The sequence below is a fragment of the Equus asinus genome, chromosome 21, assembly GCF_041296235.1.
Source record: "Equus asinus isolate D_3611 breed Donkey chromosome 21, EquAss-T2T_v2, whole genome shotgun sequence".
NCBI lineage: Eukaryota > Metazoa > Chordata > Mammalia > Perissodactyla > Equidae > Equus > Equus asinus.
In genome coordinates this window covers 361,816-650,173 of record NC_091810.1, presented here as the reverse complement: position 1 = coordinate 650,173, position 288,358 = coordinate 361,816, and positions in this window count along the sequence as shown.

Here is a 288,358-nt window from a genome sequence, read left to right as displayed (position 1 = left end):
CACCATCTACTTGAGTAGGTGACAATGTTCTCCTCTCTGTGCTTGTCCATCTATTATCGCTTGTTCCCAATGATTCCTTTCTTCTCCCTTGAATCAGAGTCTGTTTGATCCTTTCAAGTTTTTGTTTGGAAAAGCTGTTTCTGGGTATCTCTCACTTGAGTGTCCTAGACTAGGCCAATCCTCGGACTGTAAACATGCGGCCATCTTGGGTGACATGTTCACCGTGATGTCATAAACACCCTCAGATTCTAAGTTGTCCTGACAACCTCAATGCACACAGTGTTTCAGAGCCGTCTCATCCCAATCTGACTAGTCCCCGTTTCCAGGTAGGATAGTTTTCCTTGCTCTGGATTTCTTGTTGGTTTCTAACTTTCTCCAAGGACTTGAAGGGTCTACTACGTTCCCTCTAGACACCGGTTTCTTTCCTTTAAGCTTATCCCGGGTTTTATCTCTTATCTTTTGTGGATATGGCCAAATGGGTGGACTTTCCCCAGAGAACGTCCGGGAGGCCCTCTCATGTTGAAGTTGCCCAGGCATTCCCCTGACGCACACTGATCATATGATCTCCTAGCAGTCTGACAATTCCACCTTGGCAGGTCTCATGTTTTCCTTCCTTCATCATTTGGGGAAGTGTTCCTTATCCGTTCATAGATTGTAATATTCTCGTGGATGTTTTTCTGGTGCGTACTGATAAGGTCTCCTCACCATTTCTACTTCTTTATGATCTCTGTGACCACCAAACCTTGAAATCTGTATTTCCTAATGCTAGTAATCTGATCTGCACGCGTGATGCTAGCCGGTGAAGCCCGGGCCGCCCAAGCAGATGTGGGCACTTACCTGCTACATCACAGCCAGGCCCCAAATTGGGCTTTTGGACCAAACTTGGGCCTGAATTTGGGAAGATGTTGGCCTGCTTCGATCATTCATGAAGGGAAGCGGTAGTAACATCAGGGTCGGTAACATTTGCCGTTGATTCATGATTTGGCTCGGACCATGTTCTCTTGGTAGTATTCCTCTTCATCTCTTTGCAAAGGTCTACCTTTCTGTATCATCATTAAGCATTTGGAGGCGATTGCTAATCCTTGGATGTTCATCTTCTCTAATCTCTTTCAGCCTCCAAAGCTTAGGGCCGTAAATCTGCACCCCTTTTCGGAGTTTTGATTTTATGTGAATTGATTTCCGTAACCCAGCATTCTAACATCCTATAGCTTTCAAATCTACATCCTCATAGATTTAGACTTCTGTGTAGGCTACATCATCTTCACCAGCGTAAGCCTAATTACAGGCCCTCACCACACACTTGTGCATAATCAACTCTTTGTCCCTCCGTCCCACGCCCCCCTTTCCCTCTGGGAACTGCCAATCCTATGTCACATGCTACGTGTTTGTTGGTCCATTTTTCCTCTTCTCCTTGTACGTGAGATTCTGTGGTATTTGACCTTACCCCAGGGCTTCTTTCAGTTCCCCTGATACCCTCAGGAGCCATTCAGGTGGTCACAAATGGCTGCACTGCATGTGTTCCTACAGCTGAGTGCTATGCCATTGTGTGGCTATAGCCCATCTTCCTTCTCCATTCGTCCCTTGATGGGCACCAGGGAGGCTTCCAAATGTTGCATATTGGGAGTATGTATTCTCTTTGGAGAATACAGCGATGCACGGATCTCTGTGCATTAGTGTTTCCAAGATCTTTGGATATATACGCCACAGAGGAATACCTGGATCATGTGGTAGATGGATTCTGAAAATTCTGAGGCAATTCCACACCACTTTGCGTAGTGGCTGCACCGGTTTACACTCCCACCAGCAGTGCCGGAGACTTCCCTTCTGTCCACCTCCTCTCTGAAACTTGTTGGTTCCTGTCTTCATCCTTATAGCCATTCTGACCACTGTGAGCTGCTATCTCAGTGCCGTTTGTATTTGCATTGAGCAGAGACTTAATGTTGATGAGCATGTTTTCATACAGCCTGTTGTCCATCTCTCTATCTTCCTGGGAGAGCTGTCTGTTTCCATCTTTTGCCCTGGTTTTATTGGGCTCGCTGTTTCTTTTCCTGTGAAGACGTATGAGTTCATTTGATCTTATGGCTGTTCACCCCTTCTCCGATGTGCGGTTTGCAAACATCTGCTGTCAGTTGTTGCACAGTCTTCGCAGTCAGTCGATGGTGTCGTTGGCTGGGCAGAAGCTTCTGCGTTGGATGGAGTCCCGCTTGTTTCTTGTTTCCTTTGTTTCCCTTGCCCGGTCACACATGCTTCTTCCAAACAGGTGGCTAAGCCAGATGGCAAAGAGCAAGCTGCCTGCGTTTTCTCCTAGAAGCTGCACGTTTTCAAGTCTTCCGTTCAAGGCTTTAATCCATTTCGAGGTGGTGTGTGTCCCTGGTGTAACATCACGGTCTACTCTCACTGTGTTCCATGTGGCTGTGCTGTCTTCCCAGCACCATTTCTTGTCGAGACTCTCCTTTCTCTGCTGTCTCCTCTTGGCTCCCTGGTCGAAAATGGGCTGTCCATATGTGTGTCAGTTGACCTCTGGGCTGTCGATTCTGTTCCATGGGTCTGTGTGCCTCTTTTGGGCACCAGGCTGTGCTGTTTCCGTACCTAGCACTTCGTCCTATATCTGTAAATCAGAGAGTGTGATGCCTGCTGCTTTGTACGTTTTCCTCAGTATTCCTTTGGCTATTCAGTGTCTTTTGTTGCGGGATAGAAACTCTAAGATTCTCTCTTCCATTTCTGTGGGAAATAGTGCTGCGACTTTGACTGGGACTGCGTGGAATCCAGAGATGGCTTTATTGTGTATGGACGCTTCAAGTGTGTTAGTTCTTCCATTCGAAGAACACGGAATAGCCTTCCGTCTCCTTGTGTCTTCTGGAGTTTCTTCCCCAGAATCTTTGCTGGATTTCGGTTTCCATAGCTTTCTCCTGTTTGGCCAAGGTTATTGCTAGATATCTTTTACTTCTTACTGGCATGCTTTCTTTTTTGAGGTTCAATTTTTCAATTCTTTGCAACTTTCGATTGGCTTTGTTTTGGCAGAAGTTTACGGCTGCGCTCACATCTGCGGGCCATGCTGCTGTATTTGCTTTGGAAGAGTGGAGCTGTCTAATGTCGCTTCCCATCTACCTCTACACTACCTCACACATCTGCCCCAGAATGGCTGGACGAGCTGTGAGGATGCTCACCCGCAGGATTCCATGTTTCTGATGCCGGGCTCCCAAACCAGAATGCACGGACTTCACCACTTCCCCACTGGCCTGCCCCTTTCGTGTTCCATTGGCAACCTGCAGTTGAGTGGGACGTGACTTGAATATGCTACTTGAGCCCACCTCTGGCCCTGTGTAGATGAGGCCAGCTTCTTTTTCTGGCCCTCTGTGATGTCGGAGGATTTGTCAGAATCATGTGTCTCCTGTCCTGTCTAGCTTCCTGGATGTAGGCTTTCAGAGCCCGCGTGGAGCAGTCCCATAACTCACCCTTCCCAGTTAGTCCAGGTTTGACCTTCGCTGCAGTTTTTGGCGTTGTGACTTTCTCGGACTTTCAAACGTCCAGTCAGAGTCTGTCTAATGACTGAAGTCTTTCACTGTGGATTATTCAGATGTGATTTCTATTGGCCTTCCATTTTCAGGGATTTTTTTCTCTTTTCCAAAGTCTAATCGTTACGGTCTTTCTGACCTATCTCTCTTCGATATGCTTATCAGTCCGTTCTCCTCCATTGCAAGCTATGACTTTTGTATTTCTGTAATCACCATATGTTCTGTATGCCGAGGTCTGAGTCCTTTCGTGATTGTTGTGTGTTGTCTTGGAATTTCCATTGGTCACCTCTAGGAAACTGCTATCCTGGCCGAGGTGACACTGAGCCCTGAGAACACGTGGTCGTCTTGGTTGCTTTGACATTCTGAGATCAGAAACTCCAGATTTGAAGTTGTGCTGGCAACCGCCTTCACGGACGTTATGTTTCCGAGACATATTAGAGAAATCTGATGAACTCCACTCCAGGTAAGATACTTTTCTGTCTCATTTCTGGATTTGGGAAGTTTCGAACTTTACTCCCGATCCTTGAGTGTTCCACTAGATTATGTCTAGATACTGGCTTACTATAATTCTATAGAGTGTTTTACTTGTTCGATTTACATCCTAAGCTCTGGCATGTTTATTTTTCTATAAACATAATTGTAATGTTCTAATTTTGAGCCAACCTCCTTATATATGCTGTCAATACATGATATTAATAATCATTCTACTTCAAGAGATACGGGGAGAGAATTTCATTGAAGCCAAACCAAGCATACTAGCCTGGTAGGGCAGCCCTCACAAAGCAACAAAGCCGTCTGGAATAGGGTGCTTCTCAGCACAATTCTGGAGCCCTGTCAAACAATGGGACATACACGAAGCATGATGGGGGTCCATTCCTTCAAGTGTTCAAAGAGATATCTTGTGACACATTAGCATGTACCCAATGGGCCTCTGTAATGCCAGAGCTATGGAAAGTGAGACTTCTCTTCAATGAATGCTAGGGGCATAGGAAAGGAAGCATCAATCATTGTCTACAGTGTCCTCAGGAGATCATTCTTAATTTTGGATTATGATTAAGACAGAAGGACAATGTAGGTCTGATAAGCCCCAAGTCCAGCGTCTGGTTTCAAATCAAGTTTCAAGCTTGCATCAGCATGGCCTCCCCATACACTTGAGTAGATTACAATGTTCTCCACTCAGCGCTTGTCCCCTATTATTGCTTCCTCACAATGACTTCTTTCTTACCCCTTTAATCAGCCTGTATTCTCTCTCTTCAAGTTTCAGTGCCTGGTTTCTGTTTTTAAATTCTCTTCTGGGTATCTCTAACTTGAGTATCATCGCCTAGGACAATCCTCAGACTATAAGCATGAGGCCATCTTGGGTGACATGTTCACTGTGATGTCATAAACTCCCTCAAACTTCTAAGTTGTCCCAGCATCTTCTATGCACATGACTACTCTCCCTTTCCAGCTTGAATAGTTTTCCATTTCCTGGATTTCTTGTGGGTTTCTACCTTTACCCTTGAACTTTTAAATGTCTACTACATTCTCTCTAGACATGGTTTCTTTACTTTAAGTTTATCCTGGGTTTAATCTGTTACATTTTGTGAATATGGCCGAATGTGTAGACTTTCCCCAGTGAAAGTCCTGGACTCCATCCAAAGTTGAAGTTGCCCACTCAAGCCTCTGATGAGCAATGATCGTGTCATCTCATGCAGTCCGCCAATTCTACCTATGCAGGTCACATCACTTCCTTCAGTCTGTATTTAGGGAAGTGTACCAGATGTGTCATAGATTGCAATATTTTCATGTTTTTTTCCTATTGCCTATCTCTAATGTATGCTCACAATTTCGACTTCTTTGTGATCTCTGTACACACCATGCCATGAAATCTATCTTTCCCAACGTTACTAATCTGATCAGCACCAGTGATGCGAATCCATGAATCCCAGGCCACCCAATAGGAATGTGGGCACTTACACTCCTGAACACATGGCTGGCCCTGAATTTTACTTGTGGACCCATATTTTTCCTGAACTTGGGAAGAAGATGGCCTGCTGTGATTATTCGTGAATGTAATTACTCGTAACATCATAGATGGTAACATTTTCCCTTGGTCCATCTGTTTAGCACGGAACACATTCTCTTCATAGTATTCCCCATAATCTATTTGCAATGGTCTACTTTCTGTAGCATCATTAAGCATTTGGAGGAGATTCACAGTCCTTGGAAGTTCATCTTCTCTAATCTCTTTCAGCCTCAAATCCTTTATGCCCCAAATCAGCACGCCTTTTTGGATTTTTTCATTCCCTCTGGGAATCACCAATTCAAAGTGAAGGCTGCCATCCAAAGCTAGAGTGCTCAGTTTGGCACAAGTGAAATTCTCTCCCATCTCTGGCCGTAGAAGATTATTGACTATGTGTTTTGACAGCATATGTGAGGAAGCTGGCTGAAAATTAGAACATTACACTTATATTTAATGAAAAATAAACATGCCAGAGCTTAGGGTGTAAATCAAACAACTTACAAACCCTACAGAAATAAAGCAAAGCAGTATCTAGATGTAATCTACTAGGAGGACCAGGGATCCAGGGTCAAGTTCCAGCCTTCCCAAATTTAGAAAAGAGACATAAAAATATCTTACCTGGAGACAGGAATTCATCAGATTTCTCTAATTTGTCTCAGAAACATTATGTCCATAAGGTGGTTGCCTGGACAACCTAGAATTTGGAGTTTCTGATCTCAGAATGTCAAACCAACCAAGATGACCTCGTGTTCTCAGTGCTCAGTTGGACCTAGGCAAGGATAGCAAAGATTCCCTCAAGAGAACGATGGAAATTCAAAGGCAATGCCCAACAATCATGAAAACACTCACACATCAGCCTAGAGAACATATGGTGATTAAAGAAACACAAAATTCATAACTTGGAATGAAGGAGAACGGACTGATAAGCGTATCTATGGGAGATAGCTGAGAAAGACAATGACGATTGATGTGGATTAAGGCTGCCCCAGCTCGAAAAGCCTAGGGTTACCTGGCCTACATGTCAAAGCATACGACCCGGTGAATTTTTTTTGGTATGAATTAGAGGTGCCCCAGTGAGAGAAGCCCAGGCGCTGCTCACCTACATGCCTATCTATATGGCCAAATTCGTATCTAATGTTATACGACCACACAATAACCAGACTCCATCTGTACTGAAGTCATTTAATGGCTTTTTACATCATCTTTTCTTTTTCCAGTAAAAATGTCACATACCCATGCCTTATAAAATTTGCCCTTACCCTCAACGCAGGGCAGCAGCAGGACATCTGACTGCCCATGGCTCCTTTCCCCATGCAGCAGCAGCAGCTATTCACTGCCCATGGGTCCAGTTCCCATGCCTGCAGCTCTTCACTACCCATAGGTCCTGTCCCCATGAAGCAACTCTTTACTGCCCCTGGGTCCTCTCCCTATGTTATCCTGTACCATTCTCTAAATAAAAGAGCACCTCTGCCAGGCCTTGAGAGACCAAGAAATCTTTCTTCCGACTCATCAGCTCGCTGACCCACCATCATATCTTGTGGCCCCCCTACCGGGAACTTGCTTCATCGGTTTCTGAGCTCAACTTCTGGTAAGAGCCCTTTTCTTCCTTGTGCCTCTCGCTGTTTCGAGGATGAATCTAAATTCACTTCTCCATCAGGAACTGTCTTTGATAGCTGTATGAATCCACGTTTGCTGCCCATGGCTACTCTATGGGGCAAATCATGGCATTCAGCTTGAAGAGAATCACTACCTTAAGCCTAAGGGCGATGTAGAGTGAATCACTCCATTCCTTCCTGACTCTATCTCTAATATACAAATTTTAGGTGGGCACGGGTCAGCCACTTAGGTCATTAGGATGGTCAGCAATCTGCAAGACTACCCTGTAAGGTTCCTTTCCTAAGGTTGGATTGGGATACCTCCCATGGCACCTGACCATGCTCTGAACTGTGTGAATGTCCCAATTGGGACTCCAGTTCAAGGAAAGTACCAAAGTCTAACCTTTGGTTGCGTATGGGAAGCCCTTCTCGGAGAATGCCTCCAACACTCAATTGGGTAGAATGTCCCCCAGAGTGGCGGAAAATGCCTCACTAATTTTCTCCATCCTGTTCTCTCTTGAACTTCTCCCTTTCTCTTGGGGACCATTCACCAGGCACCTATTACTGCCAGGCAGAATAGGAAAGATGTTCACCAAGCACCTGTAACTTCCAGGCATACCAGGGAAGATATGCAATGGAGGCAATGCTGGGGGACACCCCCATCACCCCTTGTTATAGGAACCCCACAGTAGGAATGACAGGTAGGATGCTGCCCCAGGTTCAGGGGGAATTTTCAAGGTAATGGACCTGTCTCTTTCATCTTTCTTAGAGTTGCAATGGCGATTTTCGTCTCCTTTTGAGCTTTGCAACAGGGAAGCAAAGAAATCTGTCAACAGTCATGGCCTCCACCCCTGGGAGCCCAAACTTGGCATTTCTGGGCCTGATCACCCCGGAAAGCCCAAGTAGGGTGCTCTCTCTTGGGGGGTGAGTCATTGAGTGTTTTAGTCACCTACTGAGTTGGGTATGAGGGTAGCAGACCTGTGAGTTATTCTGTGAACTGTCATGCTACAGTAGTGTGCCCAAGCATGGGAACTGTTGAGTGAGACTTCTCTTGAGAACCCTCTTTGAGCGGCCATGAGGGTGAGGTCTGATGTCTTCATTTCCTTTCTTTGTTTTGCTCATCATGTCCTCTGTTGTCACCAAGTCTTGGTTAAGTTCAGGCTGGAATTGACCAGAACCTGGAACTTCTGTAAAATCACAAAACTTGAAAACATTTCGCAAGGAACTTCATTCTCAACCCGGGTACTGGGAGCCCCGGCCTCCAGCCAGTTCAAGCCCTTTGTATGCATTCCACCCTTCTCCACTTCACTGTCAGTCAGACACTGGCTTTACTGCTGTGGAGAATGAGATAAGCGTCCCTTAAGACTCATCACTCAGGGTCATTCTAACTAATTAGAAACACTTCAATTGTCTGGGTTATGCCCCAGACTCCAGCTGGGAGAAAATTTGCGAGGTTTCTCTGTGCCTTTATGGTGCAGTTGGACAGGTAGATCAACCTAGAACGTCCTTCAAGTTAAAGTCCAGTTTCTGAGAAATCAAGAGCAACTGTCCTTAGAAAATCCTTGCAAGACTGGAGAGACAGCACTAGAGGCAGTTCAGATTCCACCTAGTTCCTTTATCATGAAAAGGATTATCATCCCCCCTCTCCAGGAACTACTATCTAGCCCATCACTCACTCTTAAGACTGAAAAAAAGAAAGGAGGGGAAAGGAGAAATGGCCATAAATGTGCCATTGAAAGAGTCTAGCATCTCGAGGGTCTTCTCCATAAGTATTTGTAAAAAGGCTCAAAACAAAGTTTACCTTCATAACTGGTGAGCTTTATATTATTGTAACCGATTCACGGCAGTAGCTTTTAAAACAGTAGTTGTACAGTCTCTGTGTATGCGTGTCTATGTGTAGGTTATACATGTGATATTTTCAGCCTTGGGTGGTATGACCAAAATTAAGATCTCTGTTTAGTTGGCTTATAGTAAGTGTTTACATGAATGCTAAATGCAGTAGAAATTAACTCAGTGCCTTTCAAAGTTAATGTCATGTGAATTAACCTTTGGTAAATGAAAGACTGTTTAAGTTTGTTGGTGTGATTGAAAATAGTCTTGTTGTCAGGGATGTTGGTATTTGCATAGGGATGCAGGCCTTCAGCCTGGGTTTACTAGTCATATAAGTTCACGTTGTCTGCAAAATTTGTCAGCAAAGTAATAGCTTTAAATGATGACCAGTTTTGTCTAAGGCCTCATGAGGTTTCAGTAGGTAATCTGAACATAATTGATGGAAACAAATGGTTTAAATAGATAATACTCATTAAAGTGAGTACAAAAACTTTTATGGTCTGTATAGTTTGGGAAAGAAAAACAGCTTCGAAATGCTTTTTGGTAACCATCTTGAGTTTTGCCAAGTTAAGTTAAATGATAAAAATCTGAATATCTGGGTCATTTCTGGATAGGACGAAACACTGAAACATTATTAATAAACACATCTAAGTTATCTACTTTTGGCTTCTTTTTGAAGAGGCTAAAAGCGTGTGGGTGTATTAAAAACCATGCCTTGTGTTTTGTTGTAAAGTGGCGTGTTTCTAAATTTATGAAGTGTTCAGAATACTGATATAAAAGACAATGCATAATTGTTTTCCTTTTTAGTGTTTAGTAGGTCTGTTAAGGGTTAAAAGTTCTAATTAACCTACGTAATTAAAGCTACAGGAAATTACTAAGAAAAAGAGCTCTGTATTCAAGGAAGTTAAAATGTACGTTTTCAGTAAAAAAGGTATAAAGAATGGAAATATTTTTGTTTGATTGGTTAAGGAAGATAAATTCGTCCTGATGTACTAGAAAGAAAAAAACAAAGACTTTGGGAGAAATTCTGAAAACATAAAAGAAAGTTTTAGAAGGTTTGTGAAGAAGAAAATCTGAAAGGAGTTTTATGCCTGCTCAAGAAGAGTAAAGTAAGTTCAATTAAGTGAATGAGTTTGAATGTTAAAAATAAGTAGGTGCAGAAATTCAAATTTGGTTTTCTCTAAAAGGATACATTTTCTTGAACTTTTGATCTGCTCTTGATAAAGAGGTTATAAAAGCTATTACTTCGAGTAACTCTACCTAAGAGACAAACCTGTTTTGTGAATATAATGACTTAGGTCACTATTAAGATTATTGACTCTTTCTGTTATCACTTTGAATAGATACCTGAGCATATTTCACAGTGAGTGTTGTTTCACATTTGAACAAGCATTTGAAAAGCTTTTGATATGTTTTGACAAGATTCTCCCTCAAAAATATTCAAATCCTAAATGAAGGCTGTCTTTTGACCTGGTAGACAAAAGAAAAATTAATCTGAGGCTTTTCAGAGGGCCCTTGAGACTTCTCAAAGACATTTGCTCTCTCTTCCAAAAGGAGGAAAATACTAAACTAATTAGACTTATTTGGTCTATTACATTGCACGGGAATCATTGTAAAATAAGTAATGATGGACTTTCTTAGGTGTTATTAGATGGGTAAATGTTATTAATATAGATGTCTTAAAATTATATAGCATTCCTAAAATTCTGATCTCTCCTCGTTATCAGTCACAAGTCCACTTATTATCTGGAATTTTAATATGTCACAGAAGTAGCCAAGTTTCTTTCTCAATTGCCCTTTTGAGTCCTTTGTCCATTTCCAGGTAGTTGTTTTACTCTGATGCTTTTTTCTTTTGCAAATATGCTTCATCTTCTGAGAAATTCCACGAAAGGGTTCTGATACAAAGGTTCTAAACGACAGGCTTCTGATAAACTTTCAGATTGTAAAGCTGAATGGAGTAAGAAATTACAGAATTCTACCAGAAACTAAGTTCATCAATCTACTAACAGAAGATTCAACCCCAGATCTGATTATGCAGGGCTGTGTGAACTGAAAAGGATGATTGTAATATTTTAGGACTTCTATTTGAAATATTGTTGAGTTTTGATGTGTTGTTTTGTTTTCTCATAATGAAGGAAAGCTTTTTCTCTTTTCTCTTATGCTAACAATGACTTACAGCCATTTAGTGAACTTATACCTTCATGAGCAAAACTGAAACATTTACCTTTTTCTCCCTACCTTATGCCTAAGGAATTGTCAAACGCTTTGTTACTGGGTATGGTCATTTCGTGGCAATATTTGCATAAGTTCCATAAGAATCTGTTCTCTTTATAACAAGACACATTGGTTATATTACCAAGGCTTTGACTGGAATGTCATATTTGAAACATACAGGCTCAGATATGACAAGAAAGCATTTCAGGAACAAAGATTGGACTTTCTGGAATACAGCCACTTGGAAACATGGGCCTGGTACCTTGTTTACAGAGATTCTGGCAATCTTGACCGGTCACTACGGAATCATGCTTATCTGGCAGGTGCAGGGAACCTCCAAATATTTTGGGTGACCTCAAAGAGAACACAACTCAAATCTGTAGGTACTGCAGGCCAAATCTGATGGCAAGTCCTTGGCTTGGCTTTTCTGGCCTCTAGAGGCCTTCACAGTTCAATCTGAGACTCCTCAGAAAAAATTCCAGCAAAGCAGATTTTTAAAAACCTCTATAAGCAATTCCGATTCTTTCTGCTCTTATGTAAATAATTGGAGCAAGTTGTATTGAAACTACACTTTATTTGCAAAAGTGTTAATCATAATTTGGCTGTCTTTTGTAAAAATGAGGATGATTTAAGAGAGCAAAAAATTACGCTTCTGTAGAATCTAAAGTAGCCATTCATGGATACTAGATTCTAGCTCTTTTCTTCTGCAAGATTCATCTATTACTAATCGTAATGTCTCCTTGTGGCCATCTATCTCTGACACCTCGGACTTCCATGGCCACAATCAAACATTTTCCTTCAATACTACTGTCCAAATACTAACTAGATTTGCCTTGTCACAGGTGTATCAAACAAAACAAGTTCCAACAGTAAAGTCCCCAACTTATCGATACACACAGGATGGAGCATATCTAATTTGGGATGAGTATATTTGGTTCACTCCTACTAGTGGGCGACTGAGTAAAAGGCCGCTCTTTGTTGGGAAGAAACCAACCACACCTGTGATACATGGCCTAATAGCAGCTGACCTTGGGAAAAAATCCCTTTTATATGTGTTCTTATGTCATAGCCGTAAAAAAAAAATACAGGTTAGTTTGGGACTGACTGGGATAGACGGCCCAGAATGCATTGCTTAGCCGCTAACGGTGCTCAGTGGATATGTGGCTCCAATTTATTACCTTGGCTGCCACCTGGATGGATTGGATGATGCACCCTAGGCTTTGTCTGGATGCAAGGTAGAACTACATTTACTATATCTCCTCCTGCTAAGCTACCCAACCTGCAACAGCACTGGACCCGCTCTGTCTTCCACTGGTATGACCATCTTTCCGCAATTTTCCTTCCCCAATTAGGAATCGAAAATATCATCTTGCACATGGAAGTCCTAAACAAATTTATTATGAAGGCATTAAATGATACACAACATAGCATTTCGCTGCTCAATTTAGAAGTATCCCAAGTGTGTAAGGCAGTCCTCCAAATCCAAATGGCACTAGATGTCTTGACAGCAGCACAAGGGGGCACCAGTGTCATTATAAAAACAATGTTGTGTCTATATTCCTGACTACCATCAAAATATTTCTGGCTTCTTATCCCAGCCACCAAATTAAATCCATGTCTGACCAACCCTAACTGTAAACGACTGGTTGAACTCCTAGTCAGGACCAGGTTTCTGCAGTACTTCAAAATCTTATTCATTGGGTTAAACATACTGCTTGTATTTATTATAATTTGTTGTCTCTTTCGTTGTTTGTCTGTAGCATGTCAAAAATGTTTCACCTCCTGGACCACCTCTCGTCAAAGGATTCTCTCGTCTCCAGAGGCTCTGTACAACTTGTCATCCTTGAACTCCACCAGTGAAGACTTCTGGTCCACTGAACTTCCTAACTGTACCTATCGCCCCATTTTGGGGAAGCTCTACGACATTGTACAGCCAGAAGTAGTTACAGAAGACTGACCATCATTCATATCCCCAAAGATTTCCAGTCATAATGGGTTCAGGGGTGGTTTATGATGTGGATTAATGCTGCCCAAGCTAGAAAAGCCCAAGGTGACCTGGCCTACAAGCCAAACTACATGACCTGGTGGATATTTTTCTAGTATGAATTGGGGCTGCCCCAGGGAGAGTAATCTCACATTGATCTGTGAAGGCCTCTAGATGCCAGAAAAGCCAAGCCAAGGACTTGCCATCAGATTTGGCCTGCAGTACCTACAGATGTGAGTTCAGTTCTCTTTGAGGTCCACCAAAATATTCGGAGGTTCCTTGCACCTGGCAGATAAGCAAGCTTCCTTAGCGACCGGGCAAGATTGCCAGAATCTCTGTAAACAAGGTACCAGGCCCATGTTTCCTAGGGACTGTATTCCAGAAAGTCCAATCTTTGTTCCTGAAATGCTGTCTTGTCATATCTGAGCCTGTATGTTTCAAATATGACATTCCAGTCAAAGCCTTGGTAGTATAACCAATGTGGCCTGTTATAACGTGAACAGATTCTTATGGAACTTATGCAAATATTGCCACTAAATAACCATACTCAGTGACAAGGGGTTTCCAAATTCCTTAGGGATAATGTAGGGAGAAAAAGATAAATGTTTCAGTTTTGCTCATGAAGGTATAATTTCACCAAATGGCTGTAGGTCATTGTTAGCATAAGGGAAAAGAGAAAAAGCTTTCCTTCATTACGAGAAAACAAAACAACACATCAAAACTCAACAATATTTCAAACAGAAGTTCTAAACAATTACAACCATCCTCATCAGTTCACACAGTCCTGTATAATCAATTCTTGAGCTGAGTTTTCTGTTAGCAGATCGATGAGCTTAGTTTCTGTTAGAATTCTGTAATTTCTTACTCCGTTCAGTTTTACAATCTGAAAGTTTATCAGAAGCCTGTCGTTTAGAACCTTTGTGTCAGAACCCTTTCCTGGAATTTCTCAGAAGATGAAGCATATTTAGAAAAGAAAAAAGCATCAAAGTAAAACAACAACTACCTGGAAATGGACAAAGGACTCAAAAGGGCAATTGACCAAGAAACTTGGCTACTTCAGTGACATATAACACTTGCTGATAATAATTGGTCTTATGACTGTTAACCAGGAAAGATCAGACTCTTAGGAATGCTACATAATTTTAAGACACCTATATTAATAACATTTACCCATCTTATACCACCTAAGGAAGTCTATCATCACTTATTTCGCAATGTTTCCCATGTAATTTAATAGACCAAGTATGCCTAATTAGTTTAATATCTTCCTTCTTATAGGAAGAGAGAGCAAATGTCTTCGAGAAGTCTCAGGGGCCCTCTAAAAATCCTCAGAGTAATTTTTCTTCTGCCTACCAGGTCAAAAGAAAGCCTTCATTCAGCATTTGAATATTTTTGAGGGAGAAGCTTGTCAAAACATATCAAAAGCTTTTCAAATGCTTGTTCAAATAGAAAGCAACACTCCCTGTGAAGCAATGCTCGGGTATCTATTCAAAGTGATAACAGAGTCAAAAATCTTAAGAGTGACCTCAGTCATTATTTTCACAAAACAGATTTGTCTCTTAGGTAGACTTACACAAAGGAATAGCTTTTATGACCTCTTTACCAAGAGCAGATCAAAAGTTCAAGAAAATGTATCCTTTTAGAGAAAAGCAAACTTGAATTTCTGCACCTACTTATTTGAACATTCAAACTCATGCACTTAATTGAACTTACGTTAGTCTACTTGACCAGGCATAAAACTCCTTTCAGAATTTCTCCTTCACAAACCTTCTAAAACTTTCTTTTATGTTTTCAGAATTTCTCCCAAAGTCTTTGTTTTTTTCTTTCTAGTACATCAGGACGAATTTATCTTCCTTAACCAATCAAACAAAAATATTTCCATTCTTTATACCTTTTTTACTGAAAGCCTCCATTTTAGCCACCTTGAATACAAAGCTCTTTTCCTTAGTAATTTGCAGTAGGTTTAATTCCATAAGGTAATTAGAACTTTAACCCTTAACAGACCTAGTAAACACTGAAAAGGTAAGCAATTATGGATCGTCTTTTCTATCAGCATTCTAAACACTTCCTAAGTTTAGAAACACGCCGCTTTACAACTAAACACAAGGCATGCTTTTTAATACACCCACACGCTTTTAGCCTCTTCCATAAGAAGCCAAAAGTAGATAACTTAGATGTGTTTATTAATGATTCAGTGTTTCATCCTATCCAAAAATGATCCAGATATTCAGATATTTATTATTTAACTTTACTTGGCAAAATTCAACATTGTTACCAAAAGAATTTGAAGCTGTTTTTTTCCCCCATGTATAGAGACCATAAATGTTATTGTATTCAATTTCATGAGTTTTATGTATTTAAACCATTTGTGTCCAACAATTCTGTTAAGATTACCTACGGAAACCTCATGAGGCATTAGGCAAAACTGGTCATCATTTAAATATATTATTTTCCTGACAAATTTAACAGACAATGTGAACTTATATCACTAGTAAACCGAGGCTGAATACCTGCATCCTATGCAAATACTGACAACTCTGACAACAAGACTATTTTCAATCAAAGCAACAAACTTAAAGAAGCTTTCATTTACCAAAGGTTAATTCACATGATGTTAACTTTGAAAGGCACTGAGTTAATTTCTACTACATTTAGAATTTATGAAAGCACTTACTTTAAGCCAACTAAACAGAGATCTTTATTTTGGCCATACCATCCAGGGGTAAAAATATCACATGTATAACGTACACATAGACACACATACACAGAGACAGTACAACTATTGTTTTAAAATCTACTGCTGTGACTCAGGTACAATAATACAAAGCTCACCAGTTATGAATCCAAACTTTGTTTTGAGCCTTTTTATTAATGCTTATGGAGAAGACTCTCTAGATGCTATACTTTTTGCAATGACACACTTATGGCCATTTATCCTTTCCCCTCCTTTCTTTTTTTTTTTTTTTTGAGTCTTAAGACTCAGTGATTGGCTAGATAGTAGTTCCTGGAGAGGGGGGATGATAATCCTTTTCATGATAAAGGAACTAGTTCGAAACTGAGCTGCCTCTAGAACTGTCTTTCCAGTCTTGCAAGGACTTTCTAAGGACGGTTGCTCTTGATTTCTCAGAAACTGGACTGTAACTTGAAGGACATTCTAGGTTGATCTACCTGTCCAACTGCACCAGAAAGGCACAGAGAAACCTCACAAAGTTTCTCCCAGCTGCAGTTTCTGTGCCATAACCCAGACAATTGAAAGTGTTTCTAATTAGTTGGAATGACCCTGAGTGGTGAGTCTCTGGGGATGCTTATGGCATTCCCCATGGCAGTAAAGCCAGTGTGTGACTGACAGTGGAGTGGAGAAGGGTGGAGTGCCTACAAAGGCCTGGAACTGACTGGGGGCCGTGGCTCCAAGTACCCAGGTTGAGAGTTAAGTCCCTTGAAAATGTTTTCAAGTTTTTCGATTTCACAGAAGTGTGCAGGTTCTGATCAGGTCCAGCCTGATCTTAACCTCGACTTGGTGACAACAGAGGAGATGATGACCAAAACAAAGAAAGGAATAGAAGACACCAGACCTCACCCTCATGGCTGCTCAGAGGGTTCTCAAGATAACAGTCACACAACAGTTCCCGTGCTGTGGCACACTACTGTAGCACGACTGTTCACAGAAAAAAATCACAGATTTCCTACCCTCATAGCCAACTCAGTAGGTGACTAAAATACTCAATGAGTCAACTGCCAACAGAGGGCACCCTACTTGGGCTCACCAGGGTGATCAGGCCCAGAAAGCCAAAGTTGGGGCTCCCAGTGTTGGAGGACTTGACTCTTGAAAGATTTCTTTGTTTCCCGGTTGCAAAGCTCAAAAGGAGATGAAAATGGCCATTGTATCTCTAACAAAGATGAAAGAGACACGTCCATTACCTTGAAAATGCCCCCTGAACCTACGGCAGCATCCCACATGTTGTTCCTACTGTGCGGTTCCTATAGCAAGGGGTGACGGGGGTGTCTGCCAGCATTGCATCCCTTGTATACCTTCCCTCGGATGCCTTGCAGTAACAGGTGCCTGGTGAACAACTTTCCTATTCTGCCTGGCAGTAATAGGTGCCTGGTGAATGGTCCCCGAGACAAAAGGAGAAGTTTAAGAGAGAACATAATGGAGAAAAAGTGTGAGGAATTTTCCGCCGCTCTGAGGGACATTCTACCCAATTGCATGTTGGAGTCATTCTCTGAAGAAGGGTTTCCCATACTCAAGCAAAGGTTAGACTTTGGTAGTTTCCTTGAACTCGATTCCCGATTGGGACATTTGCACAGTTCAGAGCCTGGTCAGGTGCCATGGGAGGTATCCCAATCCAGCCTTAGGAGAAGAAACCTTCCACCGGAGTCTTGCAGATTGCCAACCATCCTAATGACTTAAGTGGCCTATGCATGCCCAGGTAATATTTATATATTAGAGATAGACTCAGGAAGGAATGGATTAATTCATGCTACATCACCCTGAGGCTTAAGCTACTGATTGTCTTCAAGCTGAATGCCATGATTTGCCCCATAGAGTAGCCATGGGCAGCAAACATCGATTCATACAGCTAACCAAGAAAGCTCCTGATGGAGAAGTGAGTTTAGATCCATCCTCGAAAAAGAGAGAGGCACCAGAAAGAAAGGGGCACTTTCCAGAAGTCGAGCTCAAAAACTGACGAAGCAAGTTCCCCATACAGGACACAAGATATGATGCAGGCTCAGCGAGCTGAAGAGTTGAAAGATTTCTTGGACTCTCAACGTCTGGTAGTGGTGCTCTTTTATTTAGAGAATGTTACAGGATAACATGGGGACAGGACCCATGGGCAGTAAAGAGTTGCTGCATGGTGACAGGATCTATGGGCAGTGTAGAGCTGCATGCATGGGGACAGGACCCATGGGCAGCGAAGAGCTGCTGCTGCTGCTGAATGCGGAAAGGACCCATGGGCAGTCAGTACTCCTGCTGCTGCCCTGAGTTGAGGGGAAGGGCTAATTTTATGAGTCATGGGTACATGACTTATTTTGACTGGAAAAAGAAAATATGATGTAAACGTCATTAAATGATTTCAGTTCAGATGGGTTCTTCTTATTGTGTGGTCATATAACACTAGATACAAAACTGGCCCCATAGATAGGCATGTAGGTGAGCATGACCTGGGCTTCTCTCACTGGGGCACCTCTAATTCATATCAAAAGAAATTCAACGGGTCATATAGTTCTGCATGTACACCACATAACCTTGGGCTTTTCGATCTTGGGCGGCCTTAATCCACATCAATTGTCATGGTGTTTCTCAGCTGTCTCCCATAGATATGCTTATCAGTCACTTGTCCTTCATTCAAGTTATTAATTTTGTATTTCTTTAGTCACCATATGTTCTCTAGGCCGACGTGTGTGTGCTTTCGTGATTTTTTGGTATTGTCGTTGAATTTCAATCGTTCACTTAAACGAGTCTTTGTTATCCTAGTCTAGGTCCAATGGAGCACTGAGAACACGAGGTCATCTTGGTTGGTTTGACATTCTGAGATCAGAATCTCCAAATTCTAGGTTGTCCTGGCAACCACCGTATGGACATAATGTTTCCAAGACAAATTAGAGAAATCTGATGAATTCCTGTCTCCAGGTAAGATATTTTTATGTCACTTTTCTGAATATGGGGACGCTCGAAGTGGACCCTGGATCCTTGATCATTTCAGTAGACTACGTCTGGATGCTGGTTTACTTTATTTCTGTAGGATTCGTTAGTTGTTCGACTTACATCGTCATCTCTGTCATGTTTATTTTTCGTTAAACATAAGTGTAATGTTCTAATTTTCAGTCAACTTCCTCACATATGGTGTCAAAGCACATAAGCAATACTCTTCTATGGCGAGGGATGGGGGAGAGAATTTCATTGTTTTCAAACTGAGCATTGTAGCTTTGGATACCAGCCTTCCCTTTGGATTAGTGGTTCCCAGAGGGAAAGAAAAAATCCTAAAAGGCGTGCATATTTGCGGCATAAAGCTTTTGATGCTGAAAGAGATTAGAGAGATGAACTTCTAAGGATTGTGAAGCTCCTCAAAATGCTTAATGATGCTACAGAATGGTCGACCATTGCAAATAGATTAAGATGAATACTACAAAGAGAATGTGTTCCGTGCTAAACTCATGAACCAAGGGAAAATGTTACCCTCTATGAGGTCACTACTAATTACCTTCAGGAATGATCGAAAAAGGCCAGCTTCTTCCCAAGTTCAGCGAAAGATTGCTCCAATAGTCCAATTCAGGTCTGGCACTGTGGTGTAGCAAGTAAGTGCCCACGTTCCTCTTGGGCGGCCCGGGCATCACCGCCTAGCATCATGGGTGGGGATCAGATTAATAGCAATGGGAAATCCAGATTTCATGGTCTGGTTGGCACAGAGATCATAAAGAAGTAGAAATTGTGAGGAGAACTTATCAATACGCACCAGAAAACGAACCATGAGAATATTACAATCTATGAACGTATCAGGTACACGTCCCCAAATGATGAAGGAAGGAAGACATGTGACCCGACAAGGTGGAATTGTCAGACTGCCAAGTGATCACACGAGTCAGAGGATTGCCTGGGCAAATTGAACTTGGGAGGGACTCCAGGACTTTCTCTGTGGAAAATCCACCCATTTGGCCATATCCACAAAAGGTAAGAGGTAAAACCCAGGATAATCTTAAAGGAAAGAAACCGGTCTCTGGAGGGAAGGTAGTAGACCTTTCAATGTTCGAGGAGAATCTTAGAAACTGATAAGAAATGCAGAACAAGGAGAACTATCCTACCTGGAAAGATGGAGTCTTCAGACTGGTATGAGATGGCTCTCAAACACTGTGTGCATGGACGTTGTCAGGATAACTTAGAAAAATCCTAGGGTGTTTATGACATCACGCTGAACATGTCACCAAAGATGGCCGCATGTTTCCCGGGCGAGTATTTGCCTAGGCTGTGATAGTGAAGTCAGAGATACCCAGAAACAGCTTTTCCCAACAGAAACCAGGCACAGAAACTTGAAGAGATCAAAGAGACGCTGATTCAAGGGATAAGAAAGGAATCACTGGGAAGAAGCGATAATAGAGGGACAAGCGCTGAGAGGAGAACATTGTCATCTACTCAAGTAGATGGGGAGGCCGTGCTGATTCAACCTTGAAACTTGATTTGAAACAAGAGGCTGGACTTGGCGCTTATCAGTCCTATGTTGTCCTTCTGCCTTACTCATAATCCAAAGTCAAGAATGATCTCTTGATGACATTGAAGAGAAGAATCGAAGCCTCTGTCCTACGCCTTTAGCATGCTTTGAAGAGAAGTCTCCCTTTCCACAGCTCTGGAGTCATGGGGGCCCACTGGGTACATGCTAATGTGTCCCAAGACATCTCTTTGAAGACTTGAAGAAATGCACGCCGATCATTCTTTGAGTATGTCTGCTGGTTTGGAAGGGCACTGGAAGTGTGCTGAAAAGCACCCTTTTCCAGAGGGCTTTGTTCCTGTGTCAAGGCTGCCCCAACAGGCTAGCGTGCTCAGTTGGACTCCAATGAAATTCTCTCCCATTATCTCTTGCCGTAGAAAGAGTACTGACTCTGTGTTTTGACACCATATGGAAGGGGGTTGGCTCAAAATTAGAACACTACATTATATTTAAAGACAACTACACATGCCAGAGCTGAGGATGTAAGTCAAACCAATAGAAAACCCTGTGGAAATAAAGTAAGCCAGTATCTAGACCTAATCTGGTGGAGAGCCCAAGGATCAGGGGTTAAGTTCGAAATTTCCCAAATCCAGAAAAGAGACAGAAAAATCTGTTACCTGGAGAGAGGAGTTCACCAGATTTTGCGAACTTGTCTCAGAAACATACTGTCCGTGAAGGCGGTTGCCAGGACCCCCACGAATCTGGAGTTTCTGATCTCAGAATGTCAAACCAGCCAAGATGACCACGAGTTGTCAGAGTGCAGTGTCAACTCGACCAGGATAGCAAAGATTCCTACAAGTGACCTATAAAGATTCCAAGACAACACCCAACAATCACGAAAGGACTCACACCTCGGCCTACAGAACCTAAGGTGATTAAAGAAATGCAAAATTCATAACTTGGAATGAAGGAGAACGCACTGATAAGCATACCAAAGGGAGATACCTCAGAAAGACCATGACGATTGGACGATGGAAAAGAAAATAAGGTCCTGTCAAATGGAAGGCCAACAGAAATCACAAGTGAATAATCCACAATGATAGACGTCAGTCTTTAGACAGATTCTGCTTGAACGCTTGAAAGTCTGAGAAAGTCACAACCCCAAAAATTACAGCGAAGGTCAAACCTGTTCTAACTGGGAAGGGTGAGTTATGAGACTGCTCCCCACAGGCTCTGAAGCCTGTGTCCACGAAGCTAGACTGGACAGAGGAGACACGATTCTGACAAATCCTCCGACATCACAGTGTGCCAGATAAACAGGCTGGCCGCATCTACACAGGGCCAGATTTGGGCTCAAGTAGCATATTCAAGTCCCATTCCACTCAACTGCAGGTTGCCAATGGAACATGAAAGGAGCTGGCCAGTGAGGCAGTGTGGAGTCCACTTCATTTGGGTCGATAGCCCATGGTCAGCCACGTGGAATCCTGGGGGTCAGCCTCCTCAATGATCGTCCAGCCATTCTGTGCCAGGCGTGTGACCTAGTGTAGAGGCAGATGGGAAGCGACTTTAGAGAGCACCACTCTTGTTCAGAGAATACAGTGGCATGGCCAGCAGATTTGAGCACAGCCATAAACTTCTGCCAAAACAAAACCAATTAAAAGTTGCAAAGAATAGAAAAGCTGAACCTCAAAATAAAAAAGACCCATGCCAGTGAGAAGAAAATTATATCTACGAATAACCTTTGCCAAACAGGAGAAAGCGATGGAAACCAAAAACTAGCAAAGTTTTGGGGAAAGAAATTCCACAAGTCACAAGGCAATGCAAGGCTATTCCATGCCCTTCGAATGGAACAACGGACACACTTGAAACGTCCATACGGCAGAAAGCTGACAAATAAAAATGGGAAGCAATAGGATATATTGGAGTATATGAGGAAGCCATTTGGTATAGACCTAATTCGGCCTGATTTTGTTTTTTCCAAAAGGGCCTGACTATGGCTATTTAGCACGCATTGCATATCTGCTTAGACATTTCCTATGGCCCTTAAGATAAAGGTGCAACTTCCCCAACATTAACATTTCCTTAGGGATAAGCATTTTGTCCTAGGCTATGAACAGATTGCTGCACTCATCTTTGACCACCCAGCCCACCTGTGAGCAGTCAGCTGGAGGCAACAGACCGCCACCCTGCTGTGTTCACTGAGACAGAAGACCTACCTGCTATTTCCATCAATCGCTGTGCCAACAGAGTAGTCTCGTGACTATTGTAAATGGGACATTTCAATCCTATGTGAAACATCCTCTCTGGGAGCATATAACCAGTCTGTGCACCCCACTTGTTTGATGCCCGGGTTATAATCCTCAGATTTAAGCTCAGAGTAAGCTCACCCAAAGTTTCATTTATAGATTGGTTATGGATTATTTTTGACGACAAAGCAATGTCTGGATTCCATGCAGTCCCAGTCAAAGTTGCAGCAATCTGTCCCACACAAATAGGAGAGAGAATCCTAAAGTTTCTATCCAGCAACAAAGGACCCTGAATAGACACAGGAATCCTGAGGAAAACGAACAAAGCAGCAATTATCACCCTTTCTGATTGCCACATATAGAACAAAGAGCTGGGTCCCGAAACAGCACAGCCTGGACTCCAAAATAGGCACACAGACCCATGCAACAGAATCGAGACCCCAGAGCTCAACTCACACATCCATGGACAGCCCATTTATGACCAGGGAGCCAAGAGGAGACAGCAGAGAAAGTAGAGTCTCGACAAGAAACGGTGCTGGGTAGACTGCACAGCCACATGTAACACAATGAGAGTAGACCATGATGTTACACCAGGCACACACACCACCTCGAAATGGATTCAGGCCTTGAATGGAAGACTTGAAACCATGACACTACGAGGAGAAAACGCAGGCAGCTTGCTCTTTGCCATCTGGCTTGGCTGCCTGTTTGGAAGAAGCATGTGTGACTGAGCAATGGCAACAAAGGAAACAAGAATCAAGCAGGACTCCATCCAACGCAGAACCTTCTGCCCAGCCAACAACACCATCGGCTCAATGCAAAGACAGCACAACTGTGACAGGATGTTTGCAAACCACACATCGGAGAAGAGGTGAATAGCCAAAAGATCCAATGAACTCATATGTCTCCAGAGGAAAAAAAAACAACGAGCCCAATACAACCTGTTAAAAAGATGGAAACAGACATTAATCCCAGGAAGATAGAAAGATGGCCAACAGGCTATATGAAAACATGCTCATCATCATTAAGTCTCTGGTCAATGTGAATCCGAACGGCACTGAGATAGCAGCTCACAGTGGTCAGAGGGCTATAAGGAGGAAGACAGGAAACCACAGGTTTCAGAGAGGAGGTGGAGAGAAGAGAAGCTTCCTGCACTGATGGTGGGAGTGTAAACCGGTGCAGCCACTATGCAAAGCTGTGTGGAACAGCCTCAGAAATGTCAGAATCCATCTACCATAAGATCCAGGTAGTCCTTGGCAGCATATTTATCCAAAGAACTTGGAAACACTAACGCATAGAGATCCGTGCACCACTGTGCTCACCACAGCCTTACTCCCGATATCCAAGACTTCGAGGCCGCCCTGGTCCCCATCATGTGACGAAAGAAGAAGGAAGATGGGCTATAGCCACACAATGGCATAACACTCAGTTGTAAGAACGGAGGCAGTGCCACTATTTGGGAACACCAGAAAGGCTCCTGAGGGTATTAGGGGAACTGAAAAAAGCCCTGGGGAAAGGTCAAATACCACAGGATCTCATGCACAAGGAGAAGAGGAAAAATGGACCAACAAACAGGTAGCACGTGACATAGGATTGGTAGTTCCCAGAGGGAAATGGGGGCGGCCACCGGAGGGAGAAAGAGCTGATTAGGCACAAGTGTGTGATGAGGGCCTGTAATTAGGCTTACGGTGGTGAAGATGATGTAACTTACACAGAAGTCTAAATCTATGAGGATGTAGATCTGAAAGCTATAGGATCTTACAATGCAGGGTTATGACAATCAATTCACATAAAATCAAAACTCCAAAGAGGGGTGCAGATTTACGGCCTAAAGCTTTGGAGGCTGAAAGAGATTAGAGAAGATGAACTTCCAAGGATTGGCAATCACCTCCAAATGCTTAATGATGCTACTGAAAGGTAGACCTTTGCAAAGAGATGAAGAGGAATACTAGCAAGAGAACATTGTCCGAGCCAAACTCATGACCCGATGGAAAATGTTACCATCCATGATGTTACTACTGATTCCCTTCACAAATGATCGAAGCAGGCCAACATATTCCGAAGTTCAGGCCAAAGTTTGGTCCAAAAGTCCAATTCAGGGCCAGCCCTGTGGTGTAGCGGGTAAGTGCACATGTTCTGCTTGAGTTGACCGGGTTTCAAAGGTTAGCATCACGGTGTAGACTATATTACAAGCATTAGGAAATCCAGATTACACGGTCTGATGGGCACAGAGAACATAAACAAGTAGAAATGGTGAGGAGACCTTATCAATACACACCAGAAAGAGAACCTTGAGAATATTACAATCTGTGAACGCATCAGGTACACTTCCCCAAATGATGAAGGAATGAAAGCATGTGACTTGCCAAGGTGGAATTGTCAGACTGCTGGGAGATCACATGATCATTGTGCATCAGGCAATTGAATGGGCAACTTCAGCTTGGGATGGCCTCCATGACTGTCTCCGGGGAAAGTCCACCAGTTTAACCATATCCACAAAAGATAAGAGATAAAACCAAGAATAATCTTAAAGGAAAGATACCTGTGTGTAGAGAGAATGTAGTAGAACTTTCAAAGTTAGAAGAGAAAGTTAGAAAACGACGGGGACATGGTCACTGTGATGCCATAAAAAAACCTCAAAATTCTAACTTGTCCTGACAACCTCCATGCGCACAGAGTTTCAGAGCCATCTCAGACCAGTCTGACTCCTCACCCTTTACAGGTAGGATAGTTTTCCTTTCTCTGGATTTCTTGTCAGTTTCTAACTTTCTTCTCGAACTTTGAAGGCCTGCTACATTCTCTCTAGACACTGGTTTCTTTCCTGTAAGATTATCCTGGGTTGTATCTCTTACACCTTGTGTAGATGGCCAAGTGGGTGGACCTTCCCCTGAGAAAACCCTGGACTCCCTCCCAAGTTGAAGTTGCTCAGGCAATCCTGTGATGTGCAATGATCGTGTCATCTCCTAGCACTCTGCATATTCCACCTTGGCAGGTCACATGTTTTCCTTCCTTTCTCCTTTGGGGAAGTGTACCAGATTCGTTCATAGATTGTAATATTCTCATGGTTCATTTTCTGGTGCGTATTGATAACGTATCCTCACAATTGCAACTTATTTATCATCCCTGTCCGCATATTACCATGAAATGTATATTTCCTAACACTGCTAATGTGATCTGCACCCGTGATGTCAAACAGAGCGGCCTGGGCCGCCCAAGAGGAACGTGGGCACTTATGCGCTCCGTCACAGAGATGGCCGTGAATTGTAATTTTGGACCAACCTTTTGCCTGAATTGGGAAGACGTGGGCCTGTTTACATTATTCATGAAGGTGATTAGTAGTAAAATCATGGACGGTAACATTTTCCGTTGGTTCATGGGTTTAGGACGGATCATGTTCTCTTGGTAGTAGTGCTCTTCATCTGTTTGGAATGGTCTACCTTTCTGTAGCATCAGTACGCATTTTGAGGTGATTTTCCATCCTTGGTAGTTCACCTTCTCTAATCTCTTTCAGCCCCCAAAGATTTATGCCGTCATTCTGGACCCCTTTTTGGATTTTTGAGTTTTGGTGAATTTATTGCCATAACCCTGAATTAGAACATCTTTTATCTTTCAGATTTGCATCCTCATCGATTTAGACTTCTGCGTAGCTTACATCATCTGCACCAGCGTAAGCCTAATGACAGGCCCTCACCACACACTTGTGCCTCATCATCTCTTTCACCCTCTCCCACCGCCCCTCTTTGCCTGTGGAACCCCCAATTAAATGTCCCGTGCCACCTGTTATTTAGTGCTTGCTTATTCTTCTCCTTGTAAGTGAGATCCTATGGTATTTGACTTTCTCCCTGGGGCTTGATTCACCTCTCCTAAAACCCTCATAGCCATTCTGGTGGTCACAAATGGCTGGATTGCATCCTTTGTTCTGGCTGAGTGGTATGCCATTGTGTGGCTATAGCATATTTTCCTTCTACATTAGTCCCTTGCTGGGCACCAGGGCGGCTTCCAAGTCTTCAATAGTGGCAGTAGTGCAGTGGTGAACTCAGCGGTGCACATGTCTTTATGCAGTAGTGTTTCCGGGTTCTTTGGATAAACACACCACAGAGGAATAGCTTGATCATATGAGACACGGATTCTTAAATTTTGAGGCAGTTCCACACCGCTTGGAGTAGTGGCTGCACCGGTTTACACTCACACCAGCAGTGCAGGAGGCTTCCACTCTCTCCACCTCCTCTCTGACACTTGTTTCCTGTCTGCTTCCTTATAGCCATTCTGAACACAGTGAGCTGCTATGTCCTTGCAGTTTGGATTTGCATTGGCCTGAGACTTAATGATGGTGAACAAGTTTTCATGCAGCTGTTGGCCCTCTTTCAATCTTCTTGGGAGCAATCTCTGTTTCCATCTTTTGCCCAGGTTTTCATTGGCTTGTTGTTTTTTTTCTTGTGGAGACATGCGAGTTGATTATATCTTTGGGCTTTTCAACCGTTGTCCTATGTGTGCTTTGCAGACAGCCTCCCATGGTTGTTGTGCTCTCTTTGCATTGAGTCGATCGTTTCCTTGAGTGGGCAGAAGCGTGTGCATTTGATGTGGTCCCATTTGTTTCTTGTTTGCTTTGTTGCCCTTGCCCGGTCCGACATGCTGCTTCCAAATAGGGGGCTCAGACAGATGGCAAAGTAGACTCTGCCTAGGTCTTCTTCTACGAGGTTCACGGTTTCAAGTTTGCCATTCAAGGCTTTAATCCATTTCGAGGTGGTGTGTGTGCCAGGTGTAAGATCATGGTCTACTCTCGTTGTGTCCATGTGGCTGTGCAGGCTTCCCAGCACCGTTTACTGTACAGACTCTCCTTTCTCCACTGTCTCCTCTTGACTCTCAGGACCAAAATGGGATGTACATATGCGTTTGAGTTGGGCTGTGGGCTGTCGATTCTGTTGCATGGGTCTGCGTGCCTGTTTTTGGGCCCAGACCGTGCCGTTTCGGTACCTAGCGCTTCGTCCTATATGTTGAAATCAGAAAGTGTGACACGTCCTGCCTTTTTCGTTTTCCTGAGGATTCCTTTGCCCTCTCAGGGTCTCTTGTTGCTGGCTAGAAACTTTCGGATTCTCTCTTCTATCTCTGTGGCCAATGTTGCTGCAACTTTGACTGGGATTTCATGGAATCCAGAGATTCCTTTCTCCAGTATGGACGTTTCAAGTGTGTTAATTCTTCCATTCCCAGATCCAGGAATATCCTTCTTTCTCCGTGTGTCTCCTTGAATTTCTTTCCCCAAACGTATGCTAGTTTTCGATTGACATAGCTTTCACCTGTTTTGCTAAGGTTCTTCATAAAGATCTTATTCTTCTCACTAGCAAGCTGGTTTTTTTTTTTTTTTAGCTTCAGTTTTTCTATTCTTTGCAACTTTTAACTGGTTTTGTTTTGGCAGAAGTGCATCGTTGAGCTCACACCTGCTGACAATGCTCCTGTATTTGCTGTGGAAGTCTGGCCCTGTCTAACGTCCCTTCCCATCTGCCTCTGAACTAGCTCGGACGTATGCCCCATAATGACTGAAGCAGTGGTGAGCAGGCTCACCCCAGTATTCCAATCGGCCGAACCCGGGCCACTAAACCAGAAGGTGCAGACCTCACCACTGCACCACCGGCCGGCACCTTTCATGTTCCACTGGCAAGATGCAGTTGAGTGCAATGGGACTTGAATATGCTACTTGAGCCCAACTCTGGCACTGTAGATAAGGCCAGGTTGATTTTCGTCTACACTGTGATTTCAGAGGATTTGTCATAATTGTGTCTCTGCTGTCCCGGCAAGCTTCATGGACACAGGGTTTCAGAGCCTGCTTGGAGCAGTCTCATAACTCACCCTTCCCAGTTAGCCCAGGTTTGACCTTCGCTGCTGTTTTGTGGCTTGTGAATTTTTCTGACTTTGAACGTTCAAGCAGAGTCTGTCTAAAGACGGACATGATCTTTCATTGTGGATTATTCAGATGTGATTTCTGTTGGCCTTCCATTTTCTGGGACCTTTTTTTCTTTTCCATAGTATACTCGTCATGGTCTTTCTCAGCTGTCTCCCTTAGACATGCTAATCAGTTCGTTCTCCTTCAATCCAAGTGATTAATTTTGTATTTTTTTAATGACCTCATGTGTTCTAGGCTGAGGTGTGAGTGCTTTCGTGACTCTTGCTTGTTTTCTTTGAATTTGCACTGGTAACTTGTAGGAATCTTTGCTATCCTAGCCGAGGTCAAAATAAGCACTGAGAACACGTGGTCATCTGGGTTTGTTTGACATCCTGAGATCAGAAACTCCAACTTCGAAGTGGTCCTGGCAAGCCCTTTCAGGAACACAATGTTTCCGAGACAAATTAGAGAAATCTGATGAATTCTTCTCTCCAGGAAAGATATTTTTCTGTCTATTTTCTGGATTTGGGAAGTTTCGAACTTGACCCCCAATCCTTGAACGTTCGCCTAGATTCCGTCTAGATATGGGCTCACCTTATTTCTATAGGCTGTGCCATCTGTTTGACTTAAATCCTCAGACCTTGCCTGTTTATTTTTCTTGAAACACAATTGTAATGTTCTAATTTTCAGCCCACTTCCTTACATATGGTGTCAAAACACATAGTCAATAATCCTTATGCGGCAAGAGGTATGGGGAGAGAATTTCATTGGAGCCAAAGTGAGCACTCCAGACTGGGAGGGCAGCCTTCACAAAGGAACTAAGTTCTCTGCTAAAGGGTGCTTTTCAGCACCCTTGTAGAGTCCTTCCAAACAAAGAGACATACCCCAAGCATGACAGGGGTCCATTCCTTCAAGGTTTCCAAGAAATCTCTTGGAACACATTAGCGTGTACCCAGTCGGCCCCCGTGCCACCAGAGGTAGGGAAATTCAGACTGATCATCAAAGAAAGCCCTGGGCCTAGGAAAGCAGGCATCGGTTATTCACTTCAATGTCCTCAAGACATCATTCTTGACTTTGGATTGTGCTTAAGGCAAAAGGACAAAGTAGATCAGATGAGCCCCAAGTCTGGCCTCTTGTTTCCAATCAAGTTTCAAGCTTGAATCAACATGGCCTCCCCATAGACTTGAATACATGAAAATGATCTCTTGTCAGTTCTTGTCCCCTATTCTCGCTTCTTGCCAAGGATTCCTTTCTTACCACTTGAATCAGAGTCTCTTCTATCTCCTCCAGTTTTGGTGTCCACTTTCTGTTTATCAAAGCTGTTTTTGGGTGTCTCTGCCTTTAATAGTCTAGCCAAGGACTATAACCATGCGGACATCTTGGTGGACATGTTCACTGTGATGTCATAAACAACTTCAAAATTCTAAGTTTTCCAGACAACCTCTATGCACACAGAGTTTCAGAGCCATCTCAGACCAGTCTGACTCCTCAGCCTTTCCAGGTAGGATAGTTTTCCTTTTTCCAGATTTCTTGTCGGTTTCTAACTTTCTCCTCAAACTTTGAAAGGCCTGCTACATTCTCTCTAGACACTGGTTTCTTTCCTGTAAGATTATCCTGGGTTGTATCTCTTATACCTTGTGTAGATGGCCAAGTGGGTGGACCTTCCCCTGAGAAAACCCTGGACTCCCTCCCAAGTTGAAGTTACCCAGGCAATCCTCCGATGTGCAATGATCGTGTCATCTCCTAGCACTCTGCCAATTCCACCTTGGCAGGTCACATGTATTCCTTTCTTCTTCCTTTGGGGAAGTGTACCAGATGCGTTCATAGATTGTAATATTCTAATGGCTCTTTTTCTGGTGAGTTTTGATAACTTATCCTCACAATTGCAACTTATTTATGATCCTTGTCCACATAGTACCATGAAATCTATATTTCCTAACACTGCTAATGTGATCTGCACCCGTGATGTGAAAGAGTGAGGCCGGGGTGCTGAAGCGGAAGGTGGAAACTTATCTGCTTCACCACAGGGCCGGCCCTGAATTGGACTTTTGGACCAACCTTTTGCCTGAACTTGGGAAGACGTGGGCCTGTTTGGATTATTCATGAAGATGATTACTAGTAACATCATGGACGGTAACATTTTCCGCTGGTTCATGGGTTTAGGACGGATCATGTTCTCTTGGTAGTATTCCTCTTCATGTGTTTGGAATGGTCTACATTCCTGTAGCATGAGTAGGCATTTTGAGGTGATTTTCCATCCTTGGAAGTTCACCTTCTCTAATCTCTTTCAGCCCCAAAGCTTTATGCCGTCATGCTGGACCCCTTTTTGGATTTTTGATTTTAGGTGAATTTATTGCCATAACCCTGCATTAGAACATCCCATATCTTTCCGCTTTGCATCCTCATCGATTTAGACTTCTGTGGAGCTTACATCATCTTCAACAACCTAAGCCGAATCACAGGTCCTCAGCACACACTTGTGCCTCATCATCTCTTTCATCCTCCCCCACCACCCCGCTTTGCCTCTGGGAACCCCCAATCAAATGTCCTGTGCCACTTGTTGGGTAGTGCTTGCTTTTCCTTCTCCTTGTCAGTGAGATCCTACCCCTTTGACTTTCTCCCTAGGGCTTGTTTCACTTCCCCTAAAACCCTCACAGCCATTCTGGTGGTCACAAATGGCTGGATTGCATAACTTGTTCTGGCTGACTGGTATGCCATTGTGTGGCTATAGCCCATCATCCTTCTCCATTAGTCCCTTGCTGGGCACCAGGGCGGCTTCCAAGTCTTGGACAGCGGCAGTAAGGCTGTGCTGAACTCAGCGGTGCAAATGTCTTTATGCGTTAGTGTTTCCAAGTTCTTTGGATAAACACGCCACAGAGGAATAGCTGGATCATATGGGACATGGATTCTTCAATTTCTGAGGCAGTTCCACACTGCTTGGAGTACTGGCTGCACCGGTTTACACTCCCACCATCAGTGCAGGAGGGTTCCCTTGTCTCTACCTCCTCTCTGACACTTGTTTCCTGTCTGCTTCCTTATAGCCATTCTGACCACAGTGAGCTACCATGTCCTTGCAGTTTGGATTTGCATTGGCCTGAGACTTAATGATGGTGAACAAGTTTTCATGCACCTGTTGGCCCTCTTTCGATCTTCTGGGGAGAAATCTCTGTCTCCATCTTTTGCCCAGGTTTTCATTGGCTTGTTGTGTTTCTTGTGGAGACGTGTGAGTTGATTGTATCTTTGGGCTTTTCACCCCTGGTCCGATGTGTGCATTGCAAACATCCTCTCCCAGTTGTTGTGCTGTCTTGGCATTGAGTCGATGGTTTCCTTGACTGGGCAGAAGCGTGTGCATTTGATGTGGTCCCGTTTGTTTCTTGTTTCCTTTGTTGCCCTTGCCCAGTCAGACTTGCTTCTTCCAAACAGGCGGCTCAGACAGATGGCAAAGAGCACTCTGCCTAGGTCTTCTCCTACAAGGTTCACGGTTTCAAGTCTGCCATTCAAGGCTTTAATCCTTTTCGAGGTGGTGTGTGTGCCAGGTGTAACATCATGGTGTACTCTCGTTGTGTTCCATGTGGCTGTGCAGGCTTCCCAGCACCGTTTATTGTAGAGACTCTCCTTTCTCCGCTGTCTCCTCTTGGCTCCCTGGTACAAAATGGGCTGTCCATGTACGTTTCACTTGGGCTCTGGGCTGTCGACTCTGTTGCATGGGTCTGCGTGCCTGTTTTTGGGCCCAGACTGTGACGTTTCGGTACCTATCGCTTCATTCTATATGTTGAAATCAGAAAGTGTGACACGTCCTGCTTTGTTCTGTTTCCTGAAGATTCCTTTGCCTATTCAGGGTCTCTTGTTGCTGGCTGGAAACTTTCAGATTCCCTCTTCTGTCTCTGTGGTCAATATTGCTGCAACTTTGATTGGGATTGCATGGAATCCAGAGATTCCTTTCTCTGGTATGTACGTTTCAAGTGTGTTAATTCTTCCATTCCTAGAACCTGGAATATCCTTCTTTCTCCTTGTGTCTTCTTGAATTTCTTTCCTCACACATTTGCTAGTTTTCGATTGACATAGCTTTCACCTGTTTTGCTAAGGTTCTTCATAAAGATCTTATTCTTCTCACTGGCAAGCTGTTTTTTTTTTTGTTTGTTTAGCTTCAGTTTTTCTATTCTTTGCAACATTCAATTGGTTTTGTTTTGACAGAATTGCATTGCTGTCCCTACATCTGCTGACAATGCTCCTGTGTTTGCTGTGGAAGTCTGGCCCTGTCTAACGTCCCTTCCTATCTGCCTCTACACTACCTCAGACGGCTGCCGCACAATGACTGAAGCAGTGGTGAGGAGGCTCAGCCCCATCATTCCACCCGGCCCACTTCGGGCCACTGACACAAAAGCTGCGGACCTCACCGCTGCACCACCGGTCAGCCCCTCTCCTGTTCCATTGGCAACCTGCAGTTGAGTTCAATGGGACTTGAATATGCTACTTCAGCCCAACTCTGACACTGTGTAGATGAGGCCAGGTTGTTTTTCGGGTCCACTGTGCTGTCAGAGGATTCGTCATAATTGTGTCTCTGCTGTCCCGGCAAGCTTCATAGACACAGGGTTTCAGAGCCCTCTTGGAGCAGTCTCATAACTCACCCTTCCCAGTTAGCCCAAGTTTGACATTCACTGCCGTGTTTTGGGTAGTGAATTTCTCTGACTTTCAAATGATCAACCAGAGTCTGTCTAAAGACTGACATCATCGTTCACTGTGGATTATTCAGGTGTGATTTCTGTTCGCCTTCCATTTTCTGGGACCTTTTTTTTATTTTTCCAGAGTATAATCGTCATGGTCTTTCTCAGCTGTCTCCCTTAGACATGCTTATCAGTGTGTTCTCCTTCATTCGAAGTGATTAATTCTGCATTTCTTGAATCACCGTATGTTCTCTAGGCCAAGGCGTGAATGCTTTCGTGACTCTTGGATGTTGTCTTTGAATTTACACCGGTCACTTGTAGGAATCTTTGCTATCCTAGCCTAGGTCAAACTAAGCACTGAGAACACGTGGTCATCTGGGTTTGTTTGACATCCTGAGATCAGAAACTCCAAATTCGAGGTGGTCCTGGCATCTCCCTTCAGGGACACAATGTGTCTGACACCAATTAGACAAATCAGATGAATTCCTCTCTCCAGGAAAGATATTTTTCTGTCACTTCTCTGGATTAGGGAAGTTTCGAACTTCACCCCTGATCCTGGAACATTCCCCTAGATTCCATCTAGATACGGGCTTGCCTCATTTCTATAGGCTTGCCATTTCTTTGTCTTACATCCTCAGCCATGGCCTGTTTATTTTTCTTGAAACAGAATTGTAATGTTCTTTTTTCAGCCCACTTCCTTACATGTGGTGTCAAAATACATATTCAATAATCCTTCTAGGGCAAGAGGTACAGGGAGAGAATTTCATTGGAGCCAAACTGAGCACTCCAGTCTGGGTGGCAGCCTTCACAAAGGAACGAACCCCCTGGAAAAGGGTGCTTTTCAGCACACTTGTAGAGCCCTTCCAAACAAAGAGACATGCCCAAGCGTGACAGGGGTCCATTCCTTCAAGGCGTCCAAGACATCTCTTGGGACACATTAGCATGTACCCAGTGGGCCCACGTGACGCCAGAGCTATGGAAAGTTAGACTGATCTGCAAAGAATGCCAGGGGCTTAGGAAACGAGGAATCGATTCTTCTCTTCAATGTCCTCAAGACATCATTCTTGACTTTGGCTTATTCTTAAGGCAGAAGGACCACGTAGGTCTGATAAGGCCCAAGTCCGGCCTCTTGCTTCCAATCAAGTTGCAAGCTTGAATCAGCATGGCCTCCCCATAGACTTGAATAGATGACAACATTCTCCTCTCGGGGCTTGTCCCTCTATTCTCGCTTCTTGCCAAGGATTCCTTTCTTATCCCTTGATTCACAGTCTGTTTCATCTCTTCCAGTTTCTGTGCCTGCTTTCTGTTTGTCAAAGCTGTTTCTGGGTATCTCTCCCTTTAATAGCCTAGCGTAGGCCAATCCTTAGACTGTAACCATGCGGCTATCATGGGGGACATATTCACCGTGTTGTCATAAACAACCTCAAAATTCTAAGTTGTCCTGACAACCTCCATGCACACAGACTTTCAGAGCCATCTCAGGCCAGTCCGAATCCTCGCCCTTTCCAGGTAGGATAGTTTTCCTTTCTCTGGATTTCTTGTCGGTTTCTCACTTTCTCCTCGAACTTTGAAAGGCCTGCTACATTCTCTCTAGACACTGGTTTCTTTCCTGTAAGATTATCCTGGGTTGTTTCCCTTATATCTTGGGTAGATGGCCAAGTGGGTGGACGTTCCCCAGAGAAAGTCCTGGACTCCCTCCAAAGTTGAAGTTGCCCAGGCAATCCTGTGATGCACAATGATCGTGTCACCTCCTAGCACTCTGCCAATTCCACCTTGGCAGGTCACAAGTTTTCCTTCCTTCTGCCTTTGGGGAAGTGTACCAGATGCCTTCATAGATTGTAATATTCTCATGGTTCTTTTTCTGGCGCGTATTGATAACTTATCCTCACAATTGCAACTTATTTATGACCTCTGTCCGCACTGTACCATGAAATCTATATTTCCTACCACTGCTAATGTGATGTGCACCCGTGATGTGAAACAGTGAGGGCCTGGCCGCCCAAGCGGAACGTCGGCACTTACCCGCTCCACCACAGTGACAGCCCTGAATTTGACTTTTGGACGAACCCTTTGCCTGAACTTGGGAAGACGTGGGCCTGTTTGGATTATGCGCGAAGGTGATTAGTAGTAACATCATGGATGGTAGCATTTTCGGTTGGTTCATGGGTTTAGGACGGATCATGTTCTCTTGTAAGTATTCCTCTTCCTCTTTTTGGAATGGTCTACTTTTCTGTAACATCAGTAAGCATTTTGAGGTGATTTTCCATCCTTGGAAGTTCACCTTCTCTAATCTCTTTCAGCCCCCAAAGCTCTATGCCTTCATTCTGAACCCCTTTTTGGATTTTTGATTTTAGGTGAATTTATTGCCATAACGCTGCGATAGAACATCCTATATCTTTCAGATTTGCATCCTCATCGGTTTAGACTTCTGTGTAGGTTACATCATCTTCACCAGAGTAAGCTGAATCACAGGCCCTTACCACACACTTGTGCCTAATCATCTGTTTCACCCTACCCCACCTCCCCGCTTTGCCTCTGGTAACCCTTAATCAAATGTCCCGTGCCAATAGTTGGTTACTGCTTGTCTTTTCTTCTCCTTGTAAGTGAGATCCTACAGTATTTGACTTTCTCCCTGGGGCTTGTTTCACTTCCCCTAAAACCTTCACAGCCATTCTGGTGGTCACTAATGGCTGGATTACATCATTTGTTCCGGCTAACAGGAATGCCATTGTGTGGGTATAGCCCATCTTCCTTCTGAATTCCTCCTTTTCTGGGTCACCAGGGCGGATTCCAAGTCTTGGATAGAGGGAGGAAGGCTGTGGTGAACTCAGTGGTGAACATGTCTTTATGCAGTAGTGTTTCCGAGTTCTTTGGATAAACACGCCACACAGGAATAGCTGGATCTTATGGGACATGGATTCTTCAATTTCTGAGGCAGTTCCACAGCGGTTGGAGTACTGACTGCACCAGTTTACACTCCCACCAGCAGTACAGGATGCTTCCCTTCTCTCCACATCCTCTCTGACACTTGTTTCCTTTCTGCTTCCTTATAGCCATTCTGACCAGAGTGAGCTGCTGTGTCCTCGCAGTTTGGATTTGCATTGGGCTGAGACTTACTGATGGTGAACAAGTTTTCATGCACCTGTTGGCCCTCGTTTGATCTTCTTGGGAGAAATCTCTGTTTCCATCTTTTGCCCAGGTTTTCATTGACTTGTTTTTCTTGTGGAGACGTGTGAGTTGAATGTATCTTTGGGCTTTTCACCCCTTGTCCGATGTGTGGTTTGCAAACATCCTCTCCCAGTTGTTGTGCTGTCTTGGCATTGAGTCACTGGTTTCCTTGACTGGGCAGAAGCGTGTGCATTTGATGTGGTCCCGTTTGTTTCTTGTTTCCTTTGTTGCCCTAACCCAGTCAGACATGCTTCATCCAAATAGGTGGCTCAGACAGATGGCAAAGAGCACTCTGCCTAGGTCTTCTCCTGCAAGTTTCATGGCTTCAAATCTGCCATTCAGGGCTTTAATCCATTTCTAGGTGGTGTGTGTGCCAAGTGTAACATCATGGTCTACTCTCATTGTATTCCATGTGGCTGTGCAGGCTTCTCAGCACCATTTATTTTAGACACTCTGCTTTCTCCACTGTCTCCTCTTGGCTTCCTGGCAGAAAATGGGCTGTCCATGTACATTTGAGTTGGGCTCTGGGCTCTCGATTCTGTTGCATGGGTCTGTGTGCCTGTGTTTGGTCCCAGACTGTGCCATTTCGGTACCTAGTGACCTGTCCTATAGGTTTTATTCGGAAAGTGTGATACGTGCTGCTTTGTTCGTTTTACTGAGGATTCGTTTGCCTATTCAGAGTCTCTGTCTGCTGGCTAGAAACTTTCGGATTCTCTCTTCTGTCTCTGTGGGAAACATTGCTGCAACTTTCACTGGGATTGCATGGAATCCAGAGATTCCTTTCTCTGGTATGGACGTTTCAAGTGTGTTGATGCTTCCATTCCTAGATCTTGGAATCTCCTTTTTTCTCCTTGTGTCTTCTTGAATTTCTTTCCCCCAACGTTTGTTAGTTTTCGATTGACATGGCTTTCACCTGTTTTGCTAAGTTTCTTCATAGAGATCTTATTCTTCTCACTGGCATGCAGTTTTTCATTTTTTATTTTCAGCTTCAGTTTTTCTATTCTTTGCAACTCTGAATCGGTTTTGTATTGGCAGAAGTGCATCGCTGAGCTCACATCTGCTGGCAATGCTCCTGTATTTGCTGTGGAACTCTGGCCCTGTCTAACGTCCCTTCCCATCTGCCTCTACACGACCTCAGACGCCTGCCCCAGAATGACTGAAGCAGTGGTGAGCAGGCTCACCCGAGGGTCCACCCGGCCCACCCCGGGCCACCGACCCAGAAGGTGCAGACCTCACCGCTGCACCACCGGCCGGCCCCTTTCATGTTCCATTGGCAACCTGCAGTTGAGGGCAATGGGACTTCAATATGCTACTTGAGCCCAACTCTGGCACTGTGTAGATGAGGCCAGGTTGTTTTTCGGGTCCACTGTGATGTCAGAGGATTTGTCATAATCGTGTCTCTGCTGTCCCGGCAAGCTCCACGGACACACGGTTTCCTGGCCCGCTTGGAGCAGTCTCATAACTCACCCTTCCCACTTAGCCCAGCCTTGACCTTCGCTGCCGTCTTTTGGCTTGTGAATTTCTCTGCCTTTCAAACGTTCCAGCAAAGTCTGTCTAAAGACGGACATCATCTTCCATTGTGGATTATCCAGGTGTGATTTCCGTTCGCCTTCCATTTTCTGGGACCTTTTTCTCTTTTCCATAGTATAATCGTCATGGTACTTCTCAGCTATCTCTCTTAGACATGCTTATCAGTCCATTCTCCTTCATTCCAACTGATTCATTTTGCATTTCTTGAATCACCGTATGTTCTCTAGGCCGAGGTGTGAGTGCTTTCGTGTCTCTTGGTTGTTGTCTTTGAACTTGCACCGGTCACTTGAAGGAGTCTTTGCTGTCCTAACCTAGGTCAAACTAAGCACTGAGAACACGTGGTCATCTGTTTTGGTTTGACATCCTGAGATCAGAAACTCCAAATTCCAGGTAGTCCTAGCATCCCTCATCATGGACACAATGTTTCCAAGACAAATTAGACAAATCTGAAGAATTCCTCTCTCCAGGAAAGATATTTTCCTGTCTCTTTTCCGGATTTGGGAAGTTTCAAACTTCACCCCTGATCCTGGAACGTTCCCCTAGATTCCTTCTAGATACGGGCTTACTTTATTTCTATAGGCTGTGCCATTTGTTTGCCTTACATCTTCAGCCATGGCCTGTTTATTTTTCTTGAAACAGAATTGTAATGTTCTGATTTTCAGCCCACTTCCTTACATATGGTGTCAAAACACATAATCAATGATCCGTCTACGGCAAGAGGTGGGGGAGAGAATTTCATTGGAGGCAAACTGAGCACTCTAGCCTGGGAGGGCAGCCTTCACGAAGGAACGAAGCCCTGTGGAAAAGGGTGCTTTTCAGCACCCTTGTAGAGCACTCCAAACAAAGAGACATACCGCAAGCATGACAGGGGTCCATTCCTTCAAGGCTTCCAAGAAATCTCTTGGGACACATTAGCATGAAGCCAGTGGGGTCCCGTGACGCCAGAGCTATGGAAAGTGAGACTGATCTGCAAAGAATGCCAGGGGCTTAGGAAACGAGGAATCGATTCTTCTCTTCAATGTCCTCAAGACATCATTCTTGACTTTGGCTTATTCTTAAGGCAGAAGGACCACGTAGGTCTGATAAGGCCCAAGTCCGGCCTCTTGCTTCCAATCAAGTTGCAAGCTTGAATCAGCATGGCCTCCCCATAGACTTGAATAGATGACAACGTTCTCCTCTCGGGGCTTGTCCCTCTATTCTCGCTTCTTGCCAAGGATTCCTTTCTTACCCCTTGAATCAGCGTCTGTTTTATGTCTTCCAGTTTCTGTGTCCGCTTTCTGTTTTTCAAAGCTGTTTCTGGGTATCCCTCCCTTTAATAGCCTAGCCTAGGCCAATCCTCAGTCTGTAACCGTGCGGCCATCTTGGCGGACATGTTCATCGTGATGTCATAAACAACCTCAAAATTCTAAGTTGTCCTGACAACCTGCGTGCACACAGAGTTTCAGAGCCATCACAGGCCAGTGTGACTCCTCACCCTTTCCAGGTAGTATAGTTTTCCTTTTTCTCGATTTCTTGTCAGTTTCTGACTTTCTACTCGAACTTTGTAAGGCCTGCTACATTCTCTCTAGACACTGGTTTGTTTCCTGTAAGATTATCCTGGGTTTTATCCCTTACATTTTATGTAGATGGCCAAGTGGGTGGACGTTCCCCAGAGAAAGTCCTGGACTCCCTCCCAAGTTGAAGTTGCCCGGGCAATCCTCTGATGGGCAATGATCGTGTCATCTCCTAGCCGTCTGCCAATTCCACCTTGGCAGGTCCCATGTTTTCCTTCCTTCTTCCTTTGGGAAGTGTACCAGATGCGTTCATGGATTGTAAAAGCCTCATGGTTCTGTTTCTGGTGCGTATTGATAACGTATCGTCAGAATTGCAACTTATTTTATGATCCCTGTCTGCAGTGTACCATGAAATCTATATTTCCTAACACTGCTAATGTGATCTGCACCCGTGATGTGAAACAGTGAGGCCCGGGGCCCAAGGGGAACGTGGGCACTTACCGGATCCACCACAGGGCCGGCCCTGAATTGTTCTTTTGGACCAACCTTTTGCCTGAACTTCGGAAGTCGTTGGCCTGTTTGGATTATTCATGAAGGTGATTACTAGTAACATCATGGATGGTAACATTTTCCCTTGGTTCATGGTTTTAGGACTGATCATGTTCTCTCGGTAGTATTCCTCTTCAACTCTTTTGAATGATCTAGCTTTCTGTAGCATCAGTAAGCATTTTGAGGTGATTTTCCATCCTTGGAAGTTCTCCTTCTGTAATCTCTTCAGCCTCCAAAGCTTTATGCCGTCATTCTGGACCTCTTTTTGGATTTTTGATTTTAGGTGAGTTTATTGCCATAACCCTGCATTAGAACATCCTATATCTTTCGGATTTGCATCCTCATCTATTTAGACTTCTGTGTAGGTTACCTCATCTTCAGCGGCATAAGCCTAATGGCAGGCCCTAACTGCACTCTTGTCCCTAATCATCTCTTTCACCCTCCCACACCACCGTGCTTTGTCTCTGGGAATGTCCAATCAAATGTCCCTTGTCACCTGTTGGTTACTGCTTGCTTTTTCTTCTCCTTGTAAATGAGATCCTATGGTATCTGACATTCTCCCTGGGGCTTCTTTCGCTTCCCCGAAAACCCTCACAGCTATACAGGTGATCACAAATGGCTGGATTGCATCTTTTGTTGTGGTTGAGTGGTATGCCATTGTGTGGCTATAGCCCGTCTTCCTTCTGCCTTCGTCCCTTGCTGGGCACCAGGGCGGCTACCTAGTCTTGGATAGCGGGAGTCAGGCTAGGCTGAACCCAGCGGTGCACATGTCTTTATGTTGTAGTGTTTCCGAGTTCTTAGGATAAACACGCCTCAGAGGAATAGCTGGATCATATGTCACATCTATTCTTAAACTTCTGAGGCAGCACCACACCTCTTGGCGTAGTGGTTGCAGCGGATTACACTCCCACCGGCAGTACAGGAGGCTTCCCTTCTGCCATCTCCCCTCTGACACTTGCTGTTTTCCGTCTGGTTCCTTATAACCATTCTCAGCACAGTGAGCTGCTTTGTCATTCCAGTTTGGATTTGCATGGCCTGAGATTTAATGATGGTGAACAAGTTTTCATGCACCTTCTGGCACTCTTTCGATCTTCTTGGGAGAAATCTCTGTTTCCATCTTTTACCCAGGTTTTCATTGGCTTCTTGTTTTTTTCTAGTGGAGACGTGCGAGTTGATTGCATCTTTGGGGTTTCCACCCTGTGTCTGATGTGTGGTTTGCAAACATCCTCTCCCAGTTGTTGTGTTGTCTTCGCATTGAGTGGAAGGTTTCCTTGAGTGGGCAGAAGCGTGTGCATTTGATGTGGTCCCGTTTGTTTCTTGTTTCCTTTGTTGCCCTTGCCCAGTCAGACATGCTTCTTCCATATAGGCTGCTCAGACTGATGGCAAAGAGCTCTCTGCCTAGGTCTTCTCCTACAAGGTTCACGGTTTCAAGTCTGCCATTCAGGGCTTTAATCTATTTCGAGGTGGTGTCTGTGCCAGGTGTAACATCATGGTCTACTCTCGTTGTGTTCCATGTGGCTGTGTAGCCTTCCCAGCACCATTTATTGTAGAGACTCTCCTCTCTCCTCTGTCTCTTCTTGGCTCCCTGCTCGAAAAGGGGCTGTCCATGCACGTTTGAGTTGGGCTCTGGGTTCTCGATTCTGTTGCATGGGTCTGTGTGCGTGTTTTTGGGCCCAGACTGTGCCGTTTCATTACCTAGCGCTTCGTCCTATATGTTGAATTCAGAAAGTGTGATACGTCCTGCTTTTCGTTTTCCTGAGGATTCCTTTGCCTATTCAGGGTCTCTTGTTGCTGGCTAGAAACATTAGGATTCTCTCTTCTATCTCTGTGGCAAGTATTGCTGCAACTTTGACTGGGATTGCATGCAACCCAGAGATTCCTTTACTCAGGTATGGGCGTTTCAACTGTGTTAATTCTTGCATTCCTAGATCCTGGAATATCCTTCTTTCTCCTTGTGTGTTCTTGAATTTCTTTCCCCAAACGTTTGCTAGTTTTTGAATTAACATAGCTTTCACCTGTTTTGCTAAGGTTCTTCATAGAGATGTTATTCTTCGTACTGGCAAGCTGTATTTCTTTCTTTTTTTTATCTTGAGTTTTTCTATTCTTTGCAACTTTGAATTGGTTTTGTTTCAGCAGAAGTACAGTGCTATGCCCACATCTGCTGGCAATGCTACAGTATTTGCTATGGATGTCTGGCCCTGTCTAACGTCCCTTCCCATCTGCCTCTACAATACCTCGGGCTCCTGCCCTACAATGACTGAAGCAGTGGTGAGGGGGCTCAGACACATGCTTCCAACCGGCTTACCAGGTGACCCCGACCCAGAAGGTGCGGACCTCACAGCTACACCACTGGCCGGCCCCTTTCATGTTCCGTTGGCCACCGGCAGTTGAGTGCAATGGGACTTGAATGTGCTGCTTGAGCCCAACTGTGGCTCTGTATAGATGAGCCCAGGTTGTTTATCGGGTCCACTGTGATGTCAGAGGATTTGTCATAATTGTGTCTCTGCTGTCCCAGCAAGCTCCATGGACACAGGGTTTCAGAGCCGGCTTGGAGCAGTCTCATGACTCATGCTTGCCAGTTGGCCCAGGTTTGACATTCACTGCCTTTTTTTGGCTTGTGAATTTCTCTAACTTTCAAACGTTCAAGCACAGTCTGTCTAAAGACGCACATCTTTCATTGTGGATTATTCAGGTGTGATTTCTGTTCGTCTTCCATTTTCTGGGACCTTTTTTTCTTTTCCATAGTATAATCGTCATGGTCTTTCTCAGCCATCTCCCTTAGACATGCTTATCAGTGGGTTCTCCTTCATTCCAAGTCTTTAATTTTGCATTTCTGTAGTCACTTTATGTTCTCTAGGGCGAGGTGTGAGTCCTTTCGTGATTCTTGGTTGTTGTCTTTGTATTTGCACTGGTCACTCGTAGGAATATTTGCTATTCTAGCCTTGGTCAAACTAAGCCCAGAAACAAGTGGTCATCTGGGTTTTTTTGACATCCTGAGATCAGAAACTCCAAATTTCACGGGGGTCCTGCCAACACCCTTCATGAACATAATGTTTCCCAGACAAATTAGACAAATATGATGAATTCCTCTCTCCAGAAAAGATATTTTTCTCTCATTTTCTGGATTTGGGAAGTTTCAAACTTGACCCCTGATCCTTGAACGTTCCCCTAGATTCCGTCTAGATACGGGCTTACTTTATTTCTATAGGGAGTGAACTTTGTTTGCCTTACATCTTAAGCCCTGGCTTCTTTATTTTTCTTGAAACAGAATTGTAATGTTCTAATTTTCAGCCAACGTCCTTACATATGGTGTCAAAACACATAATCAATAATCCTTCTACAGCAAGAGGTGAAGGGAGAGAATGTCATTGGAGCCAAACTGAGGATTCCAGCCTGGGAGGACAGCCTTCACAAAAAACAAAGCCCTCTGGAAAATGCTGATTTTTAGCACCCTTGTGGAGCACTTCCAAACAAACTGACATACCCTAAGCATGACAGGGCTCCATTCCTTCAAGGCTTCCAAGACATCTCTTGGGACACATTAGCATGTACCCAGTGGGCCCCCATGACGCCAGAGCTATGGAAAGTGAGACTGATCTTTGAAGCAGGCTAGGGGCCTAGGAAAGGAGGCATCAATTCTTCTCTTCAATGTCCTCAAGATATCATTCTTCACTTTGGATTATGCTTAAGGCAGAAGGACACTGTAGGTCTCAAAAGGCCCAGTCTGGCCTCTTGTTTCCAATCATGTTGCAAGCTTGAATCAGCATTGCCTCCCCATAGACTTGAATAGATGACAATGTTTTACTCTCAGAGCTTGTCCCTTTATTCTCGCTTCTTGCCAAGGATTCCTTTCTTATCCCTTGAATCAGAGTCTGTTTTCTCTGTTCCAGTTTCTGTGCCCGCTTTCTGTTTTTCAAAGCTGTTTCAGGGTATCTCTCTCTTTAATGGCCTAGCCTAGGCCAATCCTCAGACTGTAACCATGCGGCCGTCTTGGGGGACATGTGTACCATGATGTCATAAACAACGTCAAAATTCTAAGTTGTCCTGACAACCTGCATGCACACAGAGTTTCAGAGCCATCTCAGACCAGTCTGACTCCTCACCCTTTCCAGGTAGGATAGTTTTCCTTTTTCTGAATTTCTTGTCGGTTTCTCACTTTCTCCTTGAACTTTGAATGGCCTGCTACATTCTCTCTAGACACTGGTTTCTTTCCTGTAAGATTATCCTGGGTTGTATGTCTTATATCTTGTGTAGATTGCCAAGTGGGAGGACCTTCCCCAGAGAAACTCCTGGACTCCCTCCCAAGTTGAAGTTGCCCAGGCAATCCTCTGATGTGCAATGATCATGTCATCTCCTAGCACTCTGGCAATTCCTCCTTAGCAGGTCACATGGTTTCCTCCCTTGTTCCTTTGGGGAAGTGTACCAGATGCGTTCATAGATTGTAATATTCTCATGGATCTTTTTCTGGTGTGTATTGATAACATATCCTCACAATTGTTACTTATATATGATCCCTGTCTGCACCGTACCATGAAATCTATATTTCCTAAAACTGCTCATGTGATCGGCACCCGTGATGTGAAGGAGTGAGGCCCAGGCCACACAAGCGGAACGTGGGCACTTACACGCTCCACCACAGGGCCGGCCATGAATTGTCCTGTTGGACCAACCTTTTGCCTTAACGGGGGAAGACGTGGGCCTGTTTGGATTAGTCATGAAGGTGATTAGTTGTAACATCCTGGACGGTAACTTTTTCCCTTGGTTCATGGTTTTAGGACTGATCATCTTCTCGTGGTAGTATTCCTCTTCATCTATTTGGAACAGTCTACCCTTCAGTAGCATCAGTAAGCATTTGGAGGTGATTTTCCATGCTTGGACGTTCACCTTCTCCTATCTCTTTCAGTCCCCAGGGCTTTATGCCGTCATTCTGGAAACGTTTTTGGATTTGTGATTTTAGGTGAATTTATTGCCGTAACACTGCATTAGAACAACCTATATCTTTCAGATTTACATCCTCATCGATTTAGACTTCTGTGTAGGTTAAATCATCTTCACCATCGTAAGCCAAATCGCAGGCCCTCACCACATACTTGTGCCTAATCATATCTTTCACCCTTCTCCACTGCACTGCTTTGCCTCTGGGAAGGCACAAATATCCCGTGCCACATATTGATTATTGCTTTCTTTTTCTTCTACTTGTAAGTGAGATGTTACGGTATTTGACATTGTCCCTGGAGCTTGTTTCACTTCCCCTAAAACCCTCACAGCCATTCTGGTGGTCAAAAATGGCTGGTTTGCATCCTTTGCTCCAGTTGACTGGTATGCCATTGTGTGGCTAGAGCCCATTTTCCTTCTGCATTCGTCCCTTGCTGGGCACCAGTGCGGCTTACAAGTCTTGGATAGTGGGAGTAAGGCTGTGGTGAAATCAGCCATGCACATGTCTTTATGTGGTAGTGTTTCCAAATTCTTTGGATAAACACGCCTCAGAGGAATAGCTGGATCATATGGGACATGGATTCTTAAATTTCAGAGGCAGTTACACACCACTTGACATACTGGCTGCACTGTTTTACACTCCCAGCAGGAGTGCAGGAGGCTTCCGTACTCTCCACCTCCTTTCTGACACTTGTTGTTTCCTGTCTGCTTCCTTATAGCCATTCTGACCACAGTGAGCTGCTATGTCCTTGCAGTTTGGATTTTCATTTTCCTGAGACTTAATGATGGTGAACAAGTTTTCATGCACCTGTTACCCCTCTTTCCATCTTCTTGGGAGAAATTTCTGTTTCCATCTTTTGACCAGGTTTTCATAGGCTTGTTGTTTTTTTTCTTGTGGAGACGTGCGAGTTGATTGTATCTTTGGGCTTTTAACCCCTTGTCCGATTTGTGGTTTGCAAACTTCCTCTCCCAGGTGTTGTGCTGTCTTTGCATTGAGTCGATGGTTTCCTTGAGTGGGCAGAAGCGGGTGCATTTGATGTGGTACCGTTTGTTTCTTGTTTCCTTTGTTGCCCTTGCCCAGTCAGACATGCTTCTTCCAAATAGGTGGCTCAGACAGATGGAATAGAGCATTCTGCCTAGGTCTTCTGCTACAAGTTTCACAGTTTCAAGTCTACCATTAAGGGCTTCAATCCATTTCATATGGTGTGTGTGCGAGGTGTAACATCATGGTCTTCTCTCGTTGTGTTCCGTGTGGATGTGCAGGCTTCCCAGCACCGTTTATTGTACAGACTCTCCCTTCTCAACTGTCTTCTCATGGCTCCCTGGTAGAAAATGGGCTGTCCATGTACGTTTGAGTTGGGCTCTGGGTTCTCGCTCCTGTTGCATGGGTATGTGTGCCTGTTTTTGGGCCCAGGTTATGCCGTTTTGGTACCTAGAGTTTCGCCCTCTATATTGAAATCAGAAAGTGTTCCACGTCCTGCTTTTTTCATTTCCTGAGGATTCCTTTGCCTATTCAGGGTCTGTTGTTGCTGCCTAGAAATGTTAAGATTCTCTCTTCTATCTCTGTGGCAAATATTGCTGCAACTTTTACTGGGATTGCATGGAATCCAGAGATTCCTTTCTCTGGTATGGACGTTTCAAATGTGCTAATTCTTCCATTCCTAGATCCTGGAATCTCCTTCTTTCTCCTTGTGTCTTTTTGAACATCTTTCACCAAACGACGGCTAGTTTTCGATTAACATAGCTTCACCTGTTTTGCTAAGGTTCTTCATAGAGATCTTGTTCGCCTAACTGGCAAGCTGTTGTTTTTTCTTCCAGTTTCAGGTTTTCTATACTTTGCAAATTTTGACTGATTTTGCTTTGGCAGAAGTGCATCACTAAGCTCACATCTGCTGGCAATGTTCCTGTATTTGCTGTTTAAGTCTGGCACTGTCTAACGTGCCCTCCCATCTCCCTCTACATTACCTCTGACGTCTGCCCCAGAATAACTGAAGCAGTGGTGAGCAGGCTCACCCCCAGGATTCCACCCAGCCCAAACCCGGCCACTGACCCAAAAGGTGTGGACCTCACTGCTACACCACCGGCTGGCCCCTTTCATGTTCCAGTGGCAACCTGAAGTTGAGTGCAGTGGGACTTGAATATGGTATTTGAGCCCATCTATGGCACTGTGTAGATGAGGCCAGGTGTTTTTTGTTTCCACTGTGATGTCAGAGGATTTGTCATAATTGTGTCTCTGCTATCCCAACAATATTCATGGACACAGGGTTCCAGAGCCTGCTTGGAGCAGTCTTATAACTCGCCATTCACAGTTAGCAAAGGTTTGACCTTCGCTGCTTTTTGGCTTGTGAATTACTGTGACTTTCAAACGTTCAAGCAGAGTCTGTCTAAAGACTGACATCATCTTTCATTGTGGATTATCCAGGTGTGATTTCTGTTCACCTTCCATTTTCTGGGACCTTTTTTTCTTTTCTATAATATACTCGTCATGGTCGTTCTCAGCTATGTCCCTTAGACATGCTTATCAGTTCGTTCTCCTTCATTCCAAGTGATTAATTTTATACTTCTTTAATCACCGTATGTTCTCTAGTCCGAGGTGTGAGTGCTTTCGTGACTCTTGGTTGTTGTCTTTGAATTTACACTGGTCTTTGTAGGAATCTTTGCTATCCTAGCCTAGGTCAAACTAAGCAATGAGAACACGTGGTCATCTGTTTTGGTTTGACATCCTGAGATCAGAAACTCCAAATTCGAGGAGGTCCTGGCAACCCCCTTCACGGACATAGTGTCCTTCTGCCTTAAGCATAATGCAAAGTTAAGAATTATCTGTTCCGAACATTGCTGAAAAGAATCAATGCCTCCTTTCCTAGGCCCCTAGCATTCTTTGAAGATCAGTCTCACTTTCCATAGCTCTGGCGTCACAGGTTCCCACTGGGTACATGCTTATGTGTCTCAAGAGATGTTTTGGAAGCCTTGAAGGAATGGATCCCTGTCACTATGGGTATGTCTCCTTGTCTGGAAGCGCTCTACAAGTGTGTTGAAAAGCACCCTTTTCCAGAGGGCTTCATTCCTTTGTGAAGGGTGACCTCCCAGGCTAGAGTGCTCACTTTGCTTCCAATGAAATTGTCTCCCCTTAACTCTTTCTGTACAAGGATTATTGATTATGGGTTTTGATACCATATGTGAGGAAGTTGGCTCAAAATTAGAACATTACAAGTCTGTATCAAGAAAAATAAACATTCCAGGGCTGAGGATGTAAGGCAAAGAAATGGCACACTCTAGAGAATTAAAGTAAGCCCCTATCAAGACACATTCTAAGGGAAAGTCCAAGGATCAGGGGTCAAGTTCGAAACTTCCAAAATCCAGAAATGAGAAGAAAAAATTTCTTTCCTGAGAGAGGAATTCATCAGATTTCTCTAATTTGTCTCAGAAACAGTATGTCCCTGAATGGGGTTGCCAGGACCAGCTCGAATTTGGAGTTTCTGATCTCAGGATGTCAACCAACCCAGATGACCACGTGGTCTCAGTGCTTAGTGTGACCTAGGCTAGGTTAGCAAAGAGTCCTGGCAGTCACTGGTGCAAATTCAAAGACAACAACCAAGAATCACGAAAGCACTCAGACCTCGTCCTAGAGAACATACGGTGATTAAAGATATACAAAATTAATCACTTGGACTGAAGGAGAACGGACTGATAAGCATATCTAAGGGAGATAGTTGAGAAGGACCATGACGATTATACTGTCGAAAAGAAAAAAAGGTGACAGAAAATGGAAGGCGAACACAAGTCACACCTGAATAATTCACAATGAAGGATTTAAGGCTTTACACAGACTCTGCTTGAACGTTGTAAAGTCAGAGAAATTCATAAGTCAAAAAGCGACAGCGAAGGTCAAACCTGGGCTAATTGGGAAGGGAGAGATATGAGACTGCTCCAAGCGGGCTCTGAAACCCTGTGTCCATGAAGATTGCCGGGACAGCAGAGACACAATTATGACAAATCCTCTGACATCACAGTGGGCCTGAATAACTTCGTGGCCTCATCTATACAGTGCCAAAGTTGGGCTCAAGTAGCACATTCAAGTTCCACTGCCCTCAACTGCAGGTTTCCAATAAACATGAAAGGGGCCAGCCGGTGGTGCAGTGGCGAGGTCAGCACCTTCTGGTTTGGTGGCCCAGGGTGGGCCGGGTGGAATGAAGTGGGTGATCGTCCTCACCACTGCTTCAGTCATTCTGGGGCAGGCGTCCGAGGTAGTGTAGAGGCAGATGGGAAGGGACGTTAGACAGGGCCAGACTTCCACAGCAAATACAGGAGCATTGCCAGCAGATGTGAGCTCAGCGATGCAGTTCTGCCAAAACAAAACCAATTCAAAGTTGCAAAGAATAGAAACACTGAAGCTGAAAAGAAAAAAAAACTGCATGCCAGTGAGAAGAATAAGATCTCTATGAAGAACCTTAGCAAAACAGGTGAAAGCCATGTCAATCGAAAACTAACAAACGTTGGGGGAAAGAAATTCAAGAAGACACAAGGAGAAAGAAGAAGATTCCAGGATCTAGGAATGGAAGGATTAACACACTTGAAAGGTTCATACTGCAGTAAGGAATCTCTGGATTCCATGCAATCCCAGTCAAAGTTGCAGCAGTATTTGCCACAGAGAAGAAGAGAGAATCCTAAAGTTTCTAGCCAGCAACAAGAGACCCTGAATAGGCAAAGGAATCCTCAGGAAAACGAACAAAGCAGTACGTGTCACAATTTCTGATTTCAACATAGAGGACGAAGCGCTAGGTACCGAAATGGCACAGTCTGGGCCCAAAAACAGGCATGAAGACCCATGCAAAACAATTGAGAGCCCAGAGCCCAACTCAAACTTACATGGACAGCCCATTTTGGACCAGGGAGCCAAGTGGAGACAGCGGAGAAAGGACAATCTCTACAATAAATGGTGCTGGGAAGCCTGCACAGCCACATGGAACACAACGAGAGTTCACCATGCTGTTACACCTGGCACACACACCACCTGAAATGGATTAAAGCCTTGAATGGCAGACTTGAAACCGTGAACCTTGTAGGAGAAGACCTAGGCAGAGTGCTCTTTGCCATCTGTCTGAGCCGCCTATTTGGAAGAAGCATGTCTGACTGGGAAAGGGCAACAAAGGAAACAAGAAACAAACGGGACCACATCAAATGCACACACTTCTGCCAGTCAAGGAAACCATCAACTGAATACTAAGACACCACAACAATTGGGAGAGGATATTTGCAAACCACACATCGGACAAGGGGTGAAAAGCCCAAAGATACAATCAACTCGCACGTCTCCACAAGAAAAAAAACAAGCCAATGAAAACCTGGTCAAAAGATGGAAGCAGAGATTTCTCCGAAGAAGATAGAAAGAGGGCCAGTAGGTGCATGAAAACTTGTTCACCATCATTAAGTCTCAGGAAAATGCAAATCCAAACTGCAAGGACATGGCAGCTCACTGTGGTCAGAATGGCTAGAAGGAAGCAGCCAGGAAATAACAAGTGTCAGAGAGGAGGTGGAGAGAAGGGAAGCCTCCTGCACTGCTGGTTGGAGTGTAACCCGGTGCAGCCACGATGCCAAAGGTGTGGAACTGCCTCAGAAATTTAAGTATCCATGTCCCATATGACCCAGCTATTAATCTGCCGCTTGTTTATCCAAAAAAGTCAGAAAGACTACCGCATAAAGACATGTGCATGGCTGTGTTCACCACAGTCTTACTCCTGATATCCAAGACGTGGAAAGCACCCTGGTGTCCAGCAAGGGATGATTGGAGAAGGAAGATGGGCTATAGCCACAAAATGGCATACCACTCAGCCGGAACAAATGATGCAAGCCAGCCATTTGTGACCACCAGAATGGCTGTGAGGGTTTTAGGGGAAGTGTAATAAGCCCCAGTGAGAAATTCAAATACCATAGAATCTCACTTACAAGGAGAAGAAAAAGCAAGCACTAACCAACAGGTGGCACTGAACATTTGTATGCGGGCTCCCAGAGGCAAAGAGGGGCGGTGACGGAGGGTGAAAGAGAAGATTAGGCACAAGTGTGTGGTGAGGGCCTGTGATTAGTCTTACACTGGTGAAGATGATGTAAGCTACACAGAAGTCTAAAGCAATGAGGATGTGAATCTGGAAGTTATAGTACGTTCTAATGCAGGGTCATGGCTATAAATTCACCTCAAATCAAAAATCCAAAAAGGGGTCCAGAATGATGTCATAAAGCTTTGGGGGCGGAAAGAGTTTACAGAAGGTGAACTTCCAAGGATGGAAAATCACCTCCAAATGCTTACAGATGCTACAGATGTGTAGATGAGACCAGGTAGTTTTTCGGGTCCACTGTGATGTCAGAGGATTTGTCGTAATTGTGTCTCTGCTGTACCAGCAATCTTCATGGACACAGGGTTTCAGAGCCCCCTTGGAGCAGTCTCATAACTCGCCCTTTCCAGTTAGCCCAGGTTTGACCTTCGCTGCCATTTTGTGGCTTGTGAATTTCTCTGACATTCAAACGTTCAAGCAGACTCTGTTTAAAGACTGACGTCTTTCATTGTGGATTATTCAGGTATGAGTTCTGTTTGCCTTCCATTTTCTGGGACCTTTTTAATTTTCCATAGTATACTCGTAATGGTCTTTCTCAGCTATCTCTCTTAGATATTCTTATCGCTCCGATCTCCTTCAGTCTAAGTGATTAATTTTGTATTTCTCTAATAACCGTATGTTCTCTAGGCCGAGCTGTGAGTGCTTTCGTGCCTCGTGGTTGTTGTCTATGAATTTGCACTGGTCACTTGTAGGAATCTTTGCTATCCTGGACCAGGTCAAACTAAGCACTGAGAACCCGTGGTCATCTGGGTTGGTTTGACATCCTGAGATCAGAAACTCCAAATTCTAGTTGGTCCTGGCAACCCCCTTCACGGACAAAATGTTCCCGAGACAAATTAGACAAATCTGATGAATTCCTCTCTCCAGGAAAGATAGCTTTCTGTCTCTTTTCTGGATTTGGGAAGTTTCAAACTTGACCCCTGATCCTAGAACATTCCCCTAGATTTCCTCTAGATACAGGCCTACTTTATTTCTATAGGCTGTGCCATTTGTTTGCCTTACATCCTCAGCCCTGGCCTGTTTATTTTACTTGAATCAGGATTGTAATATTCTACTTTTCAGCCAACTCCCTTACATATGGTGTCAAAACACACACTCTATAATTCTTCCACGGCACGAAGTAGGGTGAGAGAATTTCATTGGTGCAAAACTGACCACTCTAGCCTGGGAGGGCAACCTTCACAAAGGAATGAAGCTCTCTGGAAAAGGGTGATTTCCAGCACGCTTGTAGAGCCCTTCCACTCAAAGAGACATACCCCAAGCGTGACAGGGCTCCATTCCTTCAAGGCTTCCAAGACATCTCTTGGGACACATTAGCATGTACACAGTGGGCCCCCATGTCACCTGAGCTATGGAAAGTGAGATTGATCTTCAAAGCATGCTAGGGGCCTAGGAAAGGAGGCATCGATTCTTCTCTTCAATGTCCTCAAGCCGTCATTGTTGACTTTGCATTATGCTTAAGGCAGAAGCACACTGTAGTTCTGATGAGCCCCAAGTCCGGCCTCTTGTTTCCAATCAAGTTGCAAGCTTGAGTCAGCATGGCCTCCCCATACACTTGAATAGATGACAATGTTCTCCTCTCGGTGCTTGTCCCTCTATTCTCGCTTCTGGCCAAGGATTCCTCTCTTATCCCTTGATTCAGACTCTGTTTTATCTCTTCCAGTTTCTGAGCCCACTTTCTGTTGTTCAAAGCTGTTTCTGGGTATCTGTCCCTTTAATAGCCTAGCCTAGGCCAATCCTCAGACTGTAACCATGCGGCCCTCTTGGGGGACAGGGTCACCGTGATGTCATAAACAACCTCAAAATTCTAAGTTGTCCTGACAACCTCCATGCACACAGATCTTCAGAGCCATCTCAGACCAGTCTGACTCGTCACCCTTTCCAGGTAGGATAGTTGTCCTTTTTCTGGATTTCTTGTCAGTTTCTGACATTTTCCTCGAACTTCGAAAAGGCTGCTACATCCTCTCTAGACACTGTTTTCTTTCCTGTAAGATTATCCTGGATTGTATCTCTTATATCTTTTGTAGATGGCCAAGTGTGTGGACCTTCCCCAGAGAAAGTCCTGGACTCCCTCCCCAGTTGAAGTTGCCCAGGCTATCTGATGCACAATGATCGTGTCATCTCCTAGCACTCTGCCAATTCCACGTTGGCAGATCACATGTTTTCCTTCCCACTTCCTTTGGGGAATTGTACCAGATGCCTTCATCGATTGTAATATTCTCAGTGTTCTTTTTCTGGTGCATATTATTAACGTATCCTCACAATTGCTACTTATTTATCATCCCTGTCCGCACCGTACTATGAAATCTATATTTCCTAACACTGCTAATGTGATCTACACCCGTGATGTGTAACAGTGAGACTCGGCCCGCCCAAGCGGAACGTGGGCACCTACCCTCTCCACCAATGACTGGCCCTTAATTGTACTTTTGGATCAACCTTTTGCCTGAGCTTGGGAACACGTGGGCCTGTTTGTATTATTGTTGGAGGTGATTAGTAGTAACATCATGGACGGTAACATTTTCCCTTGGTTCATGGGTTTAGCATGGATGATGGTTTCAGGGTAGTATTCATCTTCATCTATTTTGAAAGGTCTACCTTTCTGTAGCATCATTAAGCATTTTGGGGTGATTTTCCATCCTTGGAAGTTCACCTTCTCTAATCTCTTTCAACCCCCAAAGTTTTATGCCGTCATTCTGGACCCGTTTTTGGATTTTTAATTTTAGGTGAATTTATTGCCATACCCTGCATTAGAACATCCTATATCTTTCAGATTTGCATCCTCATGGATCTGTGTAGGTTACATCACCTTCACCTGCATAAGCCGAATCACAGGCCCTCATCACACACTTGTGCCTCATCATCTCTTTCACCCTTCCCCACCCCTGCACTTTGCCTCTGGGATCGCCGAATCAAATGTCCCTTGCCACCTGTTGGTTAGCGCTTGCGTTTTCTTCTTCTTGTAAGTGAGATCCTATGGTATCTGACATTCTCCCTGGGGCTTCTTTCACTTCCCCTAAAACCCTCACAGCTATACAGGTGGTCACAAATGGCTGGATTGCATCCTTTGTTCCGGCTGAGTGGTATGCCATGGTGTGGTTATAGCCCATATTCCTTCTGCATTCATCCCTTGCTGTGCACCAGGGCGGCTACCAAGTCTTGGATAGCGAGATTAAGGCTGTGGTGAACTCAGCTGTGCACATGTCTTTATGCTGTAGTGTTTCCCAGTTCTTTGGATAAACGTGCTGCAGAGGAATAGCTGGATCGTATGGAACATGGATTCTTAAACTTCTGATGCAGCTACACACGTCTTGGCTTAGTGGATGCACCGGTTTACACTCCCACCAGCAGTACAGGAGGCTTCCCTTCTCTCCACCTCCCCTCTAACAGTTGTGGTTTCCTGTCTGCTTCCTTATAGCCATTCTGACCACAGTGAGATGCTATGTCCTTGCAGTTTGGATTTGCCATGGCCTGAGACTTAATGATGCTGAACAAGTTTTCATGCACTTGTTGGCCCTCTTTAGTTCTTCTTGGGAGAAATCTCTGTTTCCATCGTTTGCCCAGGCTTTCATTGGGTTCTTGTTTTTTTTCTTGTGGAGACGTGTGAGTTGACTGTATCTTTGGGCTTTTCATCCCGTGTCCGATGTGTGGTTTGCAAACATCCTCTCCCAATTGTTGTGGTGTCTTAGTATTCAGTTGATGGTTTCCTTGACTGGCAGAAGTGTGTGCATTTGATGTGGTCCCGTTTGTTTCTTGTTTCCTTTGTTGCCCTTTCCCAGTCAGACATGCTTCTTCCAAATAGGCGGCTCAGACAGATGGCAAAGAGCACTCTGCCTATGTCTTCTGCTACAAGGTTCACGGTTTTAAGTCTGCCATTCAAGGCTTTGATCCATTTCAGGTGGTGTGTGTGCCACGTGTAAGATCATGGTGTGCTCTCGTTGTGTTCCATGTGGCTGTGCAGGCTTCCCAGCACCATTTATTGTAGAGACTCTCCTTTCTCCGCTGTCTCCTCCTGGCTCCCTCGCCGAAAATGGGCTGTCCATGTACGTTTGAGTTGGGCTCTGGGCTCTCGATTCTGTTGCATGGGTCTTCTGCATGTTTTTGGGCCAATATTGTGCCATTTCGGTAACTAGCACTTCATCCTCTATGTTGAAATAAGAAAGTGTAGCACGTCCTGCTTTGTTCATTTTCCTGAGGATTCCTTTGCCTATTCAGGGTCTCTTGTTGCTGCCTAGAAATTTTAGGATTCTCTCTTCGATCTCTGTGGCAAGTATGGCTGCAACTTTGAATGGGATTGCATGGAATCCAGAGATTCCTTTTTCCGGTATGGACGTTTCAAGTGTGTTAATTCTTCCATTCCTAGATCCTGGAATATCCTTCTTTCTCCTTGTGTCTTCTTGAATTTCTTTACCGAAAGGTTTGCTAGTTTTCGATTGACATAGCTAACACCTGTTTTGCTACGATTCTTCATAGAGATCTTATTCTTCTAACTGGCAAGCTGGTTTTTTCTTTTTCAGAGTCAGTTTTTCTATTCTGTGCAAGTTTTAATTGGTTTTATTTTGGCAGAAGTGCATCGCTGTGCTCACATCTTCTGGCAATGCTCCTGTATTTGCTGTGGAAGTCTGGCCCTGTCTAACGTCCCTTCCCATCTGCCTCTACACTACCTCGAACGCCTGCCCCTCAGTGACTGAAGCAGTGGTGAGCAGGCTTACGCCCAGGATTCCACCCGGCCCACCCCAGGCAACCGTCACAGTAGGTGCGGGCCTCACTTCTGCACCTCTGGCCATCCGCTTTCCTGTTCCATTGGCCACCTGCAGTTGACTGCAATGGGACTTGTATATGCTACTTGAGCCCAACTCTGGCACTGTGTAGATGAGGCCAGTTTGTTTTTCGCGTACATTGTGATGTCAGAGGATTTGTCATAATTGTGTGTCTTCTGTCCCACCAAGCTTCATGGACACAGGGTTTCAGAGCCCGCTTATAGCAGTCTCATAACTCACCCTTCCCAGTTAGCCCAGGTTTGACCTTCGCTGCCATTTTTTGGCTAGTAAATTTCTCTGACTTTCAAAGGTTCAAGCAGAGTCTGTCTAAAGAGTGACATCATTCATTGTGGATCATTCAGGTGTGATTTCTGTTTGCCTTCCATTTTATGGGAGCATTTTTTCTTTTCTATAGTATACTTGTCATGGTCATTCTCAGCTATCTCCCTTAGACATGCTTATCAGTCCATTCTCCTTCAGTCTAAGTGATTAGTTTTGTATTTCCTTAATCACTGTATGTTTTCTAGGCCGAGGTATGACTGCTTTCATGATTCTTGGTGGTTCCCTTTGAACTTTCACCAGTCACTAGTAGCAATCTTTGCTACCCAAGCATAGGTCAGACTAAGCACTGACAACACATGGTCATCTGGGTTGGTTTGACATCCTAATCAGAAACTCCAAATTCGTGGGGGTCCTGGCAACACCCTTCACGGACACAATGTTTCCAAGACAAATTAGACAAATCTGATGAATTCATCTCTCAAAGAAAGATATTTTTCTGTCTTTTTCCGGATTTGGAAAGTTTCGAACTTGACACCTGATCCTTGAATGTTCTCCTAGATTTCCTCTAGATACGGGCTTACTTTATTTCTATAGGCTATGCCATTTGTTTGCCTTACATCCTCAGCCATGGCCTGTTTATTTTTCTTGAAACAGAATTGTAATGTCCAAATTTTCAGCCAACTTCCTTACATATGGTGTCCAAACACATAATCAATAATCCTTCTACAGCAAGAAGTAGGGGGGGAAAATTTGATTGGAGCCACACTGAGCACACTAGGCTGGGAGGGCAGCCTTCACGAAGGAACGAAGCCCTCTGGAAAAGGGTGCTTCTCAGCACACTTGTAGAGCCCTTCCAAACAAAGAGACATAGCCCAAGCATGACAGGGGTCCATTCCTTCAATGCTTCCAAGACATCTCTTGGGACACATTAGCATGTACCCAGTGGTCCGCCATGACGCCTGAGCTATGGAAAGTGAGACAGATCTTCAAAGAATGCTACAGGCCTGGGAAAGGAGGCATCAATTCTTCTCTTCAATGTCCTCAAGACATTCAGTCATTGTGGGGCTGGCGTCCAAGGTAGTGCAGAGGCAGAAGGGAAGGGACGTTAGACAGTGCGAGACATCTTGCCAGTGAGAAGAATTAGATCTCTACGAAGAACCTTAGCAAAACAGGTGAGAGCCATATCAATCGAAAACTAGCAAAAATTTTGGGAAAGAAATTCAAGAAGACACAAGGAAAAAGAAGGATATTCTGGGATCTAGGAATGGAAGAATTAACACACTTGAAAGGTCCATACCGCAGAAAGGAATCTCTGGATTCCATGCAATCCCAGTCAAAGTTGCAGCAATATTTCCCAAAGAGATATAAGAGAGAATCCTAAAGTTTCTAGCCAGCAACAAGAGACCCTGAATAGGCAAAGGAATCCTCAGGAAAATGAACAAAGCAGGACGTGCTACACTTTCTGATTTCAACATAGAGGACGAAGCGCTAGGTAGCAAAAGGGCACAGTTTGCACCCAAAAACAGGCACAGAGACCCATGCAACAGAATCGAGAGCCCAGAGCCCAACTCAAACGTACGTGGACAGCCCCTTTCCAACGAGGGAGGCAATAGGAGACAGTGGAGAAAGGAGAGTCTCTACAATAAATGGTGCTGGGAAGCCTGCACAGCCACATGGAACACAACGAGAGTACACCATGATGTTACACGTGGCACACACACCACCTCGAAATGGATGGACGCCTTGAATGGCAGACTTGAAACCGTGAACCTTCTAGGAGAAGACCTAAGCAGAGTGCTCTTTGCCATCTGTCTGAGCCGCCTATTTGGAAGAAGCATGTCTGACTGGGCAAGGGCAACAAAGGAAACAAGAAACAAACGGGACCACATCAAATGCGGACGCTTCTGCCCAGTCAAGGAAACCATCGACTCAATGCCAAGACAGCACAACAACTGGGAGAGGATGTTTGCAAACCACACATCGGACAAGGGGTGAAAAGCCCAAAGATACAATCAACTCGCACAGCTCCACGAGAAAGACGACAAGAAGCCAATGAAAACCTGGGCAAAAGATGGAAACAGAGATTTCTCCCAAGAAGATTGAAAGAGGGCCAAAAGGTGCATGAAAACTTGTTCCCATCATTACGTCTCAGGCCAATGCAAAAGCAAATGCAAACTGTAAGGACACAGCAGCTCACTGTGGTCAGAATGGCTATAAGGAAGCAGATAGGAAGCCACAAGTGTCAGAGAGGAGGTGGAGAGAAGGGAAATCTCCTGCACTGCAAGTGGGAGTGGAAACCGGTGCAGCCACTACTCCAAGCGGTGTGGAACTGCCTGAGAAATTTAAGAATCCGTGTCTCATATGATCCAGCTGTTCCTCTGAGGCGTGTTTGTCCAAAGAGCTCAGAAACACTACCTTATAATGAGCCGTGCACCACTGATTTCACAACAGCATTACTCCCGCTATCCAAGACTTGAAATCCGCCCTGGTGCCCAGCAAGGGAAGAATGCATAAGGAAGATGGGCTATACCCACACAATGGCATACCACTCAGCTGGAACAAAGGTTGCATTCCAGCCATTTGTGACACCCAGAATGGCTGTGAGGGTTTTAGGGGAAGTGAAACAAGCCCCAGGGAGAACGTCAAATACCATAGGATCTCTCTTACAAGGAGAAGAAAAAGCAAGCACTAACCAACAGGTGGCACAGGACATTTTATTGGGAGTTCCCAGATGCAGAGCGGGGTGGTGGGGGAGGGTAAAAGAGATGATGAGGCACCAGTGTGCACTGAGGGGTTGTGATTCAGCTTTAGCTGGTGAAGATGATGTAACCTACACAGAAGTCTAAACCAATGAGGATGCAAATCTGAAAGATATAGGATGTTCTAATGCAGGGTTATGGCAATAAATTCACCTAAAATCAAAAATCCAAAACGGGGTCCAGAATGCCGGCATAATGCTTTTGGGGCTGAAAGCATTTAGAGAAGGTGAATTTCCAAGGCTGGAAAATCACCTCAAAATTCTTACTGTTTCTACAGAAAGGCAGACCATTCCAAATAGATGAAGAGGGATACTACCCACAGAACATGATGCGTGCTAAACCCATGAACCAAGGGAAAATGTTACCGTCCATGATGTTAATAGAAATCACCTTCATGAATAATCCCAACAAGCCCACGTCTTCCCAAGTTCAGACAAAAGGTTGGTCCAAAATAAGAATTCATGGCCGGCTTTGTGGTGGAGTGAGTAAGTGCCCTCCTTCCACTTGGGCAGCCGGGGACTCACTGTTTCACATTACGGGTGCAGATCATTTTAGCAGTGTTAGGAAATACAGATTTCATGGTACGGTGCGGACAGAGATCATAAATAAGTAGCAATTCTGATGATACGTTATCAATTCGCACCAGAAAATCTCCATGAGAATATTACAATCAATGAACGCATCTGGTACACTTCCCCAAAGTAAGAAGGAAGGAAGACATGTGACCTGCCAAGGTGGAATTGGCAGAGTGCTAGGAAATGATATGATCATTGCGCATGAGAGGATTGCCTGGGCAAGTTCAACTTGGGAGGGAGTCCAGGACTTTCTCTGGGGATGGTCCACCCACTTGGCCATCTACACAAGATATAAGAGATACAACCAAGGATAATCTTATACTGGAAAGAAACCAGTGTCTAGGAAAGGAGGCATCATATTCTTCTCTTCAATGTCCTCAAGACATCATTCTTGACTTTGGATTATGCTTAAGGAAGAAGGACAACATAGTTCTGATAGGGCCCAAGTGTGGCATCTTGTTTCCAATCAAGTTTCAAGCTTGAATCAGCATGCTGTCCCCATAGACTTGAATAGATGACAATGTTCTCCTCTCAGTGCTTGTCCCTCTATTCTCACTTCTTGCCAAGGATTCCTTTCTTATCCCTTGAATCAGAGTCGGTTTGATCTCTTCTACTTTCTGTGCCAGCTTTCTGTTTGTCAAAGCTGTTTCTTGTTATCTCTCCCTTTAATAGCCTATCCTAGGCCAATCCTCAGACTGTAACCATGCGGCCCTCTTGGGGGACATGTTCACCATGATGTCATAAAGAACGTCCTAATTCTAAGTTGTCCTGACAACCTCCATGCACAGAGTTTCAGAGCTATCTCAGACCAGTCAGACTCCTAACCCTTTCCAGAAAGGATAGTTTTCCTTTTTCTGGATTTCTTTTCGGTTTCTAACTTTCTCCTCGAACTTTGATAGGCGTAGCACAATCTCCCTAGACACTGGTTTCTTTCCTGTAAGATTATCCTGGGTTGTATCTCTTATATCTTGTGTAGGCGGCCAAGTGGGTGGACATTCCCCCGAGAAAGTCCTGGACTCCCTCCCAAGTTGAAGTTGCCCAGGCAATCCTCTGATGCGCAATGATCATGTCATCTTCTAGCACTCTGCCAATTCCACCTTGACAGGTCACAAGTTTTCCTTCCTTCTTCCTTTGGGGAAGTGTACCAAATGCGTACATAGATTGTAATAGTCTCGTGGTTCTTTTTCTGTTGCGTATTGATAAGCTATCCTCACATTGGCTACTAATTTATGATCTCTGTCCACACCGTACCATGAAATCTATATTTCCTAACACTGTTAATGAGATCTGCACCCGTGATGTGAATCAGTGAGGCCCAGACCGCCAAAGCAGGACGTGGGCACTTACCCGGTCTACCACAGGGCCGGTCCTGAATTGGACTTTTGGACCAACTTTTAGCCTGAGCTTGGGAAAACGTGCACCTGTTTGGATTATTCGTGAAGGTGATTAGTAGTAACATCATGGACAGTAACCTTTTCCTGTTGTTCATGGGTTTAGCATGGATCATGTTCTTTGGGGAGTATTCCTCTTCATCTGTTTGGAATGGTTTACCTTTCTGTAGCATCAATAAGAATTTTAAGGTGATTTTCCATCCTTGGAAGGTCACCTTAGCGATTCTTTTTCAGCCCCCAAAGCTTTATGCCATCATTCTGGACCCCTTTTTGGATCTTTGATTTTTGCTGAATTTATTTCCATAAACCTGCATTAAAACATCCTATATCTTTCAGATAGCTTACATCATCGTCACCAGCATAAGCCTAATCACAGGCCCTCACCACACTCTTGTGCCTCACCATCTCTTTCCACCACCCCCCCCACCGACCTGCTTTGCCTCTGGGAATCCCCAATCAAATGTGCCATGCCACCTGTTCATCATCTGGGTACGTTTGACATCCTGAGATCAGAAGCTCCAAATTCGAGGTGGATCTTGAAACCCCCTTCATGGACACAGTGTCCTTCTGTCTTAAGTATAATCCAAAGTCAAGAATGTTCTCATGAGGACATTGAAGAGAAGAATCAATGCCTCCTTTCCTACACCTCTAGCATTCTTTGAAGATCAGTCTCACTTTCCAAAGCTCTGGCGTCATGGGTTCCCACTGGGTACATGTTAATGTGTCTCTTTGTTTGGAAGGGCTTTACAAGTGTGCTGAAATGCACCCTTTTATACAGGGCTTCATTTCTTAGTGAAGGCAGTATGTCCATGAAAGGGGTTGACAGGACCCCGCGAATTTGGAGTTTCTGATCTCAGGATCTCAAATCAACCCAGATAACCACGTGTTCTCAGTGCTTAGTTTGACCCAGGCTAGGATAGCAAGCAGTCCTACAAGTGACCTGTGCAAATTCAAAGACAACAACCAAGAGTCACGAAAGCACTCACACCTTGGACTAGAGAACATACGGTTATTAAAGAAATACAAAATTAATCATTACGAACTGAGAAGAACAGACTGATAAGCATATCTAAGGGAGATAGTTGAGAAAGACCATGACGAGTATAATATGGAAAAGAAAAAAGTTCCAGAAAATGGAAGGTGAACAAAAATCACACCTGAAAAATCCACAATGAGAGATGTCAGTCTTTACACAGACTCTGAACGTTTGAAAGTCAGAGAAATTCACAAGCCAAAAGACGACAGCAAAGGTCAAAGCTGCGCTAACTGGGAATGGTGAGTTATTAGACTGCTCCAAGCAGGCTCTGAAGCCCTGTTTCGATGAAGCCTGCCGGCACACCAGAGACATAATTATGACAAATCCTCTGACATCACGGTGGACCTGAAAACCTGCTCTCATCTACACAGTGCCAGACTTGGGCTCAAGTAGCATATTCAAATCCCATTATACTCAACTGCAGGTGGCCAAAGGAACATGAAAGGGGCCTGGCAGTGGTGCAGTGGTTAGGTCCACACCTTCCGGGTCGGTGGTCCGGGGTGGGCTGTGTGGAATCCTGGGTGTGAGCCTCCTAACCATTGCTTCAGTCATCCTGGATCTGGCGTCCTAGGTAGTGTAGAGGCAGATGGGAAGGGAGGTTAGACAGGGCCAAATTTCCACAGCAAATACAGGAGCATTTCCAGCAGATGTGAGCTCAGTGATGCACTTCTGCCAAAACAAAACCGATTACAAGTTGCAAAGAATACAAAAACTGAAGCTCAAAAAAAAGAAAACAAACACGTTGGCAGTAAGAAGAAGATCTCTATGAAGAAGCTTAGCAAAACAGGTGAAAGCCATGTCAATTCGAAAACAAGCAAATCTTTGGGGAAAGGAATTCCAGAAGACACAAGGAAAAAGAAGGATATTTCGGGATCTAGGAATGGAAGAATTAACAGGTAGATGAGCTATAGCCAGGCAATGGCACACCAGTCAGCCGGAACAAAGGATGTAATCAAGCCATTTGTGACCACCAGAATGACTGTGAGGGTTTTAGGGAAGTGAAACAAGCCCCAGGGAGAAAGGCAAATACCCTAGGATCTCACTTAAGAGGAGAAGAAAAAACAAGCGGTCAGGAACAGGTGGCACGGGACATTTGATTGGGGGTTCCCTGAGACAAAGCGGGGAGGTGTGAGGGGGGAAACAGATGATGAGGCACAAGTGTGTGGTGAGGGCCTGCTATTAGGCTTACGCAGGTGAAGATGATGTAAGCTACACGGAAGTCTACATCAATGAGGATGCAAATCAGAAAGATATAGGATGTTCTAATGCAGGGTTATGGCAATAAATTCACCTAAAAGCAAAAAATCCAAAATGGGGTCCAGAATGACGGCATAAAGCTTTGGGGCTGAAAGAGATTAGAGAAGGTGAACTTCCAAGGCTGGAAAATCACCTCAAAATGCGTACTGATGCTACAGAAAGGTAGACCATTCGAAATAGGTGAAGAGGAATACTACCCACAGAACATGATGCGTGCTAAACCCATGCACCAACGGAAAAGGTTACCGTCCATGATGTTACTACTAATCACCTTCACGAATAATCCAAACAGGCCCACGTGTTCACAAGCTCAGGCAAAAGGTTGGTCCAAAAGTCCATTTCAGGGCCGGCCCTGTGGCGGAGCAGGTAAGTGCCCACGTTCTGCTTGGCCGGCCCAGGCCTCACTGTTTCACATCACGGGTGCAGATCACATTAGCAGTGTTAGGAAATATAGATTTCATGGTACAGTTCGGACAAGGATCATAAAATAGGTAGCAATGGTGAGGTCACCTTATCAATACGCACCAGAAAAAGAACGTGAGGCTTTTACAATCCATGAACGCATCTGGTACACTTCCCCAAAGGAAGCAGGAAGGAAAACATGGGACCTGCCAAGGTAGAATTGGCAGAGTGCTAGGAGATGACACGATCATTGCCCATCAGAGGATTGCCCGGGCAACTTCAACTTGGGAGGGAGTCCAGGACTTTCTCTGGGGAACGTCCACCCACTTGGCCATCTACATAAAATGTAAGAGGTAAAACCCAGGATAATCTTACAGGAGAGAAACCAGTGTCTAGAGAGCATGTAGCAGGCCTTACAAAGTTCGAGGAGAAAGTCAGAAACCGACAAGAAATCGAGAAAAAGTAAAACTATCCTACCTGAAAAGGGTGAGGAGTCAGACTGGCCTGAGATGGCTCTGAAACTCTGTGTGCACGCAGGATGTCAGGACAACTTCGAATTTTGAGGTTGTTTATGACATCACGATGATCATGTCCGCCAAGATGGCCGCACGGTTACAGACTGAGGATTGACCTAGACTAGGCTATTAAACGGAGGGATACCCAGAAACAGCTTTGAAAAACAGAAAGCGGACACAGAAACTGGAGGACATAAGACAGACGCTGATTCAAGGGGTAAGAAAGGAATCCTTGGCAGGAAGCGAGAATAGAGGGACAAGCACCGAGAGGAGAACGTTGTCATCTATTCAAGTCTATGGGGAGGCCATGCTGATTCAAGCTTGCAACTTGATTGGAAGCAAGAGGCCGGACTTGGGCCTTATCAGACCTATGTGGTCCTTCTGCCTTAAGAATAAGCCAAAGTCAAGAGTGATGTCTTGAGGACGTTGAAGAGAAGAATCGATGCCTCCTTTCCTAGGCACCTGGCATTCTTTGCAGATCAGTCTCACTTTCCATAGCTCTGGCGTCACGGGGGCCCACTGGCTTCATGCTAATGTGTCCCAAGAGATGTCTTGGAAGCCTTGAAGGAATGGAGCCCTGTCACGCTTGGAGTACGTCTCATTGTTTGGAAGTGCTCTACAAGGGTGCTGAAAAGCACCCTTTTCCACAGGGCTTCGCTCCTTCGTGAAGGCTGCCCGCCCAGGCTAGTGTGCTCAGTTTGCCCCCAATGAAATTCTCTCCTCCTACCTCTTGCCGTAGAAGGATTATTGATTATGTGTTTTGACACCACATGTAAGGAAGTGGGCTGAAAATCAGAACATTACAATTCTGTTTCAAGAAAAATAAACAGGTCAGGGCTGACGATGTAAGGCAAACAAATGGCACAGCCTATAGAAATAAAGTAAGCCCGTATCTAGACGGAATCTAGGGGAACGTTCCAGGATCAGGGGTGAAGTTCGAAACTTCCCAAATCCGGAAAAGAGACAGGAAAATATCTTTCCTGGAGAGAGGAATTCATCAGAGTTGTCTAATTTGTCTTGGAAACATTGTGTCCATGAAGGGGTATGCCAGGACCACCTCGAATTTGGAGTTTCTGACCTCAGGATGTCAAACCAACCCAGATGACCACGTGTTCTCAGTGCTTAGTTTGACCTGGGCTAGGACAGCAAAGAATCCTTCAAGTGACTGGTGCAAATTCAAAGACAACCACCAAGAGTCATGAAAGCAGTCACACCTTGGCCTGGAGAACATACGGTGATTCAAGAAATGCAAAACTAATCACTTGGAATGAAGGGGAACGGACTGATAAGCATGTCTAAGGGGGATAGCTGAGAAACACCATGACGATTACACTATGGAAAAGAGAATAAGCTCCCAGAAAATGGATGGGGAACAGAAATCACACCTGGGTAATCCACAATGAAAGATGATGTCCGTCTTTAGACAGACTCTGCTGGAACGTTTGAAAGTCAGAGAAATTCACAAGCCAAAATACAGCAGCGTAGGTCAAGCCTGGGCTAAGTGGGAAGGGTGAGTTATGAGGCTGCTCCAAGCGGGCCAGGAAACCGTGTGTCCGTGAAGCTTGCCGGGACAGCAGAGATACGATTATGACAAATCCTCTGACATCGCAGTGGACCCGAAAAACAACCTGGCCTCATCTACACAGTGCCAGAGTTGGGCTCAAGTAGCATATTGAAGTCCCATTGCCCTCAACTGCAGGTTGCCAATGGAACATGAAAGGGGCCGGTCGGTGGTGCAGCGGTGAGGTCCGCACCTTCTGGGTCGGTGGCCCAGGGTGGGCCGGGTGGACCCTCGGGTGAGCCTGCTCACCACTGCTTCAGTCATTCTGGGGCAGGCGTCCGAGGTCGTGTAGAGGCAGATGGGAAGGGACGTTAGACAGGGCCAGACTTCCACAGCAAATACAGGAGCATTGCCAGCGGATGTGAGCTCAGCGATGCACTTCTGCCAAAAGAAAACCGATTCAAAGTTGCAAAGAATAGAAAAACTGAAGCTGAAAAGACAAAATGAAAAACTGCATGCCAGTGAGCAGGATGAGATCTCCAGGAAGAAACTTAGCAAAACAGGTGAAGGCAATGTCAATGGAAAACTAACAAACGTGTGGGGAAAGAAATTCAAGAAGACACAAGGAGAAAGAAGGAGATTCCAGGATCTAGGAATGGAAGCATCAACACACTGGCAACGTCCATACCAGAGAAAGGAATCTCTGGATTCCATGCAACCCCTGTCAGAGTTGCAGCAATGTTTCCCACAGATACAGGAGAGGGAATCCTAAAGTTTCTAGCCAGCAACAAGAGACCCCGTCTAGGCAAAGGAATCCTCAGGAAAATGAAAAAAGCAGGACGTGGCACACTTTCCGATTTCAACTTATAGGACGAAGCACTAGGTACCAAGACGGCACAGTCTGGGCCCAAAAACAGGCACACAGACCCATGCAACAGAATCGAGAACCCAGAGCCCAACTCAAACGTACATGGACAGCCCATTTTCGACCAGGGAGCCAAGAGGAGACAGCGGAGAAAGGAGAGCCTCTACCATAAACGGTGCTGGGATGCCTGCACAGCCACATGGAACACAACGAGAGTACACCATGATGTTACACCTGGCACACACACCACCTGAAATGGATCAAAGCCTTGAATGGCAGACTTGAAACCGTGAACCTTGTAGCAGAAGACCTAGGCAGAGTGCTCTTTGCCATCTGTCTGAGCCGCCTGTTTGGAAGAAGCAAGTCCGACTGGGCCAGGGCAACCAAGTCAACAAGAAACCAACGGGACCACGTCAAATGCGGACGCTCCTTGCCCAGTGAAGGAAACCATCGACTGAATGCAAAAATAGCACAACAACTGGGAGAGGATGTTTACAAAGCACACATCGGACAAGGGGTGAAAAGCCCAAAGATGCAATCAACTCGCATGTCTCCACAAGAATAAAAACGTCAAGCCAATGAAAACCTGGGCAAAAGATGGAAACAGAGATTTCTCCCAAGAAGATCGAAAGAGGGCCAATGGTGGCATGAAAACTTGTTCACCATCATTAAGTCTCAGGCCAATGCAAGTGCAAACTGCAAGGGCACAGCAGCTCACTGTGGTCAGAATGGCTATAAGGAACCAGAACGGAAGCAACAAGTGTCAGAGAGGAGGTTGAGAGAAGGGAAGCCTCCTGCACCATTGGTGGGAGTGCAAAACGGTGCAGCCACTACGCCAAGCGGTGTGGAACTGCCTCAGAAGTTTAAGAATCCGTGTCCCATATGATCCAGCTATTCCTCTGCGGCGTGTTGATCCAAAGAACTCGGAAACACTCCTGCATAGTGTTCAGGCAGAACCTGTCTAAAGACTGACGTCTATCACTGTGGATTATTCACTTGTGATTTCTGTTGGCGTTCCACTTGACAGGACCTTATTTTCTTTTCCATACTCCAATCCTCATGGTCTTTCTGAGGTATCTCCCTTTGGTATGCTTATCAGTGCATTCTCCTTCATTCCAAGTTATGAATTTTGCATTTCTTTAATCACCTTAGGTTCTGTAGGCCGAAGTGTGAGTCCTTTCGTGATTGTTGGGTGTTGTCTTGCAATCTTTACAGGTCACTTGTAGGAATCTTTGCTATCCTGGTCGAGTTGACACTGCACTCTGAGAACTCGTGGTCATCTTGGCTGGTTTGACATTCTGAGATCAGAAACTCCAGATTCGTGGGGGTGCTGGCAACCACCTTCACGGACATTATGTTTCTGAGACAAGTTCGCAAAGTCTGATGAACTCCTCTCTCCAGGTAACAGATTTTTCTGTCTCTTTTCTGGATTTGGGAAATTTCGAACTTAACCCCTGATCCTTGGGCGCTCCACCAGATTAGGTCTAGATACTGGCTTACTTTATTTCCACAGGGTTTTCTATTGGTTTGACTTACATCCTCAGCTCTGGCATGTGTAGTTTTCTTTAAATATAATGGTAGTGTTCTAATTTTCAGCCAAACCTCTTCCATAAGGTGTCAAAACACAGAGTCAGTACTCCTTCTACGGCAAGAGATAATGGGAGAGAATTTCATTGGAGTCCAACTGAGCACGCTAGCCTGTTGGGGCAGCCTTGACACAGGAACGAAGCCCTCTGGAAAAGGGTGCTTTTCAGCACACTTCCAGTGCCCTTCCAAACCAGCAGACATACTCAAAGAATGATCGGCGTGCATTTCTTCAGTCTTCAAAGAGATGTCTTGGGACACATTAGCATGTACCCTGTGGGCCCCCATGACTCCAGAGCTGTGGAAAGGGAGACTTCTCTTCAAAGCATGCTAGGGGCGTAGGATGGAGGCGTCGATTCTTCTCTTCACTGTCCTCAAGATATCATTCTTGACTTTGGATTATGAGTAAGGCAGAAGGCCAATGTAGGACTGATAAGCACCAAGTCCGGCCTCTTGTTTCAAATCAAGTTTCAAGGTTGAATCAGCACGGCCTCCCCATCTACTTGAGTAGATGACAATGTTCTCCTCTCAGCGCTTGTCCCTCTATTATCGCTTCTTCCGAGTGATTCCTTTCTTATCCCTTGAATCAGCGTCTCTTTGATCTCTTCAAGTTTCTGTGCCTGGTTCCCGTAGGAAAAGCTGTTTCTGTGTATCTCTCACTTCACTATCACAGCCTAGGCAAATACTCGCCCTGGAAACATGCGGCCATCTTTGGTGACATGTTCAGCGTGATGTCATAAACACCCTCGGATATTTCTAAGTTATCCTGACAACGTCCATGCACACAGTGTTTGAGAGCCATCTCATACCAGTCTGAAGACTCCATCTTTCCAGGTAGGATAGTTCTCCTTGTTCTGCATTTCTTATCAGTTTCTAAGATTCTCCTTGAACATTGAAAGGTCTACTACCTTCCCTCCAGAGACCGGTTTCTTTCCTTTAAGATTATCCTGGGTTTTACCTCTTACCTTTTGTGGATATGGCCAAATGGGTGGATTTTCCACAGAGAAAGTCCTGGAGTCCCTCCCAAGTTCAATTTGCCCAGGCAATCCTCTGACTCGTGTGATCACTTGGCAGTCTGACAATTCCACCTTGTCGGGTCACCTGTCTTCCTTCCTTCATCAATTGGGGACGTGTACCTGATACGTTCATAGATTGTAATATTCTCATGGTTCGTTTTCTGGTGCGTATTGATAAGTTCTCCTCACAATTTCTACTTCTTTATGATCTCTGTGCCGACCAGACCATGAAATCTGGATTTGCCATTGCTATTAATGTGATCCCCACCCATGATGCTAGGCGGTGATGCCCGGGCCGCCCAAGAGGAACGTGGGCACTTACTTGCTACACCACAGTGCCAGACCTGAATTGGACTATTGGAGCAATCTTTCGCTGAACTTGGGAAGAAGCTGGCCTTTTTCGATCATTCCTGAAGGTAATTAGTAGTGACCTCATAGAGGGTAACATTTTCCCTTGGTTCATGAGTTTAGCACGGAACACATTCTCTTTGTAGTATTCATCTTAATCTATTTGCAATGGTCGACCATTCTGTAGCATCATTAAGCATTTTGAGGAGCTTCACAATCCTTAGAAGTTCATCTCTCTAATCTCTTTCAGCATCAAAAGCTTTATGCCGCAAATATGCATGCCTTTTAGGATTTTTTCTTTCCCTCTGGGAACCACCAATCCAAAGGGAAGGCTGGTATCCAAAGCTAGAATGCTCAGTTTGGCAACAATGAAATTCTCTCCCCCATCCCTCGCCATAGAAGAGTATTGCTTATGTGCTTTGACACCATATGTGAGGAAGTTGACTGAAAATTAGAACATTACACTTATATTTAATGAAAAATAAACATGACAGAGATGACGATTTAAGTCGAACAACTAACGAATCCTACAGAAATAAAGTAAACCAGCATCCAGACGTAGTCTACTGAAATGATCAAGGATCCAGGTTCCACTTTGAGCGTCCCCAAATTCAGAAAAGAGACATAAAAATATCTTACCTGTGGGGATGAATTCATCAGATTTGTCTAATTTGTCTCGGAAACATTATGTCCATATGGTGGTTGCCAGGACAACCTAGAATTTGGAGATTCTGATCTCAGAATGTCAAACCAACCAAGATGACCTCGTGTTCTCACTGCTCCATTGGACCTAGGCTGGATAGCAAAGATTCCTTTAAGTGAACGATTGAAATTCAAAGACAATACCCAAAAATCACGAAAGCGCTCACACGTCGGCCTAGAGAACATATGGTGACTAAAGAAATACAAAATTAATAACGTGAATGAACGAGAAGGGACTGATAAGCATATCTATGGGAGACAGCTGAGAAAGACCATGACAAGTGATGTGGATTAAGGCCACCCCAGCTCGAAAAGCCCAAGGTTATGTGGTATACATGCAGAACTATATGACCTGGTGAATTTCTTTTGGTATGAATTAGAGGTGCCCCAGTGAGAGAGGCCCAGGTCATGCTCACCTACATGCCTATCTACGGGGCCAGTTTTGTATCTAGTGTTATATGACCACACAATAGCAAGAACCCATCTGAACTGAAATCATTTAATTACGTTTACATCATATTTTCTTTTTCCTTTAAAAATAAGTCATGTACCCATGACTCATAAAATTAGCCCTTACCCTCAACTCAGGGCAGCAGCAGCAGCTCTTCACTGCCCATGGGTTCTGTCCCCATGCATGCAGCTCTACACTGCCCATAGATCCTGTCCCCATGCAGCAACTCTTTACTGCCCATGGGTCCTGTCCCCATGTTATCCTGTAAAGTTCTCTAAATAAAAGAGCACCACTACCAGACGTTGAGAGTCCAAGAAATCTTTCAACTCTTCAGCTCGCTGAGCCTGCATCATATCTTGTGTCCTGTATGGGGAACTTGCTTCATCAGTTTTTGAGCTCGACTTCTGGTAAGTGCCCCTTTCTTCCTGGTGCCTCTCTCTTTTTCGAGGATGGATCTAAACTCACTTCTCCATCAGGAGCTTTCTTGGTTAGCTGTATGAATCGATGTTTGTTGCCCATGGCTACTCTATGGGGCAAATCATGGCATTCAGCTTGAAGACAATCAGTAGCTTAAGCCTCAGGGTGATGTAGCATGAATTGATCCATTCCTTCCTGAGTCTATCTCTAATATATAAATATTACCTGGGCATGCATAGGCCACTTAAGTCATTAGGATGGTTGGCAATCTGCAAGACTCCGGTGGAAGGTTTCTTCTCCTAAGGCTGGATTGGGATACCTCCCATGGCACCTGACCAGGCTCTGAACTGTGCAAATGTCCCAATCGGGAATCGAGTTCAAGGAAACTACCAAAGTCTAACCTTTGCTTGAGTATGGGAAACCCTTCTTCAGAGAATGACTCCAACATGCAATTGGGTAGAATGTCCCTCAGAACGGCGGAAAATTCCGCACACTTTTTGTCCATTATGTTCTCTCTTAAACTTCTCCTTTTGTCTCAGGGACCATTCACCAAGCACCTATTACTGCCAGGCAGAATAGGAAAGATGTTCACCAGGCACCTGTTACTGCAAGGCATCCAAGGGAAGGTATACAAGGGATGCAATGCTGGCAGACACCCCCGCCAGCCCTTGCTATAGGAACCCCACAGTAGGAACAACATGTGGGATGCTGCCGTAGGTTCAGGGGGCATTTTCAAGGTAATGGACGTGTCTCTTTCATCTTTGTTAGAGATACAATGGCCATTTTCGTCTCCTTTTGAGCTTTGCAACCGGGAAACAAAGAAATCTTTCAAAAGTCAAGTCCTCCAACACTGGGAGCCCCAACTTTGGCTTTCTGGGCCTGATCACCCTGGCGACCCCAAGTAGGGTACCCTCTGTTGGCGGTTGACTCACTGAGTATTTTAGTCACCTACTGAGTTGGCTATGAGGGTAGGAAATCTGTGATTTTTTCTGTGAACAGTCGTGCTATGGTAGTGTGCCACAGCACGGGAACTGTTGTGTGACTCTTATCTTGAGAACCCTCTGAGCGGCCATGAGGGTGAGGTCTGGTGTCTTCTATTCCTTTCTTTGTTTTGGTCATCATCTCCTCTGTTGTCACCAAGTCGAGGTTAAGATCAGGCTGGACCTGATCAGAACCTGCACCTTCTGTGAAATCGAAAAACTTGAAAACATTTTTCAAGGGACTAAACTCTCAACCCGGGTACTTGGAGCCCCGGCCCCCAGTCAGTTCCAGGCCTTTGTAGGCACTCCACCCTTCTCCACTCCACTGTCAGTCGCACACTGGCTTTACTGCCATGGGGAATGCCATAAGCATCCCCAGAGACTCACCACTCAGGGTCATTCCAACTAATTAGAAACACTTTCAATTGTCTGGATTATGGCACAGAAACTGCAGCTGGGAGAAAGTTTGTGAGGTTTCTCTGTGACTTTATGGTGCAGTTGGACAGGTAGATCAACCTAGAACGTCCTTCAAGTTACAGTCCAGTTTCTGAGAAATCAAGAGCAACCGTCCTTAGAAAGTCCTTGCAAGACTGGAAAGACAGTTCTAGAGGCAGCTCAGTTTCGACCTAGTTCCTTTATCATGAAAAGGATTATCATCCCCCCTCTCCAGGAACTACTATCTAGCCAATCACTCAGTCTTAAGACTCAAAAAAAAAAAAAAAGAAAGGAGGGGAAAGGATAAATGGCCATAAGTGTGTTATTGCAAAAAGTATAGCATCTAGAGAGTCTTCTCCATAAGCATTAGTAAAAAGTCTCAAAAGAAATTTTAGATTCATAACTGGTGAGCTTTATATTATTGTACCTGAGTCACGGCAGTAGCTTTTAAAACAATAGTTGTACAGTCTCTGTGTATGTGTGTCTATGTGTACGTTATACATGTGATATTTTTACCCCTGGATGGTAGGGCCAAAATTAAGATATGTTTAGTTGGCTGAAAGTAAGTGCTTTCATAAATTCTAAATGTAGTAGAAATTAACTCAGTGCCTTTCAAAGTTAACATCATGTGAATTAACCTTTGGTAAATGAAAGTTTCTTTAAGTTTGTTGGTTTGATCGAAAATAGTCTTGTTGTCAGAGTTGTCAGTATTTGCATAGGATGCAGGCATTCAGCCTGGGTTTACTAGTGACATAAGTTCACGTTGTCTGTTAAATTTGTCAGCGAAATAATATATTTAAATGATGACCTGTTTTGTCTAATGCCTCATGAGGTTTCCGTAGGTAATCTGAATATAATTGTTGGAAACAAATGGTTTAAATACATAAAACTCATAAAAGTGAATACAGTAACATTTATGGTCTCTATAGTTGGGCGAAAAAAACAGCTTTAAAGTCTTTTGGTAACAATCTTGAATTTGGCCATGTAAAGTTAATAAATATCTGAATATCTGGATCATTTTTCGATAGGATGAAACACTGAATCATTATTAATAAACATATCTAAGTTATCTACTTTTGGCTTCTTATGGAAGAGGCTAAAAGCGTGTGGGTGTATTAAAAAGCATGCCTTGTGTTTAGTTGTAAAGCGGCGTGTTTCTAAACTTAGGAAGTGTTTAGAATGCTGATATAAAAGACAATCCATAATTGTTTACCTTTTTAGTGTTTACTAGGTCTGTTAAGGGTTAAAGTTCTAATTACCTTATGGAATTAAACCTACTGGAAACTACTAAGGAAAAGAGCTTTGTATTCAAGGAGGTTAAAATGGATGTTTTCAGTAAAAAAGGTATAAAGAATGGAAATATTTTTGTTTGATGGGTTAAGAAAGATAAATTTGTCGTGATTTACTAGAAAGGAAAAAACAAAGACTTTGGGTCAAATTCTGAAAACAAAAAAGAAAGTTGTAGACGGTTTGTGAAGGAGAAATTCTGAAAGGAGTTTTATGCCTGGTCAAGTAGACTAAAGTAAGTTCAATTAAGTGCATGAGTTTGAAAGTTCAAAATAAGTAGGTGCAGAAATTCAAGTTTGGTTTTCTCTAAAAGGATACATTTTCTTGAACTTTTGATCTGCTCTTGGTAAAGAGGTCTTAAAAGCTGTTCCTTTGAGTAAGTCTACGTAAGAGACAAATATGTTTTGTGAAAATAATGACTGAGGTCACTCTTAAGATTTTTGACTCTGTTATAACTTTGAATAGATACCCGAGCATTGCTTCACAGCGAGTGTTGCTTTCTATTTGAACAAGCATTTGAAAAGCTTTTGATAGGTTTTGACAAGCTTATCCCTCAAAAATATTCAAATGCTGAAGGAAGGCTTTCTTTTGACCTGGTAGGCAGAAGAAAAATTACTCTGAGGATTTTTAGAGGGCCCCTGAGACTTCGCGAAGACATTTGCTCTCTCATCCTATAAGAAGGAAGATATTAAACTAATTAGGCTTACTTGGTCTATTAAATTACATGGGAAACATTGTGAAATAAGTGATGATAGACTTCCTTAGGTGGTATAAGATGGGTAAATGTTATTAATATAGGTGCCTTAAAATTATATAGCATTCCTAAGAGTCTGATCTTTCCTGGTTAACAGTCATAAGTCCAATTATTATCAGCAAGTGTTATATGTCACTGAAGTAGCCAAGTTTCTTTGTCAATTGCCCTTTTGACTCCTTTGTCCATTTCCAGGTAGTTGTTGTTTTACTCTGATGCTTTTTTCTTTTGCAAATATGCTTCATCTTCCCAGAAATTCCAGGAAAGGGTTCTGAGACAGAGGTTCTAAACTACACTTTTCTGACAAACTTTCAGATTGTAAAACTGAACTGAGTAAGAAATGACAGAATTCTAACAGAAACTAAGTTCATCAATCTGCTGACAGAAAACTCAGCTCAAGAATTCATTATACAGGACTGTGTGAACTGATGAGGATGGTTGTAATTTTTTAGAACTTCTGTTTGAAATATTGTTGAGTTTTGATGTGTTGTTTTGTTTTCTCATAATGAAGGAAATCTTTTTCTCTTTTCCCTTATGCTAACAATGACCTACAGCCATTTGGTGAAATTATACCTTCATGAGCAAAACTGAAACATTTATCTTTTTCTCCCTACATTATCCCTAAGGAATTTGGAAACCCTTTGTCACTGAGTATGGTTATTTAGTAGCAATATTTGCATAAGTTCCATAAGAATCTGTTCACCTTATAACAGGACACATTGGTTATACTACCAAGGGTTTGACTGGAATGTCATATTTGAAACATACAGGCTCAGATATGACAAGACAGCATTTCAGGAACAAAGATTGGACTTTCTGGAATACAGTCCCTAGGAAACATGGGCCTGGTACCTTGTTTACAGAGATTCTGGCAATCTTGCCCGGTCGTTAAGGAAGCTTGCTTATCTGCCAGGTGCAAGGAACCTCCGAATATTTTGGTGGACCTCAAAGAGAACGCCACTCAAATCTGTAGGTACTGCAGGCCAAATCTGATGGCAAGTCCTTTGCTTGGCTTTTCTGGCATCTAGAGGCCTTCACAGATCAATGTGAGATTACTCTCCCTGGGGCATCCCCAATTCATACTAGAAAAATATACACCAGGTCATGTAGTTTGGCTTGTAGGCCAGGTCACCTTGGGCTTCTCTAGCTTGGACAGCATTAATCCTCATCATAAACCACCCCTGAACCCATTATGACCAGAAATCTTTGGGGATATGAATGATGGTCAGTCTTCTGTAACTACTTCTGGCTGTACAAGGTCGTAGAGCTTCCCCAAAATGGGGCCATAGGTACAGGTAGGAAGTTCAGTGGACCAGAAGTCTTCACCGGTGGAGTTCAAGGGTGACAAGTTGTACAGAGCCTCTGGAGACGAGAGAATCCTTTGACGAGAGGTGGTCCAGGAGGTGAAACATTTTTGACATGCTAAAGACAAACAACGAAAGAGATAACAAATTATAATAAATACAAGCAGTATGTTTAACCCAATGAATAAGATTTTGAGGTACTGCAGAAACCTGGTCCTGACTAGGAGTTCAACCAGTCGTTTACAGTTAGGGTTGGTGAGACATGGATTTAATTTGGTGGCTGGAATAGGAAGCCAGAAATATTTTGATGGTAGTCAGGAATATAGACACAACATTGTTTTTATAATGACACTGGTGCCCCCTTGTGCTGCTGTCAAGACATCCAGTGCCATTTGGATTTGGAGGACTGCCTTACACACTTGGGATACTTCTAAATTGAGCAGCGAAATGCTATGTTGTGTATCATTTAATTCCTTCATAGTAAATTTGTTTAGGACTTCCGTGTGCAAGACGATATTTCCGATTCCTAATTGGGGAAGGAAAATTGCGGAAAGATGGTCATACCAGTGGAAGACAGAGCGGGTCCAGTGCTGTTGCAGGTTGGGTAGCTTAGCAGGAGGAGATATAGTAAATGTAGTTCTACCTTGCATCCAGACAAAGCCTAGGGTGCATCATCCAATCCATCCAGGTGGCAGCCAAGGTAATAAATTGGAGCCACATATCCACTGAGCACCGTTAGCGGCTAAGCAATGCATTCTGGGCCGTCTATCCCAGTCAGTCCCAAACTAACCTGTATTTTTTTTTAAGGGTATGACATAAGAACACATATAAAGGGGAGTTTTTCCCAAGGTCAGCTGCTATTAGGCCATGTATCACAGGTGTGGTTGGTTTCTTCCCAACAGAGAGCGGCCTTTTACTCAGTTGCCCACTAGTAGGAGTGAACCAAATATATTCGTCACAAATTTGATATGGTCCATCCTGTGTGTATCGATTAGTTGGGGACTTTACTGTTGGAACTTGTTTTGTTTGATACACCTGTGACAAGGCAAATCTAGTTAGTATTTGGACAGTAGTATTGAAGGAAAATGTTTGATTGTGGCCAGGGAACTCCGAGGTGTCAGAGATAGATGGCCACAAGGAGACATTACGATTAGTAATAGATGAATCTTGCAGAAGAAAAGAGCTAGAATCTAGTATCCATGAATGGCTATTGTAGCTTCTACAGAAGCGTAATTTTTGCTCTCTTAAATCATCCTCATTTTTACAAAAGATAGCGAAATTATGATTAACACCTTTGCAAATAAAGTGTAGTTTCAATACAACTTGCTCCAATTATTTACATAAGAGCAGAAAGAATCGGAATTGCTTATACAGGTTTTTAAAAATCTGCTTTGCTGGAATTTTTTCTGAGGAGTCTCAGATTGAACTGTGAAGGCCTCTAGAGGCCAGAAAAGCCAAGCCAAGGACTTGCCATCAGATTTGGCCTGCAGTACCTACAGATTTGAGTGGCGTTCTCTTTGAGGTCACCCAAAATATTCGGAGGTTCCCTGCACCTGCCAGATAAGGAAGATTCCGTAGTGACCGGTCAAGATTGCCAGAATCTCTGTAAACAAGGTACCAGGCCCATGTTTCCAAGTGGCTGTATTCCAGAAAGTCCAATCTTTGTTCCTGAAATGCTGTCTTGTCATATCTGAGCATGTGTGTTTCAAATATGACATTCCAGTCAAAGCCTTGGTAATATATCCAATGTGTCCTGTTATAAGGAGAACAGATTCTTATGGAACTTATGCAAATATTGCCACGAAATGACAATACTCAGTAACAAAGGGTTTCCAAATTCTCGAGGGATAAGGTAGGGAGAAAAATATAAATGTTTCAGTTTCGCTCATGAAGGTATAATTTCACCAAATGGCTGTAAGTCATAGTTAGCATAAGAGAAAAGAGGAAAAGCTTTCCTTCATTATGAGAAAACAAAACAACACATCAAAACTCAACAATATTTCAAATAGAAGTCCTAAAAAATTACAATCATCCTTATCAGTTCACACAGCCCTGCATAATCAGTTCTGGGGTTGAATCTTCTGTTAGTACATTGATGAACTTACTTTCTGTTAGAATTCTGTAATTTCTTACTCTGTTCAGTTTTACAATCTGAAAGTTTATCAGAAGCCTGTCGTTTAGAACCTTTTTGTCAGAACCCTTTCCAGGAATTTCTCGGAAGATGAAACATATTTGCAAAAGGAAAAAGAATCAGAGTAAAACAACAAGTACCTGGAAATGGACAAAGAACTCAAAAGGTCAATTGACAAAGAAACTTGGCTACTTCTGTGACATATTAAACTTCCAGAAAATAAGTGGACTTATGACTGATAACGAGGACAAATCAGAATTTTAGGAATGCTATATAATTTTAAGACATCTATATTAATAACATTTACCCATCTAATAACACCTAAGAAAGTCTATCATTACTTATTTTACAATGATTCCCGTGCAATGTAATAGACCAAATAAGTCTAATTAGTTTAGTATTTTCCTCCTTATAGGAAGAGAGGGCAAATGTCTTTGAGAAGTCTCAAGGGCCCTCTGAAAATCCTCAGATTAATTTTTCTTCTGTCTACCAGGTCAAAAGATAGCCTTCATTTAGGATTTGAATATCTTTGAGGGAGAATCTTGTCAAAACATATCAAAAGCTTTTCAAATGCTTGTTCAAATGTGAAACAACACTCACTGTGAAATGTGCTCAGGTATCTATTCAAAGTGATAACAGAAAGAGTCAATAATCTTAATAGTGACCTAAGTCATTATATTCACAAAACAGGTTTGTCTCTTAGGTAGACTTACTCAAAGGAATAGCTTTCATAACCTCTTTAGCAAGAGCAGATCAAAAGTTCAAGAAAATGTATCCTTTTAGAGAAAACCAAATTTGAATTTCTGCACCTACTTATTATTAACATTCAAACTCATTCACTTAATTGAACTTGCTTTGGTCTTCTTGAGCAGGCATAAAACTCCTTTCAGATTTTCTTCTTCACAAACCTTCTAAAACTTTCTTTTATGTTTTCAGAATTTCTCCCAAATTCTTTGTTTTTTCCTTTCTAGTACATCAGGACGAATTTATCTTCCTTAACCAATCAAACAAAAATATTTCCATTATTTATACCTTTTTTACTGAAAACGTACATTTTAACTTCCTTGAACACAGAGCTCTTTTTCTTAGTAATTTCCTCTGGCTTTAATTACGTAGGTTAATTAGAACTTTTAACCCTTAACAGACCTACTAAACACTAAAAAGGAAAACAATTATGAATTGTCTTTTATATCAGCATTCTGAACACTTCATAAATTTAGAAACACGCCACTTTACAATAAAACACAAGGCATGGTTTTTAATACACCCACACGCTTTTAGCCTCTTCAAGAAGAAGCCAAAAGTAGATAACTTAGATGTGTTTATTAATGATGTTTCAGTGTTTCGTCCTATCCAGAAATGACCCAGCTATTCAGATTTTTATCATTTAACTTAACTTGGAAAACTCAAGATGGTTACCAAAAAGCATTTCGAAGCTGTTTTTCTTTCCCAAACTATACAGACCATAAAAGTTTTTGTACTCACTTTAATGAGTATTATCTATTTAAACCATTTGTTTCCATCAATTATGTTCAGATTACCTACTGAAACCTCATGAGGCCTTAGACAAAACTGGTCATCATTTAAAGCTATTACTTTGCTGACAAATTTTGCAGACAACGTGAACTTATATGACTAGTAAACCCAGGCTGAAGGCCTGCATCCCTATGCAAATACCGACATCCCTGACAACAAGACTATTTTCAATCACACCAACAAACTTAAACAGTCTTTCATTTACCAAAGGTTAATTCACATGACATTAACTTTGAAAGGCACTGAGTTAATTTCTACTGCATTTAGCATTCATGTAAACACTTACTATAAGCCAACTAAACAGAGATCTTAATTTTGGTCATACCACCCAAGGCTGAAAATATCACATGTATAACCTACACATAGACACGCATACACAGAGACTGTACAACTACTGTTTTAAAAGCTACTGCCGTGAATCAGGTACAGTAATATAAAGCTCACCAGTTATGAAGGTAAAGTTTGTTTTGAGCCTTTTTACAAATACTTATGGAGAAGACCCTCGAGATGCTAGACTCTTTCAATGGCACATTTATGGCCATTTCTCCTTTCCCCTCCTTTCTTTTTTTCAGTCTTAAGAGTGAGTGATGGGCTAGATAGTAGTTCCTGGAGATGGGGGATGATAATCCTTTTCATGATAAAGGAACTAGGTGGTATCTGAACTGCCTCTAGAACTGTCTTTCCAGTCTTGCAAGGATTTTCTAAGGACAGTTGCTCTTGATTTCTCAGAAACTGGACTGTAACTTGAAGGACGTTCTAGGTTGATCTACCTGTCCAACTGCACCATAAAGGCACAGAGAAACCTCACAAATTTTCTCCCAGCTGGAGTCTCTGGGGCATAACCCATACAATTGAAATTGTTTCTAATTAGTTAGAACGACCCTGAGTGGTGAGTCTCTGGGGATGCTTATGCCATTCCCCATGGCAGTAAAGCCAGTGTGCGACTGGCAGTGGACTGGAGAAGGGTGCAGTGGCTACAAACACCTGGAACTGGCTGGAGGCCGGGGCTCCCAGTACCCGGGTTGAGAGTTAAGGTCCTTGCCAAATATTTTCAAGTTGTTCGATTTTACAGAAGGTCCATGTTCTGGTCAGGTCCAGCCAGAACTTAACCTCGACTTGGTGACAACAGATGACATGATGAGCAAAACAGAGAAAGGAAAAGAAGACACCAGACCTCACCCTCATGGTTGCTCTCAGAGGGTTCTCAAGATAAGAGTCACACAACAGTTCCTGTGCTGTGGCACACTACCATAGCCCGACAGTTCTCAGAATAAATCACAGGTCTCCTACCCTCATAGCCAACTCAGTAGGTGACTAAAATACTCAATGAGTCAACCGCCAAGAGAGGTCACCCTACTTAGGGTAGTTGGGGTGATCAGGCCCAGAAAGCCAAAGTTGGGGCTCCAGTGGTGGAGGCCTTGATCCTTGAAAGATTCCTTCGTTTCCCCAGTTGCAAAGTTCAAAAGGAGATGAAAATGGCCATTGTAACTCTAAGAAAGTTGAAAGAGACATGTCCATTACCTTAAAGATCACCCCTGACCCTACGGCAGCATCCTACATGTGGTTCCTACTGTGGGGTTCCTATAGCAAGGGGTGATGGGCGTGGCCCCCAGCATTGCATCCCTTGTGTACCTTCCGTGGTATGTCTGGCAGTAACAGCTGCCTGGTGAACATCTTTCCTATTCTGCCTGGCAGTAATAGGAGCCTGTTGAATGGTCCCCAAGAGAAAAGGAGAAGTTTAAGAGAGAACAGGATGGAGAAAAATAGTGTAGAATTTTCCACTGAGCTGGGGGACATTTTACCCAATTGCGTGTTGGAGCCATTCTTTGAAGAAGGGTTTCCCATATGCAACCAAAGGTTAGAGTGTGGTACTTCCCTTGAACTGTAGTCCCGATGGAGACATTCACACAGTTCAGAGCCTGGTCAGGTGCCATGGGAGGTATCCCAATCCAGCCTTAGGAAAAGAAACCTTCCAGGGGAGTCTTGCAGATTGCTGGCCATCCTAAGGACTTAAGTGGCTGACCCGTGCCCACCTAAAATTTGTATATTAGAGATAGAGTCAGGAAGGAATGGAGTAATTCACTCTACATCGCCCTTAGGCTTAAGGTAGTGATTCTCTTCAAGCTGAATGCCATGCTTTGCCCTATAGAGTAGCCATGGGCAGCAAACGTGGATTCAAGCAGCTATCCAAGAAAGTTCCTGATGGAGAAGTGAATTTAGATCCATCCTTGAAAAAGAGAGATGCACAACGAAGAAAAGGGCACTTACCAGAAGTCGAGCTCACAAACCTATGAAGCAAGTTTTTGATATGGGCCACAAGATATGATATGGTCTTGGTGAGCTGAAGAGTCAAAAGAAAGATTTCTTGGACTCTCAAATTCTGGAAGTGGTGCTCTTTTACTTATAGAATGGTACAGGACAACATGGCGACTGGACCCATGGGCAGTAAATAGTTGCTGCATGGGGACAGGACATATGGGCAGTGAAGAGCTGCTGCTGCTTCTGCATTGGGAAAGGTTCCATGGGAAGTCAGAGGTCCTGCTGCTGCCCTGAGTTGAAGATAAGGGCTAATTTTATAGTGCATTGGTACGTTACATTTTTACTGGAAAAAGAAAAGATGATGTTAAAAGTCATTAAATGATTTCAGTTCAGATGGGGTCTGGTTATTGTGTGGTCATATAGCATTAAATATGAATCTGGCCATATAGATAGGCATGTAGGTGAGCATGAAATGGGCTTCTATCACTGGGACACCTCTAATTCATACCAAAAAAAAAAAAAACTCACCGGGTCATGTAGTTTGGTATGTAGGCCAGGTAACCTTGGGCTTTTCGAGCTGGGGCAGCCTTAATCCACATCATTCGTCATGGTCTTTCACAGCTACCTCCCATAGATATTCTTATCAGTCTTTTCTCCTCCATTCCAAGTTATGAATGTTGTATTTCCTTATTCACCATATGTTCTGTAGGGGTCTAGATTTATGGCCTAAAACTTTGGAGGCTGAAAGAGATTAGAGAAGATGAACTTTCAAGGATTGGTAATCACCTCAAAATGCTTAATGATGCTATAGAAAGGAAGACCATTACAAAGAGATGAAGAAGATCATTGCCAAGAGAACATGATCCGTGCTAAACTCAGGGGCCAAAGGAAAAGGTTACAGTCCACAATGTTACTACTAATTACCGTTACGAATAACCAAAGCAGGCCAACATCATCCCTAGTTCAGGCAAAAGTTTGATCCAAAAGTCGATTTCAGTGCCGGCCCTGCGTTGTACTGGGTATGTGCCCACGTTCCGCCTGGGCGGCCAGGGCTTCATTGGTTAGCACCACGGGTGCGGATCAGATTAGTAGCATTAGCAAATATAGATTTCACGGTATGGTGTGGACAGACATCCTAAAGAAATCGAAATTTTGAAGAGACGTTATGAGTACACACCAGAAAAAGAACCATGGGAATATTACAATCTATGAACGCATCAGGAACACTTCCCCAAATAATGAAGGAAGGAAAACATCTGACCTGCCAAAGTGGAATTTTCAGACGGCTAGTAGATGACATGATCTTTGCACATCAGAGGATTGCCTGGGAAAAGTCATCTTGGGAGGGCCTCCGGGACTTTCTCTTGGGAAAGTCTACCCATTTGGCCTCATCCACAAAAGATAAGAGAGAAAACCCAGATTAATCCGAAAGGAAAGAAAGCAGTGTCTAGAAGGAAGGTAGCAGACCTTTTCAAGTTCGAGGAAAAAGTTAGAAACCAACAAGAAACACCTAACGACGAAAGCAATCCTACCTGGAAAGGGGGAGTAATCAGACTGGGATGAGATGGTTCTGAAGAACTGTGTGCATGGAGGTCTTCAGGACAACTTTGAATTCTGAGGGTGTTTATGACATCACGGTGAATATGTCACCCAAGATGGCCACAGGTTTCCAGCCCGAGGATTGGCATAGGCTAGGATATTCTAGTGAGGGATACTCAGAAACAGCTTTTGCCCACAGAAACAGGGCACAGTAACTTGAAGAGATCAAAGATACGGTAATTCAAGGGATAAGACAGGAATCATTGGGAAGAAGCCATAATAGAGGGACAAGCACTGAGAGGAGAACATTGCCATCTCCTCACGTCGAATAGGAGGCCATTCTGATTCAAGCTTGAAACTTGATTTGAAACAAGAGGCTGGAACTATGAGACCTATGTTGTCCTTCTGCCTCACTCATAATGCAAAGTCAAGAATGATCTCTTGAGGTCATTGTAGAGAAGAATCAAGGCCGCCGTCCTAGGCCACTAGCATTTTTTAAAGAGAAGTCTCACTTTCCTTAGCTCTGGCATCATGGGTGCCCACTGGCTACATTCTAATGTGTCACAAGACACCTCTTTGAAGCCTGGAAGGAATGGACAACTGTCATGCTTGGGGTATGTCTCTTGGTTTGGAAGGACTCTAGAAGTGGCTCAAAAGCACCCTTTTGCAGAGGGGGTCATTCCTTGGTGAATGCTGCACTCCAAGGCTAGAGTCCTAAGTTGGGATCAATGAGATTCTCTCCCTCTTCTCCTGCCGAGGAGGAGTATTGATTATGTGTTTCAACACGACATGTAACGATGTTGGCTGAAAATTAGAACATTATCATTATATTTAAAGAAAAATAAACATGCCACAGTTGAGGATGTAAATCAAACAAATAACAAACCCTGTGGAAAGAAAGTAAGCCAGTATCTAGACATAATCTAGCAGAGCATTCAAGGATCAGGGGTGAAGTTCGAATTTTCCAAATCCAGAAATAGAAGGATCTCTCACCTGGAAATAGAAATTCATCAGATTCGTCTAATTTGTTGCAGAACCATTGTTTCCGTGAAGATGGTTGCCAGGACAACCTCAAATCTGGAGTTTCTGATCTCAGAATCTGTAACCAAGGAAGATGCCCACATGTTCTCAGTGGTCAGTGTCACCTCGGCCAGGATAGCAGAGATTCCTTCAAGTGACCAATGGAAATTCAAAGACAACACCCACCAATCACAAAAGCACTCGCACAACAGCCAACAGAACATATCGTGATCAAAGAAATGCAAAATTTATAACTTGGAATGAAAAGGGAACACACTGATAAGCATATCGAAGGGAGATAGCTTAGCAATACCATGATGATCAGCCTATGGAAAAGAAAAAAAGGTCCCAGAAAATGTAAGGCAAACAGAAATCACAACTGAATAATCCACAGTGAAAGACTGCCGTGTTTAGACAGATTCTGCTTAAACATTTGAAAGTCAGAAAACTCACAACCCCTAAACCTGCAGTGAAGGTCAAACCTGGGCTAAATGGAATGGGTGAGTTCTGAGACTGCTCCAAGCGGGCTCTGAAACCTTGTGTCCATGAAGCTTGCTGGCACAGCACAGACACAATTCTCAGAAATCCTATGACATCACAGTGGACCAGGAAAACAACATGGCTTCATCTACACAGGGCCAGAGCTGGGCTCCAGTAGCATATTGAAGTCACATTCCAAAACAGCAGGTTGCCAATGGAACATGAAAGGGGCTGGCCACTGCTGAAGCTGTGAAGTCCGTGCCTTCTGGGTCCGCAGCCCGTGGTCGTCCATTTGTGCTCTTGGGGTTGAGCCTCCTCACCCCTGGTACAGCCATCCTGGGAGAGTCCTGGGAGGTAGTGTAGAGGCAGATGGGAAGTGACGTTAGACAGTGCCACTCTTGCTCAGCAAATACAGCAGCACGACCAGCAGATGTGAGCACTGCCATAAACTTCTGCCAAAACAGAACCAATTAAAAGTTGCAAAGAATAGAAAAACTGAACCTCAAAAAAAGAAGCATGTCACTAAGAATAATAAGATATCTAGGACTAACCTTCACTAAACAGGTGGAAGCATTGTAAACCGATACTAGCAAAGCTTTGGCTAAAGAAATTCCAGAAGACACAACGAAATGGAAGACTATTGCGTGCTGTTGGAATGGAAGAACTAACACACTTGAAACGTCCATAGCGGATAGAGGAATCTGTGGATTCCAAGCAATCCCAGTCAAAGTTGCAGTGATCTTTCCCACAGAAATAGAAGAGAGAATAATAAAGTCTCTATCCAGAAGGAAAGGACCCTGAATACCCAAAGGAATCCTGAAGAAAATGAACAAAGCAGGACGTATCACACTTTGTGATTTCCACATATAGGACGAAGTGCTAAGAACCGAAACGGCACAATCTGGGCCCAAAAACAGGCACCAAGAGCCCAGAGGTCAATTCAAGCATATATGCACATGCGTACTTGCGCCACACATTTTCAACCAGGGAACCAAGAGTACACAGCGGAGAAAGGAGAGTCTCGACAAGAAACGGTGCTGGGAAGACTGCACAGCCAAATGTAACACAATGAGAGTAGAGCATGATGTTACACTAGTCACACACATCACCTCGAAACGGATTAAAGACTTGAATGGAAGACTTGAAACCGTGAGACTTCTAGGAGAAAACCTAGGCAGCATGCTCGTAGCCATCTGTCTTAGCAGCCTATTTGGAAGAAGCGTGTGTGACAGGAATGGGCAACAAAGGAAACAGTCAGATGGAAAGCGACGTTAGACTGGGCCAGTCTTCCTCAGCAAATACAGCAGCATTGCCAGCAGATGTGAGCACAGCAGTAAACATCTGCCTAAATAAAACCAATCAAAAGTTGCAAAGGATAGAAAAACTGACCCTCAAAAAAAAAAACATGCTAGTAGGAAGAACAAGGTATCTAGGAATAAGCTGTGCCAAACAGGTGAAAGCTATGTAAACCGAGAAGTAGCAAAGCTTTGGGGAAAGAAATTCCATAAGATACAAGGAAACGGAAGGGCATCAGTGCACATGGAATGGAAGAAAACGAAGGAAGAATGAAGTATCATCACAATGATACCTTTCTTATCCCTGGAATCAGCATCTCTTTGATCTCTTCAAGTTTCTGTGCCTGGTTTCTGTTTGGAAAAGCTGTTTCTGGGTATCTCTCACTTGAGTATCCCAGCCTAAGCCACTCCTGGTACTGTAAACATGCAGCCATCTGGGGTGACACGTTCGCTGTAATTTCATAAACACTCTCAGAATTCAAAGTTGTCCTGACAACCTCCATGGACACAGTGTTTCAGAGCCGTCTCCTCCCAGCCTGACTACTCCCCTTTTCCAGGAAGGATAGTTTTCCTTGTTCTGGATGTGTTGTTGGTTTTCAGCTTTGTCCTCTAACTCGGAAAGGTCTACTACATTCCCTCTAGACACCGGTTTCTTTCCTTTAAGATTATCCTGTGTTTTATCGCATATCTTTTGTGGATATGGCCAAATGGGTGGACTTACCCCAGAGAAAGTCCTGGACTCCCTCCCAAGTTGACGTTGCCCAGGAAATCCTGTGATGCACAATGATCGTGTGATCTCATGGCAGTCTGACAATTCCACCTTGGTGGGTCACATATTTTCCTTCCTTCATGATTTGGGAAAGCGTACCAGATGCGTTCATAGACTCTAATATTCTCATGGTTCTTTTTCTGGTGAGTATTGATAAGGCCTCCTCACAATTACTACTTCTTTATGATCTCTGTGCCAACCATACCTTGAAATCGGGATTTCCTAATGCTAGAAATCTGATCTGTACCCATGATGCTAGCCCCTGAAGCCCGGGCCACGCAAGAGGAAGTTGGGCACTTACCTGCTGCACCACAGGGCCGGCAATGAATTAGACTTCTGCACCAACCTTTGGCCTGAACTTGGGAAGATGTTGGCCTGCTTCAATCATTCGTGAAGGGAATCAGTAGTAACATCATGGAAGGTATTATTTTCCATTGGTTCATGACTTTAGCACGGAACATGTTCTCTTGCTAGTATTCCGCTTCATCACTTTGCAAAGGTCTACCATTCTGTAGCATCATTAAGCACTTTGAGGTGATTACCAATCCTTGGAAGTTCATCCTCTCTGATCTCTTTCAGCCTATAAAGCTTTAGGCCGTAAGTCTGCACCCCTTTTTGGAGTTTTGATTTTATGTGGATTGATTGCCGTAACCCTGCATTCTAACATGCTATAGCTTTCAGATCTACATCCTCCTAGATTTAGACTTCTGAGTAGGTTACATCATCTTCAACACCGTAAGGCTAATTACAGGCTCTCACGATACTTGTGCCTAATCAACTATTTCTCCCTCTGGCCCTCGCCTACTTTTCCTCTGGGAACTACCAATCCCATGTCACATGCTACCTGTTTTTTGGTCCGTTTTTCCTCTTCTCCTGTACGTGAGATCCTGTGGTATTTGACCTTACCCCGGCGCTTGTTTCAGTTCCTCTAGTACCCTCAGGAGCCATTCTGGTGGTCACAAATGGCTGGACTGCATCCCTTCCGACAGCTGAATGCTATGCCACTGTGTGGCTATAGCCTATCTTCCTTCTCCATTCGTCCCTTGATGGGCATCAGGGAGGCTTCCAAGTCTTGGATATCGGGCGTAAGGCTGTGGTGAACACAGCAGTGCACGGATCTCTGTGCATTACTGTTTCCATGATCTTTGGATATATACGTCACAGAGGAATAGCTGGATCATATGCTAGGTGGATTCTGAAACATTCTGAATTTTCACTCCTTTGTGTAGTGGCTGCATCAGCTCAAACTCCCACCTGCAGTACAGGAGGCTTCCCTTCTCTCAACCTCCTCTCTGAAACTTGTTGTTTCGTGTCTTCACCCTTATAGCCATTCTGACCACTGTGAGCTGCTATCTCATTGCACTTCGGATTTGCATTGGCCTCAGACTTAATGATGAGGAACATGTTTTCATACAGCCTGTTGGCCATCTTTCTATCTTCCTGGGAGAAATGTGTGTTTCCATCTTTTGCCCAGGTTTTGTTGGGCTCATTGTTTTTTTTCCTGTGGAGATGTATGAGTTCACTGGATCTTATGGCTGTTCACCCCTTCTCCGATGTCTGTTCTGCAAACATCCTGTCGCAGTTGTGCTGTCTTTGCATTGAGTCGATGGAGTCGTTGGCCGGGTAGAAGCTTTTGCGTTGGATGGAGTCACGCTTGTTTCTTGTTTCTTTTGTTGCCCTTACCCAGTCACACATGCTTCTTCCAAGTAGGCGGCTATGCCAGATGGCAAAGAGCAAGCTGCCTGCATTTTCCGGCAGCAGTTTCATGGTTTCAAGTCTTCCATTCAAAGCTTTAATCCATTTCAATGTGGTATGTGTGCCTGGTGTAACATCATGGTCTAGTCTCATTGTGTCACTTGTGGCTCTGAAGTCTTCCCAGCACTGTTTCTTTTCGAGACTCTCCTTTCTCTGCTGTCTCCTCTTGGCTCCCGTGTCGAAAATGGGCTGCCCATATATGTGGCAGTTGACTGCTGGGCTCAAATCTGTTCCATGGGTCTGTGTGCCTATTTTGGGGGAAAGGCTGTGCTGTACCGGTACCTAGCGCTTTATCCTATATTTGGCAATGAGAAAGTGTGATACATGCTGCTTTGTTCGTTTTCCTCAGGATTCCTCTTCCTATTCAGGGTCCTTTGTTGCCACATAGAACCTTTAGTATTCTCTCTTCTATTTCTGTGGGAAAGATTGCTGCAACTTTGACTGGGACGACATGGAATGCAGACATTGCTTTTTGCTGTATGGATGCTTAAAGTGTGTTCGTTCTTCCATTCAAAGAACATGGAATAGACTTCCGTTTCCTTGTGTCTTGTGGAATTTCTTTGCCCAAAGCTTTGCTAGATTTCGGTAGACATAGCTTTGTCCTGTTTGGCCAATGTTATTCCTAGATGTTTTTTTCTTTTTACTGGCATGCTTTCTTTTTTGCTGTTCCTTTTTTCTATTCTTAGCAACATTTAATTGGTTTGTTTTGGCAGAAGTTTATGGCTGTGCTCACATCTGCTGGCCATGCTGCTGTATTTGCTGAGCAAGAGTAGCATGGTATAAGGTTGCTTCCCATATGCCTCTACACTGGGTCGCACGCCTGGCCCAGAACGGCTGGATGAGCGGTGAGGAGGCTCACCCCCAGGATTCCACGTGGCGGACCCTGGGTTGCCGACTCAGAACGCAGGGATTTCACGGCTGCTCCACTGGCTGGCCCCTTTCGTGTTCCATTGGCAACCTGCAGTTGAGTGGAAGGTACTTTAACATGTTACTTGAGCCCAAATCTGGCCCTGTGTAGATGAGGCCAGCTTCTTTTTCTGCACCACTGTGATGTCGGAGTATTTGTCAGAATCGTGTCTCTTTTCCAATCAGGCTTCGGGGACACAGGGTTTCAGAGCCCGCGTGGAGCAGTCTCAGAACTCACCCTTCCCAGTTAGCCCAGGTTTGACCTTCAATGCAAGTTTTGGGGTTGTGACTTTCTCGGACTTTCAAACGTTCAAGCAGACCCTAACTAAACACTGAAGTCATTCACTGTGGATTATTGAGGTGTGATTTCTGTTTGCCTTCCATTTTCTGGGAGCTTGCTTTCTTTTCCATAGTCTAATCATCATGGTTCTGAGCTATCTCCCTTCGATATGCTTATCAGTGTGTTCTCCTTCATTTCAAGTTAGGAGTTTGGTATTTCTTTAATCACCATAGGTTCTGTAGGCTGATGTGTGAGTGCTTTCATTACTGTTGGGTGTTGTATTTGAATTTCCATCGGTCATTTGAAGGAATCTTTGCTATCCTAGCCTAGATCCACCTGAGCACTGAGTAACCGTGGTCATCTTGGTTGGTTCGATATTGTGAGATCAGAAACGCCATGTTTGAGGTTGTCCTGGAAACCACCTTCCCAGACACAATGGTTCCGAGACAAATTAGATGAATCTGATGGATTCCTCTCTCCAGCCTAGAGATCCTTTGGAAAGTTCAGAACTTCACACCTGATCCTTGAACGCTCCACTAGATTACGTCTAGATACTGGCTTACTTTATTTCCACAGGTTTTGTGATTTGTTTAATTTACCTCCTCAGCTGTGGCATGTTTATATTCCTTTAAATAGAATGGTAATGTTCTAAGTTTCAGAAAGCATCGTTATGTGTGGTGTCAAACACCTAATCCATACTCCTTCTATGGCAAGAGATGGGGGAGAGAATCTCATTGATCTCAACTGAGCACTCTAGCCTTGGAGGACAGCCTTCACACAGTAACAAAGCTTTCTGCTAAAAGGTGCTTTTGCCCACTCTTCCTGAGTCCTTCCAAACCAAGAGACATACCCCAAGCATGACAGGGGCCCATTCCTTCCAGGCTTCAAAGAGATGCCTAGTGACACATTACCATGTACCCAGTGGGTGTCTATGACGCCAGAGCTATGGAAAGTGAGACTTCTCTTCACAGAATACTAGGGACCTAGGACCGAGGCCTCTATTCTTCTCTTCAATGTCTTCAAGAGATCATTCTTGACTTTGGATTATGAGTAAGGCAGAAGGCCAACATAGGTCTGATAAGCCCAAGGTCCGGCCTCTTGTTTCAAGTCAAGTTTCAAGCTTGAATCAGCATGGCCTCCCCATCGACTTGAGGAGATGGCAATGTTCTCCTCTCAGTGCTTGTCCCTCTGTTATCACTTCTTCCCAATGATTCCTTTCTTATCCATTGAATTAGCGTCTCTTGCATCTCTTCACGTTTCTGCACCCAGATTCTGTTTGCAAAAGCTGTATCTGGGTATCTGTCACTTGAGTATCCAAGCCTAGGCCAATCCTCGGGCTGGAGACCTGCGGCCATCTTGGGTGACATGTTTACCGTGATGTCATAAACACCCTCAGAATTCTAAGCTGTCCTGAAAACCTCCATGCACACAGTTCTTCACGACCATCTCATACCAGTCTGACTACTTCCCCTTTCCAGGTAGGATAGTTTTCCTTGTTCTGGATTCTGTGTCTGTTTATAACTTTATCCTCGAACTTTGAAAGGTCTACTACAATCCCGCTGGACACCAGTTTCTTTCCTTTCAGATTATCCTGGGTTTTATCTCTTATCTTTTGTGGATGAGTCCAAATGGGTGGACTTTCCCCAGAGAAAGCCCTGGAGTCCCTCCCGAGATTGACTTTCCTGGTCAATCCTCTGATGCGTAATGATCGTGTCATCTCCATTTCCACCTTGGCAGGTCACATGTTTTCCTTCCTTCATCATTTGGGGAAGTGTTCCTGATGCGTTCATAGATTGCAATATTCCCATGGTTCTTTCTCTGATGTGTATTCATAACGTCTCTTCACAATTTCGACTTCTTTAGGATGTCTGTCTGCACCATACCGTGAAATCTATATTTGCTAATGCTACTAATCTGATCCGCACCCGTGATGCTCGCCAATGAAGCCTGTACCAGTACACCACAGGGCCGGCACTGAATTGGATTCTTCGAACAACATTTTGCCTGAAGTGGGGAAGATGTTGGCCTGCTTTGATTATTTGTAAAGGTAATTAGTAGTAACATCATGGACGGTAACCTTTTCCTTTGGATCCTGAGTTTAGCACGGAACATGTTCTCTTGGTAGAGTTGTTCTTCATCTCTTTGCCAATGTCTACCTTTCTGTAGCATTATTAAGCACTTGGAGGTGATTATCAATGCTTGGAAGTTCATCTTCTCTAATCTCTTTCAGCCTCCAAAGCTTTAGGCCATAAACCTGCTTGCCTTTTTGTAGTTTTGATTTTACATGAATTGATTGCCATAACGCTGCATTATAACACCCTATTGTTTTCAGATTTACAACCTCCTAGATTTAGACTTCTTTGTATGGTACATCATCTTCACCACCGTAAGCCTAATGACATGCCCATACCACACACTGGTGCCTAATCAACTCTTTCTTCCACTGTCTTCTGCCACCGATTCCCTCTGGCAACCCCCGGTCCCTTGTCATGTGCTACCTGTTTGTTTCTCCTTATTTTACTCTTCTCCTTGTAAGTGAGATCCTACGGTATTTGACTTTCTCCCTGGGGCTTCTTTCAGTTCCCCACATACCCTCAGGAGCCATTCTGGTGTCACAAATGGCTGGACTGCACACTTTCTTGCAGCTGAGTGCTATCCCATTGTGCAGCTATTGCCAATCTTCCTTCTCCATTCGTCCCTTGATGGGCCCCAGGGCGATATCCAAGTCCTGCACATCAGGATTAAGGCTGTGGTGAACACAGCGGTGCAGGGATTCCTATGCGTTGGTGTTTCCAAGTTCTTCGGATAAATACGACGCAGAGGAATAGCTGGATCATATGGTAGATGGATTCTGAAATTTCTGCGGAAATTCCACACCGCTTTGCATAGTTCCCGCACCGGCTTACACTCCCACCAACGGTGCAGGAGGCTTCCCTTCTCTCCACCTCCTCTCCGACACTTGTTTTCTGTCTTGTTCCTTATGGGCATTCTGACCACAATGTGCTGTTATCTCATTGCCATTTGGATTTGCATTGGCCTTAGACGTAATGATTATGAATTGTGTTCATACAGCTGTTGGCCATCTTTCTATCTTATTTGGTAAAACTCTGTTTCCATCTTTTGCCCAGGTTTTAATGGGCTTGTTTTTTCTCTTGCGTTGGCATGTGCGGTCGTTGGCTCTTTTGGCTATTCAGTCCTTCTCCGATATGTGGTTTGAAACATCCACTCGCAGTTGTGCTGTCTTTGCATTGAGTGGATGGTTTCCTCGGCTGGGCAGAAGCTTCTGCGTTGGATGCAATCCCATTTGTTTCTTGTTTCGTGTGTTTCCCTTGCCAAGTCACACATGCTTCTTCCAAATAGGTGGCTATGCCACATGGCCATGAGCAAGGTGCCTGGTTTTCAACTGGAGGTTTCACGGTTTCAAGTCTTCCGTTCAAGGCTTTAATCTAATTCGAGGTGGTGTGTGAGCCTGATGTAACATCATGGTCTACTTCTATTGTGTCACATATGGCTGTGCAGTTTTCCAGTACCTTTTCTTCTTGAGACTCTCCTTTCTCCACTGATCCTCTTGCCTTCCTCATTGCAAATGGGCTGTCCATATATGTGTGAGTTGACCTCTGGGCTCTCGATTTGTTTCCGTTGATCTCTGTCTGTGTTTGAGACCAGACTGTGCCATTTCGGTACTTCGCACTTCGTACTACATGTTGAAATCAGTAAATGTGATATGTCCTGCTTTGTCTGTGTTCCTCAGGATTCCTTTGGGTATTCAGGGTCCCTTGTTGCTGGATAGAGACTTAAGGATTCTCTCTTATATTTCTGTGGCAAAGATTCTGCAACTTTGACTGGGATTGCATGGAATCCAGAGATTGCTTTATCCGTTATGGAGGTTTCAGGTATTTTAGTTCCTACATTCCTATAGCACGGAATACCCTTCCATTTGCTTGTGTCTTCTGGAATTTCTTTCCCCAAAGTTTTGCTAGTTTCCGATTTCCATAGCTTGCACCTGTTTGGCTAAGCTTATTTCTAGAGTTCTTATTCTTTTTTTTCCTGAGGTTCGCCTTTTCTGTTCTTTTCAAGTTTTCATTAGTTTTGTTTTGGCTGATGTTTATTGCTGTGCTCAGATCTGCTGTCGATGCTGCTGTATTTGCTGAGGAATACTGACGCTGTCTGACGTTGCTTCCCAGCTGCCTCTACACTACCTCCCATGCCTCCCCGAGAATGGCTGGACCAGCGGTGAGGAGGTTCACCCCCAGGATTCCTCATGACCAGCCCCGGGCTGCCGACCCAGAACGTGCAGACTTCACCACAGCACCATGGGCCGGCACCTTTCATGTTCCATCGGCAACCTGCAGTTGAGTGGAATGGGACTTGAATATGCTACTTGAGCCCAACTCGGGCACTGTATAGATGAGGCCAGTTTGTTTTTCTTCTCCACTGTGATGTCAGAGGATTTGTCAGAATTGTGTCTCTGCTGTCCCTGCAAACCTCATAGACACAGGCTTTCAGATCCTGATTTTAGCAGTCTCATAACTCACCCTTACCAGTTAGCCTAGGTTTGACCTTCGCTTGGGTTTTTGGGATTGTGACTTACTCCGACTTGCAAACGTTCAGAGTATGTCTAAAACTGACATCTTTCTTTTTCTATTATTCATGTGTGATTTCTGTGCCTTCCATTTTCTGGGACTGTTTTTTATTTTCTGTGGTAGAATCGTTGATATGGGCTCAGCGAGCTGAAGACTCGAATGAAAGATTGCTTGGACTCTCAAGATCCTGCATTGGTGTTCTTTTATTGAGAGAACAGTACAGGATAGCATGGGGACAGGACACATTAGCAGTGAAGAGCTACTGCTGCTGCTGCCTGGGGACAGGACCCATGGCTGGTCAGAGCTATTGCTGCTGCCCTGACTAGAGGGTTAGGGCTAATTTCATAAGGCATGGGTATACGACTTATTTTTACTCGAAAAAGAAATAATGATGTAAAATGTCTTTAAATGATTTCAGTACAGATGGGGTCTGGATATTGTGTTGTCATATTTTTAGATACGAATCTGGCCATATAGATCAGCATGTAGGTGAGAATGCCCTGGGCTTCTCGCCCTGGGGCAGCCCTAATTCATACCATAAAAAAACCCACTGGGTCATATAGTTTGGCATGTAGTCCAGGTCACCTTCAGCTTCCCTAGCTGGGGCAGCCCTGATCCACATCATAAAACCTCCCTGAACCTATTTGGACTGGAAATCTTTGGGGATATGGATGATGGTCAGTCTTCTGTGACTACTTCTGGCTGTACAGGGTCGTAGAGCTGTCCCTAAATGGGGCCATAAACTTAGGCAGTTTAGTGGACCAGAAGGCTTGCCCCATTGAGTTCAAGCCTGACAAGTTATACAGCTCCTCTGGAGATGAGAGAGTCATTGACAAGTGGTGGTCCAGGAAGTGAAACATTTTTGACATGCATAAGACAAACAATGAAACAGACAACAAAATATCATAAGAAATACAAGCAGTATGTTTAACCCAATGAATAAGGTTTTGAAGTAGTGCAGAAACCTTGTCCTGACTAGGAGTTCAACCAATCATTTAGATTTAGGGTTGGTCAGACATGGATTTAATTTGGTGGCTGGGATACCAAGCCAGAAATATTTTGATGGTAGTCAGGAATATAGACACAACATTCAGTTTTTATAATGGCACAGGTGCCCCCTTGTGCTGGTGTCAAGACATCCAGAGCCATTTGGATTTGGAGGACTGCCTTTCACACTTGGGATACTTCTAAATTGAGCAGTGAAATGCTATGTTGTGTATCATTTAATGCCTTCATAGTAAATTTGTCTAGGACTTCCATGTGCAAGACTTGAATATGCTACAAAAGTCGATTCCTAATTGGTGAAAGAAAATTGTGGAAAGATTGTCATACCAGTGGAAGACAGGGCTGGCCAAGTGCTGTTGCAAGTTGGGGAGGTTTGCAGGAGGAGATATAGTAAATGTAGTTCCACCTTGCATCCAGACAAAGCCTAGAGTGCATCGTCCAATCCATGCAGGTGGTAGCCAAGGTCATAAATTGGAGCCACATATCCACTGAGCACCGTTACGGGCTAACCAACGCATGTTGACCCATGTATCCCAGTCAGTCTGAAACCAATCAGTATTTTTTTTAAGGCTATGATATGAGAACACATCTAACAGGGATTTTTTCCCATAGGTCGAGTGCTGTAAGGCCATGTATCACAGGGGTGATATTTTTTCCCCAAAAGAAAGTGGCCTTTTACTGAGTTGCCCACTAGTAGGAGTGAACCAAATATATTCATCCCAAATTTTGTATTGTCCATCCTGTGTGTATTAATAAGTTGGGGACATTACCTTTGGAACTTGTTCTGTATGATCCAAGTGTGACAAGGCAAATCTAGTTAGTATTTGGACAGTAGTATTGAAGGAAAATGTTTGATTGTGGCCAGGGAACTTCCAGGTGTCAGAGGTAGATGGCCACAAGGAGACATTAATATTAATAATACATGAATATTGCGGAAGAAAAGAGCTAGAATCTAATATCCATGAATGCCTACTATAGCTTCTACAGAAACATAATTTTTTCTCTCTTAAATCACTCTCATTTTTACAAAAGATAGCCAAATCAGGATTAACGGGTTTACAAATCAAGTGTAGTTTCAATACAACTTGCTCCAATTATTTACATAAGAGCAGCAAGAATAGTAATTGTTCATACAGGCTTTGTTAAATGTGCTTCACTGGATCTTTTCCTGTGGAACCTCAGATTGAACTGTGAAGGCCTCTAGAGGCCAGAAAATCCAAGCCAAGGACTTGCCATCAGATTTGGCCTGCAGTACCTACAGATTTGAGTGGTGTTCTCTTTGAGGTCTCCCCAAATATTCGGAGGTTCCTTGCACCTGCCAGATAAGCAAGCTTCCTTACTTACCGGGTAAGATTGCCAAAATCTCAGTAAACAAGGTACCAGGCCTGTGTTTCCGAGTGGCTGTATTCCAGAAAGTCCAATCTTTGTTCCTGAAACGCTGACTTGTCATATCGGAGACTGTGTGTTTCAAATATGACATTCTAGTCCAAGCCTTGGTAATATAACCAATGTGTCCTGTTATAAGGAGAACAGATTCTTCTGGAACTTATGCAAATATTGCCACGAAATGACCATACTCAGTCACAAAGGGTTTCCAAATTCCTTAGGGATAAGGTAGCCAGAAAAAGATAAATGTTTCAGTTTTGCTCATAAAGGTATAATTTCACCAAATGGCTGTAAGTTATAGTTAGCATAAGAGAAAAGAGAAAAAGATTTCCTTCATTATGAGAAAACCAAACAACACATCAAAACTCAACAATATTTCAAACAGAAGTCCTAAAAATTTATAATCGTCCTAATCAGTGCACACAGTCCTGTATAATCAATTCTTGAGCTGAATCTTCTGTTAGCAGATCGACGAGCATAGTTTCTGTTAGAATTCTGTCATTTCTTACTCCATTCAGTTTTACAATCTGAAGGTTTATCAGAAACCTGTCGTTTAGACTCTTTGTGTCAGAATCCTTTCCAGGAATTTCTCGGAAGTTGAAACATATTTGCAAAAGGAAAAAGCATCAGAGTAAAACAACAACTATCTGCAAATGGACAAAGAACTCAAAAGGGCAATTGGCAAAGAAACTTGACTACTTCTGTGACATATAACACTGCCAGATAATAAGTGAACTTATCACTGACAACTAGGGCAGATCAGAATTTTAGGAATGATATCTAATTTTGAGACGTCTATATTAATAATATTTACCCATCACATACCAGCTAAGAAAGTCTATTGTCGCTTACTTCACAATGTTTCCCATTTAATTTAATAGACCAAATACGCCAAATGATTTTAGCATTTTCCTCCTTGTAGGAAGAGAGAGCAAATTTTTTGAGAAGTCTCAGGGACCCTCTGAAAATCCTCAGAGTAATCATTCTTCTGTCTACCAGGTCTAAAGAACGCCTTCATTCAGGATTTGAATATTTCTGAGGGAGAAGCTTGTCACAAAATATCAAAAGTTTTTAAATTGTTGTTCAAATAGCAAACAACACTCACTGTGAAACAATGCTCAGGTATCCATTCAAAGTGATAACAGAAAGAGTCAAAAATATTAAGAGTAACCTCAGCCATTATTGTCACAAAACAGATTTGTCTCTTAGGTAGACGTACTCAAAGGAACAGCTCTTACATCCTCTTTACCAAGAGCAGATCAAAAGTTCAAGAAAATGTATCCTTTTAGAGACAACCAAATTTGAATTTCTGCACCTACTTATTATTAACATTCAAACTCATTCACTTAATTGAACTTACTTTAGTCTACTTGAGAAGGCATAAAACTCATTTCAGAATTCCTACTTCACAAACCTTCTACATCTTTCTTTTTCATTTTCAGTACTTGTCCCAAAGTCTTTCTTTTTTCCTTTCTAGTACATCAGGAGCAATTTATCTGTCTTAACCCCTCAAACAAAAATATTTCCATTCTTTATACCTTTTTTATTGAAAACATACATTTTAACTTCCTTGAATACAAAGCTCTTTTGCTTAGTAATTTCCAGTAGCTTTAATTCCATAGGTTAGTTAGAACCTTTAACGCTTAACGGACCTGGTAAACACTAAAAAGGTAAACGATTATGAAATGTCTTTTATATCAGCATTCTAAACACTCCACAACTTAAGAAACATGCCACTTCGCAATAAAACACAAGGCATGCTTTTTGATACACCCAAACGCTTTTAGCCTCTTCAATAAGAAGCCAAAAGTAGATAACATAGATATGTTTAACAATAATGTGTGAGTGTTCCGTTCTATCCAACAGTGACCAGCATATTCATCTTTTTATCATTTAACTTGGCAAAACTCAAGATTGTTACCAAAAAGGATTTCGAAGCTGTTTTTTTCCCCAAGTATACAGACCATAAAAGTTATTGTACTCACTTTTATGAGTTTTATGTATTTAAACCATTTGTTTCCAACAATTATATTCAGATTACTACGGAAACCTCATGAGGCATTAGACAAAACTGGTCATCATTTAAAGCTATTATTTTGCTGACAAATTTAACAGACAACGTGAACTTATATGACTAGTAAACCGAGTCTGAATGCCTGCATCCTATGCAAATACTGACAACTCTGACAAGAAGACAATTTTCAATGAAACCAACAAACTTAAAGAAGCTTTCATGTACCAAAGGTTAATTCACGTCACGTTAATTTTGAAAGTCACTCTGTTAATTTTGACTACATTTAGAATTTAAGAAAGTACTACTTTAAGCCAACTAAACAGAGATCTTAATTTTGGCCATACCATCCAGGGTTAAAATATCACACGTATAATGTACACATAGACACATATACACAGAGACTGTACAACTATTGTTTTAAAAACTACTGCCATGAATCAGGTACAATAATATAAACCTCACCAGTTACAAATCAAAACTTTGTTTTGAGCCTTTTTACTAATACTTATGGAGAAGACCCTCAAGATGCTAGACTTTTTGCAAGGGCACACTTATGGCCATTTATCCTTTCCCCTCCTTTTTTTTTTTTTTCAGACTTAAGAAAGAGTGATATGCTAGATAGTAGTTCCTGGAGGGGGGGAAGATAATCCTTTTCATGGTAAAGGAACAAGGTGGAATCTGAACTGCCTCTAGAACTGTATTTCCAGTCTTGCAAGGATTTTCTAAGGACGGTTGCTCTTGATTTCTCAGAAACTGGACTGTAATTTGAAGGACGTTCTAGGTTGATCTACCTGTCCAACTGCACCAGAAAGGCAGAGAGAAACATCACACATTTTCTACCAGCTGGAGTTTCTGGGGCATAACCCATACAATTGAAAGTGTTCCTAATTAGTTAGAATGACCCTGAGTGATGAGTCTTAAGGGATGCTTATCTCATTCCCCACGGCAGTAAAGCCAGTGTCCGACTGACAGTGAAGTGGAGAAGGGTCCAATGCATACAAAGGGCTTGAACTGGCTGGAGGCCGGGGCTCCCAGTTCAACCCGGGTTGAGAATGAAGTTGCTTACAAAAGGTTTTCAAGTTTTCCGATTTTACAGAAGTTCCAGGTTCTGGTCAAGTCCAGCCTGAACTTAACCAAGACTTGGTGACAACAGAGGACATGATGAGCAAAACAAAGAAAGGAAATGAAGACATCAGACCTCACCCTCATGGCCCCTCAAAGAGGGTTATCAAGAGAAGACTCACTCAACAGTTCCCGTGCTGGGGCGCACTACTGTAGCATGACAGTTCACAGAATAAATCCCAGGTCTGCTACCCTCATAGCCAACTCAGTAGGTGATTAAAACACTCAATGAGTCAACCCCCAAGAGAGGGCACCCTACTGGGCTTTCCGGGGTGATCAGGCCCAGAAATGCCAAGTTTGGTGTCCCAGGGGTGGAGGCCATGACTGTTGACAGATTTCTTTGCTTCCCTGTTGCAAAGCTCAAAAGGAGACGCAAAACGCCATTGCAACTCTAAGAAAGATGAAAGAGACAAGTCCATTACCTTGAAAATCCCCCCTGAACCTGGGGCAGCATCCTACCTGTCATTCCTACTGTGGGGTTCCTATAACAAGGGGTGATGGGTGTGTCCCCCAGCATTGCCTCCATTGCATATCTTCCCTGGTATGCCTGGAATTTACAGGTGCCTGGTGAACATCCTTCCTATTCTACCTGGCAGTAATAGGTGACTGATGAATGGTCCCCAAGACAAAGGGAGAAGTTCAAGAGAGAACAGGATGGAGAAAATTAGTGAGGCATTTTCTGCCGCTCTGGGGGACATTCTACCCAATTGCATGTTGGAGGCATTCTCTGAGAAGGGCTTCCCATACGCAACCAAAGGTTAGACTTTGGTACTTTCCTTGAACTGGAGTCCCAATTGGGACATTCACACAGTTCAGAGCATGGTCAGGTGCCATGGGACGTATCCTAATCCTACCTTAGGAAAAGAAACCTTACAGGGGAGTCTTGCAGATTGCTGACTATCCTAATGACTTAAGTGGCCGACCCATGCCCACCTAAAATTTGTATATTAGAGATAGAGTCAGGAAGGAATGGAGTAATTCACTCTACATCGCCCTTAGGCTTAAGGTACTGATTCTCTTCAAGCTGAATGCCATGATTTGCCCCATAGAGTAGCCATGGGCAGCAAACGTGGATTCTTACAGCTATCCAAGACAGTTCCTGATGGAGAAGTGAATTTAGCTCCATCCTCGAAACAGAGAGAGGCACAAGGAAGAAAAGGGCACTTACCAGAAGTTGAGCTCAGAAACCGAAGAAGCAAGTTCCTGGTAGGGGGGCCACAATATATGATGGTGGGTCAGCGAGCTGATGAGTCGGAAGAAAGATTTCTTGGTCTCTCAAGGCCTGGCAGAGGTGCTCTTTTATTTAGAGAATGGTACAGGATAACATAGGGACAGGACCCATGGGGAGTAAAGAGTTGCTTCATGGGGACAGGACCTATGGGTAGTGAAGAGCTGCAGGCATGGGAACTGGACGCAAGGGCAGTGAATAGCTGCTGCTGCTGCATGGGGAAAGGAGCCATGGGCATTCAGATGTCCTGCCGCTGCCCTGAGTTGAGGGTAAGGGCAAATTTTATAAGGCATGGGTACGTGACATTTTTACTGGAAAAAGAAAAGATGATGTAAAAAGCCATTAAATGACTTCAGTACAGAATGGAGTCTGGTTATTGTGTGGTCGTATAACATTAGATAGGAATTTGGCCATATAGATAGGCATGTAGGTGAGCATCGCCTGGGCTTCTCTCACTGGGGCACCTCTAATTCATACCAAAAAAACTTCACCGGCTCATATGCTTTGACATGTAGGCCAGGTAACCTTGGGCTTTTCGAGCTGGGGCAGCCTTAATCCACATCAATCGTCATTGTCTTTCTCAGCTATCTCCCATAGATACGCTTATCAGTCCGTTCTCCTTCATTCCAAGTTATGAATTTTGTGATTCTTTAATCACCATATGTTCTCTAGGCTGATGTGTGAGTGTTTTCATGATTGTTGGGCATTGACTTCGAATTTCCATCGTTCACTTGAAGGAATCTTTGCTATCTTAGCCTAGGTCCACCTGAGCACTGAGAACACGAGGTGATCTTGGTTGGTTTGACATTCTGAGATCAGAAACTCCAAATTCTAGGTTGTCCAGGCAACCACCTTATGGACATAATGTTTCTGAGACAAATTAGAGAAATCTGATGAATTCCTGTCTCCAGGTAAGATATTTTTATGTCTCTTTTCTAAATTTGGGAAGGCTGGAACTTGACCCTGCATGAATGGTCCTGCTAGTAGATTACGTCTAGATACGGCTTTACTTTATTTCTGTAGGGTTTGTAAGTTGTTTGATTTACACTCTAAGCTCTGGCATGTTTATTTTTCATTAAACATAAGTGTAATGTTCTAATTTTCAGCCAACTTCCTCACATATGCTGTCAAAACACATAGTCAATAATCTTCTACGGCCAGAGATGGGAGAGAATTTCACTGGTGCCAAACTGAGCATTCTACCTTTGGATGTCAATGTTCACTTTGGATTGGTGATTCCCAGAGGGAATGAAAAAATCCAAAAAGGCGTGCTGATTTGGGGCATAAAGGATTTGAGGCTGAAAGAGATTAGAGAAGATGAACTTCCAAGGACTGTGAGTCTCCTCCAAATGCCTCATGATGCTACAGAAAGTAGACCATTGCAAATAGTTTGTGGGGAATACTATGAAGAGAATGTGTTCCGTGCTAAACAGATGAACCAAGGGAAAATGTTAACGTCTATGATGTTACGAGTAATTACATTCACGAATAATCACAGCAGGCCATCTTCTTCCCAAGTTCAGGAAAAATATTGGTCCACAAGTAAAATTCAGGGCCAGCCATGTGTTCTGGTGTGTAAGAGTCCATGTTACTAGTGGGCGGCCTGGGATTCATGGATTCGGATCACGGGTGCTGATCAGATTAGTAACGTTGGGAAAGATAGATTTCATGGTATGGTGTGTACAGAGATCACAAAGAAGTCGAAATTGTGAGCATACGTTAGAGATAGGCAATAGGAAAAAAACATGAAAATATTGCAATCTATGACACATCTGGTACACTTCCCTAAATACAGACTGAAGGAAGTGATGTGACCTGCATAGGTAGAATTGGCGGACTGCATGAGATGACACGATCATTGCACATCAGAGGCTTGAGTGGGCAACTTCAACTTTGGATGGAGTCCAGGACTTTCACTGGGGAAAGTCTACACATTCGGCCATATTCACAAAATGTAACAGATAAAAACCAGGATAAACTTAAAGTAAAGAAACCATGTCTAGAGAGAATGTAGTAGACATTTAAAAGTTCAAGGGTAAAGTTAGAAACCCACAAGAAATCCAGGAAATGGAAAACTATTCAAGCTGGAAAGGGAGAGTAGTCATGTGCATAGAAGATGCTGGGACAACTTAGAAGTTTGAGGGATTTTATGACATCACAGTGAACATGTCACCCAAGATGGCCTCATGGTTATAGTCTGAGGATTGTCCTAGGCTACGATACTCAAGTTAGAGATACCCAGAAGAGAATTTAAAAACAGAAACCAGGCACTGAAACTTGAAGAGAGAGAATACACGCTGATTAAAGGGGTAAGAAAGAAGTCATTGTGAGGAAGCAATAATAGGGGACAAGCGCTGAGTGGAGAACATTGTAATCTACTCAAGTGTATGGGGAGGCCATGCTGATGCAAGCTTGAAACTTGATTTGAAACCAGACGCTGGACTTGGGGCTTATCAGACCTACATAATCCTTCTGCCTTAATCATAATCCAAAATTAACAATGATCTTCTGAGGACACGGTAGACAATGATTGATGCTTCCTTTCCTATGCCCCTAGCATTCATTGAAGAGAAGTCTCACTTTCCATAGCTCTGGCATTACAGAGGCCCATTGGGTACATGCTAATGTGTCACAAGATATCTCTTTGAACACTTGAAGGAATGGACCCCCGTCATGCTTTGTGTATGTCCCATTGTTTGACAGGGCTCCAGAATTGTGCTAGGAAGCACCCTATTCCAAAGCTTCGTTGCTTTGTGAGGGCTGCCCTACCAGGCTAGTATGCTTGGTTTGGCTTCAATGAAATTCTCTCCCTGTATCTCTTGAAGTAGAATGATTATTAATATCGTGTATTGACAGCATATGTAAGGAGGTTGGCTCAAAATTAGAACATTACAATTATGTTTATAGAAAAATAAACATGCCAGAGCTGAGGATGTAAATCGAACAAGTAAAACACTCTATAGAAATATAGTAAGCCAGTATCTAGACGTAATCTAGTGGAACACTCAAGGATCGGGAGTAAAGTTCGAAACTTCCCAAATCCAGAAATGGGACAGAAAAGTATCTTACCTGGAGCGGAGTTCATCAGATTTCTCTAATATGTCTCGGAAACATAACGTCCGTGAAGGCGGTTGCCAGCACAACCTCGAATCTGGAGTTTCTGATCTCGGAATGTCAAAGCAACCAAGACGACCACGTGTTCTCAGGGCTCAGTGTCACCTCGGCCAGGATAGCAGTTTCCTACAGGTGACTGATGGAAATTCCAGGACAACACGCAACAATCACGAAAAGACTCAGACCTCGGCATACAGAACATAGGGTGATTACAGAAATACAAAAGTCATAGCTTGCAATGAAGGAGAACGGACTGATAAGCATATAGAAGAGAGATAGGTCAGAAAGACCATAACGATTAGACTTTGGAAAAGAGAAAAAAATCCCTGAATATGGAAGGCCAATAGAAATCACATCTGAATAATCCACAGTGAAAGACTTCAGTCATTAGACAGACTCTGACTGGACATTTGAAAGTCCGAGAAAGTCACAAAGCCAAAAACTGCAGGGAAGGTCAAACCTGGACTAACTGGAAGGGTGAGTTATGGGACTGCTCCACGCGGGCTCTGAAAGCCTGCATCCACGAAGCTAGACAGGACAGCAGACACACGATTCTGACAAATCCTCCAACATCACAGAGGGCCAGAAAAAGAAGCTGGCCTCATCTACACAGGGCCATAGGTGGGCTCAAGTAGCATATTCAAGTCACATCCCACTCAACTGCAGGTTGCCAATGGAACACACAAGGGGCTGGCCAGTGGGGAAGTGGTGAAGTCCGCACATTCTGGTTTGGGAGCCCTGCTTCGGCCACATGGAATCCTGCGGGTGAGCATCCTCACGGCTCCTCCAGCCATTCTGGGGCAGATGTGTGAGGTAGTGTAGAGGTAGATGGGAAGCGACATTAGACAGCTCCACTCTTCCACAGCAAATACAGCAGCATGGCCCGCAGATGTGAGCGCAGCCGTAAACTTCTGACAAAACAAAGCCAATTGAAAGTTGCAAAGAATTGAAAAATTGAACCTCAAAAAAGAAAGCATGCCAGTAAGAAGTAAAAGATATCTAGCAATAACCTTGGCCAAACAGGAGAAAGCTATGGAAACCGAAATCCAGCAAAGATTCTGGGGAAGAAACTCCAGAAGACACAAGGAGACGGAAGGCTATTCCGTGTTCTTCGAATGGAAGAACTAACACACTTGAAGCGTCCATACACAATAAAGCCATCTCTGGATTCCATGCAGTCCCAGTCAAAGTCGCAGCACTATTTCCCACAGAAATGGAAGAGAGAATCCTAGAGTTTCTATCCAGCAACAAAAGACACTGAATAGCCAAAGGAATACTGAGGAAAACGGACAAGGCAGCAGGCATCACACTTTCTGATTTCCAGATATAGGACGAAGTGCTAGGTACAGAAACAGCACAGCCTGGCGCCCAAAAGAGGCACACAGACCCATGGAACAGAATCGACAGCCCAGAGGTCAACTGACACACATATGGACAGCCCATTTTCGACCAGGGAGCCAAGAGGAGACAGCAGAGAAAGGAGAGTCGCGACAAGAAATGGTGCTGGGAAGACAGCACAGCCAAATGGAACACAGTGAGAGTAGACCGTGATGTTACACCAGGGACACACACCACCTCGAAATGGATTAAAGCCTTGAACAGAAGACTTGAAAACGTGCAGCTTCTAGGAGAAAACGCAGGCAGCTTGCTCTTTGCCTTCTGGCTTAGCCACCTGTTTGGAAGAAGCATGTGTGGCCGGGCAAGGGAAACAAAGGAAACAAGAAACAAGTGGGACTCCATCCAACGCAGAAGCTTCTGCCCAGCCAACGACACCATCGACTGACTGCAAAGACTGTGCAACAAGTGACAGCAGATGTTTGCAAACCACACAACGGAGAAGGGGTGAACAGCCATAAGATCCAATGAACTCATACGTCTTCACAGGAAAAGAAACAGCGAGCCCAATAAAACCAGGGCAAAAGATGGAAACAGACAGCTCTCCCAGGAAGATAGAAAGATGGCCAACAGGCTGTATGAAAACATGCTCATCAACATTAAGTCTCTGCTCAAGGCAAATACAAACGGCACTGAGATAGCAGCTCACAGTGGTCAGAATGGCTATAAGGATGATGAGAGGAACCAACAAGTTTCAGAGAGGAGGTGGAGAGAAGGGAAGCCTCCTGCACTGCTGGTGGGAGTGTAAACCTGTGCAGCCACTACGCACACTACTGTGGAATTGCCTCAGAATTTTCAGAATCCATCTACCGTATGATCCAGGTATTCCTCTGTGGCGTATATATCCAAAGATCTTGGAAACACTAATGCACAGAGATCCGTGCATTGCTGTATTCCCCACAGCCTTACTCCCAATATGCAACATTTGGAAGCCTCCCTGATGCCCATCAAGGGACAAATGGATAAGGAAGATGGGCTATAACCACACAATGGCATAGCATTCAGCTGTAGGAACAGATGCAGTGCAGCCATTTGTGACCACCTGAATGGCTCCTGAGGGTATCAGGGGAAGTGAAACAAGCCCTGGGTTAAGGTCAAATGCCACAGGATCTCACGTGCAAGGAGAAGAGGAAAAATGGACCAACAAACAGGTAGCACGTGACATAGGATTGGCAGTTCCCAGAGGGAAATGGGGGCGGGGGACGGAGGGACAAAGAGTTGATTAGGCACAAGTGTGTGGTGTGGGCCTGTAATTAGGCTTACGCTGGTGAAGATGATGTAGCCTACACAGAAGTCTAAATCTATGTGGATGTAGATTTGAAAGCTATAGGATGTTAGAATGCAGGGTTACGGAAATCAATTCACATAAAATCAAAACTCCAAAAAGGGGTGCAGATTTACGGCCTAAAGCTTTGGAGGCTGAAAGAGATTAGAGAAGATGAACATCCAAGGATTAGCAATCGCCTCCAAATGCTTAATGATGATACAGAAAGGTAGACCTTTGCAAAGAGATGAAGAGGAATACTACCAAGAGAACATGGTCCGAGCCAAATCATGAATCAACGGCAAATGTTACCGACACTAATGTAACTACCGCTTCCCTTCACGAATGATCAAAGCAGGCCAACATCTTCCCAAATTCAGGCCAAAGGTTGGTCCAAAAGCCCAATTTGGGGCCGGGCTGTGGTGTAGCAGGTAAGTGCCCACATCCGCTTGGGCGGCCCGGGCTTCACTGGCTAGCATCACGCTTGGGGATCAGATTACTAGCATTAGGAAATACAGATTTCAAGGTCTGGTGGTCACAGAGATCATAAAGAAGTAGAAATGGTGAGGAGACCTTATCAGTACACACCAGAAAAAGATCCAGGAGAATATTACAATCTATGAACACATAAGGAACACTTCCCCAAATGATGAAGGAAGGAAAACATGTGACCTGCCAAGGAGGAATTGTCAGACTGCTAGGAGATCACACAATCAGTGTGCATCAGGGGAATGCCTGGGCAACTTCAACATGAGAGGGCCTCCCGGACGTTCTCTGGGGAAAGTCCACCCATTTGGCCATATCCACAAAAGATAAGAGATAAAACCCGGGATAAGCTTAAAGGAAAGAAACCGGTGTCTAGAGGGAACTTAGTAGACCCTTCAAGTCCTTAGAGAAAGTTAGAAAACGACAAGAAATCCAGAGCAAGGAAAACTATCCTACCTGGAAAGGGGGACTAGTCAGATTGGGATGAGACGGCTCTGAAACACTGTGTGCATTGAGGTTGTCAGGACAACTTAGAATCTGAGGGTGTTTATGACATCACGGTGAACATGTCACCCAAGATGGCCGCATGTTTACAGTCCGAGGATTGGCCTCGTCTAGGACACTCAAGTGAGAGATACCCAGAAACAGCTTTTCCAAACAAAAACTTGAAAGGATCAAACAGACTCTGATTCAAGGGAGAAGAAAGGAATCATTGGGAACAAGCGATAATAGATGGACAAGCACAGAGAGGAGAACATTGTCACCTACTCAAGTAGATGGTGAGGTCGTGCAGATTCAATCTTGTAACTTGATTTGAAACAAGAGGCCAGACTTGGGGCTTATCAGACCTACATTGTCCTTCTGCCTTACTCATAATCCAAAGTACAGAATGATCTCTTGGGGACGTTGAAGAGAAGAATCGAGGACTCCTTTCATAGGCCCCTAACATCCTTTGAAGAGAACTCTACCTTTGCATAGCTCTGGCCTCACGGGGGCCCACTGGCTACATGCTAATGTTTCCCAAGAGATCTCTTTGAATCCTTGAAGGCATGGACGCCTGTCATGCTTGGGGTATGTAGCTTGGTTTGGAAGGGCTCAAGAAGTGTGCTGAAAAGCACCCTTTTCCAGAGGGCTTCATTCCTGTGTGAAGGCTGCCCTCCCAGGCTACAGTGCTCAGTTGGGCTCCAATGAAATTAACTCCCCCATCTCTTGCCGTAGAAGGAGTACTGATTCTGTGTTTTGACACCATATGGAAGGAGGTTGACTGAAAACTAGAACATTACCATGATATTTAAAGAAAAATACACACGCCAGAGCTGAGGATGTCAAACAGTAACAGACTCTGTAGAAATAAAGTAAGCCAGTATCTAGATGTAATCTAGGGGAGCGTTCAAGGTTCAGGGCTGAACGTCGAAACTTCCCAAATCCAGGGAAAGAGACGGAAGGATTTCTCACCTGGAGAGAGGAATTCATCAGACTCATCGAATTTGTCTCAGAACCATTGTGTCCGTGAAGGTGGTTGCCAGGACAACGTCTAACCTGGAGTTTCTCATCTCACAATGGCAAATGAACCAAGATGGACACGTGTCCTCAGTTCTCAGTTGGACGTAAGCTAGGATAGCAAAGATTCCTTCAACTGACAGATGGAAATTCAAAGACAACATCCAACAATCACCAAAGCACCTACAGGTCGGCCTACAGAACATATGGTGATTAAAAAAATACAGAATTCCTAACCTAGAATGAAGGAGAACCCACTGATAAGCATATCGAAGGGAGAGAGATCAGAAAGACCACTACAATTAGACTAAGGAAAGAAAACAAGCTCCCAGAAAATGGAAGGCAAACAGAAATCACACCTGAATACTCCACAGTGAATGAAGTCAGTGTTTACAAAGAGTCTGCTTGAATCTTTGAAAGTCCGAGAAAGTCACAACCCCAAAATTTGCGGTGAATGTCAAACCTGGGCTAACTGGGAAGGGTGAGTTCTCAGACTGCTCCAAGCTGGCTCTGAAACCCTGTGTCCATGATGCTTGCTGGGACAGCAGAGACCCAATTCTGACAAATCCCAGTGGACCGGAAAAACAACCTGGCCTCGTCTACACTGGACCAGATTTGGGCTCAAGTAGCATATTCAAGTCCCATTCCACTCAACTGCAAGTTGCCAATGGAACACGAAAGGGGCCGGCCAGTGTTGCATAGTTGACGTCCGCGTGTTCTTGTCAGCAGCATGTGGTTGGCCGCGTGGATTCTGGGGGTGAGCCTCCTCACCGCTCGTGCAGCCTTTCTGGGGCAGGCGTCCGAGGTAGTGTAGAGGCAGATGGGAAGTGACGTTAGACAGGACCAGTCTTCCTCAGCAAATACGGCAGCATTGCCAGCAGATATGAGCACGGCAGTAAACATCTGCCTAAACAAAACCAATTAAAAGTTGCAAATGATAGAAAAACTGAACCTCAAAAAAAAAAAAGCATGCTAGAAAGAAAAACAAGTAATCTAGGAATAACCTGTGCCAAACAGGTGAAAGCTATGTAAACCGAGAAATAGCAAACCTTTGAGAAAGAAATTCCAGAGGACACAAGGAAACGAAAGGGAATTCAGTGCTCTTGGAATGGAAGAAAACGAAGAAAGCATGAGGTATCATCACAATGATTCCTTTCTCATGCCTTGGATCAGCGTCTCATTGGTCTCTTCAAGTTTCTGTGCCCGGTTTCTGTTTGGAAAAGCTGTTTCTGGGTATCTCTCACTTGATTCTCCTAGCCTAGGCCAATCCTTGGACTGTAAACATGTGGCCATCTTGGATGACATGTTCACCGTGATATCATAAACACCCTCATAATTCTAATTTGTACTGACAACCTCCATGCACTCAGTGTTTCAGAGCCATCTCATACCAGTCTGACTACTCCTGTTTTCCAAGTAGGATAGTTTTGCCAGTTTTGGATTTCTTGTCGGTTTCTAACTTTCTCCTCGAACTTTGAAAGGTCTACAACATTCCCTCTAGACACGGGTTTCTTTCCATGAAGATTATCCCCGGTTTTCTCCCTTATCTTTTGTGGATGTGGTCAAACGGGTGGACCTTCCCCAGAGAAATTCCTGGAGCTCCTCCCAAGTTGAATTTACCCAGGCAATTCTCTGATGTGCAATCAGCGTGTCATCTCCTAGGAATCTGACAATTCCACCTGGGCAGGTCACATGTTTTCCTTCCTTCATCATTTGGGAAATTGTACCTTATGCATTCATAGGTTGTAATATTCTCAGCGTTCATTTTCCGGTGTGTACTGAAAATGTCTCCTCAGAATTTCTACTTCTTTATGATCTCTGTGCCCACCATACTGTGAAATCTGTATTTCCTAATGCTAGCAATCTGATCTGCAAGCCTGATGATAGCAGGTGAAGCCTGGGCCGCCCAATCAGAACTTGGGCACTTACCTGCTACACTACAGGGCCGAGCCTGAATTAGGCTTTTGGACAAACCTTTGGCCTGTTCTAGGGAAGATGTTGGCCTGCTTCGATCATTCGTGAAGGCAGTTAGTAACATCATGGACGGTAGCATTTTCCGCTGGTTCATGAGTTTAGCATGGAACACGTTCTCTTGGTAGTGTTCCTCTTCGTCTCCTTGCAATGGTCTACCTTTCTGTAGCGTCATTAAGCATTTTGAGGTGATTACCAATCCTTCGAAGTTCATCTTCTCTAATTTCTTACAGACTCCAAAGCTTTAAGCCGTGAACCTTAACGTCTTTTGGGAGTTTTGATTTTACGTGAATTGTTTGCCATAACCCAGCATTCTAACATCCTATACCTTTCAGATCTACATCCTCATAGATTTAGACTTCTGTGTACGTTACATCATCTTCACCACCGTAAGCCTAATTACAGGCCCTCACCACACACTTGTGTCAAATCAACTATTTCTCCCTCTGGGCCCCGCCACCTTTCCCTCTGGGAACCAGAAATCCCATGTCATGTGCTACCTGTTTCTTGGTCCTTTTTTTCCTCTTCTCCTTGTAAGTGAGACCCTATGGTATTTGACCTTCCCTCTTGTGCTTGTTTGCATGCCCCTAAAACCCTCAGGAGCCATTCTGTTGGTCACAAATGGCTGGAAGGCATCTGTTCCTGCAGCTGAGTGCTATGCCGTTGTGTGGCTATAGCCCATCTTTCTTGTCCCTTGATGGGCACCAGGGAGGCTTCCCTGTCTTCGATATTGGGAGTAAGGCTGTGGTGAGCACAGCGGTGCACGGATCTCTGTGCATTAGCGTTTTCAAGTCCTTTGGATATATATGCCACAGAGGAGCACCTGGATCATGTGGTAGATGGATTCTGAAAATTCTGAGGCAATTCCACACCACTTCGTGTAGTGGCTGCACCAGTTTACACTCCCACCAGCAGTGCAGGAGGCTTGCCTTGTCTCCACCTCCTCTCTGAAACTTGTTGGTTCCTGTCTTCATCCTTATAGGCATTGTGAGCACTGTGAGCTGCTATCTCAGTGCCGTTCGTATTTGCATTGAGCAGAGACTTAATGATAATGAGCATCTTTTCATACAGCCTGTTGTCCATCTTTCTATCTTCCTGGAAGTGCTGTCTGTTTCCATCTTTTGCCCAGGATTTATTTGACTCGTTGATTTTTCTCCTGTGGAGACATATGACTTCATTGGATCTTTTGGCTATTCACCCCTTCTCCGATGTGTGGTTTGCAAACCTGCTGTCGCAGTTGTTGTGACGTCTTTGCACTGAGTCGATGGTGTCATTGGCTGGGCAGAAGCTTCTGTGTTGGATGGAGTCCTGCTTGTTTCTTGTTTCCTTTGTTGCCCTTGCCCAGTCACACATGCTTCTTCCAAATAGGCGGCCAAGCCAGATGGCAAAGAGCAAGCTGCCTGCGTTTTCTCCTCGAAGTGTCACGGTTTCAAGTCTTCCATTCAAGGCTTTAATCCATTTCGAGGTGGTGTGTGTGCCTGGTGTAACATCACGGTCTACTCTCATTGTGTTACATCTGGCTGTGCAGTCTTTCCAGCACCATTTCCTGTCTAGAGTCTCTTTTCTCCGCTTTCTCCTCTTGGCTCCCTGGTCGAAAATGGGCTGTCCATAGATGTGTGAGTTGATTTCTGGGCTCTCGATTCTGTTCCATGCATCTGGGTGCCTCCTTTGCAGGCCAGGCTGTGCTGTTTTGGTACCTAGCTCTTCGTCCTATATGTGGCAGTAAGAAAGTGTGATAATTGCTGCTTTGTTCGTTTTCCCCAGGATTCCTTTTGCTATTCAGTGTCCTTTGTTGCTGGATAGAAACTTTAGGATTCTCTCTTCTATTTCTGTGGGAAAGATTGCTGCAACTTTGACTGGGACTGCATGGAATCCAGACATTGCTTTGTTGACAAAATAATCCGTAACCAATCTGTAAATGAAAATTTGGGGGAGTTTATTCTGAGCTTCAATCTGAGGATTATAACCCAGGGCCTTTCTACCCAAAGGAAGAAAGAGCATCAGAGAAGTGGGGGTGCACAGACTGGTTGTATTCCCCTCATCGAGGATGTTTCACATAGGATTGAAATGTCCCTTTTACAATAGTCGCGAGACTGCTCTGTTGGCACAGCGATTGATGGAAATAGCAGGTAGGTCTTCTGTCTCAGTGAACACAGCAGGGTGGCAGTCTGTTGTCTCCAGCTGACTGGTCACAGGTGAGCTGGGTGGTCAAGGGTGAGTGCAGCAATCAGTTCCTAGCCTAGGGAGAAATGCTTATCCCTAAAGAAATGCTAATGTGGGGGGAAGTTGCACCTTTATCTCAAGGGCCATAGGAAATGTCTAAGCAGATATGCAATGCGTGCTAAATAGCCATAGTCAGGCCCTTTTGGAAAAAACAAAAGCAGGCCGAATTAGGTTTATACCAAATGGCTTCCTCATATAGTCCAATATATCCAATTGCTTCCCATTTTTATTTGAGCTTTATGCCATATGGACGTTTCAAGTCTGTCCGTTGTTGCATTCGAACGGCACGGAATAGCCTTGCGTTTCCTTGTGTCTTGTGGAATTTCTTTCCCCAAAACTTTGCTAGTTTGTGGTTCCCATCGCTTTCTCCTGTTTGTCCAAGGTTATTCGCAGGTGTCATTTTCTTCTCACTGGCATGGGTTTTTTTTGAGGTTCAGCTTTTCTATTCTTTGCAACTTTTAATTGGTTTTGTTTGGCAGAAGTTTATGGCTGTGCTCAAATCTGCTGGCCGTGCTGTTCTCTTTGCTGAGGAAGAGTGGTGCTGTTTAACATAGCTTCCCATCTGCCTCTACACTAGCTCGCACGCCTGTCTCAGAATGGCTGGACGAGCGTTGAGGAGGCTCACCCCCAGGATTCCACGCGGCCGACCCTGGCCTGCTGACCCAGAACACGTGGACTTCACCGCTGGCCCACTGGCTGGACCCTTTCCTGCTGCATTGGCAACCTGCGGTTGAGTGGAATGTGACCTGAATATGCTACTTGAACCCAACTCTTGCCCTGTGTAGATGAGGCCAGGTTTTTTCTCTGGCCCACTGTGATGTTGGAGGATTTTTCAGTATCGTGTCTCCTCTGTCCAGTCTAGCTTGGTGGACACAGGGTTTCAGAGCATGCGTGAGGCAGTCTCATAACTCACCCTTCCCAGTTACGCCAGGTTAGACCTTCCCTGCAGTTTTTGGGGTTGTGACTTTCCCGGACTTTCAATCGTTCAAGCAGAGTCTGTCTAAAGACTGACATCTTTCACTGTGGATTATTGAGGTGTGATTTCTGTTGCCCTTCCATTTTATGGGACCCTGTTTGCTTTTCCATGGTCTAATCATCATGTTCTTTATGAGCTTGTCCTTTGACATGCTTATCAGTGCGTTCTCCTTCACTCCATTTTACGAATTTTGTATTTCTTTAATCACCATATGTTCTGTAGGCCAAGGTGTGAGTCCTTTCGTGATTGTTGGGTGTTGTCCTGGAATTTTCATCCTTCACTTGAGGAAATCTCTGCTATCCTAGCCTAGATCCAACTGAGCACTGACTACACGAGGTCATCTTGGTTCGTTTGACATTGTGAGATGATAAACTCCAGGTTCGAGGTTATCGTGGCAACCACTTTCATGGGCCCAATGGTTCCAACACAAATTAGATGAATCTGATGAATTTCTCTCTGCAGGTGAGAGACCTTCTGTCCCTTTTCTGGATTTGGGAAGTCTCGTTCTTGACCACTGATCCTTGAACTTTCCACTAGATTACGTCTAGATACTGGCTTACTTTATTTCCACAGGGTTTGTTATTTGTTTGATTTACATCCTCAGCTGTGGCACGTTTGTTTTTCTTTAAGTATAATGGTAATGTTCTAATTTTCTGCCATCCTTTCTATGTGTGGTTTCAAAACACATAATCAATACTCCTTCTACGGTAAGAGATATGGGGAGAGAATCTCACTGATCCCACTGAGCCCTGTAACCTGGGAGGCCAGCCTTCACAAAGGATGGAAGGCCTCTGCAAAAGGGTACTTTTCAGCACACTTCTAGAGCCCTTCCAAACCAAGAGACATACCCAAGCATGGCAGGGGTCCATTCCTTCAGGGCATCAATGAGCTCTCTTGTGAAATATTGGCATATACCCAGTGGGCCCCCGTGACTTGAGAGCTGTGGAAAGTGAGAATTCTCTTCAAGAATGCTATGGGCCTAGGAAAGGAGGCCTCGATTCTTCTCTTCAATGTCCTCAATTGATCATTCTTGACTTTGTATTATGGGTAAGGCAGAAGGACAATGTAGGTCTGATAAGCCCCGGGTCTGGCCTCGTTTTTCAGAACACATTTCCAGCTTGAATCAGCATGGCCTCCCCAGACTTCTGTAGATGACAATGTTGCCGTCCGAGTACTTGACCCTCTATTGTCTCTTCTTCCCAATGATTCCTTTCTCATCCCTTGAATTAGCGTCTCTTTGATGTCTTCAAGTTTCTGTGCCCGGTTTGTGTTTGGAAAAGCTGTTTCTGTGTACCTCTCACTTGAATATCCTAGCCCAGGGCAATCCTAGAGCTGGAAACCTATGGCCAACTTTGGTGACATGGTCACCGTGATGTCATAAACACGCTCAGAATTCTAAGTTGTCCTGACAACCTCCATGCACACAGTGTTTCAGAGCCATCTCATACCAGTCTGACGACTCCCCCTTTCCAGGTGCGATAGTTTTCCTTTTTCTGGACTACTTGTCGGTTTCTAACTTTATCCTCGAACCTTGAAAGTTCTACTACATTCCTTCTAGACAGTGGTTTCTTTCCTTTAAGATAGTCCTGGGATTTATCTCTTATCTTCTGTGGATGTGGCCAAATGTCTGGACTTTCCCCACAAAAAGTCCTGGAGTCCCTGCAAAGCTGAAGTTACCCAAGCAATCCTCTGATGAGCAATGATCATGTTAACTCATAGCAGTCTGGTGTTTCCACCTTGGCAGGTCAGATGTTTTCCTTCCTTCATCATTTGGGGAAGTGTACGTGGTGTGTTCATAGATTGTAATATTCCCATGGTTCGTTTCCTGGTGTGTATTCATAAGGTATCCTCACAATTTCTACTTCTTCATGATCTCTGTCGGCACCATACCTTGAAATCTATATTTCCTAATGCTCCTAATCGGATCTGCACCTGCGATGCCAGCCTGCCAGTCCCAGGCCGCCCAAGTGGAACATGGACACTTACCCACTACACCAGAGGGCTGGCCCTGAATTGGACTTTTGGACCAACATTTGGCTTGAACTTGGGAAGATGTTGGTCTGCATTGATTATTCAAAAAGGTAATTACCAGTAACATCGTGGACAGCAACATTTTCAGTTGGCTTAGGGGTTTAGCACGGGTTATGTTCTGTTGGTAGTGTTCCTCTTCATCTCTTTGCAATGGTCTACCTTTATGTTGCATCATTAAGCATTTCGAGGTGATTGTCAATCCTTTGATGTTCATAATCTCTAAACTCTTTCAGCCTGCAAACTTTATCCCTTAAACCTGCTGGCCTTTATGGAGTTTTGATTTTAGGTGAATTGATTTCCATAACCTAGCATTAGAGAATCCTATAGCTTTCAGATTTACATCCTCATAGATTTAGACTTCTGTGTATGCTACATCTTCTTCCCCACAGTAAGCCTATTTACAGGCCCACACCCCACACTTGTGCCTAATCAACTCTTTCTCCCACCGTCCACTGCCACCCGTTCCCTCTGGGGACCACCAATCCTATATCACGTTCTACCTGTTTGTTGGTCCTTATTTTAATCTTCTGCTTGTAAGTGAGATGCGATGGTATTTGATTTCTCCCTTGGGCTTGTTTCAGTACCCCTCCCACCCTCAGGAGTGATTCTGCTGTCACAAATCGCTGGACTGCACTCTTTCTTACAGCTGAGTGTTTTGCCTTTGTGTGGATATAGCCCAACTTCCTTCTCCATTGGTCCTTTGATGGGCACCAGGGCGGCTTCCAAGTCTTGGATATCGGGAGTAAGGCTGTGGTGAACACAGCGGGGCACGGATCTGTGTGCATTAGTGTTTCGCAGTTCTTTGGATAAACACGCTGGAGAGGAATCCCTGGATCATATGGTAGATGGACTTGGAGATTTCTGAGGCAATTTCACATGGCTATGCCTAGTGCCCTCACCGGTTTGCACTCCCACCAGAGGTGCAGGACTCTTCCCTTCTCTCCACCTTCTCTCTGACACTTGTTGTTTCCTGTCTTGTTCCTTATAGCCATTCTGAACACAGGGAGCTGTCATCTCATTGCCGTGAGGATTTGTGTTGGCCTTATACTTAATGGTGTTGAACATGTGTTCATAGAGCTGTTGGCCACCTTTCTGTCTTCTTGGGGTAAATCTCTGTTTCCATCTTCTGCCCAGGTTTTAATGGGCTTGTTGTTTTTTCTCTTGTGGAGACGTGTGTGGTCATTGGGTCTTTTGGCTATTCAGCCCTTCTCAGATGTGTGGTTTGAAACATCCTCTCCCTGTTGTGCTGTCTTTGCATTGAGTGGACGGTTTCCCCGGCTGGACAGAAGCTTCTACGTTGGATGGAGTCCTGCTTCTTTCTTCTTTTCTTTGTTGCCCTTGCCCAGTCACACATGCTTCTTCCAAATAGGCGGCTACCCCAGATGGCAAAGAGCAAGCTGCCTGTGTTTTCTCCTAGAAGTTTCACTGTTTCAAGACTTCCATTGAAGGCTTTAATCCATTTCGAGGTGGTGTGTGTGCCTGGTGTAACATCATGATCTACTCTTATTGTGTTACATGTGGCTGTGCAGTCTTCCCAGCACCATTTATTTTAGAGACTCTCCTTTCTCCACTGTCTCCTCTTGCCTTCCTCATTGCAAATGTGCTGTCCATACATGTGTGAGTTGACCCTTGGGTTCTGCATTCTGTTCCATTGGTCTTTGTGCCTGTTTTTGGGACCAGGCTGTGCTGGTTCGGTACCAAGCGCTTCGTCCTACATGTTGAAATCAAAGTGTTATACGTCCTGCTTTGTTCGTTCTCCTCAGAATTCCTTTGGGTATTCTGGGTCCCTTGTTGCTGGATAGAGACTTTAGGATTTTCTCTTCTATTTCTGTGGGAAAGATTGCTGTAAATTTGACTGGGATTGCATGCAATACGGAGATCGTTATCCATTACGGACGTTTCAGGTGTTTTAGATCTTACATTCCTAGAGCACAGAATACCCTTCTGTTTCCTTGTGTTTTCTGGAATTTCTTTCCCTAAAGCTTTGCTAGTTTTCAGTTTCCATAGCGTGCACCTGTTTGTCTAAGCTTATTCTTAGAAATCTTATTCTTCTTACTTGCATTTTTTTTCCAGAGTTTCAGTTTTTCTATTCTTTGAAACTTTTCATTGCTTTTGTTTTGGCAGATGTTTATGGCTGTACGCACATCTGGGGGCGATGCTGCTGTATTAGCTGGGCAAGAATGATGCTGTCTGACGTTGCTTCCCATCTGCCTCTACAGTACCTTTGACGCCTGCCCCAGAATATCTGGACCATCGGTGAGGAGGTTCACCTCCAGCATTCTGCATGGTCTGCCCTGGGTGCCGACCCAGAATTTGTGGACTTCACCACTGCTCCACTGGCCAGCACCTTTCATGTTCCACTTTAAACCTGCATTTGATGTGGAATGTGAGTTGAATATGCTATTTGGGACAAATCTTGCACTGTGTAGATGAGGCCAGTTTGTTTTTCTTCTACACTGTGATGTCAGAGGATTTCTCAGAATTGTGTCTCTGCTATCACGGCAAACTTCATTGACACAGGTTTTCAGAGCCCCATTTTAGCAGTCTCATAACTCACCCTTACCATTTAGCCTAGGTTTGACATCTGCTGCATTTTTGGGGTTTGTGGCTTTCTCTGTCTTTCGAACGTTCAGGGTATTTCTAAAACGGACATCTTTCATTGTGGATTATTCAGCTGTGATTTCTGTGTGCCTTCCATTTTCTGGGACGGTTTTTTGTTTTCCATGGTATAATGGTTGATATGGGCTTGGTGAGCTGAAGACTCGAATGAAAGATTTCTAGGACATTCAAGGTCTGGCATTGGTGCTATTTTATTTAGAGAATAGTAAGGGATAGAATGGGGACAGGACCCATGTGTAGTGAAGAGTTGCTGCTGCTCCCTGGGGATGGGACCCATGAGCAGTCAAAGCTCCTGCTGCTGCCCTGAGTTGAGGGTTAGGGCTAGTTTTATAAGTCATGGGTGCATGATTTATTTTTACTGGGAAAAGAAATGAAGTGGGAAAATTCTTTAAATGATTTCAGTGCAGATGGGGTCTGGTTATTGTGCAGTCATATAACTTTAGATACGGATCTGGCAATATAGATCAGCATGTACGTGATGATGCCCTGGGCTTCTCTCCCTGAGTCAGCTCTAATTCCACCAGCTCATATAGTTTGGCATGTAGGCCAGATCACCTTGGGCTTCCCTAGCTGGGGCAGCTTTAATGTACATCATAAACACCCCCTGAACCCATCTGGACTGGAGAGGTTTGGGGATATGGACGATGGTCTGTCTTCTGTAACTACTTATGGCTTTACATGGTCACAAAGCTGTCCCTAAATGGGGTCATAGGTACAGGTAGGAAGTTCAGTGGACTGGAAGCCTTCACCTGTGGAGTTCAAGGCTGACAAGGTATACAGAGCCTCTGGAGACGAGAGAATCATTTGACGAGAGGTGGTCCAGGAGGTGAAACTTTTTTCACATGTGGAAGACAAACAATGAAACAGACAACAAACTATAATAAGAAATACAAGCAGTATGTTTGACCCAATGTATAACGTATTGAAGTAGTGCAGAAACCTGGTCCTGACTTGGAGTTCAACCAATCGTTTAGAGTTAGGGTTGATAAGACACGGATTTAATTTGGTGGTTGGGATAGGAAGCCAGAAATATTTTGACGGTAGTCAGGAATATAGACACAACACTCAGTTTTTATAATGGCATAGGTGGCCCCTTGTGCTGCTGTCAAGACATCCAGTGTCATTTGGATTTGGAGGACTGCCTTACACATTTGGGATACTTCTAAATTGAGCAGAAAAATGCTACGTTGCGTGTCATTTAATGCCTTCATAATAAATTTGTTTAGGACTTCCATGTGCAAGACGACACTTTCGATACCTAATTGGGGAAGGAAAATTGCGGAAAGATGGTCATACCAGTGGAAGACAGAGCTGGTCCTGAGCTGCTGCAGTTGGGTAGGTTAGCAGGAGGAGATGTAGTAAATGGAGTTCTACCTTGCATCCAGCTAAAGCCTAGTGTGCATCGTGCAATCCATTTAGGTGGCAGCCAAGGCCATAAATTGGAGCCGCATAGCCACTGAGCACCATTAGGGACTAACCAAAGCGTGCTGGGCTGTCTATCCCAGTCAGTCCCAAACCAATCAGTACTTTTTTAAGACTATGATATGAGAACACATATAACAGCGAATTTTTCCCATAGGTCGGCTGTTATTAGGCCATGTATCACAGGTGTGATTGGTTTGTTCCCAACAGAGAGTGACCTTTTACTGAGTTGACCACTAGTAGGAGTGAACCAAATACATTCATCCCAAATTTCATATCGTCCATCCTGTGTCTATCGATAAGTTAGGTAATTTAACTTTGGAACTTGTTGTTTCTAACCCACCTGTGACAAGGGAAATCTAGTTAGTATTTGGGGAGTAGTTTTAAAGGAAAATGTTTGAATGTGGCCTGGGAACTCGCAGGTATCAGACATAGATGAGCACAAGGAGACATTACGATTTGTAATAGATGAATCTTGCGGAAGAAAGAGCTAGAATCTAATATCCATGAATGCCTACTATAGCTTCTACAGAAACATAATTTTTTCCTCTCTTAAATCACCCTCATTTTTACAAAAGATAGCCAAATCAGGTTTAACAGGTTTGCAAATCAACTGTAGTTTTAATACAACATGCTCCAATTATTTATATAACAGCTACAAGAATAGCAATTTTTTATACAGGCTTTTTTAAGTATGCCTTGCTGGAAATTTTTATGAGGAATCTCGGATTGAACTGTGAAGGCCTCTAGAGGCCAGAAAAGCCAAGCCAAGGATTTGCCATCGGATTTTGCCTGCAGTACTTACAGATTTGAGTGGAGTTCTCTTTCAGGTCCCCCAAAGTATTTGGAGGTTACTTGCACCTGCCAAATAAGCACGTTTCCTTACCTAATGGGTAAGATTGCCAGAATCTCTGTAAACATGGTACCAGGCCCATGTTTCCGAGTGGCTGTATTCCAGAACGTCCAATCTTTGTTCCTGAAATGCGGTCTTGTCATAGCTGAGCCTGTATGTTTCAAATATGCCATTCCAGTCAAAGCCTTGGTAATATAACCAATGTGTCCTGTTATAAGGAGAACAGATTCTTATGGAACTTATGCAAATATTGCCACGAAATGACCATACTCAGTCACAAAGGGTTTCCAAATTCTCGAGGGATAAGGTACAGAGAAAAAGATGAATGTTTCAGTTTTGCTCATAAAGGTATATTTTCACCAAGTGGCTGTAAGTCAAAGTTAGCATAAGAGAAAAGAGAGAAAGATTTCCTTCATTATGAGAAAACAAAACAACACATCAAAACTCAACAATATTTCAAACAGAAGTCCTAAAAAATTATAATCGTCCTCATCAGTTCACACAGTCTTGTATAATCAATTCTTGAGCTAAATCTGTCCTTAGCAGATTGAGGAGCTTAGTTTCTGTTACAATTCTGTAGTTTCTTACTCAGCTCAGTTTTACAATGTGAAAGTTTATCAGAAACCTGTAGTTTAGAACCTCTGTGTCAGAATCCTTTCCAGGAATATCTCTGAAGATGAAACATATTTGCAAAAGAAAAAAGCATCAGAGTAAAACAACAACTATCTGCAAATTGACAAAGGACTCAAAAGGGTAAATGTCAAAGAAACTTGGATACTTCTGTGACATATGACCCTTCCAGATAATAAGTGGACTTATGACTGATAACCAGGAAAGATCAGAAGCTTAGGAATGCTATATAATTTTAAGACATCTATATTAATAACATTTACCAATCTAATACCACCTAAGAATATCTATCATCACTTGTTTCACAGTTTCCCCTGTAATTTAATAGAAAATCTAAGCCTAATTAGTTTAATGTTTTCGTCCTTACAGGAACAGAGAGCAAATTTCTTTGAGAAGTCTCAGGGGCCCTCTGAAAATCCTCAGAGTAATTTCTCTTCTGTCTACCAGGTTAAAAGAAAGACTTCATTCAGGATTTGAATATTTTTGAGGGAGAAGCTTGTCAAAACATAGCCAAAGTTTTTAAAATGCTTCTTCAAATAGGAAACAACACTCACTGTGAAGCAATGCTCAGGTATCTATTCAAAGTGATGACAGAAAGAGTCAAAAATCGTAAGAGTGACCTCAGTCATTATTTTCACAAAACACATTTCTCTCTTAGGTAGACTTACTCAAAGGAAGAGCTTTTATAACCTCTTTACCAAGAGCAGATCCAAAGTTCAAGAAAAAGTATCATTTTAGAGAAAACCAAATTTGAATTTCTGCACCTACTTATGTTTCACATTCAAACTCATTCACTTAATTGAACTTACTTTAGTCTACTTGAGTAGGCATAAAACTCCTTTCAGAATATCTACTTCACAAACCTTCTTCAACTTTCTTTTTTGTTTTCAGAATTTGTCAACAACTCTTTCTTTTTTCCTTTCTAGTACATTAGGACAAATTTATCTTTCTTCACCCATCAAACAAAAATATTTCCATTCTTTATACCTTTTTTACTGAAAGCATACATTTTAACTTCCCTGAATACAGAGCTCTTTTTCTTATTAATTTCCTGTAGCTTTAATTCCATAAGTTAATTAGAACTTTTAAGGCTTAACAGATCTCCTAAACGCTAAAAAAGTAAATAACTATGAATTGTCTTTTATATCAGCATTCTGAACACTTCATAACTTTAGAAACATGCAGCTTTACAATAAAACACAAGGCATGCTTTTTAATACACCCAAACGCTTTTAGCCTATTCAACAAGAAGCCAAAAGTAGATAAATTAAATATGTTTATTACTAATGATTCAGTGTTTCAGCCTATCCAAAAATGACCGGCATATTCATCTTTTTATCATTTAACTTAATTTTGCAAAACTCAAGATTGTTACACAGAAAAATTTCGAAGCTGTTGGTTTTTCAACAAGTATACAGAGCATAAAAGTTATTGTACTCACTTTTATGAGTTTTATGTATTTAAACCATTTTTTCCAAGATTTATGTTCAGATTACCTACAGAAACCTCATGAGGCATTAGACAAAACTAGTCATCATATAAAGCTATTATTTTGCTGACAAATTTAAGAAAGTGAGCTTATATGACTAGAAAACCCATGCTGAATGCCTGCATCCTATGCAAATACCGACAAGTCTGACAACAAGATAATTTTCAATCAAACCAAGAAACTTTAACAAGCTTTCATTTACCAAAGGTTAATTCACATCACGTTAACTTTGAAAGGCACTGAGTTAATTTCTACTACATTAGAATTTATGTAAGCACTATCTTTAAGCCAACTAAACAGAGATCTTAATTTTGGCCATACCATCCAGGGGTAAAAATATCACACGTATAAAGTACACATAGACACACATAGACAGAGACTGTACAACCATTGTTTTAAAAACTACTCCAGTGAGTCAGGTACAATAATATAAAGCTTACCAGTTATGAATCCACATTTTGTTTTGAGCCTTTTTACTAATACTTATGGAGAAGACCCTCGAGATGGTAGACTTTTTGCAAGGGTGCACTTATGACCATTTATCCTTTCCCCTCCTTTTTTTTTTTTTTCAGTCTTAAGAATGAGTGATGGGCTACATAGTAGTTCCTGGAGAGGGGGGATGAGAATCCTTTTCATGATAAAGTAAGTACATGGAATCTGAACTGCCTCTAGAGCTGTCTTTCCAGTCTTGCAAGGATTTTGTAAGGACAGTTGCTCTTGATTTCTCAGAAACTGGACTGTAACTTGAAGGACATTCTAGGTGGATCTACCTGTCCAACTGCACCAGAAAGGCACAGAGATACCTCTCAAATTTTCCCCCAGATGGAGTTTCTGGGGCATACCCATACAATTGAAAGTGTTTCTAATTAGTTAGAATGACCCTGAGTGGTGAGTCTCTTGGGATGCTTTCGTCATTCCCCATGGCAATGAAGCCAGTGTTGGACTGACAGTGTACTGGACAAAGGCGCAGTGCCTAAAGAGGCCTGGAACATGCTGGAGGCCGGGGCTCCCAGTACCTCGGTTGAGAGTTAAGTCCCTTGCAAAATATTTTCAAGTTATTCGATTTTACAGAAGGGACAGGTTCTGCTCAAGTCCAGCCTGAACTTAAGCTCAACTTGGTGACAACAGAGGACATGAGCAAAACAAAGAAATTAAAAGAAGACATCAGACCTCACCCTCATGGCTGTTCCCAGAGGGTTATCATGATAAAAGTCACACAACAGTTCCCATGCTGGGGCATACTACCCTAGCACAACAGTTCACAGAATAAATCACAGGTCTCCTAACATCATAGCCAACTCAGTAGGTGACTAAAATACTCAATGAATCAACCGCCAACAGAGGGCACCCTACTTGGGGTCGCTGGGGTGATCAGGCCCAGAAAGCCAAAGTTGGGGCTCCCAGTGTTGGAGGACTTGACTGTTGAAAGATTTCTTTGTTTCCCTGTTGCAAAGCTCAAAAGGAGACGAAATTGGCCATTGTAACTCTAAGAAAGATGAAAGAGACAGGTCCATTACCTTGAAAATCCCCCTGAACCTAGGGAAGCATCCTACCTGTTGTTCCTACAGTGGGGTGCCTATAGCAAGGGGTGATGGGGGTGTCCCCCAGAATTGCATCCCTTGGATATCTTCCCTGGTATGCCTGGCAGTAACAGGTGCCTGGTGAACATCTTTCCTATTCTGCCTGGAAGTAATAGGTGCCTGGTGAGTGGTCCCCAAGAGAATAGGAGAAGTTTAAGAGAGAACATGATGGAGAGAAATAGTGAAGAAGTTTCCGCCACGCTGGGGGACATTCTACCCAATTGTGTATTGGAGCCATTCTCCGAAGAAGGGTTTCCAATATTCAACCAAAGGTTAGAGTTTGGTACTTTCCCTGAACTGCAGTCCCGATTGGGACATTCACACAGTTCAGATGGTCAAGTGCAATGGGACGTATCTCAATCCAGCTTTAGGAATAGAAAACTTCCACGGGAGTCTTGGAGATTGCCAACCATCCTAATGACTTAAATGGCTCACCTGTTCCCACGTAAAATTTATATATTAGAGATAGGGTCAGGAAGGAATGGATTAATTCATTCTACATCACTCTTAGGCTTAAGGTACTGATTCTCTTCAAGCTGAATGCCAGATTTGCACCATAGAGTAGTCATGGGCAGCAAACATGAATTCATGCAGCTATTCAAGACAGTTCCTGATGGAGAAGTGAATTTAGATCCATCCTCGAAACAGAGAGAGGCACAAGGAAGAAAAGGGCACTTACCAGAATTCGAGCTCACAAACCGATGAAGCATGTTCCCCATACGGGCCACAAGATATGATGCATGGTCGGTAAGCTCAAGAGTTGAAAGAAAGATTTCTTGGACCCTCAAGGTCTGGCAGTCTCTTTTATTTAGACAATGGTACATGATAGCATGGGGACAGGACCTATGGGCAGTGAAGATCTGCTGCTGCTGCCTTGGGAAAGGACCCATGGGTAGTCACAGCTCCTGCTGCTTTCCGGAGTTGAGGTTAAGGACTAATTTTATAAGGCATGGGTACGTGACTTATTTTTCCTGGAAAAAGAAATGATGTAAAAAGTCATTAAATGATTTCAGTTCAGATGGATTCTTGTTATGGTGTGGTCATATAACACTAGATAGAAAACTGGCCCCATAGATAGGCATGTAGGTGAGCATGACCTGGGCTTCTCTCCCTGGGGCACCTCTAATTCATACCAAAAGAAATTCAGCGGGTCATATAGTTCTGCATGTTCACCAGCTAACCTTGGGCTTTCGAGTGGGGGCAGCCTTAATCCACATCAATCCTCATGGTCTTTCACAGCTGTCTCCCATAGATATGCTCATCAGTGTGTTCTCCTTCATTCCAAGTTAGGAATTTTGTATTTCTTTAATCACCATATGTTCTCTAGGCCGATGTGTGAGTGCTTTCGTGATTGTTGGGTTTTGTCTTTGAATTTCCATCGTTCACTTGAAGGAATCATGGTTATCCTGGCCTAGGTCCAACTGAGCACAGAGAACATGAGGTCATCTTGGTTGGTTTGACATTTTGAGATCAGAAACGCCAAATTCTAGTTTGTCCTGGCAACCACCTTATGGACATAATGTTTCCGAGACACATTAGAGAAATCTGATGAATTCCTCTCTCCAGGTAAGATATTTTTATGTCTTTTGTTCTGAATTTGGGTAAGCTAGACCTTGACTTCGGATCCTTCATTGTTCCAGTAGATTACGTCTAGATGCTTGTTTACTTTATTTCTGTAGGGTTTGCTAGTTGTTTGGTTTACATCCTCAGCTATGGCATGTTTATTTTTCGTTAAATATGAGTGTAATGTTCTAATTTTCAGCCAACTGCCTCACATACAGTGTCAAAACACATAATAAATACTCTTCTATGACAAGAGATGGGGGCAAGAATTTCATTGGGGCCAAACGGAGCATTTTAGCTTTGATGGCAGCCTTCACTTTGGATTGGTGGTTCCCAGAGGGAAAGAAAAAATCCATAAAGCTGTGCAGATTTACAGCATAAAGCTTTTGAGGCTGAAAGAGATTAGAGAAGATAAACTTTCAAGGATTGTGAATCTCCTCCAAATGCTTAATGATGCTACAGAAAAGTAGACCATTGCAAACACATTAGGAAGAATACTACAAAGACAATGTGTTCCATGCTAAACTCATGAACCAAGGGAAAATGTTACCTTCTGAGAGGTTACTACTCATTACCTTCACGAATAATCACAGCAGGCCAGCTTCTTCCCAAGTTCAGGCAAAAGATTGGTCCAAAAGTAAAATTCAGGGCCAGTCATGTGTTCTGGTGTGTAAGAGCCCATGTTCCTAGTCTGTGGTCTGGGACTCATGGATTTGCATCACGGGTGCTGATCAGATTAGTAACATCAGGAGAGATAGATTTCATGGTATGGTGCAGGCAGAGATCATACATAAGTGGAAATTGTGAGCAGACCTTATACATATGCACCAGGAAAACAACATGAAAATGTTGCAATCTATGACGCATCTGGTAGACTTCTCAAATACAGAATGGAGGAAGTGATGTGACTTGCATAGGTGGAATTGTCGGACTGCACAGGATGACACGATCATTGAACATCAGAGGATTGCCTGGGCAACTTCAACTTGGGAGGGACTCGTGGACTTTTTCTGGGGAAAGTCTACATATTTGGCCATATCCACAAAATGTGACAGATAAAACCAAGGATAAACTTAAAGTAAAGAATTCAGTGTCTAGAGAGAATGTAGTAGACATTTAAAAGTCCAAAGATAAAGTTATAAACACACAAGAAATCCAGGAAATGGAAAACCATCTTAGCTGGAAAGGGTGAGCAGTTAGACTGATATCAGATGGCATTCTGCGTCGGCAGCAAGGAGTTGGCAGGGTAGAATCCTGGGGGTAAACCTCCACACCGCTGGTACAGCCATTCTGGGGCAGGCGAGGGAGGTAATGTAGAGGCAGATGAGAAGTGATGTTAGACAGGGCCACTATTCCTCAGCAAATACAGGAGCATTTCCAGCAGATGTGAGCACAGTGATAAATCTCTTTCAAAAGGAAACAAATTAAAAGTTGCAAATAATAGGAAAATTGAACCTCAATAAAAAAGAAAAAGGATGCCAGTAAGAAGAATAAGATACCTAGGAATAACCTCACCCCAACAGGTGAAAGCTCTGTAAACAGAAAACTAGCAAACCTTTGCAGAAAGAAATGGGAGAAGACACAAGGAAGCGGAAGGATATTCCATGCTCTTGAAATGGAAGAATTAACACACTTGAAATGTCCACACCGCATAGAGAAATCTCTTGATTCCATGCAGTGCCAAAGGTGCAGCAATATTTCTCACAGAGATAGAAGCGAGCATCCTACAGTTTACATCCAGCAACAAAAGACCCCGAATAGCCAAAGGAATCCTGAGGAAAAAGAACAAAGCTCAATGTATCACACTTTCTGATTTCAACATATAGGATGAAGAAATTGAAATGGAAACAGTGCAGGCTGGGATGCAAAACAAAGAAACAGAACCAAGGAACAGAATCAAGAGCCCAGAGGTATAGGGACACATATATGGACACCCCATTTTCGACCATGGAGCCAAGAGGAGACAGTGGAGAAAGGAAAGTCTCTACAATGAATGGTGTTGGGAAGAGTGCAGAGTCTCATGTAAGACAAGGAGAGTAGCCCATGGTGTTACACCAGGCACATACACCAACTCAAAATGGATTAAAGTCTAGAATGTATCACTGGAAACCATGAGACTTCTGGAAGAAAATGTAGGTAGCGTGCTCTTTGTCATTTGTCTTAGCCTCATATGTGGAAGAAGCATGTCTGTCACTCATGTTACTACTGATTCCCTACACGAATGATCGAAGCAGGCCAACATCCTCCCAAGTTCAGGCCAAAGGTTGGTCCAGAAGTCAAATTCATTGGTGGACCTGTGATGTAGCAGGTAAGTGCCCACGTTCCGCTTGGGCAGCCTGAGCTTCACAGGATAGCACCACGGTTGTGGATCAGATTACTAGCATTAGGAAATCCAGATTTCATGGTCTGGTGGGCACAGAGATCATAAAGAAGTAGAAATGGTGGGGGAAACTGAGCAATACGCACCAGAAAAAAACAATGTGAATATTACAATCTATGAACGCATCAGCTACACTTCCCCAAATGATGAAGGAAGGAAACATGTGACTTGCCTGGTGGAATTGTCAGACTAGTAGGAGATGACACGATAAGAGTGCATCAGGGGAGCCTGGGCAACTTCAACTTGGGAGGGAGTCCATGACTTTCTCTGGGGAAAGTCCACCCATTTCACCATATCCACAAAAGATAAGAGATAAAATCTTTGATAATCGTAACGGAAAGAGACTGGTGTGTAGAGGGAATGTAGTAGACCTTTCAAAGTTCGAGGAGACATTTAGAAACCGACAAGAAATCCAGAACAAGGAAAACTATCCTACCTGGAAATGGGGAGTGGTCAGACTGGTACGCGATGGCTGTGAAACACTGTGTGCATGGAGGTTGTCAGGACAACTTAGAATTCTGAGGGTGTTTATGAACATGTCACCCAAGATGGCCACATCTATACAGTCCGGAGATTGGCCATTGTGTGGCTATAGATCGTCTTCCTTCTCCATTCGTCACTTGATGGGCACCACGTAGGCTTCCAAGTCTTGGATATTGGGAATAAGGCTGTGGTGAACACAGTGGTGCATGGATCTCTGAGCATTAGTGTTTCCAAGTTCTTTGGATATATATGCCACAGAGGAATAGCTGGATCACATGGTAGATGGATTCTGAAAATTCTAAGGCAATTCCACAGAACTTTGGGTAGTGGCTGCACCTGATTACACTCCCCCCAGCAGTGCAGGAAGCTTCCCTTCTCTCCACCTCCTCTCCAAGACTTGTTGTTCCCTGTCTTCATCCCTATAGCCATTCTGACCACTGTGAGCTGCTATCTCATTGCCGTTCGTATTTGCATTGGCAAAGACTTAATGATGATGAACATGTTTTCATACAGCCTGTTGGCCATCTTTTATCTTCCTGGGAGAAATATCTCTTTCCATCTTTTGCCCACCTTTCATGGGGCTCGTTGATTTTTTATTGTGGAGACATATGAGTTCATTGGATATTTTGGTTAATCATCCCTTCTCCGATGGGTGGTTTGCAAACATCCACTCGCAGTTGTGCTGTCTTTGCATTGAGTCAATGGAGTCGTTGGCTGTTCAGAAGCTTCTGCATTGGATGGAGTCCCGCTTGTTTCTTGTTTCCTTTGTTGCCCTTGCCCAGACACACATGCTTCTTCCAAATAATCGGCTAAGCCAGATGGCAAAATGCAAGCTGCCTGCGTTTTCTCCTAGAAGTTGCATGGTTTCAAGTCTTCCATTCAAGGCCTTAATCCATTTTGAGGTGGTGTGTGTGGCTGGGGTAACATCATGGTCCACTCTCATTGTGTTACATGTGGCTGTGCAGTTTTCCCAGCACCGTTTCTTCTCGAGACTCTCCTTTCTCTGTTGTCTCCTCTTGGCTCCTTGGTCTAAACTGGGCTGTCAATATATGTGGGGGTTGACCTCTGGGCTCTCGATTCTGTTCCTTGTGTCTCTGTGCCTCTATTTGTGGCCAGCCTTTGCCGTTTCGGTACCTAGCAGTTCGTCCTATATGTGGAAATTCGAAAATGTGGTACTTGCTGAGTTGTTCGTTTTTCTCAGGATTACCTTGGCCGTTCCTGCTCCTTTGTTGCTGGATAGAAACTTTAGGATTATCTCTTCTATTCCTGTGGGAAAGATTGCTGAAACTTCGATGGGGCTTGTGTGGAATCCAGAGATTGCTTTATCCAATATGGACGTTTCAAGTGTGTTCATTCTTCCGTTCGAAGAGCGTGGAATAGACTTCCGTTTCCTTGTGTCTTCTTTAATTTCTTTCCGCAAAGCATTCCAGTTTGTGGGTCCTTGTTTGTCTCTTCTCCTTGTAAGTGAGCTCCTACGGTATTTGAGTTTCTCCCTGCGAGCTGTTTCACTTCCAATGAAACCCTCAAGAACCATCCTGCAGGTCACTAATGGCTGGATTCTCTCTTTTGTTATGGCTCAGAGATATGCCATTGTGTTCATAAAGCCCAGCTTCCTTCTCCAATCTTCTTTCTCTATTCGTCCTTCTGCCTTGATGGGCATCAGGGCGGCTTCCAAGTCTTGGATAATGGGAGTAAGGCCAGGGTGAACACAGGGGTGCACATATATCGGTGCACGACTTTTTCCAAGGTCTTTTGAGAAACACGCCACTGAATAATAGCTGGATCATATGGTAGATGGATTCTGACATGTCTGAGGCAATTCCACACTGATTTGCGTCGTGGCTGCACCAGCTTACACTCACAGCAGCACTGTACGAGTCTTCCCATCTCTGCAGCTCCTCTCTGACACTTGTTTCCTGACTTTTTACCTATAGTCATTCAGACCACATTGAGCTGCTATCTCACTGCCATTTGGATTTCAATTGCCCTGAGTCTTAATGATGATTAACATGTTTTCATACACCTGTTGGCCATCTGTATATCTTCTTGGGTGAAATCTCTGTTTCCACCTACTGCCCAGGTTTTAATGGGCTTATTTTTTTCTCTCTTGTGGACCCATATGAGTTCACTGCATCTTTTGGCTATTCACCCGTTCACCGATGTGTGGTTTTCAAACATCCTCTCCCAGTGGTTGTACTGTCTTTGCATTGAGTCGATGGTTTCCTTGGCTGGGCTGAACTTTTGCATTTGATGTAGTCCCATTTGTTTCTTGTTTCTGTTGTTGCCCTTGCCCAAGCAGACCTGCATCTTACTAATAGGAGGCTAAGACAGATGACAAATAACATGCTGCCTAGTTTTCCTTACAGAAGTCTCGTGGTATGCAGTCTTACATTCAAAACTTTAATCCATTTTGAGTTGGTGTTTGTGCCTGGTGTAACACCGTGGTCTACTCTCCTTGTTTTACATGGGGCTCTGCAGTCATCCCAGCACCATTTACTGTAGAGACTTTCCTTTCTCCACTGTCTCCTCTTGGTTCCGTGGTCGAAAATGGGCTGTCCATGTATGTGTGTGTATACCTCTGGGCTCTCGATTGTGTTCCATGGTTCTGCATGTCTGTTTTCATCCCAGCCTGTGCCGTTTCCAATCCTATTTCTTCATCCTATATGTTGAAATCAGAATCATTTTTTGGTATGAATTAGAGGTGCCCCAGTGAGAGAAGCACAGGTCATGCTCACCTACATGCCTATCTATATGGCCAGATTCGTATCTAATGTTATCCGACCACACAATAACCAGACCCCAACTGAACTGGAATCATTTCATGACATTTTACATCATCTTTTCTTTTTCCAGCAAAAGTAAGTCACGTAACTATGCTTATAAAATTAGCACTTACCCTGTACTCAGGGCAGCAGCAGGAGCTGTGACTGCCCATAGGTCCTGTCCCCAAGCAGCAACTCTTTAGTGTCCATGGGTCCTGTCCCCATGCTATCCTGTACTGTTCTCTAAATAAAAGAGCATCACTGCCAGACCTTGAGAGTCCAACAAATCTTTCTTTTGACTCTTCAGTTCGCCAACCCCGCATCATATCTTGTGGCCCGTACGGGGATTTTGCTTCATCGGTTTGTGAGCTTGACTTCTGGTAAATGACCTTTCCTTCCTTGTGCCTCTCTCCTTTTCGAGGATGGATCTAAATTCACTTCTCCATCAGGAACTTTCTTGGATAGCTGTATGAATCCACGTTTGCTGCCCATGGCTACTCTGTGGGGCAAATCATGGCATTCGGCTTGAAGAGAATCAGTACCTTAAGCCTAAGGGTGATGTAGAATGAATTAATCCGTTCCTTCCTGACTCTATCTCTGATATATAAATTTTACGTGGGCACGGGGTGGCCACTTAAGTCATTAGGATGGTCGGGAATCTACAAGACTCCCGTGGAAGGTTTCTTTTCCTAAGGCTGTATTGGGCTACCTCCCATGGCACCTGACCATGCTCTGAACTGTGTGAATGTCCCAATTGGGAGTCCAGTTCAAGGCAAGTAAGAAAGTCTAACCTTTGGTTGAGTATGGAAAACCCTTCTCGGAGAATGGCTCCAACACGCAATTGGGTAGAATGTCCCCCAAAGCGGCGGAAAATTCCTCACTATTTTTCTCTATCCTGTTCTCTCTTAAACTTCTCCTTTTCTCTCAGGGACCATTCACCAGGCATCTATTGCTGCCAGGCAGAATAGGAAAGATGTTCACCAGGCACCTGTTACTGCCAGGCATCCGAGGGAAGGTACACAAGGGATGCAATGCTGGTGGACTTCCCCATCACCCATTGCTATAGGAACCCCACATTAGGAACGACAGGTGGGATGCTGCCCTAGGTTCACAGGGGATTTTCAAGGAAATTAACGTGTCTCTTTCATCTTTGTTAGAGTTACACGGGCCATTTTCATCTCCTTTTGAGCTTTGCAACCGGAAAAAGAAGAATCTTTGAAGAGTCAAGGCCTCGACGCCTGGGAACCCCAACTTTGGCTTTCTACCCTGATCACCACGGCAACACCAAGTAGGGTGCCCTTTTTTGGCAGATGACTGATTGAGGATTTTAGTCACCTACTGAGTTGGCTATGAGGGTAGCAGACCTGTGATTTATTCTGTGAACTGTCATGCTAGGGTAGTGTGCCCCAGCACGGGAACTGTTGTGTGACTCTTATCTTGAGAACCCTCTGGGAGTGGCCATGAGGGTGAGGTCTGGTGTCTTCTTTTCCTTTCTTTGTTTTGCTCATCATGTAGTCTGTTGTCACCAAGTCGAGCTTAAGTTCAGGCTGAACCTGACCAGAACCTGGACCTTCTTTAAAATCGAAAAACTTGAAAACATTTTGCAAGGGACTTAACTCTCAACCCGGCTGCTGGGAGCCCTGACCTCCAGCCAGTTCCCGGCTTCTGTGGGCACTGCACCCTTTTCCAGTCCACTGTCAGTCAGACACTGGCTTTACTGCCATGGGGAATGCCGTAAGCATCCCCAGAGACTCACCACTCAAAATCCTTCTAACTAATTAGAAACACTTTCAATTGTATGGGTGATGCCCCAGAAACTCCAACTAGGAGAAAATCTGCGATTTTTCTCTGTGCCTTTCTGGTGCAGTTGGACAGGTGGATCAACCTAAAAGGACCTTCAAGTTACAGTCCAGTTTCTGGGAAATAAAGAGCAACTGTCCTTACAAAATCCTTGCAAGTCTGTAAAGACAGCTCTAGAGGCAGTTCAGATTCCACCTAGTTCCTTTATCATGAAAAAGATTATCATCCTCCCTCTCCAGGAACTACTGTCCAGTCCATCATTCATTCTTAAGACTGAAAAACAAAAAAGGAGGGGAAAGGTTAAATGAACATAAGTGTGTCTTTGCCAAAAGTCTAGCATGTCAAAGGTCTTCTCCATAAGTATTAGTAAAAAGGCTCAAAACAAAGTTTGGATTCATAACTTGTGAGCTCAATATTATTGTTCCTGACTCACAGCAGTAGTTTTTAAAAGGATGGTTGTACAGTCTCTCTGTAGGTGTGTCTATGTGTATGTTATAGGTGTGATACTTTTATCCTGGATGCTATGGCCAAAATTAAGATTTCTGTTTAGTTGGCTTAAAGTAAGTGCTTTATTAAATTCTAAATGTAGTAGAAATTAACTCAGTGCCTTTCAAAGTAAACGAGATGTGAATTAACCAATGTTAAATGAAAACTTGTTTAAGTTTGTTGGTTTGATTGAAAATAGTCTTCTTGTCAGAGTTGTCGGTATTTGCATAGTATGCAGGCATTCATCCTGGGTTTGCTAGTCACATAAGTTCACGTTGTCTGTTAAATTTGTCAGCAAAATAATAGCTGTAAACGATGACCAGTTTTTTCAAATGCCTCATGAGGTTTCCGTAGGTAATCTGAACATAATTGTCAGAAAAAAATGGTTTAAATACATAAAACTCACAATAAATTTTACAGTCTGTATACTTGGGGAAAAAAACAGCTTCGAAATTCTTTTTGGTAACAATCTTGAGTTTTGCCAAGTTAAGTTAAATGATAAAATCTGAATACCTGGGTCAATTTTGGATAGGATGAAACACTGAAACATTATTAATAAACATAGCTAAGTTATCTGATTTTGGCTTCTTAGTGAAGAGGCTAAAAGCGTTTGGGTGTATTAAGAAGCATGCCTTGTGTTTTGTTGTAAAGTACCACGTTTCTAAATTTATGAAGTGTTTAGAATGCTGATATAAAAGACAATTCATAATTGTTTACATTTTTAGTGTTTACTAGGTCTGTTAAGGTTTAAATGTTCTAATTAACCTATGGAATTAAAGCTACTGGAAATTAATAAGTAAAAGAGCTGTGTATTCAAGGAAGTTAAAATGGATGTTTTCAGTAAAAAAGGTATAAAGAATGGAAATATTTTTGTTTGATAGGTTAAGAAACATAAATTTGTCCTGATGTACTAGAAAGGAAAAAGAAAGACTTTGGGACAAAGTTGTAGAATGCTTGTGAAGGAGAAATTCAGAAAGGAGTTTTATGCCTGGTCAAGTAGACTAAAGTAAGTTCAATTAAGTGCATGAGTTTGAATGTTAAAAATAAGTACGTGCAGAAATTCAAATTTGGTTTTCTCTGAAAGGATACTTTTTCTTGAACTTTGGATCTGCTCTTGATAAAGAGGTTATAAAAGCTATTCCTTTCAGTAAGTCTACCTAAGAGACAAATCTGTTTAGTGAAAATAATGACTGAGGTCACTATTAAGATTTTTCACTCTTTCTGCTATCACTTTGAATAGATACCTGAGCATTGTTTCACAGTGAGTGTTGTTTCCTATTTGAAGAAGCATTTTAAAAACTTTGGGTATGTTTTGACAAGTTTCTCCCTCAAAAATATTCAAATCCTGAATGAAGGCTTTCTTTTGACCTGGTAGACACAACAAAAATTACTCTGAGGATTTTCAGAGGCCCCCTGAGTCGTCTCAAAGAAATTTTCTCTCTCTTCCTATAAGGAGGAAAATACCAAACTAACTAGGCTTATTTGGTCTATTAAATTACATGGAAAACATTGGGAAATAAATGAAGATAGACTATCTTAGGTGGTATTAGATGGGTAAATGTTATTAATATAGATGTCTTAAAGTTATATGGCATTCTTAAGATTCTGATCTGTCCTGGTTATCAGTCATAAGTCCAATTATTATCTGGAAGTGTTATATGTCACAGAAGTAGCCAAGTTTATTTGGCAATTGCCGTTTGGAGTCCTTTGTCCATTTGCAGATAGCTGTTGTCTTACTCTGATGCTTTTTTCTTTTGCAAATATCTTTCATCTTCCGAGAAATTCCTGGAAAGGATTCTGACACAGAGGTTCTAAAGTACACGTTTCTGATAAACTTTCAGATTGTAAGACAGAGCTGAGTAAGAAATTACAGAATTCTAACAGAAACTAAGTTCATCGATCTACTGACAGAAGATTCAGCTCAAGAGTTGATTATACAGGACTGTGTGAACTGATGAGGATGATTATAATTTTTTAGGACCTCTGTTTGAAATATTGTTGAGTTTTGATGTGTTGTTTTGATTACTCACAACGAAGGAAATATTTTTTCTTTTCTCTTATGCTAACTTTGACTTACAGCCGTTTGGTGAAATTATGCCTTTATGAGAAAAACTGAAACATTTATCTTTTTCTCCCTACCTTATCCCTCTGGAATTGGGAAACCCTTTGTGACCGAGTATGGTTATGTAGTGGCAATATTTGCATAAGTTCCATAAGAATCTGTTCTCCTTATAACAGGACACATTGGTTATACTACCAAGGCTTTGACTGGAATGTCATATTTGTAACACACAGGCTCAGATATGACAAGACAGCATTTCAGGAACAAAGATTGGACTTTCTGGAATACAGCCACTTGGAAACATGGGCCTGGTACCTTGTTTACAGAGATTATGGCAATCTCACCCGGTAAGTAAGGAAGCTTGCTTATCTGACAGGTGTAAGGAACTCCGAATATTTTGGGGGACCTCAAAGAGAACACCACTCAAATCTGTAAGTACTGCAGGCCAAATCTGATGGCAAGTCCTTGGCTTGGCTTTTCTGGCCTTGCAAGGCCTTCACAGTTGAATCTGAGATTCCTCATAAAAAAGTCCAGCAAAGCAGATTTTAAAAAGCCTGTATAAGCAATTACTATTCTTGTTACTCTTATGTAAATAATTGGAGCAAGTTGTATTGAAGCTACACTTTATTTGCAAACCAGTTCATCCTAATTTGGCTATCTTTTGTAAAAATGAGGGTGATTTAAGAGAGAAAAAATACGTTTATGTAGAAGCTATAGTAGGTATTCCTGGATATTAGATTCTAGCTGTTTTCTTTTACAAGATTCATCTATTGCTAATCGTAATGTCTCCTTGTGGCCATCTATCTCTGACACCTGGGAGTTCCCTGGCCACCATCAAACATTTTCCTTCAATACTACTGCCCGAATACTAAATACATTTGCTTTGTCACAGGTGGATCCTAAACAACATGTTCCAAATTTAAAGTCCCCAGCTTATCAAGACACAGGATGGACCATATCAAATTTGGAATGAATATGTTTGGTTCACTCCTACTAGTGGTCAACCCAGTAAAAGATCATTCTCTGTTGGGAACAAACCAATCACACCTGTGATACATGGCCTAATAGCACTCGACTTATGGGGAAAATTCCCTGTTATTTGTGTTCTCGTATCATAGCCTTAAAAAAAATACTGACTGGTCTGGGACTGACTGGGATAGACGGCCCAGCACGTTTTGGTTAGCCCCTAATGGTGCTCAGTGTTGATGTGGGTCCACTTTATGGCCTTGGCTGCCACCTGGATGGATTGGATGATGCACCCTAGGCTTTGTCTGCATGCAAGGTAGAACTACATTTAATATATCTCCTCCTGCTAACCTACCCAACTGCAACAGCGCTGGACCAGCTGTGTCTTCCACTGGTATTTCCATCTTTACTCAATTATCCTTCACCAATTAGGAATTGAAAATGCTGTCTTGCACATGGAAGTCCTAATCAAATTCAGTAGGAAGGCATTAAATGATGCACAACATAGCATTTCGCTGCTCAATTTAGAAGTATCCCAAATGTGTAAGGCAGTTCTCCAAATCCAAATGGCACTGGATGTCTTGACAGCAGCACAAGGGGGCACCTGTGCCGTTATAAAAAGTGAATGTTTTGCCTATATTCTTGACTACCATCAAAATATTTCGGGCTTCCTATCCCAGCCACCAAATTAAATCCATGTCTGACCAACCCTAACTCTAAACGATTGGTTGAACTCCCAGTCAGTACCAGGTTTCTGCACTACTTCAAAACCTTATTCATTGGGTTAAACATACTGCTTGTATTTCTACTTGTAGTTTGTTGTCTGTTTCGTTGTTTGTCTTCTGCATGCCAAAATATTTCACCTCTTGGAGCACATCTCGTCAAATGATTCTCTCCTCTCCAGGGGCTCTGTATAACTTAGCCTTGGACTCCACAGGTGAAGACTTCTGGTCCACTGAACTTCTACCTGTGCCTATGGCCCCATTTAGGGACACCTCTACAACATTGTACAGCCAGAAGTATTTACAGAAGAGTGAACATCGATCATATCCCCAAATATTTCCGGTCCAAATGGGTTCGAGGGGGTTTATGTCGTGGATTGAGGCTGCTCCAGATAGAAAAGCCCAAGGTGACCTGGCCTACATGCCAATCTATATGACCCGGTGGATTTTTTGTTGATATGAATTAGGGCTGTCCCATGGAGAGCATCTAAGGGCATACTAACCTACATGGTAATATATATGGGCAGATTCGTATCTAAAGTTATATGACGCACAATAACCAGACCCCATCTGCACTGAACTCATTTAAAGACATTGAACATCATCATTTCTTTTTCCAGTAAAAACAAGTCATGTACCCAGTCCTTATAAAATTATCACTAACCCTCAACTGAGGGATGCAGCAGGAGCTCTGACTGCTCATGGGTCCCGTCCCCAGGGAGCAGCAGCAGCTCTTCACTGCCCATGGGTCCTGTCCCCATGCCATCCCGTACTATTCTCTAAATAAAAGAGCACCAATGCCAGACCTTGAGAGTCCAAGAAATCTTATATTTGAGTCTTCAGCTCGCCGAGCCCATATCAACAATTATACCATGGAAAAGAGAAAACGGTCACAGAAAATGGAAGGCACACAGAAATCACATCTGAATAATCCACAATGAAACAATTAAGTTTTAGTCATACTCTGAACGTTCGAAAGTCAGAGAAAGTCACATTCACAAAAACTGGAGCAAATGTCAAACTTAGGCTAATTGGTAAAGGTGAGTTATCACACTGCTAACATCGGGCTCTGAAAACCTGTGTCAATGAAGTGTGCCAGGACAGCAGAGACAGAATTCTGACAAATCTTCTGACATCACAGTGGAGAAGAAAAATAAACTGGCCTCATCTACACAGTGCCACATTTGGCCCAAGTAGCCCATTCAAGTCACATTCCACTCAACTGCAGGTTGCCAATGGAACATGAAAGGTGCCGGCCAGTGGTGTAGTGGTGAACACTGCATGTTGTGGTCAGCAGCCCCAGGCAGGCCATGCGGAATCCGGGGGGTGAACCTCATCACAGCTGGTCCAGCCATTCTGGGGCAGGCGTCTGAGGTAGTGTACAGGCAGATGGGAAGCAACGTCAGGCAGCGTCAATCTTCCTCAGAAAGTACAGCATCATTGCCAGCAGATGTGAGCACAGCCATGAACATCTGCCAAAACAAAACCAATGAAAAGTTGCATAGGATAGAAAAACTGAACCTCAGAAAGAAAAAACATGCACGTAAGAACAATAGGATTTCTAGGAATTAGCTTAGACAAACAGGTGCAAGCAATGGAAACCAAAAACTAGCAAAGCTTTGGCAAAAGCAATTCCAGAAGACACAAGCAAACGGAAGGGTATTCCATGCTCTAGGAATGTAAGAACTAAAACAACTGAAATGGCCGTAAAGGATAAATCAATCTTTAGATTCCATGCAATCCCAGTCAAAGTTGCAGCAATCTTTCCCACAGAAATAGAAGAGAGAATCCTAAAGTCTCTATACAGCAACAAGAACCCTGAATACCCAAAGGAATCCTGAGGAAAAAAGCAGGACGAACAAAGCAGGATGTAAAACACTTTCTGATTCCAACATGTAGGACGAAGAGCTAGGTACCGAAACATAGCCTGCTCCCAAAAATAGGCACACAGACCAATGGAACAGAATCCAGAGCCCAGAGGTCAACTCACCCATATATGAACAACTCATTTGCAACGAGGAACGCAAGAGGAGACAGTGGAGAAAGGTGAGTCTCTAAAAGAAACGGTGCTGGGAAGCCTGCACAGCCACATGTAACACAATGAGAGTAGACCATGATGTTACACCAGGCACACACCCCACCTCGAAATGGATTAAACCCTTCAACTTAAGACTTGAAACCGTGAAACTTCTAGAATAAAACCCAGGGAGCTTGCTTTTTGCCATCTGGCATAGCCGCCTATTTGGAAGAAGCATGTGTGACTAGTCAAGGTCAACAATGGAAACAAGAAACAAACGGGACTCCATCCAATGCAGTAGGTTCTGTCCAGCCAAGGAAACTGTCGACTCAATGCAAGGACAGCACAACAGCAGGAAGAGAATATTTCAAACCGCACATCGGAGAAGGGCTGAATAGCCAAAAGATCCAATGACCTCACACGTCTCGACAAGAGAAAAAACAACAAGCCCATTAAAACCTGGGCAAAAGATAGAAACAGAGATTTACACCAAGAAGACAGAAAGGTTGCTAACAGCTTTATGAACTCATGTTCATCATCATTGAGTCTAAGGCCAAAGCAAATCCAAACGGCAATGAGATAGCAGCTCACTGTGGTCAGAATGGCTATAAAGAACAAGACGGGAAACAACAAGTGTCGGAGGGGAGGCAGAGAGAAGGGAAGAGTTCTGCACCGCTGGTGGGAGTGCAAACCGGTGAAGGCACTAGGCATAGCCTTGTGGAATTGCCTCAGAAATTTCAAAATACATCTACCATATGGTCCAGCTATTCCTCTGCGGCGTGTTTATCCAAAGAAATTGGGAACACTACTGCACAGAGATCCGTGCAGCGCTGTGTTCACCACAGCCTTCCTCCCGATATGCAAGACATGGAAGTTCCTCTGGTGCCCATCAAGGGACCCATGGAGAAGGAAGGTGGGCCATATCCACACAATGGCCTAGCACTCAGCTGTAAGAAAGGGTGCAGTCCAGCCATTTGTGACACCAGAATGGCTCCTGCGGGTATGAGGGGAACTGAAACAAACCCCAGGGAGAATGTCAAATACCATAGGATCTCACTTACAAGGAGAAGATTAAAATAGGGACCAAGAAACATGTAGAACATGACATGGGATTGGTGGTTCCCAGAGGTAACGGGTGGCAGGGGACGGTGGGACAAAGAGTTGTTTAGGCACAATTTTGTAGTGTGGGCCTGTAATTAGGCTTACAGTGGGGAAGATGATGTACCATACACAGAAGTCTAAATCTATGAGGATGTAAATCTGAAAGCTATAGGATGTTATAATGAAGGGTTAGAGAAATCAATTCACCTAAAATCAAAACTCCTTAAATGCAAGCAGGTTTATGGCATAAAGATTGCAGGCTGAAAGAATTTAGAGAAGATGAACTTCCAAGGATTGATAATCACCTCCAAATGCTTAACGATGCTACAGAAAATTAGACCATTGCAAAGAGATGAAGAGGAACACAACCAACACAGCACGTTCTGTGCTAAACTCATGAGCCAACGGAAAATGTTACCGTCCACGATGTTTTTACTAATTACATTTAGGAATAATCAATGCAGGCCAACATCTTCCCAAGTTCAGGCCAAAGGTTGGTCCAAAAGTCCAATTCAGGTCCGGCACTGTGGTGTAGCTGGTAAGTGCCCATGTTTCACTGGGGTGGCCTAGGCTTGGCAGGGTGGCATCACGGGTCTGGATCAGATTAGGAGCAGTAGGAAATATGGATTTCAAGGTATGGTGCCAACAGAGATCATGAAGAAGTAGAAATTGTGAGGATACCTTATGAATACACACCAGCAAATGAACCATGAGAATATTACAATCTATGAACGCATCAGGTACACTTCCCCCACATGATGAAGGAAGTAAAACATGTGACCTGCCAAGGTGGAATTGCCAGACTACTATGAGATGACACGATCATTGCTCATTAGAGGATTGCCTGGGTAACTTCAACTTTGCAGGGACTCCAGGACTTTCTGTGGGGAAAGTCCACACATTTGGCCACATCCACAAAAGATAAGAGATAAATCCCAGGACGGTCTTAAAGGAAAGAAACCAGTGTCTAGAAGGAATGTAGACCTTTCAAGGTTAGAGGAGAAAGTTAGAAACCGACAAGAAGTCCCGTAAAAGGAAAACTGTCCTACCTGGAAAGGGAGAGTAGTCAGACTGGTATGAGATGGGTCTTAAACACTGTGTGCATGGAGGTTTTCAGCACAACTTAGAATTCTGAGGGTGTTTATGACATCATGGTGACCATGTCACCCAAGATGGTCCCAGGTTTCCATCCCGAGGATTTGCCTAGGCTAGGATATTCAAGTGAGAGATTCCCAGAAACAGCTTTTCCAAACAGAAACCGGGCACAGAAACTTGAAGAGATCCAACAGATGCGTATTCAAGGGATGAGAAAGGAATCACTGAAATGAAGCGATAATAGAGGGACAAGCACTCAGAGGACAACATTGTCATCTACTCACGTAGATGGGGAGGCCATGCTGATTCAAGCTTGAAACTTGTTTTGAGAAAAGAGGCCGTACCTGGGGCTTATCAGACCTACATTGTCCTTCTGCCTTACCCATAACCCAAAGTCAAGAATGATTACTTGAGGACATTGAAGAGAAGAAGCGAGGCCACCTTTCTTAGGCCTCAGCAAACTTTGAAGACAAGTCTCCCTTTCCATAGCTCTCAAGTCACGGGGGCCCACTGGGTACATGCCAATGTGTCAGAAGAGATCTCATTGAAGCCTGGAAAGAATGGCCCCCTGCCATGCTTGGGTATGTCGCTTGGTTTGGAAGGGCTCTAGAAGTGTGCTGAAAAGCACCTTTTCCAGAGAGCTTTGTTCCTTTGTGAAGGCTGCCCTCCCAGGCTAGAGTGTTCAGTTGGGATCAATGAGATTCTCTCCACCCTCTCTTGCCGTACAAGGAATATTGATTACGTGTTTCGATACCACACGTAAGGAGGTTTGCTGAAAATTAGAACATTGCCATTATATTTAAAGAAAAATAAACTCGCCACAGCTGAGGAGGTAAATCAAACACATAACAAAACCTGTAGAAACAAAGTAAGCCAGTATCTAGCCATAATCTAGTGGAAAGTTCAAGCATCAAGGGTGAAGTTTGAAACTTCCCAAATCCAGAATAGAGACAGAAGGTCTCTCACCTGGACAGAGGAATTCATCAGATTCATCTAATTTGTTTCAGAAGCATTGGCTTCCTGAAGGTGGTTGCCAGGACAACGTCATACCTGGAGTTTCTCATCTCACAATGTCAAAGGAACCCAGATGACCACGTGTACTCAGTGCTCAGTCGCACCTAGACCAAGAGAGCAAAGACTCTCTCAAGTGGCCGATGGAAATTCAAAGACGACACCCAGGAATCACGAAAGCACTCACACATCGGCCTACAGAACATATGGTGATTAAAGAAATACAAAATCCCTAACTTGGAATGAAGGAGAATGTACTGACAAGCATCTCGAAGGGACATACCTCAGGAAGACCATGACGATTAGACTATGGAAAAGAAAACAGGGTCCCAGAAAATGGAAGCCCAACAGAAATCACACCTGAATGATCCACAGTGCAATACGTCAGTCTTTAGACAGACTATGCTTGAAGGTTGGAAAGACCGAGAAGGTCACAACCCCAAAACTTGCAATGAAGGTCAAACCTGGGCTAACTGGGAAGGGTGAGTTACGAGACTGCTCCAAGCGGGCTCTGAAACCCTGTGTCCATGAAGCTTGCTGGGACAGCAGAGACAAATTCTGACAAATCCTCTGACATCACAGTGGACCGGATAGAAAACCAGGCCTAGTCTACACAGGGCCAGATTTGGGCTTATGTAGCATATTTAATTCACATTTCACTCAACAGCAGGTTGGCAATGGAACATGAAAGGGGCCAGCCCGTGTTGTAGCAGTGAAGTCCGTGCATTCTGGGTTGGAAGCCCGTGCTAGGCCACATGGATTCCTGGGGGTGAGCCTCCTCACCGTTGGCCCAGCCATTCTGGGGCAGGCGTCTGAGGTAGTGCAGAGGCAGATGGGAAGCAACGTTAGACAGGGCCACTCTTCTTTAGCAAATACAGCTGCAGTGTCAGCAGATGTGAGCACAGCCATAAACGTTTGCCAAAACAGAACCAATTAAAAGGTGCAAAGAACATAAATACTGAACCTCAAAAACAGAAGCATACCAGTAAGAAGACTAAGATATCTATGAATGACCTTAACCAAACGGGTGCATGCTATGTAACACGAAAGGGAAGAAAGCTTTTGGGAAATAAATTCCAGAAGAGAGAAGGAAACGGAAGGCTACACCGTGCTCTTGGAATGGAAGAACTAACACACTTGAAAAGTTCGTAACAGATAAAGCAATCTCTGGATTCCATGCAATCCCAGTCAAAGTTGTAGTAATTTTTCCCACAGAAATAGAAGAGAGAATCCTAAAGTCTCTATCCAGGCATAAGGGACACTGAATAGCCAACGGAATCCTGAGGAAAATGAACAAAGCTGGACGTATCCCCCTTTCTGATTTCACCATACAGGACGAAGCACTAGGTACTGAAACAGCACAGTCTGGGCCCAAAAACAGGCACACAGACGAATAGAACACGATCAAGAGCGCAGAGGTCTACTCACACAAATATGGACAGCTCATTTTCGACCAGAGGGACAAGAGAAGACAGCGGAGAAAGGAAAGTCTAGAGAAGAAATGTTTCTTGGAAGACTGCACAACCACAGGTAACAAAATGAGAGTAGGACATGATGTTAAACGAGGCACATACCACCTCGAAATGGATTAAAGCCTTGAATGGAAGACTTCAGTCCATGGAACTTCTAGGAGAAAACCCAGGCAGCGTGCTCTTTACCATCTGGCTTAGCTGCCTATTTGGAAGAAGCATGTGTGACTGGGCAAGGGCAAGAAAGGAAACAAGAAGCAAACGGGACTCTATCCAACGCAGAAGGTTCTGCCCAGCCAAGGAAACCATAACTCAATGCAAAGACTGCACAGCAACTGGCAGTGGATGTTTGCAAACCACACATCAGAGAAGGGCTGAATAGCCAAACGATCCAATAACCTCACACGTCTCCACAAGAGGAAAAACAACAAACCCAGTAAAACCTGGGCAAAAGATGGAAACAGAGATTTCTCCCAAAGAGAGAAAGATGGGCAACAGCTGTATGAAAACATGTTCACCATCATAAATTCTCAGGCCAGTGCAAATCCAAACAGCAATGGGATAACAACTCCCTGTGGTCAGAATGGCTATAAGGAACAAGACAGGAAACAACAAGTGTCAGAGAGGAGGTGGAGACAAGGGAAGCCTCCTGCACCACTGGTGGGAGTGTAAACCGGTGCAGCCAGTAGGAAAAGCAGTGTGGAATTGCCTCAGAAATTTCTACCATATGATCCAGCTATTCCTCGGTAGCTTGTCTATCCATAGAACTTGGAAACACTAATGCATAGAGATCCGTGCACCACTGTGTTCACCACAGCCTTACTCCCGAGATACAAGACTTGTAAGCCGCCCTGGTGCCCATCAAGGGACGAATGGAGAAGGAAGATGGGCTATATCCACACAATGGCATAGCACTCAGCTGTAGGAATGGATGCAGTCCAGTCATTTGTGACCACCAGAATGGCTCCTGAGGGTATGAGGGGAATTGAAACAAGCCCAGGGAGAAGGTCAAATACCATGCGATCTAAGTTACAAAGAGATATAGGAAAAAAAGGACAAACAAGCTGGAATCACGTGAGATGGAACCGGTGGTTCCCAGAGGGAATGGGAGCCTGGGCCCCGAGGGAGACATAGTTGAATAGGCACAAGTGTGTGGTGAGGGCCTGTAATTAGGCTTATGGTGGTGAAGATGATGTAACCTACACAGAACTTTAAATCTGTGAGGATGTAAATGTGAAAGATATAGGATGTTATAATGCAGGGTTACGGCCACCAATTCACATAAAATCAAAACTCCAAAAAGGGGTGCAGATTTACGGCCTAAAGCTTTGGAGGCTGAAAGAGATTAGAGAAGATGAGCTTCCAAGGATTGGTAATCACCTCAAAATGCTTAATGATGCTACAGAAAGGTAGACCTTTGCAAAGAGATGAAGCGGAATACTAGGAAGAGAACACGTTCCGTGCTAAACTCATGAACCAACGGAAAATGCTACCTTCCATGTTGTTACTACTGATTCCCTTCATGCATGAGCCAAGCAGGCCAACATCTTCCCAAGTTCAGGCCAAAGTTTGGTCCAAAAGTCCAATTCAGGGTCTGCCCTGTATTGCAGCAGGTAAGTTCCCACGTTCCGCCTTGGTGGCCGGGGCTTCATTGGCTAGCATCACGTGTGTGGATCAGATTACTAGCATTAGGAAATCCAGATTTCATGGTCTCGTGGGCACAGAGATCATAAAGAAGTAGAAAGTGTGAGATGACCTTATCAATACTCACCAGAAAAAGAACCATGAGAATATTACAATCTATGAATGCATCAACTGCACTTGCCCAAATGATGAAGGAAACAAAACATGTGATTTGCCAAGGTGGAATTGTCACACCGCTAGGAGATCACACGATCATTGTGCATCAGGAGATTGCCTGGACAACATCAACTTCTTATGGACTTCAGGACATTCTCTAATGAAAGTCCACCCATTTGGCCATATCCACAAAAGATAAGAGATAAAACCAGGGATGATCTTTAAGGGAAGAAACAGGTGTCTAGAGGGAATATAGTAGACCTTTCAAAGTTCGAGGAGAAAGTTAGAAACTGACAAGAAATCCAGAACAAGGAAAACTATCCTACCTGGAAAGGGGGAATAGTCAGACTGGTATGAGATGGGTCTGAACCACTGCGTGCATGGAGATTTTCAGGACAACTTAGAATTCTGAGGGTGTTTATGACATCGCGGTGAACATGTCACCCAAGATGGCCGCATGTTTCCAGTCCTAGCATTGGACTAGGCTAGGATAGTCAAGTGAGAGATACCCAGAAACAGCTTTTACAAACAGAAACCAGGCACAGAATCTTGAAGCGACCAAAGAGACGCTGGTTCAAGGGATAAGAAAGGAATCATTGTGATGATACGTCATGATTTCTTTGTTTTCCTCATGATTCCTTTGGTTCTTCATGGTCTTTTGTTGCTGGAGAGAAACATTAGGATTCCCTCTTCTATTTCTGTGGGAAAGATTGCTGCAACGTTGACTGGGATTGCATGGAATCCAGAGATTGCTTTATCCAGTACGGACGTTTCAAATGTGTTACTTCTTCCATTCCAAGAGCACTGAATGACCTACCAGTTCCTTGTGTCTTGTGGAATTTCTTTCCTCAAAGCTTTGCTATTTCTCGGTTTACATAGCTTTCACCTGTTTGGCTCAGGTTATTCCTAGATACCTTTATCTTCTAAAGCATTCTTTTATTTTTTTTTGAGGGCAAGTTTTCCTATCATTTGTAACTTTTAATTGCTTTTGTTTAGGCAGAAGTTTATCGCTGTGCTCACATCTGTTGGCAATGCTCCTGTATTTCCTGATGAAGAGGGCCCTGTCTAACGTCTCTTCCCATCCGCCTCTACACTACCTCGGACGCCTGTCCCAGAATGGCTGGACCAGCCGTGAGGAGGTTCACACCAGGATTCTATGCGGCCACTGCTGGCTGCCGACCCAGAGCACGTGGACTTCACCGCTGCACCGCTGCACCACTGGCCGGCGCCTTTCATGTTCCATTGACAGCCTGCAGTTGAGTGGAAGGTGACTCGAGTATGCTACTTGAGCCCAACTCTGGCCCTGTGTAGATGAGGCCAGCTTGTTTATCTGGTCCAGTGTGATGTCAGAGGATCTGTCAGAATTGTGTCTCTGCTGTCTCGGCAAGCTTCATGGACACCGGCTTTCATAGCCCGCTTGGAGCAAACTCGTAACTCACCCTTCCCAGGTAGCCCAGCTTTGACCTTCGCTGCAGTTTTTGGGGTTGTGAATTTCTCGGACTTTCAAACATTAGAGCAGAGTCTGTCTAATGAATGACATATTTCACAGTGGATTATTCAGGTGTGATTTCAGTTTGCCTTCCATTTCGGGGACCTTGGTTTCATTTCCATAGTCTAATCATCATGGTCTTTCTGAGCTATCTCCCTTACATATGCTTATGAAGCCGTTCTCCTTCATGCCAAGTTATTAATTTTGTATTTTTTTAATCACCATATTTTCTGTAGGCCGAGGTGTGAGTCCTTTCGTGAATGTTGGGTGTTGTCTTGGAATTTCCATCTGTCACTTGAAGGAATCTCTGCTATCCTAGCCTAGGCCAAACTGAGCACTGAGAACACCAGGTCCTCTTGGATGGTTTGACATTCTGAGATCAGAATCTCCAGACTCATGGGTGTCCTGGAAACCACCTTCACGGAAATGATTTTTCCGAGACAAATTAGACAAATCTGATGACCTCCTCTCTCCAGGCAACAGATTTTTCTGTCTCTTTTCTGGATTTGGGAAGTTTCAAACTTGAGCCCTGATCCTTGAACATTCCACTAGCTTACGTCCAGATACTGGCTTGCTTTATTTCTATAGGGTTTATTTGTTTGATTTACATCCTCAGATCTGGCATGTGTAGTTTTCTTTAAATGTCACTGTAATGTTTAATTTTCCACCAACTCCTTACATAAGGTGTCAAAACACATAATCAATACTCCTTCTAGGGTCAGAGATATGGGGAGAGAACTTCATTAGAGTCCAATGGAGCAATCTAGCCTGGGAGGGCAGCCTTCACAAAGGAACGAAGCCCTCTGGAAAAGGGTGCATTTCAGCACACTTCTGGAGCCCTTCCAAACAAGGAGACATACCCCAAGCATGACAGGTGCCCACGCCTTCAGGGCTTCAAAGAGTACTCTTGTGAGACATAACCGTCTACCCAGTGGGCCCCCGTGATGCCAGAGCTATGGAAAGGGATACTTCTCCTCAAAGAATGCTAGGGGCCCAGGAAAGGAGGCATGGATTCTCCTCTTTGATGTCCTGAAGACTTCATTTTTGACTTTGGATTAAGATTAAGTCAGAAGGACAATGTCAGTCTGATAATCCCCAAGTCTGGCCTCTTGTTTCCAATCAAGTTTCAAGCTTGAATCAGCATGGTCTCCCCATCTACTTGACTAGATGAGAATGTTCTCCTCTTGTTGCATGTCCCTCTATTATAGGTTCTTCCCAATGATTCCTTTCTTATCCCTTGGATCATAGTCTCTTTGATCTCTTCAAGATTCTGTGCCCGGTTTCTGTTTGTAGCAGCTGTCTCTGGGTATCTCTCACTTGAATATCCTAGCCTAGTCCAACGCTCCGACTGGAAATATGTGGCGATCTTGGGTGACATGTTCACCGTGATATCATAAACACCCTCAAAGTTACAAGTTGTCCTGACAACCTCCCTGCACACCATGTTTCAGAGCCATCTCATACAAGTCTGACCACGCACCTTTTCCAGGCAGGATAGTTTTCCTTTTTCTGGATTTCTTGTCGGTTTCCAACTTTATCCTCCAACTTTGAAAGGTGTACTACATTCTCTCTAGACACCGGTTTCTTTCCTTTAAGATTATCCTAGGTCATCTCTCATAATTTGTGGCTATGACCAAATGGGTGGACCTTCCCTATAGAAAGACCTGGAGTACTTCCCAAGTTGGGGTTGCCCAGGCAATCCTCTGATGCGCAATGATCGTTTCATCTCATAGCAGTCTCACAAGTCCACCTTGGCAGGTTACAAGTTTTCCTTCCTTCTTCATTTGGCAAGTGTACCAGCTGCGTTCACACATTGTAGTACCCTCATGTTTCTTTTTCTGGTGCGTATTGCTAACACATCCTCACAATTTCTACTTCTTTATGGTCTCTGTCCACACCATCCCGTGAAATCTACATTTCCGATTGCCACTAATCTGATCCCCACCCATGATGCGAACCACGGAAGCCCGGGCCGCCCAAGCGGAACGTGGGCACTTACCCCCTACACCACAGGGCCGGCCCTGAATTGGACTTTTGGGCCAATCATTGGCCTGAACTTGGGAAGATGTTATCCTCCTTTGATTATGGGTGAATGGAATTACTAGCAACATCATGGATGGGAACATTTTCCGTTGGTGCGTGAGATTAGCACGGAACAGGTTCTCTTGGTAGTATTCCTCATCATCTCGTTGCAATGGTCTACCTTTCTGTAGCACTATTAAGCATTTGGAGGTGATTGTCAATACTTGGAAGTTCTTCTCTCATCTCTTTCAGACTCCAAAGCTTTATGCCGTAAGTCCGCACGCCTTTCTGGATTTTGGATTTTATGTTAGTTTATTGTTGTAACCCTGCGTTATAACATCCTGTAGCTTTCAGATTTCCACCCCCAGAGATTTAGACTTCTGTGTAGGTTATATCATCCTCCCCTCCGGAAGCCTCATTACAGGCCTGAACCACATGCTTGTGGCTAATCATCTCTTTCACCCTCCCTCTGCCCCCCAGTCCCCTTGGGAACCACCAATCCACTGTCCCATGGTACCTGTACATTAGCCCATGTTTTTCTGTTCTCCTTGTAAATGAGAACCTACGGGATTTGACTTTCTCCCTGTGACTGGTTTCACTTCCCATAAGACCCTCAGGAGCCATTCTGGAGGTCACAAAGGGCTGGATTACATCCTTAATTATAGCTGAGTAGTATGCCCTTGTGTCGCTATAGCCCATCTTCCTTCTCCATTGGTCCCTTGATGGGCACCAGGGCAGCTTCCAAGTCTTGGATATCAGGAGCAAGGCCGTGGTGAACACAGCAGTGCAGGGATCTCTATGCATTGGTGTTTCCAAGTTCTTTGGATAAGTACACCACCGAGGAAGAGCTGGATCATATGGTAGATGGAATCTTAAATTTCTGAGGCAAGTCCACACTGCTTTGTGGAGTGGCAGCATCGGTTTACACTACCACCAGCAGTGCTGGAGGCTTCACTTCTCTCCACCTCCTCTCAGACACTTGTTTCCTGGCTTGTTACTTAGGGCCATTGTGACCACAGTAAGCTGCTATCTCATTGAAGTTTGGATTTGCACTGGCATGGGACTTCCTGATGAGGAACATGTTTTCATACAGCCTATTGGCCATCTTTCTATCTTCTGGGGAGAAATCTCTGTTTGCATCTTCTGCCCAGGTTTTAGTGGGCTTGTTGCGTTTTCTCTTTTGGAGATGTATGAGGTCATTGGATCTTTTGGCTCTTAACCCCTTCTCTGATGTGTGTTTTGAAAACATCCTCTCCCAGTTGTTGTGCTGACGTTGCACTGAGTTGATGGTTTCCTTGTCTGGGCAGAAGCTTCTGCAGTGTATGAAGTCCCGTTTGTTTCTTGTTTCCTTTGTTGCCCTTGACTAGTCAAACATGCTTCTTCCAAATAGGTGGCTAAGCCAGATGGCAAAGAGCAAGCTGCCTGGGTTGTCTCCTAGAAGCTGCACGGTTTCAAGTCTTCCATTCAAGGCTTTAATCCATTTCGAGGTGGTGTGTGTGCCTGGTGTAACATCATGGTCTACTCTCATTGTGTTACATGTGGCTGTGCAGTCTTCCATGCACCGGTGCTTGTCGAGACTCTCCTTTCTCCGCTGTCTCCTCTTGGTTCTATTGTCGAAAATGGGTTGTCCATATGTACGTAAGTTGACCTCTGGGCTCTCGATTCTGTTCCATGTGTCTGTGTGCCTGTTTTTGGACCCAGACTGTGCCATTTCGGTTCATTGCGCTCCGTCCGACATGAGGAAATCAGACAGTGTGATATGTCATGCTTTGTTCGTTTTCCTCAGGATTCCTTTGGGTATTCAGATTCCTTTGCTGCTGGATAGAGGCTTTACTATCCTCTCTCTATTTCTGTGAGAAACATTGCTGCAACTTGGACTGGGATTGCATGGAATCCACAGATTGCTTTATGGGGTATGGACATTTCAAGTGTATTAGTTCTTCCATTCGAAGAGCATGAAATAACCTTCCGTTTCCTTAGGTCTTCTGGAGTTTCTTTCCGCAAAGCTTTGCCAGGTTTTGGTTTACATAGCTTGCATCTGTTTGGCGAAGCATAGTCTTAGATATCTTATTTCTCCTACTGGCATGCTTCCCTTTTTGAGGTTCATTATTTCTATTCTTTACACCTTTTACTTGGTTCTGTTTTGGCAAACGTTTATTGCTATGCTCACATCTGCTGACAATGCTGCTGTACTTGCTGAGGATGAGTGGCATTGTCTAACGTCGTTTCCCAACTGCCTCTACACTTCCTCGGACGCCTGCCCCAGATGGCTGTAACCACCATGAGGAGGATCACCCCAGGATTCCACGCGCCCGACCGCGGCCGGCCGACCAAGAACACGTGGACTTCACCCCTGCAACACTGACCGGCCCTTTACATGTTCCATTGCCAACCTGCAGTTGAGTGGAATGTGACTTGAATATGCTACTTGAGCCCAACTCTGGGCCTGTGTCGACTAGGCCAGGTTGTTTTTCTGGTGCACTGTGATGTCAGAGGATTTGTCAGAATTTTGTCTCTGCTGTCCCAGCAAGCTTCATGGACACACGGTTTCAGAGCCCGTTTGGAGCAGTCTGAGAACTCCCCCTTCCCAGTTAGCCCAGGTTTGACCTTCACTGCAGGTTTTGGGGTTGTCACTTTCTCAGACTTTCCAACATTCAAGCAGAGTCTGTCTAAAGACTGTCGTCTTTCACTGTGGGTTATTGAGGTGTGATTTCTGTTGGCCTTCCATATTCTGGGACCATGTTTTCTTTTCCATAGTCTAATTGTCATGGTCCTTCTGAGCTATCTCCCTTTGACATGCTTATGATTGCATTCTCCTTCATTCCAAGTTAGGAATTTTGTATTTCTTTAATCACTGTATGTTCTGTAGGCTGGTGTGTGAGTGCTTTTGTGATTGTTGGGTGTTATCTTTGAATTTCTATTGGTAACTTGAAGTAATCTTTGCTATGCTAGCCTAGGTGCAACTGGGCACTGAGTACATGTGGTCATCTTGGTTCATTTGACATTGTGAGATGAGAAACTCCATGTTGTCCTGGCAACCACCTTCAAGGACCCAAGGGTTTCGAGACAAATTAGATGAATCTGATGAATTCCTCTCTCCAGGGGAGAGATCCTTCCATCCCTTTTCTTGATTTGGGTGGTTTCGTACTTCACCCTTCATCCCTGAACGCTCCACTAGATTACGTGTAGATCGTTTCTTACTTTATTTCTACAGGGTTTTTTTATTTGTTTGATTTACATCCTCAGCTGTGGCATGTTTATTTTTCTTTAAATATAATGTAAATGTTCTCCTTTTTCAGCCAACTTCCTTACATGTAGTTCGAAACACATAATCAATACTCCATCTAAGATAAGAGATGGGGGAGAGAATCTCATTGATCCCAACTGAGCACTCTAGCCTGGGATGGCTGCTATCACCAAGGAACGAAGCCCACTGGAAAAGGGTGCTTTTTAGCACACATCTAGAGCCTTTCCAAAGCAAGAAACACACCCAACCATGGCAGAGATCCATTCCTTCCAGGCTTCAATGAGATCTCTTGAGACACATTGGCATGTACCCAGTGGACCCCTGTGAAGCCAGAGCTATGGAAAGAGAGACTTGTCTTCAAGATGCTAGGGGCCTAGAAAAGGAGGTCTTGATTCTTCTCTTCAATGTCCTCAAGTGATCATTCTTGACTTTGGATTATGAGTAAGGCAGAAGGACAACGTAGGTCTGATAAGCCCCAGGTCTGGCCTCTTTTTTCTAAACAAGTTTCAAGCTTGAATCAGCACAGTCTCCCCATCTACTTGAGTAGATGACACTGTTCTCCTCTCAGTGCTTGCCCCTCTAGTATTGCTTCTTCCCAATGATTCCTTTCTCAACTCTTGAATCAGCGTCTCTTTGATCGCTCCAAGATTCTGTGCCAGGATTCTGTTTGGAAAAGCTGTTTCTGGGTAACTGTCACTTGAATATACTGCCCTAGGCCTATCCTCGGGCTGGAAACCTCAGCCAACTTGGGTGACATGGTCACCATGATGTCATAAACACCCTCAGAATTCTAAGTTGTCCTGACAACCTCCATGCACACAGTGGCTCAGAGTGATCTCATACCAGTCTGACTACTCTCCCTTTCCAGGTAGGACAGTTTTCCTTTTTCTGGACTTGTTGTCAGTTTCTAACTTTATCCTCGAACCTTGAAAGGTCTACTACATTCCTTCTAGACACTGGTTTCTTTCCTTTAAGATCGTTCTGGGATTTATCTCTTATCATTTGTGGATGTGGCCAAATGTGTGGACTTTCCCCAGAGAAAGTCCTGGAGTCCCTGCCAACCTTATGTTCCCAGCAGTCCTCTGATGCACAATGATGGTGTCATCTCATAGCACTCTGGCAATTCCTCCTTGGCTGGTCACATGTTTTCCTTCCTTCATCATGTGGGGAAGTGTACCCTATGCGTTCATAGATTGTGATATTCTCATGGTTCTTTTTCTGGTGTGTATTCATAACGTATCCTCACAATTTCTACATCTTCATGATCTCTGTCTGCATCATACCTTGAAATCTATATTTCCAAATGCTCCTAATCTGATCCGGACCTGTGATGCCGGCCAGCAAAGCCCAGGCCGCCCAAGCAGAACATGGGCACTTAACCGTTACACCACTGGGCCGACCCTGAATAGGACTTTTGAACCAACCTTTGTACTGAACTTTGGAAGATGTTGGCCTGCTTTGATTATTCGTAAAGGTTATTAGTAGTAACATCATAGACAGCTACATTTTCCGTTCTCTCATGAGCTTAGCATGGAACGTGTTCTCTTGGTAGTGTTCCTCTTCATCTCTTTGCAATTGTCTACCATTCTGTAGCATCATTAAGCATTTGAAGGTGATTATCAATCCATGGAAGCCCATCTTCTTTAAACTCTTTCAGCCTGCAATTTTTATGCCATATACCTGCTTGCCTTTATGGAGGTTTGATTTTATGTGAACTGGTTTCCGGAACCCTGCATTATAACATCCTATAACTTTCAGATTTACATCCTCATAGATTTAGACTTCTGTGTATGCTACGTCATCTTGACCACTCTAAGCTTAATTACAGGCCCACACCACACACTTGTGCCTAATCAACTGTTTCTCCCTCCATCCCCTGCCACCCGTTACCTCTGGGAACCACGAATCCCCTGTCGCATGCTACCAGTTTGTTGCTCCTTGTTTTAACCTTCTCCTTGTAAGTGAGATCCTATGGTATTTGACTTTCTCCCTGGGGATTGTTTCAGTTACCTTCATACCAACAGGAGCCATTCTGGTGTCACAAATGGCTGGACTGCACACTTTCTTACAGCTGAGTGCTATGCCATTGTGTGGATATAGCCCATCTTCCTTCTCCAAGAGCCCTTGATGGGCACCAGGGAGGATTCCAAGTCTTGGATATCGGGAGTAAGGCTGTGGTGAACAAAGTAGTGCAGGGATCTCCATGCCTTAGTGATTCCAAGGTCTTTGGATAAACACGCCGGAGAGGAATAGCTGGATCATATGGTAGATGGATTCTGAAATTTTTGAGGTAATGTCACATGGCTTTACGTAGTGCCCGCACTGGTTTACACTCCCACAAGCTCTGCAGGACTCTTCCCTTCTCTCCACCTCCTCTCCAGCACTTGTTTCCTGTCTTGTTCCTTGTAGCCATTCTGACCACAGTGAGCTATGTCATTGCCGTTTTGATTTGCATTGGCATTAGACTTAACGATGATGAACATGTGTTTATATAGCTATTTCCCAACCTTCTATCTTCTTGGGGTAAATTTCTGTTTCCATCTTTTGCTCAGGTTTTAATGGGCTTGTTGTTTTTTCTCTTGTGGATACCTGTGTGGCCATTGGATGTTTTGGCTATTCAGCCCTTCTCAGATGTGTGGTTTTAAACATCCTCTCCCTGTTGTTGTGCTGTCTTTGCATTGAGTAGATGGTTTCCTTGGCTGGACAGTAGGTTCTGCATTGGATGGAATCCCGTTTGTTTCTTGTTTCATTTGTTGCCCTTGCCCAGTCACACATGCTTCTTCCAAATAGGCGGCTAAGCCAGATGGTAAAGAGCAGGCTGCCTGTGTTTCCTCCAGGAAGTTTCACGGTTTCAAGACTTCTGTTGAAGGCTTTAATCCATTTCGAGATGGTGTGTGTGTCTGGTGTAACATCATGGTCTACTCTCATTGTGTTACATGTGGCTCTGCAGTCTTCCCAGCACTGTTTCTGTTAGTCTCTCCTTTCTCCACTGTCTCCTCTTGCCTTCCTCATTGCAAATGTGCTGTGCATATATGAGTGAGTTGAACTCTGGGCTCTGGATTCTGTTCCATTGGTCTCTTTGCCTGTTTTTGAGACCAAACTGTACCGTTTCGGTACCTAGCACTTGATCCTACATGTTGAAATCACAAAGTGTGATACGTCCTGCTTTGCTTGTTTCCCTCAGGATTCCTTTGGGTATTCAGCGTCCCTTTGCACTGGATAGAGACTTTAGGATTCTCTCTTCTATTTCTGTGGGAAAGATTCCGCAACTTTGACTGGGATTGCATGGAATCCAGAGATTGCTTTATCCATTACAGAAGTATCAAGTGTTTTACTTCTTACATTCCTAGAGCACGGAATACCCTTCCGTTTGCTTGTGTCTTCTGGAATTTCTTTCCAAAAAGCTTTGCTAGCTTTCGGTTTCCATAGCTTGCAGCTGTTTGGCTAAGCTTATTACTAGAAATCTTTTTGTTCTTACTGGCATGTTCTTTTTTTTTTTGAGGTTCAGTTTTTCTGTTCTTTGCCCCTTTCATTGATCTTGTTTTGGCATATGTTTATGTGTGTGCTCACATCTGCAGGCGATGCTGCTGTATTTTCTGAGGAAGAGTGATGCTGTCTGACATCACTTCCCAGCTGCCTCAAACTACCTCAGACGCCTGCTGGAAAACGGCTGGACCAGCAGTGAGGAGGTTCACACCCAGGATACCACGTGTCCGGCCCTGGGCTGCCGACCCAGAACATGCCGACTTCACCACTGGGCCACTGGTGGCACCTTTCATGTTTCATTGTCAACCTGCAGTTGAGTGGAATGTGACTTGTATATGCTACTTGAGCCCAACTCTGGCGCTGTGTAGATGAGCCCAGTTTGTTTTTCTTCTCCACTGTGATTTCAGAGGATTTGTCAGAATTGTGTCTCTGCTATTCCAGCAAACTTCATCAACACAGGTTTTCAGAGCCCGATTTTAGCAGTCTTGTAACTCACCCTTCCCAGTTAACCTAGGTTTGACGTTCAATGCAGTTTTTGGAGTTGTGACTTTCTCTGATTTTAGAACGTTCAGAGTATGTCCAAAATTGACGTCTTTCATTGTGCATTATTCAGGTGGGATTTCTGTGTGCCTTCCATTTTCTTGAACCATTTTTTCTTTTCCATGGTATAATCGTTGATAGGGGCTCGGCGTGCTGAAGACTCGAATGAAAGATTTCTTGGAATCTAAAGCTCTGGCATTGGTGCTCTTTTATTTAGAGAATAGTACGGGATAGCATGGGGACAGGACCCATGGGCAGTCAGAGCTCCTGCTGTTGCCCTGAGTTAAGGGTTACAGCGAATTTTATAAGGCATGGGTACATGACTTACTTTTACTGGAAAAAGAAATGATGATGTAAAATATCTTTAAATGATTTCAGTGCAGAATGGGTCTGGTTATAATGCAGTCATATAACTTTAGATACAAATCTGGCAATATAGATCAGCATGTACGTGATGATGCCCTGGGCTTCTCTCCCTGGCTTCTCAGCCCTAATTCATACCATAAAGAAATCCACCTGGACACATAGTTTGGCATGTAGGCCAGGTCACCTTGGGTTTCTCTAGCTGTGGCCGGCTTAATCCACATCATAAACCCCCCCTGAACCCATTTGGACCGGAAATCTTTGGGGATATGGACGATGGTCTGTTTTCTGTGACTACTTCTGGCTGTACAAGGTCATAGAGCTGTCCCTAAATGGGACCATAGGCACAGGTAGGAAGTTCAGTGGACCGTAAGGGTTCACCCATGGTGTTCCAGGGTGACAAGGTATACAGAGCCTCTGGAGACAAGAGAATCATTTGATGAGAGGTGGTCCACGAGGTGAAACATTTTTGACATGCGGAAGACAAACAACGAAACAGATAAATTATCATAAGAAATACAAGCAGTATGTTTAACCCAATGAATAAGGTTTTGAAGTAGTACAGAAAACTGATCCGGACTAGGAGTTCAACGAATCGTTTAGAGTTAGGGTTGATAAGACATGGATTTAATTTGGTGGTGGGGATAGGAAGCCAGAAATATTTTGATGGTAGTCAAGAATATGGACACAACATTCAGTTTTTATAATGGCACAGTGCTGCTCTTGTGCTGCTGTCAAGACATCCAGTGCCGTTTGGATTTGGAGGACTGCCTTTCACATTTGGGATACTTCTAAATTGAGCAGTGAAGTGCTATATTGAGTGTCATGTAATGCCTTCACAATAAATTTGTTTAGGACTTCCATGTGCAAGACGACATTTTGGATTCCTAATGAGGGAAGGAAAATTGAGGAAAGATGGTCACACCAGTGGAAGACACAGCTGGTTCAGTGTTGCTGCAAGTTGGGTAGGTTAGCAGGAGGAGATATAGTAGATCTCATTATACCTTGCATCCAGACAAAGCCTAGGGTGCATCATCCAATCCATCCAGGTGGCAGCCAAGGCTGTAAATTGGAGCCACATAGCCACTGAGCACAATTAGAGGCTAACCAATGTGTGCGGGGCCATCTATCCCAGTCAGTCCCAAACCAATCAGTATTTTTTTAAGCCTATGATATGAGAACACATATAACAGCGAATTTTTCCCATCGGTCAGGTGTTAATAGGCGATGTATCACAAGCGTGATTGGTTTGTTCCCAACAGAGAGTGACCTTTGACTGAGTTGACCACGAGTAGGAGTGAACCAAATATATTCATCCCAAATTTGATATTGTCCATCCCATGCGTATCGATAAGTTGGGGACTTTACATTTGGAACTTGTTGTTTAGGATCCACCTATGACAAGGCAAATCTAGTTAGTATTTGGGCAGTAGTATTGAAGGAAAATGTTTGATGATGTCCAGGGAACTCCCAGGTGTCAGACATAGATGGCAACAAATAGACATTACGATTAGTAATAGATGAATCTTGCCAAAGAAAACAGCTAGAATCTAGTATCCAGGAATGCCTATTATACCTTCTACAGAAACATAATTTTTGTCTCTTAAATCACCCTCATTTTTACAAAAGACAGCCAAATTAGGATTAACTGGTTTTCAAATAAAGTTCAGTTTCAAGACAACTTTCTCCAATTATTTACATATCAGCAGCAAGAATAGTAATTGCTCATACAGGCTTTTTAAAATCTGCTTTGCTAGAATTTTTTCTGACGAATCTCAGATTGAACTGTGAAGGCCTCTCGAGGCCAGAAAAGCCAAGCCAAGGACTTGTCATCAGATTTTGCCTGCAGTACTTACAGATTTGAGTGGAGTTCTCCTTGAGTTCCCCCAAAATATTCGGAGGTTCCTTACACCTGGCAGATAAACAAGCTTCCTTACTTACCGGGTGAGATTGCCAGAATCTCTGTAAACAAGGTACCAGGCCCATGTTTCCAAGTGGCTGTATTCCAGAAAGTGCAATCTCTGTTCCGGAAATGCTGTCTTGTCATGTCTGACCCTGTATGTTTCAAATATGACATTCCAGTCAAAGCCTTGGTAGTATAACCAATGTGTCCTGTTATAAGGAGAACAGATTCTTATGGAACTTATACAAATATTGCCACCAAATAACTATACTCAGTCACAAAGTGTTTCCCAATTCCGGAGTGATAAGTTAGGGAGAAAAAGATAAAAGTTTCAGTTTTGCTCACAAAGGTATAATTTCACCAAATTGCTGTAAGTCATAGCATAAGAGAAAAGAGAAAAAGATTTCCCTCATTATGAGAAAACAAAACGACACATCAAAACTCAACAATATTTCAAACAGAAGTCCTAAAAAATTATAATCATCCTCATCAGTTCACACAGTCCTGTATAATCAAGTCTTGAGCTGAATCTTCTGTCAGCAGATCGAGGAGCTTAGTTTCTGTTAGAATTCTGTAGTTTCTTACACAGTTTAGTTTTACAATCTGAAAGATTATCAGAAATCTGTAGATTAGATCCTCTGTGTCATAATCCTTTCCAGAAATTTCTCGGAAGATGAAACATATTTGCTCAAGAAAAAAGCAGCAGAGTAAAACAAGAACTAACTGCAAATTTGCAAAGGAATCAAAAGGGCAATTGACAAAGAAACTTGGCTACTCCTGTGACATATAACACTTCCAGATAATAATTGGACTTATGACTGTTAACCAGGACAGATCAGAATTCTAGGAATGCTATATAATTTTAAGACATCTATATTAATAACATTTACCCATCTAATACCACCTAAGAAGATCTATCATCACTGATTTCCCAATGTTTCCCATGTAATTTAATAGACCAAATAAGCCTAATTAGTTTAGTATTTTCTTCCTTATAGGAAGAGAGAGCAAATTTCTTTGAGAAGTCTCAGGGGCCCTCTGAAAATCCTCAGAGTAATCATTCTTCTGTCTGCCATGTGAAAAGATAGCCTTCATTCAGGATTTGATTATTTTTGAGGGAGAAGCTTGTTAAAACATATCAATAGTTTTTAAAATGCTTCTTCAAATAGGAAACAATACTCACTGTGAAACAATGTTCAGGTATCTATTCAAAGTGATAACAGAAAGAGTCAAAAATATTAAGACTGACCTCAGTCATTATTTTCACAAAACAGATTTGTCTCTTGGGTAGACTTACTCAAAGGAACAGCTTTCATTACCTCCTTATCAAGAGCAGATCAAAGGTTCAAGAAAATTTATCCTTTTATAGAAAACCAAATTTCAATTTCTGCACCTACTTATTTTTAACATTCAAACTCATTCACTTAATTGAACTTACTTTAGTCTCCATGAACAGGCATAAAACTCCTTTCAGAATTTCTCCTTCACAAACCTTCTAAAACTTTCTTTTTTGGTTTCAGATTTTGTCCCAAACTCTTTCTTTTTTCCTTTCTAGTACATTAGGATGCATTTATCTTTCTTAACCCATCAAACAAAAATATTTCCATTCTTTATACCTTTTTTACTGAAAGCGTAGACTTTAACTTCCTTGAATATGAGCTCTTTTCCTTAGTAATTTCCAGTAGCTTTAATTCCATAGGTTAATTAGAACTTTTAACCCTTAACAGACGTAGTAAACACTAAAAAGGCAAACAGTTATGAATCGACTTTTATATCAGCATTCTAAACACTTCATAACTTTAGAAACACGCCACTTTACAATAAAACACAAGGCATGCTTTTTATACACCCAAATGCTTTTAGCCTCTTCAATAAGAAGCCAAAAGTAGATAACTTAGATATGTTTATTAATAATGTTTCAGTGTTACATCCAATACAAAAACAACCCAGATATTCAGATTTTTATCATTTAGCTTAACTTGGCATAACTCAAGATTGTTACCAAAAAGAATTTTGATGCTGTTTTTTTTCAACAAGTGTACTGATCATGAAAGTTATTGTACTCATTTTTATGAGTTTTATGTATATAAACCATTTGTTTCCAACTATTATGTTCAGATTACCTACAGAAACCTCATGAGGCATTAGACAAAACTGGTCATCATTTAAAGCTATTATTTTGTTGACAAATTTAACAGACAACGTGACCTTATATGACTAGAAAACCCAGGCTGAATGCCTGCATGCTATGCAAATACCAACAACTCTGACAAAAAGACTATTTTCAATCCTTAATCCACATCAATCGTCTTTTTCTTTCTCAGCTCTCTCTCATAGGTATGCTTATCAGTCCATTCTCCTTCATTCCAAGTTATTAATTTTGTATTTCTTTAATCACCATATGTTCTGTAGGCCGATGCATGAGTGCTTTTGTGATTGTTATGTATTGTCTTTGAATTCCCATTGCTCACTAGAAGGAATCTTTGCTACCCTGGCCTAGATCCAACTGAGCACTGAGAAGACATCGTCATCTCGGTAGGTTTGCCATTCTGAGATCAGAAACTCCAAATGCTAGGTTGTCCAGCCAACCAACTTATGGACATAATGTTTCTGAGACAAATTAGACAAACCTGATGAATTCTTCTCTCCAGGTAAGATATTTTCATGTCTCTTTTCTGAATTTGGGAAGGCTCGAACATGATCGTTAGAGTAGATTACGTCTAAGGACTGCTTTACTTTAATTCTGTAGGGCTTGTTAGTTGTTTGATTTACATCCTCAGCTCTGGCATGTTTATTTTTCTTTAAATATAAGTGTAATGTTTCAATTTTCAGCCAACTTCCTCACATAGGTTTCAAAACACATAATCAATACTCTTCCAAAAAGGCATGCAGATTTGCACCATGAAGCGTTTGATGCTGAAAGACGTTAGAGAAGATGAACTTCCAAGGATTGTGAATCTCCTCCAAATGCTTAATGATGATACACAAAGGTAGACCATAGCAAATAGATTAAGAGGAATACAACGAAGAGATCGTGTTCCATGCTAAGCTCATGAAGCAAGGGAAAATGTTACCATGAGTGAGGTTACTACTAATTACCTTCACGAATAATCACAGCAGGGCAGCTTCTTCCCAAGTTCAGGCAACAGATTGGTCCAAAAGTAAAATTCAGGTCCAGCCATGTGTTCTGGTGTGTAAGTGCCCACATTCCTAGTGGACGACCTGGGATTCATGGATTCAATGATGGGTGCTGATCAGATTAGTAACATTAGGAAAGATAGATTTCTGAATCTATCACCATGGTATGGTGCAGACAGAGATCAAAAATAAATGGAAATTGTGAGCATACCTTATAGATACGCACAAGGAAATAAACATGAAAATATTGCAGTCTATGACACATCTGGTACACTTCTCTAAATACAAAATGAAGGAAGTGATGTGACCTGCATAGGTGGAATTGTCGGACTGCACAAGATGACATGATCATTGCACATCAGAGGATTGGCTGGGCAACTTCAACTTGGGAGGGACTCCAGGACTTTCTCTGGGGAAAGTCTACACATTTGGCCATATCTACAAAATGTAACAGCTAAAACCCAGGATAAACTTAAAGTAAAGAAACTAGTGTCTAGAGAGAATGTACTAGACGTTTAAAAGTTCAAGGATAAAGTTAGAAACTGACAAGAAATCTAGGAAATGGAAAAGTATTCTAGCTGGAAAGCGTGAGTAGTCAGACTGGTATGAGATCGCTCTGAAATGCTGTGTGCATGGAAGATGCCGGGACAACTGAGAAGTTTGAGGGTGTTTATGACATCACAGTGAACATGTCACCCAAGATGGCCTCATGTTACTAGTCCGAGGATTGTCTTAGGCTACTGATACTCAAGGGAGAGATACCCAGAAGAGAATTTAAAAACAGAAACCAGGCAGTGAAACTTGAAGAGATAGAATAGACGCTGATTAAAGGGATAAGAAAGAAGTCATTGTGAAGATACAATAATAGAGGGACAATCACTGAGTGGAGACCACTGTGATCTACTCAAGTATAGGGGGAGGCCATGGAGATTCAAGCTTGAAACTTGATTTGAAACCAGAGGCTGGACTTGGGTCTTATCAGGCCTACATTTTCCTTCTGTGTTAATCATCCAAAATCAAGAGTGATCTCCTGAGGACATTGTAGAGAATGATTGATGCTTCCTTTCCTATGCCACTAGCATTCATTGAAGAGAAGTATCACTTTCCATAGCTCTGGCATTACGGAGCTCCAAAGGGTACATGCTAATGTGTCACAAGATATCTCTTTGAACCCTTGAAGGAATGGACCCCGTCATGCTTTGCGTATGTCTCATTGTTTGGCAGGGCTTCAGAAATGTGCTGAGAAGCACCCTTTTCCAGAGGGCTTCGTTGCTTTGTGAGGGCCACCGTAACAGGCTAGTGTGCTCAGTTTGGGTCCAATGAAGTTCTATCCCCATATCTCTTGGAGTAGAATGATTATTGATGACGTGTATTGACACCATATGTAAATAGTTTGGCTGAAAATTAGAACATTACAATTATCTTTATAGAAAATAAACTTGCCAGAGCTGAGGATGTAAATCAAACAAATAACACACCCTATAGAAATAAAGTAAGCCAGTATCTAGACGTAATCTAGAGGAACGTTCAAGGATGGGGGTCAAGATTGAAACTTCCCAAATCCAGAAATGAGACAGAAAAGTATCTTATTTGGAGCGGAATTCATCAGATTTGCCGAATTTGTTTCGGCTACATTATGTTCATGAACGAGGTTGCCATGCCTACCTAGAATTTGGAGGTTAAGATCTCAGAATGTCAGACCAACCAAGATGAACACGTGTTCACAGTGCTCATCTTCACCAAGGCTAGCATGGCAAAGATGGCTACACGGGACCATGTAAATTCAAAGACAACACCCAACAATGAAAAGCACTCACATGTAGGTCTATAGAACATAGGGTGGTTAAAGAAATAGAAAATTGATACCTTGGGATGAAGGACAACCGACGGATAAGCATACCAAAGGGGGAAATCTGAGAACGACCATGATGATTATACTATGGAAAAACAAAATGTGCTCAGAAAAGGGATTGCAAACACAAATAACACCTGAATAATCCACAACAAAAGATGTCAGACTTTAGACAGACTCTGCTTGAACTTTTGAATGTCAGAAAGTCACAAACCAAAAAACTGCAGTGAGGTAAAACCTGGGCTACCTTGAAAGGGTGTGTCTGAGATTGCTCCAAACCTGCTCTGAAACTCTGTGTCCATGATGCTTGCCTGGACAGCAGAGACACAATTATGACAAATTCTCTGACATCACAGTTGAGCAAAAATACAAACCGTCTACATCAACTCAGTGCCAGAATTGGGCTGAAGTAGCCTATTTAAGTCACATTCCACACAACTGCAGGTTGCAAGGGAACTTGAAAGGGGTCGGGCAGTGGAGAACTGGGGAAGTCCGCGGGTTTTGGGTCGGCAGCCTGCACTTGGCTGGGTGGAATCCTGGGGGCAGACCTCCTCACCGCTGGTCCAGCCATTCTGGGGCAGGAGTGGGAGGGAGTGTAGAGGCAGATGAGAAGCGACGTGAGACAGGGCCACTCTTCCTCAGCAAATACAGGAGCACTTCCAGCAGATGTGAGCCCAGCAATAAACCTCTGTCAAAAGGAAACAAATTAAAAGTTGCAATCAATAGGAAAATTGAACCTCAAAAAAAATGCCAGTAAGAATAATAGGATACCTACGAATAACCTCACCCCAACAGGTGAAAGCTTTGTAAATCGATAACTAGCAAACCTTTGTAGAAGAAAAATGGGAGAAGACACAAGGAGGTGGAAGGATATTGCATGCTCTTGAAATGTAAGAATGAACAGACTGGAAACCTCCACACCGGCTAAAGCAATCTCTAGATTACATGAAATCCCAGTCAAAGTTGCAGCTATATTTCTCACAGAGATAAAAGCGAGCATCCTAAAGTTTACATCCAGCAACAAAAGGCCCCAAATAAACGAAGGAATCCTGAGGAAAAAGAACAAAGCTCAATGTATCACATTTTCTGATTTGAATATAGAGGACGAAGAACTAGGAATGGAAACGGCACAGTCTGGGATGCAAAACAGACACACAGAACCATGGAACAGAATAAAGAGCCCAGAGATATATGCACACCTATATGGACAGCCCATTTTCGACCACGGCGCCAAGAGGAGACAGGGGAGAAAGGAAAGTCTCTACAATAAATGGTGCTGGGAGGACTGCAGAGCCTCACATAAGACAAGGAGAATAGACCACGGTGTTACACCAGGCACAAACACCAACTCAAAATGGATTAAAGTCTTGAATGTAAGACTGGAAACCATGAGACTTCTGGAAGAAAACGCTGGCAGCTTGCTCTTTGTCATCTGTCTTAGCCTCCTATTTGGAGGAAGCCTTTCTGTCTGGGCAAGGGCAATAAAGGAAACAAGAAACAAATGGGACTACATCAAACGCAAAAGCTTCTGCCCAGCCAAGGAAACCATCGACTCAATGCAAAGACAGTACAACCACTGGGAGAGGATGTTGAAAACCACACATCGGTGAATGGGTGAATAGCCAAAAGATGCAGTGAACTCATATGGGTCCACAAGAAAAAAAAAAATAAGCCCATTAAAACCTGGGCAGTAGGTGGAAACAGAGATTTCGCCCAAGAAGAGTTAGAGATGGTCAACAGGTGTATGAAAACATGTTCATCATCATTAAGACTCAGGGCAGTTGAAATCCAAACGGCAGTGAGATAGCAGCTCACTGTGGTCTGAATGACTATAGGTAAAAAGTCAGGAAACAAGTGTCAGAGAGGAGCTGCAGAGATGGGAAGACTCCTACAGTGCTGCTGTGAGTGTAAGCTGGTGCAGCCACGATGCAAATCAGTGTGGAATTGCCTCAGACATGTCAGAATCCATCTACCATATGATCCAGCTATTATTCAGTGGCGTGTTTATCCAAAGATCTTGGAAGAAGTCGTGCACTGATATCTGTGCACCCCTGTGTTCACCCTGGCCTTACTCCCGTTATCCAAGACTTGAAAGCTGCCCTGATGCCCATCAAGGCAGAAGGAAGAATAGATAGGGAATTTTGGAGAAGGAAGCTGGGCTTTATGAACACAATGGCATATCACGAGCCATAACAAAGTAGAGAATCCAGCCATTAGTGACCAGAAGGATGGCTCCTGAGGGTTTCATTGGAAGTGAAACAACTCGCAGGGAGAAACTCAAATACCGTAGGAGCTCACTTACAAGGAGAAGAGACAAACAAGGACCAAGAAACTGGAAAGCTTTGCGGAAAGAAATTAAAGAAGACACAAGGAAACGGAAGTCTATTCACCGCTCTTCGAATGGAAGAACGAACACACTTGAAACGTCCGTACTGGATAAAGCAATCTCTGGATTTCACGCAAGCCCCATCGAAGTTTCAGCAATCTTTCCCACAGAAATAGAAGAGAGAATCCTCAAGTTTCTATACAGCAACAAAGGAGCAGGAAAGGCCAAAGGAATCCTGAGGAAAATGAACAAGGCAGCAAGTACCACATTTTCGAATTTCCACATATAGGACGAACTGCTAGGTACCGAAACGGCAAAGGCTGGCCACAAAAAGAGGGACATAGACACAAGGAACAGAATCGAAAGCCCAGAGGTCAACTCCCACATATATGGACAGCCCATTTTACACCAAGGAGCCAAGAGGAGACAGCGGAGAAAGGAGAGTCTCGACAAGAAACGGTGCTGGGAAGACTGCACAGCCACATGTAACACAATGAGAGTAGACCATAATGTTACACCAGCCACAGACACCACCTGGAAATGGATTAAGGCCTTGAATGGAAGACTTGAAATGGTGCAACTTCTAAGAGAAAACCCATCAGCTTGCTATTTGCCATTTGGCTTAGCCGATTATTTGGAAGAAGCGTGTGTGACTGGGCAAGGGCAACAAAGGAAACAAGAAACAAGCGGGACTCCATCCCACGCAGAAGCTTCTGAACAGCCAACGACTCCATCGACTCAATGCAAAGACAGCACAACAACTGCAAGTGGATGTTTGCAAACCACACATCGGAGAAGGGGTGATTAGCCAAAATATCCAATGAACTCATATGTCTCCACAATAAAAAAACAACGATCCCCATAAAACGTGGGCAAAAGATGGAAAGAGATATTTCTCCCAGGAAGATAAAAGATGGCCAACAGGCTGTATGAAGACATGTTCATCATCATTAAGTCTTTGGCAATGCAAATACGAACGGCAATGAGATAGCAGCTCACAGTGGTCAGAATGGCTATAGGGATGAAGACAGGGAACAAGTCTCGGAGAGGAGGTGGAGAGAAGGGAAGCCTCCTGCACTGCTGGTCGGAGTGTAATCCGGTGCAGCCACTATGCGCAGTGGTGTGGAATTGCCTTAGAATTTTCAGAATCCATCTACCATATGATCCAGCTATTCCTCTGTGGCATATATATCCAAAGAACTTGGAAACACTAACGCTCAGAGATCCATGCAGCACTGTGTTCACCACAGCCTTACTCCCAATATCCAAGACTTGGAAGCCTACGTGGTGACCATCAAGTGACGAATGGAGAAGGAGGATGATCTATAGCCACACAATGGCCAATCTTATGACTGTATAGATGTGGCCATCTTGGGTGACATGTTCATAAACACCCTCAGAATTCTAAGTTGTCCTGACAACCTCCATGCACACAGTGTTTCAGAGCCATCGAATACCAGTCTGACCACTCCCCATTTCCAGGTAGGATAGTTTTCATTTGTCTGGATTTCTTGTCGGTTTCTAACTTTCTCCTCGAACTTTGAAAGGTCTACTACATTCCCTCTACACACCAGTCTCTTTCCGTTACGATTATCAAAGATTTTATCTCTTATCTTGTGTGGATATGGTGAAATGGGTGGACTTTCCCCAGAGAAAGTCCTGGACTCCCTCCCAAGTTGAAGTTGCCCAGGCAATCCCCTGATGCACACTTATCGTGTCATCTCCTAGCAGTCTGACAATTCCACCAGGCAAGTCACATGTTTCCTTCCTTCATCATTTTGGGAAGTGTAGCTGATGCGTTCATAGATTGTAATATTCTCATGGTTTTTTTCTGGTGTGTATTGCTCAGTTTCCCTCACCATTTCTACTTCTTTATGATCTCTGTGCCCACCAGACCGTGAAATCTGGATTTCCTAATGCTAGTAATCTGATCCACAACCGTGGTGCTATCCTGTGAAGCTCAGGCCGCCCAAGCGGACCGCGGACACTTACCTGCTACATCACAGGTCCGCCAATGAATTGGACTTCTGGACCAACTTTTGGCCTGATCGTGGGAGGATGTTAGCCTGCTTCGATTATTCGTGAAGGGAATCAGTAGTAACATGAATGACGGTAACATTTACCTTTGGTTGATGAGTTTAGCATGGAACATATTCTCTTGCTAGTATTCTGCTTCATCTCTTTGCTAAGATCTATCTTTCTGTAGCATCATTAAGCATTTGGAGGTGCTTACCAATCCTTGGAAGTTCATCTTCTCTAATCTCTTTCAGCCTCCAAAGCTTAGGCCGTAAATCTGCACCCCTCTTTGGAGTTTTGATCTTATGTGAATTGATTGCCGTAACCCAGCATTATAACATCCTATAGCTTTTCACATCTACAATCTCATAGATTTAGACTTCTGTGTAGGTTACATCATCTTCACCACTCTAAGCCTAATTACAGGCCCTCACCACACACTTGTGCCTAATCAACTCTTTCTCCCTCAGACCTCCGCATCCATTTCCCTTTGGGAACTACCAATCCCATGTCACGTCCTACCTTTTTGTTGCTCCGTTTTTCCTCTTCTCCTTGTACATGAGATCCTGTGGTATTCAACCTTATCCCTGGGGCTTGCTTCAGTTCCCCTAAGACCCTCAGGAGCCGTTCTGGTGGTCACAAATGGCTGGACTGCATCCATTCCTACAGCTGAGAGCTATACCATCGTGTGGCTATAGCCGATCTTCCTTCTCCATTCATCTCTTGATGGTCACCACTGACGCTTCCAAGTCTTGGATATTGGGAGTAAGGCTATGGTGAACACAGCAGTGCATTGATCTCTGTGCATTAGTGTTTCCATGATGTTTGGATATATACGCCACAGAGGAATAGATGGATCATGTGGTAGGTGGATTCTGAAATTTCTGAGGCAATTCCACACCACTTTGTGTAGTGGCCACACTGGTTCACATTCCTACCAGCAGTGCAGGAGGCTTCCTTTCTCTCCACATCCTCTGTGAAACTTATTGTTTCCTGTCTTCATCCTTATAGCCATTCTGACCACTGTGTGTTGCTATCTCATTGCCGTTCGGATTTGCATTGACCAGAGACTTACTGATGATGAACATGTTTTCATACAGCCTGTTGGCTATCTTCCTATCTTCCTGGGAGAAATGTCTGTTTCCATCTTTTGCCCAGGTTCTATTGGGCTCGTTGTTTTTATCCCTGTGAAGACATATGAGTTCATTGGATCTTTTAGCTGCTCACCCCTTCTCCAATGTGTGGTTTGCAAACAGCCTGTCACAGTTGTGCTGTCTTTGCATTGAGTCAATGGAGTCGTTGGCTGGGCAGAAGCTTCTGCATTGGATGGAGTCCCGCTTGTTTTTTGTTTCCTGTGTTGCCTTTGCCCACTGACACATGCTTCTTCCAAATAGGCAGCCAAGCCAGATGGCAAAGAGTAAGCTGCCTGGGTTGTCTCCTAGAAGTTGCACGGTTTCAAGTATTCCATTCAAGGCTTTAATCCATTTCGAGGTCGTGTGTATGTCTGGTGTAACATCATGGTCTACTCTCATTGTGTTACCTGTTGGTGTGCAGTCTTCTCAGCACCGTTTCTTGTGGAGACTCTCCTTTCTCCACTTTCTCCTCTAGGCTCACTGTTCGAAAATGCGCTGTCAGTAGATGTCTGAGTTGACCTCCAGTCTCTCGTTCTGTTGCATGAGTCTGTGTGCCTATTTTGGGGGCCAGGCTGTGCTGTTTCCGTACCTAGGGCTTCGTCCTATATGTTGAAATCAGAAAGTGTGATACTTGCTGCTTTGTTCGTTTTCCTGAGGATTCCTCTGGCTATTCCGGGTCCTTTGTTGCTGGATAGAAACTTTAGGATTCTGTGTTGTATTTCTGTGGGAATGATTGTTGCAACTTTGACTGGGACTGCATGCAATGCAGACACTGCTTTATGCGGTATGGACGTTTGAAGTGTGTTCATTCTTCCATTGGAAGAGCACGGAATAGCCTTCCGTTCCCTTGTGTCTTCTGTAATATCTTCGCCCAAACCTTTGCAAGTTTTCTGTTTCCATAGCTTTCTGCTGTTTGGCCACGTTTATTCCTAGATATCTTTTTCTTCCTACTGGCATGCTTTCTTTTTTTGAGGTTCAGTTTTTCTATTCTTTGCAACTTTCAATTGGTTTTGTTTTGACAGAAGTTTATAGCTGTGCTCACATCTGCTGGCCATGCTGCTGCATTTCCTGAGGAAGAATGGCGATATCTATTGTCGCTTCCCATCTGCCTCTACACTACCTCAGACGCCTTCCCCAGAATGGCTGGACGAGCGGTGAGGTGGCTCACCCCCAGGATTCCACATTGCCGATCCTGGGCTGCTGAACCAGAATGTGCAGACTTCACCACGGCCCCACTGGCTGGTCCATTTCATGTTCCATTGGCAACCTGCAGTTGAGTGGATTGTGACTTGAATATGCTACTTGAGCCCAACTCTGGCCCTGTGTTGATCAGGCCAGCTTGCTTTTCTGGCCCACTGTGATGTTGGGTGATTTGTCAGAATCGTGTCTCTGCTGTCTGGTCTAGCTTCGTGGACACAGGGTTTCAGAGCCCTCGGGGAGCAATCTCATAACTCACCCTTCTCATTTAGGCCAGGTTTGACCTTTGCTGCTGTTTTTGGCGTTGTGACTTTCTCTGACTTTCAAACGTTCAAACAGAGTGTGTCTAATGACTGACGATTTTCACTGTGGATTAGTCAGCTTTGATTTCTGTTGGCCTCCATATTCCGGGATCCTTTTTTCTTTTCTATAGTCTAATTGTTATGGTCTTGCTGAGATATCTCCGTTGGATTTGCTTATCAGTGTGTTCTCCTTCTTTCCAAGTTAGGAGTTTTGTATGTCTTTAATTACCATAGGTTCTGTAGCCCGAGGTGTGAGTCATCTCATGATTGTTGGGTGTGGTCTTGGAATTTCCATCGGTCACTTGTAGGAATCTTTGCTATCCCGGCCCAGGTGACACTTAGCCCTGAGAACACATGGTCGTCTTGGTAGGTTTGAGATTCTCAGATCAGAAACTCCAGATTCGAGATTGTCCATACAACAACCTTCACGGACATTGTGTTTTCGAGAGAAATCTGATGAATTCCTCCCTCCAGGTAAGTGATTTGTCTGTCTTTTTTCTGGATTTGGGAAGTTTCAAACTTGACCCCTGATCATTGAATGCTCCACAAGATTACATCTGGATACTTGGCTTTTTATTTCTACATGATTTCCTATTGGTTTGATTTTCATTCTGAACTTTGGCAGGTGTATTTTTATTTAAATATAATGGCAATGTGCTAATTTTCAGCAAACCTCCTTCCATATGTTGTCAGAACAAGGAATCAATACTGTTTCCATGGCAAGAGGTGGGGGAGAGAATTTCATTGGAGCCCAACTGAGCACTGTAGCCTGGAAGGGCAGCCTTCACACTGGAACGAAGCCCTCTCGAAAAGGGTGCTTTTAAGCACACTTCTACAGCCCTCCAAACCAAAGGACACACCCCAAGCATGACAATCATCCATTCCTTTAAGTCTTCACAGAGATGTCTTGGGACACATTAGCATGTACCCAGTGGGACCCCGTGACGCCAGAGCTATGCAAAGGGAGACCTCTCTTCAAAGAATTCTATGAGCTTAGGAAAGTAGGCCTCAATTCTTTTCTTCAATGTCCTCAAGAGATCATTCTTGACTTGGGATTATGAGTAAGGCAGAAGGACAACGTAGTTCTGATAAGCCCCAAGTCCAGCCTCCTGTTTCAAATCAAGTTGCAAGCTTCAATCAGCACGGCCTCCACATCTACTTGAGTAGATAACAATGTTCTCCTCTCAGTGCTTGCCCCTCTAGTATAACTTCTTCCCAATGATTCCTTTCTTATCCCTTGAATCAGTGCCTCTTTGCTCTCTTCAAGTTTCTGTGTGCGGTTTCTGTTTGGAAAAGCTGTTTCTGGATATCTCTCACGTGGGTATCCTAGCCACGGCAATCCTCGGACTCTAAACTTGCTGCCATCTTGGGTGACACGTTCACCGTGATGTCATAAACACCCTCAGAATTCTAAGTTGTCCTGAAAACCTCCAGGCACACAGTGTTTCAGAGCCATCTCATATCAGTCTGACGACTCCACCTTTCCAGGTAGGATAGTTTTCCTTGTTCTGGATTTCTTGTCAGTTTCTAACTTTCTCGTGGAACTTGAAAGGTATGCTACATTCCCTCTACCCACCAGTTTCTTTCCTTTAAGATTATCCCTTGTTTTATATCTTATCCATTGTGTATATGCCCAATTGGGTGGACTTTCCTCAGAGAAAGTCCTAGAGGCCCTCCCAATTGGAAGTTGCCCAGGCACTCCCCTGATGCACAATGATCGTGCGATCTCCTAGCAGTCTAAAAATTCCACTTGGCATGTTACATGTTTTCCTTCCTTCATCATTTGGGGAAGTGTTCCTGATGCGTTCATAGGTTGTCATATACTCATGGTTCTTTTTCTGGTGCATATTGTTAAGGTCTCGTGACAATTTCTCCTTCTTTATGATCTCTGTGCCCACCATACCTTGAAATCTGTATTTCCTAATGCTAGTAATCTTATCCGCACCCCTGATGCTAGCTGGTGAAGCCCGGGCCGCCCAAGTGGAACGTAGGAACCTGCCTGCTACATCACAGGGCTGGCCCTGAATTGGACTTTTGGACCAACCTTTGACCTGACCTGTGAAGATGTTGGCCTGCTTCGATCATTCGTGAAGGAATCAGTAGTAACATCATGAACGGTGACGTTTTCTGTTGGTTCATGAGTTTAGCACGGAACATGTTCTCTTGGTAGTATTCCTCTTCATCTCTTTGCAGAGGTCTACCTTTCTGTAGCATCATTGAGCATGTTGAGGTGATTACCAATACTTGGAAGTTCACCTTCTCTAACCTCTTTCTGTCTCCAAAGCTTCCAGTTGTAAATCTGCATCCCTTTAGGAGTTCTGGTTTTATGTGAATTGATTGCCATAACCCAACATTATAATGACCTATAGCTTTCAGATCTACATCCACATAGATTTAGACTTCAGAGTAGGTTACATCATCTTCACCAACGTAAGCGTAATTACTGTCCCTAACCACACACCTGTGCCTAATCAACTCTTTCTCTCTGGCCACTGCCCCACTTTCCCTCAGGGAAATGCCAATCAATTGTCATGTGATACCTGTTTGTTGGTCCGTTCTTGCTCTTCTCCTTGTGCATGAGATCCTGTGGTATTTGACCATACCCCTGGGGCTTGTTTCAGTTCCCCTAAAACCGTCAGGAGCCATTCTGGTGATCACAAATGGCTGGCCTGAATCCGTTCCTATAGCTTAGTGCTATGCCTTTGTGTGGCTATAGCCCATCTTCCTTCTCCATTCATCCCTTGATGGGCACCAGGCAGGCTTCCAAGTCTTGGATATCGGGAATAAGGCCAGGGTAAATAGAGGTGTGCACCGATCTCTGTGTATGAGTGTTTCCACGTTCTTTGGATAAACACACCACAGAGGAATAGCTGGATCATATGGTCGATGTATTCTGAAATGTCTAAGGCAATTCCACACCGTTTTGTGTCGTGGCTGCACTTGTTTACACTCCCTCCAGCAGTGCAGGAGGCTTCTCTTCTCTCCACCTCCTCTCCGAAACTTATTTGCTGGCTTCATCGTTATAGCCATTCTGACTGCCGTGAGCTGCTATCTCATTGCCTTTCACATTTGCACTGACCAGAGACTTAATGATGATGAACATGTTTTCATACAGCCTGTTGTCCATCTTTCTATCTTCCTGGGAGAAATGTCTGCTTCCAGCTTTTGCCCAGATTTTAATGGGGCTTGTTCTTTTTTTTCTTGTGGAGCCGTATGAGTTTATTGGCTCTTTTGGCTATTCACCCCTTCACCAATGTGTGGTTTGCAAACATCCTCTCCCAGTTGTTGTGCTGTCTTTGCATTGAATCAATGATTTCCTTGGCTATGCAGAAGTTTTTGTGTCTGATGTAGTCCCATTTGTTTCTTGTTTCCTTTATTGCCCTTTCCCAGACAGTTATGCTTCTTCCAAATATGAGGCTAAGAAAAATGACAAAGAGCACCCTACCTACATTTTCTTCCAGAAGTATCATGGTTTCCAGTATTACATTCTAGACTTTAATCCACTTCGAGTTGGTGTTTGTGCCTGGTGTAATGCCGTGGTCTACTCTCCTTGTCTTACATGAGACTCTGCACTCTTCCCAACACTGTTCATTGTAGAGACATTCCTTTCTCCACTGTCTCCTCTTGGCGCCCTGGTCGAAAATGGGCTGTCCATATATGTGTCCCTATACCTCTGGGCTCTTGATTCTGTTCCATGGTTCTGTTTCTCTGTTTTGCATCCCAGACTGCGCTGTTTCCATTTCAATTTCTTCGTCCTATATGCTGAAATCAGCAAGTGTGATACATTGAGCTTTGTTCTTTTTCCTCAGGATTCCTTTGGCTATTCGGGTTCTTTTGTTGCTGGATGTGAACTTCAGGATGCTCGCTTCTATCTCTGTGAGAAATATTGCTGCAATTTTGACTGGGACTGCATGGAATGAAGAGATTTCTCTATGCGGTGTGGACATTTCAAGTGTGTTAATTCTTCCATTTCAAGAGCATGGACTATCCTTCCGCTTCCTTGTATCTTCTCCCATTTCTTTCTGCAAAGGTTTGCTAGTTTTCTGTTTACAGAGCTTTCACCTGTTGGGGTGAGCTTATTCCTAGGTATCTTATTCTTCTTACTGGCATCCTTTTTCTTTTTTATTGAGGTTCAATTTTCCTATTCTTTGCAACTTTTAATTTGTTTCCTTTTGAAAGAGATTTATCACTGTGCTCACATCTGCTGGAAATGCTCCTGTATTTGCTGAGGAAGAGTGGCCCTGTCTAACGTCGCTTCTCATCTGCCTCTACATTACCTCCCACTCCCGTCCAAGAATGGCTGTACCAGTGGTGAGGAGGTTTACACCCAGGATTCTACCCTGCCAACTCCTGGCTGCCAACTCAGAGTGCGTGGACTTCCCCAATTCTTTATTGACCAGCCCCACTCATGTTCCCTCAGCAACCTGCATTTGAGTGGAATGTGACTTAAATAGGCTACTTCAGCCCAACTCTGGCACTGAGTAGATGTAGCCAGTTTGTATTTTCGGTCAACTGCGATGTCACAGAATTTGTCATAATTATGTCTCTGCTCTCCCAGCAAGCTTCATGGACACAGGGTTTCAAAGGACGTTTGGAGGAGTCTCATACCCACCCTTTCCAGGTAGCCCAGGTTTTACCTCACTGCAGTTTTTTGGTTTGTGACACTTTCTGACTTTCAAAAGTTCAAGCAGAGTCTGTCTAAAGCCTGACATCTTTCGTTGTGGATTATTCAGGTGTTATTTGTGTTTGCCTTCCTTCGTTTGAGCCCATTTTGTTTTTCCATAGCATAATCATCGTGGTCTTTGTCAGATTTCCCCCTTTGGTATGCTTGTCAGCCAGTTCTCCATCATCCCAAGGTATCAATTTTCTATTTCTTTAACCACCCTATGTTCTATAGGCCTACGTGTGAGTGCTTTTCATTGTTGGGTGTTGTCTTTGAATTTAAATTGGTCACTTGTAGCAATCTTTACCATGCTAGCTTTGGTCAAAATGAGCACTGTGAACACGTGTTCATCTTGGTTGGTCTGACATTCTGAGATCTTAAACTCCAAATTCTAGCTTGTCATGTTAACCTTCTTCATGAACATAATGTACCCGAGACAAATTAGACAGATGTGATGAATTCCGTTCCAGGTAAGATACTTTTCTGTCTCATTTCTGGATTTGGGAAGTTTCAATCTTGACCCCCGATCCTTGAATGTTCCACTAGATTACTTCTAGATACTGGCTTACTGTATTTCTATAAGGTGTGTTATTTGTTTGATTTACAACCTCATGTTTATTTCTCTATAAAGATAATTGCAATGTTCTAATTTTCAGACAACCTCCTTTCACATGGTGTCAATACACGTCATCAGTAATCATTCTACTCCAAGAGATGGGGGAGAGTATTTCTTTGGAGCCAAACTGAGCACACTAGCCTGGTAGGGCATCCCTCACAAAGCAATGAAGCCCTCGGGAAAAGGGTGATTCTCAGCACACTTCTGGAGCCCTGCCAAACAATGCGACATACCTGGAGCATGATGGGGTTCTAGTCCTTCAAGGGTTCAAAGAGATGTATTGTGACACATTAGCATGTACCCAGTGGGCCTCTGTAATGCCAGAGCTATGGAAAGTGAGACTTCTCTTCAATGAGTGCTAGGGGCATAGGAAGGGAAGCATCAATCCTTCTCTACAATGTCCTCAGGAGATCTGTCTTGATTTGGGATTATGATTAAGACAGAAGGACAACGTAGGTCTGATAAGACCCAAGTCCAGCCTCTGGTTTCAAATCAAGTTGCAAGCTTCAATCAGCACGGCCTCCACATCTACTTGAGTAGATAACAATGTTCTCCAGTAAGTGCTTGTCTGTCTGTTATTTATTGCTTCTCCACAATGACTTCTTTCTTATCCCTTTAATCAGCGGCAATTCTAACTCTTCATGTTTCAGTTCTGGTTTCTGTTTTTAAATTCTTTTCTGGGTATCTCTCACTTGAGTATCGTAGCCTAGGACAATCCTCGGACTATAAAGATGAGGCCATCTTGGGTGACATGTTCACTGTGATGTCATAAACACCCTCAAATTTCTCAGTTGTCCCGGCATCTTCCATGCACACAGTATTTCAGAGCCATCTGATAGCAGTCTGATAGTTTTCCATTTCCTTGATTTCTTGTCTGTTTATAACTTTATCTTTGGACTTTTAAATGTCTACTACATTCTCTCTAGACACTGAATTCTTTACTTTAAGTTTATCCTTGGTTTTATCTGTCACATTTTGTGGATATGGCCAAATATGTAGACTTTCCCCCGAAAAAGTTCACGAGTCCCTCCCAAGTTGAAGTTGCCCAGCCAATCCTCTGATGTTCAATGATCGTGTCATCTTGTGCAGTCCAACAATTCCACCTATGCAAGTCACATCACTTCCTCCATTCTGTATTTGAGAAGTCTACCAGATGCATCATAGATTGCAATATTTTCATGTTGTTTTCCTGGTGCATATGTATAAGGTCTGCTCACAATTTCCACTTATGTATGATCTCTGCCCGCACCATACCATGAAATCTATCTCTCCTGATGTTACTAATCTGATCAGCACCCGTGATGCGAATCCATGAGTCCCAGGCCACAGACTAGGAACTTGGGCTCTTACACACCAGAACACATGACTGGCCCTGAATTTTACTTTTGGACCAATCTTTTGCCTGAACTTGGGAAGAAGCTGGCCTGCTGTGATTATTCGTGAAGGTAATGAGTAGTAACCTCACAGTAGGTAACATTTGCCCTTGGTTCATGAATTTAGCACGGAACACATTGTCTTTGTAGTATTCTTCTTAATATATTTGCAATGGTCTACCTTTCTGTAGCATCTCTAAGCATTTGTAGGAGATTCACAATCCTTGAAAGTTTATCTTCTCTAATCTCTTTCAGCCTCAAAAGCTTTATGCCGGAAATCTGCACAGCTTTTTGGATTTTTTCTTTCCCTCTGGGAACCACCAATCCAAAGTGAAGGCTGCCATCAAAGCTAAAATGCTCCATTTGGCCCCAATGAAATTCTTTCCCCCATCTCTTGTCATAGAAGAGTATTGATTATGTGGTTTGCCACCGTATGTGAGGAAGTTGGCTGAATATTAGAATATTACACTTATATTTAACGAAAAATAAACATGCCAGAGCTGAGGACGTAAACCAAACAACTAGCAAACCCTACAGAAATAAAGTAAACCAGTATCTAGACGTAATCTACTGGAACAATGAAGGATCCGAAGTCAAGGTCTAGCCTACCCAAATTCAGAAAAAAAGACATAAAAATATCTTACCTGGAGAGAGGAATTCATCAGATTTGTCTAATTTGTCTCGGAAACATTATGTCCATTATGTGGTTGCCAGGACAAACTAGAGTTTGGCGTTTCTGATCTCAAAATGTCAAACCAACCAAGATGACCTCGTGTTCTCAGTGCTCAGTTGGACCTAGGCTAGGATAGCCAAGATTCCTTCAAGGGAACGATGGAAATTCAAAGACAAAACCCAACAATCACGAAAGTCCACACATCGGCCTAGAGAACATATGGTGATTAAAGAAATACAAAATTCCTAACTTGGAATGAAGGAGAACACACTGATGAGCATATCTATGGGAGACAGCTGTGAAAGACCATGAGGATTGATGTGGATTAAGGCTGCCCCCATTCGAAAGCCCAAGGTTAGCTGGTGAACATGCAGAACTATATGACCCGTTGAATTTCTTTTGGTATGAATTAGAGGTGCCCCAGTGAGAGAAGCCCAGGTCATGCTCACCTACATGCCTATCTATGGGACCAGTTTCGTATCTAGTGTTATAAGACCACACAATATTCAGAACCCATCTGAACTGAAATCATGTAATGACTTTTTACCTCATCTTTTCTTTTTCCAGGAAAAATTAATCACGTACCCATGCCTGATAAAATTAGTCCTTAACCTCAACTCTGGGCAGCAGCAGGAGCTGTGACTGCCCATGGGTCCTTTCCCAATGCAGCAGCAGCAGCAGCTCTTCACTGCCCATGGGTCCTGTCCCCATGCATGCAGCTCTTCACTGCCCATAGGTCCTGTCCCCATGCTATCCTGTACCATTCTCTAAATAAAAGAGCACCACTGCCAGACCTTGAGGGTCCAAGAAATCTTATTTTCAACTCTTGAGCTTGCCGACCATGCATCACATCCTGTGGCCCATATGGGGAACGTGCTTCATTGGTTTGTGAGCTCGAATTCTGGTAAGTGCCCTTTCCTTCCCTGTGCCTCTCTCTTTTTCGAGGATGGATCTAAATTCACTTCTCCATCAGGAACTGTCTTGAATAGCTGTATGAATTCATGTTTGCTGCCCATGGCTACTCTATGATGCAAATCTGGCATTCAGCTTGAAGAGAATCAGTACCTTAAGCCTAAGAGTGATGTAGAATGAATTAATCCATTCCTTCCTGACCCTATCTCTAATACATAGATTTTACGTGGGAACGGGTCAGCCATTTAAGTCATTAGGATGGTTGGCAATCTCCAAGACTCTCGTGGAAGGTTTCTATCCCTAAAGCTGGATTGGGATAACTCCCATGCACTTGACCATCTGAACGGTGTGAATGTCCCAATCGGGACTTCAGTTCAGGGAAAGTACCAACGTCTAAGCTTTGCCTGAGTATTGGAAACCCTTCTTTGGAGAATCGCTCCAACACGCAATTGGGTAGAATGACCCCAGCGTGGCGGAAACTTCTTCACTATTTCTCTCCGTCATGTTCTCTCTTAAACTTCTCCTTTTCTCTTGGGGACCACTCACCAGGCAACTATTACTTCCAGGCAGAATAGGAAAGATGTTCAAAAGGCACCTGTTACGGCCAGGCATAGCAGGGAAGGTATCCAAGGGATGCAATTCTGGGGGACACCCCCATCACCCCTTGCTATAGGCACCCCAAAGTAGGAACAACAGGTAGGATGCTTCCCTAGGTTCAGGGGGGATTTTCAAGGTAATGGACTTGTCTCACCTTTCTTAGAGTTGCAATGGCCATTTTCATCTCCTTTTGAGCTTTGCAACCGGGAAACAAAGAAATCTTTCAAGAGTCAAGTCCTCCAACACTGGGAGCCCCAACATTGGCTTTCTTGGTCTGATCACCTCGATGATACTTTGGGGGACCTGAAAGATAACTCCACTCAAATCTGTAAGTACTGCAGGCAAAATTTGATGGCAAATCCTTGGCTGGGCTTTTCTGGCCTCTAGAGGCCTTCACAGTTGAATCTGTGATTCCTCATAAAAATTTCCAGCAAAGTATACTTAAAAAAGCCTGTATAAACAATTGCTATTCTTGTAGCTGTTATGTAAATAATTAGAGCAAGTTGTATTGAAACTACACTTTGCTTGCAAACCTGTTAATCCTGATTTGGCTATCTTTTGTAAAAATGAGGGTGATTTAAGAGAGAAAAAATTATGTTTCTGTAGAAGCTATAGTAGGCATTCATGGATATTAGATTCTAGCTCTTTTCATCCACAAGATTCATCTATTACTAATCGTAATGTCTCCTTGTGCTCATCTATGTCTGACACCTGCGAGTTCCCTGGCCACAATCAAACATCTTCCTTTAAAACTACTCCCCAAATACTAACTAGATTTGCCTTATCACAGGTGGACCAGAAACAAGTTCCCAAGGTAAAGTCCGCAACTTATCGATACACACAGGATGGACCATATGAAATTTGGGATGAATGTATTTGGTTCACTCCTACTAGTGGTCAACTCAGTAAAAGGTCACTCTCTGTTGGGAACAAACCAATCACACTTGTGATACATGGCCTAATAACAGCCGACCTATGGGAAAAATTTGCTGTTATATGTGTTCTCATATCATAGTCTTAAAAAAGTACTGATTGGTTTGGGACTGACTGGGATAGACAGCCCAGCACGATATGGTTAGTCCCTAATGGTGCTCAGTGGCTATGCGGCTCCAATTTATGGCCTTTGCTGCCACCTAAGTGGATTGAACGATGCACACTAGGCTTTGTCTTGATGCAGGGTAGAACTACATTTACTATATCTCCTCCTGCTATCCTACCCAACCTGCAGCAGCACTGAACCAGGTCTGTCTTCCACTGGTATGACCATCTTTCCGCAATTTTCCTTCCCCAATTAGGAATCGAAAGTGTCGTCTTGCACATGGAATCCTAAACAAATTTATTATGAAGGCATTAAATGAGGCACAACATAGCATTTTGCTGCTCAATTTAGAAGTATCCCAAGTGTGTAAGGCAGTCCTCCAAATCCAAATGGCACTGGATGTCTTGACAGCAGCACAAGGGGGCACCTATGCCATTATAAAAACTGAATGTTGTGTCTATATTCCTGACTACCGTCAAAATATTTCTGGCTTCCTATCCCAACCACCAAATTAAATCCATGTCTTATCAACCCTAACTCTAAACGATTGGTTGAACTCCAAGTCAGGACCAGGTTTCTGCACTACTTCAATACGTTATACATTGGGTCTAACATACTGCTTGTATTTCTTATTATAGTTTGTTGTCTGTTTTATTGTCTGTCTTCCGCATGTGAAAAAAGTTTCACCTCCTGGACCACCTCTCGTCAAATGATTCTCTCGTCTCCAGAGGCTCTGTATACCTTGTCAGCCTTGAACTCCACAGGTGAAGGCTTCCAGTCCACTGACAATCCTACCTGTACCTGTGACCCCATTTAGGGACAGCTCTGCAACCTTGTACAGCCATAAGTAGTTACAGAAGACTGACCATCGTCCATATCCCCAAACCTCTCCAGTCCAAATGGGTTCAGGGGGCGTTTATGATGTGGATTAAGGCTGCCCCAGCTAGGGAAGCCCAAGGTGATCTGGCCTACATGCCAAATTATATGAGCAGGTGGAATTAGGGCTGACTCAGGGAGAGAAACTCAGCGTATCCTCAGCTACATGCTGATCTACAGGGCCAGATCCGTATCTAAAGTTATATGACTGCACAATAAGCAGATCCCATCTGCACTGAAATCATTTAAAGACATTTTACCACATCATTTCTTTTTCCAGTAAAAATAAATCATGTACCCATGACTTATAAAACTAGCACTAACCCTCAACTCAGGGCAGCAGCAGGAGCTTTGACTGATCATGGGTCCCATCCCCAGGGAGCAGCAGCAACTCTTCACTACCCATGGGTCCTGTCCCCATGCTATCCCATACTATTCTCTAAATAAAAGAGCACCAGTGCCAGACATTCAATGTCCGAGCAATCTTTCATTCGAGTCTTCAGCTCACCGAGCCCATATCAACAATTATAACATGGAAAACAAAAAACCGTCGCAGAAAATGGAAGGCACACAGAAATCACACCTGAATAATCCACAATGGAAGATGTCCGTTTTAGACATTCCCTGAACGTTCAAAAGACAGAGAAAGTCACAAACCCAAAAACTGTAGCAAATGTCAAACCTAGGCTAAATGGTAAGGGTGAGTTATGAGACTGCTAAAATGGGGCTCTGAAAACCTGTGTCGATGATGTCTGCTGTGATAGCAGAGACACAATTCTGAGCAATCCTCTGACATCACAGTGGAGAAGAAAAACAAACTGGCCTCGTCTACACAGTGCAAGATTTGTCCCAAATAGCATATTCAAATCACATTCCACATCAAAGGCAGGTTTCCAATGGAACATGAAAGGTGCTGGCCAGTGGTGCAGTGGTGAAGTCCGCAAATTCTGGGTCGGCACCCAGGGCAGACCATGCAGAATCCTTGAGGTGAACCTCCGCACCGATGATCCACATATTCTGGGGCAGGCGTCCAAGGTAGTGTACAGGCAGATGGGAAGCAACGTCAGACAGCATCATTCTTGCCAAGCTAATACAGCAGCATTGCCTCCAGATGTGAGCACAGCCATAAACATCTGCCAAAACAAAACCAATGAAAAGTTTCAAAGAATAGAAAAACTGAACCTCTGGGAAAAAAACATGCAAGTAAGAAGAATAAGATTTCTAGGAATAAGCTTAGACAAACAGGTGCAAGCTATGGAAACCGAAAACTAGCAAAGCTTGAGGGAAAGAAATTCCAGAAAACACAAGGAAACAGAAGGGTATTCCGTGCTCTAGGAATGTAAGATCTGAAACACCTGAAACGTCCGCAATGGATAAAGCAATCTCTGGGTTGCATGCAATGCCAGTCAAATTTGCAGCAATCTTTCCCAGAGAATTAGAAGAGAAAATCCTAAAGTCTCTATCCAGCAACAAGGGACCCGGAATACCCAAAGGAATTCTGAGGAGAACGAACAAAGCAGGACGTATCACACTTTGATTTCAACATGTAGGACGAAGCGCTTGGTACCGAACCAGCACAGCCTGGTCCCAAAAACAGGCACAAAGACCAATGGAACAGAATGCAGAACCCAAGGGTCAACTCACACATATATGGACAGCACATTTGCAATGAGGAAGGCAAGAGGAGACAGTGGAGAAAGGAGAGTCTCTAAAATAAATGGTGCTGGGAAGACTGCACAGCCACATGTAACACAATAAGAGTAGATCATGATGTTACACCAGGCACACACACCACCTCGAAATGGATTAAAGCCTTCAACGGAAGTCTTGAAACAGTGAAACTTCTAGGAGAAAACACAGGCAGCTTGCTCTTTGCCATCTGGGGTAGCCGCCTATTTGGAAGAAGCATGTGTGACTGGGCAAGGGCAACAAAGAAAAGAAGAAAGAAGCAGGACTCCATCCAACGTAGAAGCTTCTGTCCAGCTGGGGAAACCGTCCACTCAATGCAAAGACAGCACAACAACAGAGACAGGATGTTTCAAACCACACATCTGAGAAGGGCTGAATAGCCAAAAGACCCAATGACCACACACGTCTCCACAAGAGAAAAAACAACAAGCCCATTAAAACCTGGGCAGAAGATGGAAACAGAGATTTACCCCAAGAAGACAGAAAGGTGGCCAACAGCTGTATGAACACATGTTCAACACCATTAAGTATAAGGCCCACGCAAATCCTCACGGCAATGAGATGACAGCTCCCTGTGTTCAGAATAGCTATAAGGTACAAGACAGGAAACAACAAGTGTCAGAGAGAAGGTGGAGAGAAGGGAAGAGTCCTGCACCTCTGGTGGGAGTGCAAACCGGTGAGGGCACTAGGCATAGCCATGTGAAATTGCCTCAGAAATTTCCAAGTCCATCTACCATATGATCCAGCTATTCCTCTCCAGCGTGTTTATCCAAACAACTGAGAAACACTAATGCACACAGATCCATGCCCCGCTGTGTTCACCACAGCCTTACTCCCGATATCCAAGACATGGAAGCCGCCCTGGTGCCCATCAAAAAACCAATGGAGAAGGAAGTTGGGGTATATCCACACAAAGGCAAAACACTCAGCTGTAAGAAAGAGTGCAGTCCAGCGATTTCTGACAGCAGAATCACTCCTGAGGGTGGGAGGGGAACTGAAACAAGCCCAAGGGAGAAATCAAATACCATCGCATCTCACTTGCAAGCAGAAGATTAAAATAAGGACCAACAAACAGGTAGAACGTGATATGGGATTGGTGGTTCCCAGAGGGAACGGGTGGCAGTGGATGGTGGGAGAAAGAGTTGATTAGGCACAAGTGTGGGGTGTGCACCTGTAATTAGGCTTACTGTGGGGAAGAAGATGTAGCATACACAGAAGTCTAAATCTATGAGGATGTAAATCTGAAAGCTATAGGATTCTCTAATGCTAGGTTATGGAAATCAATTCACCTAAAATCAAAACTCCATAAAGGCAAGCAGGTTTAAGGGACAAAGTTTGCAGGCTGAAAGAGTTTAGAGATTATGAACTTCAAAGGATTGATAATCACCTCAAAATGCTTAATGATGCAACATAAAGGTAGACCATTGCAAAGAGATGAAGAGGAACACTACCAACAGAACCTGACCCGTGCTATACTCCTGAGCCAACTGAAAATGCTGCTGTCCACGATGTTACTGGTAATTACCTTTACGAATAATCAATGCAGAAAAACATCTTCCCAAGTTCAAGCCAAAGGTTGGTCCAAAAGTCCAATTCAGGGCCAGCCCTCTGGTGTAGTGGGTAAGTGTCCATGTTCCACTTGGGCGGCCTGGGACTGGCAGGCTGGCATCTCAGGTGCAGATCCGATTAGGAGCATTAGAAAATATAGATTTCAAGGTATCGTGCCGACAGATATCATGAAGAAGTAGAAATTGTGAGGATACCTTATGAATACACACCAGGAAATGAACCATGACAATATTACAATCTATGAACACATCAGGTACACTTCCCCAAATGATGAAGGAAGGAAAACATCTGACCTGCCAAGGTGGAAACACCAGTCTGCTATGAGTTGACATGATCATTGCTCATTAGAGGATTGCTTGGGTAACTTCAGCTTCGCAGGGACTCCAGGACTTTCTGTGGGGAAAGTCCACACATTTGGCCACTTCCACAAAAGATAAGAGATAAATCCCAGGACTATCTTAAAGGAAAGAAACCACTGTCTAGAAGGAATGTAGTAGAACTCTCAAGGTTCTAGGATAAAGTTAGAAACCGACAAGAAGTCCAGAAAAAGGAAAACTATCACACCTGGAAAGGGGGAGTCATCAGAATGGTATGAGATGGCTCTGAAACACTGTGTGCATGGAGGTTGTCAGGACAACTTAGAATTCTGAGCATGTTTATGACATCACGGTGACCATGTCACCAAAGTTGGCCATAGGTTTATAGCTCGAAGATTGGCCTGGGCTAGGATATTCAAGTGAGAGGTACACAGAAACAGCTTTTCCAAACACAAACCCGGGACAGAAACTTGAAGACATCAAAGAGACGCTAATTCAAGGGATGAGAAAGGAATCATTGGGAAGAAGAGACAATAGAGGGTCAAGTACTCAGAGGAAAACATTGTCATCTACGGAAGTCTAGGGAGGCCATGCTGATTCAAGCTGGAAATGTGTTCTGAAAAACGAGGCCGGACCCGGGGCTTATCAGACCTACGTTGTCCTTCTGCCTTACCCATAATACAAAGTCAAGAATGATCAATTGAGGACATTGAAGAGAAGAATCGAGGCCTCCTTTCGTAGGCCCCTAGCATTCTTGAAGAGAATTCTCACTTTCCACAGCTCTCAAGTCACGGGGGCCCACTGGGTATATGCCAATATGTCACAAGAGAGCTCATTGATGCCTTGAAGGAATGGACCCCTGCCATGCTTGGGTATGTCTCTTGGTTTGGAAGGGCTCTAGAAGTGTGCTGAAAAGTACCCTTTTGCAGAGGGCTTCCATCCTTTGTGAAGGCTGGCCTCCCAGGTTACAGGGCTCAGTGGGATCAGTGAGATTCTCTCCCCATATCTCTTACCATAGAAGGAGTATTGATTATGTGTTTCAAAACCACACGTAGAGAGGATGGCAGAAAATTAGAACATTACCATTATACTTAAAAATAAACATGCCACAGCTGAGGATGTAAATCAAACAAATAACAAACCCTGTAGAAATAAAGTAAGCCAGTATCTAGACGTAATCTAGTGGAAAGTTCAAGGATCAGTGGTCAAGCTCGAAACTTCCCAAATCCAGAAAAGGGACAGAAGGTCTTTCACCTGCAGAGAGGAATTCATCAGATTCATCTAATTTGTGTCAGAACCATTGGGCCCATGAAAGTGGTTGCCAGGATAACCTCGAACCTGGAGTTTATCATCCCACAATGTCAAACGAACCAAGATGACCACGTGTAGTCAGTGCTCAGTTGGATCTAGGCTAGGATAGCAAAGATTCCCTCAAGTGAACGATGAAAATTCCAGGACAACACCCAACAATCACGAAAGGACTCACACCTTGGCCTACAGAACATATGGTGATTAAAGAAATACAAAAATCCTAAAATGGAGTGAAGGAGAACGCACTGATAAGCATGTCAAAGGACAAGCTCATAAAGAACATGACGATTAGACCAGGGAAAAGCAAACAGGGTCCCATAAAATGGAAGGCCAACAGAAATCTCACCTCAATAATCCACAGTGAAAGATGTCACTATTTAGACAGACTCTGCTTGAACGATTGAAAGTCCGGGAAAGTCACAACCCCAAAAACTGCAGGGAAGCTCTAACCTGGCCTAACTGGGAAGGGTGTGTTATGAGACTGCTCCATGTGTGCTCTGAAACCCTGTGTCCACCAAGCTAGACTGGACAGAGGAGACACGATTCTGAAAAATCCTCCGACATCACAGTGGACCACAGAAACAACCTGGCCTCATCTACACAGGGCCAGAGTTGGGTTCAAGTAGCATATTCAAGTCACATTCCACTCAACCGCAGGTTGCCAATGCAGCACGAAAGGGTCCAGCCAGTGGGCCAGCGGTGAAGTCCACGTGTTCTGGGTCGGCAGGCCAGGGTCGGCCACGTGGAATCCTGGGGGTGAGCCTCCTCAACGCTCGTCCAGCCATTCTGGGCCAGGCATGCGAGCTAGTGTAGAGGCAGATGGGAAGCGATTCTAGACAGCACCACTCTTCCTCGGCAAAGAGAGCAGCACGGCCAGCAGATTTGAGCACAGCCATAAACTTCTGCCAAACAAAACCAATTAAAAGTTGCAAAGAATAGAAAAGCTGAACCTCAAAAAAACCCCATGCCAGTGAGAAGAAAATGATACCTGCGAATAACCTTGGACAAACAGGAGAAAGCGATGGGAAACAAAAACTAGCAAAGTTTTGGGGAAAGAAATTCCACAAGACACAAGGAAATGCACGGCTATTCCGTGCCCTTCGAATGGAAAAAAGGACAAACTTCAAACGTCCATATGGCATAAAGCTGACAAATAAAAATGGGAAGCAATTGGATATATTGGACTATATGAGGAAGCCATTTGGTATAGCCCTAATTCGGCCTGATTTTGTTTTTTCCAAAAGGGCCTGACTATGGCTATTTAGCACGCATTGCATATCTGCTTAGACATTTCCTATGGCCCTTGAGATAAAGGTGCAACTTCCCCCCCACATTAGCATCTCTTTAGGGACAAGCATTTCTTGCTAGGCTAGGAACTGATTGCTGCACTCACCCTTGACCACCCAGCTCACCTGTGACCAGTCAGCTGGAGACCACAGACTGCCAGTCTACTGTGTTCACTGAGACAGAAGACCTACCTGCTATTTCCATCAATCGCTGTGCCAACAGAGCAGTCTTGTGACTATTGTAAAAGGGACATTTCAATCCTATGTGAAACATCCTCTATGAGGGGAATACAACCAGTCTGTGCACCCCACTTCTCTGATGCTCTTTCTTCCTTTGGGTAGAAAGGCCCCGGGTTATAATCCTCAGATTGAAGCTCAGAATAAACTCCCCCAAATTTTCATTTACAGATTGGTTACGGATTACTTTTGTCGACAAAGCAATGTCTGGATTCCATGCAGTCCCAGTTAAAGTTGCAGAAATCTTTCCCACAGAAATAGAAGAGAGAATCCTAAAGTTTCTATCCAGCATCAAAGGACCCTGAATAGCAAAAGGAATCCTGGGGAAAATGAAAAAAGCAGCAATTATCACACTTTCTTACTTCCACATATAGGACGAAGAGCTAGGTACTAAAACAGCACAGCCTGGCCAGCAAAGGAGGCACCCAGATGCATGGAACAGAATCGAGAGCCCAGAAATCAACTCACACATCTATGGACAGCCCATTTTCGACCAGGGAGCCAAGAGGAGAAAGCGGAGAAAAGAGACTCTAGACAGGAAATGGTGCTGGAAAGACTGCACAGCCAGATGTAACACAATGAGAGTAGACCGTGATGTTACACCAGGCACACACACCACCTCGAAATGGATTAAAGCCTTGAATGGAAGATTTGAAACTGTGACACTTCGAGGAGAAAACGCAGGCAGCTTGCTCTTTGCCTTCTGGCTTGGCCGCCTATTTGGAAGAAGCATGTGTGACTGGGCAAGGGCAACAAAGGAAACAAGAAACAAGCGGGACTCCATTCAACACAGAAGCTTCTGCCGAGCCAACAACACAATCGACTCAGGGCAAAGACGTCTCAACTGCGACAGCAGGTTTGCAAACCACACATCGGAGAAGGGGTGAATAGCCAAAAGATCCAATGAAGTCATACGTCTCCACAGGAGAAAAATCAAAGAGCCAAATAAATCCTGGGCAAAAGATGGAAACAGACAGCTCTCCCAGGAAGATAGAAAGATGGACAACAGGCTGTATGTAAACATGCTCATCATCATTAAGTCTCTGCTCAATGCAAATACGAACGGCACTGAGATAGCAGCTCACAGTGGTCAGAATGGCTATAAGGATGAAGACAGGAACCAACAAGTTTCAGAGAGGAGGTGGAGAGAAGGGAAGCCTCCTGCACTGCTGGTGGGAGCGTAAACTGGTGCAGCCACTATGCAAAGTGGTGTGGAATTGCCTCAGAATTTTCAGAATCCATCTACCACATGATCCAGGTACTCCTATGTGGCGTATATATCCAAAGTACATGCAAATGCTAATGCACAGAGATCCGTGCACCGCTGTGCTCACCACAGCCTTACTCCTGATATCAAAGACAGGGAAGCCTCCCTGCTGCCCATCAAGGGACAAGAAAGATGGGCTATAGCCACACAACGGCATAGCAGTCAGCTGCAGGAACAGATGCCTTCCAGCCATTTGTGACCAACAGAATGGCTCCTGAGGGTTTTAGGGGCATGGAAACAAGCCCCAGAGGGTAGGTCAAATACCATAGGGTCTCACTTACAAGGAGAAGAGGAAAAAAAGGACCAAGAAACAGGTAGCACGTGAAATGGGATTTCTGGTTCCCAGAGGGAAAGGTGGCAGGGCCCAGAGGGAGAAATAGTTGATTTGACACAAGTGTGTGGTGAGGGCCTGTAATTAGGCTTACGGTGGTGAAAATGATGTAACGTACACAGAAGTCTAAATCTATGAGGATGTAGATCTGAAAGGTATAGGATGTTATAATGCTGGGTTATGGCAAACAATTCACGTAAAATCAAAACTCCCAAAAGACGTTAAGGTTCACGGCTTAAAGCTTTGGAGTCTGTAAGAAATTAGAGAAGATGAACTTCGAAGGATTGGTAATCACCTCAAAATGCTTAAGGACGCTACAGAAAGGTAGACCATTGCAAGGAGACGAAGAGGAACACTACCAAGAGAACGTGTTCCATGCTAAACTCGTGAACCAGCGGAAAATGCTACCGTCCATGATGTTACTAACCGCCTTCACGAATGATCCAAGCAGGCCAACATCTTCCCAAGATCAGGCCAAAGGTTTGTCCAGAAGCCCAATGCAGGTTCGGCCCTGTGGTGTAGCAGGTAAGTGCCCAAGTTCTGATTGGGCGGCCCGGGCTTCACCTGCTATCATCAGGGTTGCAGATCAGATTGCTAGCATTAGGAAATACAGATTTCACAGTATGATGGGCACAGAGATCATAAAGAAGTAGAAATTCTGAGGAGGCATTTTCAATACACACCGGAAAATGAACGCTGAGAATATTACAACCTATGAATGCATAAGGTACAATTTCCCAAATGATGAAGGAAGGAAAACATGTGACCTGCCCAGGTGGAATTGTCAGATTCCTAGGAGATGACACGCTCATTGTGCATCAGAGAATTGCCTGGGCAAATTCAACTTGGGAGGAGCTCCAGGAATTTCTCTGGGGAAGGTCCACCCGTTTGGCCACATCCACAAAAGATAAGGGAGAAAACCGGGGATAATCTTCATGGAAAGAAACCCGTGTCTAGAGGGAATGTTGTAGACCTTTCAAAGTTTGAGGAGAAAGTTAGAAACCGACAAGAAATCCAGAACTGGGAAAACTATCCTACTTGGAAAACGGGAGTAGTCAGACTGGTATGAGATGGCTCTGAAACACTGTGTGCATGGAGGTTGTCAGTACAACTTAGAATTCTGAGGGTGTTTATGATATCACGGTGAACATGTCACCCAAGATGGCCACATGTTTACAGTCCAAGGATTGGCCTAGGCTAGGAGAATCAAGTGAGAGATACCCAGAAACAGCTTTTCCAAACAGAAACCGGGCACAGAAACTTGAAGAGACCAATGAGACGCTGATCCAAGGCATGAGCAAGGAATCATTGTGATGATACCTCATGCTTTCTTCGTTTTCTTGCATTCCAAGAGCACTGAATTCCCTTCCGTTTCCTTGTGTCCTCTGGAATTTCTTTCCCAAAGGTTTGCTATTTCTCGGTTTACATAGCTTTCACCTGTTTTGTGCAGGTTATCCCTAGATGACTTGTTTTTCTTTCTAGCATGCTTTTTTTTTTGAGGTTCAGTTTGTCTATCATTTGCAACTTTTAATTGGTTTTGTTTAGGCAGATGTTTACTGCTGTGCTCATATCTCCTGGCAACGCTGCCGTATTTGCTGAGGAAGACTGGCCCTGTCTAATGTCGCTTCCCATCTGCCTCTACACTACCTCGGACGCCTGCCCCAGAAAGGCTGCACGAGCGGTGAGGAGGCTCACCCCAGAATTCCATGCGGCCAACCACACGCTGCCGACACAGAACATGCGGACTTCACCTATGCAACACTGGCTGGCCCCTTTCGTGTTCCATTGGCAAGCTGCAGTTGAGTGGAATGGGACTTGAATATGCTACTTGACCCCAAATCTGGTCCAGTGTAGACGAGGCCAGGTTGTTTTTCCGATCCACTGGGATTTGTCAGAATTGGGTCTTTGCTGTCCCAGCAAGTATCATGGACACAGGGTTTCAGAGCCAGCTTGGAGCAGTCTGAGAACTCACCCTTCCCAGTTAGCCCAAGTTTGACATTCACTGCAAATTTTGGGGTTGTGACTTTCTCGGACTTTCAAACGTTCAAGCAGATTCTTTGTAAACACTGACTTCATTCACTGTGGAGTATTCAGGTGTGATTTCTGTTTGCCTTCCATTTTCTGGGAGCTTGTTTTCTTTCCTTAGTCTAATCGTAGTGGTCTTTCTGATCTCTCTCCCTTCGATATGCTTATCAGTGGGTTCTCCTTCATTCTAGGTTAGGAATTCTGTATTTTTTTAATCACCATATGTTCTGTAGGCCGACGTGTGGGTGCTTTGGTGATTGTTGGATGTTGTCTTTGAATTTCCATCTGTCAGTTGAAGGAATCTTTGCTATCCTAGCTTACGTCCAACTGAGAACTGAGGACATGTGTCCATCTTGGTTCATTTGACATTGTGAGATGAGAAACTCCAGGTTAGACGTTGTCCTGGCAACCACCTTCACGGACACAATGGTTCCGAGACAAATTCGATGAGTCTGATGAATTCCTCTCTCCAGGTGAGAAATCCTTCCGTCTCTTCCCCTGGATTTGGGAAGTTTCGACGTTCAGCCCTGAACCTTGAATGCTCCCCTAGATTACATCTAGATACTGGCTTACTTTATTTCTACAGAGTCTGTTACTGTTTGATTGACATCCTCAGCTCTGGCATGTGTATTTTTCTTTAAATATCATGGTAATGTTCTAGTTTTCAGTCAACCTCCTTCCATATGGTGTCAAAACACAGAATCAGTACTCCTTCTACGGCAAGAGATGGGGGAGTTAATTTCATTGGAGCCCAACTGAGCACTGTAGCCTGGGAGGGCAGCCTTCACACAGGAATAAAGCCCTCTGGAAAAGGGTGCTTTTCAGCACACTTCTAGAGCCCTTCAAACCAAGCTACATACCCCAAACATGACAGGCGTCCATGCCTTCAAGGATTCAAGGAGATCTCTTGGGAAACCTTAGCATGTAGCCAGTGGGCCCCCATGAGGCCAGAGCTATGCAAAGGTAGAGTCCTCTTCAAAGGATGTTAGGGGCCTACGAAAGGAGTCCTCGATTCTTCTCTTCAACGTCCCCAAGAGATCATTCTGTACTTTGGATTATGAGTAAGGCAGAAGGACAATGTAGGTCTGATAAGCCCCAAGTCTGGCCTCTTGTTTCAAATCAAGTTCCAAGATTGAATCTGCACGACCTCACCATCTACATGAGCAGGTGACAATTTTCTCCTCTCTGTGCTTGTCCATCTATTATCGCTTGTTCCCAATGATTCCTTTCTTCTCCCTTGAATCAGAGTCTGTTTGATCCTTTCAAGTTTTTGTTTGGAAAAGCTGTTTCTGGGTATCTCTCACTTGAGTGTACTAGACTAGGCCAATCCTCGGACTGTAAACATGCGGCCATCTTGGGTGACATGTTCACCGTGATGTCATAAACACCCTCAGATTCTAAGTTGTCCTGACAACCTCAATGCACACAGTGTTTCAGAGCCGTCTCATCCCAATCTGACTAGTCCCCCTTTCCAGGTAGGATAGTTTTCCTTGCTCTGGATTTCTTGTCGGTTTCTAACTTTCTCCAAGGACTTGAAGGGTCTCCTATGTTCCCTCTAGACACCGGTTTCTTTCCTTTAAGCTTATCCCGGGTTTTATCTCTTATCTTTTGTGGATATGGCCAAATGGGTGGACTTTCCCCAGAGAACGTCCGGGAGGCCCTCTCATGTTGAAGTTGCCCAGGCATTCCCTGATGCACACTGATCGTGTGATTTCCTAGCAGTCTGACAATTCCACCTTGGCAGGTCACATGTTTTCCTTCCTTCATCATTTGGGGAAGTGTTCCTTATGCATTCATTGATTGTAATATTCTCGTGGATCCTTTTCTGGTGCGTACTGATAAGCTCTCCTCACCATTTCTACTTCTTTATGATCTCTGTGACCACCAGACCTTGAAATCTGTATTTCCTAATGCTAGTAATCTGATCCCCAAGCGTGATGCTAGCCGCTGAAGCCCAGGCTGCTCAAGCGGATGTGGGCACTTACCTGCTACACCACAGCCCGGCCCCAAATTGGGCTTTTGGACCAACCTTTGGCCTGAATTTGGGAAGATGTTTGCCTGCTTCGATCATTCGTGAAGGGAAGCAGTAGTAACATCAGGGTCGGTAACATTTTCCGTTGATTCATGATTTGGCTCGGACCATGTTCTCTTGGTAGTATTCCTCTTCATCTCTTTGCAAAGGTCTACCTTTCTGTATCATCATTAAGCATTTGGAGGCGAATGCTAATCCTTGGATGTTCATCTTCTCTAATGTCTTTCAGCCTCCAAAGCTTTAGGCAGTAAATCTGCACCCTTTTTTGGAGTTTTGATTTTATGTGAAGTGATTTCCGTAACCCTGCATTCTAAGCTCCTATAGCTTTCAAATCTCCATGCTCATAGATTTAGACTTCTGTGTAGGCTGAATCATCTTCACCAGTGTAAACCTAATTACAGGCCCTCACCACACACTTGTGCCTAATCAACTCTGTCCCTCCGTCCCCAGACAACTTTCCCTCTGGGAACTGCCAATCCTATGTCACGTGCTACCTGTTTGTTGGTCCATTTTTCCTCTTCTCCTTGTACGTGAGATCCTCTAGTATTTGACCTTACCCCAGTGCTTGTTTCAGTTCCCCGATACCCTCAGGAGCCAATCAGGTGGTCACAAATGGCTGCACTGCATGTGTCCCTACAGCTGAGTGCTATGCCATTGTGTGGCTATAGCCCATCTTCCTTCTCCATTTGTCCCTTGATGGGCATCAGCGAGGCTTCCAAATGTTGCATATCAGGAGTAAGGCTGTGGGGAATACAGCGATGCACGGATCTCTGTGCATTAGTATTTCCAAGATCTTTGGATATATACGCCACAGAGGAATACCTGGATCATGTGGTAGATGGATTCTGAAAATTCTGAGGCAATTCCACACCACTTCACGTAGTGGCTGCACCGGTTTACACTCCCACCAGCAGTGCAGGAGGCTTGCCTTCTCTCCACCTCCTCTCTGAAACTTGTTGGTTCCTGTCTTCATCCTTATAGCCATTCTGACAGCTGTGAGCTGCTATCTCAGTGCCGTTCGTATTCGCATTGAGCAGAGACTTAACGATGATGAGCATGTTTTCATACAGCCTGTTGTCCATCTTTCTATCATCCTGGGAGAGCTGTCTGTTTCCATCTTTTGCCCTGGTTTTATTGGGCTCACTGTTTTTTTTCCTGTGAAGACGTATGAGTTCATTGGATCTTATGGCTGTTCACCCCTTCTCCGATGTGCGGTTTGCAAACATCTGCTGTCAGTTGTTGCACAGTCTTCGCAGTCAGTCGATGGTGTCTTTGGGCAGAAGCTTCTGCGTTGGATGGAGTCCCGCTTGTTTCTTGTTTCCTTTGTTTCCCTTGCCCGGTCACACATGCTTCTTCCAAACAGGTGGCTAAGCCAGATGGCAAAGAGCAAGCTGCCTGCGTTTTCTCCTAGAAGCTGCACGTTTTCAAGTCTTCTGTTCAAGGCTTTAATCCATTTCGAGGTGGTGTGTGTCCCTGGTGTAACATCACGGTCTACTCTCACGGTGTTCCATTTGGCTGTGCTGTCTTCCCAGCACCATTTCTTGTCGCGACTCTCCTTTCTCTGCTGTCTCCTCTTGGCTCCCTGGTCGAAAATGGGCTGTAAATATGTGTTTCAGTTGACCTCTGGGCTGTCGATTCTGTTCCATGGGTCTGTGTGCCTCTTTTGGGTGCCAGGGTGTGCTGTTTCCGTACCTAGCACTTCGTCCTATATCTGGAAATCAATAAGTGCGATGCCTGCTGCTTTGTCCGTTTCCCTCAGTATTCCTTTGGCTATTCAGTGTCCTTTGTTGCTGGATAGAAACTCTAGGATTCTCTCTTCCATTTCTGTGGGAAATAGTGCTGCGACTTTGACTGGGACTGCATGGAATCCAGAGATGGCTTTATGCGGTATGGACGCTTCAAGTGTGTTAGTTCTTCCATTCGAAGAACACGGAATAGCCTTCCGTCTCCTTGTGTCTTCTGGAGTTTCTTCCCCAGAATCTTTGCTGGATTTCGGTTTCCATAGCTTTCTCCTGTTTGGCCAAGGTTATTGCTAGATATCTTTTACTTCTTACTGGCATGCTTCCTTTTGTGAGGTTCAATTTTTCAATTCTTTGCAACTTTCGATTGGCTTTGTTTTGGCAGAAGTTTATGGCTGCGCTCATATCTGCGGGCCATGCTGCTCTATTTGCTGTGGAAGAGTGGAGAAGTCTAATGTCGCTTCCCATCTACCTCCACACTACCTCACACATCTGCCCCAGAATGGCTGGACGAGCCGTGAGGATGCTCACCTGCAGGATTCCATGTGGCTGAAGCTGGGCTCCCAAACCAGAATGCGCGGACTTCACCACTTACCCTCTGGCCGGCCCCTTTCGTGTTCCATTGGCAACCTGCAGTTGAGTGGGACGTGACTTGAATATGCTACTTGAGCCCACCTCTGGCCCTGTGTAGATGAGGCCAGCTTCTTTTTCTGGCCCTCTGTGATGTCGGAGGATTTGTCAGAATCGTGTGTCTGCTGTCCAGTCTAGCTTCGTGGATGCAGGCTTTCAGAGCCCGCGTGGAGCAGTCCCATAACCCACCCTTCCCAGTTAGTCCAGGTTTGACCTTCGCTGCAGTTTTTGGCGTTGTGACTTTCTCGGACTTTCAAACGTCCAGTCAGAGTCTGTCTAATGACTGAAGTCTTTCACTGTGGATTATTCAGATGTGATTGCTATTGGCCTTCCATTTTCAGGGATTTTTTTCTCTTTTCCTAAGTCTAATCGTTACGGTCTTTCTGACCTATCTCTCTTCGATATGCTTATCAGTCCGTTCTCCTTCATTGCAAGCTATGACTTTTGTATTTCTGTAATCACCATATGTTCTGTATGCCGAGGTCTGAGTCTTTTCGTGATTGTTGCGTGTTGTCTTGGAATTTCCATCGGTCACCTGTAGGAAACTGCTATCCTGGCCGAGGTGACACTGAGCCCTGAGAACACGTGGTCGTCTTGGTTGCTTTGACATTCTGAGATCAGAAACTCCAGATTCGAGGTTGTGCTGGCAACCGCCTTCACGGACATTATGTTTCCGAGACATATTAGAGAAATCTGATGAACTCCGCTCCAGGTAAGATACTTTTCTGTCTCATTTCCGGATTTGGGAAGTTTCGAACTTTACTCCCGATTCTTGAGTGTTCCACTAGATTACGTCTAGATACTGGCTTACTATATTTCTATAGAGTGTTTTACTTGTTCGATTTACATCCTCAGCTCTGGCATGTTTATTTTTCTATAAACATAATTGTAATGTTCTAATTTTGAGCCAACCTCCTTACATCTGCTGTCAATACACGATATTAATAATCATTCTACTTCAAGAGATACGGGGAGAGAATTTCATTGAAGCCAAACCAAGCATACTAGCCTGGTAGGGCAGCCCTCACAAAGCAATGAAGCCGTCTGGAATAGGGTGCTTCTCAGCACAATTCTGGAGCCCTGTCAAACAATGGGACATACACGAATCATGACGGGGGTCCATTCCTTCAAGGGTTCAAAGAGATATCTTGTGACACATTAGCATGTACCCAATGGGCCTCTGTAATGCCAGAGCCATGGAAAGTGAGACTTCTGTTCAATGAATGCTAGGGGCATAGGAAAGGAAGCATCAATAATTGTCTACCCTGTCTTCAGGAGATCATTCTTAATTTTGGATTATGATTAAGGCAGAAGGACAATGTAGGTCTGATAAGCCCCAAGTACAGCCTCTGGTTTCAAATCAAGTTTCAAGCTTGCATCAGCATGGCCTCCCCATACACTTGAGTAGATTACAATGTTCTCCACTCACCGCTTGTCCCCCTATTATTGCTTCCTCACAATGACTTCTTTCTTACCCCTTTAATCAGCGTGTATTCTCTCTCTTCAAGTTTCAGTGCCTGGTTTCTGTTTTTAAATTCTCTTCTGGGTATCTCTAACTTGAGTATCGTAGCCTAGGACAATCCTCAGACTATAACCATGAGGCCATCTTGGGTGACATGTTCACTGTGATGTCATAAACTCCCTCAAACTTCTAAGTTGTCCCAGCATCTTCTATGCACATGACTACTCTCCCTTTCCAGCTTGAATAGTTTTCCATTTCCTGGATTTCTTGTGGGTTTCTAACTTTATCCTTGAACTTTTAAATGTCTACTACATTCTCTCTAGACATGGTTTCTTTACTTTAAGTTTATCCTGGTTTTTATCTGTTACATTTTGTGAATATGGCCGAATGTGTAGACTTTCCCCAGTGAAAGTCCTGGAGTCCATCCAAAGTTGAAGTTGCCCACTCAAGCCTCTGATGTGCAATGATCGTGTCATCTCATGCAGTCCGCCAATTCTACCTATGCAGGTCACATCACTTCCTTCAGTCTGTATTTAGGGAAGTGTACCAGATGTGTCATAGATTGCAATATTTTCATGTTTTTTTCCTATTGCCTATCTCTAATGTATGCTCACAAATTCGACTTCTTTGTGATCTCTGTACACACCATGCCATGAAATCTATCTTTCCCAACGTTACTAATCTGATCAGCACCAGTGATGCGAATCCATGAATCCCAGGCCACCCTATAGGAATGTGGGCACTTACCCTCCTGAACACATGACTGGCCCTGAATTTTACTTGTGGACCCATATTTTTCCTGAACTTGGGAAGAAGATGGCCTGCTGTGATTATTCGTGAATGTAATTACTAGTAACATCATAGACGGTAACATTTTCCCTTGGTTCATCTGTTTAGCAGGGAACACATTCTCTTCATAGTATTCCCCATAATCTATTTGTAATGGTCTACTTTCTGTAGCATCATTAAGCATTTGGAGGAGATTCACAGTCCTTGGAAGTTCATCTTCTCTAATCTCTTTCAGCCTCAAATCCTTTATGCCCCAAATCAGCACGCCTTTTTGGATTTTTTCATTCCCTCTGGGAATCACCAATCCAAAGTGAAGGCTGACATCCAAAGCTAGAATGCTCACTTTGGCACCAGTGAAATTCTCTCCCATCTCTGGCCGTAGAAGATTATTGACTATGTGTTTTGACAGCATATGTGAGGAAGTTGGCTGAAAATTAGAACATTACACTTATATTTAACGAAAAATAAACATGCCAGAGCTTAGGGTGTAAATCAAACAACTTACAAACCCTACAGAAATAAAGTAAAACCGTATCTAGATGTAATCTACTAGAAGGACCATGGATCCGGGGTCAAGTTCCAGCCTTCCCAACTTGAGAAAAGAGACATAAAAATATCTTACCTGGAGACAGGAATTCATCACATTTCTCTAATTTGTCTCAGAAACATTATGCCCATAAGGTGGTTGCCTGGACAACCTAGAATTTGGAGTTTCTGATCTCAGAATGTCAAACCAACCAAGATGACCTCGTGTTCTCAGTGCTCAGTTGGACCTAGGCTAGGATAGCAAAGATTCCCTCAAGTGAACGATGGAAATTCAAAGGCAATGCCCAACAATCATGAAAACACTCACACATCAGCCTAGAGAACATATGGTGATTAAAGAAACACAAAATTCATAACTTGGAATGAAGGAGAACGGACTGATAAGCGTATCTATGGGAGATAGCTGAGAAAGACAATGACGATTGATGTGGATTAAGGCTGCCCCAGCTCGAAAAGCCCAAGGTTACCTGGCCTACATGTCAAAGCATATGACCCGGTGAATCTTTTTTGGTATGAATTAGAGGTGCCCCAGTGAGAGAAGCCCAGGCGATGCTCACCTACATGCCTATCTATATGGCCAAATTCGTATCGAATGTTATACGACCACACAATAACCAGACTCCATCTGTACTGAAGTCCTTTAATGGCTTTTTACATCATCTTTTCTTTTTCCAGTAAAAATGTCACGTACCCATGCCTTATAAAATTAGCCCTTACCCTCAACTCAGGGCAGCAGCAGGACATCTGACTGCCCATGGCTCCTTTCCCCATGCAGCAGCAGCAGCTATTCACTGCCCATGCGTCCAGTTCCCATGCCTGCAGCTCTTCACTACCCATAGGTCCTGTCCCCATGAAACAACTCTTTACTCCCCATGGGTCCTGTCCCTATCTTATCCTGTACCATTCTCTAAATAAAAGAGCACCTCTGCCAGGCCTTGAGAGACCAAGAAATCTTTCTTCCGACTCATCAGCTCGCTGACCCACCATCATATCTTGTGGCCCCCCTACCGGGAACTTGCTTCATCGGTTTCTGAGCTCAACTTCTGGTAAGTGCCCTTTTCTTCCTTGTGCCTCTCTCTGTTTCGAGGATGAATCTAAATTCACTTCTCCATCAGGAACTGTCTTGGATAGATGTAAGAATCCACGTTTGCTGCCCATGGCTACTCTATGGGGCAAATCATGGCATTCAGCTTGAAGAGAATCAGTACCTTAAGCCTAAGGGCGATGTAGAGTGAATTACTCCATTCCTTCCTGACTCTATCTCTAATATACAAATTTTAGGTGGGTACGGGTCGGCTACTTAAGTCATTAGGATGGTCGGCAATCTGCAAGACTCCCCTGTAAGGTTTCTTTTCCTAAGGTTGGATTGGGATACCTCCCATGGCACCTGACCTGAACTGTGTGAATGTCCCAATTGGGACTCCAGTTCAAGGAAAGTACCAAAGTCTAACCTTTGGTTGCGTATGGGAAGACCTTCTTGGAGAATGCCTCCAACACGCAATTGGGTAGAATGTCCCCAGAGCGGCGGAAAATGCCTCACTAATTTTCTCCATCCTGTTCTCTCTTGAACTTCTCCCTTTGTCTTGGGGACCATTCACCAGGCACCTATTACTGCCACGCAGAATAGGAAGGATGTTCACCAGGCACCTGTAACTTCCAGGCATACCAGGGAAGATATGCAATGGATGCAATGCTGGGGGACACCCCCATCACCCCTTGTTATAGGAACCCCACAGTAGGAATGACAGGTAGGATGCTGCCCCAGGTTCAGGGGGGATTTTCAAGGTAATGGACCTGTCTCTTTCATCTTTCTTAGAGTTGCAATGGCGATTTCGTCTCCTTTTGAGCTTTGCAACAGGGAAGCAAAGAAATCTGTCACCAATCATGGCCTCCACCCCTGGGAGCCCAAACTTGGCATTTCTGGGCCTGATCACCCCAGAAAGCCCAAGTAGGGTGCCCTCTCTTGGGGTTGACTCATTGAGTGTTTTAGTCACCTACTGAGTTGGCTATGAGGGTAGCAGACCTGTGATTTATTCTGTGAACTGTCATGCTACAGTAGTGTGCCCCAGCACGGGAACTGTTGAGTGAGTCTTCTCTTGATAACCCTCTTTGAGCGGCCATGAGGGTGAGGTCTGATGTCTTCATTTCCTTTCTTTGTTTTGCTCATCATGTCCTCTGTTGTCACCAAGTCTTGGTTAACTTCAGGCTGGACTTGACCAGAACCTGGAACTTCTGTAAAATCGGAAAACTTGAAAACCTTTTGCAAGGAACTTCATTCTCAACCCGGGTACTGGGAGCCCCGGCCTCCAGCCAGTTCAAGCCCTTTGTATGCACTCCACCCTTCTCCACTTCACTGTCAGTTGGACACTGGCTTTACTGCCGTGGGGAATGACATAAGCATCCCTTAAGACTCATCACTCAGGGTCATTCTAACTAATTAGAAACACTTTCAATTGTATGGGTTATGCCCCAGAAACTCCAGCTGGTAGAAAATGTGTGATCTTTCTCTCTGCCTTTCTGGTGCAGTTGGACAGGTAGATCAACCTAGAACGTCCTTCAAGTTACAGTCCAGTTTCTGAGAAATCAAGAGCAACCGTCCTTAGAAAATCCTTGCAAGACTGGAAATACAGTTCTAGAGGCAGTTCAGATTCCACCTTGTTCCTTTACCATGAAAAGGATTATCTTCCCCCCTCTCCAGGAACTACTATCTAGCATATCACTCATTCTTAAGACTGAAAAAAAAAAAAAAGGAGGGGAAAGGATAAATGGCCATAAGTGTGCCCTTGCAAAAAGTCTAGCATCTTGAGGGTCTTCTCCATAAGTATTAGTAAAAAGGCTCAAAACAAAGTTTTGATTTGTAACTGGTGAGCTTTATATTATTGTACCAGATTCATGGCAGTAGTTTTTAAAACAATCGTTGTACAGTCTCTGTGTATATGTGTCTATGTGTACATTATACGTGTGATATTTTAACCCCTGGATGGTCTGGCCAAAATTAAGATCTCTGTTTAGTTGGCTTAAAGTAAGTGCTTTCTTAAATTCTAAATGTAGTCGAAATTAATAGAGTGACTTTCAAAGTTAACGTGACGTGAATTAACCTTTGGTAAATGAAAGCTTGTTTAAGTTTGTTGGTTTCATTGAAAATAGTCTTGTCAGAGTTGTCAGTATTTGCATAGGATGCAGGCATTCAGCCTCGGTTTACTAGTCATATAAGTTCACGTTGTCTGTTAAATTTGTCAGCAAAATAATAGCTTTAAATGATGACCAGTTTTGTCTAATGCCTCATGAGGTTTCCATAGTAATCTGAACATAATTGTTGGAAACAAATGGCTTAAATACATAAAACTCATAAAAGTGAGTACAATAACTTTTATGGTCTGTATACTTGGGGAAAAAAACAGCTTCGAAATCCTTTTTGGTAACAATCTTGAGTTTTGCCAAGTTAAGTTAAATGATAAAAAGATGAATATGCGGGTCACTTTTGGATAGAACGGAACTCTCACACATTATTGTTAAACATATCTAAGTTATCTACTTTTGGCTTCTTATTGAAGAGGCAAAAAGCGTTTGGGTGTATCAAAAAGCGTGCCTTGTGTTTTAGTGCGAAGTGGCATGTTTCTTAAGTTGTGAAGTGTTTAGAATGCTGATATAAAAGACATTTCATAATTGTTTACCTTTTTAGTGTTTACTAGGTCCGTTAAGCGTTAAAGGTTCTAACTAACCTATGGAATTAAAGCTACTGGAAATTACTAAGCAAAAGAGCTCTGTATTCAAGGAAGTTAAAATGTATGTTTTCAGTAAAAAAGGTATAAAGAATGGAAATATTTTTGTTTGATGGGTTAAGAAAGATAAATTGCTCCTGATGTACTAGAAAGGAAAAAAGAAAGACTTTGTGACAAGTACTGAAAATGAAAAAGAAAGATGTAGAAGGTTTGTGAAGGAGGAATTCTGAAATGAGTTTTGCCTGGTCAAGTAGACTAAAGTAAGTTCAATTAAGTGAATGAGTTTGAATGTGAAACATAAGTAGGTGCAGAAATTCAAATTTGGTTTTCTCTAAAAGGATACATTTTCTTGAACTTTTGATCTGCTCTTGGTAAAGAGGTTGTAAGAGCTGTTCCTTTGAGTACGTCTACCTAAGAGACAAATCTGTTTTGTGAAAATAATGGCTGAGTCTTAATATTTTTTACTCTTTCTGTTATCACTTTGAATGGATACCTGTGCATTGTTTCACAGTGAGTGTTGTTTGCTATTTGAACAACATTTTAAAAACTTTTGATATGTTGTGACAAGCTTCTCCCTCAAAAATATTCAAATCCTGAATGAAAGCGTTCTTTAGACCTGGTAGACAGAAGAATGATTACTCTGAGGATTTTCAGAGGGTCCCTGAGACTTCTCCAAAAATTTGGTCTCTCTTCCTACAAGGAGGAAAATGCTAAAATCATTTGGCTTATTTGGTCTATTAAATTAAATGGGAAACATTGTGAAATAAGTGACAATAGACTTTCTTAGCTGGTATTTGATGGAGAAATGTTATTAATATAGACGTCTCAAAATTAGATAGCATTCCTAAAATTCTGATCTGCCCTGGTTATCAGTGATAAGTTCACTTATTATCTGGCAGTGTTATATGTCACAGAAGTAGTCAAGTTTCTTTGCCAAATGCCCTTTTGAGTTCTTTGTCCATTTGCAGATAGTTGTTGTTTTACTCTGATGCTTTTTCCTTTTGCAAATATGTTTCAACTTCCGAGAAATTCCTGGAAAGGATTCTGACACAAAGAGTCTAAACGACAGGTTTCTGATAAACCATCAGATTGTAAAACTGAACGGAGTAAGAAATGACCGAATTCTAACAGAAACTATGCTCATCGATCTACTAACAGAAGATTCATCTCAAGAATTGATTATACAGGACTGTGTGCACTGATTAGGACGATTATAAATTTTTAGGACTTCAGTTTGAAATATTGTTGAGTTTTGATGTGTTGTTTTCTCATAATGAAGGAAATCTTTGTCTCTTTTCTCTTATGCTAACTATAACTTACAGCCATTTGGTGAAATTATACCTTTATGAGCAAAACTGAAACATTTATCTTTTTCTCCCTACCTTATCCCTAAGGAATTTGGAAACCCTTTGTGACTGAGTATGGTCATTTCGTGGCAATATTTGCATAAGTTCCATAAGAATCTGTTCTCCTTATAACGGGACACATTGGTTATATTACCAAGGCTTTGACTGGAATGTCATATTTGAAACACACAGCCTCAGATATGACAAGACAGCATTTCAGGAACAAAGATTGGACTTTCTGGAATACGGCCACTCGGAAACACCCGCCTGGTACCTTGTTTACAGAGATATTGGCAATCTTACCCGTTAAGTAAGGAAGCGTGCTTATCTGGCAAGTGCAAGTAACCTCCAAATACTTTGGGGGACCTGAAAGAGAACTCCACTGAAATCTGTAAGTACTGCAGGCAAAATCTGATGGCAAGTCCCTGGCTTGGCTTTTCTGGCCTCTAGAGGCCTTCACAGTTCAATCTGAGATTCCGCAGGAAAAGATCCAGCGAAACACATTTAAAAAAGCCTGTATGAACAATTACTATTCTTGCTGCTCTTATGTAAATAATTGGAGCAAGTTGTATTGAAACTACACTTGATTTGCAAACCCGTTAATCCTGATTTGGCTATCTTTTGTAAAAATGAGAGTGATTCAAAACAGAAAAAATTATGTTTCTGTAGAAGCTATAGTAGGCATTCATGGATATTAGATTCTAGCTCTTTTCTTCTGCAATATTCATGTATTATTAATAGTAATGTCTCCTTGTGGCCATCTACGTCTGACACCTGGGAGTTCCATGGCCACAATCATTTTCCTACACTACTACTGTCCAAATACTAACTAGATTTGCCTTGTCACACTTGGATCATACAGAACAAGTTCCAAAGGTAATGTTCCCAACTTATTAATACACACAGGATGGACAATACAAAATTTGGGATGAATATATTTGGTTCACTCCTACTAGTGGGCAACTCAGTAAAAGGCCACTTTCTTTTGGGGAAGAAAACTCACCCCTGTGATACATGGCCTTATAGCACGCGACCTATGGGAAAAAATCCCTGTTAGATGTGTTCTCATATCATAGCCTTAAAAAAAATACTGATTGGTTTCAGACTGACTGGGATACATGGCTCCACACGCGTTGGTTAGCCCCTAATGGTGCTCAGTGGATATGTGGCTCCAATTTATGACCTTGGCTACCACCTGCATGGATTGGACGATGCACTCTAGGCTTTGTCTGGATGCAAGGTGGAACTACATTTACTATATCTCCTCCTGCTAACCTACCCAACTTGACCAGCCCTGTCTTCTGCTGGTATGACCATATTTCCGCAGTTTTCTTTCACCAATTAGGAATCGACTTTTGTAGCATATTCAAGTCTTGCACATGTAAGTCCTAGACAAATTTACTATGAAGGCATTAAATGATACACAACATAGCATTTCGCTGCTCAATTTAGAAGTATCCCAAGTGTGTAAGGCTGTCCTCCAAATCCAAATGGCACTGGATGTCTTGACAGCAGCACAAGGGGGCACCTGTGCCATTATAAAAACTGAATGTTGTGTCTATATTCCTGACTACCGTCAAAATATTTCTGGCTTGGTATCCCAGCCACCAAATTAAATCCATGTCTGACCAACCCTAAATCTAAATGATTGTTTGAACTCCTAGTCAGGACAAGGTTTCTGCACTACTTCAAAACCTTATTCATTGGGTTAAACATACTGCTTGTATTTCTTATGATATTTTGTTGTCTGTTTCATTGTTTGTCTTATGCATGTCAAAAATGTTTCACCTCCTGGACCACCTCTCGTCAAAGGATACTCTCGTCTCCAGAGGCTCTGTACAACTTGTCACCCTTGAACTCCACCGGTGAAGACTTCTGGTCCACTGAACTTCCTACCTGTACCTATGGCCCCATTTTGGGGCAGCTCTACGACCTTGTACAGCCAGAAGTAGTTACAGAAGACTGACCATCATTCATATCCCCAAAGATTTCCGGTCATAATGGGTTCAGGGGTGGTTTATGATGTGGATTAATGCTGCCCAAGCTAGAGAAGCCCAAGGTGACCTGGCCTACATGCCAAACTACATGAGCTGGTGGATATTTTTATAGTATGAATTGGGGCTGCTGCAGGGAGAGTAATCTCACATTGATCTGTGAAGGCCTCTAGATGCCAGAAAAGCCAAGCCAAGGACTTGCCATCAGATTTGGCCTGCAATACCTACAGATGTGAGTTGAGTTCTCTTTGAGGTCCACTAAAATATTTGGAGGTTCCTTGCACCTGGCAGATAGGCAAGCTTCCTTAGTGACTGGGAAAGATTGCCAGAATCTCTGTAAACAACGTACCAGGCCCATGTTTCCAAGTGGCTGTATTCCAGAAAGTCCAATCTTTGTTCCTGAAATGCTGTCTTGTCATATCTGAGCCTGTATGTTTCAAATATGACATTCCAGTCAAAGCCTTTGTAGTATAACCAATGTGTCCTGTTATAAGGAGAGCAGATTCTTATGGAACTTATGCAAACATTGCCACTAAATAACCATACTCAGTGACAAAGGGTTTCCAAATTCCTTAGGGATAAGGTAGGGATAAAAAGATAAAAGTTTCAGTTTTGCTCATGAAGGTATAATTTCACCATATGGCTGTAAGTCATTGTTAGCATAAGGGAAAAGAGAAAAAGATTTCCTTCATTATGAGAAAACAAAACATCAAAACTCAACAATATTTCAAACAGAAGTTCTAAAAAATTACAACCATCCTCATCAGTTCACACAGTCCTGTATAATCAATTCTTGAGCTGAGTTTTCTGTTAGCAGATCGATGAGCTTAGTTTCTGTTAGAATTCTGTAATTTCTTACTCCGTTCAGTTTTACAATCTGAAAGTTTATCAGAAACCTGTCATTTAGAACCTTTGTGTCAGAACCCTTTCGTGGAATTTCTTGGAAGATGAAGCATATTTGCAAAAGAAAAAAGCATCAGAGTAAAACAACAACTACCTGGAAATGGACAAAGGACTCAAAAGGGCAATTGACAAAGAAACTTGGCTACTTCAGTGACATATAACACTTGCTGATAATAATTGGACTTATGACTGTTAACCAGGAAAGATCAGACTCTTAGGAATGCTATATAATTTTAAGACACCTATATTAATAACATTTACCCATCTTATACCACCTAAGGAAGTCTATCATCACTTATTTCACAATGTTTCCCATGTAATTTAATAGACCAAGTAAGCCTAATTAGTTTAATATCTTCCTTCTTATAGGAAGAGAGAGCAAATGTCTTCGAGAAGTCTCAGGGGCCCTCTAAAAATCCTCAGAGTAATTTTTCTTCTGCCTACCAGGTCAAAAGAAAGCCTTCATTCAGCATTTGAATATTTTTGAGGGAGAATCTCCTCAAAACATAACAAAAGCTTTTCAAATGCTTGTTCAAATAGAAAGCAACACTCACTGTGAAGCAATGCTCAGGTATCTATTCAAAGTGATAACAGAAACAGTCAAAAATCTTAAGAGTGACCTCAGTCATTATTTTCACAAAACAGATTTGTCTCTTAGGTAGACTTACACAAAGGAATAGCTTTTAAGACCTATTTACCAAGAGCAGATCAAAAGTTCAAGAAAATGTATCCTTTTAGAGAAAACCAAACTTGAGTTTCTGCACCTACTTATTTTGAACATTCAAACTCATGCACTTAATTGAACTTACTTTAGTCTACTTGACCAGGCATAAAACTCCTTTCAGAATTTCTCCTTCACAAACCTTCTACAACTTTCTTTTTTGTTTTCAGAATTTGACCCAAAGTCTTTGCTTTTTCCTTTCTAGTACATCACGACAAATTTATCTTTCTTAACCCATCAAACAAAAATATTTCCATTCTTTATACCTTTTCTTTTTGCTGAAAACATCCATTTTAACCTCCTTGAATACAAAGCTCTTTTCCTTAGTAATTTGCAGTAGGTTTAATTCCATAAGGTAATTAGAACTTTAACCCTTAACAGACCAAGTAAACACTAAAAAGGTAAACAATTATGGATTGTCTTTTATATCAGCATTCTAAACACTTCATAAGTTTATTAACACGCCGCTTTACAACAAAACACAAGGCATGCTTTTTAATACACCCACACGCTTTTAGCCTCTTCCATAAGAAGCCAAAAGTAGATAACTTAGATGTGTTTATTAATAATGATTCAGTGTTTCATCCTATCCAAAAATGATCCAGATATTCACATATTTATTATTTAACATTACTTGGCAAAGTTCAAGATTGTTACCAAAAGAATTTGAAGCTGTTTTTTTCCCCCAAGTATAGAGACCATAAATCTTATTGTATTCACTTTTATGAGTTTTATGTATTTAAACCATTTGTTTCCAACAATTATGTTCAGATTACCTATGGAAACCTCATGAGGCATTAGACAAAACTGGTCATCATTTAAATATATTATTTCACTGACAAATTTAACAGACAACGTGAACTTATATGACTAGTAAACCGAGGCTGAATGCCTGCATCCTATGCAAATACTGACAACTCTGACAACAAGACTATTTTCAATCAAACCAACAAACTTAAAGAAGCTTTCATTTACCAAAGGTTAATTCACGTGATGTTAACTTTGAAGGGCACTGAGTTAATTTCTACTACATTTAGAATTTATGAAAGCACTTTCTTTAAGCCAACTAAACAGAGATCTTAATTTTGGCCAGACCATCCAGGGGTAAAAATATCACACGTATAAAGTACACATAGACACACATACACAGAGACTGTACAACTATTGTTTTAAAAGCTACTCCCGTGAATCAGGTACAATAATATAAAGCTCACCCGTTATGAATCCAAACTTTGTTTTGAGCCTTTTTACTAATGCTTATGGAGAAGACTCTCTAGATGCTATACTTTTTGCAATGACACACTTATGGCCATTTATCCTTTCCCCTCCTTTCTTTTTTTTTTTTTGAGTCTTAAGACTGAGTGATTGGCTAGATAGTAGTTCCTGGAGAGGGGTGATGATAATTCTTTTCATGATAAAGGAACTAGGTCGAAAGTGAGCTGCCTCTAGAACTGTCTTTCCAGTCTTGCAAGGATTTTCTAAGGACGGTTGCTCTTGATTTCTCAGAAACTGGACTGTAACTTGAAGGACGTTCTAGGTTGATCTACCTGTCCAACTGCACCAGAAAGGCACAGAGAAACCTTACAAACTTTCTCCCAGCTGCAGTTTCTAGGGCATAACCCATACAATTGAAAGTGTTTCTAATTAGTTAGAATGACCCTGAGTGGTGAGTCTCTGGGGATGCTTATGGCATTCCCCATCCAGTAAAGCCAGTGTGCGACTGGCAGTGGAGTGGAGAAGGGTGGAGTGCCTACAAAGGCCTGGAACTGACTGGGGGTTGGGGCTCCCAGTACCCGGGTTGAGAGTTAAGTCCCTTGAAAAGTGTTTTCAAGTTTTTCGATTTTACAGAAGGTCCATGTTCTGATCAGGTCCAGCCTGATCTTAACCTCGACTTGGTGACAACAGAGGACATGATGAGCAAAACAAAGAAAGGAAAAGAAGACACCAGACCTCACCCTCATGGCCACTCTCAGAGGGTTCTCAAGATAAGAGTCACACAACAGTTCCGTGCTGTGGCACACTACCATAGCATGACAGTTCACAGAAAACATCACAGATTTCCTACCCTAAAATACTCAATGAGTCAACCGCCAACAGAGGGCACCCTACTTGGGGTCATCGGGGTGATCAGGCCCAGAAAGCCAAAGTTGGTGCTCCCAGTGTTGGAGGACTTGACTCTTGAAAGATTTCTTTGTTTCCCAGTTGCAAAGCTCAAAAAGAGACGAAAATGGCCAGTGTAACTCTAACAAAGATGAAAGAGACAGGTCCATTACCTTGAAAATGCCCCCTGAACCTACGGCAGTATCCCACCTGTTGTTCTTACTGTGGGGTTCCTATATCAAGGGGTGACGGTGGTGTCTGACAGCATTGCATCCCTTGTACACCTTCCCTCGGATGCCTGGCAGTAACAGGTGCCTGGTGAACATCTTTCCTATTCTGCCTGGCAGTAATAGGTGCCTGGTGAATGGTCCCCGAGACAAAAGGAGAAGGTTAAGAGAGAACATAATGGAGAAAAAGTGTGAGGAATTTTCCGCCGCTCTGAGGGACATTCTACCCAATTGCGTGTTGGAGTCATTCTCTGAAGAAGGGTTTCCCATACTCAAGCAAAGGTTAGACTTTGGTAGTTTCCTTGAACTCGATTCCCGATTGGGACATTTGCACAGTTCAGAGCATGATCAGGTGCCATGGGAGGTATCCCAATCCAGCCTTAGGAAAAGAAACCTTACAGGGGAGTCTTGCAGATTGCCGACCATCCTAATGACTTAAGTGGCCTACGTGTGCCCAGGTAATATTTATATATTAGAGATAGACTCAGGAAGGAATGGATTAATTCATACTACATCACCCTGAGGCTTAGGCTACTGATTCTCTTCAAGCTGAATGCCGTGATTTGCCCCTTAGAGTAGCCATGGGCAACAAACATCAATTCATAGAGCTAACCAAGCAAGTTTCTGATGGAGAAGTGAGTTTAGATCCATCCTCGAAAAAGAGAGAGGCACCAGGAAGAAAGGGGCACTTACCAGAAGTTCAGCTCAAAAACTGATGAAGCAAGTTCCCCATACAGGACACAAGATATGCAGGCTCAGCGAGCTGAAGAGTTGAAAGATTTCTTGGACTCTCAACGTCTGGTAGTGCTGCTCTTTTATTTAGAGAATGTTACAGGATAACATGGGGACAGGACCCATGGGCAGTAAAGAGTTGCTGCATGGGGACAGGATCTATGGGCAGTGTAGAGCTGCATGCATGGGGACAGGACAAATAGGCAGTGAAGAGCTGCTGCTGCTGCTGCTGGGGAAAGGACCCATGGGCAGGCAGATGTCCTGCTGCTGCCCTGAGTTGAGGGTAAGGGCTAATTTTATGAGTCATGGGTACGTGACTTATTTTTACTGGAAAAAGAAAATATGAAGTAAACGTCATTAAATGATTTCAGTTCAGTTGGGGTCTGGTTATTGTGTGGTCATATAATATTAGATACTAATCTGGCCATATAGATAGACATGTAGGTGAGCATGACCTGGGCTTCTCTCACTGGGGCACCTCTAATTCATACCAAAAAAAATTCACCGGGTCATATGCTTTGACATGTAGGCCAGATAACCTTGGGCTTTTCGAGCTGGGGCAGCCTTAATCCACATCAGTTGTCGTGGTCTTTCTCAGCTGTCTCCCATAGATATGCTTATCAGTCCGTTATCCTTCATTCCAAGTTATTAATTTTGTATTTCTTTAGTCACCATATGTTCTCTAGGCCGATGTGTGAGTGCTTTCATGATTTTTGGGTATTGTCTTTGAATTTCAATCGTTCACTTAAAGGAATCTTTGCTATCCTAGCCTAGGTCCAACTAAGCACTGAGAACACGAGGTCATCTTGGTTGGTTTGACATTCTGAGATCAGAATCTCCAAATTCTAGGTTGTCCTGGCAACCACCATATGGACATAATGTTTCCGAGATAAATTAGACAAATCTGATGAATTCATCTCTACAAGTAAGATATTTTTATGTCTCTTTTCTGAATTTGGGGATGCGCGAAGTGGATCCTGGATCCTTGATCATTCTAATAGATTACATCTGGATACTGGTTTACTTTATTTCTGTAGGATTTGTTAGTTGTTTGATTTACATCGTCATCTCTGTCATGTTTATTTTTCGTTAAATATAAGTGTAATGTTCTAATTTTCAGCCACCTTCCTCAAATATGGTTCAAAGCACATAAGCAATACTCTTCTATGGCGAGACATAGGGGGAGGGAATTTCATTGGTGCCAAACTGAGCATTCTAGCTTTGGATACCAGCCTTCCCTTTGGATTGGTGGTTCCCACAGGGAAAGAGAAAATCCTAAAAGGCGTGCATATTTGCGGCATAAAGCTTTTGATGCTGAAAGAGATTAGAGAGATGAACTTCTAAGGATTGTGAAGCTCCTCAAAATGCTTAATGATGCTACAGAATGGTCGACCATTGCAAATAGATTAAGATGAATACTACAAAGAGAATGTGTTCTGTGCTAAACTCATGAACCAAGGGAAAATGTTACCCTCTATGAGGTCACTACTAATTACCTTCAGGAATGATCGAAAAAGGCCAGCTTCTTCCCAAGTTCAGCGAAAGATTGCTCCAAAAGTCCCATTCAGGGCCGGCGCTGTGGTGTAGCAAGTAAGTGCCCACATACCTCTTGGGCAGCCGGGGCATCACTGCCTAGCATCATGGGTGGGGATCAGATTAATAGCAATGGGAAATCCAGATTTCATGGTCTGGTCGGCACAGAGATCATAAAGAAGTAGAAATTGTGAGGAGAACTTATCAATACGCACCAGAAAAGGAATCATGAGAATATTACAATCTATGAACGTATCAGGTACACGTCCCCAAATGATGAAGGAAGGAAGACATGTGACCTGACAAGGTGGAATTGTCAGACTGCCAGGTGATCACACGAGCCAGAGGATTGCCTGGGCAAATTGAACTTGGGAGGGACTCCAGGACTTTCTCTGTGGAAAATCCACCCATTTGGCCATATCCACAAAAGGTAAGAGGTAAAACCCAGGATAATCTTAAAGGAAAGAAACCGGTCTCTGGAGGGAAGGTAGTAGACCTTTCAATGTTCGAGGAGAATCTTAGAAACTGATAATAAATGCAGAACAAGGAGAACTATCCTACCTGGAAAGATGGAGTCTTCAGACTGGTATGAGATGGCTCTCAAACACTGTGTGCATGGACGTTGTCAGGATAACTTAGAAAAATCCGAGGGTGTTTATGACATCACGCTGAACATGTCACCAAAGATGGCCGCATGTTTCCAGGGCGAGTATTTGCTTAGGCTGTGATAGTGAAGTGAGAGATACCCAGAAACAGCTTTTCCCAACAGAAACCAGGCACAGAAACTTGAAGAAATCAAAGAGATGCTGATTCAAGGGATAAGAAAGGAATCATTGGGAAGAAGCGATAATAGAGGGACAAGCACTGAGAGGAGAACATTGTCATCTACTCAAGTAGATGGGGAGGCCATGCTGATTCAACCTTGAAACTTGATTTGAAACAAGAGGCCGGACTTGGCACTTATCAGTCCTACGTTGGCCTTCTGCCTTACTCATAATCCAAAGTCAAGAAGGATCTCTTGAGGACATTGAAGAGAAGAATCGAAGCCTCCGTCCTACGCCCCTAGCATCGTTTGAAGAGAAGTCTCCCTTTCCACAGCTCTGGAGTCATGGGGGCCCACTGGGTACATGCTAATGTGTCCCAAGACATCTCTTTGAAGCCTTGAAGAAATTTCCCTCCTGTCATTCTTTGAGTACGTCTGCTGGTTTGGAAGGGCACTGGAAGTGTGCTGAAAAGCACCCTTTTCCAGAGGGCTTCGTTCCTGTGTCGACTGGCCCCCAGCCTAGCGTGCTCAGTTGGACTCCAATGAAATTCTCTCCCATTATCTCTTGCCATAGAAGGAGTACTGACTCTGTGTTTTGACACCATATGGAAGGGGGTTGGCTGAAAATTAGAACACTACCATTATATTTAAAGATGTAAGTCAAACCAATATAAAACCTTGTGGAAATAAAGTAAGCCAGTATCTAGAGCTAATCTGGTGGAGCTCCCAAGGATCAGGGGTGAAGTTCGAAATTTCCTAAATCCAGAAAAGAGACAGAAAAATCTGTTACCTGGAGAGAGGAGTTCATCAGATTTTGCTAACTTGTCTCAGAAACATAATGTCCATGAAGGTGGTTGCCAGGACCCCCACGAATCTGGAGTTTCTGATCTCAGAATGTCAAACCAGCCAAGATGACCACGAGTTCTCAGAGCGCAGTGTCAACTCGACCAGGATAGCAAAGATTCCCACAAGTGACCTATAGAAATTCCAAGACAACACCCAACAATCACGAAAGGACTCATACCTCGGCCTACAGAACATAAGGTGATTAAAGAAATGCAAAATTCATAACTTGGAATGAAGGAGAACGCACTGATAAGCATACCAAAGGGAGATACCTCAGAAAGACCATGACGATTGGACTTTGGAAAAGAAAATAAGGTCCTGTCGAATGGAAGGCCAACAGAAATCACAAGTGAATAATCCACAGTGATAGACGTCAGTCTTTAGACAGATTCTGCTTGAACGCTTGAAAGTCTGAGAAAGTCACAACCCCAAAAATTACAGCGAAGGTCAAACCTGGTCTAACTGGGAAGGGTGAGTTATGAGACTGCTCCCCGCAGGCTCTGAAGCCTGTGTCCACGAAGCTATACTGGACAGAGGAGACACGATTCTGACAAATCCTCCGACATCACAGTGTGCCAGATAAACAGGCTGGCCTCATCTACACAGGGCCAGATTTGGGCTCAAGTAGCATATTCAAGTCACATTCCACTCAACTGCAGGTTGCCAATGGAACATGAAAGGGGCTGGCCAGTGGGGCAGCATGGAGTCTGCTTCTTTTGGGTCAATAGCCCAGGGTCAGCCACGTGGAATCCTGGGGGTCAGCCTCCTCAATGATCGTCCAGCAGTTTTGGGCCAGGCGTGCGACCTAGTGTAGAGGCAGATGGGAAGCAACTTTAGAGAGCACCACTCTTCCTCAGCCAATACAGCGGCATGACCAGCAGATTTGAGCGCAGCCATAAACTTCTGCCAAAGAAAACCAATTAAAAGTTGTAAAGAATAGAAAAGCTGAACCTCAAAATTAAAAAAACCCATGCCAGTGAGAAGAAAATTATATCTACGAATAACCTTTGCCAAACAGGAGAAAGCGATGGAAACCAAAAACTAGCAAATTTTTGGGGAAAGAAATTCCACAAGTCACAAGGAAACGCAAGGCTATTCTGTGCCCTTCGCATGGAACAACGGACACACTTGAAACGTCCATACCTCATAAAGCTGAGAAATATAAATGGAAAGCAATAGGATATATTGGAGTATATGAGGAAGCCATTTGGTATAAACCTAATTCGGCCTGATTTTGTTTTTTCCAAAAGGGCCTGACTATGGCTATTTAGCATGCATTGCATATCTGCTTAGACATTTCCTATGGCCCTTGAGATAAAGGTGCAACTTCTCCCAACATTAACATTTCCTTAGGGATAAGCATTTTGCCCTAGGCTATGAACAGATTGCTGCACTCACCTTTGACCACACAGCTCACCTGTGACCAGTCAGCTGGAGACAACAGACCGCCACCCTGCTGTGGTCACTGAGACAGAAGACCTACCTGCTATTTCCATCAATCGCTGTGCCAACAGAGCAGTCTCGCGACTATTGTAAATGGGAGATTTCAATTCTATGTGAAACATCCTCTATGAGGGGAATACAACCAGTCTGTGCACCCCACTTCTTTGATGCCCTTTCTTCCTTTGGGAAGAAAGGCTCTGGGTTATAATCCTCAGATTTAAGCTCAGAATAAGCTCACCCAAAGTTTCATTTATAGATTGGTTATGGATTATTTTTGACGACAAAGCAATGTCTGGATTCCATGCAGTCCCAGTCAAAGTTGCAGCAATCTCTCCCACACAAATAGGAGAGAGAATCCTAAAGTTTCTATCCAGCAACAAAGGACCCTGAATAGACACAGGAATCCTGAGGAAAACGATCAAAGCAGCAATTATCACCCTTTCTGATTGCCACGTATAGAACAAAGAGCTAGGTCCTGAACAGCACAGCCTGGACCCCAAAATAGGCACACAGACCCATGCAACAGAATCGAGACCCCAGAAGTCAACTCTCACATCTATGGACAGCCCATTTACGACCAGGGAGCCAAGAGGAGACAGCAGAGAAAGGAGAGTCTCGACAAGAAACGGTGCTGGGTAGACTGCACAGCCGCATGTAACACAATGAGAGTAGACCATGATGTTACACCAGGTACACACACCACCTCGAAATGGATTCAGGCATTGAATGGAAGACTTGAAACCGTGACACTTTGAGGAGATAACGCAGGCAGCTTGCTCTTTGCCATCTGGCTTGGCCGCCTGTTTGGAAGAAGCATGTGTGACTGAGCAATAGCAACAAAGGAAACAAGAAACAAGCAGGACTCCATCCAACGCAGAACCTTCTGCCCAGCCAATGACACCATCAGCTCAATACAAAGACAGCACAACAACTGCGACAGGATGTTTGCAAACTACACATCGGAGATGGGGTGAATAGCCAAAAGATCCAATGAACTCATATGTCTCCAGAGGAAAAAAAACAACGAGCCCAATACAACCTGTTAAAAAGATGGAAACAGACATTTCTCCCAGGAAGATAGAAAGATGGCCATCAGGCTATATGAAAACATGCTCATCATCATTAAGTCTCTGGTCAATGTGAATCTCAACGGCAATGAGACAGCAGCTCACAGTGGTCAGAGGGCTATAAGGATGAAGACAGGAAACCACAGGTTTCGGAGGAGGTGGAGAGAAGAGAAGCCTCCTGCACTGTTGGTGGGTGTGTAAACCTGTGCAGCTACTAGGCAAAGCTCTGTGGAATACCCACAGATATGTCAGAATCCATCTACCATAAGTTGCAGGTAGTCCCTGGCAGCATATTTATCCAAAGAACTTGGAAACACTAACGCATAGAGATCCGTGCACCACTGTGCTCACCACAGCCTTACTCCCGATATCCAAGACTTTGAGGCCGCCCTGGTCCCCATGATGTGACGAAAGAAGAAGGAAGATGGGCTATAGCCACACAATGGCATAACACTCAGTTGTAGGAACGGAGGCAGTGCAGCCATTTGTGAACACCAGAAAGGCTCCTGAGGGTATTAGGGGAACTGAAAAAAGCCCTGGGGAAAGGTCAAATACCACAGGATCTCATGCACAAGGAGAAGAGGAAAAATGGACCAACAAACAGGTAGCACATGACATAGGATTGGTAGTTCCCAGAGGGAAATGGGGGCGGCCACCGGAGGGAGAAAGAGCTGATTAGGCACAAGTGTGTGATGAGGGCCTGTAATTAGGCTTACGGTGGTGAAGATGATGTAACTTACACAGAAGTCTAAATCTATGAGGATGTAGATCTGAAAGCTATAGGATCTTACAATGTAGGGTTATGACAATCAATTCACATAAAATCAAAACTCCAAAGAGGGGTGCAGATTTACGGCCTAAAGCTTTGGAGGCTAAAAGAGATTAGAGAAGATGAACTTCCAAGGATTGGCAATCACCTCCAAATGCTTAATGATACTACTGAAAGGTAGACCTTTGCAAAGAGATGAAGAGGAATACTAGCAAGAGAACATTGTCCGAGCCAAACTCATGACCCAATGGAAAATGTTACCGTGCATGATGTTACTACTGATTCCCTTCACAAATGATCGAAGCAGGCCAACATATTCCGAAGTTCAGGCCAAAGTTTGGTCCAAAAGTCCAATTCAGGGCCAGCCCTGTGGTGTAGCGGGTAAGGGCATATGTTCCGCTTGAGCTGACCGCGTTTCAAAGTTTAGCATCACGGGTGTAGACCATATTACAAGCATTAGGAAATCCAGATTACACGGTCTGATGGGCACAGAGAACATAAAGAAGTAGAAATGGTGAGGAGACCTTATCAATACACACCAGAAAGAGAACCTTGAGAATATTACAATCTGTGAACGCATGAGGTACACTTCCCCAAATGATGAAGGAAGGAAAGCATGTGACTTGCCAAGGTGGAATTGTCAGACTGCCGGGAGATCACATGATCATTGTGCATCAGGCAATTGAATGGGCAACTTCAGCTTGGGATGGCCTCCATGACTGTCTCCGGGGAAAGTCCACCAGTTTAACCATATCCACAAAAGATAAGAGATAAAACCAAGAATAATCTTAAAGGAAAGATACCTGTGTGTAGAGAGAATGTAGTAGACTTTTCAAAGTTAGAAGAGAAAGTTAGAAAACAACAGGGACATGGTCACCGTGATGTCATAAAAAAACCTCAAAATTCTAACTTGTCCTGACAACCTCCATGCACACAGACTTTCAGAGCCACCTCAGACCAGTCTGACTCCTCACCCTTTCCAGGTTGGATAGTTTTACTTTCTCTGGATTTCTTGTCGGTTTCTAACTTTCTTCTCAAACTTTGAAGGCCTGCTCCATTCTCTCTAGACACTGGTTTCTTTCCTGTAAGATTATCCTGGGTTGTATCTCTTATATCTTGGGTAGATGGCCAAGTGGGTGGCCCTTCACCAGAGAAAGTCCTGGACTCCCTTCCAAGTTGAAGTTGCCCAGGCAATCCTCTGATGCGCAATGATCGTGTAATCTCCTAGCACTCTGCAAATTCCACCTTGGAAGGTCACATGTTTTCCTTCCTTTCTCCTTTGGGGAAGTGTACAAGATGCGTTCATAGATTGTAATACTCTCATGGTTCTTTTTTGGTGCGTATTCATAACGTATCCTCACAATTGCAACTTATTTATGATCCCTGTCCGCATAGTGCCATGAAATCTATATTTCCTAACACTGCTAATGTGATGTGCACCCATGATGTCAAACAGTGAGGCCAAGGCCGCCCAAGCGGAATGTGGGCACTTACCCGCTCCACCACAGAGACGGCCCTGAATTGTGCTTTTGGACCAACATTTAGCCTGAATTGGGAAGACGTGGGCCTGTTTGGATTATTTGTGAAGGTGATTAGTAGTAAAATCATGGAGGGTAACATTTTCCGTTGGTTCGTGGGTTTAGGACGGATCATGTTCTCTTGGTAGTATTCCTCTTCATCTGTTTGGAATGATCTACCTTTCTGTAGCATCAGTAAGCATTTTGAGAGGATGTTCCATCCTTGGAAGTTCACCTTCTCTAATCTCTTTCAGCCCCCAAAGCTTTATGCCGTCATTCTGAACCCCTTTTTGGATTTTTGATTTTAGGTGAATTTATTGCCATAACGCTGCAATAGAACATCCTATATCTTTCAGATTTGTATCCTCATCGGTTTAGACTTTTGTGTAGGTTACATCATCTTCACCAGAGTAAGATGAATCACCGGCCTTACCACACACTTGTGCCTAATCATCTGTTTCACAGTACCCCACCTCCCTGCTTTGCCTCTGGTAACCCTTAATCAAATGTCCCGTGCCAATAGTTGGTTACTGCTTGTCTTTTCTTCTCCTTGTAAGTGAGATCCTACAGTATTTGACTTTCTCCCTGGGGCTTTTTTCACTTCCCCTAAAACCTTCACAGCCATTCTGGTGGTCACTAATGGCTGGATTACATCATTTGTTCTGGCTAAGAGGTATGCCATTGTGTGGGTATAGCCCATCATCCTTCTCCATTAGTCCCTTGCTGGGCACCAGGGCGGATTCCAAGTCTTGGATAGCGGGAGTAAGGCTGTGGTGAACTCAGTGGTGCACATGTCTTTATGCAGTAGTGTTTCCGAGTTCTTTGGATAAACACGCCACACAGGAAGCTGGATCATATGGGACATGGATTCTTAAATTTCTGAGGCAGTTCCACAGCGCTTGGAGTACTGACTGCACAGGTTTACACTCCCACCAGCAGTACAGGAGGCTTCGCTTCTATCCACATCCTCTCTGACACTTGTTTCCTTTCTGCTTCATTCTAGCCATTCTGACCACAGTGAGCTGCTGTGTCCTTGCAGTTTGCATTTGCATTGGCCTGAGACTTAATGATGGTGAACATGTTTTCATGCACCTGTTGGCCCTCTTTCGATCTTCTTGGGAGAAATCTCTGTTTCCATCTTTTGCCCAGGTTTTTATTGGCTTGTTGTGTTTCTTGTGGAGACGTGTGAGTTGATTGTATCTTTGGGCTTTTCACCCCTGGTCCGATTTGTGGTTTGCAAACATCCTCTCCCAGTTGTTGTGCTGTCGTTGCATTGAGTCAATGGTTTCCTTGACTGGGCAGAAGCGTGTGCATTTGATGTGGTCCCGTTTGTTTCTTGTTTCCTTTGTTGCCCTTGCCCAGTCAGATATGCTTCTTCCAAATAGGCGGCTCAGAAAGATGGCAAAGAGCACTCTGCCTAGGTCTTCGTATACAAGGTTCATGGTTTCAAGTATGCCATTCAAGGCTTTAATCCATTTCGAGGTGGTGTGTGTGCCACGTGTAACATCATGGTCTACTCTCGTTGTGTTCCATGTGGCTGTGCAGGCTTCCCAGCACCGTTTATTGTAGAGACTCTCCATTCTCCGCTGTCTCCACTTGGCTCCCTGGTCCAAAATGGGCTATCCATGTACGTTTTACTTGGGCTCTGGGCTCTCGATTCTGTTGCATGGGTCTGTGTGCCTGTTTTTGGGCCCAGACTGTGACGTTTCGGTACGTATCACTTCGTTCAATATGTTGAAATAAGAAAGTGTGACACGTCCTGCTTTGTTCTGCTTCCTGAGGATTCCTTTGCCTATTCAGGTTCTCTTGTTGCTGGCTAGAAACTTTCAGATTCTCTCTTCGAACTCTGTGGCCAATATTGCTGCAAATTTGACTGGGATTGCATGGAATCCAGAGATTCCTTTCTCTGGAATGGACGTTTCAAGTGTGTTAATTCTTCCATTCCTAGAACCTGGAATATCCTTCTTTCTCCTTGTGTCTTCTTGAATTTCTTTCCCCACACGTTTGCTAGTTTTCGATTGACATAGCTTTCACCTGTTTTGCTAAGGTTCTTCATAAAGATCTTATTCTTCTCACTGGCAAGGTGTTTTTTTTTTTTAGCTTCAGTTTTTCTATTCTTTGCAACATTCACTTGGTTTTGTTTTGGCAGAATTGCATTGCTGTCCTCACATCTGCTGACAATGCTCCTGTGTTTGCTGTGGAAGTCTGGCCCAGTCTAACGTCCCTTCCTATCTTCCTCTACACTACCTCGTACGCCTGCCCCAGAATGCCTGAAGCAGAGGTGAGCAGGCTCAGCCCCATAATTCCACCCGGCCCACTCTGGGCCACTGACACAAAAGGTGCGGACCTCACCGCTGCACCACTGGCCAGCCCCTTTCCTGTTCCATTGGCAACCTGCAGTTGAGTGCAATGGGACTTGAATATGCTACTTGAGCCCAACTCTGACACTGTGTAGATGAGGCCAGGTTGTTTTTCGGGTCCACTGTGATGTCAGAGGATTTGTCATAATCGTCTCTCTGCTGTCCAGGCAAGTTTCATGGACACACGGTTTCCTGGCCCGCTTGGAGCAGTCTCATAACTCACCCTTCCCACTTAGCCCAGCCTTGACCTTCGCTGCCGTCTTTTGGCTTGTGAATTTCTCTGCCTTTCAAACGTTCCAGCAGAGTCTGGCTAAAGACGGACATCATCTTTCATTGTGGATTATCCAGGTGTGATTTCTGTCTGCCTTCCATTTTCTGGGACCTTTTTTTCTTTTCCATAGTATAATCGTCATGGTATTTCTCAGCTATCCCCCTTAGACATGCTTATCAGACCGTTCCCCTTCATTCCAAGTGATTCATTTTGCATTTCTTGAATCACCGTATGTTCTCTAGGCCGAGGAGTGAGTGCTTTCGTGACTCTTGGTTGTTGTCTTTGAATTTGCACCGGTCACTTGAAGGAGTCTTTGCTGTCTTAGCCTAGGTCAAACTAAGCACTGAGAACACGTGGTCATCTGGGTTGGTTTGACATCCTGAGGTCAGAAACTCCAAATTCGAGGTGGTCCTTGCATCCCCCTTCACGGACACAAGATTTCCAAGACAAATTAGACAAATCTGATGAATTCCTCTCTCCAGGAAACATATTTTTCTGTCTCTTTTCTGGATTTGGGAAGTTTCGAACTTGACCTCTGATCCTTGAACGTTCCCCTAGATTCCGTCTAGATACGGGCATTCTTTATTTCTATAAGCTGTGCCATTTGTTTGCATTACATCCTCTGCCCTGGCCTGATTATTTTTCTTGAAACAGAATTGTAATGTTCTAATTTTCAGCCCACTTCCTTACATATGGTGTGAAAACACATAATCAATGATCCTTCTATGGCAATAGGTGGGGAGAGAATTTCGTTGGAGGCAAACTGAGCACTCTAGCCTGGGAGGGCAGCCTTCACGAAGGAACGAAGCCCTGTGGAAAAGGGTGCTTTTCAGCACCCTTGTAGAGCACTTCCAAACAAAGAGACATAGCCCAAGTGTGACAGGGCTCCATTCCTTCGAGGCTTCCAAGACATCTTTTGGGACACATTAGCATGTACCCAGTGGGCCCCCGTGACGCCAGAGCTATGGAAAGTGAGACTGATCTGCAAAGAATGCCAGGGGCCTAGGAAAGGAGGCATCGAGTCTTCTCTTCAACGTCCTCAACACATCATTCTTGACTTTGGCTTATGCTTAAGGCAGAAGGACCATGTAGGTCTGATAAGGCCCAAGTCCGGCCTCTTGCTTCCAATCAAGTTGCAAGCTTGAATCAGCATGGCCTCCCCATAGACTTGAATAGATGACAACGTTCTCCTCTCAGTGCTTGTCCCTCTATTCTTGCTTCTTGCCAAGGATTCCTTTCTTACCCCTTGAATCAGGGTCTGTTTTATGTCTTCCAGTTTCTGTGTCCGCTTTCTGTTTTTCAAAACTGTTTCTGGGTATTCCTCCCTTTAATAGCCTAGCCTAGGCCAATCCTCAGTCTGTAATCGTGCAGCCATCTTGGCGGACATGATCCTCGTGACGTCATAAACAACCTCAAAATTCGAAGTTGTCCTGACAACCTGCGTGCACACAGAGTTTCAGAGCCATCTCAGGCCAGTCTGACTCCTCACCCTTTCTTGGTAGGATAGTTTTCCTTTTTCTCTATTTCTTGTCGGTTTCTGACTTTCTACTCGAACTTTGTAAGGCCTGCTACATTCTCTCTAGACACTGGTTTCTTTCCTGTAAGATTATCCTGGGTTTTACCTCTTACATTTTATGTAGATGGCCAAGTGGGTGGACGTTCCCCAGAGAAAGTCCTGGACTCCCTCCCAAGTTGAAGTTGCCCAGGCAATCCTCTGATGTGCAATGATCATGTCATCCCCTAGCACTCTGGGAATTCCTCCTTAGCAGGTCACATGTTTTCCTCCCTTCTTCCTTTGGGGAAGTGTACCAGATGCCTTCATAGATTGTAATGTTCTCATGGTTCTTTTTCTGGTGTGTATTGATAACATATCCTCACAATTGCTACTTATGTATGATCCCTGTCTGCACCGTACCATGAAATCTATATTTCCTAAAACTGCTCATGTGATCGGCACCCGTGATGTGAAGGAGTGAGGCCCAGGCCACACAAGCGGAACATGGGCACTTACACGCTCCACCACAGGGCCAGCCATGAATTGTCCTGTTGGACCAACCTTTTGCCTGAACGGAGGAAGACTTGGGCCTGTTTGGATTAGTCATGAAGGTGATTAGTTGTAACATCCTGGACGGTAACATTTTCCCTTGGTTCATGGGTTTAGGACTGATCATGTTCTTGTGGTAGTATTCCTCTTCATCTATTTGGAACGGTCTACCCTTCAGTAGCATCAGTAAGCATTTGGAGGTGTTTTTCCATGCTTGGAAGTTCACCTTCTCCTATCTCTTTCAGTCCCCAGGGCTTTATGCCGTCATTCTGGAAACCTTTTTGGATTTGTGATTTTAGGTGAATTTATTGCCGTAACACTGCATTAGAACATCCTATATCTTTCAGATTTACATCCTCATCGATTTAGACTTCTGTGTAGGTTAAATCATCTTCACCATCGTAAGCCAAATCGCAGGCCCTCACCACATACTTGTGCCTAATCATATCTTTCACCCTTCTCCACCGCACTACTTTGCCTCTGGGAAGGCACAAATATCTCATGCCACATATTGGTTATTGCTTTCTTTTTCTTCTAATTGTAAGTGAGATGTTACGGTATTTGACATTGTCCCTGGAGCTTGTTTCACTTCCCCTAAAACCCTCACAGCAATTCTGGTGGTCAAAAATGGCTGGGTTGCATCCTTTGTTCCGGTTGAGTGGTATTCCATTGTATGGCTAGAGCCCATCTTCCTTCTGCATTCGTCCCTTGCTGGGCACCAGTGCGGCTTACAAGTCTTGGATAGTGGGACTAAGGCTGTGGTGAAATCAGCCATGCACATGTCTTTATGTGGTAGTGTTTCTGAGTTCTTTGGATAAACACACCTCAGAGGAATAGCTGGATCATATGCGATATGGATTCTTAAATTTCAGAGGCAGTTACACACCACTTGGCATACTGGCTGCACTGTTTTACACTCCCACCAGGAGTGCAGGAGGCTTCCCTACTCTCCACCTCCTCTTTGACACTTGTTGTTTCCTGTCTGCTTCCTTATAGCCATTCTGACCACAGTGAGCTGCTATGTCCTTGCAGTTTGGATTTGCGTTGGCCTGAGACTTAATGATGGTGAACAAGTTTTCATGCACCTGTTGGCCATCTTTCAATCTTCTTGGGAGCAATCTCTGTTTCCATCTTTTGACCAGGTTTTCATAGGCTTGTTGTTTTTTTTCTTGTGGAGACGTGCGAGTTCATTGTATCTTTGGGCTTTTCACCCCTTGTCCGATTTGTGGTTTGCAAAGTTCCTCTCCCAGGTGTTGTGCTGTCTTGCATTGAGTCGATGGTTTCCTTGAGTGGGCAGAAGCTTGTGCATTTGATGTGGTCCCGTTTGTTTCTTGTTTCCCTTGTTGCCCTTGCCCAGTCAGACATGCTTCTTCCAAATAGGTGGCTCAGACAGATGGAATAGAGCATTCTGCCTAGGTCTTCTGCTACAAGTTTCAGAGTTTCAAGTCTGCCATTAAGGGCTTCAATCCATTTCACATGGTGTGTGTGCCAGGTGTAACATCATGGTCTTCTCTCATTGTGTTCCGTGTGGATGTGCAGGCTTCCCAGCACCGTTTATTGTACAGACTCTCCCTTCTCAACTGTCTTCTCTTGGCTCCCTGGGAGAAAATGGGCTGTCCATGTACGTTTGAGTTGGGCTCTGGGTTCTTGCTCCTGTTGTATGGGTATGTGTGCCTGTTTTGGGGCCCAGGTTATGCTGTTTTGGTACCTAGAGTTTCGCCGTCTATATTGAAATCAGAAAGTGTGCCACGTCCTGCTTTTTTCATTTCCTGAGGATTCCTTTGCCTATTCAGGGTCTGTTGTTGCTGCCTAGAAACGTTAAGATTCTCTCTTCTATCTCTGTGGCAAATATTGCTGCAACTTTGACTGGGATTGTATGGAATCCAGAGATTCCTTTCTGCGGTATGGACTTTTCAAGTGTGTTAATTCTTCCATTCCTAGATCCCGGAATATCCTTCTTTCTCCTTGTGTCTTCTTGAACATCTTTCACCAAACGCTTGCTAGTTGTCGATTGACATAGCTTCACCTGTTTTGCTAAGGTTCTTCATACAGATCTTGTTCGCCTAACTGGCAAGCTGTTGTTTTTTCTTCCAGTTTCAGGTTTTCTATACTTTGCAAATTTTGACTGATTTTGCTTTGGCAGAAGTGCATCACTAAGTTCACATCTGCTGGCAATCTTCCTGTATTTGCTGTTTAAGTCTGGCACTGTCTAACTTGCCCTCCCATCTCCCTCTACACTACCTCTGACGTCTGCCCCAGAATAACTGAAGCAGTGGTGAGCTGGCTCACCCCCAGGATTCCACCCGGCCCAACCCCAGCCACTGACCCAAAAGGTGCGGACCTCACTGCTGCACCACCGGCCGGCCCCTTTCATGTTCCATTGGCAACATGCAGTTGAGTGCAGTGGGACTTGAATATGGTACTTGAGCCCATCTTTGGCACTGTGTAGATGAGGCCAGGTGTTTTTTGTTTCCACTGTGATGTCAGTGGATTTGTCATAATTGTGTCTCTGCTATCCCAACAATATTCATGGACACAGGGTTCCAGAGCCCGCTTGGAGCAGTCTTATAACTCGCCTTTCCCAGTTAGCAAAGGTTTGACCTTCGCTGCTTTTTGGCTTGTGAATTACTGTGACTTTCAAATGTTCAAGCAGAGTCTGTCTAAAGACTACCATCTTTCATTGTGGATTATCCAGGTGTGATTTCTGTTCGCCTTCCATTTTCTGGGACCTTTTTTTCTTTTCTATAATATACTCGTCATGGTCTTTCTCAGCTATGTCCCTTAGACATGCTTATCAGTTTGTTCTCCTTCATTCCAAGTGATTAATTTTATACTTCTTTAATCACCGTATGTTCTCTAGGACGAGGTGTGAGTCCTTTCGTGACTCTTGGTTGTTGTCTTTGAATTTACACTGGTCATTGTAGGAATCTTTGCTATCCTAGCCTAGGTCAAACTAAGCACTGAGAACACGTGGTCATCTGGGTTGGTTTGACATCCTGAGATCAGAAACTCCAAATTCGAGGAGGTCCTGGCAACCCCCTTCACGGACACAGTGTCCTTCTGCCTTAAGCATAATGCAACGTCAAGAATTATCTGTTTTGAACATTGCTGAAAAGAATCGATGCCTCCTTTCCTAGGCCCCTAGCATTCTTTGAAGATCAGTCTCACTCTCCATAGCCCTGGCGTCACGGGTTCGCACTGGGTACATGCTTATGTGTCCCAAGAGATGTTTTGGAAGCCTTGAAGGAATTGAGCCCTGTCACTGTGGGTATGTCTCCTTGCCTGGAAGCGCTCTACAAGTGTGTTGAAAAGCACCCTTTTCCAGAGGGCTTCATTCCTTTGTGAAGGCTGACCTCCCAGGCTAGAGTGCTCACTTTGCTTCCAATGAAATTTTCTCCCCCTAACTCTTTCTGTACAAGGATTATTGATTATGTGTTGACACCATATGTGAGGAAGTTGGCTCAAAATTAGAACATTACAAGTCTGTTTCAAGAAAAATAAACATTCCAGGGCTGAGGATGTAAGGGAAAGAAATGACACACTCTAGAGTATTAAAGTAAGCCCCTATCAGGACACATTCTAAGGGAATGTTCAAGGATCAGGGGTCAAGTTCGAAACTTCCAAAATCCAGAAATGAGAAGAAAAAATTTCTTTCCTGAGAGAGGAATTCATCAGATTTCTCTAATTTGTCTCAGAAACAGTCTGTCCCTGAATGGTGTTGCCAGGACCAGCTCGAATTTGGAGTTTCTGATCTCAGGATGTCAACCAACCCAGATGACCACGTGGTCTCAGTGCTTAGTGTGACCTAGGCTAGGATAGCAAAGAGTCCTGGCAGTGACTTGTGCAAATTCAAAGACAACAACCAAGAATCACAAAAGCACTCACACCTCGTCCTAGAGAACATACGGTGATTAAAGATATACAAAATTAATCACTTGGACTGAAGGAGAACAGACTGATAAGCATATATAAGGGAGATAGTTGAGAAGGACCATGACGATTATACTGTCAAAAAGAAAAAAAGGTGACAGAAAATGGAAGGCGAACAGAAGTCACACCTGAACAATTCACAATGAAAGATGTAAGGCTTTACACAGACTCTGCTTGAAAGTTGTAAAGTCAGAGAAATGCATAAGCCAAAAAACGGCAGTGAAGGTCAAACCTAGGCTAATTGGGACGGGAGAGATATGAGACTGCTCCAAGCGGGCTCTGAAAAACTGTGTCCATGAAAATTGCCGGGACAGCAGAGACACAATTACGACAAATCCTCTGACATCACAGTGGGCCTGAATAACTTCGTGGCCTCATCTATAAAGTGCCAAAGTTGGCCTCAAGTAGCACATTCAAGTTCCACTGCACTCAACTGCAGGTTTCCAATGGAACATGAAAGGGGCCGGCCGGTGCTGCAGCAGCGAGGTCAGCACCTTCTGGTTTGGTGGCCCAGTGTGGGCCGGGTGGAATGAAGCGGGTGATCGTCCTCACCACTGCTTCAGTCATTCTGGGGCAGGCGTCCGAGGTAGTGTAGAGGCAGATGGGAAGGGACTTTAGACAGGGCCAGATTTCCGCTTGGGCGCCCCGGGACTCACTGTTTCACATTACGAGTGCATATCACATTAGTAGTGTTAGGAAATATAGATTTCATGGTACGGTGCGGGCAGAGATCATAAATAAGCAGCAATTGTGAGGATACGTTATCAATATGCACAAGAAAAGGAACCATAAGAATATTACAATCTATGGAAGCATCTGGTACACTTCCCCAAAGTAAGAAGGAAGGAAGACACGTGACCTGCCAAGGTGGAATTGGCAGAGTGCTAGGAGATGACACGATCATTGCACATCAGAGGATTGCCTGGGCAACTTCAACTTGGGAGGGAGTCCAGGACTTTCTCTGGGGATGGTCCACCCACTTGGCCATCTACGCAAGATATAAGAGATACAACCAAGGATAATCTTATACTGGACAGAAACCAGTGTCTAGAGAGAATGTAGCAGCCCTTTCAAAGTTCAAGGAGAAAGTTAGAAACCGACAAGAAATCCAGAAAAAGGACGACTATCTTACCTGGAAAGGGTGAGCAGTCAGACTGGTCTGAGATGGCTCTGAAACTCTGTGTGCATGGAGGTTGTCAGGACAACTTAGAATTTTGAGGTCGTTTATGACATCACGGTGAAAATGTCCCCCAAGATGGCTGCATGGTTACAGTCTGAGGATTGGCCTAGGCTAGGCTATTAAAGGCAGAGATACCCAGAAACAGCTTTGACAAACAGAAAGCTGACACAGAAACTGGAAGAGGTCAAACAGACTCTGATTCAAGGGATAAGAATGGAATCCTTGGCCAGAAGCGAGAATAGTGGGACAAGTACTGAGAGGAGAACGTTGTCATCTATTCAAGTCTATGGGGAGGCCATGCTATCTTAAATCATCCTCATTTTTACAAAAGATAGCCAAATTATGATTAACACGTTTGCAAATAAAGTGTAGTTTCAATACAACTTGCTCCAATTATTTACATAAGAGCAGAAAGAATCGGAATTGCTTATACAGGTTTTTTAAAATCTGCTTTGCTGGAATTTTTTCTGAGGAGTCTCAGATTGAACTGTGAAGGCCTCTAGATGCCAGAAAAGCCAAGCCAAGGACTTGCCATCAGATTTGGCCTGAAGTACCTACAGATTTGAGTGGCATTCTCTTTGAGGTCACCCAAAATATTCGGAGGTTCCCTGCACCTGCCAGATAAGCAAGATTCCTTAGTGACCGGGCAAGATTGCCAGAATCTCTGTAAACAAGGTACCAGGCCCATGTTTCCAAGTGGGTGAATTCCAGAAAGTCCAATCTTTGTTCCTGAAATGCTGTCTTGTCGTATCTGAGCCTGTATGTTTCAAATATGACATTCCAGTCAAAGCCTTGGTAATATAACCAATGTGTCCTGTTATAAGGAGAACAGATTCTTATGGAACTTATGCAAATATTGCCACGAAATGACCATACTCAGTAACAAAGGGTTTGACAATTCCTTAGGGATAAGGTAGGGAGAAAAAGGTAAATGTTTCAGTTTTGCTCATGAAGGTATAATTTCACCAAATGGCTGTAAGTCATAGTTAGCATAAGAGAAAAGAGAAAAAGCTTTCCTTCATTACGAGAAAACAAAACAACACATCAAAACTCAACAATATTTCAAACAGAAGTCCTAAAAAATTACAATCATGCTTATCAGTTCACACAGCCCTGCATAATCAGTTCTGCGGCTGAATCTTCTGGTAATAGACTGAGGAACTTAGTTTCTGTTAGAATTCTGTAATTTCTTACTCCGTTCAGTTTTACAATCTGAAAGTTTATCAGAAGCCTGTCGTTTAGAACCTTTTTGTCAGAACCCTTTCCAGGAATTTCTCAGAAGATGAAACATACTTGCAAAAGGAAAAAGAATCAGAGTAAAATAACAAGTACCTGGAAATGGACAAAGGATTCAAAAGGGCAATTGCCAAAGAAAGTTGGCTACTTCTGTGACATATTAAACTTCCAGATAATAAGTGGACTTATGACAGATAACCAGGACAGATCAGAATTTTAGGAATGCTATATAATTTTAAGACATCTATATTAATAACATTTACCCATCTAATAACACCTAAGAAAGTCTATCATTACTTATTTTACAATGATTCCCGTGCAATGTAATAGACCAAATAAGTCTAATTAGTTTAGTATTTTCCTCCTTATAGGAAGAGAGAGCAAATGTCTTTGAGATGTCTCAAGGGCCCTCTGAAAAGCCTCAGATTAATTTTTCTTCTGTCTACCAGGTCAAAAGACAGCCTTCATTTAGGATTTGAATATTTTTGAGGGAGAATCTTGTCAAAACATATCAAAAGCTTTTCAAATGCTTGTTCAAATGTGAAACAACACTGACTGTGAAATACGCTCAGGTATCTATTCAAAGTGATAACAGAAAGAGTCAATAATCTTAAGAGTGACCTAAGTCATTATATTCACAGAAGAGTTTTGTCTCTTAGGTAGACTCACTCAAAGGAATAGCTTTTATAACCTCTTTATCAAGAGCAGATCAAAAGTTCAAGAAAATGTATCCTTTTAGAGAAAACCAAACTTGAATTTCTGCACCTACTTATTTTTAACATTCAAACTCATTCACTTAATTGAACTTACTTTAGTCTTCTTGACCAGGCATAAAACTCCTTTCAGATTTTCTTCTTCACAAACCTTCTAAAGCTTTCTTTTATGTTTTCAGAATTTGTCCCAAAGTCTTTGTTTTTTCCTTTCTAGTACATCAGGACGAGTTTATCTTGCTTAACCAATTAAACAAAAATATTTCCATTATTTATACCTTTTTTACTGAAAACGTACATTTTAACTTCCTTGAATACAGAGCTCTTTTTGTTAGTAATTTTCTGTAGCTTTAATTACGTAGGTTAATTAGAACTTTTAACCCTTAACAGACCTATTAAACACTAAAAAGGAAAACAATTATGAATTGTCTTTTATATCAGCATTCTGAACACTTCATAAATTTAGAAACACGCCACTTTACAATAAAACACAAGGCATGGTTTTTAATACACCCACACGCTTTTAGCCTCTTCAAGAAGAAGCCAAAAGTAGATAACTTAGATGTGTTTACTAATAATGTTTCAGTGTTTCGTCCTATCCAGAAATGACCCAGATATTCAGATTTTTATCATTTAACTTAACTCGGCAAAACTCAAGATGGTTACCAAAAAGCATTTCGAAGCTGTTTTTCTTTCCCAAACTATACAGACCATAAAAGTTTTTGTACTCACTTTAATGAGTATTATCTATTTAAACCATTTGTTTCCATCAATTATGTTCAGATTACCTACTGAAACCTCATGAGGCCTTAGACAAAACTGGTCATCATTTAAAGCTATTACTTTGCTGACAAATTTAGCAGACAAAGTGAACTTATATGACTAGTAAACCCAGGCTGAAGGCCTGCATCCCTATGCAAATACCGACATCCCTGAGAACAAGACTATTTTCAATCAGACCAACAAACTTAAACAGTCTTTCATTTACCAAAGGTTATGACATTAAATTTGAAAGGCACTGAGTTGATTTCTACTGCATTTAGCATTTATGTAAACACTTACTATAAGCCAACTAAACAGAGATCTTAATATTGGTCATACCACCCAAGGCTGAAAATATCACATGTATAACCTACACATAGACACGCATACACAGAGACTGTACAACTATTGTTGTAAAAGCTACTGCCGTGAATCAGGTACAATAATATAAAGCTCACCAGTTATGAAGGTAAACTTTTTTTAGCCTTTTCACTAATACTTATTGAGAAGACCCTCGAGATGCTAGACTCTTTCAATGGCACACTTATGGCCATTTCTCCTTTCCCCTCCTTTCTTTTTGTCAGTTAAGAGTGAGTGATGGGCTAGATAGTAGTTCCTGGAGAAGGGGGGATGATAATTCTTTTAATGATAAAGGAACTAGGTGGAATCTGTACTGCCTCTAGAGATCTTTCCCACAGAAATAGAAGAGAGAGAAAGGACCCTGAATACCCAAAGGAATCCTGAAGAAAATAAACAAAGCAGGACGTATCACACTTTCTCATTTCCACATATAGGACGAAGTGCTAGGAACCGAAACGGCACAGTCTGGGCCCAAAAACAGGCACCAAGAGCCCAGAGGTCAACTCACGCATATACGCACATGCATACATGCGGAACACATTTTCAACCAGGGAACCAAGAGTACACAGTGGAGAAAGGAGAGTCTCGACAAGAAACGGTGCTGGGAAGACTGCACAGCCAAATGTAACACAATGAGAGTAGAGCATGATGTTACACTAGTCACACACACCACCTCGAAACGGATTAAAGACTTGAATGGAAGACTTGAAACCGTGAGACTTCTAGGAGAAAACCTAGGCACCATGCTCGTTGCCATCTGTCTTAGCAGCCTATTTGGAAGAAGCGTGTGTGACAGGAATGGGCAACAAAGGAAACAGGCAGATGGGAAGCGATGTTAGACTGGGCCAGTCTTCCTCAGCAAATACAGCAGCATTGCCAGCAGATGTGAGCACAGCAGTAATCTGCCTAAATAAAACCAATCAAAAGTTGCAAAGGATAGAAAAACTGAACCTCATAAAAAAAAACATGCTAGTAGGAAGAGCAAGGTATCTAGGAATAACCTGTGCCAAACAGGTGAAAGCTATGTAAACCGAGAAGTAGCAAAGCTTTGGGGAAAGAAATTTCACAAGATACAAGGAAACAGAAGGGCATCAGTGTGCATGGAATGGAAGAAAACGAAGGAAGAATGAAGTATCATCACAATGATACCTTTCTTATCCCTGGAATCATCATCTCTTTGATCTCTTCAAGTTTCTGTGCCTTGTTTCTGTTTGGAAAAGCTGTTTCTGGGTATCTCTCACTTGAGTATCCCAGCCTAAGCCAATCCTGGTACTGTAAACATGCAGCCATCTGGGGTGACACGTTCACTGTAATGTCATAAACACTCTCAGAATTCAAAGTTGTCCTGACAACCTCCATGCACACAGTGTTTCAGAGCCGTCTCCTCCCAGTCTGACTGCTCCCCCTTTCCAGGAAGGATAGTTTTCCTTGTTCTGGATGTGTTGTCGGTTTTCAACTTTGTCCTCTAACTTGGAAAGGTCTACTACATTCCCTCTAGACACCGGTTTCTTTCCTTTAAGATTATCCTGGGTTTTATCGCATATCTTTTGTGGATATGGCCAAATGGGTGGACTTTCCCCAGAGAAAGTCCTAGACTCCCTCCCAAGTAGACGTTGCCCAGGAAATCCTGTGATGCACAATGATCGTGTGATCTCATGGCAGTCGGACAATTCCACCTTGGTGGGTCACATATTTTCCTTCCTTCATGATTTGGGAAAGCGTACCAGATGCGTTCATAGACTCTAATATTCTCATGGTTCTTTTTCTGGTGAGTATTGATAAGGTCTCCTCACAATTACTACTTCTTTATGATCTCTGTGCCAACCATACCTTGAAATCGGGATTTCCTAATGCTAGAAATCTGATCTGTACCCATGATGCTAGCCCCTGAAGCCCGGGCCACGCAAGAGGAAGTTGGGCACTTACCTGCTGCACCACAGGGCTGGCAATGAATTAGACTTCTGCACCAACCTTTGGCCTGAACTTGGGAAGATGTTGGCCTGCTTCAATCATTCGTGAAGGGAATCAGTAGTAACATCATGGAAGGTATTATTTTCCATTGGTTCATGAGTTTAGCATGGAACATGTTCTCTTGCTAGTATTCCGCTTCATCACTTTGGGAAGGTCTACGTTTCTGTAGCATCATTAAACACTTTGAGGTGATTACCAATCCTTGGAAGTTCATCCTCTCTGATCTCTTTCAGCCTATAAAGCTTTAGGCCGTAAGTCTGCACCCCTTTTGGAGTTTTGATTTTATGTGGATTGATTGCCGTAACCCTGCATTCTAACATGCTATGGCTTTCAGATCTACATCCTCATAGATTTAGACTTCTGAGTAGGTTACATCATCTTCACCACCATAAGGCTAATTACAGGCTCTCACGATACTTGTGCCTAATCAACTCTTTCTCCCTCTGGCCCTCGCCTACTTTTCCGCTGGGAACTACCAATCCCATGTCACATGCTACCTGTTTGTTGGTCCGTTTTTCCTCTTCTCCTGTACGTGAGATCCTGTGGTATTTGACCTTACCACGGCGCTTGTTTCAGTTCCTCTAGTACCCTCAGGAGCCATTCTGGTGGTCACAAATGGCTGGACTGTATCCGTTCCGAAAGCTGAATGCTATGCCACTGTGTGGCTATAGCCTATCTTCCTTCTCCATTCGTCCCTTGATGGGCATCAGGGAGGCTTCCAAGTCTTGGATATTGGGCGTAAGGCTGTGGTGCTCACAGCAGTGCACGGATCTCTGTGCATTACTGTTTCCATGATCTTTGGATATATACGTCACAGAGGAATAGCTGGATCATATGCTAGGTGGATTCTGAAACATTCTGAATTTTCACTCCTTTGTGTAGTGGCTGCATCGGCTCAAACTCCCACCTGCAGTGCAGGAGGCTTCCCTTCTCTCCACCTCCTCTCTGAAACTTGTTGTTTCGTGTCTTCACCCTTATAGCCATTCTGACCACTGTGAGCTGCTATCTCATTGCACTTCGGATTTGCATTGACCTCAGACTTAATGATGAGGAACATGTTTTCATACAGCCTGTTGGCCATCTTTCTATCTTCCTGGGAGAAATGTGTGTTTCCATCTTTTGCCCAGGTTTTGTTGGGCTCATTGTTTTTTTTCCTGTGGAGATGTATGAGTTCACTGGATCTTATGGCTGTTCACCCCTTCTCCGATGTCTGTTCTGCAAACATCCTGTCGCAGTTGTTGTGCTGTCTTTGCATTGAGTCGATGGAGTCGTTGGCCTGGTAGAAGCTTCTGCATTCGATGGAGTCCCGCTTGTTTCTTGTTTCTTTTGTTGCCCTTACCCAGTCACACATGCTTCTTCCAAGTAGGCGGCTATGCCAGATGGCAAAGAGCAAGCTGCCTGCATCTTCCGGCAGCAGTTTCATGGTTTCAAGTCTTCCATTCAAAGCTTTAATCCATTTCAATGTGGTATGTGTGCCTGGTGTAACATCATGGTCTAGTCTCATTGTGCCACTTGTGGCTCTGAAGTCTTCCCAGCACTGTTTCTTTTTGAGACTCTCCTTTCTCTGCTGTCTCCTCTTGGCTCCCGTGTCAAAAATGGGCTGCCCATATATGTGGCAGTTGACTGCTGGGCTCAATTCTGTTCCATGGGTCTGTGTGCCTATTTTGGGGGAAAGGCTGTGCTGTACCGGTACCTAGCGCTTTGTCCTATATTTGGCAATCAGAAAGTGTGATACATGCTGCTTTGTTGGTTTTACTCAGGATTCCTTTTCCTATTCAGGGTCCTTTGTTGCCACATAGAAACTTTAGTATTCTCTCTTCTATTTCTGTGGGAAAGATTGCTGCAACTTTGACTGGGACGACGTGGAATGCAGACATTGCTTTTTGCGGTATGGATGCTTAAAGTGTGTTCGTTCTTGCATTCAAAGAACATGGAATAGACTTCCGTTTCCTTGTGTCTTGTGGAATTTCTTTCCCCAAAGCTTTGCTAGATTTCAGTAGACATAGCTTTCTTCTGTTTGGCCAATGTTATTCCTAGATTTTTTTTCTTTTTACTGGCATGCTTTCTTTTTTGCTGTTCCTTTTCTCTATTATTAGCAACATTTAATTGGTTTGTTTTGGCAGAAGTTTATTGCTGTGCTCACATCTGCTGGCCATGCTGCTGTATTTGCTGAGCAAGAGTAGCGTGGTATAACGTTGCTTCCCATATGCCTCTACACTGGGTCGCACGCCTGGCCCAGAACGGCTGGATGAGCGGTGAGGAGGCTCACCCCCAGGATTCCACGTGGCCGACTCTGGGTTGCCGAATCAGAACGCAGGGACTTCACGGCTGCCCCACTGGCTGGCCCCTTTCGTGTTCCATTGGCAATCTGCAGTTGAGTGGAATGTACTTTAACATGTTACTTGAGCCCAACTCTGGCCCTGTGTAGATGAGGCCAGCTTCTTTTTCTGGACCACTGTGATGTCGGAGTATTTGTCAGAATCGTGTCTCTTTTCCAATCAGGCTTTGGGGACACAGGGTTTCAGAGCCCGCGTGGAGCAGTCTCAGAACTCACCCTTCCCAGTTAGCCCAGGTTTGACCTTCAATGCAAGTTTTGGGGTTGTGACTTTATTGGACTTTCAAACGTTCAAGCAGACCCTAACTAAACACTGAAGTAATTCACTGTGGATTATTGAGGTGTGATTTCTGTTTGCCTTCCATTTTCTGGGAGCTTGCTTTCGTTTCCATAGTCTAATCGTCATGGGTCTGAGCTATCTCCCTTCGATATGCTTATCAGTGTGTACTCCTTCATTTCAAGTTAGGAGTTTGGTATTTCTTTAATCACCATAGGTTCTGTAGGCTGATGTGTGAGTGCTTTCGTTACTGTTGGGTGTTGTCTTTGAATTTCCATCGGTCATTTGAAGGAATCTTTGCCATCCTAGCCTAGACCCAACTGAGCACTGAGTAAACGTGGTCATCTTGGTTGGTTCGATATTGTGAGATCAGAAACCCCATGTTTGAGGTTGTCCTGGAAACCACCTTCACAGACACAATGGTTCCGAGACAAATTAGATGAATCTGATGGATTCCTCTCTCCAGGTGAGAGATCCTTTGGAAAGTTCAGAACTTCACACCTGATCCTTGAACGCTCCACTAGATTACGTCTAGATAGTGGCTTACTTTATTTCCACAGGTTTTGTTATTTGTTTAATTTACCTCCTCAGCTGTGGCATGCTTATATTCCTTTAAGTAGAATGGTAATGTTCTAAGTTTCAGCAAACATCGTTATGTGTGGTGTCAAACACCTACTCAATACTCCTTCTACGGCAAGAGATGGGGGAGAGAATCTCATTCATCTCAACTGAGCACTCTAGCCTGGGAGGACAGCCTTCACACAGTAACGAAGCTTTCTGCAAAAGGGTGCTTTTGCGCACTCTTCCTGAGTCCTTCCAAACCAAGAGACATACCCCAAGCATGACAGGGGCCCATTCCTTCCAGGCTTCAAAGAGATGCCTAGTGACACATTACCATGTACCCAGTGGGTGCCTATGACGCCAGAGCTATGGAAAGTGAGACTTCTCTTCACAGAATACTAGGGACCTAGGACCGAGGCCTCTATTCTTCTCTTCAATGTCTTCAAGAGATCATTCTTGACTTTGGATTATGAGTAAAGCAGAAGGCCAACATAGGTCTGATAAGCTCAAGGTCCGGCCTCTTGTTTCAAGTCAAGTTTCAAGCTTGAATCAGCATGGCCTCCCCATCGACTTGAGGAGATGGCAATGTTCTCCTCTCAGTGCTTGTCCCTCTGTTATCACTTCTTCCCAATGATTCCTTTCTTATCCATTGAATTAGCATCTCTTGCATCTCTTCACGTTTCTGTGCCCAGATTCTGTTTGCAAAAGCTGTATCTGGGTATCTGTCACTTGAATATCCAAGCCTAGGCCAATCCTCAGGCTGGAGACCTGCGGCCATCTTGGGTGACATGTTTATCGTGATGTCATAAACACCCTCAGAATTCTAAGCTGTCCTGAAAACCTCCATGCACATAGTTCGTCACGACCATCTCATACCAGTCTGACTACTTCCCCTTTCCAGGTAGGATAGTTTTCCTTGTTCTGGATTCCACGTCTGTTTATAACTTTATCCTCGAACTTTGAAAGGTCTACTACAATCCCACTGGACACCAGTTTCTTTCCTTTCAGATTATCCTGGGTTTTATCTCTCATCATTTGTGGATGAGTCCAAATGGGTGGACTTTCCCCAGAGGAAGCCCTGGAGTCCCTCCCGAGATTGATTTTCCTGGTCAATCCTCTGATGCGTAATGATCGTGTCATCTCCATTTCCACCTTGGCAGGTCACATGTTTTCCTTCCTTCATCATTTGGGGAAGTGTTCCTGATGCGTTCATAGATTGTAATATTCCCATGGTTCTTACTCTGATGTGTATTCATAACGTCTCTTCACAATTTCGACTTCTTTAGGATGTCTGTCTCCACCATACCATGAAATCTATATTTGCTAATGCTACTAATCTGATCTGCACCCGTGATGCTCGCCGGTGAAGCCTGTACCACCCAAGTGGAATGTGGGAACTTACCCAGTACACCACAGGGCCGGCACTGAATTGGATTCTTGGACCAACATTTTGCCTGAACTGGGGAAGATGTTGGCCTGCTTTGATTATTTGTAAAGGTAATTAGTAGTAACATCATGGACGGTAACCTTTTCCTTTGGATCCTGAGTTTAGCACGGAACATGTTCTCTTGGTAGAGTTGTTCTTCATCACTTTGCCACTGTCTACCTTTCTGTAGCATTATTAAGCACTTGGAGGTGATTAGCCATGCTTGGAAGTTCATCTTCTCTAATCTCTTTCAGTCTCCAAAGCTTTAGGCCATAAACCTGCTTGCCTTTTTGTAGTTTTGATTTTACATGAATTGATTGCCATAACCCTGCATTATAACACCCTATTGTTTTCAGATTTACAACCTCCTAGATTTAGACTTCTTTGTATGGTACATCATCTTCACCACCGTAAGCCTAATGACATGCCCATACCACACACTGGTGCCTAATCAACTCTTTCTTCCACTGTCTTCTGCCACCGATTCCCTCTGGGAACCACCAATCCCTTGTCATGTGCTACCGGTTTGTTTCTCCTTATTTTACTCTTCTCCTTGTAAGTGAGATCCTTGGTATGTGACTTTCTCCCTGGGGCTTCTTTCAGTTCCCCTCATACCCTCAGGAGCCATTCTGGTGTCACAAATGGCTGGACTGCACCCTTTCTTGCAGCTGAGTGCTATCCCACTGTGTGGCTATAGCCAATCTTCCTTCTCCATTCGTCCCTTGATGGGCCCCAGGGCGATATCCAAGTCCTGGACATCAGGATTAAGGCTGTGGTGAACACAGCGGTGCAGGGAATCCTATGCGTTGGTGTTTCCAAGTTCTTCGGATAAATACGATGCAGAGGAATAGCTGGATCATATGGTAGATGTATTCTGAAATTTCTGCGGAAATTCCACACCGCTTTGCATAGTTCCCGCACCGGCTTACACTCCCACCAACGGTGCAGGAGGCTTCCCTTCTCTCCACCTCCTCTCCGACACTTGTTGTTTCCTGTCTTGTTCCTTATGGGCATTCTGACCACAATGTGCTGTTATCTCATCGCCATTTGGATTTGCATTGGCCTTAGACGTAATGATTATGAACATGTGTTCATACAGCTGTTGGCCATCTTTCTATCTTATTTGGTAAAACTCTCTTTCCGTCTTTTGCCCAGGTTTTAATGGGCTTGTTGTTTTTTCTCTTGTGTTGGCATGTGTGGTCGTTGGCTCTTTTGGCTATTCAGTCCTTCTCTGATGTGTGGTTTGAAACATCCACTCGCAGTTGTGATGTCTTTGCATTGAGTGGATGGTTTCCTCGGCTGGGCAGAAGCTTCTGCGTTGGACGCAATCCCATTTGTTTCTTGTTTCGTGTGTTGCCCTTGCCCAGTCACACATGCTTCTTCCAAATAGGCGGCTATGCCACAGGGCCATGAGCAAGGTGCTGGTTTTCTACTAGAAGTTTCACGGTTTCAAGTCTTCCGTTCAAGGCTTTCATCCATTTCGAGGTGGTGTGTGAGCCTGATGTAATATCATGGTCTACTCTCATTGTGTCACATATGGCTGTGCATTTTTCCAGCACATTTTCTTCTTGAGACTCTCCTTTCTCCACTGATCCTCTTGCCTTCCTCGTTGCAAATGGGATGTCCATATATGTGTGACTTGACCTCTGGGCTCTAGATTCTTTTCCATTGATCTCTGTGTCTGTTTTTGAAACCAGACTGTGCCATTTCGGTACGTAGCACTTCGTCCTACATGTTGAAATCAGTAAATGTGACATGTCCTGCTTTGTTCATTTTCCTCAGGATTCCTTTGGATATTCAGGGTCCCTTGTTGCTGGATAGAGACTTAAGGATTCTCTCTTATATTTCTGTGGGAAAGATTCTGCAACTTTGACTGGGATTGCATGGAATCCAGAGATTGCTTTATCCGTTATGGAGGTTTCAAGTATTTTAGTTCCTACATTCCTATAGCACGGAATACCCTTCCATTTGCTTGTGTCTTCTGGAATTTCTTTCCCCAAAGTTTTGCTAGTTTCTGATTTCCATAGCTTGCACCTGTTTAGCTAAGCTTATTTCTAGAGATCTTATTCTTTTTTTCCTGAGGTTTGGTTTTTCTGTTCTTTTCAAGTTTTCATTAATTTTGTTTTGGCTGATGTTTATGGCTGTGCTCAGATCTGCTGTCGATGTTGCTGTATTTGCTGAGGAATACTGACGCTGTCTGACGTTGCTTCCCAGCTGCCTCTACACTACCTCCCATGCCTCCCCGAGAATGGCTGGACCAGCGGTGAGGAGGTTCACCCCCAGAATTCCGCATGGCCACCCAGAACGTGCAGACTTCACCACTGCACCACGGGCCGGCACCTTTCATGTTCCATTGGCAACCTGCTGTTGAGTGGAATGTGACTTGAATATGCTACCTGAGCCCAACTCGGGCACTGTGTAGATGAGGCCAGTTTGTTTTTCTTCTCCACTGTAATGTCAGAGGATTTGCCAGAATTGTGTCTCTGCTGTCCATGCAAACTTCATAGACACAGGCTTACAGAGCCTGATTTTAGCAGTCTCATAACTCACCCTTACCAGTTACCCTAGGTTTGACCTTCGCTTGGGTTTTTGGGATTGTGACTTACTCTGACTTTCGAACGTTCAGAGTATGTCTAAAACTGACATCTTTCTTTATGTATTATTCATGTGTGATTTCTGTGTGCCTTCCATTTTCTGGGAACGTTTTTTATTTTCCATGGTAGAATCGTTGATATGGGCTCAGCGAGCTGAAGACTTGAATGAAAGATTGCTTGGACTCTCAAGATCCTGCATTGGTGTTCTTTTATTGCGAGAACAGTACACGATAGCATGGGGACAGGACACATTAGCAGTGAAGAGCTACTGCTGCTGCTGCCTGGGGACAGGACCCATGGGTAGTCAGAGCTATTGCTGCTGCCCTGACTAGAGGGTTAGGGCTAATTTCATAAGGCATGGGTATATGACTTATTTTTACTCAAAAAAGAAATAATGATGTAAAATGTCTTTAAATGATTTCAGTACAGATGGGGTCTGGACATTGTGTTGTCATATTTTTAGATACGAATCTGGCCATATAGATCAGCATGTAGGTGAGAATGCACTGGGCTTCTCACCCTGGGGCAGCCCTAATTCATACCATAAACTAATCCACTGGGTCATATAGTTTGGCATGTAGTCCAGGTCACCTTCAGCTTCCCTAGCTGGGGCTGGCCGGATCCACATCATAAAACCTCCCTGAACCTGTTTGGACTGGAAATCTTTGAGGATATGGATGATGGTCACTCTTCTGTGACTACTTCTGGCTGTACAGGGTTGTAGAGCTGTCCCTAAATGGGGCCATAGGTACACTTAGGCAGTTTAGTGGACCCGAAGGCTTGCCCCATTGAGTTCAAGCCTGACAAGTTATACAGATCCTCTGGAGATGAGAGAGTCATTGACAAGAGGTGGTCCAGGAAGTGAAACATTTTTGACATGCATAAGACAAACAATGAAACAGACAACAAAATATCATAAGAAATACAAGCAGTATGTTTAACCCAATGAATAAGGTTTTGAAGTAGTGCAGAAACCTTGTCCTGACTAGGAGTTCAACCAATCATTTAGATTTAGGGTTGGTCAGACATGGATTTAATTTGGTGGCTGGGATACCAAGCCAGAAATATTTTGATGGTAGTCAGGAATATAGACACAACATTCAGTTTTTATAATGGCACAGGTGCCCCCTTGTGCTGCTGTCAAGACATCCAGAGCCAATTGGATTTGGAGGACTGCCTTTCACACTTGGGATACTTCTAAATTGGGCAGTGAAATGCTATGTTGTGTATCATTTAATGCCTTCATAGTAAATTTGTTTAGGACTTCCATGGGCAAGACTTGAATATGCTACAAAAGTCGATTCCTAATTGGTGAAAGTAAATTGCGGAAAGATGGTCATACCAGCTGAAGACAGGGATGGTCAAGGGCTGTTGCAAGTTGGGTAGGTTAGCAGGAGGAGATATAGTAAATGTAGTTCCACCTTGCATCCAGACAAAGCCTAGAGTGCATCGTCCAATCCATGCAGGTGGTAGCCAAAGTCATAAATTGGAGCCACATATCCACTGAGCACCGTTAGGGGCTAACCAATGCGTGTTGAGCCATGTATCCCAGTCAGTCTGAAACCAATCAGTATTTTTTTTAAAGCTATGATATGAGAACACATCTAACAGGGATTTTTTCCCATAGGTCGAGTGCTATAAGGCCATGTATCACAGGGGTGATTTTTTTTCCCCAAAAGAAAGTGGCCTTTTACTGAGTTGCCAACTAGTAGGAGTGAACCAAATATATTCATCCCAAATTTTGTATTGTCCATCCTGTGTGTAGTAATAAGTTGGGGACATTACCTTTGGAACTTGTTCTGTATGATCCAAGTGTGACAAGGCAAATCTAGTTAGTATTTGGACAGTAGTATTGAAGGAAAATGTTTGATTGTGGCCAGGGAACTTCCAGGTGTCAGAGGTAGATGGCCACAAGGAGACATTACTATTAATAATACATGAATATTGCGGAAGAAAAGAGCTAGAATCTAATATCCATGAATGCCTACTATAGCTTCTACAGAAACATAATTTTTTCTCTCTTAAATCACTCTCATTGTTACAAAAGATAGCCAAATCAGGATTACCGGGTTTGAAAATCAAGTGTAGTTTCAATACAACTTGCTCCAATTATTTACATTAGAGCAGCAAGAATAGTAATTGTTCATACAGGCTTTTTTAAATGTGCTTCACTGGATCTTTTCCTGCGGAATCTCGGATTGAACTGTGAAGGCCTCTAGAGGCCAGAAAAGCCAAGCCAAGGACTTGCCATCAGATTTGGCCTGAAATACCTACAGATTTCAGTGGTGTTCTCTTTGAGGTCTCCCCAAATTTTCGGCGGTTCCTTGCACCTGCCAGATAAGCAAGCTTCCTTACTTACCGGGTAAGATTGCCAAAATCTCAGTAAACAAGGTACCAGGCCTGTGTTTCTGAGTGGCTGTATTCCAGAAAGTCCAATCTTTGTTCCTGAAACGCTGTCTTGTCATATCTGAGTCTGTGTGTTTCAAATATGACATTCCAGTCAAAGCCTTGGTCATATAACCAATGTGTCCTGTTATAAGGAGAACAGATTCATATGGAACTTACGCAAATATTGACACGAAATGACCATACTCAGTCACAAACGGTTTCCAAATTCAGGAGGGATAAGGTAGGGAGAAAAAGATAAATGTTTCAGTTTTGCTCATAAAGGTATAATTTCACCAAATGGCTGTAAGTTATAGTTAGCATAAGAGAAAAGAGAAAAAGATTTCCTTCATTATGAGAAAACAAAACAACACATCAAAACTCAACAATATTTCAAACTGAAGTCCTAAAAATTTATAATCGTCCTAATCAGTGCACACAGTCCTGTATAATCAATTCTTGAGCTGAATCTTCTGTCAGCAGATCGATGAGCATAGTTTCTGTTAGAATTCTGTCATTTCTTACTCCGTTCAGTTTTACAATCTGAAGGTTTATCAGAAACCTGTCGTTTAGACTCTTTGTGTCAGAATTCTTTCCAGGAATTTCTCGGAGTTGAAACATATTTGCAAAAGGAAAAAGCATCAGAGTAAAACAACAACTATCTGCAAATTTACAAAGAACTCAAAAGGGCAATAGGCAAAGAAACTTGACTAATTCTGTGACATATAACACTGCCAGATAGTAAGTGAACTTATCACTGATAACCAGGGCAGATCAGAATTTTAGGAATGCTATCTAATTTTGAGACGTCTATATTAATAACATTTACCCATCAAATACCAGCTAAGAAAGTCTATTGTCACTGATTTCACAATGTTTTCCATTTAATTTAATAGACCAAATAAACCAAATTACTTTAGCATTTTCCTCCTTGTAGGAAGAGAGAGCAAATTTCTTTGAGAAGTCTCAGGGACCCTCTGAAAATCTACAAAGTAATCATTCTTCTGTCTAGCAGGTCTAAAGAACGCCTTCATTCAGGATTTGAATATTTTTGAGGGAGAAGCTTGTCACAACATATCAAAAGTTTTTAAAATGTTGTTCAAATAGCAAACAACACTCAGTGTGAAACAATGCTCAGGTATCCATTCAAAGTGATAACAGAAAGAGTCAAAAATATTAAGAGTAACCTCAGCCATTATTTTCACAAAACAGATTTGTCTCTTAGGTAGACTTACTCAAAGGAACAGCTTTTGTAACCTCTTTATCAAGAGCAGATCAAAAGTTCAAGAAAATGTATCCTTTTAGAGAAAACCAAATTTGAATTTCTGCACCTACTTATGTTTCACATTCAAACTCATTCACTTAATTGCACTTACTTTAGTCTACTTGACCAGGCATAAAACTCATTTCAGAATTCCTCCTTCACAAACCTTCTACATCTTTCTTTTTCATTTTCAGTACTTGTCCCAAAGTCTTTCTTTTTTCCTTTCCAGTACATCAGGAGCAATTTCTCTTTCTTAACCCATCAAACAAAAATATTTCCATTCTTTATACCTTTTTTACTGAAAGCATACATTTTAACTTCCTTGAATACAGAGCTCTTTTGCTTAGTAATTTCCAGTAGCTTTAATTCCATAGGTTAGTTAGAACCTTTAACGCTTAACGGACCTAGTAAACACTAAAAAGGTAAACAATTATGAAATGTCTTTTATATCAGCATTCTAAACACTTTACAACTTAAGAAACACGCCACTTCGCACTAAAACACAAGGCACGCTTTTTGATACACCCACACGCTTTTAGCCACTTCAATAAGAAGCCAAAAGTAGATAACTTAGATATGTTTAACGATAATGTGTGAGTGTTCTGTTCTATCCAAAAGTGACCCACATATTCATCTTTTTATCATTTAACTTAACTTGGCAAAACTCAAGATTGTTACCAAAAAGGATTTCGAAGCTGTTTTTTTTCCCCAAGTATACAGACCATAAAAGTTATTGTACTCACTTTTATGAGTTTTATGTATTTAAGCCATTTGTTTCCAACAATTATGTTCAGATTACTATGGAAACCTCATGAGGCATTAGACAAAACTGGTCATCATTTAAAGCTATTATTTTGCTGACAAATTTAACAGACAGCATGAACTTATATGACTAGTAAACCGAGTCTGAATGCCTGCATCCTATGCAAATACTGACAAATCTGACAAGAAGACAATTTTCAATGAAACCAACAAACTTAAACAAGCTTTCATTTACCAAAGGTTAATTCACGTCACGTTAACTTTGAAAATCACTCTGTTAATTTCGACTACATTTAGAATTTAAGAAAGCACTTACTTTAAGCCAACTAAACAGAGATCTTAATTTTGGCCAGACCATCCAGGGGTTAAAATATCACACGTATAATGTACACATAGACACATATACACAGAGACTGTACAACTATTGTTTTAAAAACTACTGCCATGAATCAGGTACAATATATAAAGCTCACCAGTTACAAATCAAAACTTTGTTTTGAGCCTTTTTACTAATACTTATGGAGAATACCCTCAAGATGCTAGACTTTTTGCAAGGGCACACTTATGGCCATTTATCCTTGCCCCTCCTTTTTTTTTTTTTTTCAGTCTTAAGAATGAGTGATATTCTAGATAGTAGTTCCTGGAGGGGGGGAAGATAATCCTTTTCATGGTAAAGGAACAAGGTGGAATCTGAACTGCCTCTAGAACTGTATTTCCAGTCTTGCAAGGATTTTCTAAGGACGGTTGCTCTTGATTTCTCAGAAAATGGACTGTAACTTGAAGGACGTTCTAGGTTGATCTACCTGTCCAACTGCACCAGAAAGGCAGAGAGAAAGATCACACATTTTCTACCAGCTGGAGTTTCTGGGGCATAACCCATACAATTGAAAGTGTTTCTAATTAGTTAGAATGGCCCTGAGTGATGAGTCTTAAGGCATGCTTATCTCATTCCCCACGGCAGTAAAGCCAGTGTCCGACTGACAGTGAAGTGGAGTAGGGTGGAATGCATACAAAGGGCTTGAACTGGCTGGAGGCCGGGGCTCCCACTACCCGGGTTGAGAATGAAGTTGCTTGCTGAAGGTTTTCAAGTTTTCCGATTATACAGACGTTCCAGGTTCTGGTCAAGTCCAGCCTGAACTTAACCAAGACTGGGTGACAACAGAGGACATGAGCAAAACAAAGAAAGGAAATGAAGACATCAGACCTCACCCTCATGGCCGCTCAAAGAGGGTTATCAAGAGAAGACTCACTCAACAGTTCCCATGCTGGGGCACGCTACTGTAGCATGACAGTTCACAGAATAAATCACAGGTCTGCTACCCTCATAGCCAACTCAGTAGGTGACTAAAACACTCAATGAGTCAACCCCCAAGAGAGGGCACCCTACTGGGGCTTTCCGGGGTGATCAGGCCCAGAAATGCCAAGTTTGGGCTCCCAGGGGTGGAGGCTATGACTGTTGACAGATTTCTTTGCTTCCCTGTTGCAAAGCTCAAAAGGAGACGAAAATCGCCATTGCAACTCTAAGAAAGATGAAAGAGACAGGTCCATTACCTTGAAAATCCCCCCTGAACCTGGGGCAGCATCCTACCTGTCATTCCTACTGTGGGGTTCCTATAACAAGGTGTGATGGGGGTGTCCCCCAGACTTGCATCCATTGCATATCTTCCCTGGTATGCCTGGAAGTTACAGGTGCCTGGTGAACATCCTTCCTATTCTGCGTGGCAGTAATAGGTGCCTGGTGAATGGTCACCAAGAGAAAGGGAGAAGTTCAAGAGAGAACAGGATGGAGAAAATTAGTGAGGCATTTTCCGCCGCTCTGGGGGACATTCTACCCAATTGCGTGTTGGAGGCATTCTCCAAGAAGGGCTTCCCATACGCAACCAAAGGTTAGACTTTGGTACTTTCCTTGAACTGGAGTCCCAATTGGGACATTCACACAGTTCAGAGCATGGTCAGGTGCCATGGGAGGTATCCCAATCCAACCTTAGGAAGAGAAACATTCCAAGGGAGTCTTCCAGAATGCTGACCATCATAATGACTTAAGTGGCCGACTCGTGCCCACCTAAAATTTGTATATTAGAGATAGAGTCAGGAAGGAAAGGAGTAATTCACTCTACATCGCCCTTAGGCTTAAGGTACTGATTCTCTTCAAGCTGAATGTCATGATTTACCCCATAGAGTAGCCATGGGCAGCAAACGTGGATTCATACAGCTATCCAAACAGTTTCTGATGGAGAAGTGAATTTAGATTCATCCTGGAAACAGAGAGAGGCACAAGGAAGAAAAGGGCACTTACCAGAAGTTGGGCTCAGAAACCAATGAAGCAAGTTCCCGGTAGGGGGGCCACAATATATGATGGTGGGTCAGCAAGCTGATGAGTCGGAAGAAAGATTTCTTGGTCTCTCAAGGCCTGGCAGAGGTGCTCTTTTATTTAGAGAATGGTACAGGATAACATAGGGACAGGAACCATGGGGAGTAAAGAGTTGCTTCATGGGGACAGGACCTATGGGTAGTGAAGAGCTGCAGGCATGGGAACTGGACACACAGGCAGTGAATAGCTGCTGCTGCTGCATGGGGAAAGGAGCCATGGGCAGTCAGATGTCCTGCCGCTGCCCTGAGTTGAGGGTAAGGGCAAATTTTATAAGGCATGGGTACGTGACATTTTTACTGGAAAAAGAAAAGATGATGTAAAAAGCCATTAAAGGACTTCAGTACAGATGGAGTCTGGTTATTGTGTGGTCGTATAACATTCGATACGAATTTGGCCATATAGATAGGCATGTAGGTGAGCATCGCCTGGGCTTCTCTCACTGGGGCGCCTCTAATTCATACCAAAAAAAATTCACCGGGTCGTATGCTTTGACATGTAGGCCAGGTAACCTTGGGCTTTTCGAGCTGGGGCAGCCTTAATCCACATCAATCGTCATTGTCTTTCTCAGCTATCTCCCATAGATACGCTTATCAGTCCGTTCTCCTTCATTCCAAGTTATGAATTTTGTGTTTCTTTAATCACCATATGTTCTCTAGGCTGATGTGTGAGTGTTTTCATGATTGTTGGGCATTGCCTTTGAATTTCCATCGTTCACTTGAGGGAATGTTTGCTATCCTAGCCTAGGTCCAACTGAGCACTGAGAACACGAGGTCATCTTGGTTGGTTTGACATTCTGAGATCAGAAACTCCAAATTCTAGGTTGTCCAGGCAACCACCTTATGGGCATAATGTTTCTGAGACAGATTAGAGAAATCTGATGAATTCCTGTCTCAAGGTGAGATATTTTTATGTCTCTTTTCTAAATTTGGGAAGGCTGGAACTTGACCCTGGAGCCATGGTCCTCCTAGTAGATTACATCTAGATACTGCTTTACTTTATTTCTGTAGGGTTTGTAAGTTGTTTGATTTACACGCTCAGCTCTGGCATGTTTATTTTTCATTAAATATAAGGGTAATGTTCTAATTTTCAGCCAACTTCCTCACATATGCTGTCAAAACACATAGTCAATAATCTTCTACGGCCAGAGATGGGAGAGAATTTCACTGGTGCCAAACTGAGCACTCTAGCTTTGGATGTCAGCCTTCACTTTGGATTGGTGATTCCCAGAGGGAATGAAAAAATCCAAAAAGGCATGCTGATTTGGGGCATAAAGGATTTGAGGCTGAAAGAGATTAGAGAAGATGAACTTCCAAGGACTGTGAATCTCCTCCAAATGCTTAATGATGCTACAGAAAGTAGACCATTGCAAATAGATTATGGGGAATACTATGAAGAGAATGTGTTCTGTGCTAAACAGATGAACCAAGGGAAAATGTTACCGTCTATGATGTTACGAGTAATTACATTCACGAATAATCACAGCAGGCCATCTTCTTCCCAAGTTCAGGAAAAATATGGGTCCACAAGTAAAATTCAGGGCCAGCCATGTGTTCAGGAGTGTAAGTGCCCACATTCCTATTGGGTGGCCTGGGATTCATGGATTCGCATCACTGGTGCTGATCAGATTAGTAACATTGGGAAAGATAGATTTCATGGTATGGTGTGTACAGAGATCACAAAGAAGTCGAAATTGTGAGCATACATCAGAGATAGGCAATAGGAAAAAAACATGAATATACTGCAATCTATGACACATCTGGTACACTTCCCTAAATACAGACTGAAGGAAGTGATGTGACCTGCATAGGTAGAATTGGCGGACTGCATGAGATGACACGATCATTGCACATCAGAGGCTTGAGTGGGCAACTTCAACTTTGGATGGACTCCAGGACTTTCACTGGGGAAAGTCTACACATTCGGCCATATTCACAAAATGTAACAGATTAAACCCAGGATAAACTTAAAGTAAAGAAACCATGTCTAGAGAGAATGTAGTAGACATTTAAAAGTTCAAGGGTAAAGTTAGAAACCCACAAGAAATCCAGGAAATGGAAAACTATTCAAGCTGGAAAGGGAGAGTAGTCATGTGCATAGAAAATGCTGGGATAGCTTAGAAGTTTGAGGGAGTTTATGACATCACAGTGAACATGTCACCCAAGATGGCCTCATGGTTATAGTCTGAGGATTGTCCTAGGCTACGATACTCAAGTTAGAGATACCCAGAAGAGAATTTAAAAACAGAAACCAGGCACTGAATCTTGAAGAGAGAGAATACACGCTGATTAAAGGGGTAAGAAAGAACTCATTGTGAGGAAGCAATAATAGGGGGACAAGCGGTGAGTGGAGAACATTGTAATCTACTCAAGTGTATGGGGAGGCCATACTGATGCAAGCTTGAAACTCGATTTGAAACCAGAGGCTGGACTTGGGTCTTATCAGACCTACATAATCCTTCTGCCTTAATCATAATCCAAAATTAAGAATGATCTCCTGAGGACACCGTAGACAATGATTGATGCTTCCTTTCCTATGCCCCTAGCATTCATTGAAGAGAAGTCTCACTTTCCATGGCTCTGGCATTACAGAGGCCCATTTGGTACATGCTAATGTGTCACAAGATATCTCTTTGAACACTTGAAGGAATGGACCCCCGTCATGCTTTGTGTATGTCCCATTGTTTGACAGGGCTCCAGAATTGTGCTGAGAAGCACCCTATTCTAGACGGCTTCATTGCTTTGTGAGGGCTGCCCTACCAGGCTAGTATGCTTGGTTTGGCTTCAATGAAATTCTCTCCCCGTATCTCTTGAAGTAGAATGATTATTAATATCGTGTATTGACAGCATATGTAAGGAGGTTGGCTCAAAATTAGAACATTACAATTATGTTTATAGAAAAATAAACATGCCAGAGCTGAGGATGTAAATCGAACAAGTAAAACACTCTATAGAAATATAGTAAGCCAGTATCTAGACGTAACCTAGTGGAACACTCAAGGATCGGGAGTAAAGTTCGAAACTTCCCAAATCCAGAAATGAGACAGAAAAGTATCTTACCTGGAGCAGAGTTCATCAGATTTCTCTAATATGTCTCGGAAACATAATGTCCGTGAAGGCGGTTGCCAGGACAACCTCGAATCTGGACTTTCTGATCTCGGAATGTCAAAGCAACCAAGACGACCACGTGTTCTCAGGGCTCAGTGTAACCTCGGCCAGGATAGCAGTTTCCTACAGGTGACCGATGGAAATTCCAAGACAACACGCAACAATCACGAAAAGACTCAGACCTCGGCATACAGAACATATGGTGATTACAGAAATACAAAAGTCATAGCTTGCAATGAAGGAGAACGGACTGATAAGCATATCGAAGAGAGATAGGTCAGAAAGACCGTAACGATTAGACTTAGGAAAAGAGAAAAAAATCCCTGAAAATGGAAGGTCAATAGAAATCACATCTGAATAATCCACAGTGAAAGACTTCAGTCATTAGACAGACTCTGACTGGACGTTTGAAAGTCCGAGAAAGTCACAACGCCAAAAACTGCAGCGAAGGTCAAACCTGGACTAACTGGGAAGGGTGAGTTATGGGACTGCTCCACGTGGGCTCTGAAAGCCTGCATCCACGAGGCTAGACAGGACAGCAGACACACGATTCTGACAAATCCTCCGACATCACAGAGGGCCAGAAAAAGAAGCTGGCCTCATCTACACAGGGCTAGAGGTGGGCTCAAGTAGCATATTCAAGTCACATCCCACTCAACTGCAGGTTGCCAATGGAACACGAAAGGGGCCGGCCAGTGGGGAAGTGGTGAAGTCCGCGCATTCTGGTTCAGGCGCCCGGCTTCAGCCACATAGAATCCTGCAGGTGAGCATCCTCACGGCTCGTCCAGCCATTCTGGGGCAGATGTGTGAGGTAGTGTAGAGGTAGATGGGAAGCGACATTAGACAGCTCCACTCTTCCACAGCAAATACAACAGCACGGCCCGCAGATGTGAGCACAGCCATAAACTTCTGCCAAAACAAAGCCAATCGAAAGTTGCAAAGAATTGAAAAATTGAACCTCAAAAAAGAAAGCATGCCAGTAAGAAGTAAAAAATGTCTAGCAATAACCTTGGCCAAACAGGAGAAAGCTATGGAAACCGAAATCCAGCAAAGTTTCTGGGGAAGAAACTCCGGAAGACACAAGGAAATGGAAGGCTATTCCGTGTTCTTCGAATGGAAGAACTAACACACTTGAAGCGTCCATACCGCATAAAGCCATCTCTGGATTCCATGCAGTCCCAGTCAAAGTCGCAGCACTATTTCCCACAGAAATGGAAGAGAGAATCCTAGAGTTTCTATCCAGCAACAAAGGACACTGAATAGCCAAAGGAGTACTGAGGAAAACGGACAAAGCAGCAGGCATCACACTTATTGATTTCCAGATATAGGACTAAGTGCTAGGTATGGAAACAGCACAGCCTGGCGCCCAAAAGAAGCACACAGACCCATGGAACAGAATCGAGAGCCCAGAGGTCAACTGACACACATATGGACAGCCCATTTTCGACCAGGGAGCCAAGAGGAGACAGCAGAGAAAGGAGAGTCTCGACAAGAAATGGTGCTGGGAAGACAGCACAGCCACATGGAACACCGTGAGAGTAGACCTTGATGTTACACCAGGGACACACACCACCTCGAATTGGATAAAGACTTTAACGGAAGACTTGAAAACGTGCAGCTTCTAGGAGAAAACGCAGGCAGCTTGCTCTTTGCCATCTGGCTTAGCCACCTGTTTGGAAGAAGCATGTGTGACCGGGCAAGGGAAACAAAGGAAACAAGAAACAAGCGGGACTCCATCCAACCAGAAGCTTCTGCCCAGCCAATGACACCATCGACTGAATGCAAAGACTGTGCAACAACTGACAGCAGATGTTTGCAAACCGCACATCGGAGAAGAGGTGAACAGCCATAAGATCCCATGAACTCATACGTCTTCACAGGAAACAAAACAGCGAGCCCAATAAAACCAGGGCAAAAGATGGAAACAGACAGCTCTCCCAGGAAGATAGAAAGATGGACAACAGGTTGTATGAAAACATGCTCATCATCATTAAGTCTCTGCTCAATGCAAATACGAACGGCACTGAGATAGCAGCTCACAGTGGTCAGAATAGCTATAAGGATGAAGGCAGGAACCAACAAGTTTCAGAGAGGAGGTGGAGAGAAGGGAAGCCTCCTGCACTGCTGGTGGGAGTGTAAACCAGTGCAGACAGTACGCGAAGTGGTGTGGAATTGCATCAGAATTTTCAGAATCCATCTACCATATGATCAAGGTATTCCACTGTGGCGTATATATCTAAAGATCTTTGAAACACTAATGCACAGAGATCCTTGCATCGCTGTATTCCCCACAGCCTTACTCCCAATATGCAACATTTGGAAGCCTCCCTGATGCCCATCAAGGGACGAATGGACAAGAAAGATGGGCTATAGCCACACAATGGCATAGCCCTCAGCTGTAGGAACAGATGCAGTGCAGCCATTTGTGACCACCAGAATGGCTCCTGAGGGTATCAGGGGAACTGAAACAAGCCCTGGGGTAAGGTCAAATACCACAGGATCTCACGTACAAGGAGAAGAGGAAAAATGGACCAACAAACAGGTAGCACGTGACATAGGATTGGCAGTTTCCAGAGGGAAAGGGGGGTGGGGGACGGAGGGACAAAGAGTTGATTAGGCACAAGTGTGTGGTGAGGGCCTGTAATTAGGCTTACGCTGGTGAAGATGATGTAGCCTACACAGAAGTCTAAATCTATGAGGATGCAGATTTGAAAGCTATAGGATGCTAGAATGCATGGTTAAGGAAATCAATTCACATACAATCAAAACACCAAAAAGGGGTGCAGATTTACGGCCTAAGGCTTTGGAGGCTGAAAGAGATTAGAGAAGATGAACATCCAAGGATTAGCAATCGCCTCCAAATGCTTAATGATGATACAGAAAGGTAGACCTTTGCAAAGAGATGAAGAGGAATACTACCAAGAGAACATGGTCTGAGCCAAATCATGAATCAACGGCAAATGTTACCGACCCTAATGTTACTACCACTTCACTTCACGAATGATCGAAGCAGGCCAACATCTTCCAAAATTCAGGCCAAAGGTTGGTCCAAAAGCCCAATTTGGGGCCGGGCTGTGGTGTAGCAGGTAAGTGCCCACATCCGCTTGGGCGGCCCGGGCTTCACAGGTTAGCATCACGCGTGCGGAACAGATTACTAGCATTAGGAAATACAGATATCAAGGTCTGGTGGTCACCGAGATCATAAAGTAGTAGAAATGGTGAGGAGACCTTATCAGTACGCACCAGAAAAAGATCCACGAGAATATTACAATCTATGAATGCATAAGGAACAGTTCCCCAAATGATGAAGGAAGGAAAACATGTGACCTGCCAAGGTGGAATTGTCAGACTGCTAGGAGATCACACGATCAGTGTGCATCAGGGGAATGCCTGGGAAACTTCAACATGAGAGGGTCTCCCGGACGTTCTCTGGGGAAAGTCCACCCATTTGGCCATATCCACAAAAGACAAGAGATAAAACCCGGGATAAGCTTAAAGGAAAGAAACCGGTGTCTAGAGGGAACTTAGTAGACCCTTCAAGTCCTTGGAGAAAGTTAGAAACTGACAAGAAATCCAGAGCAAGGAAAACTATCCTACCTGGAAACAGGGACTAGTCAGATTGGGATGAGACGGCTCTGAAACACTGTGTGCATTGAGGTTGTCAGGACAACTTAGAATCTGAGGGTGTTTATGACATCACAGTGAACATGTCACCCAAGATGGCAGCATGTTTACAGTCCGAGGATTGGCCTAGTCTAGGACACTCAAGTGAGAGATAACCAGAAACAGCTTTTCCAAACAAAAGCTTGAAAGGATCAAACAGACTCTGATTCAAGGGAGAAGAAAGGAATCATTGGGAACCAGCGATAATAGATGGAGAAGCACAGAGAGGTGAACATTGTCACCTACTCAAGTAGATGGTGAGGTCGTGCAGATTCAATCTTGGAACTTGATTTGAAACAAGAGGCCAGACTTGGGGCTTACCAGACCTACATTGTCCTTCTGCCTTACTCATAATCCAAAGTACAGAATGATCTCTTGGGGACGTTGAAGAGAAGAATCGAGGACTCCTTTCGTAGGCCCCTAACATCCTTTGAAGAGAACTCTACCTTTGCATAGCTCTGGCCTCACGGGGGCCCACTGGCTACATGCTAAGGTTTCCCAACAGATCTCTTTGAAGCCTTGAAGGCATGGACGCCTGTCATGCTTGGGGTATGTGGCTTGGTTTGAAGGGCTCTAGAAGTGTGCTGAAAAGCACCCTTTTCCAGAGGGCTTCATTCCTGTGTGAAGGCTTCCCTCCCAGGCTACAGTGCTCAGTTGGGCTCCAATGAAATTAACTCCCCCATCTCTTGCCATAGAAGGAGTACTGATTCTGTGTTTTGACACCATATGGAAGGAGGTTGACTGAAAACTAGAACATTACCATGATATTTAAAGAAAAATACACACGCCAGAGCTGAGGATGTCAATCAAACAGTAACAGACTCTGTAGAAATAAAGTAAGCCAGTATCTAGATGTAATCTAGGGGAGCGTTCAAGGTTCAGGGCTGAACGTCGAAACTTCCCAAATCCAGGGAAAGAGACGGAAGGATTTCTCACCTGGAGAGAGGAATTCATCACACTCATCGAATTTGTCTCGGAACCATTGTGTCCGTGAAGGTGGTTGCCAGGACAACGTCTAACCTGGAGTTTCTCATCTCACAATGTCAAATGAACCAAGATGGACACGTGTCCTCAGTTCTCAGTTGGACGTAAGCTAGGATAGCAAAGATTCCTTCAACTGACAGATGGAAATTCAAAGACAACATCCAACAATCACCAAAGCACCCACACGTCGGCCTACAGAACATATGGTGATTAAAAAAATACAGAATTCCTAACCTAGAATGAAGGAGAACCCACTGATAAGCATATCGAAGGGAGAGAGATCAGAAAGACCACTACGATTAAACTAAGGAAAGAAAACAAGCTCCCAGATAATGGAAGGCAAACAGAAATCACACCTGAATACTCCACAGTGAATGAAGTCAGTGTTTACAAAGAGTCTGCTTGAACGTTTGAAAGTCCGAGAAAGTCACAACCCCCAAATTTGCAGTGAATGTCAAACCTGGGCTAACTGGGAAGGGTGAGTTCTCAGACTGCTCCAAGCTGGCTCTGAAACCCTGTGTCCATGATGCTTGCTGGGACAGCAGAGACCCAATTCTGACAAATCCCAGTGGACCGGAAAAACAACCTGGCCTCGTCTACACAGGACCAGATTTGGGCTCAAGTAGCATATTCAAGTCCCATTCCACTCAACTGCAGGTTGCCAATGGAACACGAAAGGGGCCAGCCAGTGTTGCATAGGTGACGTCCGCGTGTTCTGTGTCGGCAGCATGTGGTTGGCCGCATGGAATTCTGGGGGTGAGCCTCCTCACCGCTCGTGCAGCCTTTCTGGGGCAGGCGTCCGAGGTAGTGTAGAGGCAGATGGGAAGCGACGTTAGACAGGGCCAGTCTTCCTCAGCAAATACGGCAGCGTTGCCAGCAGATATGAGCACAGCAGTAAACATCTGCCTAAACAAAACTAGTTAAAAGTTGCAAATGATAGAAAAACTGAACCTCAAAAAACAAAAAAGCATGCTAGAAAGAAAAACAAGTAATCTAGGGATAACCTGCACAAAACAGGTGAAAGCTATGTAAACCGAGAAATAGCAAACCTTTGGGAAAGAAATTCCAGAGGACACAAGGAAACGGAAGGGAATTCAGTGCTCTTGGAATGGAAGAAAACGAAGAATGCATGAGGTATCATCACAATGATTCCTTTCTCATGCCTTGGATCAGCGTCTCTTTGGTCTCTTCAAGTTTCTGTGCCCGGTTTCTGTTTGGAAAAGCTGTTTCTGGGTATCTCTCACTTGATTCTGCTAGCCTAGGCCAATCCTTGGACTGTAAACATGTGGCCATCTTGGGTGACATGTTCACAGAGATGTCATAAACACCCTCAGAATTCTAAGTTGTACTGACAACCTCCATGCACTCAGTGTTTCCGAGCCATCTCATACCAGTCTGACTACTCCTGTTTTCCAAGTAGGATAGTTTTCCCAGTTCTGAATTTCTTGTCGGTTTCTAACTTTCTACTTGAACTTTGAAAGGTCTACAACATTCCCTCTAGACACGGGTTTCTTTCCATGAAGATTATCCCCGGTTTTCTCTCTTATCTTTTGTGGATGTGGCCAAACGGGTGGACCTTCCCCAGAGAAATTCCTGGAGCTCCTCCCAAGTTGAATTTGCCCAGGCAATTCTCTGATGCACAATGAGTGTGTCATCTCCTAGGAGTCTGACAATTCCACCTGGGCAGGTCACATGTTTTCCTTCCTTCATCATTTGGGAAATTGTACCTTATGCATTCATAGGTTGTAATATTCTCAGTGTCCATTTTCTGGTGTGTATTGAAAATGTCTCCTCAGAATTTCTACTTCTTTATGATCTCTGTGCCCACCATACTGTGAAATCTGTTTTTCCTAATGCTAGTAATCTGATCTGCAACCCTGATGATAGCAGGTGAAGCCCGAGCCGCACAATCAGAACTTGGGCACTTACCTGCTACACCACAGGGCCGACCCTGAATTGGGCTTTTGGACAAAACTTTGGCCTGATCTTGGGAAGATGTTGGCCTGCTTCGATCATTCATGAAGGCGGTTAGTAACATCATGGACGGTAGCATTTTCCGCTGGTTCACGAGTTTAGCACGGAACACGTTGTCTTGGTAGTGTTCCTCTTCGTCTCCTTGCAATGGTCTACCTTTCTGTAGTGTCCTTAAGCATTTTGCGGTGATTAACAATCCTTCGAAGTTCATCTTCTCTAATTTCTTACAGACTCCAAAGCGTTAAGCCGTGAACCTTAACGTCTTTTGAGAGTTTTGATTTTACGTGAATTGTTTGCCATAACCCAGCATTATAACATCCTATACCTTTCAGATCTACATCCTCATAGATTTAGACTTCTGTGTACGTTACATCATCTTCACCACCGTAAGCCTAATTACAGGCCCTCACCACACACTTGTGTCAAATCAACTATTTCTCCCTCTGGGCCCTGCCACTTTTCCCTCTGGGAACCAGAAATCCCATGTCACTTGCTACCTGTTTCTTGGTCCTTTTTTTCCTCTTCTCCTTGTAAGTGAGACCCTATGGTATTTGACCTACCCTCTGGGGCTTGTTTCCATTCCCCTAAAACCCTCAGGAGCCATTCTGTTGGTCACAAATGGCTGGAAGGCATCTGTTCCTGCAGCTGAGTGCTATGCCGTTGTGTGGCTATAGCCCATCTTTCTTGTCCCTTGATGGGCACCAGGGAGGCTTCCCTCTCTTCGATATTGGGAGTAAGGTTGTGGTGCGCACAGCGGTGCATGGATCTCTGTGCATTAGCGTTTGCAAGTTCTTTGGATATATATGCCACAGAGGAATACCTGGATCATGTGGTAGATGGATTCTGAAAATTCTGAGGCAATTCCACACCACTGCGCTTAGTGGCTACACTGGTTTACACTCCCACCAGCAGTGCAGGAGGCTTGCCTTCTCTCCACCTCCTCTCTGAATCTTGTTGGTTCCTGTCTTCATCATTATAGCCATTCTGACCACTGTGAGCTATCTCAGTGCCGTTCGTATTTGCATTGAGCAGAGACTTAATGATGATGAGCATGTTTTCATACAGCCTGTTGGCCATCCTTCTATCTTCCTGGGAGAAATGTCTGTTTCCCTGTTTTGCCCAGGATTCATTTGGCTCATTGTTTTTTCTCCTGTGGAGACGTATGACTTCATTGGATCTTTTGGCTATTCACCCCTTCTCTGATGTGTGGTTTGCAAACCTGCTGTCGCAGTTGTTGTGACGTCTTTGCACTGAGTCGATGGTGTCGTTGGCTGGGCAGAAGCTTCTGCGTTGGATGGAGTCCTGCTTGTTTCTTGTTGCCTTTGTTGCCCTTGCCCAGTCACACATGCTTCTTCCAAATATGCGGCCAAGCCAGATGGCAAAGAGCAAGCTGCCTGCGTTTTCTCCTCGAAGTGTCACGGTTTCAAGTCTTCCATTCAAGGCTTTAATCCATTTCGAGGTGGTGTGTGTGCCTGGTGTAACATCTCGGTCTACTCTCATTGTGCTACATCCTGCTGTGCAGTCTTTCCAGCACCATTTCCTGTCTAGAGTCTCTATTCTCCGCTTTCTCCTCTTGGCTCCCTGGTCGAAAATGTGCTGTCCATAGGTGTGTGAGTTGATTTCTGGGCTCTCGATTCTGTTCCATGCATCTGTGTGCCTCCTTTGCAGGCCAGGCTGTGCTGTTTTGGTACCTAGCTCTTCGTCCTATATGTGGCAGTAAGAAAGTGTGATAATTGCTGCTTTGTTCGTTTTCCCCAGGATTCCTTTTGCTATTCAGGGTCCTTTGTTGCTGGATAGAAACTTTAGGATTCTCTCTTCTATTTCTGTGGGAAAGATTGCTGCAACTTTGACTGGGACTGCGTGGAATCCAGACATTGGTTTGTCGATAAAAATAATCCGTAACCAATCTGTAAATGAAAATTTGGGGGAGTTTATTCTGAGCTTCAATCTGAGGATTATAACCCAGGGCCCTTCTACCCAAAGGAAGAAAGAGCATCAGAGAAGTGGGGTGCACAGACTGGTTGTATTCTCCTCATAGAGGATGTTTCACATAGGATTGAAATGTCCCATTTACAATAGTTGCGAGACTGCTCTGTTGGCACAGCGATTGATGGAAATAGCAGGTAGGTCTTCTGTCTCAGTGAACCCAGTAGTGTGGCAGTCTGTTGTCTCCAGCTGACTGGTCACAGGTGAGCTGGGTGGTCAAAGGTGAGTGCAGCAATCAGTTCCTAGCCTAGGGAGAAATGCTTATCCCTAAAGAAATGCCAATGTGGGGGAAGTTGCACCTTTATCTCAAGGGCCATAGGAAATGTGTAAGCAGATATGCAATTTGTGCTAAATAGCCATAGTCAGGCCCTTTTGGAAAACACAAAAGCAGGCCGAATTAGGTTTATACCAAATGGCTTCCTCATATAGTCCAATATATCCAATTGCTTCCCATTTTTATTTGTGAGCTTTATGCCATATGGACGTTTCAAGTGTGTCCGTTGTTGCATTCAAAGGGCACGGAATAGCCTTGCATTTCCTTGTGTCTTGTGTATTTTCTTTCCCCAAAACTTTGCTACTTTTTGGTTTCCATCACTTTCTCCTGTTTGTCCAAGGTTATTCGCAGATATCATTTTCTTCTCACTGGCATGGGTTTTTTTTGAGGTTCACCTTTTCTATTCTTTGCAACTTTTAATTGGTTATGTTTGGCAGAAGTTTATGGCTGTGCTCAAATCTGCTGGCCGTGCTGCTCTCTTTGCTGAGGAAGAGTGGCGCTGTCTAGCATCGCTTCCCATCTGCCTCTACACTAGCTCGCACACCTGACCCAGAATGGCTGGACGAGCATTGAGGAGGCTCACTCCCAGGATTCCACGTGGCCGACCCTGGCCTGCCGACCCAGAACACGTGGACTTCACCGCTGGCCCACTGGCTGGACCCTTTCGTGCTGCATTGGCAACCTGCGGTTGAGTGGAATGTGACTTGAATATGCTACTTGAACCCAACTAAGGCCCTGTGTAGATGAGGCCAGGTTGTTTCTCTGGCCCACTGTGATGTCGGAGGATTTTTCAGAATCGTGTCTCCTCTGTCCAGTCTAGCTTGGTGGACACAGGGTTTCACAGCATGCGTGGAGCAGTCTGATAACTCACTCTTCCCAGTTAGGCCAGGTTAGACCTTCCCTGCAGTTTTTGGCGTTGTGACTTTCCCGGACTTTCAATCGTTCAAGTAGAGTCTGTCTAAGGACTGACATCTTTCACTGTGGATTATTGAGGTGTGATTTCTGTTGGCCTTCCATTTTATGGGACCCTGTTTTCTTTTCCATGGTCTAATCGTCATGTTCTTTATGAGCTTGTCCTTTGACATGCCTATCAGTGCGATCTCCTTCACTCCATTTTAGGAGTTTTGTATTTCTTTAATCAGCATATGTTCTGTAGGCCAAGGTGTGAGTCCTTTCGTGATTGTTGGGTGTTGTCCTGGAATTTCCATCATTCACTTGAGGGAATCTTTGCTATCCCAGCCTAGATCCAACTGAGCACTGACTACACGAGGTCATCTTGGTTCGTTTGACATTGTGAGATGATAAACTCCAGGTTCAAGTTTATCGTGGCAACCACTTTCACGGGCCCAATGGTTCTGACACAAATTAGATGAATCTGATGAATTCCTCTCTGCAGGTGAGAGACCTTCTGTCCCTTTTCTGGATTTGGGAAGTTTCGAGCTTGACCACTGATACTTGAACTTTCCACTAGATTACGTCTAGATACTGGCTTACTTTATTTCTACAGGGTTTGTTATTTGTTTGATTTACATCCTCAGCTGTGGCATGTTTATTTTTCTTTAAGTATAATGGTAATGTTCTAATTTTCTGTCATCCTCTCTACATGTGGTATGGAAACACATAGTCAATACTCCTTCTACCGTAAGAGATATGGGGAGAGAATCTCACTGATCCCATTGAGCCCTGTAGCCTGAGAGGCCGGCCTTCACAAAGGATGGAAGCCCTCTGCAAAAAGGTACTTTTCAGCACACTTCTAGAGCCCCTCCAAACCAAGAGACATACCCAAGCATGGCAGGGGTCCATTCCTTCAAGTCTTCAATGAGCTCTCTTGTGACATATTGGCATATACCCAGTGGGCCCCCATGACTTGAGAGCTGTGGGAATTGAGAATTCTCTTCAAGAATGCTAGGGGCATAGGAAAGGAGGCCTCAATTCTTCTCCTCAATGTCCTCAATTGATCATTCTTGACTTTGTATTATGGGTAAGACAGAAGGGCAACATAGGTCTGATAAGCCCCGGGTCCGGCCTCGTTTTTCAGAACACATTTCCAGCTTGAATCAGCATGGCCTCCCCAGACTTCCGTAGATGACAATGTTGCCCTCTGAGTACTTGACCCTCTATTGTCTCTTCTTCCCAATGATTCCTTTCTCATCCCTTGAATTAGCGTTTCTTTGATGTCTTCAAGTTTCTGTCCCTGGTTTGTGTTTGGAAAAGCTGTTTCTGTGTACCTCTCAATTGAATATCCTAGCCCAGGCCAATCCTAGAGCTGGAAACCTATGGCCAACTTTGGTGACGTGGTCACTGTGATGTCATAAACACGCTCAGAATTCTAAGTTGTCCTGACAACCTCCATGCACACAGTGTTTCAGAGCCATCTCATACCAGTCTGGCGACTCCCCCTTTCCAGGTGTGATAGTTTTCCTTTTTCTGGACTTCTTGTCGGTTTCTAACTTTACACTCGAACCTTGAAAGATCTAGTACATTCCTTCTAGACAGTGGTTTCTTTCCTTTAAGATAGTCCTGGGATTTATCTCTTATCTTTTGTGGATGTGGCCAAATGTGTGGACTTTCCCCACAGAAAGTCCTGGAGTCCCTGCGAAGCTGAAGTTACCCAAGCAATCCTCTGATGAGCAATGATCATGTCAACTCATAGCAGTCTGGTGTTTCCACCTTGGCAGGTCAGATGTTTTCCTTCCTTCATCATTTGGGGAAGTGTACCTGATGTCTTCATAGATTGTAATATTCTCATGGTTCATTTCCTGGTGTGTATTCATAAGGTATCCTCACAATTTCTACTTCTTCATCATCTCTGTCGGCACCATACCTTGAAATCTATATTTTCTAATTCTCCTAATCAGATCTGCACCTGCGATGCCAGCCTGCCAGTCCCAGGCCGCCCAAGTGGAACACGGACACTTACCCACTACACCAGAGGGCTGGCCCTGAATTGGACTTTTGGACCAACCTTTGGCTTGAACTTGGGAAGATGTTGGTCTGCATTGTTTATTCGTAAAGGTAATTAGCAGTAACATCGTGGACAGCAACATTTTCAGTTGGCTCAGGAGTTTAGCACGGGTCATGTTCTGTTGGTAGTGTTCCTCTTCATCTCTTTGCAATGGTCTACCTTTATGTTGCATCATTAAACATTTCGAGGTGATTATCAATCCTTTGAAGTTCATAATCTCTAAACTCTTTCAGCCTGCAAACTTTATCCCTTAAACCTGCTTGCCTTTATGGAGTTTTGATTTTAGGTGAATTGATTTCCATAACCTAGCATTAGAAAATCCTATAGCTTTCAGATTTACATCCTCATAGATTTAGACTTCTGTGTATGCTACATCTTCTTCCCCACAGTAAGCCTAATTACAGGCGCACACCCCACACTTGTGCCTAATCAACTCTTTCTCCCACCGTCCACTGCCACCCGTTCCCTCTGGGAACCACCAATCCCATATCACGTTCTACCTGTTTGTTGGTCCTTATTTTAATCTTCTGCTCATAAGTGAGATGCGATGGTATTTGATTTCTCCCTTGGGCTTGTTTCAGTTCCCCTCCCACCCTCAGGAGTGATTCTGCTGTCACAAATCGCTGGACTGCACTGTTTCTTACAGCTGAGTGTTTTGCCTTTGTGTGGATATAGCCCAACTTCCTTCTCCATTGGTCCTTTGATGGGCACCAGGGAGGCTTCCAAGTCTTGGATATTAGGAGTAAGGTTGTGGTGAACATAGTGGGGCACGGATACGTGGGCATTAGTGTTTCGCCGTTCTTTGGATAAACACGCTGGAGAGGAATAGCTGGATCATATGGTAGATGGATTTGGAAATTTCTGAGGCAATTTCACATGGCTATGCCTAGTGCCCTCACCGGTTTGCACTCCCACCAGTGGTGCAGGACTCTTCCCTTCTCTCCACCTTCTCTCTGACACTTGTTGTTTCCTGTTTTGTTCCTTATAGCCATTCTGAACACAGGGAGCTGTCATCTCATTGCCGTGAGGATTTGCCTTGGCCTTATACTTAATAGTGTTGAACATGTGTTCATACAGCTGTTGGCCACCTTTCTGTCTCTTGGGGTAAGTCTCTGTTTCCATCTTCTGCCCAGGTTTTAATGGGCTTGTTTTTTCTCTTATGGAGACGTGTGTGGCCATTGCGTCTTTTCGCTATCCAGCCCTTCTCAGATGTGTGGTTTGAAACATCCTCTCCCTGTTGTCATGCTGTCTTTGCATTGAGTGGACGGTTTCCCCGCTGGACAGAAGCTTCTACGATGGATGGAGTCCTGCTTCTTTCTTCTTTTCTTTGTTGCCCTTGCCCAGTCACACATGCTTCTTCCAAATAGGCAGCTACCCCACATGGCAAAGAGCAAACTGCCTGTGTTTTCTCCTAGAAGTTTCACTGTTTCAAGACTTCCGTTGAAGGCTTTAATCCATTTCGAGGTGGTGTGTGTGCCTGGTGTAACATCATGATCTACTCTTATTGTGTTACATGTGGCTGTGCAGTCTTCCCAGCACCATTTATTTTACAGACTCTCCTTTCTCCACTGTCTCCTCTTGCCTTCCTCATTGCAAATGCGCTGTCCATATATGTGTGAGTTGACCCTTGGGTTCTGCATTCTGTTCCCTTGGTCTTTGTGCCTGTTTTTGGGACCAGGCTGTGCTGGTTCGGTACCAAGAGCTTCGTCCTACATGTTGAAATCAAAGTGTGATACATCCTGCTTTGTTCGTTCTCCTCAGAATTCCTTTGGGTATTCAGAGTCCCTTGTTGCTGGATAGAGACTTTAGGATTTTCTCTTCTATTTCTGTGGGAAAGATTGCTGTAAATTTGACTGGGATTGCATGCAATCCAGAGATTGCTTTATCCATTACAGACGTTTCAGGTGCTTTAGATCTTACATTCCTAGAGCATGGAATACCCTTCTGTTTAGTTGTGTTTTTTGGAATTTCTTTCCCTAAAGCTTTGCTAGTTTTGGTTTCCATAGCTTGCACCTGTTGGTCTAAGCTTATTCCTAGAAATCTTCTTTTTCTTACTTGCATGTTTTTTTTCCAGAGGTTCAGTTTTCCTATTCTTTGAAACTTTTCATTGGTTTTGTTTTGGCAGATGTTTATGGCTGTGCTCACATCTGGTGGCTAGGCTGCTGTATTAGCTGGGCAAGAATGACGCTGTCTGATGTTGCTTCCCATCTACCTCTACACTACCTTGGACGCCTGCCCCAGAATATCTGGACCATCGGTGAGGAGGTTAACCTCCAGGATTCTTTATGGTCTGCCCTGGGTGCCGATCCAGAATTTGTGGACTTCACCACTGCACCACTGGCCAGCACCTTTCATGTTCCATTGGAAACCTGCATTTGATGTGGAATGTGAGTTGAATATGCTATTTGGGACAAATCTTGCACTGTGTAGACGAGGCCAGTTTGTTTTTCTTCTCCACTGTGATGTCGGAGGATTTCTCAGAATTGGGTCTCTGCTATGACAGAAAACTTCATTGACACAGGTTTTCAGAGCCCCATTTCAGCAGTCTCATAACTCACCCTTACCATTTAGCCTAGGTTTGACATTTACTGCAGGTTTGGGGTTTGTGCCTTTCTCTGTCTTTCGAACGTTCAGGGTATTTCTAAAACGGACATCTTTCATTGTGGATTATTCAGGTGTGATTTCTGTGTGTCTTCCATTTTATGGGACGGTTTTTTGTTTTCCATGGTATAATTGTTGATATGGGCTTGGCGAGCTGAAGACTCGAATGAAAGATTTCTCGGATATTCAAGGTCTGGCATTGGTGCTATTTTATTTAGAGAATAGTACAGGATAGCATGGGGACAGGACCCATGGGTAGTGAAGTGTTGCTGCTGCTCCCTGGGGATGGGACACATGAGCAGTCAAAGCTCCTGCTGCTGCCCTGAGTTGAGGGTTAGGGCTAGTTTTATAAGTCATGGGTACATGATTCATTTTTACTGCAAAAAGACATGATGTGGTAAAATGTCTTTAAATGATTTCAGTGCAGATGGGGTCTGGTTATTGTGCAGTCATATAACTTTAGATACGGATCTGGCAATATAGATAAGCATGTACGTGATGATGCCCTGGGCTTCTCTCCCTGAGTCAGCTCTAATTCCACCGGCTCATATAGTTTAGCATGTAGGCCAGATCACCTTGGGCTTCCCTAGCTGGGGCAGCTTTAATCCACATCATAAACACCACCTGAACCCATTTGGACTGGAGAGGTTTGGGGATATGGACGATGGTCAGTCTTCTGTAACTACTTATGGCTGTACAAGGTCGCAGAGCTGTCCCTAAATGGGGTCATAGGTACAGGTAGGAAGTTCAGTGGACTGGAAGGCTTCACCTGTGGAGTTCAAGGCTGACAAGGTATACAGAGCCTCTGGAGACGAGAGAATCATTTGACGAGAGGTGGTCCAGGAGGTGAAACTTTTTTCACATGCAGAAGACAAACATGAAACAGACAACAAACTATAATAAGAAATACAAGCAGTATGTTTAACCCAATGTATAAAGTATTGAAGTAGTGCAGAAACCTGGTCCTGACTTGGAGTTCAAACAATCGTTTAGAGTTAGGGTTGATAAGACATGGATTTAATTTGGTGGTTGGGATAGGAAGCCAGAAATATTTTGACGGTAGTCAGGAATATAGACACAACATTCAGTTTTTATAATGGCATAGCTGCCCCCTTGTGCTGCTGTCAAGACATCCAGTGCCATTTGGATTTGGAGGACTGCCTTACACATTTGGGATACTTCTAAATTGAGCAGCAATATGCTATGTTGTGCGTCATTTAATGCCTTCATAATAAATTTGTTTAGGACTTCCATGTTCAAGACGACACTTTTGATACCTAATTGGGGAAGGAAAATTGCGGAAAGATGGTCATACCAGTGGAAGACAGAGATGGTCCGGAGCTGCTGCAGTTGGGTAGGATAGCAGGAGGAGATGTAGTAAATGGAGTTCTACCCTGCATCCAGCTAAAGCCTAGTGTGCATCGTGCAATCCATTTAGGTGGCAGCAAACGCCATAAATTGGAACCGCATAGCCACTGAGCACCATTAGGGACTAACCAAAGCATGCTGGGCTGTCTATCCCAGTCAGTCCCAAACCAATCAGTACTTTTTTAAGACTATGATATGAGAACACATATAACAGCAAATTTTTCCCATAGGTCGGCTGTTATTAGGCCATGTATCACAGGTGTGATTGGTTTGTTCCCAACAGAGAGTGACCTTTTAGTGAGTTGACCACTAGTAGGAGTGAAGCAAATACATTCATCCTAAATTTCAATGGTCCATCCTGTGTATATCGATAATTTAGGTAATTTACCTTTGGAACTTGTTGTTTCTAATCCACCTGTGACAAGGGAAATCTAGTTAGTATTTGGGGGGATGTTATAAAGGAAAATGTTTGATTGTGGCCAGTGAACTCGCACGTGTCAGACATAGATGAGCACAAGGAGACATTATGATTAGTAATAGATGAATCTTGCAGAAGAAAGAGCTAGAATCTAATATCCATGAATGCCTACTATAGCTTCTACAGAAACATAACTTTCTCTCTCTTAAATCACCCTCATTTTTACAAAAGATAGCCAAATCATGTTTAACAGGTTTGCAAGTAAAGTGTAGTTTCAATACAACTTGCTCCAATTATTTACATAACAGCTACAAGAATAGCAATTGTTTATACAGGCTTTTTTAAGTATGCTTTGCTGGAAATTTTTATGAGGAATCACAGATTGAACTGTGAAAGCCTCTACAAGCCAGAAAAGCCAAGCCAAGGATTTGCCATCAGATTTTGCCTGCAGTACTTACAGATTTGAGTGGAGTTCTCTTTCAGGTCCCCCAAAGTGTTTGGAGGTTACTTGCACCTGCCAAATAAGCACGTTTCCTTACTTAACGGGTAAGATTGCCAGAATCTCTGTAAACATGGTACCAGGCCCGTGTTTCTGAGTGGCTGTATTCCAGAAAGTCCAATCTTTGTTCCTGAAATGCTGTCTTGTCATATCTGAGCCTGTATGTTTCAAATATGACATTCCAGTCAAAGCCTTGGTAATATAACCAATGTGTCCTGTGATAAGGAGAACGGAATCTTATGGAACTTATGCAAATATTGCCACTAAATAACCATACTCAGTCACAAAGTGTTTCCAAATTCTCGAGGGATAAGGTACAGAGAAAAAGACAAATGTTTCAGTTTTGCTCATAAAGGTATAATTTCACCAAATGGCTGTAAGTCAAAGTTAGCATAAGAGAAAAGAGAAAAAGACTTCCTTCATTATGAGAAAACAAAACAACACATCAAAACTCAACAGTATTTCAAACAGAAGTCCTAAAAAATTATAATCGTCCTCATCAGTTCACACAGTCCTGTATAAACAATTCTTGAGCTAAATCTGTCCTTAGCAGATCGAGGAGCTTAGTTTCTGTTACAATTCTGTAGTTTCTTACTCAGCTCAGTTTTACAATGTGAAAGTTTATCAGAAACCTGTAGTTTAGATCCTCTGTGTCAGAATCCTTTCCCAGAATATCTCGGAAGATGAAACATATTTGCAAAAGAAAAAAGCATCAGAGTAAAACAACAATTATCTGCAAATGGACAAAGGACTCAAAAGGGCAATTGACAAAGACACTTGGATACTTCTGTGACATATGACCCTTCCAGATAATAAGCGGTCTTATGACTGATAACCAGGAAAGATCAGAATCTTAGCAATGCTATATAATTTTAAGACATCTATATTAATAACATTTACCAATCTAATACCACCTAAGAATATCTATCATCACTTGTTTCACAGTTTCCCCTTTAATTTAATAGAAAAAATAAGCCTAATTAGTTTAATGTTTTCCTCCTTACAGGAACAGAGAGCAAATTTCTTTGAGAAGTCTCAGGGGCCCTCTGAAAATCCTCAGAGTAATTTCTCTTCTGTCCACCAGGTCAAAAGAAAGACTTCATTCAGGATTTGAATATTTTTGAGGGAGAAGCTTGTCAAAACATAGCCAAAGTTTTTAAAATGCTTCTTCAAATAGGAAACAACACTCACTGTGAAACAATGCTCAGGTATGTATTCAAAGTGATGACAGAAAGAGTCAAAAATCTTAAGAGTGACCTCAGTCATTATTTTCACAAAACACATTTCTCTCTTAGGTAGACTTACTCAAAGGAAGAGCTTTTATAACCTCTTTATCAAGAGCAGATCCAAAGTTCAAGAAAAAGTATCCTTTTAGAGAAAACCAAATTTGAATTTCTGCACCTAATAACGTTACACATTCAAACTCATGCACTTAATTGAACTTACTTTAGTCCACTTGAGTAGGCCTAAAACTCCTTTCAGAATTTCTACTTCACAAACCTTCTTCAACTTTCTTTTTCGTTTTCAGAATTTGTCAACAACTCTTTCTTTTTTCCTTTCTAGTACATTAGGACAAATTTATCTTTCTTCACCCATCAAACAAAAATATTTCCATTCTTTATACCTTTTTTACTGAAAGCATACATTTTAACTTCCCTGAATACAGAGCTCTTTTCCTTATTAATTTCCTGTAGCTTTAATTCCATAAGTTAATTAGAACTTTTAAGCCTTAACAGATCTACTAAACGCTAAAAAAGTAAATAATTATGAATTGTCTTTTATATCAGCATTCTAAACACTTCATAACTTTAGAAACCTGCCACTTCTCAATAAAACACAAGGCATGCTTTTTAATACACCCAAACGGTTTTAGCCTCTTCAAGAAGAAGCCCAAAGTAGATAACTTAGATATGTTTATTAATAATGATTCAGTGTTTCAGCCTATCCAAAAATGACCCGCATATTCATCTTTTTATCATTTAACTTAACTTTGCAAAACTCAAGATTGTTACACAGAAAAATTTCGAAGCTGTTGGTTTTTCAACAAGTATACAGAGCATAAAAGTTATTGTACTCACTTTTATGAGTTTTATGTATTTAAAACATTTTTTCCAACAATTATGTAAGATTACCTACAGAAACCTCATGAGGCATTAGACAAAACTGGTCATCATATAAAGCTATTATTTTGCTGACAAATTTAAGAAAGTGAGCTTATATGACTAGAAAACCCATGCTGAATGCCTGCATCCTATGCAAATACCGACAACTCTGACAACAAGATAATTTTCAATCAAACCAACAAACTTTAACAAGCTTTCATTTACCAACGGTTAATTCACATCACGTTAACTTTGAAAGGCACTGAGTTAATTTCTACTACATTAGAATTTATGTAAGCACTATCTTTAAGCCAACTAAACAGAGATCTTAATTTTGGCCATACCATCCAGGGGTAAAAATATCACACGTATAATGTACACATAGACACACATAGAGACTGTACAACCATTGTTTTAAAAACTACTGCTGTGAATCCGGTACAATAATATAAAGCTCACCAGTTATGAATCCACACTTTCTTTTGAGCCTTTTTACTAATACTTATGGAGAAGACCCTCGAGATGGTAGACTTTTTGCAAGAGTGCACTTATGACCATTTATCCTTTCCCCTCTTTTTTTTTTCAGTCTTAAGAATGAGTGATGGTCTACATAGTAGTTCCTTCAGAGGGGGAATGAGAATCCTTTTCATCATAAAGGAAGTAGGTGGAATCTGAACTGCCTGTACAGCTGTCTTTCCAGTCTTGCAAGGATTTTGTAAGGACAGTTGCTCTTGATTTCTCAGAAACTAACTCTAACTTGAAGGACATTCTAGGTTGATCTACCTGTCCAACTGCACCATAAAGGCACAGACATACCTCTCAAATTTTCTCCCAGCTGGAGTCTCTGGGTCATACCCATACAATTGAACGTGCTTCTAATTAATTAGAATGACCCTGAGTGGTGAGTCTCTTGGGATGCTTACGTCATTCCCCATGGCTTTAAAGACAGTGTAGGACTGACAGTGTACTGGACAAAGGTGCAGTGCCTCCAGAGGCCTGGAACATGCTGGAGGCCGGGTCTCCCAGTAGCCGGGTTGAGAGTTAAGTCCCTTGCAAAATATTTTCAAGTTTTTCGATTTTACAGAAGGTCCTGGTTCTGCTCAAGTCCAGCCTGAAATTAAGCTCGACTTGGTGACAACAGAGGACATGATGAGCAAAACAAAGAAAGGAAAAGAAAACACCAGACCTCACCCTCATGGCCATTCCCAGAGGGTTATCATGATAAAAGTCACACAACAGTTCCCATGCTGGGGCATACTACCCTAGCACGACAGTTCACAGAATAAATCACAGGTCTCCTAACATCATAGCCAACTCAGTAGGTGACTAAAATACTCAATGAATCAACCGCCAACAGAGGGCACCCTACTTGGGGTCGCTGGGGTGATCAGGCCCAGAAAGCCAAAGTTGGGGCTCCCAGTGTTGGAGGACTTGACTGTTGAAAGATTTCTTTGTTTCCCGGTTGCAAAGCTCAAAAGGAGACAAAATTGGCCATTGTAACTCTAAGAAAGATGACAGAGACAGGTCTATTACCTTAAAAATCGCCCCTGAACCTAGGGAAGCATCCTACCTGTTGTTCCTACTGTGGGGTGCCTATAGCAAGGGGTGATGGGGGTGTCCCCCAGACTTGCATCCTTTGGATATCTTCCCTGGTATGCCTGGCAGTAACAGGTGCCTGGTGAACATCTTTCCTATTCTGCCTGGAAGTAATAGGTGCCTGGTGAGTGGTCCCCAAGAGAATAGGAGAAGTTTAAGAGAGAACATGATGGAGAGAAGTAGTGAAGAAGTTTCCGCCACGCTGGGGGACATTCTACCCAATTGTGTATTGGAGCCATTCTCCGAAGAAGGGTTTCCAATACTCAACAAAAGGTTACAGTTCGGTACTTTCCCTGAACTGCAGTCCCGATTGGGACATTCACACAGTTCAGATGGTCAAGTGTAATGGGAGGTATCTCAATCCAGCTTTAGGAATAGAAAACTTCCACGGGATTCTTGGAGATTGCCAACCATCCTAATGACTTAAATGGCTGACCTGTTCCCACGTAAAATTTATGTATTAGAGATAGGGTCAGGAAGGAATGGATTAATTCATTCTACATCACTCTTAGGCTTAAGGCACTGATTCTCTTCAAGCTGAATGCCAGATTTGCACCATAGAGTAGCCATGGGCAGCAAACATGAATTCATACAGCTATTCAAGACAGTTCCTGATGGAGAAGTGAATTTAGATCCAACCTCGAAAAAGAGAGAGGCACAAGGAAGAAAAGGGCACTTACCAGAATTCGAGCTCACAAACCGATGAAGCATGTTCCCCATACGGGCCACAAGATATGATGCATGGTCGGCAAGCTCAAGAGTTGAAAGAAAGATTTCTTGGACCATCAAGGTCTGGCAGTGGTGCTCTTTTATTTAGACAATGGTACAGGATAGCATGGGGACAGGACCTATGGGCAGTGAAGAGCTGCTGCTGCTGCATTGGGAAAGGACCCATGGGTAGTCACAGCTCCTGCTGCTTTCTGGAGTTGAGGTTAAGGACTAATTTTATAAGTCATGGGTACGTGACCTATTTTTCCTGGAAATAGAAAAGATGATGTAAAAAGTCATTAAATGATTTCAGTTCAGATGGGTTCTGGATATTGTGTGGTCATATAACACTAGATACAAAACTGGCCCCATAGATAGGCATGTAGGTGAGCATGACCTGGGCTTCTCTCACTGGGGTGCCTCTAATTCATACCAAAAGAAATTCAACGGGTCATATAGTTCTGCATGTTCACCAGCTAACCTTGGGCTTTCGAGTGGGGGCAGCCTTAATCCACATCAATCCTCATGGTCTTTCACAGCTGTCTCCCATAGATATGCTCATCAGTGTGTTCTCCTTCATTCCAAGTTAGGAATTTTGTATTTCTTTAATCACCATATGTTCTCTAGGACGATGTGTGAGTGCCTTCATGATTGTTGGGTTTTGTCTTTGAATTTCCAGCGTTCACTTGAAGGAATCTTGGTTATCCTGGACTAGGTCCAACTGAGCACTGAGAACATGAGGTCATCTTGGTTGGTTTGACATTCTGAGATCAGAAACGCCAAATTCTAGTTTTTCCTGGCAACCACCTTATGGACATAATGTTTCCGAGACAAATTAGACAAATCTGATGAATTCCTCTCTCCAGGTAAGATATTTTTATGTCTTTTTTTCTGAATTTGGGTAGGCTAGACCTTGACTTCGGATCCTTCATTGTGCCAGTAGATTAAGTCTAGATACTGGTTTACTTTATTTCTGTAGGGTTTGTTTGTTGTTTGCTTTACATCCTCAGCTCTGGCATGTTTATTTTTCGTTAAATATAAGTGTAATGTTCTAATTTCCAGCCAGCTTCCTCACATACGGTGGCAAACCACATAATCAATACTCTTCTATGACAAGAGATAGGGGGAGAGAATTTCATTGAGGTCAAACAGAGCATTTTAGCTTTGATGGCAGCCTTCACTTTGGATTGGTGGTTCCCAGAGGGAAAGAAAAAATCCAAAAAGCTGTGCAGATTCACGGCATAAAGCTTTTGAGGCTGAAAGAGATTAGAGAAGTTAAACTTTCAAGGATTGTGAATCTCCTCCAAATGCATAATGATGCCACAGAAAGGTAGACCATTGGAAATATATTAAGAAGAATACTACAAAGACAATGTGTTCCATGCTAAATTCATGAAGCAAGGGAAAATGTTACCTTCTGTGAGGTTACTACTCATTACCTTCACGAATAATCACAGCAGGCCAGCTTCTTCCCAAGTTCAGGCAAAAGATTGGTCCAAAAGTAAAATTCAGGGCCAGCCATGTGTTCTGGTGTGTAAGAGCCCACGTTCCTAGTCTGTGGCCTGGGACTCATGGATTTGCATCACTAGTGCTGATCAGATTAGTAACATCAGGAGAGATAGATTTCATGGTATGGTGAGGGCAGAGATCATACATAAGTGGAAATTGTGAGCATACCTTATACATATGCGCAAGGAAAACAACATGAATATATTGCAATCTATGACGCATCTGGTAGACTTCTCAAATACAGAATGGAGGAAGTGATGTGACTTGCATAGGTGGAATTGTCAGACTGCACAAGATGACACGATCATTGAACATCAGAGGATTGGCCGGGCAACTTCAACTTGGGAGGGACTCGTGGACTTTTTCTGGGGAAAGTCTACATATTTGGCCATATCCACAAAATGTGACAGATAAAACCAAGGATAAACTTAAAGTAAAGAATTCAGTTTCTAGAGAGAATGTAGTAGATATTTAAAAGTCCAAAGATAAAGTTATAAACAGACAAGAAATCCAGGAAATGGAAAACCATCTTAGCTGGAAAGGGTGAGTAGTTAGACTGATATCAGATGGCTCTGACATACTGTGTGCATGGAAGATGCCAGGAGAACTGAGAAATTTGAGGGTGTTTATGATATCACAGTGAACATGTCACCCAAGATGGCCTCATCTTTATAGTCTGAGGATTGTCCTAGGCTACGATACTAAAGTGAGAGATACCCAGAAAAGAATTTAAAAACAGAAACCAACACTGAAACTTGAAGAGTTAGAATTGCCACTGATTAAAGGGATAAGAAAGAAGTCATTGTGAAGAAGCAATAAATAACAGAGAGACAAGCACTGAGTGGAGAACATTGTTACCTACTAAAGTAGATGTGGAGGCCGTGCTGATTGAAGCTTGCAACTTGATTTGAAACAAGAGGCTGGACTTGGGTCTTATCAGACCTACGTTGTCCTTCTGCCTTAATCATAATCCCAAATCAAGAAGGATCTCCTGAGGACATTGTAGAGAAGGATCGATGCTTCCCTTCCTATGCCCCTAGCACTCATTGAAGAGAAGTCTCACTTTCCATAGCTCTGGCATTATGGAGGCCCACTGGGTACATGCTAATGTGTCACAATACATCTCTTTGAACCCTTGAAGGACTAGACCCCCATCATGCTCCAGATATGTCGCATTGTTTGGCAGGGCTCCAGAAGTGTTCTGAGAAGCACCCTTTTCCAGAGGGCTTCCTTGCTTTGTGAGGGATGCCCTACCAGGCTAGTGTGCTCAGTTTGGCTCCAATGAAATACTCCCCCTATCTCTTGGACTAGAATGATTACTGATGGCGTGTATTGACACCATGTGAAACGAGGTTGTCTGAAAATTAGAACATTACAATTATCATTATAGAAAAATAAACATGTCATAGCTGAGGTTGTAAATCAAACAAATAACACACCTTATAGAAATACAGTAAGCCAGTATGTAGACATAATCTAGTGGAACGTTCAAGGATCAGGGGTCAAGATTGAAACTTCCCAAATCCAGAAATGAGACAGAAAAATATCTTACCTGGAACGGAATTCATCACATCTGTCTAATTTGTCTCGGGTACATTATGTTCATGAAGAAGGTTAACATGACAACCTAGAATTTGGAGTTTAAGATGTCAGAACGTCAGACCAACCAAGATGAACACGTGTTCACAGTGCTCATTTTGACCAAGGCTAGCATGGTAAAGACTGTTACAAGTGACCAATGTAAATTCAAAGACAACACCCAACAATGAAAAGCACTCACATGTAGGTCTATAGGACATATGGTGGTTAAAGAAACAGAAAATTGATACCTTGGGATGAAGGAGAACTGGCTGACAAGCACACCAAAGGGGGAAATCTGAGAACGACCATGATGATTATACTATGGAAAAACAAAATCGGCTCAGAATAGGGAAGGCAAACACAAATAACACCTGAATACTCCACAACGAAAGATGTCAGGCTTTAGACAGACTCTGATTGAACTTTTGAAAGTCAGAAAGTGACACAAACCAAAAAACTGCAGCGAGGTAAAACCTATGCTACCTGGAAAGGGTGGGTATGAGACTCCTCCAAACGTCCTATGAAACCCTGTGTCCATGAAGCTTGCCAGGAGAGCAGAGACACAATTATGACAAATTTTCTGACATCGCAGTTGACCGAAAATACAAACTGTCTACATCTACTCAGTGCCAGAGTTGGGCTGAAGTAGCCTATTTAAGTCACATTTCACTCAAATGTAGGTTGCCGAGGGAACATGAATGGGGCTGGTCAGTAAAGAATTGGGGAAGTCTGCGCATTCTGCGTCGGCAGCCAGGAGTTGGCAGGGTAGAATCCTGGGGGTAAACCTCCACACCACTGGTACAGCCATTCTGGGGCAGGCGAGGGAGATAATGTAGAGGCCGATGAGAAACGACGTTAGACAGGGCCACTCTTCCTCAGCAAATACAGGAGCATTTCCAGCAGATGTGAGCACAGTGATAAATCTCTTTCAAAAGGAAACAAATTAAAAGTTGCAAAGAATAGGAAAATTGAACCTCAATAAAAAAGAAAAAGGATGCCAGTAAGAAGAATAAGATACCTAGGAATAACCTCACCCCAACAGGTGAAAGCTCTGTAAATAGAAAACTAGCAAACCTTTGCAGAAAGAAATGGGAGAAGACACAAGGAAGCGGAAGGATATTCCATGCTCTTGAAATGGAAGAATTAACACACTTGAAATGTCCACACCGCATAGAGAAATCTCTTGATTCCATGCAGTCCCAGTCAAAGTTGCAGCAATATTTCTCACAGAGATAGAAGCGAGCATCCTAAAGTTTACATCCAGCAACAAAAGACCCCGAATAGCCAAAAGAATCCTGAGGAAAAAGAACAAAGCTCAATGTATCACACTTTCTGATTTCAACATATAGGATGAAGAAATTGAAATGGAAGCAGCGCAGGCTGGGATGCAAAACAGAGAAACAGAACCAAGGAACAGAATCAAGAGCCCAGAGGTAAAGGGACACATATATGGACACCCCATTTTCGACCACGGCACCAAGAGGAGACAGTGGAGAAAGGAAAGTCTCTACAATGAACGGTGTTGGGAAGAGTGCACAGTCTCATGTAAGACAAGGAGAGTAAACCACGGTGTTACCCCAGGCACAAACACCAACTCGAAATGGATTAAAGTCTAGAATGTAACACTGGAAACCATGAGACTTCTGGAAGAAAACGTAGGTAGGGTGCTCTTTGTCATTTGTCTTAGCCTCATATGTGGAAGAAGCATGTCTGTCTGGGAAAGGGCAATAAAGGAAACAAGAAACAAATGGGACTACATCAGACACAAAAGCTTCTGCATAGCCAAGGAAATCATTGATGCAATGGAAAGACAGCACAACTGGGAGAGGATGTTTGCAAACCACACATTGGTGAAGGGGTGAATAGCCAAAAGATCCAATAAACTCATACGGTTCCACAAGAAAAAAAAAAAACAAGCTCCATTAAAATCTTGGCAAAAGCTGGAAACAGAGATTTCTCCCAGGAAGATAGAAAGATGGCCAACAGGCTGTATGAAAACATGTTCATCATCATTAAGTCTCTGGTCAGTGCAAATCTGAAAGGCAATGAGATAGCAGCTCACGGCAGTCAGAATGGCTATAAGGATGAAGACAGGAAATAAGTTTCAGGGAGGAAGTGGAGAGAAGAGAAGTCTCCTGCACTGCTGGAGGGAGTGTAAACAGGTGCAGCCACGACACAAAACGGTGAGGAGTTGCCTTAGACATTTCAGAATACATCTACCATATGATCCAGCAATTCATCTGTGGTGCGTTTATCCAAAGAACGTGGAAACACTCCTACACAGAGATCGGTGCACACCTCTATTTACCCTGGCCTTATTCCTGATATCCAAGACTTGGAAGCCTGCCTGGTGCCCATCAAGGGATGAATGGAGAAGGAAGATGGGCTATAGCCACACAAAGGCATAGCAGTCAGCTATAGGAACGGATTCAGGCCAGCCAATTCTGATCACCAGAATGGCTCCTGAGGGTATTGGGGGAACTGAAAGAAGCCCCAGGAGTATGCTCAAATACACAGGATCTCATGCACATGGAGAAGAGCAAGAACGGACCAACAAACAAGTATCACATGACAATGGATTGGCATTTCCCAGAGGGAAAGTGGGGCAGTGGCCAGAGAAAGAAAGTGTTGATTAGGCACTGGTGTGTGGTTAGGGACAGTAATTAGGTTTACGTTGGTGAAGATGATGTAACCTACTCTGAAGTTTAAATCTATGTGGATGTAGATCTGAAAGCTAAAGGTTATTATAATGTTGGGTTACGACAATCAATTCACATAAAACCAGAACTCCCAAAAGGGATGCAGATTTACAACCGGAAGCTTTGGAGACAGAAAGAGGTTAGAGGAGATGAACTTCCAAGTATTGGTAATCACCTCAACATGCTCAATGATGCTACAGAAAGGTAGACCTTTGCAAAGAGATGAAGAGGAATACTACCAAGAGAACATGATCGGTGCTAAACTCATGAACCAACAGAAAACGTTACCGTTCATGATGTTACTACTGATTCCCTTCACGAATGATCGAAGCAGGCCAACATCTTCACAGGTCAGGTCAAAGGTTGGTCCAAAAGTGCAATTCAGGGCCAGCCCTGTGATGTAGCAGGTCGGTGACTACGTTCCAGTTGGGCGGCACGGGCTTCACCAGCTAGCATCAGGGGTGCAGATCAGATTACTAGTATTAGGAAATACAGATTTCAAGGTATGGTGGGCACAGAGATCATAAAGAAGTAGACATTGTCACGAGACCTTAACAATACGCATCAGAAAAAGAGCCATGAGAATATGACAATCTATGAACGCACCAGGAACCCTTCCCCAAATGATGAAGGAAGGAAAACATGTGACCTGCCAAGTGGAATTTTTAGACTGCTAGGAGATCACACGATCATTGTGCATCAGGGGATTGCCTGGGCAACTTCCAATTGGGAGGGCCTCCAGGACTTTCTGTGAGGAAAGTCCACCCAATTGGACATATACACAATGGATAAGATGTAAAACAAGGGATAATCTTAAAGGAAAGGAACGTAGGATACCTTTCAAGTTCCACGAGAAAGTTAGAAACTTACAAGAAACCCAGAACAAGGAAAACTATCCTACCTGGAAAGGTGGAGTCGTCAGACTGATATGAGATGGCTCTGAAACACTGTGTGCCTGGAGGTTTTCAGGACAACTTAGAATTCTGAGGGTGTTTATGACGTCACGGTGAACGTGTCACCCAAGATGGCAGCAAGTTTAGAGTCCGAGGATTGCCCTGGCTAGGATACCCACGTGAGAGATATCCAGAAACAGCTTTTCCAAACAGAAACCGCACACAGAAACTTGAAGAGATCAAAGAGGCACTAATTCAAGGGATAAGAAAGGAATCATTGGGAAGAAGGGATACTAGAGGGGCAAGAACTGAGAGGAGAACATTGTTATCTACTCAAGTAGATGTGGAGGCCGTGCTGATTGAAGCTTGCAACTTGATTTGAAACAAGAGGCTGGACTTGGGGCTTATCAGAACTACGTTGTCCTTCTGCCTTACTCATAATCCCAAGTCAAGAATGATCTCTTGAGGACATTGAAGAAAAGAATTGAGGCCTCCTTTTCTAAGCCCCTAGTATTCTTTGAAGAGAGGTCTCCCTTTGCATAGCTCTGCCATCACGGGGTCCCACTGGGTACATGCTAATGTGTCCCAAGACATCTCTGTGAAGACTTAAAGGAATGGATGATTGTCATGCTTGGGGTGGGTCCTTTGGTTTGGAGGGATCTAGAAGTGTGTTTAAAAGCACCCTTTTTGAGAGGGTTTCGTTCCTGTGTGAAGTCTGCCTTCCCAGGCTACAGTGCTCAGTTGGGCTCCAATGAAATTCTCTCCCCTACCTCTTGCCATGGAAACAGTATTCATTCCTTGTTCTGACAACATATGGAAGGAGGTTTGCTGAAAATTAGCACGTTGCCGTTATATTTAAATAAAAATACACCTGCCAAAGTTCAGAATGAAAATCAAACCAATAGCAAACCATGTAGAAATAAAGTAAGCCCAGTATCCAGACGTAATCTGTTGGAGCATTCAATGATCAGGGGTCAAGTTTGAAACTTTCCAAATCCAGAAAAGAGACAGACAAATCACTTACCTGGAGGGAGGAATTCATCAGATTTCTCTAATTTCTCTCAATAACATAATGTCTGTGAAGGTGGTTGCCCAGACAACCTTGAATCTGGAGTTTCTAATCTGAGAATCTCAAACCTACAAAGACGACCATGTGTTCTCAGGGCTAAGTGTCACCTGGGCCGGGATAGCAAAGATTCCTACAAGTGACCGATGGAAATTCCAAGACCACACCCAACAATCACGAAATGACTCACACGTCGGGCTACAGAACCTATGGTAATTAAAGACATACAAAACTCCTAACTTGGAAAGAAGGAGAACGCACTGATAAGCAAATCGAACGGAGATATCTCAGCAAGAGCATAACAATTAAAGTATAGAAAAGAAAAAAGGATCACGGAATATGGAGGCCAACAGAAATCAAAGCTGACTAATCCACAGTGAAAGACGTCAGTCATTAGACACACTCTGTTTGAACGTTTGAAAGTCAGAGAAAGTCACAATGCCAAAAACAGCAGCAAAGGTCAAACCTGGCCTAAATGAGAAAGGTGACTTATGAGACTGCTCCCCGCGGGCTCTGAAACCCTGTGTCCACGAAGCTATACTGGACAGCAAAGACACGATTCTGACAAATCACCCAACATCACAGTGGGCCAGAAAAGCAAGCTGGCCTCATCTACACAGGGCCAGATTTGGGCTCAAGTAGCATATTCAAGTCACAATCCACTCAACTGCAGGTTGGCAATGGAACATGAAAAGGGCCAGCCAGTGGGGCCGTGGTGAAGTCCGCACATTCTGGTTCAGCAGCCCATGTTCGGCAATGTGGAATCCTGGGGGTGAGCTGCCTCACCGCTCGTCCAGCCATTCTGGGGAAGGCGTCTGAGGTAGTGTAGAGGCAGATGGGAAGCGACGATAGACATTGACATTCTTCCTCAGGAAATGCAGCAGCATGGCCAGCAGATGTGAGCACACCCATAAATTCTGTCAAAACAAAACCAATTGAAAGTTGCAAAGAATAGAAAAACTGAACCTCAAAAAAGAAAGCATGCCAGTAGGAAGAAAAAGATATCTAGGAATAAACGTGGCCAAACAGCAGAAAGCTATGGAAACAGAAAACTTGTAAAGGTTTGCGTGAAGATATTACAGAAGACACAAGGAAACGGAAGGCTATTCCGTGCTCTTCCAATGGAATAACGAACACACTTCAAACGTCCATACCACATAAAGCAGTGTCTGGATTGCATGCAGTCCCAGTCAAAGTTGCAACAATCATTCCCACAGAAATACAAGACAGAATCCTAAAGTTTCTATCCAGCAACAAAGGACCCAGAATAGCCAGAGGAATCCTCAGGAAAACGAACAAAGCAGCAAGTATCACACTTTCTGATTTCAACATATAGGATGAAGCCCTAGGTACGGAAACAGCACAGCCTGGCCCCCAATATAGGCACACAGACTCATGCAACAGAACGAGAGCCTGGAGGTCAACTCACATATCTACAGACAGCGCATTTTTGAACAGTGAGCCTAGAGGAGAAAGTGGAGAAAGGAGAGTCTCCACAAGAAACGGTGCTGAGAAGACTGCACACCAACAGGTAACACAATGAGAGTAGACCATGATGTTACACCAGACATACGCACGACCTCGTAATGGATTAAAGCCTTGAATGGAATACTTGAAACCGTGCAACTTCTAGGAGACAACCCAGGCAGCTTACGCTTTGCCATCTGTCTTGGCTGCCTATTTGGAAGAAGCATGTGTCAGTGGGCAAGGGCAAGAAAGGAAACAAGAAACAAACGGGACTCCACCCAATGCAGAAGCTTCTGCCCAGCCAACGACTCCATCGACTCAATGCAAAGACAGCACAACAACTGTGACAGGCTGTTTGCAAACCACACATCGGAGAAGGGGTGAGTAGCCAAAAGATTCAATGAACTCATACATCTTCACAGGAATAAAAACAACGAGCCCAATAGAACCTGGGCAAAAGATGGAAACAGACATTTCTCCCAGGAAGATAGCTAACAGGCTGTATGAAAACATGTTCATCATCATTAAGTCTCTGGTCAATGCAAATCTGAACGGCAATTAGATAGCAACACACAGTGGTCAGAATGGCTATAAGGATGAAGACGGGAAACAATAAGTTTCACAGAGGAGGTGGAGAGAAAGGAAGCCTCCTGCACTGCTGGTAGGAATGTGAACCGGTGCAGCCACTATGCAAAGTGGTGTGGAATTGCCTCAGAAATTCAGAATCCACCTACCATATGATCCGTCTATTCCTCTGTGGCGTATATATCCAAACATCATGGAAACACTAATGCACAGAGATCGATGCACTGCTGTGTACACCACAGCCTTACTCCCGATATCTGAGACTTGGAAGCCTCCGTGGTGACCATCAAGAGATGAATGGAGAAGGAAGATCAGCTATAGCCACACGGTATAACTCTCAGCTGTAGGAATGGATGCAGTCCAGCCATTTGTGACCACCAGAATGGCTTCTGACGGTCTTAGGGGAACTGAAGCAAGGCCCAGGGATAAAGTTGAATACCACAGGATCTCATGTACAAGGAGAAGAGGAAAAACGGAGCAACAAAAAGGTAGGACGTGACATGGGATTGGTAGTTCCCAAAGGGAAATGGATGCGGGGGTCTGAGGGAGAAAGAGTTGATTAGGCACAAGTGTGTGGTGAGGGCCTGTAATTAGGCTTACAGTGGTGAAGATGATGTAACCTACACAAAAGTCTAAATCTATGAGAATGTAGATGTGAAAAGCTATGGGATGTTAGAATGCTGGGTTACGGCAATCAATTCACATAAAATCAAAACTCTAAAGAGGGGTGCAGATTTACGGCCTAAACCTTTGGAGGCTGAAACAGATTAGAGAAGATGAACTTCCAAGGATTGGTAATCACCTCAAAATGCTTAATGATGCTACAGAAAGGTAGACCTTTGCAAAGAGATGAAGCGGAATACTAGGAAGAGAACATGTTCCGTGCTAAACTCATGAACCAACGGAAACATGTGACTTGCCTGGTGGAATTGTCAGACTGCTAGGAGATGACACGATAAGTGTGCATCAGGGGATTGCCTGGGCAACTTCAACTTGGGAGGGAGTCCATGACTTTCTCTGGGGAAAGTCCACCCATTTCACCATATCCACACAAGATAAGAGATAAAATCTTTGATAATCGTAACGGAAAGAGACTGGTGTGTAGAGGGAATGTAGTAGACCTTTCAAAGTTCGAGGAGAAAGTTAGAAACCGACAAGAAATCCAGAGAAAGGAAAACTATCCTACCTGGAAATGGGGAGTGGTCAGACTGGTATGCGATGGCTCTGAAACACTGTGTGCATGGAGGTTGTCAGGACAACTTAGAATTCTGAGGGTGTTTATGATCATGTCACCCAAGATGGCCACATCTATACAGTCCGATGATTGGCCATTGTGTGGCTATAGATCGTCTTCCTTCTCCATTCGTCACTGGATGGGCACCACGTAGTCTTCCAAGTCTTGGATATTGGGAATAAGGCTGTGGTGAACACAGTGCTGCATGGATCTCTGAGCATTAGTGTTTCCAGGTTCTTTGGATATATATGCCACAGAGGAATAGCTGGATCATATGGTAGATCGATTCTGAAAATTCTAAGGCAATTCCACCGCACTTTGGGTAGTGGCTGCACCTGATTACACTCCCCCCAGCAGTGCAGGAGGCTTTGCTTCTCTCCACCTCCTCTCCGAGACTTGTTCCCTGTCTTCATCCCTATAGCCACTCTGACCTCTGTGAGCTGTTATCTCATTGCCGTTCGTATTTGCATTGCCAAAGACTTAATGATGATGAACATGTTTTCATACAGCCTGTTGGCCATCTTTTATCTTCCTGGGAGAAATGTCTGTTTCCATCTTTTGCCCAGGTTTTATGGGGATCGTTGTTTTTTTATTGTGGAGACATGTGTGTTCATTGGTATTTTGGCTATTCACCCCTTCTCCGATGTGTGGTTTGCAAAGATCCACTCGCAGTTGTTGTGCTGTCTTTGCATTGAGTCAATGGAGTCGTTGGCTGTTGAGAAGCTTCTGTGTTGGATGGAGTCCCGCTTGTTTCTTGTTTCCTTTGTTGCCCTTGCCCAGTCACATATGCTTCTTCCAAATAATCGGCTAAGCCAGATGGCAAAGAGCAAGCTGCCTGCGTTTTCTCCTAGAAGTTGCATGGTTTCAAGTCTTCCATTCAAGGCCTTAATCCATTTCCAGGTGGTGTGTGTGGCTGGTGTAACATCATGGTCTATTCTCATTGTGTTACATGTGGCTGTGCAGTCTTCCCAGCATCGTTTCTTTTCGAGACTCTCCTTTCTCTGCTGTCTCTTCTTGGCTCCTTGGTCTAAAATGGGCTGTCCATATATGTGGGAGTTGACCTCTGGGCTCTCGATTCTGTTCCTTGTGTCTGTGTGCCTCTTTTTGTGGCCAGCCTTTGCCGTTTCGGTACCTAGCAGTTCGTCCTATATGTGGAAATTCGAAAATGTGGTACTTGCTGAGTTGTTCGTTTTCCTCAGGATTCCTTTGGCCTTTCCTGCTCCTGTGTTGCTGGATAGAAACTTTAGGATTCTGTCTTCTATTTCTGTGGGAAAGATTGCTGAAACTTCGATGGGGCTTGCGTGGAATGCAGAGATTGCTTTATCCAATATGGACCTTTCAAGTGTGTTCGTTCTTCCATTCGAAGAGCATGGAATACACTTCCTTTTCCTTGTGTCTTCTTTAATTTCTTTCCGCAAAGCTTTCCAGTTTGTTGGTCCTTGTTTGTCTCTTCTCCTTGTAAGTGAGCTCCTGCGGTATTTGACTTTCTCCCTGTGAGCTGTTTCACTTCCAATGAAACCCTCAAGAGCCATCCTTCTGGTCACTAATGGCTGGATTCTCTCTTTTGTTATGGCTCAGAGATATGCCATTGTGTTCATAAAGCCCAGCTTCCTTCTCCAATCTTCTTTCTCTATTCGTCCTTCTGCCTTGATGGGCATCAGGGCGGTTTCCAAGTCTTTGATAATGGGAGTAAGGCCAGTGTGAACACAGGGGTGCACAGATATCAGTGCACGACTTCTTCCAAGGTCTTTGGATAAACAAGCCACTGAATAATAGCTGGATCATATGGTAGATGGATTCTGACATGTCTTAGGCAATTCCACACTGATTTGCGTCGTGGCTGCACCAGCTTACACTCACAGCAGCACTGTAGGAGTCTTCCCATCTCTGCAGCTCCTCTCTGACACTTGTTTCCTGACTTTTTACCTATAGTCATTCAAACCACATTGAGCTGCTATCTCACTGCCATTTGGATTTCAATTGCCCTGAGTCTTAATGATGATTAACATGTTTTCATACACCTGTCGGCCATCTCTATATCTTCTTGGGTGAAATCTCTGTTTCCACGTCCTGCCCAGGTTTTAATGGGCTTAATTTTTTTCTCTTGTGGACACATATGAGTTCACTGCATCTTTTGGCTATTCACCCATTCACCGATGTGTGGTTTTCTAACATCCTCTCCCAGTGGTTGTACTGTGTTTGCATTGAGTCGATGGTTTCCTTGGCTGGGCAGAAGCTTTTGCATTTGATGTAGTCCCATTTGTTTCTTGTTTCCCTTGTTGCCCTTGCCCAAGCAGACATGCATCTTACTAATAGGAGGCTAAGACAGATGTCAAATAGCATGCTGCCTAGGTTTCCTTAGAGAAGTCTCGTGGCTTGCAGTCTTACATTCAAGACTTTAATCCATTTTGTGTTGGTGTTTGTGCCTGGTGTAACACCGTGGTCTACGCTCCTTGTCTTACATGAGGCTCTGCAGTCTTCCCAGCACCGTTTATTGCAGAGAATTTCCTTTCTCCACTGTCTCCTCTTGGTTCCGTGGTCGAAAATGGGCTGTGCATGTATGTGTGCATATACCTCTGGGTTCTCGATTGTGTTCCATGGTTCTGTGTGTCTGTTTTCATCCCAGCCTGTGCCATTTCCAATCCTATTTCTTCATCCTATATGTTGAAATCAGAAAGTGTGATACATTGAGCTTTGTTCGTTTTCCTCAGGATTCCTTTTGCCATTCATGGTCTTTTGTTGCTGGATGTAAACTTTAGGATGCTCGCTTCTATCTCTGTGAGAAACATAGCTGCAACTTTGCCTGGGACTTCATGTAATCTAGAGATTGCTTTATCCGGAGTGGAGGTTTCCAGTGTGTTAATTCTTCCATTTCAAGAGCGTGGAATAACCTTCCACTTCCTTGTGTCTTCTCCCATTTCTTTCCACAGGGTTTGCTAGTTTTCGATTTACCGAGCTTTCACCTGTTGGGGCGAGGTTGTTCCTAGGTATCTAAATCTTCTCACTGGCATTTTTTTTTTTGAGGTTCAATTTTCCTATTCTTTGCAACTTTTAATTTGCTTCCTTTTGACAGAAGTTTATCGCTGTTCTCACATCTGATGACAGTGCTCCTATATTTGCTAAGGAAGAGTGGCCCTGTCTATCGTCACTTCTCATCTGCCTCTACACTCCTTCCCACGCCTGCCACAGAATGGTTTGGCCAGCGGTGAAGAGGTTTACCCGCAGTATTCCACCCTGTCAACTCCAGGCTTCCGACCCAGAATGCACTTACTTCCCCAATTCTCCACTGGCCGGCCCCTTTCATATTCCCTTGGCAGCCTGCAGTTCAGTATAATGTGACTTAAATATGCTACTTCAGCCCAAGTCTGGCACTGAGTAGACGTAGCCAGTTTGCATTTTGACTGCGAAGTCAAACAATTTGTCAAAATTGTGTCTCTGCTGTCCCAGCAAGCTTCATGGACACAGTGTTTCTGAGCACGTTTGGAGCAGTCTCATTCTCACCCTTTCCAGGTAGCCCAGGTTTTACCTCACTGCGGTTTTTTGGTTTGTGACACTCTCTGACTTTCAAAAGTTCAAGCATAGTCTGTCTAATGTCTGACATCTTTCGTTGTGGATTATTCAAGTGTGATTTGTGTTTGCTTTCCCTTTTCTGAGCCCATTTTGCTTTCCATAGTATAATCATCATGGTCTTTCTCAGATTTCTCCCTATGGTATGCTTGTCAGTCAGTTCTCCTTCATCCCAAGGTATCAATTTTCTATTTCTATAATCACCCTATGTTCTATAGGCCTACGTGTGAGTGCTTTTCATTTTGGGTGTTGTCTTTGAATTTACATTGGTCACTTGTTGCAATCTTTGCCATGCTAGCCAAAGTCAAAGTGAGCTTGAGAACACGTGGTCATCTTGCTTGGTCTTACCTCCTGAGATCTTAAACTCCAAACTATAGGTAGTCATGGCAACCTCCTTCATGAACATAATGTATCTGAGACAAATTAGACGAATCTGATGAATCTGCATCAGGGAAGGTACTTTTCTGTTTCATTCCTGGATTTGGGAAGTTTCGAACTTGACCACTGATCGTTGAACGTTCCCTTAGACTATGTGTAGATATTGGTTTACTTTATTTCTATAGGGTGTGTTGTTTGTTTGATGTACATCCTCAGATCTGGCATGTTTATTTTTCTATAAAGATAATGGTAATGTTCTAATTTTGAGCCAACCTCCTTACATATGGTGTCAATACACGTTATCCATAATCATTCTATTCCAAGAGATAGGGGGAGAGTATTTTATTGGAGCCAAAGTGAACACACTAGCCTGGCAGTGCAGCCCTCACAAAGCAACGAAGCCATCTGGAAAAGGGTGTTTCTCAGCGCACTTCTGGCGCCCTGCCAAAAAATGAGGCATACTAGAAGCATGACGGGGTTCCATTCCTTCATGGGTTCCAAGAGATGTATTGTGACACATTAGCATGTACCCAGTTGGCCTCCGTAATGCCAGGAGCTATGGAAAGTGAGACTTCTCCTCAATTAATGCTAGAGGCAAAGGAAAGGAGGCATCAATCCTTCTCTACAATGTCCTCAGGACACCATTCTTGATTTTGGATTATGATTAAGGCAGGAGAATTTGTACGTCTGATAAGCCCCAAGTCCAGCCTCTGGTTTCAAATCAAGTTTCAAGCTTGAATCAGCATGGCCTCGCCATATACTTGAGTAGATGACAATGGTCTCCACTCAGTGCTTGGCCCTGTATTATTGCTTCATCACGATGACTTCTTTCTTACCCATTTAATCAACGTCTATTCTATGTCTTCAAGCTTCAGTGCTTGGTTTCTGTTTTTAAATACTTTTCTGGGTATCTCTCACTTGAGTATCGTATCCCAGGATAATCCTCAGACTACAAAGATGAGGGCATCTTGGGTGACAGGTTCACTGTGGTGTCATAAACACCCTCAAACTTCTAAGTTGTCCCGGCGTCTTCCTTGCACACAGTGTTTCAGAGCCATCTCATACCACTCTGACACTCACCCTTTCCATTTCCTGGATTTCTTGTCGGTTTCTAACTTTATCCTTGAACTTTTAAATGTGTAGTACATTCTCTCTAGACACTGGTTTCTTTATTTTAAGTTTATCCTGGGTTTTATCTGTTACATTTTGTGGATATGGCCGAGTGTTTAGACTTTCCCCAGTGAAAGTCTTGGAGTCCCTCCCAAGTGGAAGCTGCCCAGGCAATCCTCTGACGTGCAATGATCGTGTCATCTTGTGCAGGCTGACAATTCCACCTATGCAGGTCACATCACTTTCTTCCCTCTGTATTTAGGGAAGTGTACCAGATGTGTCATAGATTGCAATATTTTCATGTTTTTTTCCTGGTGCATATCTATAAGGTATGCTCACAATTTCCACTTATTTATGATCTCTGTCTGCACCATACCATGAAACCTATCTTTCCTAATGTTACTAATGTGATCCGTACATGTCATACGAATCCATGAATCCCAGGCCGCCCACTAGTAACATGGACTCTTACACACCAGAACACATGGCTGGCCCTGAATT